We start from the raw sequence: 288,358 nt of genomic DNA, 5'->3' as shown, positions 1-288,358 counted from the left end.
CGGGTGGGGTGGGGGTTATGGCTTTGATCAGTGAATATAATGGGGCTTGGGACGTACGCCAAACGCTGGCTCCGTTATGCAGCAGATCCAGCTGTGCCACCGTCATCAGAAAAGGACATCGCTTTATGTGACGCTTCAGAGTAAGGCCGTCTCATGTCTCTTAATCAGCAGTCCTCGCTCCTCACTCCTAACTCCTGACTCCTTGCATGTTTTCCTGAGTGGGAGGGACTAAACAGTTAGGTAAGGTGGCTAGGTTAGGTGGTTAGCAGTAATTTTAAGGGACTTGGGACGTACCCCCAGAGCAGAAGCCCCTGACGTGACACAAGCCTCTGGCTTGCCGGAAGTGCCCCTGGCATGACGGAAGTGACATATTTTGCTGGATAGTATTGTCGCAGTCTTTGTTTGGAACTGAGCTCGCAGGACACAGCATCTCATTGCAGGTTTCAGGTAAGCTAACTGGAACAAATTGGCAAAAAATAGCTATGTTGTTTATTCTGTGCTTCCATAGATAATATTACACAGCTGAGTGAGGTTGATAGTGAATTTTGTGACAGGGCAATTTCTCTGAATGAAGTCGCAGATGCTATAAAGTATCTAGAAGTTAATAAGTCTCCTGGGACAGTAGGCTTTACTGCCGAGCTTTATAAACAATTCTCTGACAGCTTAGCCCCATTTCTTTTAGAAGTTAAGGAAAGCATTGATGGGGTGCACTTCCTCCTACTTTATGTCAGGGCCTAATCACCCTGATTCCCAAACTAAGAAAGGACCCTTTACTCTTAGATAATTGGCGACGAATTTCCTTATTGAACAATGATTATAAGATACTAGCACTGATTTTTGCACATAGAGTAAAACCTGTAACTGTAATTGATGAGAGCCAATCTGGATTTATTTTTTAATTGTCACATTTTAAATAACATAAGATTAATTTTAGATATAATAGATTACCCAGAATTTGTGCTGGATGACAGTTTTATTCTTTTTTTGGATTTCTATAAGGCTTTTGACTCCTTGGAACATGATTTTATTATTACTGCTTTAAATAGATTTGGCTTTGGTCAGTCCTTTTGCAATGCAGTTCATACGTTATATTCCAGTAGTAATAGTTCTATAAAACTTGCTAGTGGTACTTCCCCAAGATTTTCTTTGAAACATGGAGTGAGGCAGGGGTGCCCCCTATCAGTGTATCTATTTCTTCTTTCTGTACAACTCCTTAATTTACATATCAAACTCAGTTCATTAAAGGGTATGGTCATCGCTAACAAAGAAATATTCATAAGTCAACTAGCAGATGACACTGCTCTCTTTCTCAGGGATACTTTGCAAGTATCAGTGGCAATCAACGGTATCCAGTCCTTTTTGAAAGCCTCCGGACTTTCCCTTAATCTTAATAAATGCGAACTTTTGCCTGTTAAAGACCGTTTGGTGGCCTCAATTCATGGAATTCCTGTGAGAAACTCTGCAACATACCTTGGTATTCAAATCACTAAAAGTGGGCAATCTTGATGCTCTGTGAACTTCACTCCTATTATAGAAAAAAACAAAAAAATCCTTAATCACTGGCTGCAGAGAGACTTGTCTTTAAAGGGAAGAGTTCTGCTTTTGAAGGCAGAGGGAATCTCACGTCTAACCTATGCTGCTCAGTCTTTACATGTTGATAACACAACTTGCAAATCAATTGATAAAATGTTACACAATTTTTTATGGAAAAACAAAACCCACTACTTATGAAAATCTGTCACTTTAAGCTCCTGTGACAAAAGTGGTTTGAATTTTATTGATTTTGGTGCACTTAATAATACCTTCACATCGTGTGTTCTCAAATTTAGGCGGCCTTAATTTCTTGCTGCTCTGTAATTATAGCATTCCAAAAATACCACCGAAACTTTATCACTTCCATCAACAGGTTCTTTTAGCGTGGACATTGATTTACAAACACAATTTCTCTCCGCAGAGTTGCTTCATTTGGAACAACTGTAATATTGTTAATAAAAACAAAACACTTTTTTTTGGATAAATGGTTTAACAACGGAATTGTTTTAGTTAGTCAACTGTTCAAAAAAGATGGGTTGTTGTATAATTACTCTGAATTTCTTATGAGATATAATGTACCAATAACACCTAGAGAATTTTCAGTGGTATTTGATGCTATTCCTTCTGGTCTGTGCATGTTCTTCAGGTGCTCTGACAGCTCTCCTCCCTTATCATTCAATCCTCTTGAAGTCTTCTCTCGGTAGTGTTTGCTTTTCATCTGATAAGCTTCTGAACCCCAGAATAAGAGCCATGTTTCAGGATGGCCTAGTTTCCGTCCCACCAGCAACATTTTATTGGGTCAATTTCGTGACTGATATTGAGTGGAAAAAAGTTTGGACGTTACCACAAAGACTTTTTTTAACAAACAAAGTCAAAGAGATCTCATTTAAATTGATACACAAATTCTACCCTGCAAAACAATATTTATCAAAATTTAAGAATGATATAGATGTTAATTGTTCTTTCTGCCAAAAGCATCCTGAAACGTGCACTCACTTATTTTGGTCATGTGAATTCACTTATAAATTCTGGAGGGACTTCCACAAGTTTATTGCTGATTCTGTCTTTTCTGATTTTCACCTTTACTATAAGAATGTTATTTTTGGTTTTCATAATTTTAATCACAAAGATAGTGATGCATTCTTTTTTATAAATGTGTTTTTATTTTTTAGCAAAGTTTCACATACACAAGTGCAAATTCATCAACAGAAAGCCTGAACTCTTTTTACTTAAAAAAGAATTTGAACAATATATGAGGACAATCTCTTCATCAAAAAACACAAAGGCTTTAAAGACTATCAACATTTGCAAATCGCTAAATTTGTTTACATGAAATATGCTCTCGCACACTTAATTACTTTCTTACTTATTCTCTGTTTTTATTTTTATTTATTTATTTTTTCTTTATATTTTACATTTCCCTCTCTTGTCTTTAATGGGTTTTTTTTTCAGTCATCTGTATTTTGCTCCTGATTTTGCTCTGTATAATTGTACTTACTAAAGATTTAATAAAAAAAAAAAAAGAGTTCCTTCATTAGCGTAATGAGTGAAGGCAAAGCTCTTGTCATCGAGTGTCTTTGTCTCTGTGGGGGAGGCAGGGCTGTGGGCTACACACACACAGTGCGGTCTTCGTGAGGGGGAGACGAGGCGGAGAAAAACATAGAGTTGAGCGTAACCTGAATAACAAACCGGGGCTAGCTGTGAGGCTAGCAGAGTGTTAGCCGCAGCATGACCAGAGGGAAGCACAGTTAGCTTCCGCTAGCTTCCCAGCTAGCCCCGGCTCTCCATTTGGATCCAACCGGAGCACCGAGCCCTGGTTTGTTATTCAGGTTAAAGTGGGAAGACGCAGCGGGTTTGTCGGGCAGCTGAGTGAAGCTGAGTGAAGTGGAGCCTGTAGAGGAAACACCGGGACCTCTTTCGAGATGACCTGCGCCTCGCCTGGAAAGTAGACGAGAGCAGGTGGCCCCAGCAGGGGGGCGGTGACAAAAAGCTGCGGTGAAGTCGGACAGTTTCCTGACAGTTTCCGTTAAAGTTATAGTTGGTAATCCTGTTCAGAAACACTTCTTGTTATACTGGGTGAAATGGTCCTTCCACCCTGAGAGTAGTCAAAACATAAAGCGTTCAGAAAAATGAATGAAAAAAATCCGACCTCTGTGGCAGCTGCAGGCCTGTAAAAACTCGGACCAATCCCTGCCATTCGGTGCAAATGGAAAGAACCAATCAGATGCCTTCATGTCTCGTCCTGCCCGAGCCCCCCTCCATCCCTCCCTCTCTCCTCCCTGCATGCACTTATCACGTGTCACTGTTGCCGGAAATATTCAGCACACTCCTCAGCAGAAATATCGAGTTAGCAGGAGTTTGCTGAACAATGGCAGAGAAAATGCAGCCAAAAGTACCACTTCCAGCGTTATTTGTAACGGCTCGCCCCACTAAACAGGCTGAGAAAGGAAAGTCAGAGGCAGAAAAGGCTGTGACGAAAAAGGCTTTGGATAAAGCGAGAGGACAAACCAGACATCAACATCCGTGCAGCTTTTGAACAGTGGAGACAACTGAGGGAGCTGAAGGGCCTGAAAAGTGATGCAGAGGTTGCTGTTTTTCTGTTGGACAGGTAATTATTTGTTTGCTTCGGGGGGATTTGTTATTTTACTCGGCTCTCCTCTGCCCTGCTGACTGCAGGATGCGCGTTCAAGCTTGTGTGGGGCCGTGGCTTGGACGGAGCAGTGACGGGAGGGGGAGGAGGGGGCGGAGTTTAGAGGAGGTGCTGCTTTCAAATCTTGCTAGCTCTCCAAAATTGCCAACTATAGCTTTAATAGGCTTGTTCGGGATGAACTGCGCCTCGCCTGGAAAGTAGACGAGAACAGGCGGCCGCAGCGGGGGGGCAGTGACAAAAAGCTGCAATGAAGTCGGACAGTTTCCCGACAGTTTCCAGCAGCCTTCAGTACGTACAGGAAGTCACAGACACACTTACATCCTGTCTGGAATGATGTCAATTCATTAAAAAAGTGATCAGACCCATATGCCAGTTTGTTTTCAGTCTCCAGTTGTTTTAATTATGATAGATTAATTTATTAAAATGCCCCTCAACTACACAGGCTAAATAAACAGTGCTTGACTATAAGGTTAATATTTTCAGAAGAAAAAAAAAATAAGACAACAGCTTTCATTAAGGCTCAGTCAGATACAGTCAGAGCTTCACATCTGTACAGATGTTATTTAAAGAATCCTCACATCCCACTGACCACAAGTCTCTGTGTTGCTAAATACCTCAATAATAAAAAAAAGTCCAGTGTGCCGGGTTTGTTCTAAAACCATCTCAACAAAAAGAGAGAATACGACTAACTTAACTGCACACCTGAAAGTGAGAGACTGACAGTCTATTTTTTTGTATTTATAAGGTCTTTATTTATTTATATATTTAGATATTTTTACGTGTTATTTCAGACATGTAAATGTTCTTTTTTTGCATTCGTAAATATTCTTGTTAAATAAATGTTTATTTCTCTTTAAAAGGGTGTACTTGCATCATTATGCTTTTATTATCATTATATAAGTTTAAAAAATGGACTAAAAATAGCAAAATTACAACGATAATAAAAATGGTCTTAAAAGCACAATATTACGCAATATTATCACTTATCGCAATAATTTCTGACGCAATTAATCGCCAGCAAAATTTGTTATCGTGACAGGTGCTACAAACTTTCTGGCCTGTACTACAAAATTATCACCCTCTATAGCAAAAGTGCTATGGGCTAAAAAAGTTAACGTACAGCCCTGACATTTGATATATGGACGCATCACAGATCATGGCACTCTCTGAGATTGTGCAAACACTGTTAGAATTAGCTGCCCAGGTGGATTCTAATACACTGCCTGGCCAAAAAAAAAGTCGCCACCTGGATTTAACTAAGCAAATAGGTACGAGCCTCCTATTGGATAATTACTGCATGGGCGATTATCTTTCAGCTGGCAACAAGTTATTTAACCCCAACTGGTGCAATGAGTTGCTTCTCATTTCCTAAACAACCATGTCGAAAGACACATCCCGTGGTCGTGGAAAAGATGTTAGTCTGTTTGAGAAGGGTCAAATCATTGGCATGCATCAAGCAGAGAAAACATCTAAGGAGACTGCAGAAACTACTAAAATTGGGTTAAGAACTGTCCAACGCATTATTAAAAACTGGAAGAATAGTGGGGACCCATCGTCTTCGAGGAAGAAATGTGGCCGGAAAAAAATCCTCAATGATCGTGATCGGCGATCACTTAAACGTTTAGTGAGATCAAATCGAAGAAAAACAACAGTAGAACTCAGGGCTATGTTTAATAGTGAAAGTAAGAGCATTTCCACACGCACAATGCGAAGGGAACTCAAGGGATTGGGACTGAACAGCCGTGTAGCCTTAAGAAAACCACTAATCAGTGAGGCTAACCGGAAAAAAAGGCTTCAATTTGCTAGGGAGCATAAAGATTGGACTCTGGAGCAATGGAAGAAGGTCATGTGGTCTGATGAGTCCAGATTCACCCTGTTCCAGAGTGATGGGCGCATCAGGGTAAGAAGAGAGGCAGATGAAGTGATGCACCCATCATGCCTAGTGCCTACTGTACAACCCTGTGGGGGCAGTGTTATGATCTGGGGTTGCTGCAGTGGGTCAGGTCTAGGTTCAGCAACAGTATGTGCTCAAAGAATGAGGTCAGCTGACTACCTGAATATACTGAATGACCAGGTTATTCCATCAATGGATTTTTTCTTCCCTGATGGCATGGGCATATTCCGAGATGACAGTGCCAGGATTCATCGGGCTCAAATTGTGAAAGACTGGTTCAGGGAGCATGAGACATCATTTTCACACATGGATTGGCCACCACAGAGTCCAGACCTTAACCCCATTGAGAATCTTTGGGATGTGCTGGAGAAGGCTTTGCGCAGCGGTTAGACTCTACCATCATCAATGCAAGATCTTGGTGAAAAATTAATGCAACACTGGATGGAAATAAATCTTGTGACATTGCAGAAGCTTATCGAAACAATGCCACAGCAAATGCGTGCCGTAATCAAAGCTAAAGGCGGTCCAACGAAATATTAGAGTGTATGACCTTTTTTTTTGGTGGTGACTTTTTTTTTTGGCCAGGCAGTGTATTATATCTGAGTCTGATGCCCATGCAGGTCATAGAGAGGTGGCTGCATACTCTGCCGTCTTCAGACGGCAGAGTATGCAGACGATTCAGACGTTAATGAGGTTGCCTTAGCTAACCTCTCTTCAGTCCTGGAACGACTGGATGCTGTGGAGCCTCAAAGGGGACGAGGACGACCAGCCATCAACATCCCTTTCGAGGCCATAGAAAACTACTTATTAAATGGTTTCAAAGTGAAGGAAATAGCGGAGTTGTTCGGCGTAGGCCACCAGACCATCTGTCGGAGGATGCAAAGCAACAGATTGAGGTAACGTAACAGGCGCCTTATTACTATTATTTGTAAAGGGACCGTGTTCACTACTAAACATATTTGTTGCCATTTGATGCTTTGTGCCAGAGTTAAAGCCTGATCATTGTTGATGTGACTGCTGTAGTGTAAGGCACACCTGGATTTATCAAAGAAAAAAAACAGACCACACACACACACACACACACACACACACACACACACACACACAAGCGGCTCGCAAGCAGTCTGTCACATGCGTGCTACTAGGCAAATAAATTCATCGCACAAACTTGTTTTTTCCATCACACTGTACAGCCCTAAATGTGCACACCGCCCCCTACCGTATTAGATGGGTCGCACCATAGACATACAGTTGTGCTCATAAATTTACATACCCTGGCAGAATTTATGATTTCTTGGCCATTTGTCAGAGAATATGAATGATAACACAAAAACTTTTCTTTCACTCATGGTTAGTGGTTGGGTGAAGCCATTTATTATCAAACAACTGTGTTTACTCTTTTTAAATCATAATGACAACAGAAACTACCCAAATGAACCTGATCAAAATTTTACATACCCCAGTTCTTAATACCGTGTATTGCCCCCTTTAACATCAATGACAGCTTGAAGTCTTTTGTGGTTGTTGTGGATGAGGCTCTTTATTTTCTCAGATGGTAAAGCTGCCTATTCTTCTTGGCAAAAAGCCTCCAGTTCCTGTAAATTCTTGGGCTGTCTTGCATGAACTGCACATTTGAGATCTCCCCAGAGTGGCTCAATGATATTGAGGTCAGGAGACTGAGATGGCCACTCCAGAACCTTCACTTTGTTCTGCTGTAGCCAATGACAGGTCGACTTGGCCTTGTGTTTTTGATCGTTGTCAGGTTGGAATGTCCAAGTACGTCCCATGCGCAGCTTCTGGGCTGATGAGTTCAAATTTTCCTCCAGTATTTTCTGATAACATGCTGCATTCATCTTGCCATCAATTTTGACCAAGTTTCCTGTGCCTTTGTAGCTCACTCATTCCCAAAACAACAGCGATCCACCTCTGTGTTTCACAGTAAGAATGGTGTAACATTCATCATAGGCCTTGTTGACTCCTCTCCAAATGTAACGTTTATGGTTGTGGCCAAAAAGTTCAATTTTGGTCATCACTCCAAATGACTTTGTTCCAGAAGTTTTGAGTCTTGTCTCTGTGCTGTTTGGCGTATTGTAAGTGGGATGCTTTGTGGCATTTGCGTAGTAATGGCTTTCTTCTGGCGACTCGACCATGCAGCCCATTTTTCTTCAAGTGCCTCCTTATTGTGCATCTTGAAACAGCCATACCACTTTTTTCCAGAGAGTCCTGTATTTCAGCTGAAGTTACGTGTGGGTTTTTCTTTGCATCCCGAACAATTTTCCTGGCAGTTGTGGCTGAAATTTTTGTTGGTCTACCTGACCGTGGTTTGGTTTCAACAGAATCCCTCATTTTCCACTTCTTAATTAGAGTTTGAACACTGCTGATTGGCATTCTCAATTCCTTGGATATCTTTTGATATCCCTTTCCTGTTTTATACAGTTCAATTACCTTTTCCCGCAGATCCTTTGACAATTCTTTTGCTTTCCCCATGACTCAGAATCCAGAAACATCAGTGCAGCACTGGTTGAAAGATGCAAGGGTCTGTCAGGAACCCAGAAACTCACTGACCTTTTATACACACACCCTGATTACAAGCAAACAGATCACAGGTGAGGATCGTTACCTTTAGTAGCCATTCAAACCCGTTTGTGTCAACTTGTGTGCATGTTATCAGGCCAAAATCTCCAGGGTATGTAAACTTTTGATAAGGGTCATTTGGGTAGTTTCTGTTGTCATTATGATTTAAAAAGAGTAAACACAGTTGTTTGACAATAAATGGCTTCACCCAACCACTAACCATGAGTGAAAAAAAAGTTTTTCTCTTATCGTTCTTATTCTCTGAAAAATGGCCAAAAAAAATCACAAATTCTGCCAGGGTATGTAAACTGCACAACTGTATATACATATATATGTCTATGGGTAGCACAGTCAGTATGGAGCTGAAGAAGAGCGGCTGCTGACGTCACTCTCCTGCGCCGCTCAGACTGCCAAATCGTTTTCGAATTATGGGCACTATTTTGCGGGGCAGACCACAAAAACGAAATAGCAATGTCCTCTTTGTTTTCTTTTTGATTATGGCATAAAATGTGCAGACTTGGAGAAGAAAATGCAAATGCAAATAGGTTGATTGATTATTACAGTTTTTCTCAAATGCTAAAACACAAAAGCCAATCCTCTAAACCAAATGACCAGTTGTCTAAACACATTTACTAAATCTAGCCATCATTTGCCAATATCATAAACACATTTCACATGAAGACACAATTCACAAAACACAATCCTCCGTTCTCATAAATCTAAACACATTTTTCCTTGCTAAAACACAAGTTGCAAAAGAACTCTGCTCATATTCTCAAATGAAAGCTCATGTGATGCAAAATGCTTGCCACAGTCAGCAATATTTGAACACAATGAACACACCTGGCGTCATTCATTACACACAACGACTCAAAATTGAAGACACCTGTTGCTAATGCTGTGACCACATGTATAAAAGCAAGTTCAGAGTGCACAGTTTCCAAACAAACACAATGGATGAAGGCAGAGTCAGGGGAAGACGAATCCGAGTCAGAGGAGGGAGAGGAGCTGGCCATGAAAGAAGAGGAGCAGGCCAACGAGGAAGAGGAGTTCAAATCAGAGGAGGAAGAGGAGCAGGCCAACGAGGAAGAGGAGAAGGTCCAGGAGGGAGAGGAGAAGGTCCAGGAGGAAGAGCAAGACAACCTCGCACCATCATTACAGACGAGATGCGAGCAACAGTCATTGACCATGTCATTGTCCATGGCATGACAATGGCTGAAGCAGGACTAAGAGTCCGTCCAAACCTGAGTAGGTTCACCGTGGCCAACATTATCAGGGCATTCAGACAACACAACAGGTATTGTACTCTATTGCTTTCTTTGTCACAATACAGTTTTACAAGCCTGTGAAAGTAGTCTATTGGTTTCAAATCAGTTGTTATTGTAAAACATGTCAATTGACAACACATGTTTCTGTCTTTAGAGTTGAAAGAATGCCACATAGAGGTGGGAGGGCTGCCATATTTACAGCGGCACAAGAAACCCTCATTGTGGATATGGTTCGTGAGAACAACCTCATCAGACTCCGGGAGATCAGAGACAAAGTCATTGCCGATAATGTCAACTTTGAGAGCATTGATGATGTCAGCTTGGCCACAATAGACCGAGTTCTCCGGCGCCAAAGATGCGGATGAAACAGGTCTATAGGGTTCCTTTGAGCGCAACTCTGCGCGACACAAAGACCTACGTTACAGTATGTGCAAGTAAGTATACATCCATGTTCACAGTACAGTTAGTGGACATACTGTGTTGCTCAGTGGCCTACATTACTTCTGGACAATACTGTGCTACCTGATTGACTGTTGTTCTGAACACCTGTGCACTTTCACATTTTCACAGAGGATATTACAGTTGGGCGATGGCCAGACCTCATGAGTACCTCTTCCTGGATGAGGCTGGCTTCAACTTGCAGAAACGAAGGCAAAGAGGCCGTAACATCATTGGCCAAAGAGCCATCACTGAGGTTCCTGGCCAACGGGGGGGTAATATTACTCTTTGTGCGGCCATGGGTTCGGAGGGGCTTGTCCACCGGCATGCTGTCCTTGGGTCTTACAACACCCAACGTCTCCTCACCTTCCTAGAGGAGCTAAAAGACATCCTCCTGGACCGCCAACAACACCATCCTGGGCCCGCACATCCCATTTATGTGATCATTTGGGACAATGTCCGCTTCCACAGAACAAACCAAATCAGAGAGTGGTTCACCACCAACAGTAACCAGTTTTTAAACATCTGTCTGCCACCCTACTCCCCTTTCCTGAACCCTATAGAGGAGTTCTTCTCATCGTGGAGATGGAAGGTTTATGACAGACAACCATACACTAGAGAGAACCTCCTAAGGGCAATGGAGCTGGCCTGTGCTGACATCCCAGTGGAGGCCTTCCAAGGATGGATTCGCCATTCCAGGGGGTTTTTCCCGCGGTGCCTGGCAAGAGAAAATATAGCCTGCGATGTGGATGAAGTGATGTGGCCCGATGCAGCTCAGCGACATGATGCCGCAGTGATTGTGGTGTGAATAAAGTAAATAAAAAACTTCACACCCTGAACATATTTTCAAGAGTTGTTGTGTGCAATAGATTCTGTTTTTGCATTGAGTTGTGTTACAGTAGTGTACATGCAGTATTTTCTATAGATTTATACTCTTCATATGAAACTCACAAATCTAAATGCCTAATCCTCTACAGAGATCTAAGAAGATCCGTTACTGTAAAGTTTCTAAAAAAATATGCATTGGCAGTTATGAAACAAAGAACCTTCTCACAAATTGAGCATTGTGTTTTCAATTGTTTTGCTGTAGTGTGTAATGATGTGTATAGTGTTTACATTTTTGAAAGCTTCGAGCTGCTCTTTTGGTGTGAAAGTTTGAGTTTTGAAGTGAGAAGGTGTGGTTGTGTTTATGTAGCTTTAGAAAAGGGTGTTGTGTTTAGACATTGGGGAACATAGAGGAAACGTTTGTGAAATGTGTTTTAGCATTTGAGAAAAACTGTAATTTTATTTATGAGTCAAATAATGCAGCCACATTCTTAAAATGAAAAAGCATTTCTGCAAATGCATTTTAATTTAAATATTGGTCACGATTCGCTTCCATAGTTTTTATATTACACAAACGACACCATACAACCATTATTCACAGAAACAATACCAAGGACATGACTTTTGTGTCTCAATAGCTGTACGGCCCTGTCCAACAGCGATACAAATTTGTGTGTTTCAGCACAAAGGTCCTCTTCAGGAGCAGTGAAGTAGCCTATCTGTATAAACCTAAATTAAATGTTCTGGAAGTTGTCTCAGCTGATGAAAGTCACACTAATTCTCTTCTCAGTCCTACACAATCAACAAGCCTGGCTGTGTGCCTGACTGTGGCAGGTGGTCTGAGTGACAGTTTGCCCTCTTCATCTGTCAGGCCCTCGAGGTTGGAGCTAAAAATAGATCCCAGCTATGAGGGCCACATCCTCTGTGTCAGCAGGACAACGTCATTATGCACCTGGGAGGGAGCCAGCCCAGGCCTGCATTTCCTCTGCCAGCACAGAATGGTTTGCATTCACTAATAGGCCTAAGTGACCCATTCTGTTTTCTGTTTGTACACAGTCTGATTGTATTTTTACAGCATTTTTTTCAAACTCTTTGTTGATGGCTGAAATTTGTCAACATTTGTTGTTTTTAAAACTTAGTTAATATATTTATTTAGTTTTTTTGCACATTGCACCACCAAGTGGCATCCTTGCACCATTGTCATACTGTTACGGTGTGTTCAGGTGCTGTCAGAAATATAGAGTAGCATGACTTAAACAGACTGCAGGGAACCCCAACCCACGATTTTCTGTGATCCCCGACATTTACACAAAGAGAGGACTCTGGGGTTATTTCTTTAATGAGATTTATTGAAAATGTTCTGGTACAGGATATAAATCCTCCACACCACTCTCACCAACTACAATAAACAAACAAACAAGCTATACATCTTTTATTATTGTTTTTTTAATATTAATAAATACACTTAAATAGTCACAAATCAGCTTTAAAAATGTTACAAAATATCATTTGTTGACCAGACTTTATCCAGCATATTTTTAGTTAGCTGAAGGAGCCCACACTACATCCTCTGAAAGCTCATTCCATGCTTTTACTGCATGAATTGTGAAGACGTTTTTTCTCTTTTCAGAAAAACACCTTAGTGGAAATCATTTAAGATCGATGATTAAGATAGATGTTAATCATGTCACCTCTGTGTCTCCTGTATGCTAGAGCAGGTGATTGTAATTTTCTTAACCTCTCCTCATATGATATCTCTTTCAGACCTGGAATTAGTTTAGTAGCTCTTCTCTGAACATTCTCAAAATATTCTAGATATTGTAAGTTATAAGGGCACCGGACCAAACTTGCAAATTCAAGATGACATCTTACCAGGGATATATATTATGATAAAAATAATCTATGCATACATTTTGAAAAGTTCTTCTGATTATCATAAAGTGGCCTTTTTATTTTTTTTCTGGAATGTTGATGGAAATTAAAAGTGGAACTAAAGTGAACTGTCAATCACTTCACCTATATCCATTTCCTCTTCCACTTGCTGAACTTTGCATGACATACAGTACAGGCCAAAAGTTTGGACACACCTTCTCATTCAATGTGTTTTCTTTATTTTCATGACTATTTACATTGTAGATTCTCACTGAAGGCATCAAAACTATGAATGAACACGTGGAGTTATGTACTTAACAAAAAAAGGTGAAATAACTGAAAACATGTTTTATATTCTAGTTTCTTCAAAATAGCCACCCTTTGCTCTGATTACTGCTTTGCACACTCTTGGCATTCTCTCCATGAGCTTCAAGAGGTAGTCACCTGAAATGGTTTCCACTTCACAGGTGTGCCTTATCAGGGTTAATTAGTGGAATTTCTTGCTTTATCAATGGGGTTGGGACCATCAGTTGTGTTGTACAGAAGTCAGGTTAATACACAGCCGACAGCCCTATTGGACAACTGTTAAAATTCATATTATGGCAAGAACCAATCAGCTAACTAAAGAAAAACCAGTGGCCATCATTACTTTAAGAAATGAAGGTCAGTCAGTCCGGAAAATTGCAAAAACTTTAAATGTGTCCCCAAGTGGAGTCGCAAAAACCATCAAGCGCTACAACGAAACTGGCACACATGAGGACCGACCCAGGAAAGGAAGACCAAGAGTCACCTCTGCTTCTGAGGATAAGTTCATCCGAGTCACCAGCCTCAGAAATCGCAAGTTAACAGCAGCTCAGATCAGAGACCAGATGAATGCCACACAGAGTTCTAGCAGCAGACCCATCTCTAGAACAACTGTTAAGAGGAGACTGCGCGAATCAGGCCTTCATGGTCAAACAGCTGCTAGGAAACCACTGCTAAGGAGAGGCAACAAGCAGAAGAGATTTGTTTGGGCCAAGAAACACAAGGAATGGACATTAGACCAGTGGAAATCTGTGCTTTGGTCTGATGAGTCCAAATTTGAGATCTTTGGTTCCAACCGCCGTGTCTTTGTGAGACGCAGAAAAGGTGAACGGATGGATTCCACATGCCTGGTTCCCACTGTGAAGCATGGAGGAGGAGGTGTGATGGTGTGGGGGTGTTTTGCTGGTGACACTATTGGGGATTTATTCAAAATTGAAGGCACACTGAACCAGCATGGCTACCACAGCATCCTGTAGCGACATGCCATCCCACCCGGTTTGCGTTTAGTTGGACAATCATTTATTTTTCAACAGGACAATGACCCCAAACACACCTCCAGGCTGTGTAAGGGCTATTTGACCAAGAAGGAGAGTGATGGAGTGCTGCGGCAGATGACCTGGCCTCCACAGTCACCGGACCTGAACCCAATGGAGATGGTTTGGGGTGAGCTGGACCGCAGAGTGAAGGCAAAGGGGCCAACAAGTGCTAAACACCTCTGGGAACTCCTTCAAGACTGTTGGAAAACCATTTCAGGTGACTACCTCTTGAAGCTCATCGAGAGAATGTCAAGAGTGTGCAAAGCAGTAATCAGAGCAAAGGGTGGCTATTTTGAAGAAACTAGAATATAAAACATGTTTTCAGTTATTTCACCTTTTTTTGTTGAGTACATAACTCCACATGTGTTCATTCATAGTTTTGATGCCTTCAGTGAGAATCTACAATGTAAATAGTCATGAAAATAAAGAAAACACATTGAATGAGAAGGTGTGTCCAAACTTTTGGCCTGTACTGTACATTACTACTTTTCACTTTCTGGTGTAATATTTTTCATGTGCAATTTTATTCAATATCATGATCACTTGTCAGTATAGTGCAATATCATTCACTGAAAACCCAATTCATGTACAATACTACTTCTCATTGTATATCATATACAATATAATGTTGATACCCAGGCGCAAGCTGCATTTTTCCACCAATTTATTTCATTTTTTGTAACTTGTACTTATCATACTTCTGTTGTTACTCTACTGGGCGCTGGATTTTGCTTTTTCCTTCTTGAACACTTTATATCTTGTATATTTTGAATATTTTGACTGGCATTTTTAAAAACTGGGCCCAGTGTGTGACCCTGACCCAGGGAATGCCCTGGTTGTTCTGGTTGCTGCTGTTTTGTAAATGGTTGTTACTTCAATTTGTGTCACTGTAATTGAAGCATTCTCTGGCACAAGAATTTCCTTCAGGATAAATAAAGTTCTGTTGAATTGAACTGAACTGAAGTGAATTAGACTGCACTGAATTGAATTGAACCACCATATCCCCAAATATATAATTAACTCTATTATCATTTGATTTCCCAGTGTGACATGTTTCTTTGGGATTCAAATCCCGTAACAACCAGTCACACCAATTACTCAAGCTCAAGCTACAGCTACAGAGAACTTTGTGACAATGGGTTGTGTCGGTGTCCTTAGTAATTGCTGTGGCAAAAAATAATGACAGACCAATCAATACAGTTCAATAGTGTATTTATTATGTAGGTTATTCACTGATGTTACAATAGTTGGAACAATTGGAACAAGGTACATATTACCTGCAGGTTTGAGGAATAGAGCAATAAAGTTAGATGGCCTGGAGAGGGAAGCGAGAGAAGAGCAGAAAAGAGAAGACCTCGACAGTCTCCTCCTGTGTTTCTTATAACCCATTTCGCTCCCCTATCCCATATCTTCAGTGGGGACATTACTTATAATAAGGCAACATTCAAATCAAGCACCCAATAGACAAGCATCACATTCCACACACTACAATCTCTCTCCCTGTCTGCCAAGCCCTTAGGTAATATTAGAGCTGCCCTGAGGCAATATTAACCCAATAAAGAGTGAGTGAATGAGAATATTACAATGTTGTAGATACTAATGTGAATAGTATAATAAAAGTATAAAAGTAATATTATGTTTTATGTATGATATGTGTTATAAACCACTACATCATCCACAAAAAGATGCATCAGACTGTATCACGCCTGGTAAATCATTTATACAGGGACAAGCAAAGATCCTTATAGAACCCCAGAGGTTACCGGATTCCAGCCTGAAGTGGCAGCATTTACCACCACCTGCTGTTTTCTATTACATAAGAACTCCTGTATCCAGTCTGTAATTCTGTTGTCTGTGCAATATGAGTTTTGACAGTAGTCTTATATGTGGAACTGTATCAAAAGCTTTTTGTACAGCAACATCATTGGAGTTTAAATTTTGCAACTTAAAGCTAAACGACTATTTTATAGGCTGGCAAAAATAGTTTTTAGACTCAGTGTATTTAAATTTCAGCAGCCTACATACGCTACTGATTTTTGTTTGTTTGTTTTGTTTTGTTTATTTGGTCATATCGAGAAGACTTGGAAGATAAATCTAGATAGGGCTACTTAAAGCCTAAATCTTTGTTTTGAAAATTAAAATTTAAAGACAGTTTAATTCAACTGAACTGATTGAACTGATCTTTCGTGAAGAATAAATTTAAACTTTTGGAACATAAAAATTAAGTCAAGGACAGTTAGTGAGACTAAAATATTTTCATTGGCAGGCTATTGTATAAAAATTTTGCTTGAAACATTCTCTCTTTAAAAAATACATTAATGTGTGTGTGTGTGTGTGTGTGTGTGTGTATATATATATATATATATATATATATAAATAGCAAGGACAAAAACTTACATTCATAAGACCATAAGCATAACAGGACTTGAAGTCTATCTGGGCTTTTGCCAGTGGCGGAGCCAGAAAATTTTCTGTGGGGTGGCCAGGATGGTTATGTGATCATTTTGGGGTGGCAATGTCTCAATCGAAAATACAGGGGTATTTAGGGCACCTAAACCACACACCTCCACAATATTTGGAATGCAGGTAATGGTGGAAAAGATCAAATAATATTCAGTGTATCTAACTTTTTCTTATTCCTGCAAGTAAAGTAAAAAAGATGCTTACACTATACAAATGTAGCACAATATACAGACTAGAGGGTGACACGGGAGTGGATTTTCAGTCCTGTCCCATCCTGTCCCAATCCCATGAAAACGAAAAAAAAAAACCCTGTCCCAATCCCACAAGAATGACTGTCCCATCCCGCTCCCATGTTGTGTTTCAGTTACAGTAAAAAAAAAAAAATAAATAAATATATATATATATATATATATATATATATATATATACAGTACAGGCCAAAAGTTTGGACACACCTTTTCATTCAATGAGTTTTCTTTATTTTCATGACTATTTACATTGTAGATTCTCACTGAAGGCATCAAAACTATGAATGAACACGTGGAGTTATGTACTTAACAAAAAAAAGGTGAAATAACTGAAAACATGTTTTATATTCTAGTTTCTTCAAAATAGCCACCCTTTGCTCTGATTACTGCTTTGCACACTCTTGGCATTCTCTCCATGAGCTTCAAGAGGTAGTCACCTGAAATGGTTTCCACTTCACAGGTGTGTCTTATCAGGGTTAATTAGTGGAATTTCTTGCTTTATCAATGGGGTTGGGACCATCAGTTGTGTTGTGCAGAAGTCAGGTTAATACACAGCCGACAGCCCTATTGGACAACTGTTAAAAGTAATGTAAATAGTCATGAAAATAAAGAAAACGCATTGAATGAGAAGGTGTGTCCAAACTTTTGGCCTGTACTGTACATATATGTACAGTACAGGCCAAAAGTTTGGACACACCTTCCAAACTTTTGGCCTGTACTGTATCTATACAGACATCTATATATCTATATATATATATATATCTATATATATATATATATATATATACAGTACAGGCCAAAAGTTTGGACACACCTTCTCATTCAATGCGTTTTCTTTATTTTCATGACTATTTACATTGTAGATTCTCACTGAAGGCATCAAAACTATGAATGAACACATGTGGAGTTATGTACTTAACAAAAAAGGTGAAATAACTGAAAACATGTTTTATATTCTAGTTTCTTCAAAATAGCCACCCTTTGCTCTGATTACTGCTTTGCACACTCTTGGCATTCTCTCCATGAGCTTCAAGAGGTAGTCACCTGAAATGGTTTTCCAACAGTCTTGAAGGAGTTCCCAGAGGTGTTTAGCACTTGTTGGCCCCTTTGCCTTCACTCTGCGGTCCAGCTCACCCCAAACCATCTCCATTGGGTTCAGGTCCGGTGACTGTGGAGGCCTGCTTTGCACACTCTTGGCATTCTCTCCATGAGCTTCAAGAGGTAGTCACCTGAAATGGTTTCCACTTCACAGGTGTGCCTTATCAGGGTTAATTAGTGGAATTTCTTGCTTTATCAATGGGGTTGGGACCATCAGTTGTGTGTGCAGAAGTCAGGTTAATACACAGCCGACAGCCCTATTGGACAACTGTTAAAATTCATATTATGGCAAGAACCAATCAGCTAACTAAAGAAAAACCAGTGGCCATCATTACTTTAAGAAATGAAGGTCAGTCAGTCCGGAAAATTGCGAAAACTTTAAATGTGTCCCCAAGTGGAGTCGCAAAAACCATCAAGCGCTACAACGAAACTGGTACACATGAGGACCGACCCAGGAAAGGAAGACCAAGAGTCACCTCTGCTTCTGAGGATAAGTTCATCCGAGTCACCAGCCTCAGAAATCGCAAGTTAACAGCAGCTCAGATCAGAGACCAGATGAATGCCACACAGAGTTCTAGCAGCAGACCCATCTCTAGAACAACTGTTAAGAGGAGACTGTGCGAATCAGGCCTTCATGGTCAAATAGCTGCTAGGAAACCACTGCTAAGGAGAGGCAACAAGCAGAAGAGATTTGTTTGGGCCAAGAAACACAAGGAATGGACATTAGACCAGTGGAAATCTGTGCTTTGGTCTGATGAGTCCAAATTTGAGATCTTTGGTTCCAACCGCCGTGTCTTTGTGAGACGTTTAGAAAAGGTGAACGGATGGATTCCACATGCCTGGTTCCCACTGTGAAGCATGGAGGAGGAGGTGTGATGGTGTGGGGTGTTTTGCTGGTGACACTGTTGGGGATTTATTCAAAATTGAAGGCACACTGAACCAGCATGGCTACCACAGCATCCTGCAGCGACATGCCATCCCATCCGGTTTTCGTTTAGTTGGACGATCATTTATTTTTCAACAGGACAATGACCCCAAACACACCTCCAGGCTGTGTAAGGGCTATTTGACCAAGAAGGAGAGTGATGGAGTGCTGCGGCAGATGACCTGGCCTCCACAGTCACCGGACCTGAACCCAATGGAGATGGTTTGGGGTGAGCTGGACCGCAGAGTGAAGGCAAAGGGGCCAACAAGTGCTAAACACCTCTGGGAACTCCTTCAAGACTGTTGGAAAACCATTTCAGGTGACTACCTCTTGAAGCTCATGGAGAGAATGCCAAGAGTGTGCAAAGCAGTAATCAGAGCAAAGGGTGGCTATTTTGAAGAAACTAGAATATAAAACATGTTTTCAGTTATTTCACCTTTTTTTGTTAAGTACATAACTCCACATGTGTTCATTCATAGTTTTGATGCCTTCAGTGAGAATCTACAATGTAAATAGTCATGAAAATAAAGAAAACGCATTGAATGAGAAGGTGTGTCCAAACTTTTAGCCTGTACTGTATATATATTGCCTAATTATTTTTACATTCACTCTACCTTGAAGCTGTTCAGAATGACAAACACATTTGATTTCCTATGTGGTCAGACAACATGTCATAAGAACCAGTTCTGAGAGAGAAAAATGTAGTTAAATTATTGCAGTAGAAGCAGTGTTTGGTTCCTCTGACTGATATTATTATATATGGCATCATTAGATTATTAATACTGAAGCATCAGTGTTAGAGCAGCATGTTACTGCTGTAGCTGCTGGAGGTGGAGCTAGTTTCAACTATTTTATCAAACACTTAACTATTGCTATTATGCTAGGCCTGTCAAGATAACAAATTTTGCTGAGTGATTAATTGCATCAGAAATTATTGCGATAAGCGATAATATTACGTAATATTGTGCTTTTAAGACCATTTTTTATTATTGTTATAATTATGCTGTTTTTAGACCATTTTTTAAACTTATATAATGATAATAAAGGCATAATGATGTAATTACACCATTTTAAAGAGAAATAAACATTCATTTAACAAGAATATTTACAAAAATGTAAATATTCGAAATAACACATACAAATATTGGAATAAATAAATAAATACAAAGAAATAGACTATCAGTCTCTCGCTCTCAGGTGTGCAGTTAAGTTGGTTGTATTCGCTCTTTATGTTGAGATGGTTTTAGAACAAACCCGGCACACCGGCTCGTCCAAATTACTGGGCTCCCCTCTGTCATTTAGTTTAAATCCAAAACACTCCCACACAGGGGCCGTGGAGTTTACCCTGTCTTTCTCTTACGCTCAACTCCGCGCTCCGCCGCCTCACGAAGATCGCACTGTGTCTGTGTGTGTAGCCCATAGCCCCGCCTCCCCCACAGAGACAAAGACACTTGATGACAAGAGCTTTCCCTCCATTCATTACGCTAATGAACCAACTCACCTGGCTGCCAGATGATGTACGACAGTGAACGCTCTTGTCGTCCAGTCTCTTTGGTGGAGAGAGACGAGGAAAACAAACACGCATGAATATGGCAATTAATCCCATGTTATCCACCGTCTTTGTCCTCTCTTCTTTTTGTTGAACGGCGGTACCATCTTTGTCTGGTCGCGCTTTCACGCCAAATATCCAAAACACAGGATCTGCACGCATCTAAAGTGTCCGGTAGTGCCGTCGCAGTGCAGGAAAGGTTCCACACGCTGGGAAACGAGCGACGGCTGTGATGCGGTGGTTGGGGTCAGGCCAGGGTGGCCAATAGGGTGGCAGGATTCAGCGTGAGGTGGCCACGGCCACCTCCTGCCACCCCACACCTCCGCCATTGGCTTTTGCAGTCAAGGCACCTCATCTCTGTTACTCCCAACCTTAGGGTCTGAGGTTGCAGAATCAGTGACATCTTTTAAAACACGTATCTGTTAAAGATGCCTTTAATTATTTTAGCACACTGTTTACTTTAAATCTGTCTTGTTTTACCTTTTTTTTTAAAAAAAAAAGAAAATCATATCAGGTGTTGTAGCTATACTTTTGTATTATTTAAATGTTTGATTTTATTTGCCTCAGTTCAATTTTCAGGGCAGTTATTTGCCACCTTTGCCTGTCTTTTTCATTGGTGGTATTTATCTAAATTGTTGGGACTCATGTTTGTTTGTATTTATCAAAATTGCCTGATGTTATTTGCCTAAATCCTGCATTGTTTAAATTCGGGTTTCTTCTTGTTTAACTACGGTTAACATCCAGCTTAATGGTGCATTACCGCCACCTTCTGCTCTGGTGGCGAAACCCAAAATGAACCGGCAACAGAGGCTGCAAGCTTTAGCGGACAGATTTCAACAGCTGGTAAACCGCCAGTCCGCTAATGTTACCCGAAATGACAACGGAGACGGTCCTTCAAATTCTGGGACCACTTTGGTCGACAGGCAAGTGCAAAATTGACTTCACTAACTTAGTCGGATGAACATGGCGCCAAAAATTCTTAACTTCAGTCTCTGTAATTTACAAATAAAATTAGCCCTGTCCTCGTACTTTTGTTGGAATTAATAGCTAACCTATGTTCGAAGAATGTAAATTTATAGCCTATATAGCAAGAAGAGAATAAAAAGCAAATATGACAATGGGACGTTTTAGCTTGGGTAATCAAGGTTAGTAAGCTAACATTTTTGCTACCCTGATAAGATAGCTGCTATAACGTTATACATCTAGTGTTCTATATCTAAGGTTATGGTTAAGTGTGTTAGTGCATAGCCACTGTTGTCTTCCAACTACATAGCAACCAGAACATTCATTGAAAAGCCTCTATCAGGCACCATGTGAAAAATTGGTACCTTTGAACAGTCCTTATTTCAAATTTGAAGTAGCTAAGTAGCGAAGTACTTGCAGCAACCATCCTCAACACACCAGATCTGCTAAGTAGGTTTGCACCTACGAGGAATTTGACTTGGTTATTGGAGCTTACACAAAAGACAAAGAATAAGAATAAGTACTGCAGAAGCAATTATAAAAAAAGGATAAAATACAATAGCAAAAATACAAAATAGGAAACAATAGGAAATTGTGTGTAGTATATACAAAATGTGCAGAATAGTATTGTTTTACCAGAGAGAGCTGTACAATTGTGCAGGGTTAATGTGCAAAAATTTGCATACTTGAGTGATTTTTGTGCCTATATGTAATGCCTTTTTTCATATAGACTAAGGGTATTCAGGAGAGATCAGGAGCCCAGAAGGACAAGACCAGCCAGACAGCGGCTGACTAAGATATGGCTCGCTCTTCTCCCAAATGGGCAAGATACAGTATTCATACCAAGGCGTAAGTTGAATGATCAGGCTTAGACAGGGGAAAAGATAGCAGAGATGGGGACTCGAGTCATTGTGACTTGGACTCGACTCGACTCGACTCGCTGTTTTGATGACTTGTGACGACTTGACAAAATATAAAAGACTTGAGACTTGACTTGGACTTGGAAGTTAAAGACTCGGGACTTGACTTGACTTGAGACACGATAACTTGAATGACTTGAGTGTTGTTCACATCATGTTTTTGGTTAGAATATAAAATTAATAAATAAATTTAAAAAATAATGTTGATTACCCGGTAGGAGCGTAGGCTGAGAATGGCGTTGTCATGACTGGATCACTACCCTGTCAATCAGTCATGCCCTCTCTACGTACCTTATGTGTTTATTGGAGAAACAGGCCCTCTTATATCAGATAGGCACCAACATGTCAGCGGGGGGGTACCGAGAGTCATCTTCGGCTTTCGGAATTACCATTATTACGGCAAAAGACGAACAGCACAGTGCAAGACATGCGGCATAAACATCTCGGACAGCCAGACAACAACTTCAAACTTTGTTCGTTATTTGAAGAGCCATTCTGTCCAATAAGTGCTAGTCGGTAGTTAGCTAACGTTAGCTTGATACAATACGGGGGTGGGCGGGTGGGTCGGTTTGGTGGAAATTGTTTTTTAATTTATTTGCTAACATTAACCCCAGAAAACGTGAGCGGACATTCTGACCGGTTCATCACAAGACCGGCTGTACGTTTTATGAACGAGCAACACAGGGTTAAATGAGCTAAATGGATGATTTTGGCCGCTGCCTTGGTTAGTGTGTGTGTGTGTGTGTGTGTGTGAGTGCGTGTGTGTGTGCGCGCGCACACGTGGGGGTCGTCCCTGCAAAGTAAACATTGCAGCGATGAAGTCAATGTTTACTGACAGTTACTTATATCTTGTCTTTTCACTTTATTAAGATCAGATTCTGCAGGTAAAATTACAATAATAAGGTGACTTGACTTGGACTTGACCTATTACAGGACTTGACTTGACTTGACATAACCTGTGACTTGACTTGACTTGACTTGACTTGCCCAAGAAAAAATGACTTGGGACTTACTTGAGACTTGAAGGTTAAGACTTGAGACTTACTTGAGACTTGCACATGTGTGACTTGGTCCCGTCTCTGAAAGATAGGATTGCTTATAACTTCTGTTGACTTTCCTTCACAAAGAAGCTCAAACGAGACCAATGCAACAAAGACGAATTTAGTGAAATGGTTTTAGAATTTAGAGTAGCTTTCTTTTGTCACACTGTGAATAGTAGACTATTTCTGAGTACTATAATTTCCAAAAAATAAAGCTCTGTTGTTTTAAGTAACTCAGTCTTAGCTTTGTAAATTGTTTAAAGTATTGAAAGGGGAACCTGTAAACCATTCACAACATTTGTGGTTTCCTCTTTTCCTCAACAGCAGGATCATCAATAAAGAAAAATGTTGTGCCACTCTCCATGTCAGAGAGTGAATTTGTGGATTGCATTAAAGCAGAATTCCCTTCTCTACAAGGTGACTTCTGCCTTTGCAGAGTTGACAAAGTAGAATCCACCAACTGGAGTTCTCCTTCATCTGTCCTTCTGCTATAAAAGCATGTCCTTTGCTGAGAAGATCAGCAGTGTAGCCTACATCAGACCAAAGGTATGCTGTCAATTGACTCAACTTTCAGGGCCTCTCAAATGTCACGTAGGCTATAATATAACATTGAAAGTAAATGAAACATACAATCTGTCACATGTTCTAACATAAACTTCTAAACTGCCTTGTGCTCAATTACAATTGGAAGAGGCATATAGTGTGAGTATTCTAAGAATGTATTATTTCATCATCAATTTAACAGGAAAATGGAAAAGAAGAGGCCAGGAATATGCACGATTTGGGGGACAGAACTGGAATGGAGGAGGAGGAGGAGGAACAAAACAGGTTTGAGGAGGAGGTATGAGATGGGTCTTTGGTTGGTATCCATACTGTGTTGAATAATTAACCTTATGTAACTGCTTATTATCCAGGGTGTTTTTTCAAATCATAAAGAGCTTCCAACAGATTGACCCAGAGTAAATTAATTTTTTTTTTTTTTAAATTGACAGGCATTGGTTTTATGGCTTGTTCTGCCTGGCCAGCAAGATGGATTCTGATTAATTGTTAGGCCTTTGTGTCAGTGTATATGTTCTATTTGGAAATGTAATTTTGATCCTTCTCGTGCAAATGGCTATATTGGGGATGGATTCATGGCATAACAGTATCATTCATGTTTTTCAGTACATTATCAATACCTTCTGTGATTTCAGGACATATCTACAGAAACGCTGAATGTTGGCTTGCTGGAATGGCGTGCCCTACGCAGCCAGCAGGATGACGATTACCAACATTAACTGGTAATAGACAGAGAAAGGGTAAGAAAATGCAGACATATTCATATGGCTAGCTCACACTCAACTAAATAAATTGTTTTGCAGTTTCCTTTTAAGGTCATTTTTCTCCTGGTTTTTCTGATTGATCGATACAATAGCACTTATATAACTAAGTTTTATATTACATCAGGAGAGAAGACGAAGGCAAATCCAGGAGCGTGAGCTGAGAAGAGTCCAGGTAAGTTTGTCATCAGAATCAGAATCAGAAATACTTTATTAATCCCTGAGGGAAATTAGGATCGTTTCAGTCGTTCTCATTGAAGCATATGAAATAAGAAATATAGGTACAGAGATTAAAAATAAAGATAGGTAGAACATCAACAATAAATCACATTGTCCCATCTTTACAGTAAATATACATACAAGATGTTTAAAAACAAAAAATAAAGAGTTTATAAATGTTACAGGTAAACTATACAACGTCCTATCTATACAGTGGAATATAAATGCAAGATATAAATCTGGATATGTAGATATTTATATATGTACATTCACTTATAATGGGTATGTCGTGTGTCCCTTCTGCAGATATGATAGTGCCAGTGGTATTAACAGTATAGATAATGCAGTGTACATCATTTATGAATTATTGCACAGTTGTAATAATTATTATTGACATTATTGCACCATTATGGTGTTATGCTAACAGGGAATGAAGTAAGTCCAGTTTACAGGGCCAGTCTGTTGATTTGAGTGTATGACACTCAGAGGGAAGAGTTGTATTGAGTTGTCATGTATTGCTCTATAAAAATATAAATCCTATATTGACATTCAGCACATAAGAGACAACATTCATTTGATTATAGGTCATAAATACTAGGAGGGAAATGATCAACTCCTTACCAGAGCCTGAAAATGGGCTGTCCCTTCAATTTAAATATCCTGATGGTGGCTTAAAAAGGAGGTGCTTTCTACTTAGTCAACCTTTCCAGGTAATTTCTGAAAGCCTCCTGAGTATTATTCTCCTCTGTGTTTACAGCTATTTGTAACACATTGATCTGAATTTCACCTTGCAGGATATAGTTGCCTTTGAAGGAAGTGAAGAAATGGCCAGTGAAATATTTTCATTTCAGAAGGCTATGTATTCTGCCTCACTCCTAAGTACCCAAACAGGTTCACTAGTGGACAGTGGCATCACTGAACCATGCACTCTATACATTCTGTGGATGTCAGGAGATGCAGTGGAGGTGAGTGCCTTTGGTGTTCATCAGCACTGTTCTGTAAGGGCATCATTGCATTTACTGTATTAATATTGTGTAAATATGCTTTGCATTCTGATCCAAGAAATGCAGCCAATATGTTCCTTGAGATGCACTTTGCTGGAAATTGAACCTTGGTCTTAGGGATTTCTTAGTTCTTCTATGTTTCTCATGAAAAACAATTTGTAATTTCCCTGGCTTGTTTGGCCAATTTGACTTGACTTCTGCATACTTGCTTTGGCAACTCCTTGCTATCAATTTGGATGTAAAGTTGTATGGTGAAATAGTGATTCTACACATGCATGTTAAAATTGTCCATCAATTTATTTCAGCTCCTCCGAGAACCGTCACCTTATCGTGGTGGAGGAGTTTGAGTGCCCTAATGACCCTAGGAGCTATGCTGTTGGGGGCATTTTGCCCCTGGTAGGGTTTCCCATGGCAGATTGGTTCTAGGCGAAGGGTCAGACGAAGAACGGTTCAAAAGACCCTTCATGATGGATACGAACAAGGACATGTGTACCCGGCCCGGAGGGTTACCGGGGCCCCGCCCTGGAGCCAGGCCTGGGGTTGGGGCCCGTGGGCGAGCGCCTGGTGGTCGGGCCTTCGCCCATGGGGTCCAGCCGGGCCCAGCCCGAACCGGCTACATGGGCTCGTCCCCCTGTAGGCCCACCACCCGCAGAGGGATCCAGAAGGGTTCGGTGCAATGTGGATTGGGCAGCAGACCAAGGCGGGGGCCTTGGCGGTCCGATCCTCGGTTACAGAAGTTGGCTCTTGGGACATGGAATGTCACCTCTCTGGCGGGGAAGGAGCCGGAGCTTGTGGAAGAGGTTGAGCGCTACCGGCTAGATATAGTCGGCCTCACCTCGACACATAGTTCCGGGTCTGGAACCCTAGTCCTTGAGAGGGGTTGGACTCTCTCCTTCGCTGGAGTTGCTCCGGGTGAGAGGCGGAGGGCCGGGGTGGGCTTCCTGATAGCCCCCAGACTCTCTGCCTGTACGTTGGGGTTTACCCCGGTAGACGAAAGGGTTGCTTCCCTGCGCCTTCGGGTCGGGGAACGGGTCCTGACTGTTGTCTGTGCTTATGCACCTAACAACAGTTCAGACTACCCACCCTTTTTGGAGTCCCTGGGACGGGTGCTGGACAGTGCCCCGACCGGGGACTCCATTGTTCTGCTGGGGGACTTCAACGCTCACGTGGGCAATGACAGCGGGACCTGGAGGGGCGTGATTGGGAGGAATGGCCTGCCCGATCTGAACCCGAGTGGTATTCAGTTATTGGACTTCTGTGCGGGTCACAGTTTGGCCATAACTAACACCATGTTCAAACATAGGGATGTCCATCGGTGAACGTGGCACCAGGACAGCCTAGGTCGCAGGTCAATGATCGACTTTGTAGTCGTATCATTTGACCTGCGGCCATATGTTCTGGACACTCTTCCCCCACCATCTGATCCAACTCACCTGGTGGTGAGTTGGATCAGATGGTGGGGGAAGATGCCGCGCAGACCTGGCAGGCCCAAACGAACAGTGAGGGTCTGCTGGGAACGCCTGGCGGAAGAACCTGTCCAGATGATCTTCAACTCCCACCTCCGGGAGAGCTTCGACCACGTCCCGAGGGCAGAGGGGGACATTGAGTCCGAATGGGCCTTGTTCCACTCTGCCATTGTCGAGGCGGTGGTTGTGAGCTGTGGCCGCAAGGCCGCTGGGGCCAGTCGCGGCGGTAATCCCCGAACCCGCTGGTGGACACCAGAGGTGAGGGGAGCCGTCAGGCTGAAGAAGGAGGCCTACAGGGCATGGTTGATGGGTACCGGTGGACCAAGCGGAGCGCAGCGGCAGCAGTCATTGAGGCAAAAACTCGGCCGTGGGAGGAGTTAGGTGAGGCCATGGAGGAAGACTATCGATCGGCTCCAAAGAGGTTCTGGCAAACCGTCCGGCGCCTCAGGGGGGGAAGGCGGCAACTTGCTCACACTGTTTACAGTGGGGGCGGGGAGCTGCTGATGTCAACTGGGGACATTGTCGGGCGGTGGAAGGAATACTTTGAGGAGCTCCTCAATCCCACCAACACGTATTTCAGTGAGGAAACAGAGACGGGGGTCTCAGGGGCGGGTTGTCCAATTTCTGGGGCAGAAGTTGCTGAGGTAGTGAAACAACTCCAAGGCGGCGGAGCCCTGGGGGTGGATGAGATTCGTCCTGGATATCTCAAGGCTCTGGATGTTGTAGGGCTGTCCTGGCTGACACGCCTCTGCAACATTGCGTGGACATCAGGGGCAGTGCCTCTGGAGTGGCAGACCGGGGTGGTGGTCCCCATTTTCAAGAAAGGGGACCAGAGGGTGTGGGAGAGGGATCACACTCCTCAGCCTACCCGGTAAGGTTTACTCCAGGGTGCTGGAGAAGAGGGTCCGGTCGATAGTTGAACCTTGGATTGAGGAGGAGCAATGTGGTTTTGGTCCCGGACGCGGAACCGTGGACCAGCTCTTTACCCTTGCCAGGGTGCTGGAGGGGGCATGGGAGTTTGCCCAACCAGTCCACATGTGTTTTGTGGATTTGGAGAAGGCTTACGACCGTGTCCCCAGGGGCATCCTGTGGGGGGTGCTCCGGGAGTATGGGGTTGGTGGCCCCTTGCTAAGGGCCATCCAGTCCCTGTACCAAAGGAGCATGAGTCTGGTTCGCGTGGCTGGCAGTAAGTCGGACCTGTTCCCGGTGAGTGTTGGACTCCGCCAGGACTGCCCTTTGTCACCGGTTCTGTTCATAACTTTTATGGACAGAATTTCTAGGCGCAGCCAAGTGGTGGAGGGTGTCGGGTTCGGTGACGGGAGGATCTCGTCCCTGCTTTTTGCGGATGACGTGGTCCTCCTAGCTCCATCAAACAGTGACCTCCAGCTCTCGCTGGGGCGGTTCGCAGCCGAGTGTGAAGCGGCTGGGATGAGAATCAGCACCTCCAAGTCTGAGGCCATGGTCCTCAGCCGGAAAAGGGTGGATTGCCCACTCCAGGTCAGGGGGGAGGTCCTTCCTCAGGTGGAGGAGTTTAAGTATCTCGGGATCTTGTTCACAAGTGAGGGTAGGATGGAGTGGGAGATTGACAGGTGGATTGGGGCAGCGTCAGCAGTGATGCAGGCGCTTAACCGGTCCGTTGTGGTGAAGAGGGAGCTTAGCCAGAAAGCGAAGCTCTCGATTTACCGGTCGATCTACGTTCCAATCCTCACCTATGGTCACGAGCTCTGGGTAGTGACCAAAAGAATGAGATCGCGAGTACAAGCGGCCGAAATGAGTTGCCTCCGCAGGGTGGCTGGGCTCAGCCTTAGGGATAGGGTGAGGAGCTCAGACATCCGGGAGGGACTCGGAGTAGAGCCGCTGTTCCTCCACATCGAGAGGAGCCAGTTGAGGTGGTTCGGGCATCTGGTAAGGATGACTTCCGGACGCCTCCCTTGGGAGGTGTTTCGGGCATGTCCAACCAGGAGGAGACCTCGGGGCCGCCCCAGAACACGCTGGAGGGATTACATCACCCGGCTGGCCTGGGAACGCCTCGTGGTTCCCGCGGAAGAGCTGACGGAAGTGGCTGGGGAGAGGACTGTGTGGGCTTCTTTGCTGAGGCTGCTGCCCCCGCGACTCGGACCCGGATAAGCGGAGGACGACGAGTACGAATTTATTTCAGGATATTATGTCCAACTCCTCACTAGCACATGACCAAATGCCAGCTGCACCACCTACCAGAGTCCCCTCCTTTTCTCCGGCTCCCTCTCCAGCCATCGCAGTCTCCTCCTTTTCTCCGGCTCCCTCTCCAACACACAGTCCTTTATATATCTCTTCCAATCCATCAAGGCCAGACAGGGAGGACATTGAAGAGTAAGTACCTTCACACATTTCCTGAAGAGACCATGTCATTATTTGGGACATATGTAGTTGTATTCCATTAACAATATACAATAATACTACTATCATATGTCTCTCCATACAGACCTTTTGACATTGTTGCCACACTTCAGACTCTAAAGTCAAGGGTTAACCATCTTGCTCCCACGGCCAACCAGATAAATGTTCTTCGTAATGAAGAGTTTGATTGTGCTTTAAGAGCCTTCAGACAACCAGCTTTTGACCCAGAGTCAAGACTGGACATTGTTTTCATTGACGAGGATGGTCAGGGAGAAGGGTTTCATTGATGATGGTGGGCCTACCAGGGAGTTTTGCAGACTCAGACTCCTGATGGGCCTAACTTTTTCTCCAAAAGGCTTTTCAGCCAAGTCTGTGGTCTACCTTCTGGCCCAGCAACCATTGATGAAGTGGTAGACCATAGTCTAAAGGCTAAACTAGAGAAGTCAAGTTTAGAAAACATTACACAATTCTAACATGTTCTTACCTTTTGTTTTGGACAAATTGACAAATGAATCACTTTTGCCATTGATGTGTATTGGGCTTTCAATTTCAGATATCCACAATTGCATTTTTGGCACCAACAATTGCAGAGAGTAAGCTGTTGTAATTTATGCTGTAAGACTGTTAATGTATCACTTTATTATGTAATAGTCTTTGAGATGAAAAAGTAAGCATTTAGATTCCCCAATATGTGCTCAGTTTATCCAAATAATGCCAGTTTGAGAAGAGAGGATCTTTGTTCTGTTGCCAGTTTAACTTATTGTCAATGTCTGCATACTGTACATCTAGTGTCTTTTCAAAATAAAGTACCTCTGTGTTCAAGAAAAGTTTACACACACATTAAACACTGTATTGGGGTTATTTACACTGAGCAGAAATGATTAACTTCATATTTACTGCATTAAAACTATCGTTGGGGTTGTGGATAAATGAAATAATATATAAGTCATATAAAAATAGCCTAAATCTGAACTTAACCTTTCTTACCACAGCACCATATAGTCCACACCCAAAATCTATTTTTCATTTTTTGTTTTTATATGTCTGATGGTAAACACGCGACGTACAAACCCTCTAGTGTAATGCCATGTAATGAATGTTGACCTGGTGTTGTCATAATTTCAGATAAGCAGTGCAGAGATGCTTGATGATGCCAGACAGGCTGTTAATGAAACAGTTGAAGAGTTGTCTCTGATGGGAGCTCTACGGCATCTCCAGTCCTTGGAGCACAGGACAGAGCTGTTGGAGGCTGTGCTCCATTTTTATTGTGAGGGGCGAATACATGCAGCCCTACAACAGTAAGTTGTTTGTATTTGTATTACAAGCAGAAAAAGCTAGTTTATACCAACTGCAGCAAAACAATTTTATTTAACCTTTGGTGTTAAACTTGCACTTGTGGGACTTTAAAAAATGTGTTTCACCTACAGTTGATCTTTATACATGATTTCAATTCTTACTTCTTCCAGTTGAATTAGAATATAGAAGTACTCTATGACAATATTAAAGTAACAGTACAAGTACCATTGATTCACATTGTGTTTTTTTCTTTTATCTTTATTTGTGTCAGATTCAAAGAGGGACTTGCTACTCTTGGTGTCCTGGATCAAGTCACCTCAAACCCTCAAACTTTTGAGAAAATCTTCCTCCAGGACACAGCATCACTAAAGGCCAGTGATATTGTTGGGCTCTTCCAGCCAAGATGTAGATCCTTGCCAGCATCAAACCGGAGGCGGATGGAAGCCAGAACCATTGCCTTTTGGGAAGATTGGCTCCTGGAGGTAGAAGGTATGGGTCCCTGTGCTAATTGCTACAAAATGTCTGTATTTTCTATGAATTAGATGGGATATATCTTTTTGATTTTCTTTCATACAATCTACGACAGGCTTTGAACCACTATTTTGTCAAACCTAATGTAATGTCATTTTTTTCTATTTTTACACAGGTGGACTTGCCCTTCCATCACCCTTGAGCATGTCCTCATTTTTGCCACAGGCCTGAAGCGAATCCCAGCTATGGGTTTTGGGATCGAGCCACAGCTGGCATTTTTGCACCCAGAGGATGGACTGGTGAGGTTTCCTAAAGCAAACACTTGTTCGCTGGTGCTCCGCCTACCTGTGGGCCAGAATTACAGTGACTTTAAATATAACATGGAGCTTGGAATAGGCTCTGCTGACCAGCCTTTAGATTTCTCGAACTGTGACCTCTGACCTCAAGTATGATGCCCCCATATGTTTATATTTATATCCCACAAATTTGTTAAGTAATAAACAAAGTCTTTAAATTTCTCAAACTGATCCCACTGCTGACCCATTGTGTACTTTGACTTCTGGGCCCTGTACTACAAAGCAAGTTCAGCATACCCAGGATATCTTTTCGTTATCTGGCTTCACAAACTCTAACATTGGCCATCTTGATAATCAGTACTACGAAACTGGCTATCAACCAGCTAAGTCAACTCTGGGTTCTATCCAGCTACAAGCACGTTCATGTGAAAGAGGCAGGGTTGTTAATTACGAGTGACATCATCACAACCAAGAATGAAGTACTTCATATGATATGAGATGATACCAAAGGCTACCTGGGGAAAAAATCTGTTTTAGGGAGAGAAAAAAGTCATATTCAACAACGTGAAATGTAAATGATAGCCTGTAATCATACAACAGAAGAAGATGTAGAAACACTAGAAATAATTTACAAATAGTAAGAGTAGGCTAAAGATTAAAATACATGTAGGTATTATTATGTATGACTTAATATAGAGTATTGGATAATGAACAAGCTATTCTGAATATGTCACACATGAACTTAAACAAAATGTTTCTAATACTAACACAAAAATGACCGATGAGGTCTATCCATTGCATCTATGATCACGGGACCCAATTAACAGTGTGTGGATTATTTTTCTAATAAAAGACAATCTCTTTATTTTTATTTCCAATTATCACACAGTTGTCTCATGTTATTCTGAGCTGCAGTGATGGAATCAGAGTGTAAAACCATCCACACTGTCAGCTGTCACTGCAGGGAGAAAATAAACTGCACAATGAAAATGCAGCTAAAATCATCAGTGATAAAGAACTCACCTCTGCACACAGTGGATTGTTCTATGCTTTGCACCTTTATGTTTCTAAATGATCTCTCTAATGATCTCTGTTTGTTAGAAGCTCTGTTTTAAAACCAGAGTGGTAATAAAAAGCCTGGGACAATGATTCTACCGACCTATAAATAATAACCTATATTGACCTTTTTTTACTTGTCACTTTATTGCACACTTGGGACTTTTGTCCATGTGGGGATCCTGTTGGAAGGACGACTCTTTTTTCCAGTGATCTGATTGGTCAGTGGTCGGGGTGTTGACAGGTTGTGATCCGATCCTCTGAAGTTAACCTGCTCCGGAGCAGGTTAGCTGTCCAGCACAAGTTACCATGGTGATTTATCCCAGAAAGAAGTGAACCACAGCTGTAGTCCTGAAAACCCAGAGTTAAGCCTGAAGTTACCTTGGTTACCTTGCTAACCCCAAATCCTGCTTCGTAGTAGAGGCCTTTGACCTCAATATGGGGCCCTCATATGTTGTGATATGGCTAAAATGGAAATAAACATAGACATCAGAACCATTCAAATAAATTACATTTTACTGGAACATATTTCAATAATTCAATCACATACATATATTGTTTTGGTTTTTTTTTTTAAATGTATACACATTAACATATTTTGCCCTCTCACCCATCAACATTAACAACTAAAACTAAACTAAAAAGTAAAACTAGGTGTGAAAAAACATTTTAGTTAACTGAAATAAAAATCAAAACTAGACTTTAGGAAAAAATGAAAACTAAACTGAAACGAGGAAACAGACTCTGGAATCTAACCGAAACTAAACTGAATTGAAAACAAAAATTAAAAACTAAATAAAAATAAAAACTAATGGAAAAATACAAAACTATAATAACTCTGTGCTGTACGGTACCAAAGACAAAAAGTTGAGGACCTGTTCAAAAACATTAGCTCCCAAACTGTCTCTAGCTCCACCCAAAGGATTTATGTGTTGTCTGAGGTGTTCCAACAGTTCATCATTGGGTTGAAATTGACTGAGGGGAACCTGAACTGTTTCAAGCCAGTCAAAGGCAGCTGCTCCAGGCCCCTGGTCCTCTGCCACAGCCAACCCCTGGTACTCTGCCGCAGTCAACCCCTGGTCCTCTGCCGCCCCCTGGTCCTCTGCCGCAGCCAACCCCTGGTCCTCTGCCGCCTCCTGGTCCTCTGCCACAGCCGCCCCCTGGTCCTCTGCCACAGCTGCCCCCTGGTCCTCTGCTGCTTCCTCTGGAACTGGCAGCTCATCCACTCCAAATAGACCTTGGACACCAGTGTGATGTTGCAACTGTTGTGCCAGGCAACCTTGCACAAAAATCTGATGCGGAAACATGTGTCTAGCAGTCCTCAGCCGGTGGTGGTTCCATTGATTGATAAACAATCTGAGGTCACGGTTTATCCGGGGCAGGTAAATGAAGTGAAGAGCACAGAGTTGCATTTCATTGGTGGAGTTAAATGTCCCTTCGTTCTCCAGAAAAGTGAACAAGGAATGGAAGACGTTTGTAACGCCTCTCCAGATATCGTCCCCCACAGTCTTTCGATACATTGATTGTGAGTGCTCCTCCCTCTTAAAGCACTCCCCCGAGTTGAGCCTCGGAAAACATCCATAAAAAGACAGACAGCATTGTTTTCCCCTCCATGGTCACATCTGACTCTGGATGGGACACCATACTGGCTGATAGCTTCAACAAACAAGTCCATTACAGTGTCACTTCTGTTGTTGTTTGAGGCTTGAAGGAATACCACAAGTCAATCAATCAATCAATCAATTTTATTTATAAAGCCCAATATCACAAATCACAATTTGCCTCACAGGGCTTTACAGCATACGACATCCCTCTGTCCTTAAGACCCTCACAGCGGATAAGGAAAAACTCCCCAAAAAAAACCCTTCAACAGGGAAAAAAAAAACGGTAGAAACCTCAGGAAGAGCAACTGAGGAGGGATCCCTCTTCCAGGACGGACAGACGTGCAATAGATGTCGTACAGAACAGATCAGCATAATAAATTAACAGTAATCCATATGACACAATGAGACAGAGAGAGAGAGAGAGAGAGAGAGAGAGAGAGAGAGAGATGCAGGTAATGACAGTAGCTTACAACAACATTAATGAAAGTAATAATATTATAGTTATAGTTCTGGTTACTGCGGTACAATATGTTGAAAGTATGTATTAATACCTGGCAGTATACATGTGTGACAATAATCATATGTGTATAATAACAGAAGAAGTATGACTAATGACTAATGATGGCAGCAGCAGCAGGAGGCATCTGGCAGGACCACGGCAGCAGCACAACCACACACGTCACGCTGTCCAGGCACCGCTGCGGTATGAGTTAATCTGAGAGACAGTGGAGCACAAAGGCTCCGGAGAAGAAGCCGAGTTAGTGACATCCAGAATGGCCGGGTTAGCTAGATGCAGTAATAGGATGCGGGAGAGAGAGAGAGAGAAGGAGAGAAGGGGCCTGGTGTATTATAGAGGGGTCCTCCGGCAGACTAGGCCTAAGTCAGCCTAACTAAGGGCTGGTACAGGACAAGCCTGAGCCAGCCCTAACTATAAGCTTTATCAAAGAGGAAAGTCTTAAGTCTAGTCTTAAATGTGGAGACGGTGTCTGCCTCCAGGACCGTAACAGGAAGATGATTCCACAGGAGAGGAGCCTGATAGCTAAAGGCTCTGGCTCCTGATTTACTTTTGGAGACTTTAGGGACCATGAGTAACCCTGCGTTCTCAGAGCGCAGTGTTCTGGTGGGATAATAAGGCACTATGAGCTCTCTAAGATATGATGGAGCTTGACCATTTAGAGCTTTATAAGTTAACAGTAGGATTTTAAATTCAATTCTGGATTTTACAGGGAGCCAGTGCAGAGAAGCTAAAACAGGAGAGATATGATCGCGTTTCTTAGTTCCTGTTAGTACACGTGCTGCTGCATTCTGAATTAGCTGGAGAGTTTTTAAGGACTTACTAGAGCTACCTGATAATAGAGAGTTACAGTAATCCAGCCTTGAGGTAACAAAAGCGTGGACCAATTTTTCTGCATCTTTTCAGGTCAGGATAGGCCTAATTTTCGCAATATTACGCAGATGAAAAAATGCAGTCCGTGAGGTTTGTTTTAAATGATAATTAAAAGACAAATCTTGATCAAATATTACTCCGAGGTTTCCTACGGTAGTTTCTTACGGTAGTGATGTAGTGAAGTCAGCTGTAACCATCTATTCCTCCATGGATCACAACCCTTTTTTTAGGTGGAGGATTGTGATCCATGGAGGAATAGATGGGAGGGAGAAAAAATTAACATATTAAAGATATTAACTCAAAGGACAGTGGGGAAAAGGCTATTTGCTATAATAGCTCAACATGATCTAGTGCATTAAAAACAAACCACAAAGAAAAACATTTAAAATCAGATAGTCAGCTTTACATTGGCTACTGACACTTTTAGGGCAAATAAATAAATCAGAGTGAAACAGCTTCATTTGCAACTTACTTAATGAGCTTGTGGTTGCCATCAATATGCCACAGCGAATTTGGCCCTGCTAGGTGGTATGTTCTCCTGCGAAGCCTGTGGGACATACTCCGAAGAGCAGCGCCCTCAGGATTAGTCCTGATGACACTTTGCCGCACACGGTGTCTCTGGACTATGATGCCCTCACCCACAAGCCGTGCCCTGACAGCTTCTGGTCTTATTTCGTCATTGCCAGAGACGATCTCCCGCACGCTGATCCAGTGCCTCGTCAGTTAGGTCTGTGTAGTGGCCTCTAAATGAGAGATTGTACTGTCTAGAGAAGACAAAGTGTAAAATTAAATAAATTATATCAATTTTACTCTGAAAAACATTCTGCTCCAGTTGTAATAAATGTCAGATGAATATAAAAAGAGCAGTCGCGCACATCCAAAAAATGAAGAAGGTGCTGGACTAAAAGAATTAAACTAAATAAACAAAGAAAAGTCCACACACTTCAGCTTCCTTTTTAGGTCCATTTAGAGGTCTGAAGAAGGGCACCTGTGGCCCAAAACGTCACTCCATGATGATGGAATAAATGGACCTAAAAAGGGAGCTGAAGTGTGTGGACTTTTCTTTGTTTGTTTAATAAATGTCAGATGACAATAAAGATTGCTTTACAGCAAACAAAACATAGCTTAATCATTTCAGTTAAGATAAAGAAATAGTGCCAAGATTTGATATGTGGTATATGATGAGCATGACACTGTTTTTTCTTCTCCAAGATTTTTGATTTGAAATACAGTCCCAATTACACATTTGTATATTGTTTTCTTTATATCATTTGTACATAGGGCAATTCAGCAATGGTTTTTTAACCCTAAAATTATAAGCACTTTGTAAAGAAACCAAACAGTAGACACATACCTTAACCGTCGTTTGACTGTGCTTTTTGATACACCTAATATTTCTGCAATCTGGTTTCCAGAGAAGTTAAAGGACAGCAACATCTGCAACTGCTCGTGCGTTATTTGGAACACTGGTCTTCCAGTCTGTCCTCCCAGTCGAGGTACAGTGAAACCAGGAAGAGCTGTAATCAAAGGAGAAAAACGGGATTAAGAAAAAGGATATTTCACTGCTGTTCCACGCAATTCCACGAGCAAATTTACCAGGTTGTTGTTGTTGTTGACCACTGTTGGCTTCCTGAATTAATTCGCCGATGAGCCCAAGCATTTCATCGGGCACTTCAGGTTCCAACAGTCGCCCTCTGGCCCAACGAATGCTTGTCGCCATAGTGTCCATCCTGTTAACGGTACACAATATAAAAAGTCATCTAAGCTAGCAACTTAGGCCGGCTGTCGTTAACAAATAAGTTAAAACCAGACATTTTCGCCATTGATATTTCAATCTGTTTGACAATTACACATTATCCCGGCCAAAACCCGGCACATACCGACAAACGTAAACTCAGTCCGGTGTTAACTCTGAAAACAATAAATCTGCAACGTTACCTTTCACATCGGTAACTTAGCTAGTTCATGTTGCTAATTGATAGCCTACCTGGTAATAACGGGCTGTATGGAATCCTGTTGTTGGTCAACGGATGATAACAATCGGGTACATTCTGTAAATGTACAGCCACAATTCTGTACAAAATGTCTGGCAGCCATTGTTGCCTCTCCTCAGCCACGAGAAGGCTAAGACATGGGATCAAACATGGGGGGATTGCACATACACAGTAACATCTGGTCTGCATTTATTCACTGTCACCCTCCAGAATCGCAGCTCAAGTTACACTGCACATGCGCAGTCCCCCCATGTTTGACCGTGTTTGACCCCGTCTCAGCCTTCTCTTGATAAGCCTTGCTCAGCCATCGGAAATACAAAACATGTCATAGGTACATATCATGGTACATTGGCTAAACGTAGGCTATCCATCACAGGTGCGTATAAGAAACGTACTCACTAGCGAGAGCCCACGTGACAACAACGTAGGCATACATAAAGCCCAGCGCAATCCCTGCGTTAAAAAGGGGCGGGTATATTGACGCCAACCAATTGCAGGGAAGCTTTCATGTCCAAACGTGTTAAGACGTTTAAAATTTACGTGTTAACAGGTCATTTTCTTCCGTCTTAAGACGTACAAATTTGGCGTGTTAATGCGAACGTCACATTAGACGTTTTGGTCCTTTCTGCGTTCCATATGACCCGCTCTACTCGGCTTTGCTCTTCCTCTGATTGCCTTACCCTGAAAATATTATTCTAATACTGACCAATCTGACTCATATTCATCATCCCAACCTAAACAATCCAACCAACGAAGGCCACGGGTATAAGCCAATCAGAGGAACATTAGGACCAGAGCCATAGAATAGAACAACAGTTCGCGACAACGAAAGTCCAAAATGCTTGTGCATCACGTGACTCATGTAGACTTCGGATAGTTCCCAGAAGGTGGGCCGCTTAAAAACATAATACTGAGAGACAGAATTCCGATTTTTGGTAAGTAGCTGTCAACAACTGCATTGATTTACAAAGGCTCCACGATCCGCCATTGATGTGGAAAAAATGATCCATTGGAGTCAATGGTGATGACGCGACTCTCCATTCAAGGGTCTCTGGTTCGGACGGGTCAAGCCTTCGCTATAGAGTGCCGAAGTCACGCCCCTTCCGGTGAAGCTCATGGGACCTTAGATCGGAAAAAATATGAATGGCAGTGAATGAGGAGAGAAATATTATCTTTTGGTCCCGTTTGAGTTGTGACATGAAATCCAAATATGTCGTTAATGAATTTAAAACATAAATTTTAAGGTCAAGAAAGTCATACTTTGTGGTAAAACTGTTGAGATATAAGCTTTTGAAAAAAACGTAATTAGAAAAACTACACAGGAGGCAGTTGCGCATAGACATATATGTATGTATATGTCTATGTATATGTATATGTAGACGCCGCATCAAGTGGGTTTGCCCGCTGCTGCGATACGTCAACGTCGCCACCATATTGGATATGGCAAGGCTGCCCTGTAAACTAATACAAGTGAATGGACTTAATTTCATAAAGTGCCTTTCTACAAAGAAATTTACGTTAATGCCTCTCGTTTATTCATTCACACACGCACTAATATACTTGGGAAACAGTGAGGCACCAAAAACAATGTATTTGATCTTCTCAGATGGCTAAGATAAGAACTTTATTGATCCCACACAGGAGCAATTCACCTTACATCAGCTATTGAGAACAAGATAGTGCCGAAAAACAATGCACAGTAGCCTCTCTCCCTCAAAACTAATCAAATACAACATCAAATGACTCCATAACACATGGCTTGCGCATTCCCCACGCTATGAAATAATAATGTATAATTAAGTAACATTACGACACATGAAGCAAATACTTGGAACTACTTTCTTGAGTAAACCACTGGGCAGAGTGACACAGTGCGCAGCTGAGACAATGCGGTTGTTATTGCTTGCAGCCTTGCATTTGCGGTATCGTCAGCTGGACACACCAGAAAGTTTGAGGAAAGTTTACAACTGTTTTTGTAAATCATGTTTTACACATGTATTGTAAAAGGTTGCAGTAACAAGCTGAAGACATGGAGCAAAGTGAAGTTTCACGTAGTTCCAACCAGTAATACGGACAGGATGAAACAATAGCTATTGTGCTGGACATCGATCCCAACACGCCTGTGGAAATGGTCCGGAAAATGTTTGTGTGCTCCTGCCATTTTTTACCGGAGGACTACGCTGAAAAGATGGAGCGCAGAAGCTCAGGAATGGTTCAAACGCTTTTCTTGAAAGATACTGCCATACCATCTGTCAGCATCACAAAACATGACAGCAGACATAGTAAGTGACCGTTGTGTATTTTGCTCAGCAATCTCTCTGCTGTAATGTTTCCTCCATGTTGAGTAACATTAGCCTACAACCCAAGCATGGTAAATAAGGCTAAAATGCAAATGTTGTTGTGGTTATGTTATGGATAAGTGCTTGCCCAGAGCATATAGTGAAGTGACTGGCATTACTTCTCATTGTTGGGAATAAACAGACTGCTAGGGAACATTTTATGTTGTTGTTCCTTCAGGAGTTGTGGTGATTTATGAGTGTGGAGTTAGCATGTTCTCCCCATGTTCCGGTGATTATTTTGAGGCGTACTCTATATTTATATTGCACAAGTGGCCAGTAAGCCCCACATTTACACCACCGGCTCTGGGTCTCCCCTCAGCCCCAGGTTGCTTGGCAGCCTCAGCCTCTCTTCTTGCTCTCTCTTCTTCCAAAACCTGTAACTCTTCCTCTTTATATTCTGGCTTCTTCTCAACAAACTTGTTTTGATGACGGGAGTAACTGCTCTAAACATACGCTGTTTGAAATCACTCCGCCCAGCAAGTACTGTATGTCTGGAATGTAGTTCTGGCTTTGCATTTGGCTTCAAAACAACTCTGTCTCGTAATATTACATTATTATTTCATAGCGTGGTGAATGTGTAAACTACAAGTTGTCCACAAGAGCGTTTTGGAGTCATCTGATGGTGTATTTGATTAGTTTTGAGGGAGAGAAAGGGCTGTACCGTTCACCTCCATTTTGTGCGCTAAGCAGCGGGCAGCTCTGCTCCACCGATCTCAGAACAGCAGGCACTGTCAATTAAAGGTAATGTACCTACCCATATGACTATAGGGATTACCGCAATAGGCGAATTTGCCAAAATGTCGAACTATCCCTTTAACGGAGCCAGTGTTTAGCGTACATCCCAAGTCACATTATATTTGCTGATCAAATCCGTAATAGGTCAAGTCAAGTCCAAGTCAAGTCACCTTATTATTGTAATTTTACCTGCAAAATCTGATCTTAATAAAGTGAAAAGACAAGATATAAGTAACTGTCAGTAAACATTGACTTCATCGCTGCAATGTTTACTTTGCAGGGACGACCCCCATGCGTGTGCGCGCGCACACACACACACACACACACACACACACACACACACACACACACACACTAACCAAGGCAGCGGCCAAAATCATCCATTTAGCTCATTTAACCCTGTGTTGCTCATTCATAAAACGTACAGCCAGTCTTGTGATGAACCGGTCGGAATGTCCGCTCATGTTTTCTGGGGTTAATGTTAACAAATAAATTAAAAAACAAGTTCCACCAAACCGACCCACCCGCCCACCCCCGTATTGTATCAAGCTAACGTTAGCTAACTACCGACTAACCAGATAATATTAGATAATTGACAAGCAGGACAGAATGGCTCTTCAAATGACAAACAAAGTCTGAAGTTGTTGCCTGGCTGTCCGAGATGTTTATGCCGCATGTCTTGCACTGTGCTGTTCGTCTTTTGCCGTAATAATGGTAATTCCGAAAGCCGAAGATGATGACTCTCGGTACCCCCCCCCCACTGACATGTTGGTGCCTATCTGATATAAGAGGGCCTGTTTCTCCAATAAACACATAAGGTACGTAGAGAGGGCATGACTGATTGACAGGGTAGTGATCCAGTCATGACAACGCCATTCTCAGCCTGCGCTCCTACCGGGTAATCAACATTATTTTTTAAATTAATTTATTAATTTTATATTCTAACCGAAAACATGATGTGAATAACATTCAAGTCATTCAAGTCATCGTGTCTCAAGTCAAGTCAAGTCCCGAGTCTTTAACTTCCAAGTCCGAGTCAAGTCTCAAGTCTTTTATTTTTTGTCAAGTCACAAGTCATCAAAACAGCGACTCGAGTTGACTCAAGTCCAAGTCACAATGACTCGAGTCCCCATCTCTGATTATCATTATTATTATTATCATCATCATTATTATCACTATTATTAAATCCACTCGCCATCATTCAACAAGTCAGCTGCTGAGTGAATAAGACATATCAGACCTGTCAGTCTACCTCAATCAATCAGTTTTATTTATAAAGCCCAATATCACAAATCACAATTTGCCTCACAGGGCTTTACAGCATACGACATCCTCTGTCTTTATGACTCTCACAGCGGATAAGGAAAAACTCCCCAAGAAACCCTTTAACGGGGAAAAAAAAGAAACCTCAGGAAGAGCAACTGAGGAGAGATCCCTCTTCGAGGACGGAGAGACGTGCAATAGATGTCGTACAGAACAGATCAGCATAATAAATTAACAGTAATCCGTATGACACAATGAGACAGAGAGAGAGAGAGACAGGACAGATGGTAATGACAGTAGCTTACAACAACATTAATGAAAGTAATAATATTAATTAATATTAATATTAATATTAATAATTAATATTACCTACAGGCTATTAAACATTATTTCACTCACATGACATGCAGGACAATTAATGATGGGCAAACGTGTGTGTGTGTGTGTGTGTGTGTGTGTGTGTGTGTGTGTGTGTGGTGCAGTGTTGGGCAAGCTACTTGGAAAGTGTAGTGAGCTAAGCTACTAGTTACTCTAATATTAAATGAAGCTTCACTACATCAAAGATCAAAGCTATCACCCTCAGAAATGTATCAAGCTAAGCTACAGCAAAATGAAAGTAACTAGTGCAACTACATCCAAGCGTTTTACTAAATTGAACCAACTTTGTGCCAAGTCAGTGTTACCTTACTGATCAATAAAACTGTCAGTCAAATAGATAGGCAGGTAAAAAAGTTAAGTTCAATTGTTTATTGAACAGTGAGCTGCACTAACTCCCAACACGACTCAAACCACAACAGCAAGAATGAAGACCTGCTTCAGACAGTCACAACATGGTCAAAAATGTACATGCATGTATGTATGTGCGTGTACACTGCAAAAACTCAAAATCTTACCAAGAATATTTATTTCTAGTCAAAACAAATCTCATTACAATTGAAAATAAGACTCATTACCTAAAAAGTAACTTGTTTTTAGACAATTTTCACTTGTTTCAGGAAGATTTTCACTTGAAATAAGTAGAAAAAAAATCTGTCCATGGAGCAAGTTTTTTTTCTTATTGCAAGCAAAAAAAAAACAAAAACTTGCTCCATGGGCAGATTTTCATACGTATTTCAAGTGAAAATTTGCTTGAAACAAGTATTTTTTAAGTGTAAAGAGATTTGTTTTGACTAGAAATGAGGCTAGTAAACACATTTTAGTAAACACATTTTATAGTGAGCAGCATACACATGTCCCCTTCAAATCCCAACCATGTTTACAAAGTTTGAATGAACAAGACAGACGCAAAGGAAACGGAGGCTGCGCATTGATCCTTTTGCCTCTGTCTGCAGGAACAAATAAAAATCCCATTCATGATGGGGTCAAATGAATTATGTACATAATTAACCACAAAACAAGCAAATACTTCATCTTAATGACATATAACACTCATTATGCTTCAGCTGAATCCTCTAAGCAAATGACCATGTTGAATTGAAATTAGTTTATCACGTTAAATGTCTGAAATTGTATGAAATTGCTCCAATGCGTTAAACCAAACTTTGCGCATAATCACACTGCCTGATATGCCCTGGCAAACACAATGGGACTGCTGTACAGACTGTTGGTCTTTCTTAGCCTAACCCTGGTTATTTTCTGAAAGCACAGAGCAAAGAAATGTCTTATTTTTCTCCCCCGGTCTGCTGTCAGCAGAGAGCGGCGGCTGCAGCGGGGATTTCAGCACCACGGACGGCGTGTGTAAAAAGACTTGACAAGCGTCTTCTTTTAAATGTGTTTGCTGCTAGTGAAATTATACATAGGCCTAATAAATGAAGACAGTGACATATTTTCAATAAAAAACAATGAGTTCATTTCAAGCTTTTGTAGTACAACGAATTTCAGAATTGTGCGAGTGCGGCCAGAGAGCGGGCGGCAGTGTTTGATGCAGGAAACTCGATATGGACTTGAAAATCAATTTTGGAGTGAGGGTCGTTCGGAACGGCGGGGTTTCGGAATGGAGGGCTGTCCCCCGTCAGCTTCATGTGGAAGTGAGTCTGTGTGGTAGCGGTGACAGTTTTATTTCAGTCCATAACAGAAATCCCCGCCTTGTTTGAGCTTCAGAAATGATTTCGGAAATGTAGCTTGTGTGGATGCTACTGCGCGAGTGATCAATAAAAGACAATGGCGGAGGTGTGGGGTGGCAGGAGGTGGCCATAGCCACCTCACGCTGAATCCTGGCCACCCTATTGGCCACCCTGGCCTGACCCCAACCACCGCATCACAGCCGTCGCTCGTTTCCCAGCGTGTGGAACCTTTCCTGCACTGCGACGGCACTACCGGACACTTTAGATGCGCGCACATCCTGTGTTTTGGATATTTGGCGCGAAAGCGCGACCAGACAAAGATGGTACTGCCACAAAACAAAAAGAAGAGAGGACAAAGACGGTGGATAACATGGGATTAATTGCCATATTCATGCGTGTTTGTTTTCCTCGTCTCTCTCCACCAAAGAGACTGGACGACAAGAGCGTTCACTGTCGTACATCATCTGGCAGCCAGGTGAGTTGGTTCATTAGCGTAATGAACGGAGGGAAAGCTCTTGTCATCAAGTGTCTTTGTCTCTGTGGGGGAGGCGGGGCTATGGGCTACACACACAGACACAGTGCGATCTTCGTGAGGGGGAGACGAGGTGGCGGAGCGCGGAGTTGAGTGTAAGAGAAAGACAGGGTACTTGTTCTTAAACCAAACGCCACGGCCCCTGTGTGGGAGTGTTTTGGATTTAAACTAAATGACAGAGGGGAGCCCAGTAATTTGGACGAGCCGGTGTGCCGGGTTTGTTCTAAAACCATCTCAACATAAAGAGCGAATACAACCAACTTAACTGCACACCTGAGAGCCAGAGACTGATAGTCTATTTCTTTGTATTTATTTATTTATTCCAATATTTGTATGTGTTATTTCGAATATTTACATTTTTGTAAATATTCTTGTTAAATAAATGTTTATTTTTCTTTAAAATGGTGTAATTACATCATTATGCCTTTATTATCATTATATAAGTTTAAAAAATGGTCTAAAACAGCATAATTACAACAATAATAAAAATGGTCTTAAAAGCACAATATTATGCAATATTATCTCTTATTGCAATAATTTCTGATTCAATTAATCACCCAGCAAAATTTGTTATCTTGACAGGCCTAGCATAATAGCAATAGTTAAGTGTTTGATAAAGTAGTTGAAACTAGCTCCACCTCCAGCAGCTACAGCAGTAACATGCTGCTCTAACACTGATGCTTCAGTATTAATAATCTAATGATGCCATATATAATATTATCAGTCAGAGGAACCAAACACTGCTTCTACTGCAATACTTTAACTACATTTTTCTCTCTCAGAACTGGTTCGTATGACATGTTGTCTGACCACATAGGAAATCAAATGTGTTTGTCATTCTGAACAGCTTCAAGGTAGAGTGAATGTAAAAATAATTAGGCAATAAACATCAAAACACAACATTAGATGTCATGTTTGGGTTTATATTCAACTAAGGTATGCATTGTGTGATCCACTGTTTTCACTGTAACTGAAACACAACATGGGAGTGGGATGGGATGGGAGTCATTCTTGTGGGATTGGGACAGGACGGGATTTTTTTTTTTCCGTTTTCATGGGATTGGGACGGGATGGGATTATTTTTGTGGGAGTGGGATGGGACAGGACTGAAAATCCACTCCCGTGTCACCCTCTAGTCTGTATATTGTGCTACATTTGTATAGTGTAAGCATCTTTTTTACTTTACTTGCAGGAATAAGAAAAAAAGTTAGATACACTGAATATTATTTGATCTTTTCCACCATTACCTGCATTCCAAATATTATGGAGGTGTGTGGTTTAGGTGCCCTAAATACCCCATATTTTCGATTGAGACATTGCCACCTCAAAATAATCACATAACCATCATGGCCACCCCACAGAAAATTTTCTGGCTCCGCCACTGATAAAAGAGCTTAACTATTGAGAAGTTACTTGATTCAGAAAACAGCGACGCTACCACCAAGCTACTGAGAAATGTAGTTAAACTACAAACGTCCGCTACTGTAGTGACACTACTGCCCAGCACTGGTGTGGTGTTATATCAACACGTGTGGTTCTGGACATGAGCAGCTGCATATTTAACAGCCACACAGCACCGACAGTCCGCTGAACAACAAAACAGGTTGGGAATGAAATAAACTTAATTACAACATGACAATCTTGCACGAAATATCATTAACGTTACTCTTTGTAGTTACGTAGGCATGTGAATGACAGCGTTTCACTGCAAAGAATGCATGAAATGGGTACACTTGTATGAGGGGCCGTACAAGCCATAATTCATTCTGGCCCTCTCACACACATACATTCTCCTTACACATACATATATTTTCTCTCTCACACACATACATTCTCCTTTCAAATACATATATTTTCTCTCTCACACACATACATTCTCCTTACACATACATATAGTTTCTCTCTCGCACACATACATTCTCCTTACACATATATATATTTTCACTCTCACATATATATACACATTACTTTTCAACACATACACATAGGCTGCGTTCGGAAAGTCTTTTTTTGCTTAGGAAGGTTCCTAGCTGAGTGAAATGACCCGGAAGTAATTTAGTGGCCGCCATGATAAGAGCTGTTCGAATTCTCTAAACACTAAGGAAAGGAGGTTCAATGCTTCCTTTCAGATCTCCTTTAGCATAGGATACATCAGACCTTCCTAAGCAAAAGGAAAGGAGATAATTCTATCCCACAAGTCATTGCGGTGGCAATATTTATGCACCATTCACAAACTCAAATGATTAGGAAAGAAAAAGTTGACCGAGAAAGGAAGGAGATCACCATCTAAGTTACGGCTGTTTATGAAGCATTATACATCTCATGCCATAACTTGTTCATATATATTTTTTTCAACTTTCAACATTAGCTTATGTTAAACTTAGAACCAAAACCAGAAACCTATTTGTTTTTCGCCTTTATTGTTATATCTATATTATCTGCCCCTACTGCATCTCAAAACATTGGGATCAGCTATGCTTATGGCCTAGACAGATAGATTTAAGAGTATTATCTAGACATGCTCTATGTGTAAAGTGCCGAGATGACTTTTGTTGTGATTTGGCACTATATAAATAAAATTGAATCCAAAAAAATAGATAGATAATCGCATATAGAAAAATGTGCATATACTTGGCATATCTGGAGATTTAAATAATCAGTGAAGTTACTGCTTCCCACTTTTTATTCCCCTGTAGTGTTTCCCTGCAGAGCTACAGTGGAAGGATCATAACAAAAAATACAAAAGACTGTAACGTTAAAAGATATCTGCCTGAGGTTATTAAATACCTGCAGCGAGCACCCCACCCCGCCCCCCACCCCGCAGCAGAAACAATAAGTGCGTTTCCCCATAAAGAGAGACACTGTGTGCATTTACGCACGAGGCACAGCAGCGTCCCTTTTATTATTAATATTATTATTATTTATCTGTCTATGCAGTAGGGGCACATAATATTGATTTAACAATAAAGGCCAAACACAAGTTAATTACTGGTTGTGGTCTAATTTCTACTCCAATTGCCCATTTGAAGAAGAAAATGGAAAAAGCACGTGGATTTCCATTATTTTTTATATTCGGAAAAACAACAAAAAAACAAAATAATGCATTTAACATTTGTTTATCCTGTTATAAAACAAACGGAGGTAGCACTTTATAATACAGCCCGTGTTTTACGACGTAACTCCCCGTGTCTTACGGCGTAACTTCCCATGTCTTACGGCGTAACTCCTCTAAGACCTGCCGGGGTCTTACAGTGGAACTGCTACTGTCTTATGCTGTCACTCCCAGTGTCTTATAATGGAACTTCATGCGTCTTACCTTGCACTTACTGGGACTTCCCGGGTGACTCTCTGACATCTACCATGACATTTTGGGGGAGCCTATATGGTTTAGTTTCACTTATGACTTACAGTGTAACTCGCTATGTCTTACAGTAAAACGTCTTACAGTCCAACTCCTTTTGTCTTACCATGTAGGCCTACTTATTAAAACTTATAACTATAAAATCAGATATGATTTACAGTTTTAAAATACACGAAAATCATACTGCAATATGTAACCTGTTTAATCACACAATGACAACTTCAGAGTTATAAAATATCTTTATTCTTTACCACGCAGACACCTGGTACTTACATGCTAAGTGCCCAAGACTTCCCCTGTAAGTACCAGGGACCGGGTTGTATTGTAAAGTGCACACTGTTCACCCTTCCTTACCATGCAGGTACCTGGTACTTACACTCTAAGCACCCGAGACTTCTGCTGTACCTACCAGGGACTTTCCCTGTAATTACCAGAGACCTACACTGTACTTATCAGGGAGCGGGCTGTATTATAAATTGCACACTGTTCACCCTTCCTTACCATGCAGGTACCTGGTACTTACACTCTAAGCACCCGAGACTTCTGCTGTACCTACCAGGGACTTTCCCTGTAATTACCAGAGACCTACACTGTACTTATCAGGGAGCGGGCTGTATTATAAATTGCACACTGTTCACCCTTCCTTCACATTCCCAAGTAATTTGTAAGTAAAAACATTATTAGGTGTAATTACTGTCAAACATTACTGGGCATATGACAATTTTATTTTAACTTCAGGTTCAACATTACAAAAAAGATCAGAACAACATATATAACTACATATATATAATGAACAATGATTTCCCTTTAAAACAGATTTTCTATTTCCTTTTCTTTTTCTTTTTGTCTTTCTCGTGGTGGTGCTTCTTCTTCTTCTTCTCTTTCTTTTTCTTCTTAGCCTGGCCCTCTGTGGAAACACATGGCGATGAAGTCACAGATGGGCTTGCTGCTGTCAGTAATGAAGAAAAAAAAAAACATTTTAATACAAATCTGTAAGCCTTGTAAGTCTTTATTGTGTTACTTTGATGAATGATTGCATCACATGCAGGCAGATCATTCTGTGGGTGTAGTATTCCTTTAAAGGAGAACTCCGCCCAAAATGCATGTCAGCCTCCACTGCTTAGGGTCCCTAAAAGTAAATACTGGAAATAATCAGAGGAGAATCTGCTCAGCTATATCGCTGCGAACAACAGTTCACTGCCACTTTGCAGGGAAGCGATGGGAGCATATTTTTCTAACATGAAAAGTGCGGCCTCTACTATATTCAAAATATCACAACACATGCAGATTCTCCTCGGATTTTTTCCAGTATTTACTTTTAGGGACCCTAAGCAGTGGAGGCTGACATGCATTTTGGGCAGAGTTCTCCTTCAAGGCTTACAAGTATGTGTGCTACTCCATTGAGAATGAGTGCTGTAGTGAACTTTTAGTTTGTTCAGTCACAATTTAACAATTTTACTGGTTAAATTATAAATTCAAATTTGATAACATTGATAGGGTGGACTATGACCACCAGTCATAATCCATGTCCACCACGGTACAGTCATTTCATTTCTAGTTTGTATAGTATATGTTGCACACATACATCAGGGTTTCTGCAGGTATCAGGAAATCAAATTTAATGCTTTTTAATGCCATTTTTAATGCCACTTTAAACAAATTTAATGTTAATGTCAACGTCCAACAGCAGATACAGTCATACATATATATATATATATATATATATATATACACAGACAAAATTGTAAGCATTTGACAATGCTAATCTTGAATATTTGAGAAAATCTAAATTTACATTAACAGTCACTCTAAAGTAGGGCTGAACGATTTGGGGAAAATATCTAATTGCGATTTTTCTGACTGACATCGCAATTGTGATTGATGTGCAATTTATAAAATATACAGCTTTATTTTGGTTTGATTCTTTGGTCCCTAAATGTCTTATAAAATAGACATATGTCCTGTAATGTTTGACAGCATTTACTGTTAATAATGTTTTTACAGTGTGCACTTTACAATACAGCCCGGTCCCTGGTACTTACAGGGGAAGTCTTGGGCACTTAGCATGTAAGTACCAGGTATCTGCGTGGTAAAGAATAAAGATATTTTATAACTCTGAAGTTGTCATTGTGTGATTAAACAGGTTACATATTGCAGTATGATTTTCGTGTATTTTAAAACTGTAAATCATATCTGATTTTATAGTTATAAGTTTTAATAAGTAGGCCTACATGGTAAGACATCAGGAGTTGGACTGTAAGACGTTTTACTGTAAGACATCTTTGGTCCCTAAATGTCTTATAAAATAGACATATGTCCTGTAATGTTTGACAGCATTTACTGTGAATAATTTTTTACTTACAAATTACTTGGGAATGTGAAGATAATGGGAGAGCAGCATGTACACAGCATTCTGTTTCTGTTTATTTACCAGTATGCACTTTGCCTGGATAAGTACAGTGTAGGTCTCTGGTAATTACAGGGAAAGTCCCTGGTAGGTACAGCAGAAGTCTCGGGTGCTTAGAGTGTAAGTACTAGGTACCTGCATGGTAAGGAAGGGTGAACAGTGTGCACTTTACAATACAGCCCGGTCCATGATAAGTACAGTGTAGGTCTCTGGTAATTACAGGGAAAGTCCCTGGTAGGTACAGCAGAAGTCTCGGGTGCTTAGAGTGTAAGTACTAGGTACCTGCATGGTAAGGAAGGGTGAACAGTGTGCACTTTACAATACAGCCCGGTTCCTGATAAGTACAGTGTAGGTCTCTGGTAATTACAGGGAAAGTCCCTGGTAGGTACAGCAGAAGTCTCGGGTGCTTAGAGTGTAAGTACCAGGTACCTGCATGGTAAGGAAGGGTGAACAGTGTGCACTTTACAATACAGCCCAGTCCCTGATAAGTACAGTGTAGGTCTCTGGTAATTACAGGGAAAGTCCCTGGTAGGTACAGCAGAAGTCTCGGGTGCTTAGAGTGTAAGTACCAGGTACCTGCATGGTAAGGAAGGGTGAACAGTGTGCACTTTACAATACAGCCCGGTCCCTGCTACTTACAGTGTAAGTCTTGGGCACTTAGCATGTAAGTACCAGGTGTCTGCGTGGTAAAGAATAAAGATATTTTATAACTCTGAAGTTGTCATTGTGTGATTAAACAGGTTACATATTGCAGTATGATTTTCGTGTATTTTAAAACTGTAAATCATATCTGATTTTATAGTTATAAGTTTTAATAAGTAGGCCTACATGGTAAGACAAAAGGAGTTGGACTGTAAGACGCTTTTACTGTAAGACATAGCGAGTTACACTGTAAGTCATAAGTGAAACTAAACCATATAGGCTCCCCCAAAATGTCATGGTAGATGTCAGAGAGTCACCCGGGAAGTCCCAGTAAGTGCAAGGTAAGACGCATGAAGTTCCATTATAAGACACTGGGAGTGACAGCATAAGACAGTAGCAGTTCCACTGTAAGACCCCGGCAGGTCTACTGTAAGACAAGCGAAACTACACAACAGGTTCCTCTAAAATGCCATGTAGATGTCAGAGAGTTACCATGAAAGTCCCAATAAGTATATGGTAAGACACGGGAAGTTATGCCGTAAGACACGGGGAGTTACGCCATAAGACACGGGGAGTTACGCCGTAAGACACGGGAAGTTATGCCATAAGACACGGGGAGTTACGTCGTAAGACACGGGAAGTTACGCCGTAAGACACGGGGAGTTACGTCGTAAAACACGGGCTGTATTATAAAGTGCTACCCAAACGGACACAGCTGTGGACGGAGGGGACACGCACCGTAACATATGCTCAGTTTGCATCAGTCATTTATTCATTTGAGCCTTGTTGTATTGCCAGCCTTTAGTAATATTAATTAATTTTACTACTTGGGATTCAGATGGGTGAGTGTGAGCAAACATTCTCAATGTGACAATTTCGTTTCAGTTTGTGGCTGGTAGCCTATATTCCTTTTTTTAATTCAATTCCGACCTTAGTAATTAAACAATATCTTTCACCGTGGACAACGGTCCACGGTTATATATCCTGCTTGAAACAACACGATGAGAACGTATGCCCCATACATTCTCATCGTGTGCATTTTGTAGTCCATCTTCAGAACATTGTAGTTTCACCACAGCAGATCCACGTCAATAACATCTTTCTCAGCCAATCACAGCGCGATAAATTCTTCTTCTTCCTTTGGTTTTATGGCGCATTGCAACCATTGCTCATTAGGTGTATACCGCCACCTACTGTACCGGAGTATGTAGACGATAAATGGACTGCCTTCCGTTTCCACTATACTCTCACTCACACATGCATACATTCTTCTCTTACATACATATATTCTTTTTCAACATACATACATTTTCCTTTTACATACATATATTACTTATAGTATTAAATGTATACATGATTGCATGTGCATGAGAGCGAAGTGTATGAATGTGTGTGTTCAAATATATGAATATGAGAGAAAAATGTGTCAATGACTGTGTTTACAAGGTCTTTAGTATCCCGGTTTTGAGGCTTATCCCGGTTTTGAGCATATCTGGGATATGATGTTTACATGGAACACAGAGAAACCCGGTTATTCATATCCCTGTATACATGATAAATACCAGTAACCCGTTTTCTGATCACTGCATCCTATCTGCGCAGGCGTGTGTTACATCTTTTACGTCTTTTGTTTACAACAGATTGAGCGGGAAATTTGATATATTTATTATATTTAGAAGTAAGACAAAAATGACACCTCTGTGGCTTCTAGCGGGCTTAGCGTTAGTAAACACTCACGTTGCATTACAGCTATGGCTCATCCACTTCATCTTCAGCAATGGGAGGAGAGAGCGACAACAAATATTGAATACATCACCAACTTTGATAGATATTTGGTAGAGCTTAGATCGGGCCCAAAAAATCCAGCCCGTTATGCACGTTGTGCACGTTATGTCCGGGACCGGCCCGGCCCGTCCAATTAACTGTAATTATGGACCCGAGCCCGATTTAAACCTGACATTTTTCAATAAGTTGGCTGTTACAATTAAGAGTATTAAACCACAAGTCTTGTTATTTGAATGACAGAAACATAGGATCTTAATGAATGGCGCAACACGGAAGCATGATTATGTAATAAAACAGGTGTTTATTTTAGGATCCACGTGGTGAAGGGCTGTGAATAAATATTGTAAAAAAAAATTGGACATTTCTATGCAAATGATTCTCACTGATAAACAAGGTCTAATTCACTAACACCAGCGCTAATAGCCACACGCAGTTTGAATGAAGTAAATAACGTGTTTAAAGCTGGTGCAAACTGGGCGCTCCTCTGTGGAAGCCTCTCCCAGACTTTCCAGTGATCGTGGCAGCAGTGATCGTCTGTTAAATCAGTCTGTAAATAATATTTTGACATTATTAGGCCGGGCTCGGGCTCACGCAGAGAATCTCAAGCTCTAGTATTCGGCTGTCACTGCCACCACGCAGTACAAGGCAACAGTGGATGAAAATACGTAGCTGTGACTGGTGGGATAGGATCGTTCTCATGGAGTTTACAGATTCAGAGTAGAGAGAAAACTTCAGAATGAGTAGGGCATCCTTCAGCCGGCTGTGTGACGTAGTTGAACCATTCATGAAACCGTGATAAGGCGTATACATGCTCCAGTATCCCGGCTTCTATCGGAGTACTCCAGGTGGCAAAACCGGGTTTCTTGAAACCGGGAAAAGGGCATAACCCGGTTTCTGAATTCGGGATATGGTGTTTACATGCACAAACACAAAAACGGGATACTTAAAAAACCCAATCAAAACCGGGATACTAAAGACCTTGTAAACACAGTCAGTGTGTGTGTTCAAATATATAAATATGAGAGTGAAAATATATGTTATATGTTATATTACAGACTATAGAATAGGACTGACAACCTCATGTCAATTAATTAACACTATTTGTCGGCTTTTTATAATTATATATTTTATATTAATGATTTTTTTTTTTTGCATGCTGCAAAGTTTAAAGTGGTGATTTGCTGAATACATTCTACAATAATAAATTAGATTAACTTTTGGTCTATAATATTGTTGGCTATATTATGCATTTTAATAAAAAAAAAAAAACCAAAACTTAAGAATAAAAGAAATAAACACCGAAATAATTAGTGGAAACTTTTTTTATTGATACATACTAACACACACACACACACACACACACACACACTGAACAAGCGATTGAATGAATGAATGAATGAACATTGCAGTTCAGCCGCAGTTGAGATTACATTCATTTTTTATTATTAACAAAATGTTTTTTTATTGACCGTGTGAATGGTTTTGTTTTCAAATAAATATTTGGAAACGAAGAGGTATGCTTTGGTGTACTTTTACAGAGTTTTACAGGCGTTGTTCCCGGCTTCCCACTGTGGAGCCAAGGCTTCTGTGTGGCAAAACTGGACGTGCACCGCCACCGCACGGAGGGCAGGGGGGAGGTCATCCAATCAGAAGGATAGGATTGAATTTGAGTTTAGATAATTAATTGGTTAAAAAGGAAAACAATCAAGGCATTGAGGATGGTTGTAATCCAGATTGTCCGGCCGGCCAGCATCAGCTTTTTCATCACGTTTTTACTTCAGAATGAACACAGATTTCGTTTTAGTTTTCTTGTCAGTTCTTATTAAATTTACGTTCTCGTCACAAATTAGTCACGGAATAAATGGTCGTCAACGCAAAGTTTTCGTTTAAGTTTTAGTTGACAAAATTAACACTGTCCGTTTGTTCGTTCGTTGTTGTTTTTTTGGTTTGGTTTGTTTTTTTGGTGTTTGTGTGTGTGGGGGGGTTGATAGTGGGTTCATCGACGAATCGCATTGCTGATTTATCACATCACGTGATCTGGATATTGTAACGTGGACCCAGAATAGACTCTGCAGATATAAAGTTTGGCAAACAACAAGCCTGTCAATACAAGCAAGTGCTAGTGGAAAGTGGGTTAGCTTCCTACTAGTCATGTGACGTTTGCAAACGGGCCGAGTCTTTGAACCGGCTCTCTGAAGTGAATGATTCAGCGGCTGCCCTGTCTTTCCCTTTCCCTCACAAACTAGTCTCTCTCAACTTGTTCCAGATCAAATAATCTGAAATTAATGGATACAGAGTAAATTAAAGCAAAAAACAAAGAAATTAGGAACTGGCTTGTTCACTCTTAAGAGCCGGTTCAAAGACTCGGCTCGTTCGCGAATGTCACATCACTAAGCCGTACTCGTCTCCTTCCTGCAGCTTGGAGTGTCTGCAACCTGGCACAAAACACACAGGCTGTGTCCGAAAGGCCAAGTAGTATGGATTGTAGCAGACCAAATTAGTATGTAGTAGGCTATGTCCGAAACCGTAGTAGGGAGGAGCAGTATGCTACCACCCCTACTAAACACGTCTACATTTTAGTATGATGGCAGAGCATACTGCAGGGCTACTACTTACCCAAAATGCACCACGGGCATCTTCTTCATCTTCTTCTTCATTGTAGACGTTGCACGGCATGTTACCGCCCTCATCAGTCTAACCTAACCCTAAATGCAGCATGGTCGCTGCCTGGCAAGATTCAAAACATCATGGTGGAGCAACGGCAGCTGGCGACTGGAGCAGCGCATCAATACAGATGTAACTACACGCACACTTTGTTACATTAATGTCGCATTGTTGTGGCTGCACAGGTCTGTACGCCTCCTTCATTATGTGCAACAAGCTAAAGATTTAAGTTGCACAAATATACAATTATCAACACACACAGTTTTCATTGGTCAAAAATGTATTTCTGCTATTATGATTATGAACAAAGCGGTCCGTTTTATACCGGTATTAAGTTAGTTTGATATTGGACATTCACATTCGTTTGACATTCAAAAGACAACAACAATAATAAAATAAGTAAGGCTAATTTATAAATACTAGTACTGTTAAAACAAATGATGATTAAGTTTGGCATAATGAAAGTACATCATGGCAGAGCAGTTTTATTGGATGTCATTGTACTGTGTGAGGTGACAGGTGTTCAAGTGACTCAGCCGACACACGTGACAGAATGTGCTGGTGGAAATGCTGTATCTAGATATTGATATTCAATGAACTAATCGCTTGACTGACACATGATGTTGGCATTGTGACACTTATGAGAAGTGATGATAATGGTTGTCATCACCATAACAGGTTGGATTATTTCAAAAACAATATAAAGTTTTGAGTGTGGCATGTCATGTCATTGCTTACTGTGGCAGTGAATTAATTTTTATGTGCAAAAGCTCACAGACACCTCGCATTTTGCATGTTGAGAAGCATGAGAGAGCTTGCAGACATGTTGCTGGTGGGTAAAGTGTGGCCTGCTTCATTTTTGGGCAATTTCAATAGTCACAGGTGCGTTCAGATTTTGGTGCAGTACCTCAGCCACGCCAGCAGATGGGGTGCTTTCGTAGGCACTCCATCTGCTCTGCCAGTGGATGGAGTGTTTTCCCACCAATCTTTTAGTATGTCCGAATGGACCCAACTTGTTAAGTAGGTAGGAGTAGTATCTAGTGGTAGTACGTAGTAGTAGTATGCCAGGGAGGCCAAGCTGCAGGAAAGCGAGCGAAAGCTATGACGTCACATACGCGACCTCCTCCTGTGTACTCTTGAGTCTTTCTAATTAAAAAGCTTATATCTCAACAGTTTTACCACAAAGTATGACTTTCTTGACCTTAAAATTTATGTTTTAAATTCATTAACAACATATTTGGATTTCATGTCGCAACTCAAACGGGAACAAAAGATAATATTGCTCTCCCCATTCACTGCCATTCATATTTTTTTTTACGATCCAAGGTCCCATGAGCTCTACCGGAAGGGGCGTGACTTCGGCACTCTATCCTCGGCGAACACCATAGACATATATACATAGACACCGCATTGACTGCCTGAGTGCGTCCTCGCCGGCCGCCATCTTGGATGGGTCTCGCTTCGCCTCCACAGTGCATTCACTTTGATTGAGGAAGGAGCTGTATGCACAAGTAAAATAGAATAACTCACTGAATTTTCAACTGATCTTCACGCGGTTTGGTTTGTTACAAAAGGCACACATGTAGTTATGATACAGGATGCTTTCATACATTAAAAATGCAGGATTTCATGCTTTAATACTTTCTGCAGATAGCAACAGCATGTTATTTAGGTCACAGTACAGTTATTTTATTCACCTCAACCCCAGAGTGGGATGGATATATATACATATACGTATATATAGATATAGATATATACACACATATATATATATATACTGTATAAACACAACATACACAATACAAAACATAGTATAGCATGTTAATAAATTTATTAATATATTTTAATAAAGAAAAAGCTTGATTGTTGATTGAGTTTATTTCTCTCACACACTCTCTTTTATACCCACAGCCATCAGACTTAACAATTCTTTGTTAAATAGATGATCTTACAGACTTCTTTGAAATTTTCTTTTCGGGGATTAATAAAGTTCTTATTCTTATTACACTGACTGCTGTGATCCCTCAAAAGTAGTAAAAAATATTTTCAGTATTTACATAAACACTGAAATTAATTTTGGTATTGGTATTATAACTATGAAAATGGGACTGTGGTCAAGATAATTTGAAAAAAGATACAGAAGGATGAGCAGCAGGGGATATTTGCAGCACAGCTGGTGGAAAAGTGAATATGTGCACAGAGGTGTGCTATACATAATATGCTATACTATGTTTTGTATTATGTATATGGTGTTTATTCAGTATGTTTATACAGTATATAAATACTGTGTGTGTGTGTGTGTGTACATATATATACTATATATATATATATATATATATATATATATATACTATGTTGTGACCTAAATAACATGCTGTTGCTATCTGCAGAAAGTATTAAAGCATGAAATCCCGCATTTTTAATGTACGAAAGCATCCTGTATCATAACTACATGTGTGCCGTTTGTAACAAACCAAACCGCGTGAAAATCAGTTGAAAATTAAGTGAGTTATTCTATTTTACTTGTGCATACAGCTCCTTCCTCAGTAGAAGTGAATGCACTGTGGAGACGAAGCGAGACCCATCCAAGATGGCGGCCGGCGAGGACATCGGCTCCAATAGGCAGTGGTAGTCAATGCGGCGTCTATGTATATATGTCTATGGGCGAACACATAGACATATGGGCGAACAGTTTACGTTTACAACAAAGAGCATGGATACCAAGAGGCGAAGCTCAATAGAACGCCCCATAGCAACAGACTCGCCCATGGTTTCGTTCTACCGCCGCCATTTTGGACTGTCAGCAGACCGCAGCAGACCCGCTTGCATACAAAAACACACAGACAAACTGAAGTATATCGCTATTAATTATGCTTACAATGCTACTCACCTCGTGATAGCTTGGTCACAGCTTCTTTTTCACGTTTTTGTAAAGCAAAATATAGACTTAATGGCAGTCTACATATTACATATCTACATATTACATCCACTTATGAGAAGATTAACTTAATTACTCCTTCAAAATCACCCCGTAAGCCACTGATAGTTGTTGCAGTTAATTGCACTACACTGTTTTCTTTTACTTTTTTTCCTCCTCTCTCCTTGATATCACACATGTTGTCTGGGCGCAACAGTCCAAAATGGCGGCAGCGCTACCGCAGCGCCCCTAGTGGCGCTAGTGGCTGTTGGCAAAAATTCAACGGAGCTTCGCCTCTTGGTATCCATGTTCTTTGTTTACAAGGCTCTTTGAACTCACCATTTGTGTACGTCATCATCATGAGACAGAAACGGGTAAAAGGTATCGTGGTTGTGGTTGTATGTAATACGAAGTAGAGGTCTGTGCCAGAAGAATGATGAATGTAAACAGATTGGTCATCCTGTCTAAATCCGTTCACATCGGACAGCGCCTGCTCGCCGGTAATGTGAGGCATGCTGGGAAAGAAGACGTACGCTTTCAGCAGCGGAGGTCCATTGAAACGCACTCAAGAAACCTCGCGTATGCCAAGGAGTTGTTCCTCGGTCAGGTGAACAAGGTGAAAGTCTCTTTAACTTAGGCGTAAAGTAAGCTGGTGATGGGCGGATGAAGCTTTGACCCTGTCTTCCTATCTAACGTTAGTTGTATTGTAGACAGTTTCCCTGTCGGTATCTGTTTCCCCCTGTGTTCCATGAAGCTCACCCCAACCTTAACTAATCCCGACCATTTAACCTTATCTGTACTGTACCAAGAGGCGACCTGCTATCAAGAGAAAACTGTAGTTTACGTCAGAGGTAACGCTAGGCTACTGGGTAAATGTATGACATGAAGAATCGTCGGTTGCTGCTGCTATCATTATTATACAATTAAAGGGAGAACTCTATCCAAATTAAGGATTCCACAATGTTATTTCCATGGCCTAGGAAAGTTCAATCGATATATGTGTTCATGAGCTGCTATCTGTCAAAGCCAGACACCAGAGAAGGAAGTCTCAAACTTGTGATGTCATAGAGTATAAAGTGTGGAGCTGCTCCATATACGATGAATGGAAGACTGATTTTGTGGACCCACATAATGTCTGTTTTCTTTTTTATACCCAAATTAGCTTTATTCGATTGCAGTTTTCACAGTTGTGAAACAGAAAATGTCCCCATTACTAAAAATATTACCCAGAGTATATAATATAAGTTTAACATAATAGCTTTGAAGCAGGACCTTCAGCATATCGATCAAGAAGCTCATGAAAAATAAGCTGGGCTGAAACTAGAAAGCTGCAGCTGTTATTTCAGTGTATCAGATATATACAGTGGCATGCAAACATTTGGGCTCCTCTAGTCAAATTTTCTTGTACTGTGAATAGTCAAGTGAGTACAAGATGAACTGATCTCCAAAAGGCATGGAGTTAAAGATTAAACATTCTTTCGACATTTTGAGACAGAGTACTGTAATAAATTTTGTTTCGAACAATTTTAGAGTGAAAAAAATTTACATTTGAGCTCTTAGACAACTTGCACCAGGGTCTTAGACCTTAATTAGCATGTTAGGGCTCTGGCTTGTTCACAGTCATCATTAGGAAAGGCCAGGTGATTCAAATTTCAAAAATCTTTCAAAAATTATCTATTTTCTGACTCCCGAAACCTTGTCCCAACAATCAGCAGCCATGGGCTCCTCTGTGCCCTAAAATGTAAAATAACTGATGCAAAGGAGCATCTAAATAAGCCTGATGCTTTTTGGAAATACGTCCTGTGGACTTCTGAAGTTATGTTTGTATGTTTAGAGAAAAAAGAGCACCTGTCCAATTGTTAAACCCGCAGGTGGTTTGATCATGCTTCAGGCTTGTGTTGCAGCCAGTGGCACAGGAAACATTTCACAGGTAGAGGGAAGAATGGATTCAGTTAAATTCCAGCAAATTCTGGAAGCAAACATCACACGATCTGTAAAAAAGCTGAAGATGATGAGAGTATGACTTTTACAACAGGACAATGATCCCAAACACATCTTGAAATCCACAATAGACCACCTCAAGACGCACAAGCTGAAGGTTTTGCCATGGCCCTCACAGTCCCCCAATCTAAACATAATAAAGCTGTACTTGGTTAGCTATACACAGTAAATAAAATTTTGACCAGGGGTGCCCAAACTTTTGCAGGCAACTGTATATAATTTTCATTTGGGTAAATAAGCAAATGCAGTAAATCAAGAATTTGGAGCTGAGGGTAATTTTTGTCTGTTAAATTAAGCAAAAAAAAAATCAAGAAGCATTATTCTCTTATTTGGTATTTCCTTTTACTGATTACACTGGAATATGATGATGATGATGATGATGATGATGATGCTTTATTGTCAGATCAAGTCAGAAAATTCAATTGCCCACTGTGTGTGTGTTCATGTAGTTGTGGTATCTGAACTCAGAAGCAGAGCAGTTAAACATGAGGAGCTGCTAATATAGCATGTAAAGTAGTGTGTTTGTTTTGCAGGCAGAGGTCTTCCCGTATCCAGAAATTGGAAACGAAGAATTGGAGGAAATCAACCAGCTTGTTTCACCTGTGGAAAAATTCTTTAATGAGAAAGGTGAGAGAGGAGATCTGCTGGATGCAAGAGTTAAATAAAACTGCACATGCTTTCAGCATACAGTTGGCTGTGAATAATGATCTTGCAAGCCTCAAAGTAAGTTGATGAATTGACAGTGAATGACTGGTTATTGTGGTTTCAGTTGACTCAGCGAAGATTGACAGAGAAGCCAAAATCCCTCCAGAGACTTTGAATGGGCTGAAGGAGCTTGGGCTGTTTGGGATCATGGTTCCTGAGGAGTATGGTGAGATGATTGTGACCTGGAGCTTGTTGCAACAGCTGTTTAAACTTAGCCTACTTATAACCTAAGGCTTTTTTCACACTTCACCTGTTTGGTTCAGTTAAAACAAACTCAGGTCTGTTTGCCTAGTTAGTATGGTTCATTTGAGCTGGTGTAAAAGTCAGTCAAACCCTGGTGTGGACCAAACAACTGAACTGAGACCAGCTGACTCTGCATGATTTCAAAATTTAAACTGCTAATACATCCATCTGCTGATCATTAAAGCTGTGTGGAATTTTTAAAAGTGATCTATACAAGGCCATGCATATAACCTATTAATGCTAATTGTTTGGTAGCCACATTAACATGTATGCACATCAGTGAGGGTATTTTTCTTGATTTAAAAGCAGTTAAAACTGCTGGGCTTGTATCGGACTCCGTGTACTTTGTCAGTCCATTAGGTCCAAAGTGTGTGACAGCGATCCCACATTAATAAGCCCTGAATCATTGCTGTCTCTACCTGTTAGTCATATACATAACATGAGGTCCATTTGCAGTCTAAAGCCCTATTCAGACGGGATTATTTTAGTGTGGAGATGTGGGGTAAAGTAATTATTACCAGGGATTTTAGTCCCGTCCGAGTGCTCCGTGTCTGTAATCATTACGGATAATGTTAGTAAAATTTACCGCGACTTTTACCTTCTGTAAAACGGTCCGGAGAAAATACCTCGGGTAATATTAATCCCGTGCGAACGCAATCCTCTGTAAAAATGTACAGTACAGGCCAAAAGTTTGGACACACCTTCTCATTCAATGCGTTTTCTTTATTTTCATGACTATTTACATTGTAGATTCTCACTGAAGGCATCAAAACTATGAATGAACACATGTGGAGTTATGTACTTAACAAAAAAGGTGAAATAACTGAAAACATGTTTTATATTCTAGTTTCTTCAAAATAGCCACCCTTTGCTCTGATTACTGCTTTGCACACTCTTGGCATTCTCTCCATGAGCTTCAAGAGGTAGTCACCTGAAATGGTTTCCACTTCACAGGTGTGCCTTATCAGGGTTAATTAGTGGAATTTCTTGCTTTATCAATGGGGTTGGGACCATCAGTTGTGTTGTGCAGAAGTCAGGTTAATACACAGCCGACAGCCCTATTGGACAACTGTTAAAATTCATATTATGGCAAGAACCAATCAGCTAACTAAAGAAAAACGAGTGGCCATCATTACTTTAAGAAATGAAGGTCAGTCAGTCCGGAAAATTGCGAAAACTTTAAATGTGTCCCCAAGTGGAGTCGCAAAAACCATCAAGCGCTACAACGAAACTGGCACACATGAGGACCGACCCAGGAAAGGAAGACCAAGAGTCACCTCTGCTTCTGAGGATAAGTTCATCCGAGTCACCAGCCTCAGAAATCGCAAGTTAACAGCAGCTCAGATCAGAGACCAGATGAATGCCACACAGAGTTCTAGCAGCAGACCCATCTCTAGAACAACTGTTAAGAGGAGACTGCGCGAATCAGGCCTTCATGGTCAAATAGCTGCTAGGAAACCACTGCTAAGGAGAGGCAACAAGCAGAAGAGATTTGTTTGGGCCAAGAAACACAAGGAATGGACATTAGACCAGTGGAAATCTGTGCTTTGGTCTGATGAGTCCAAATTTGAGATCTTTGGTTCCAACTGCCGTGTCTTTGTGAGACGCAGAAAAGGTGAACGGATGGATTCCACATGCCTGGTTCCCACTGTGAAGCATGGAGGAGGAGGTGTGATGGTGTGGGGGTGTTTTGCTGGTGACACTGTTGGGGATTTATTCAAAATTGAAGGCACACTGAACCAGCATGGCTACCACAGCATCCTGCAGCGACATGCCATCCCATCCGGTTTGCTTTAGTTGGACGATCATTTATTTTTCAACAGGACAATGACCCCAAACACACCTCCAGGCTGTGTAAGGGCTATTTGACCAAGAAGGAGAGTGATGGAGTGCTGCGGCAGATGACCTGGCCTCCACAGTCACCGGACCTGAACCCAGTGGAGATGGTTTGGGGTGAGCTGGACCGCAGAGTGAAGGCAAAGGGGCCAACAAGTGCTAAACACCTCTGGGAACTCCTTCAAGACTGTTGGAAAACCATTTCAGGTGACTACCTCTTGAAGCTCATGGAGAGAATGCCAAGAGTGTGCAAAGCAGTAATCAGAGCAAAGGGTGGCTATTTTGAAGAAACTAGAATATAAAACATGTTTTCAGTTATTTCACCTTTTTTTGTTAAGTACATAACTCTACACGTGTTCATTCATAGTTTTGATGCCTTCAGTGAGAATCTACAATGTAAATAGTCATGAAAATAAAGAAAACACATTGAATGAGAAGGTGTGTCCAAACTTTTGGCCTGTACTGTAAATATTTCGTCACGTCCTGTTTACAACCTTTTTCCCGCGTTTACAACTAGTTTTCCGCGTTTTTTAGATGATGGAGGTGCTTGAAGAAGCATTCGGTGTTGTCGGCAGTTGTGATAGTGGACATTCTTCTAATGATCGCATAACCCTACGTGGGAGACCAATCAAAAAGGTCGAGAAGAAAGCACTTTTCAGAGCCACAAGACTTCTGGTTGTGTTAGGTAGGCCTAATATAAATCAATATTGCTAATTGTTGTGTACACACAATCCTGATCATGGGCAGCGGAGGAAAGTTAAATACTTTTCCAGTGAAAGATAAAACAGATGTATTTGTCTCATTTCTATGGGATTTTTTTAAACATATGATGTAAGCAGCAACTGGCCCCCAGATATTTTCACATTAGCTAGTCTTCAAAAAAATTTGGACACCTCTGCCCAAGTGGATCTTGATGATGTAGGGTGGCAAACTAAAACTGTCCAATCAATGAGTCACCTGTCAGTCTGTATAAATTTGTATTTGCTTTTCTTGGTTTGTTAGTAAAAATGTCAGTGTGAGCAGAACTCAGTACGTTAACATGCACAGTTAAATGGAGCTATTTTTCTAGCTCGACTAGGCCTTTTGAGGGACTACTGTCCTAGTATACAAGCATGGGAGGGGAATCGATTTATTGACCTAAGTATGCCCAACTCTGTTCTGACAGGTGGTGATGTGCCCCCTTTCAGCTTGTTAGTTTTTTTTTTTGTTTTTTTTTCGTCAACAATACATATATATATATATATATAATAATAATATATAATAATATATAAGATCATATGAGGGCTGAAAACAAATTGCAATGAAAAATGAGTGACATTCTACAAAAGCTGGAAATTAAATAATTTTAACATCAATTCATAGATGTTAGAATTCTTATAATAAACTAAGAATGGGCATTAGGAAAAACACAAAAACAAACCAAAAAAAAACCTCACAGACAGTTCATTTCACATAGGAGGTTTCATTAAATGCTTTTTTGTAATGTACTAAAAACCTGTTACTTTTTCTGCTGTTTGTAAGAGCAGGAGAGTTCAGCATTTAGTTTAATTCAATCAACAACAAATGGAAACAGGGTTGTGAATCTAAGAATTTGTGTTTATGAAAAAAGAATTTTCCCAATAATATAAAATCAAAGAAAGGTTCCCGCACACTGTATCGCTCTCAGTCAAACATTTATTGGCGTAACGTTTCGGTCGATGTGACCTTCATCAGACATCATGTCTGATGAAGGTCAGGTTTCTTTGATTTTGTGGACACGTTTTGGGTTACGCCCTCTTCCTACGCACCTGTGCCTTCAGGTGTGCTGAGATTTTGCGTTCACCCAATAATATAAAGAAATAAATGACATAGTTCAGTATGTTCAGTTCAGTAATTTTCACTCATATCGTTTGTGAGAGTAACCTGGCTTGGAAAATACAACCAGAGTGAAGACACAGGGGATTCGGCAAGATCGGGGCAACTGCTTCTGGTCACACTGCAAAGTATGGAGTTAAAGATCAACTTGTTTAGGAAGATTTCTGTGCTGCACCAAATGGACAGGTACAAAAAGTTGAGAATTGCGAACGATCTTACTAAGACTGAGAGAGAGAAGGAGAGAGAGTTGTATGAAGAGGCAAAAGAAAAGCAATGAAAATCATCGGGCAAATTTACCTACAAAGTCCGTCCCCCCCCCCCCCGGGCAAGGAGAGTGGTGAGAATCCCAAAGACTCCTTGACTTTCTCATAAGCCTGTCTCTGTTAAATCACAACTTGAATGTAAATCTCCACCTCTACAGAGCATTATGTATTTATATACAAATGCAGATCAACTTCACAACAAATTGCATGAATTTACTGCTTGTTTTCAGGTACTTCCACTTATCCATATTATCGGAATCACTGAGGTTAAGCCTAAGAATCATAGGCAGAAAATGAACCCGTCAGAATTTAATTTGGATGACATAGGGGGCTACAATATGTTTTCAAGGAATATAGATAACAGTATAGGTAGGGGATTAGTGCTTTATATTCATAAATCATTAGAAGTTAAAGAAATTGTAACAGAGACTGAGTTTGACGAGAATATTTTTGTGGAGATTAAGTGTAATAATCAAGTTAGTTAGAGTTTTTGATGGTAGGTCTAATTTATAGGGCTGATAGTGGTACAGACACTAACAATGATAATCTTTTGGTTCTAATGGAGGAAGTGTCAACAAGAAACTACTTAGAAAAATTAATTATGGGGGACTTTAATCTGCCGAGTATAGACTGGAATTTAACCGATGTAAAGGGGAATAATCTTGTGTCATTAGATAATAGGTTTCTGGACTGTATTCAGAATGCATTGCTGTTTCAACATGTACAAGAACCAACAAGGTGGCGAGGTGGAGACACACCGCATGTGTTGGATCGTATAGTTACAAATGAGGAAAAAATGATAGATGATGTTCAGTATTTGAGTCCTTTGGCAAAAGTGATCATTGTGTTTTATTATTTAAGGTCATCTGTTGTACAAAACCGTTGAGTAATGAATTAATAAGAAAAAATTATAATAAGGCAAATTTTGAGCAAGCATGCAGGGAATTGGAAAACTTTGACTGGAAATTACATTTAGCTAATCACAATGTTGATAAAAAATGGAGACTAATTAAGGCTAAGCTGAATGAAGTGTAGGATAAGTTTGTACCTAGTAGTAAAATCAGGCCTTATAATAAGATTAAAAAACAAAACTTTCCCCTAGACAACATTATGAAAAGGAAAATTAATGAGAAAAATATCCTTGCAAAAAAGGCAGTAAGAAGTAAAAATCCAGAGGTACAACAGGAGTATTGCAGAGTTAGAAACTTTGTGAGAATGAGAACACGAAATTTAAGAAAGAATTATGAAGAAGATTTAGCAAGGCAATCTATGCAGAGTCCAAAGGTTATCTGGAATCATATAAATAAGAGGACAAAAATTAGGACTTCAGTTGGAGATTTGTATACTGACCAGAATAACATTAAATCCCCTAAAACGGACAAAGATAATAAAAAGGCGGAAATATTGTCAGAATACTTCAGCAGTGTATTTGTGAAGGAACCTGAAGGGCAATTTCCTGAACTGCCAAGATTGGAAGTTCAGCAAATAGAGCCTTTTATAATCACTACTGAGGAAACTATACAGCTTCTACAGAATATTAACATCTACAAATCGCCAGGGCCAGATGCAATACATCCTAGGATTTTAAAGGAACTGGCTTGTAGGATTGCATGAGAAGAAGTTACCCTGTGAATGGAAAGAGGCACAAATCAGTGCAATTTTCAAAAAAGGAAATAAATCATTAGCAGGAAACTACAGGCCAGTTAGTTTGACATCCCTAGTATGTAAGACAATGGAAAAGCTAATCAGAATGTACATTGTTGATTATATGAAATCAAATAGTCTTATCAGGAATAAGCAGTATGGATTTATATCTGGAAGATCAACTACACTTCAGCTTCTCTCAGTTCTTGACAAGTGGTCTGCAGCTTTGGATAGAGGACATTCTGTTGATTGCATATATATGGACTTCCAAAAAGCTTTTGATACAGTTCCCCATAAAAGACTACTGTCAAAACGAAAATCTTATTGTATAGATGACAGAGTTACAGACTGGATACAGGGCTTTTTAAGTAATAGGAAACAACAGGTGGTGGTAAATGGTGCCACTTCTGTCTGGAAGCGGCCCGGGTTCGAATCCAGCTTGTGGCCCTTTGCTGCATGTCACCCCCCACCCCCCCACCCCCCTTTCACGCTTACCTGTACTGTCCATTAAAGACAAAAAGGCAAAATGCCCAAAAAACATCTTAAAAAAAAATGCACGGCTCTAGATGTAGATTTCACCACGTTGTTACCGACTTCTTTTTCCGTTACACATTTAATGCTGTACGACCTCCAGGTCAAAGCCCAAGGTGGAAACTGTGGAGCATGCTTAGAACGCCTCGGCCAGTGTGAGTCATATTGACTCCACACTGCTGTGGAGTATGCAGTAGGAATTCAACTCCCAATCACATTATCTGGCTGTGTTTCGTCCAACTTTGAGAAATTTGATTTAATAGGATTTCAGTCGGACTAACATGTTTACATGTATTTAAGAGTCCAGTTCTAGTCGGACTAACATGATAAATAAATTTTCACTAATGTCATATAAACATACTGATTGTAACAAAGTATCATTGTTCCCCTGGGTCTAGACTAGGGTTGCAGCGGTATACCGGTTTTATGGTATACCATAATATGGGAGTTGATAGTTATTATACCATGTACATTTGCTTATTCATGATACTGAAAAAAATGGAACTTGATGGAGAATCTCACCTGTAACATATTTTCAAAGGGGAGACTTTGTACACATACTTATGTTAAAAAAATGTTTCAAGCTTGTATTATAGTAATAAAACATTTGTATAACCAACAGTAACCCTTTTTTTCATTCCTTTAAGGGTCACTCTGACTGATAATAATAATTCTGTAATATTCTGCAGTTCAATGAAACTGCGGTATTTCCTGAGATGGTTATCATACCATGGAAATCACATATCGTTGCAACCCTAGTCTGGACTAAATGAACAGAACTACAAGTGTTAAGGCACCCTCAGTGTTTAATAAGGGAATATTGCATAGTTTAAACAATTTCAAACAAGTTGCACCACATATAAGTTCTTAAAGTAGTTCTTAAGGGCAATCCATTCAGTATCATTCAAACATTTTATTCCTGTAAACCTCATGGTTGCACAGGAGAAACAGTAAGGGAATCAATTAATTATTAAGGATTCGAATGTTGTTGGGACATTTTGGTCTAGACAAAAGTGGTGGACTGACAGACAGACAGACACTGCTATCCTCACAGCTGTTCTGTTACAAACATTACATAACACTGTATTTGCTGTTGTTGCTTCAGTAAAGAGTGTGTTAGTGAGCAAATATTGTGATTCCTGTTAATCAGTGGTGTCGCTGACGATTCCATTTCTTTTTGCCTATCTAAACACTCTAAATGAATTACCAGATGTCAGTTTGTTCTCACCCTGGGGGCTGTGTAATGTGTATTTTTAGCTTAGAGTCCTCATAGAGCGACTCTGTACTCTGTACGACTCTAATGAAGTTTTAGAAAAGTCCATGCATTTCAACTGTTGCAACATGAGCAATGCATGGATCATAAGGCAGTTTCTCTATATATCACTACAGTTTATACACAACCATGAGTTTAAAATGACACCACAGCTATTTCTCTCACAAGTTCATGCAAGTTAGAAATACAATAATAGTCTTCTTTATTTTCCGCTTATCCCAGGGGGTCTGGGATTGTCCAACACAATGTATGCACGACTGGCTGAGATCACCTCATTAGATGGCTCTATTGCCGTAACACTGGCTGCACATCAAGCCATTGGACTGAAGGTAAAAATCACACAGTGTAACAGAGTTGTAAATGAAACTTTATGTTTTGTTAGAAAAACTCCTCTCCTCACCTGGCTCATCATCTGCATATATGTTCTGTGGAGAAAATGCAGTGACAGTTTTAGTTTATGATGACATGATTGGTGTTGTAACAGTGAGGAAGGTATTTTGGCTGATTCTTTTGTGATTGGCTAACAGCTGGTTGGTGTTTTAGGGGATTCTGATAGCAGGAAATGAAGCCCAGAAGCAGAAATATCTTCCCAAACTGGCCTCAGGAGAACACATCGCAGCTTTCTGCCTCACAGAACCTGGAAGGTAATCTCACTGAAATATTATTCACATCTCATTTAGTGCAGCTGTGGCTGTGGCTTAGGAGGGAGAGCAGGTCGTCCAAACTGCTTCCAATGGCTGTGCCATCAGTGTATGAATGTGTGTGAATGGTTAACTGATGAGCAGGTGGCAACTTGTACAGAGCTTCAGCCACCAGTGTGTGTGTGTGTGTGTGTGTGTGTGTGTGTGTGTGTGTGAATGGGTGAATGTGTGAATGCAGCGCTGTAGTGTAAAAGCACTACAGAAGACTAGAAAGGTGCTAAGGTGTTAAGTGCTTTACCATTTAACAAGTCAATTTTTTTTCACAGTGAGCTACAGGTATGATAATACATTGGATTTATATAGCGCTTTTTTGGATACTCAGAGACGCTTTAGAACAACGAAACAAATTAAAAAAACAATACAGAGATGAAATAATCCTTAAGCAGGGAAACGATGCAGAGAGGAAGAAGAAGAACACTGTTTTTTTAGAGGTTTTAGGCCGTTTTGAAGAGGTGTGTTTTAAAGGATTTCTCAAAGGTGGAGAGTGAGGAGGAGTCTCTGATGTATTTAGGGAGTGAGTTCCAGAGGGTGGGAGCAACAATGGAGAAAGCCCTTTCATGGGTTAATGTGGGTCCTGGTTGGGCGAACATTCCTCAACATTCTTCATGAATTGAAGTAAATGAGGACCACGTTAAACAACAGCAATACCGTATCAAAACATCTGTTTACAAACTCTCACACAACTCATGCAGTATAATCCAAGTATCATTTATCCAGTTGTTTGTTCAGGACCTCACTAAAGTGATACAGTTTTTAACATTCCACGTACGAGCAGCAGCCTGAGCGTGCCTGGGCACGTGTGTGTGAGCTCCGCTTGAGCAGAATTCAAAAGCACATGTGTGCCCATGCACACTATTCAGCCATACCTGGGACTGTTTTTACTGGCATGTTTTAAATCCTATTTTTTTTTTTTTTAGCAAAAATGCATGTGTTTGTGAAATACTGAACATACAACTGGATAATTTAGATTTGGATTACGCTGCATGAGTTGTATGAGAGTTTTTGGTCTGTGGAGCGAAGCCACAGAAAAAAGACGTAGCGAACATACAGTGGTGGAAAAAAGTTTTCGGACACCCCATGCATTTGTGAAATATTGCATTAAGAATCACTCTTAGGTCTTCAAGTGCAATTTCTTTTAGTACAGTCACAGCCAAAATACTAAATAAATCCTAAAAAAGCCATTAAAAATTTAAAATTGATTGGTTCCATAAAAATACATAAGAAATTTTGAGTATTGGGTCATTTTGGTACCAGTGATGATGGTCGTTCTTTTTATTAAAAGACACAATTTTTGTTGCCAAGCTTCGTGTCTACATAAAGCCAGCACATTTGAAAGTTCTTCAGACACAAAAATGGCTAAAACAAGGAACCTAACGCAGGAAACACGCCTGAAGATAAAGATTCTCAGCCAGGAAGGGTACAGCTGCCGCCAGATAGCCAGGAAGTGCAGATGCAGTCCTTCAGCAGTTGGATACACTCTGCAAAAATACAGACGAACCAATAGCTTGGAAGACAAACCAAGATCTGGGCGTCCGAGGGTCTCTTCAGCAAGAAATGACCGCATCCTGATCCGCATGTGCAGGCAAAACCGCCGAATGACATCACAGGAGCTTCAGCAGCAGTGGTCAAACCAAACTGGTGTCCAGTGTTCCACCCGCACTTTACGTGGCCGACTTTTAGATCATGGCTTAAGGTCCTACAAGGCTATCAAGAAGCCCCTGATCAATGAGAGACAGAGGTTAGCCCGGCGTCGCTGGGCCCAGGCACACAAGAACTGGACAGCCAGGAATTGGAAGAAGATTTTGTGGTCAGATGAGTCCAGTTTCCAGCTTTATCTTCCTCCTACTAATGTGAGGTTACGCAGAAGGCCAGGCGAAGCATTATCTCCAGCATGTGCAATACCTACTGTCAGGCATGGTGGAGGCAGTATCATGGTTTGGGGATGCATGAGTGCTGCTGGTGTTGGTCATCTCACTGTCTGTGATGGCACATTGAACTCTACCAAGTATTGTACCATTCTCGAAACCCACATGCTCCCTTCTGCGTGTGCACTGTTCTGTCGAGGTAAAAACTGGATGTTTCAACAAGATAATGCCCCTTGCCACACATCCAAGGCCAGTAGAACTTGGCTGCAGGAGCACAGTATCCAGGTCTTAGAGTGGCCAGCTCAATCCCCGGACATGAGCCCCATTGAAAATCTGTGGTGGATTATCAAAAGGTCTGTTTCAAAGCATAAACCAAAGAATTTAGAAGAATTAAAAGCAGTAATTCAAGAAGAATGGGACAAGATTACCCCTCAACAGTGTGAAAGGCTCGTGGGGAACATGCCAGCCAGGATTAGAGCTCTACTACGTGCCAATGGCAGGACTACTAAATATTAATTTGATGATGTGATGGTTTATTTATTTTTTGTGCAGTTTTGAACACATTCTCTGTTATTTGTTGACTTTGATACCGACAATGTTGAGAACTGACATATTGAAACTGTCAAGAATTTAGTTTTGTTAGTTTTTCTTGTAAACAATAAACAAAAAAATATAATTTGTATTTGTTTGTATCTGTCTAATGCAGCCACACCTTTTGAAACACAAAAAAGATTTTTCCACAAATATTTCATGATAATATTTGAGATTGTGTAAAATTTTAAGGGTGTCCGAAAACTTTTTTCCACCACTGTATGTGCACGGGCATTTCATGAGAGAAGTTGTCAGTCTTGTCCAATGGCAGATTGGCAATAGAGACGTTCGGGACGCATCCCAATGGGTCAGTCACCAAGTGGGCCGATGGGGCTGGCCCAGTGAGACTAGTGAATGTCAAGCTAGTTGCTAGTTGCTAGATGTTAGCTGTCAGTGCTGCAATGCGCATCCCTCTCATGTTTGTTTGCTGTGAGATGTTCAGAGGGAATGTAGGTGTCAATCTTATGTTTTGATGCTTGAAGAAGGAGATAAGAGTGGCTTCTTCCAATATGAAAGAGGCTCTCATTTTTCTTGAAATCTGATTGGCTCAGCCGCAGTCATCAGTCATTACTCATGGCAGACCAGGCTAGTTTGACCGTTAGACAGAAAACATGGATAAAAATGGTAACAAAAGAAAGGGTGGCGTGGAAAAACTAGAATAAAAAACTTAAATCTTTAAAAGAAGTGGCAGCAAAGTGCTCCAAAATAACCGACCTGTCTGGCCGCGGTGTTGGTCGACGGGCTGAGGCTGGTGTGGGACTTTTTGTTGTAGTAATAAGTTGACTAAAAGTTGACTATAGGGCCTGTTGCCCAATTTATAGCTCCATAGTTCATGGCTGTGAGCCCTTAAGATATAAATTGGTCTTAAATACAAGAGCAGGGCTGGGCAGGACAGGGCAGACAATTATATTGTGCATAAAATTAGATGCATTAGGATAGAGTCATAAGTTCTTATTTTAAGTTAAATAATAAGCACATAGCCATTTGTGGCCAATTTATTATTGCATTTATTTTATAGTCTGGAATTAAACTGCTAATTTTCTTATGCAGTTGATTCTGAGGACAGTGTTTGTGTAGTGTGTACAAGCATATAGAGTATTATAGGTAGAAACCTGTGGGCTGGTGCGCCTGAATGTCCCGGGCTGAATTTGTGTCCCAGTCCGACCCTGGTCTCGTCTCTTATACAACATATGTGAACATGTAAAGATACTTTATTTGTACTTAAAGGACAACTTCGGTATTTTTCAACCTGGGCTCTATTTCCCCATGTGTATGTGTGCGTATGATTCATGGGTACCACTCGTTCTAAAATTGGTTCAGTATTGAGCTGTGAAACAAGCTAAAACGGTAATGGGGGCAAATGTGTCCCGTATAAAAGTGCTTTTTTTTCGCCACTGACCGGTTCAGATTGCCAGTGGTATCTCTGTAAATAGGATATGGTGGCGGCCCTGGGGCAGTGGTGAGTGTGAATGAGTGGAGTAAGCTGTCAGTTAGTGTTGGAGCAGAAAGGTGGAAGGTTTAGCTCGTTTCGCGGCTCAATACTGAACCAATTTTAGAACAAGTGGTACCTATGAATCATATGCACACATACACATGGGGAAATAGAGCCCAGGTTGAAAAATACCGAAGTTGTCCTTTAATTATACATTCATACTTTTGTTTTGTGCAATCTTATAATTTTGCATGTGACCACCACTAGAGTCAATCTTAAAGAAATCAGATATGAGCATTTGGAAGCTCATTTTTCCACCAAAAAAAAAAAAAACAATCGAGGAGCATAACCCCGGGACCCCCTAGCAGGTGCCGGGTCTCATATCCTTCTCACCTTTTTCACCCCTGACCCATTTTCATGCCTGATGCTTGCCTTTTTTCGGACTCTTTTTTCACTGTGGAGGCATGTGAGAGAAACATTTTCTTCAGGAATTTAACACATGGTGAGTAATTTATATACAACTGGTATACTATACAAATGTTGCAGGTAAAGTATCCTAAAACTGACCTGTGGAGTAAAAAACAGTTATGTTTCTTACCTAAGCAACTTTTAGTATTATTTTCAAAGCTTTTTCATAAATTTTCCAAGTCCACCTGAAATTAAAAGTATTTTTTTTTTTTTTTTTTTAAGATATTTTTGGGGCATTTTTTTGCCTTTAATGGACAGGACAGTTAAGTGTGAAAGGGGGAGAGAGAGAGGGGATGACATGCAGCAAAGGGCCGCAGGCTGGACTCAAACCCGGGCCACTGCGGCAAGAGCCTTGTACATGGGGCGCTGCTCTACCACTAAGCCATCGACGCCCCATTAAAAGCATTTTTATGCCTCCACGCTGGTGATAGTCATGGCCAGAGGAGTTATGTTTTTGGGGTGTCAGGCGCATCATTGTGATTGCAGTATCTCAAGAACACCTGAAGGGAATTTCTTAAAATTTGGAACAAGTGTCCACTTGGACTCAACAATGAACTAATTGGTTTTTGGTGGTCAAGGGTCAAAGGTCAAGGTCACTGTGACCTTGTCTGTCTCATTCTTGTAAATGTGATATCTCAAGAATACCTTGAGGGAAATTCTTAAAATTACTTAAAACACTTACTTGGACTCAAGGATGAACTGAACTGATGAACTTCAGGTTGAAGCACCATGTGAAGACATGTGGGAGGCTAGAGCTCTGCTAGAACTTTATTTTTAGGGTTCTAACCCCGAAGGGGTAGAACCCTTCTAAGATTGTACCGGTTTATTATTATTATTATTATTATTATTAGGGTTCTAACCCCGAAGGGGTAGAACCCTTCTAAGATTGTACCGGTTTATTATTATTATTATTATTATTATTAGGGTTCTAACCCCGAAGGAGTAGAACCCTTCTAAAATTGTACCGGTTTATTATTATTATTATTATTATTATTATTAGGGTTCTAACCCCGAAGGGGTAGAACCCTTCTAAGATTGTACCGGTTTATTATTATTATTAGGGTTCTAACCCCGAAGGGTTATTATTATTTTTTGTTGTCTGCCGCTTGAGCTCAAATTCCCGTGAGCTGGAATCAGCCAGAAACCTGAAACTTGGCCCAATGATTGGAAATGATGTGCATCAACTTTTATTAAAATATGAGCCCAGTCTGCCACATGGTGGCGCTGTAATTAAGGCTTAAAAATGACTTTTTTGGGAGGCCACGCCCCTCACACCATAAGTCTGATTGACTTGAAATTTGACACACAGGTCCAGCTCAATGTGCTCTACAAAAAAGCCTCAAGGACCATTAAGCTCCGCCTGACTAGATTTTTTGCTAATTTGCATAATTTGAAAAACAGTAAAGTGACATAAACTTTTACAATTTTGACTCCATCAACACCAAATTTGGTACATGGCTTTGGGGGATGACAAGACACATTTCTATTACAAATGAGCCAGATTGGTCAAAAAACATGGCCGCCACGGACCAATGAATGTTGGCTGTGGGCGGAGCTTAGAATTGATTGGCCATAACTCCCACACCCTTTGACCTATCATCACCAAACTTGGTGGGTAGGTCCACAATGAGACTTGGAAGCTGCCTACCAAAGCATTTTGAGCTCAGCCTATAGGGGGCGCTATAAATGCCACACATCTGTATCTCAAAGACCATTGGATGGAATTTCACCAAATTTGGTATGCATGCTCTAGGAGTGGCTATTAACTAATATCTTGAGTGCCATGTTGATAGGTGAAAGTGGGCGTGGCCTATTCGTCATTAACTGTCATAATTTGCGTTTTATTAATTTATGACCAGCTGGAAGGACCTAGGGACATGAAACGTGGTACATGGACTATAAAGGACATCCAACTACTGCTCAAAAAATTTGGTCCCAATCGGCCTTATGGGGGCGCTATAACATAGAGTGTAAAGCTTGAAAGGCTCTGTCCACCGCACCACAAGTGCTATTGACTTGAAATTTTACACACACATCCTCCTGATAGTGCTCTACAAAAAGCCTCTTGCACCATGAATGCCGCCCTTACAGAATTTTTGCTAATTTTAATAATGTTAAAAACAGTAAAATGAATAAGCTTTTGAAATATTTGTGCTATCAACACCAAACTTGGTATGAGGCATCGGGGGACCGAGACACTCATTTCTATTACAAATGAGCAAGATCGGACGAAAAACACGGCTGCCGTCAAGCAAAGTGTCCTTGGAAAGGGCGGTGCTTAGCGAATATCGGCTGTAAAATGTTAACCGTTTTTCCCATCGTCACAAAACTGGGTAAATATCATCAGAAGGGGACCAAGAACACACCCAAAAAAAGATTTTGAGATTGGCACATAGGCGGCGCCACCGCCATTCCCAGATATTCCCGTTTTTTCCCAAACCGTTTTCCCATTGAAAATGAATTACGGAATCTTCAAAAATCACAAAATTTCAAACGGTAACTACCGATTCATACTTTCAGCTCGAAATTCAGCATTTTCTGAAACTTGGTTATAATGGAAGTCAATGAGAAAATCCTTCAAACTCACTCATCTTCACCACACTTCACCAACTCATACATTCACGTAGAAACTCCATTCCAACTCTGAAATGTTGACATTGCCATCGACTTTCAGTGACTGATTCATATTTTCCATATCTCTTTTAGTTTTTCTACACCAGCTGTTTAAAAATCATGACATTTTCAGCCCTTCTCAGAATTTATAATGGGTGTGTATTGCGTGGAATGTTGAGAGTTAGAGTGGGTGATGTCATCGCTAGAGTGCACAGCACCTCTGAAATCATCAAGAAATTTTCTCTTAAACTCACTGGTGCGGCCACATCGTTCACTCTACATACACAAATTGTACACCAAATTGTAGGAAAAGCCGTTCTGGTTGCAGAGGTGCGACCGCTGAAGAAAATGGATTTAGGGTTTTGGCTGCAGGTGGTCTAAAAGGACAACAAGTCCAACCAACTGCCCTATTCACTCCCATGTTAAGTGAGAGCCCAAATTTCTGGAAGAAAGCAGACCATTCCACTTATGTCCATCATGGCTCTGGCCTCATTTTTCACACCACAGAATGAAATTTACACCTTTGTGATCCGCATCCTGTCCTCTCGCTCACGGTGTGCTTTTTGTAGCTGTAGCACTTACGGTTTTCATTAAACAGTTGGAGTTTGAGAGGAACTTTTGGCTCAGTTTCTGCCTTTTCTTGGTGTATTTAAATTTGACTGTGCCATTGCCAACTGGTGATTAGCTGTTAAGTTAAGCTGTTTTTCTATCTGTAAGTGGACATACACACAGACAGACAAACAGACTCACACATACACAAACGCGCGACAGCACGTGAACATACACACATTCAGGCATGCACACACACACAGACACACAGTGATACATTTACTGCTATGCATAATTAGCATATTGGTATGGGGATACTAGTTGGCAGCGAGCATCAGGCACACTCAAAATTTCATGTGAAATTTTCTAGTTCATTCATTCACTCATTCATTCATTCTTGAAAATGAAAATTTCATTCATGAAAATTTCAAATGCTCTGCAGAGATCAGATGAAGGCCACAGGATTTGTTTAAAGCCAATTTCCCAATTGCGTAACTTATATCATCAGGCCTTATGACCACATTATCATGAGATACATCGCCAACAGTAAAAACATCACTTTTAACGCAGTTAAAAAGTTCCATGTAATGTCTTCTCCATAATTCCATAATATGTACACTGCCACTTACCCCCTCCATACTGGAGGACAAAGGTATTTTACTATGATTCATAATCTTGACTTCATTCCAAAAATCATTAACATCATTTTGTTGCATCTTCCTAGCCAATGCATTTGCTCTCAGATGGAGTCTCTATGTGAAAGTATACCACAAATGTTATTATCAATCAATCAATCAATCAATTTTATTTATAAAGCCCAATATCACAAATCACAATTTGCCTCACAGGGCTTTACAGCATACGACATCCCTCTGTCCTTAAGACCCTCACAGCGGATAAGGAAAAACTCCCCAAAAAAACCCCTTTAACGGGGAAAAAAAACGGTAGAAACCTCAGGAAGAGCAACTGAGGAGGGATCCCTCTTCCAGGACGGACAGACGTGCAATAGATGTCGTACAGAACAGATCAGCATAATAAATTAACAGTAATCCATATGACACAGAGAGAGAGAGAGAGAGAGAGAGAGATGCAGGTAATGACAGTAGCTTACAACAACATTAATGAAAGTAATAATATTATAGTTATAGTTCTGGTTACTGTGGTACAATATGTTGAAAGTATGTATTAATACCTGGCAGTATACATGTGTGACAATAATCATATGTGTATAATAACAGAAGAAGTATGACTAATGATGGCAGCAGCAGCAGGAGGCATCTGGCGGGACCACGGCAGCAGCACAACCACACACGTCACGCTGTCCAGGCACTGCTGCGATACGAGTTAATCTGAGAGACAGTGGAGCACAAAGGCTCCGGAGAAGAAGCCGAGTTAGTGACATCCAGAATGGCCGGGTTAGCTAGATGCAGTAATAGGATACGAGAGAGAGAGAGAGAGAGAGAGAGAGAGAGAGAGAGAGAGAGCGAAGGAGAGAAGGGGCCCGGTGTATTATAGAGGGGTCCTCCGGCAGACTAGGCCTAAGTCAGCCTAACTAAGGGCTGGTACAGGACAAGCCTGAGCCAGCCCTAACTATAAGCTTTATCAAAGAGGAAAGTCTTAAGTCTAGTCTTAAATGTGGAGACGGTGTCTGCCTCCCGGACTGTAACAGGAAGATGATTCCACAGGAGAGGAGCCTGATAGCTAAAGGCTCTGGCTCCCGATCTACTTTTGGAGACTTTGGGGACCATGAGTAATCCTGCGTTCTCAGAGCGCAGTGTTCTGGTGGGATAATATGGCACTATGAGTTCTCTAAGATATGACGGAGCTTGACCATTTAGAGCTTTATAAGTTAACAGTAGGATTTTAAATTCAATTCTGGATTTTACAGGGAGCCAGTGCAGAGAAGCTAAAACAGGAGAGATATGATCGCGTTTCTTAGTTCCTGTTAGTACACGTGCTGCATTCTGAATTAGCTGGAGAGTTTTTAAGGACTTACTAGAGCTACCTGATAATAGAGAGTTACAGTAATCCAGCCTTGAGGTAACAAAAGCGTGGACCAATTTTTCTGCATCTTTTCGGGTCAGGATAGGCCTAATTTTCGCAATATTACGCAGATGAAAAAATGCAGTCTGTGAGGTTTGCTTTAAATGAGAATTAAAAGACAAATCTTGATCAAATATTACTCCGAGGTTTCTTACGGTAGTGGCAGGGGCCAGAGCAATGCCATCTAGAGAAACTATGTCATCAGATAAAGAGTCTCTGAGTTGTTTGGGGCCAAGAACAATAACTTCAGTTTTGTCTGAATTTAACATCAGGAAATTGGTGCTCATCCAAGTTTTTATGTCTTTAAGGCAATTATGGAGTTTAGTTAATTGATTGCTTTCTTCTGGCTTCATTGATAAATACAACTGAGTATCATCCGCATAACAATGGAAATTTATAGAGTGATTTCTAATGATGTTACCTAAAGGAAGCATATATAGAGTAAACAGGATTGGTCCGAGCACAGAACTCATGGAACTCCAAAACAAACTTTAGTACGTAAGGATGGTTCATTGTAACGTCAACAAATTGAAAACGATCAGATAAATAAGATTTAAACCAGCTTAGTGCTGAACCTTTTAAGCCAATTAAGTGATTCAGTCTCTGCAGTAGAATTTGATGGTCAATTGTGTCAAACGCCGCTAAGATCTAATAAAACAAGTACAGAGACGAGTCCTTTGTCTGAAGCAATCAGAAGGTCATTTGTAATTTTAACTAGAGCTGTCTCAGTGCTATGATGCACTCTAAATCCTGACTGAAATTCCTCAAATAAATTATTATCCTGGAGAAAATCACACAGCTGGTCTGCGACTACTTTCTCAAGGATCTTTGACATAAAGGGAAGATTAGATATTGGTCTATAGTTGGCTAACACCTCTGGATCCAGGGAGGGCTTTTTTAGTAGAGGTTTAATTACAGCTATCTTAAAAGACTGTGGTACATAGCCTGTTAATAAGGATATATTGATCATATCTAATATATGAGTGTTAACTAAAGGAAAGACCTCTTTAAGTAGCCTAGTTGGGATGGGGTCTAAGAGACACGTTGATGATTTGGATGAAGAAATCACTGCAGTCAATTCTTGAAGAGAAATTGGGGAGAAGCAATCTAAATATATATTAGATTTTACAGCTGTGTTTGAGGTTAGATAGGTACTATCTGAGGGCAGGAGGTCATGAATTTTGCCTCTAATAGTTAGAATTTTGTCATTAAAAAAAGCTCATAAAATCATTACTGCTAAGGGTTAAGGGAATACAAGGCTCAATAGAGCTTTGACTCTCAGTCAGCCTGGCTACAGTGCTGAAAAGGAACCTGGGGTTGTTCTTATTGTCTTCTATTAGAGCTGAGTAATAGTTTGCTCTGGCATTGCGGAGGCCCCTCTTATAAGTTTTGAGACTGTCTGTCCAGATTAAACGAGATTCTTCCAGTTTGGTTAATCGCCAATTCCTTTCAAATTTTCGCGATATATAACTTACGGGTTTGACAGTTATACCAAGGAGCGAACTTTCTTTGCTTTTTTAACTTCTTTTTAAGAGGAGCTACAGAGTCAAGCGTTGTTCGTAGCGAGCCTACGGTGCTATCAACAAAATGATCAATTCGGGAGAGGTTAAAGTCGGCACGGGAAACCTCTGTTACTGAAGGTATTGGTATTGAATTTAACGACGGAGTAATCATTTCCTTAAATTTTGTGAAAGCACTATCTGATAAACATCTAGTATAGTAACTGTTGCTGAGTGGCATGTAATCGAGTAAAAAGAAATCAAAAGTAATCAGATAATGATCCGATAGCGAGGGATTCTGTGGAAAGACTTTTAGGTTATTAATTTCAATTCCATATGTCAGAACTAGATCGAGGGTATGGTTAAAACAATGAGTAGGTTCATGTACACCCTGACTGAAGCCAATGGAGTCTAATAATGAGATAAACGCGGTAGCCAGGGAGTCATTATCAACGTCGACATGAATGTTAAAATCGCCTGCAATAATAACTTTATCTGATTTAAGAACTAAACTGGATAAAAACTCTGAGAATTCAGATACAAATTCAGAATACGGGCCAGGAGCACGGTACACTATAACAAATAAAAGTGGCTGCGAGGTTTTCCAGGTCGGATGTAAAAGACTAAGAACGAGGCTTTCAAATGAATTATAATCTAGTTTAGGTTTAGGGCTGATTAACAGGCTAGAGTTAAAAATGGCTGCACCTCCTCCTCGGCCGCTGCCTCGAGGAATGTGGGTATTATTATGACTGGGAGGAGTGGACTCATTTAGACTAACGTATTCATCTTGACACAGCCAGGTTTCAGTGAGACTGAGTAAATCAATATGATTATCTGATATTAATTCGCTTACTAACACTGCTTTAGACGATAGAGACCTGATATTTAACAGTCCGCATTTAATTCTCCTGTTTTCTCTTTCTGTCACAGAAGAGGTTTTAATTTTTATGAGGTTGTTATGCACAACTCCTCTTTGTTTAATTTTAGATTTAGATAATTTAGGCGGTTGGGGGACAGACACCGTTTGTATAAAACTATTAAAACTATGGCTGGGTAACTGAACTAGAAGCTCAGAGAGGCGTTTAGGACTGCATCTCCGAGTCCTGGTCTCAACTCTGGGTTGTCAGGGATTTAAATTACTAATAAAGTTTGCCAGGTTCCTAGATATGAGAGCAGCTCCATCCAAAGTGGGATGAATGCCGTCTCTCCTAATAAGACCAGGTTTTCCCCAGAAAGTTTGCCAATTATTAACAAAACCCACATCGTTTGCTGGACACCACCTGGACAGCCAGCGGTTAAATGATGACATGCGGCTAAACATGTCATCACTGGTCAGATTTGGGAGGGGTCCAGAGACAACTACGGAGTCCGACCTCGATTTTGCGTCTTCACACACGGAGGCAATCTTAATTTTAGTGACCTCCGATTGGCGTAACCTGGTGTCAGTGCCGACGACGTGAATAACAATCTTACTGAATCTACGTTTAGCTTTAGCCAGCAGCTTTAAATTTGATTTGATTAGCATGTAGGCGAGCTGAAAACCCGATTTCAAGAAATGTGTGACTTGGAAAGAGTATGTATTGCTTGGAGCTTTCAGGGACAGAGTGGGGAACGTCTTGCACTACGGCAGATGAGGGTCACGGTGGGTGGTGAGGGTCACGGTGGCTGGTTTGGGGCGAAACAGGTTAGAACCCGCAAATTGCCGCTCGCGGCTATATTTAGGGTTCTAACCCCGAAGGGGTAGAACCCTTCTAAGATTGTACCGGTTTATTATTATTATTATTATTATTATTATTATTTTTTGTTGTCTGCCGCTTGAGCTCAAATTCCTGTGAGCTGGAATGAGCCAGAAACCTGAAACTTGGCCCAATGATTGGAAATGATGTGCATCAACTTTTATTAAAATATGAGCCCAGTCAGCCACATGGTGGCGCTGTAATTAAGGCTTAAAAATGACTTTTTTGGGAGGCCACGCCCCTCACACCATAAGTCCGAATGACTTGAAACTTGACACACAGGTCCAGCTCAATGTACTCTACAAAAAAGCCTCAAGGACCATTAAGCTCCGCCTGACTAGATTTTTTGCTAATTTGCATAATTTGAAAAACAGTAACATGACATAAACTTTTACAATTTTAACTCCATCACTACCAAACTTGGTACACGGCTTTGGGGGATGACACGACACATTTCTATTATAAATGAACCAGATTGGTCAAAAAACATGGCCGCCACGGACCAATGAATCTTTGCTGAGGGCGGAGCTTAGAATTGATTGGCCATAACTCCCACACCCTTTGACCTATCATCACCAAACTTGGTGGGTAGGTCCACAATGAGACTTGGAAGCTGCCTACCAAAGCATTTTGAGCTCAGCCCACAGGGGGCGCTATAAATGCCACACATCTGTATCTCAAAGACCATTGGATGGAATTTCACCAAATTTGGTATGCATGCTCTAGGGGTGGCTATTAACTAATATCTTGAGTGCCATGTTGATAGGTGAAAGTGGGCGTGGCCTATTCGTCATTAACCGTCATAATTTGCGTTTTATTAATTTATGACCAGCTGGAAGGACCTAGGGACATGAAACGTGGTACATGGACAATAAATGACATCCAAATACTGCTCAAAAAATTTGGTCCCAATCGGCCTTATGGGGGCGCTATAACATAGAGTGTAAAGCTTGAAAGGCTCTGCCCGCCACACCACATGTGCTATTGACTTGAAATTTTACACACATCCTTCTGATAGTCCTCTACAAAAAGCCTCTTGCACCATGAATGCCCTTACAGATTTTTGCTAATTTGCATAATTTGAAAAACAGTAAAATGACATAAACTTTTACAATTTTGACTCCATCAACACCAAAGTTGGTACACGGCTTTGGGGGATGACAAGACACATTTCTATTACAAATGAGCCAGATTGGTCAAAAAACATGGCCGCCACAGACCAATGAATCTTCGCTGTGGGCGGAGCTTAGAATTGATTGGCCATAACTTCCACACCCTTTGACCTATCATCACCAAACTTGGTGGGTAGGTCCACAATGAGACTTGGAAGCTGCCTACCAAAGCATCTTGAGCTCAGCCTATAGGGGGCGCTATAAATGCCACACATCTGTATCTCAAAGACCATTGGATGGAATTTCACCAAATTTGGTATGCATGCTCTAGGGGTGGCTATTAACTAATATCTTGAGTGCCATGTTGATAGGTGAAAGTGGGCGTGGCCTATTCGTCATTAACCGTCATAATTTGCGTTTTATTAATTTATGACAAGCTGGAAGGACCTAGGGACATGAAACGTGGTACATGGACTATAAAGGACATCCAAATACTGCTCAAAAAATTTGGTCCCAATCGGCTATATGGGGGCGCTATAACATAGAGTGTAAAGCTTGAAAGGCTCTGCCCGCCGCACCACAAGTGCTATTGACTTGAAATTTTACACACACATCCTCCTGATAGTCCTCTACAAAAAAGCCTCTTGCACCATGAATGCCGCCCTTACAGAATTTTTGCTAATTTTAATAATGTTAAAAACAGTAAAATGAATAAGCTTTTGAAATATTTGTGCTATCAACACCAAACTTGGTATGAGGCATCGGGGGACCGAGACACTCATTTCTATTACAAATGAGCCAGATTGGTGAAAAAACATGGCCGCCACGGACCAATAAATCTTGGCTGTGGGCGAAGCTTAGAATTGATTGGCCATAACTCCCACACCCTTTGACCTATCATCACCAAACTTGGTGGGTGGGTCCACAATGAAACTTTGAAGCTGCCTACCAAAGCATTTTGAGCTCAGCCTATAGGGGGCACTATAAATGCCACACATCTGTATCTCAAAGACCATTGGATGGAATTTCACCAAATTTGGTATGCATGCTCTAGGAGTGGCTATTAACTAATATCTTGAGTGCCATGTTGCTAGATGAAAGTGGGCGTGGCCTATTCGTCATTAACCGTCATAATTTGCGTTTTATTAATTTATGACCAGCTGGAAGGACCTAGGGACATGAAACGTGGTACATGGACAATAAATGCCATCCAACTACTGCTCAAAAAATTTGGTCCCAATCGGCCTCATGGGGGCGCTATAATTATCTCCAGATTTCTCCCAAAATGATCATGATCATGGAACTGTGATTGCTAAAACATTAAAATACCTATTGAAACTTTGAAATACGCATCAACAGGTAAAATTTCAATTTATGTTTTGATGTTCAAATGGAGTCTCTATGTGAAAGTATACCACAAATGTTATTAGCATGTAGGTTAGCTGAAAACCCGATTTCAAGAAATGTGTGACTTGGAAAGAGTATGTATTGCTTGGAGCTTTCAGGGACAGAGTGGGGAACGTCTTGCACAATGGCAGATGAGGGTCACGGTGGGTGGTGAGGGTCATGGTGGCTGGTTTGGGGCGGAACAGGTTAGAACCCGCAGATTGCCGCTCGCGGCTATATTTATTATTATTATTATTATTATTAGGGTTCTAACCCCGAAGGGGTAGAACCCTTCTAAGATTGTACCGGTTCATTATTATTATTATTATTATTATTATTATTTATTTATTTATTTATTTTTTTTGTTGTCTGCCGCTTGAGCTCAAATTCCCGTGAGCTGGAATCAGCCAGAAACCTGAAACTTGGCCCAATGATTGGAAATGATGTGCATCAACTTTTATTAAAATATGAGCCCAGTTGGCCACATGGTGGCGCTGTAATTAAGGCTTAAAAATGACTTTTTTGGGAGGCCACGCCTCACACCATAAGTCTGATTGACTTGAAATTTGACACACAGGTCCAGCTCAATGTGCTCTACAAAAAAGCCTCAAGGACCATTAAGCTCCGCCTGACTAGATTTTTTGCTAATTTGCATAATTTGAAAAACAGTAAAGTGACATAAACTTTTACAATTTTTACTCCATCAACACCAAATTTGGTACACGGCTTTGGAGGATGACAAGACACATTTCTATTACAAATAAGCCAGATTGGTCAAAAAACATGGCCGCCACGGACCAATGAATGTTGGCTGTGGGCGGAGCTTAGAATTGATTGGCCATAACTCCCACACCCTTTGACCTATCATCACCAAACTTGGTGGGTGGGTCCCCAATGAGACTTAGAAGCTGCCTACCGAAGCATTTTGAGCTCAGCCTATAGGGGGCGCTATAAATGCCACACATCTGTATCTCAAAGACCATTGGATGGAATTTCACCAAATTTGGTATGCATGCTCTAGGAGTGGTTATTAACTAATATCTTGAGTGCCATGTTGATAGGTGAAAGTGGGCGTGGCCTATTCGTCATTAACCGTCATAATTTGCGTTTTATTAATTTATGACAAGCTGGAAGGACCTAGGGACATGAAACGTGGTACATGGACAATAAATGACATCCAAATACTGCTCAAAAAATTTGGTCCCAATCGGCCTTATGGGGGCGCTATAATTATCTCCAGATTTCTCCCAAAATGATCATGATCATGGAACTGTGATTGCTTAAACATTAAAATACGTATTGAAACTTTGAAATACGCATCAACAGGTAAAATTTCAATTTATGTTTTGATGTTCAAATGGAGTCTCTATGTGAAAGTGTACCACAAATGTTATTAGCATGTAGGCGAGCTGAAAACCCGATTTCAAGAAATGTGTGACTTGGAAAGAGTATGTATTGCTTGGAGCTTTCAGGGACGGAGTGGGGAACGTCTTGCACTACGGCAGATGAGGGTCACGGTGGGTGGTGAGGGTCACGGTGGCTGGTTTGGGGCGGAACAGGTTAGAACCCGCAGATTGCCGCTCGCGGCTATATTTTGTAATTGTAACCGCTCTTCAGTCACTTATTCACATTTCCCATTTGAGTAAGACTATCTGAAATAATTTTAGGAATGAGACTGCAGCACAGTAATCCTAACATGCCCAATACACGGAAAAAACACAGGACTCTATCATGGCAGCCACCAAAAACGAGCTAGCAGAGAGCAGCGAAGGGGCAATTCTCTGCGAGATGAGAAGGTTGAAAACAGTTACTTCTGAAAATTGATGAGAAAGCCAGAAAACGAGGAGAACAGCTCAGGAATTTAAAAACGCAATGGAACAAGTAGGCTGCAGGGTTGCTGCTTTGGAGGCTCATGTGGCCTCCTTCCACTACCACCCTGCAGCAAGAGGTAACCCTGCTAAAATGGGCCATTGCTAATTTGGAAGAGAAGAACGAGGATTTGGAAGTGAGGTTGTGACGTTGTAACCTGCAAATACTTGATGTAAAGGAGAGATGGGAAGAAGGAAAAAATAACAGAGTATATGGTGCTGCTACTGAAAGTGTCGCTGGGACTGAAGAAAACACCTGTGCCAGACCAGGCGCACTGCCGCCAGCCAGCCAGAGCATTTGTAGTGAAATGCCATTACATCCAAGAATGAGAGCTACTGATGAAAAAGGCAATACAGAAGAAAGACATTGTTTCCCCTCATGGAGACATGATCCGCATCCAACCGGACTTCACCCAGAGGGTCGCTCAGCAGCGGGCTGCGTTTAACGAGGTACGAGAGATGCTGAGGCGCTGGGACGGGATATGATACGGCTTGTTCTGTCCGGCAGAGTTGAGATGGAGTGAGATGGACTTTCAAGCACCCTAAACAAGCCAAGACATTTGTGGAGGAGAACTGGATGCCACGGGCATAATAAAAATATGAGTCTTGAGCTGATTATGACCTAGTTTTTGGGATGCTGAAGACAGTCACTCATACAGAAGAAGGCAGACAATATGTACATTATAACAGACTTTAAATACTTTAATTGTTGGCAGTGACAATACAGGACAAACAGAAAACAGGTGTGAACAACAAACAACAACAGATTTTGTGTGTGTGTGTGTGTGTGTGTGTGTGTGTGTGTGTGTGTGTGTGTGATTTGAGAGTAAGAAAGACAGTAATATATAATATAATAGTATTAATAGTAATAAATATTATAATCGTCAGACATGGAGATGGAGATGAGTATACAGAAGGAAAAAATAAATACATAAAGAAAATAACATAAATAAGTAAGTAACAACAACAACAATAATAATAATAATAATAATAATAATAATAATAATAATATGGAGGGTGGAGGAGAAGGGAGGGGGAGGGGGGGTCTTTATGAGATGTTTAATGTGAAGCCTCATGTCCCTACCCACCCACACATGACCAGCCTGCGGCCCCCAACACCCCCGGAACCCCCCCCCAACCCCCGTGTGCCCCGGACTGTATGCGGCACAACACCTTACCCTATGTCTAGATGTATATGTAGTCTTTATCATTATTTCATTTTTTATTTATTTATCCATTTTATTTATTTATCTATTTTATTTATTTATTTGTTTATTAATATATATATTTTTTTATTTTATTTTATTTTATTTTTATTTTTTTTTATTTTAATGAGATAGTCTTTTAAGAGGTATGTGGTGCATTAAAACCGAGGAGATGGGTTGTTATGAACTGGCATTGTGTCCCCTTTCCTCTACCTAAACTAGTGTGTTGTGCATTAAAAAAGGTGATGTGCCACCTGAAAACAGTCCAGGGCGGGGGATTTGGGGTGGGGTGGGGTGGGGTGGGGGTGGAGGGGACCACCGGCCGTGGCCCAACAAGCGTGACCCAGCAGGGACCAGAGTGGTAATTAGTAAGTATAAATATATATATATATATATAAGTATAGTAAGTAAGTATATAAGTATATAAATATTAATAAATGTTAATCATGTTAATCATAATAGTTATAGTAATAACGATGGTTGTATCAATTACCCCCCCCCCCCCCCCAAATAAATAAATAAATAAATAGATAAAGAAACAAACAAATATATAAATAGTGATCACAATGAATGGGAGTAAAGGTTACAGAGGCTGTAGTAATTGATGTAATAATAGCTTGTTGTAGGTGATGACTGTAAGAAAGTGATGAATGGTTGCCAGATAGTGTCATGACTATTGTCGGAGGAGTTTGTATTTTCTAAGGAGATATATTCTATAATAACAATTTGTAAATATGTGTCCAGTGGTTATTGGTCAGGCAGAAGAAGAGAGATAAAAATAAATAAATATATGAATCGGTAGTAATTACTAAGGATGGGAATGAAGGTGTCAGAGATCTGGGGCGGATGATGTGACTGGTTTGTGGCAGGTTAGTGGCAGGTTATGATTGTAAAAAAGTGATGAATGATAGCCAGGTAGGGTTATGATTATTGTCAGAGGAGTTTGTACTTTCTAAAGAGATGTAGTCTGTGAGCAGGTTTTTCCAGTGTATGATGTGTATGGAGTTCCGAGACTTCCAGTTCATGAGGATAGTTTTCCTGGCGACAGTTAGCGCCACTAGAAGTAAACGGGTGTGTGTGTTGTCAAGTTTTAATGTGGATACGTCTCCTAATAAACAGAGAGAAGGGGAAAGTGGGATGTGGCAGCCCATGATCTGGGATGAAGTTTCTGTGATGTTTCTCCAGAAGTGGTGAACAGGTGTGCAGTGCCAGATTGCATGAATGTAGGTATCAGTGCAGTTTAGTGAGCAGTGTGAACAGTTTCCAGAAGATGAGAAGCCCATTTTTTGCATTTTGTGTCCAGTCAAATGAGTTCTATGGAGGATTTTGTATTGTATGAGTTGTAAATTGGCATTTCTTGTCATAAAGAAAATGTTCTGGCAGATTTGGGGCCAGAAGTCGGCATCAGGAGCAATGGAAAGATCAGTTTTCTGAAGGTATGGAGGGTGATGTATCGGCCTGTGATAATAATTTGTATATTTTAGATAAAAGTTTTTTTGAAGAAGAGATGTTAATGAATGTAGAGGCTGAGGGGGGGAGGTCTAAGTTTATATTCTTGTTTTTCATTGTTGATTGGATGGATGATGAAACCTGTAGATATTGTAGAAATTGATGGCTCCTGATGCCGAACTTCTGGACCAGGAGGGGAAATGGAACCAGGATGTTATTGTTGAAGATATGTTTGAGGTGGGTAATCCCTTTGTCTACCCAAGTGCTGAAATATAGTGATTGTTTATTGCTGATGAAGTCCGGGTTATGCCAGATCGGGGTGAAAAGTGAAGGTGCCAGAGTGGAGTTAGTAATGTTGTAAAATTTCCACCAGGCTGTCAGAGCTGATGATATTGTGGGGTTTTGGAAACGGGTGTTTTTTGATAGTTTGACTGAGGAATGGTAAATCTGAAATATGGATGTCTTTGCTAACTGTTTGTTCTATGTCTAACCAAGTGCTATCTGACTGAGTGGGGTGGGTCCATTTGTAGATGTATTGAAGTTGATTTGCTAGTGAATAATAATGAAAATTTGGAGCATTGAGTCCGTCTAATCTTTTTTGATTTTTGAAGAGTGGCCAGTTTGATTCGTGGGGATTTATTTTTCCAGTAAAATTTATTGATGGATGAATCGAGCGAATGAAACCAGGTGAGAGGTGGATGAGTAGGGATCATTGAGAGGAGATAATTTAAGTTTGGGAGGATTGTCATTTTAACTGTTGCTATTCTGCCTAGAATGGATAATGGGAGGTTCATCCATCGTTGGAGGTCATCTTGAATTGTTTTTTGTAGTGGAGTGAAATTCAAGTTGGTCAACTCTGACAGCCTGGGGGAAATGTGGATGCCTAAATAAGTGATGTAACTTGTGGAGAAGGGGATGGGTGTTGTAAGGGCTGCCACATCTGGACTGTTGGTGCTTAATGGGAGTATGGAGGATTTGTTCCAGTTTATTGAGTAGTCAGAGAGAAGAGAGAATGATTTGATGACCCTGATTACTTCTTGTAGTGATGTTTGTGGATTCTCAATAAAAAGTAATATATCATCTGCATAGAGGCTGATTTTATGGTGCATGTTGGGGGTTGGATTCCTGTGATGAGTGGGTTCTGACGAATGGCTGCTGCTAGGGGTTCAATGAAAATGGTGAACAGAGAGGGAGAGAGTGGGCAACCTTGCCTGGTCCCCTGTGAAGAGTGAAGCTTTGTGAAGTTTGCCCGTTAGTAATAACTGTGGCTGTAGGTGAGGTGTAAAGTATTCTAATCCAGTTAATAAATGATTCCCCAAAGCCAAAACTGTGGAGGGTGGATGAGGAATGACCAATTAACTTTGTCAAAGGCTTTTTCTGCATCTAAGGTGGCTATGATTGAATTATGGTTATGTGTGGCTGAGTAGTGCATTATATTGAATAGTCTGCGTGTGTTATTGGCTGAGTTTCTTCCTTTGATAAATCCTGTTTGGTCCGGGTGAATAATGAATGGAATTATTTTTTCTAATCCGTGGGAGAGTGCTTTGGTGATAATTTTTATGTCGACGTTGAGAAGTGAAATGGGACGGTAACTTGAAGGCAGGGTGGGGTCTTTGTTTGGTTTGAGAAGGAGTGAGATGGATGCTGTATTCATGTTGGATGGAAGTCTGGAGTTTTGTTGTATTTCAGTTAACATTCTATGGAAAAGTGGAGCTAAGATGGACCAGAAGTGTTTGTAGAACTCAGCAGGGAAGCCATCAGGACCGGGTGCTTTATTGTTAGGCATTCTATTGAGGGCAGATTGGATTTCTTCTGTTGATAGGGGTGTGTCTAATGTGTTTTTGTTCAGGGAGAGTTGGGGTAAATTGAGGCTGGTGAGAAATGGTCTGATGTCTTCTTCCTTAGGGTTATTATCTGAGGAGTACAAGTTGGCATAAAATTCTCTGAATATTTGATTTATTTCATCGGGTGAGTTTGTTGACTTCCCTGCTGAGTTCATGATGGTGGAAATTGTGGATTTTTCCTTATTTCTTTTGATTTGGTTAGATATTTACGGATTTGTTATTGTGGTGGAAGTTTTCCTGTCGGAGTCTGCTGATCATGAAGTTAGATTTTTTATTCAGGATTTCATTTATTTCTAGTTTATATTGTCTTAATTTCTTCTTGTTTTCTTCTGTTGGGTTGGTTGCATTGATGGATTCTAGCTGTTTGATTTTTTCTTGTAGTTCAGATTCTTGTTTGTTTTCTTTCTTTTTCTTATAGGCTGAATATGAAATGATAATTCCTCTGATGACGGCTTTACCTGTTTCCCATAGAAGTGTGGGGGATGGCTTTGGAGAATCATTTATTTCCAGGAAGGATGCCCACTCTCTTTTGATGAGGTCGTTAAATTCAGAATCTTTCAGGAGGGATGTGTTAAAGCGCCATCTGGTGACTGGTTTGTGTGGTCTCGGTGGGTTCCATTTGAATGATACTGGGGCATGGTCACTGATGATGATGGGGTGGATTTGATGATCAGAGATATTTGGAATGATTGAATTGCTGGTCAGGAAGAAATCGATGTGTGAATATGAATGATGAACTGATGAAAAAAAAGAGAATTCTCTTACAGTTGGGTGTTGTAGGCGCCAACTATCACCAAGACCAAAATCACTCATGAACTGGATTATTGTTTGTGTGGATTGCCAGGTGCGTGTATTGCTAGATGTGTTTGATCTGTCTATTGATGGGTTTATTACTGTATTAAAGTCGCCGCCAATTATTATTGGGGAGTCAGAGAAGTTGGATATGGATGAAAAGAAGTTATGAAAGAAAGGTGGGTCATCAGTGTTAGGGCCATAGAGATTACCAATTGTCAGTGGGCTATTGTTGATTGATATGTTAATGATGATAAAACATCCCTCTGGATCTGTGATGGTGGAGTTATGGATAAATGATATTGATTTACTGATTAAAATACAAACTCCTCTTTGTTTTTTATTGAAATGTGATGAAAATGAGTGAGTAAACTGAGATGAATGTAATTTGATGTTGTCTGATTCTGAGAGATGTGTTTCCTGTAGTAAACAAATATCTGCATGGAGTGAGGTGAGATGATTAAATACTTTACTTTTCTTAGCCTGAGTATCAATGCCACGGATATTCCAAGAAACAAATTTTATTGCTGACATGTTGGATGATTGTGATCAAAAGGAGAGGGATTCATTATGCTGAGTGAGTGAGTGAGTGAGTGAGTGAGTGTGTGTGTGTGTGTGTGTGTGTGTGTGTGTGTGTGTGTGTGTGTGTGAGTATGTATGGGTCAGTGAGGGAGTGACTTGCAGGGCTAGACATGTGATTACAAAACAAAAAGGGACATATACAGGTTTACACACAAAAAAAACAGGAAACAGAACACAAACACTTAACAATAAACAACATAGAGAGCGCTGCGTATCAGGGCACATACGGAGCGAGACGTTGGTGCGTAGATGTTTATGATTGTCCTTATGAATTATTGTAGATAACGGCGGGAAGGGGACGGGGGTCTGTGTAGCGGAGGGAGAGAGTGAGAGTGCATGTGTAAAAGAGAGGAAAAAGGAGAGAGTTTGTTTATATGAGAGGGGGGGCTAATATAACCAGGTGGTGATGTCCTTGCTGCCGTATAACTGTCCGTTTATGTAAAGTTTATCCACTGAGATGACTGCTTTCTTTCCTTCTGAGATCATCTGTTTGCGGATGGGGAAGAGTTTTGTCCATGATTTCTTTCGGGTATTGATCGTTTAGTCCATAGTCCGTTCCTTTAAGCTGTTTTCCTTGATGTTTGACCAGTTCTTTCTGTTTAAAGTGTTCGAATTTGGCGACAATCGGGCGGGGTCTGTTGTTGGTGGTGTTTTTCTGTCCTAAACGGTGAACGCGGTGAAATGTGATGCTGTTAACTGTGTCTGTGGGGAGTTTGAGCTGGAGTTTCATGAAGTCCTTTACTGATTTCTCTGGGTCGTCTGTGATGTGTTCAGGGATGCTGGAAAAAAACAAGTTGTCTCTCATACTGCGTGCTTGAAGATCCAGAATTGTTTCCTTCATTGTTTTATTTTCGGCAGTGATGGTGGTGAGCTGGGTTGTAACAGAGGTGAGCTGGTCGGTGATGGTGTTGACGGTTTTATGGAGGGTTTTGTTTTCTTTGGTGAGTTTTTCGATCTGTTCGTGGGTGTACTCTAAGCTTTGGCGGAGTGACTGGAATTCTTTGTGAAGGATTTCGATGAGTGCGATTCTGGTGTCGAGTCCGGAGAGTTTTTGGTTTATGGAGAGTAAAATGTCGCTTACCTCCGAATGATGAAGTGGGTTCGGGATGAGGATGGAGATGTGTTTGTGCTGGGTAGAGAACCGGACCGGGGTCTTTTGAAGGCTGGAGAGAAGCTGGATTTTCCGGGGGTGCTTTACCTTTATAAGATAAAGATACTGGGCACATTGGCTTTCAGATTCTTATTACAATTATTGTATTTACTGTCTTTTCTTTCTTTTTTCCCCCTCTCCATTTGAATTTCAAATTTGAAAGGGACCCCAATTTTTTGTAAACTGACCATAGTATTTCGATCATGATGGAGGTCAATGGGGACACAAATACGTAAGATTAAAATTTTTCACATAAGGAGTTGCGGTTACAGTTTGACATATTATACTTGTTACATGTTCTGGTTGAGACTCTGGCCTGTTAGGTGAGTTATTCTGCAAGCCATGAGGGAGACTACAACTGGAGGCACTAGCAGCCCCTATAGATTAGAGACTGGCCTCACTGTTTTGTGTGAATATATGTTGTGCATAATTTGTTTTGTGGGGTTTTGTTTTTTTTGCCTTTTATTTTTTTAATTTTGTTTTGTTTTTTATTTTTTTGCCAGACACTCACTTGGAACCGCCCCCACACCCCCACTCGGGGAACCAATGATATGTTTAGAGAGAGGGAACAATGAATGCCAGGTAACAGGGATACTGTGATGATGAGTTGGAACTGTCGGGGTCTGAATCACCCAGTTAAACAAAATATTTTCTCATATCAGCAAATTAAAGGGAGACATACTTTTTTTCCAGGAGACTCATTTGGTTCCCAAGGATCATAACAGAGTTAAAAGAAGTGGTTTTTCAAAAAATCTCACTCCACATTCACTGTCAAGAGCAGAGGTACAGCCATTCTTATACATAGGGATGTCTTGTTTGATGTAGTTCAAGTAACAGCAGACAAAGATGGTCGGTTTGTAATGATCCAAGGAAAATTATTTAATTCTCCAGTAGTATTGGTGAACCTGTATGCCCCTAATTGGGATAATGTGGAATTTTTCAGAAATCTTTTTACTCAATTTCCAGACCTACACAGCCAGCAATTTATCATAGGAGGAGATTTTAATTCTGTATTACATCCAAACTTAGACCAGTCAAAACCCACACCTGGAGCATTAAATAAATCTTCTCATTATGTGAGGGACTTCTTCCAGACTTATGGAATAATTGATGCTTGGAGATATAAATACCCTAAATCTAGACAATACTCATTTTTTTTCACCAGAGCATCAGTCATATTCTAGAATTGATTTTCTTTTTATGGATGAAAGAATGTTACCCCTGTTAAAGGAGCTATATGTAAGAAATCTAAAGCAAATAGTCGTAAAATCATCCTAATATGTCATAGAGACTAAGGAATAATGTTCATATAACATACTGATATCACGGACAACAATAGTACAGCCAGAATATTCGCATTTAAAAAACATTTTTACAGTCTGCAAATCATGTTTATGTTTGAATTTGTGTTTTGGCCTAGCATTAGCAGCCGGCTCCTCCTCAGCTGTATCCCAACAGCAGTGTTAGCAGCAGAGAAGCCAGACTTGCTTGAACGGTCGGCTGGAAAACCGAAGATCAAGGACGCGGCGACGTGGGCCTGCTACGGCAGCCGCCCGTGGGCAAACAAATCAGTCTCCAGTGTGCCACTGTCCGGCAACCTCGAATCTGTACGGGCGGGGGGGCAGACACGACTCGCGGCAGTATTTTGAATTTGAGTGCAGTAACCGTTTTGGCCACATTCTTATATACAGCGCCTTTAAAGTTGTGAATATACGGGCATAATAATTTCAGATCACAGCCCAGTTTGCATGAAGCTTTGCTTTCCAAATAACAGAAATACCAAATCTATGTGGAGACTTAATCCAAGACAACTAACAAACAAGACGTTTGTGGCTTTTGTGTCCTCTCAAATAGACTTCTTTCTACAGACAAACCGGACACCAGATGTGACTTTGCAGACACTCTGGGAGGCAATGAAGGCTTTTCTATGGGGCCAGATAATCTCCTACAATGCTAATAGAAATAACATCAACTGACCTCTACAGGAAACGTGTAGCTCTGCCTTTGTAAACAGAATTTGACACTTTAAGTACAGAATCAGAGGAGGAATGTTTTTTGAAATCAAGGCAGAGAGAATATGAATATGGTGAGAGAGCGAATAAATTACTCTGCCATCAACTGAGACAATCTGTCAAAGCTGCATAGGTGAGGTACAAACAACTCAAGGTGATCAATTAGATATTAATAATGAATTTAAGAAATTCTGTGAAGAGCTCTACACATTGGAGTCCAAAGAAAATATTGAAATAAATAATTTCCTTGACAAATTTGAATTTCCAGTCATCTGTGAACAAGAAACAGAAAATCTTGATCAACGTATACCATCAAAAGAAATTGAATCGCAATCACACAAATGAGAAGTGGCAAGGTACCTGGGCCAAATGGGTTCCCCATTGAATTTTATAAATTTTTTTACATTAGTTAGCCCCCATCCTAAGTGAAGGGTTAACAGAAACATTTAAAAAGAAATTACTACCTCCTAGCATGACAGAAGCTATAATTTCGGTAAGTTTGCTTTCTAGTGATTACAAAATTCTAACTAAGATTCTTGCGGTCAGACTTGACAAGGTGATGAACTCCATAATACACCCTGAATGATCAGGATTCATTTCAGGGCGACAACTTTCCGGTAATTTACGCAAATTATTTAACATTCTCTATACGTCTGGTGACTCCTTGTCTCCAGAGGTGATTATTTCTCTTGATGCCCACAAAGCGTTTGATCGAATAGAGTATAATTATCTGTTCACAGCTTTAACTAAATTTGACTTTGGCCCGGCATTTTGCTTTTGGATTGAAATCCTCTATCCCGCTCCAAGGGTCTGTATTAGAGCAAATAAAATTGTCTCTAATTATTTCGCCCTCTAGCGAGGGACCTGACAGGGGTGCCCCCTGTCCCTGCTCCTTTTTGATATAGCTATTGCTCTGCTACTGGCGATAGCATGAGGAATGACGCAGAGTTGAAGGGGGTCAGTAGGGGGACCAGACCCACAAATTATCCTTGTATGCTAATGTACGCTGATTTTGTTTCTTTCTCAAGCTGACATTTCAATCCCTAGAGCCCTAGACATGATTACTAATTTTGGCAAAATTTCAGGCTACAAAATCAACCTGTCCTAGAGCATCGTATTCCCAGTTAATGCTCAGGCACACTCCATGAACTTTGACAAATTCCTATTTAAACTAGCTCATGATACCTTTACCTACCCGGGGATCTCAGTAACACGCAAATTTAAAGATTTATTTAAATACAATCTGAAATCAGCACTATAGAGTGCCAAACCTATTTTCATCACAAAGTCTTTTTTTGGACTAATGTATTTCATCTTTTATCTGGAACAAATCCATCCCAAGGATTAGGAAATTATACCCAGAGCAAAAGAAGGCAGATGGGGGCTTGGCATTGCAAAACTTTTTTATATTATTATTGGGCCTCCAATATCCACAAGATGGTTTATTGGGTATCACATTTTTACCACAGTAATGGACCAGTGTGGCCTGAGATGGAACAGGCATCGTGTAGTCCAGTATCTTTAACATCTATACTCACCTCATCTATGCACCACTACCTCTCAGCAAGAAAATCCTGACAAATCCTATTGTGATTAACACATTGAAAATATGGTCTCAGTTTAGATCTCACTTTAAGTACACACAGGCACTCTCTCTAATGCCTGTTACAGGTAACGCCCTGTTCCCACCATCTCCCCTAGACTTGGTCTTCAAACTGTGGTTTAAAGGAGCTATATGTAAGAAATCTAAAGCAAATAGTCGTAAAATCATCCTGTTCATATAACATACTGATCTCATGGACAACAATAGTACAATATTGTAGAATATTCGCATTTAAAAAACATTTTTATAGTCCGCAAATAATGTTTATGTTTTGAATTTGTGTTTTGGCCTGTTGCGCCACCCACCGCCGTCTACCAGTCATGCAGTCAGTAGAGTCTCAGCATCAGTTACAGTTACAACTAAGCTACAGCAGCACGGCAGCAGCGTTAGCAGTGTCCAGGTACATAGCATTAGCAGCCGCCTCCTCCTCCACTGTATCCTGGCAGCAGCGTTAACAGTGTTCCAGTACATAGCATTAGCAGTTGGCTCCTCCTCAGCTGTATCCCAGCAGCAGCGTTAGCAGCAGAGAAGCCGGACTTCCTCGAACGGTTGGCTGGAAAACCGAAGATCAAGGATGCGGCGACATGGCCCTGCCACGGCAGCCGCCCATGGGCAGACAAATCAGTCTCCAGCGTGCTGCTATCCAGCAACCTTGAATCTGTAGGGGAGGGGGGACGGACATGACTCGCGGCAGTATTTTGAATTTGAGTGCAGTAACTGTTTTGGCCACATTCTTACATACAGCGCCTTTAAGAAGGGCTTTAGGTGTCTAAGTGATCTCTTTCAAAACAATAATTTTATCCCTTTTGAAAAAAATGACAACAATATGACATTCCGGGGCGTCGGTGGCTTAGTGGTAGAGCAGGCACCCCATGTACAAGGCTGTTGCAGCAGCGGCCCAGGTTCAACTCCAGCCTGTGGCCCTTTGCTGCATGTCACTCTCACTCTCTCTCCCTCTTTCATGCTTGTCTGTCCTATCAAATAAAGGGTAAAAATGCCCCAAAAAAATTATCTTTAAAAAAAAAAACAAAAAAAAAAAACACAATATGACATTCCACATTCCCATTTCTATAAATATCTTAAGGTATGTAATTTTGTCAAAAAGCTGTTCGTGTTTCCCATCTCTACCAATCCAGGGCCAGATAGATGATTTTCTAGGTTGGGACCCTTTCACAAGGAGGCATGATATCCAAACTATACAATTCAGTTCAAGAAATGGTCACCCCTCCTTTGACTCATCTTAAGGAGCAGTGGGCTCGAGACTTTGGGACTGAAATCTCTGATGAAACATGGTAGTCGGCAGCTTCAAAAATTTATTCTACATCCATACTTAGACATGGTTTATTAGAGAATAAATACAATTATCATAAACTATACAGAGTCTACTGTATATCAACATTGGAATGTTTTAATTATTGAAGTAGCGTGTTTAGCAACACAGACTTGTGGTCAGTGGCATGTGAGGATTCTATAAATAACATCTGTACAGATGTGAAGCCTTGATTATATCTCCCTGATCTTAATGAAAGCTGCTGTTTTGTATTTTTTTCCTCTGAAAATATACCTTATAGTCAGACACTATTCATTTAGCCTGTGTAGTTGAGAGGACAGGTCTGCTCTGCAGCAGCAAACTGATATGATGCTGATTTACATGAAAATTCATGTCAAATAGAGTTTGAACCATGAACATAAATTGCACATCGCCTGTAAAGCATTTTAATTAATCAATCTATCATAATTAAAAGAATTGGAGACTGAGAACAAGGTTATATTTAAGTTTGACAATATTTTAATAAATCAACATCATATCAGATCGGATGTAAATGTTTCTGTGACTTCCTGTATGGACTGAAGGCTGTTGGAAACTGTCGGGAAACTATCCGACTCGACTCCACAGCAGCTTTTGGTCACCGCCTCCTGCTGTAGCCGCCTGATCTTGTCTACTTTCCAGGCAAGGTGCAGTTCATCTCAAATGAGGCTAATACCTCATGCCTACCTGCGCGTAGGCATACAATCATGAGGTGGTAATTTTAGTTTTTCTTATTCTATTTCCACACAGCCAATCAAATGTTGCATAAAGCATTAACCTGAGTGTTGTATCATAGACAGAACATACGGTCACAGAGCCAGACAGCAGCTATACAACACAAAAGCCACAGACATTAACATTAGCTTCCCTGCTAGTCTCCTTCTTATCTGACTTCCAAACATGAACACATGTTGTCCTGCACCTCAGCTTGTTGAATGAGCCACCAAACAAATGTTTACTGGGTTTAGGTACACCACAGTTTGCAGGGTAGATAAGTAATTATCTGCTCAGCTGCAGCACATTAAACATAAACATACATAAACATTAAGCATGTAAACATACCTGTTAATGTCACTGCTGTGTGATTAGATGCTCCTGTGGTCTTTACCCTGTCTGCCCCTGCCATGTAGCTACAGCACAGGTTGATCTTCTTTGTGTCTCATTCTGTACGGTGTGACACTCTGGCAGCCTGCCAGCTGCTGTCAGTCACAGCTCATGCTCGTGTACCCAGTTTGACAATGATCAAGATTTCGAAAACAAGACAGTTGTACCTGCAGCTTTATAAATCTAAACAAAAGAATGCGTATGCATGTTTTTGTCTTTGTGCGCACACACAGTTTTAGTTGTTAATCTACACACTGTTTTATGCATCTGGTCCCAGATTGGTTCCAAAGGGGCACATAAGAGTAACTGAAGACAATTTGTGACATTCAGCAATTCTTTTTGGGTTCTCCAATACCATTGCTGACAGGACTTTAAGCACTGCTGTGTAAAATTGTTCTTTTTACACTTTGGTAACATTTTTATGAATGAAAATGAAACCTTTCCACAAATTGAGCAGAGCTATAGACTATATAATAAAGAAGGGTGATGATGAAAAACAGCAGTGCGCACAACTCCAAAAAATCTTAGATAATATGAAAAAGGTGCACAGTACTGGCGAAAATCAAAAAACAGTTAGAACACTGGCACTCATAGTAGAATTCACTTATTAAATAGGGGCAAAAACATATAGACATGGACACATTTCAGCTAAAGAGCCATTATCAGTGTGACAAGACAATAGTGGCAAATGATACACATACAGATTCAAACCACAGTCATGATAGAGAATACATAATGAAGTGATAAGATCAATGTGTATTTGAATGACCTGTGAAATATTAGCCTCTTACAAATAATGTCCATAACAAACAAATTAAAATAAATTTCTCCCAAAGATGGTCTCTGTCATTTAATGTAATTCTTAACACACGGCTGTATGTTCAGGTGTTCATTTTTATGATAAGTTTGGTTTTAGTTCATTATTTGGTACCATTAAAAGGGGGACTTGACATCATGATTGACAGCTGTGTGTGTCAATTGGTGTGTTTGTGATTAATGGGGCAGGTAAATGGTATATGGACTGCACTTGTATTGTGCTTTCTGGTCTTCTGACCACTCATGGAGCCACCCGCTACTCAGTAACCATTTACGCAGACTCTCACACCGATGGAACAGCCACCGGGAGCAACTTGGGGTTCAGTATTTTGCCCAAGGATGCTTGGACATGCTGACTGGAGGAGCCAGGGACTGAACCACTGATCTTCTGATTAGTGGACAACCTGCTCTACCTCTGAGCCACAGCCGACTGGTTTGCGATCAAACAGGTGTATGGGTGGGAAGTGTATACCATGGAGATCAGTACAGCACAGACTCTGGCTCCAAATAAAGTCACCAGCGCAAGATTGCAGCAGCTGTATCCGGGATATTTTGGTGTCACTTGTTTTACAGCGGGAGGAAGTGGAGACACATCAGTCATATTTACATATGAGCTGAACAGGAACCTTTAAATTGCAATTTAGGATTGAAGCATTCTCGGAACCCATCAGCTGTATTCGGCGTCTGACTTCCGGCAGACGGCAATACAGCTTCTGGGGGCAGACCCCCAATTTTTTGGCATTCTGGTTTGATTTGGGCAGAGAAGGTGAATTTCCGTTTCCGACTTCCGTGAGTAAATATGCTGAACCATTGCGATGGATTCAGAGTTTGCAGTGACACCAATTATGTTCCACCTCGGTAGTTCACCGCACGGACCGTTTAACCTGGCAACAACTGCAGCCGGCTCAAACGTGATTGGTCAATATCACACAGACTACAAACAGCCTACAACCGGAAACCAGGGCTCTTCCGCTCTTCTTCTGGAGGCAAGATCTCCGGGGTTGGCTTACAGACTCTATATTCAGTGAATGTAGAGTCAGTAAGCAAGTCTGTATATAGAGACTAGGATTGAAGAAATGCAAATGGATAAATCTCCACAACACACCTTTTCTTAAACAGTGGGTGTTGATTTTGCTATAAGGAACAAACCCAACAAACTCACACCGACACCGAAAAGCTCAATTCTGTCATTAAAACTGTTAACCAGGAGGTAATGTTAGCTGTGTGATGCTAACAGTAATGTAACTGTCGCTGTGTATGTGTGTGCAGGCAGACTCTCACCAACTGTTCCCCAGTGTGGAGCTCACACTCCCACAGTAGTAGTCTGATGATAAACAGGAATAGAGAGGGGGACAGTGGGACAAGGACGTGCTGAGCGGAGCAATCCACTGCACACAGCTCTACAGTAAAATACAATTTTACACATTTTAAGTAGTAAAAAAAAAAAGTCATCTTCACATGTGGGAGGGGCAGCGGTGAGTATTTTACACACTGAGCAAATATTGACATCTGAACAAGTATTCATGCACATCCCAAATATCGCTGTCCAATTATTTTTGCCAATGTGGGGGTAATATAGTTATTTTTATGTTTTTCATGTGAAAGGAGGTTATTATAAAGGTTGTCTCATAAATGTGTATAATTGAATTTGTGCTCATTCAAAGTTAGAGTAAAGATGAACTGAATGACTTTAAAACAGTTGAGGTATGATTTCTTTGTTTTCCTGGAACCCTGGAACCCTGGAAGGGTAATAAGTAACAACAAAAAAAAAAACAACAAGAAAAAAAAATACATCTGTATCAGCTGCCGACCAAAATATTATTTTAAACATCCTAGACTTTCACAATCAGTGCATCCCTAGCGGGAGCAGCTGTGGCCATCTGACTTAAGGCTGGAACTGTTGACAAAAGGTGCATCTACTAAATACTGACCTGAAGGGGGTTATGCAAACATATATTTTGTATTATATGTTTTATTTTGTGTCATTTTGAAGAGCTCTGTTTCCACTTTGACAAAAGAGGGTCTGTTTCTGTTGATAAGTGTACAAAAAGCCACACTGAATGTGACAACCATGAGAACTTTTTAAAATTTGATTTTTTACATGGTGCAGTCATTTAGAGCAGTGGTTAAATTTCAACCAGTGTGTGTTTGATAAGATTCCCACCAATCAGAAATGAGAAAATCGTGCTACTTTGTTTGAATTAGCGTGATTTACTCTCGGTTTTATCTTTTCAGTGGAAGTGATGCAGCCTCCATTCAGACCCGCGCAACCCTGTCAGAAGACGGGAAACATTACCTGATCAACGGCTCGAAGGTGAGAGCAATTGAACTATCTAATGTTTGATCAGGGCTTAAAAGTTTGAATAGTAAAATCCTCTTGCATGATTTGTTTTGCCTCAAACTCTGAAGATCCCTGTCAATCAATTTGTGTCATCAGATTTGGATTTCAAATGGAGGCATGGCAGATATTATGACAGTGTTTGCCAGGACGGAGGTGCTTGTGGATGGTGTGAAGAAAGATAAAATTTCAGCATTCATTGTAGAGAGGGCTTTCGGGGGCATCACCAGTGGCAAGCCTGAGGACAAACTGGGCATCCGAGGTTCCAACAGTAAGCCCCTCATGATTTGGACAGGAGGATGGACATGTGGGTGTGGTCTCAGTAAAGTTTCATGTCCTTTGTGATTACCCTTTTTGACTTTTTCAGCTTGTGAAGTGTCCTTTGACAATGTCCCAGTGCCACTGGAGAATGTCATAGGAGAAGTAGGAGGTGGATTCAAGGTAAGTTTGTCTTGTCCTCAACACAAACTATTGTGCATGACTATATCTGTAAGGGTGTGTTGATATAGAAATCTTTTGCTTTGTGTTGGACAGATTGCCATGAACATCCTGAACTCAGGAAGGTTCAGTATGGGCAGTTCTTCAGCTGGAATGATTAAAAAGCTGATCGGTAAAAGCCTGTACACAGCTGAAATAACTGATTTAGAACTTCCATGTGTGGGTTTTGTATAATGTCTCTAGTTTGACATCATCTCTGTCCGTCTTTCTATAGAAATGACCTCTGAGTATGCTGCGACCAGAAAGCAGTTCAACAAGAGCTTGGGCGAATTTGGTATGATTCAGGTACAGTCCACTGTTTCCTCATCGAAGGTTTGTGAATAATCAGCAGGAGTCAGTGTGGTCAGAGAGGAATAATGTTTGTTTTGCTTCTGTTACTGTAGGAGAAATTTGCATTGATGGCTCTTAATGCCTTCGTGATGGAGAGCATGGCGTACCTGACAGCAGGGATGATGGACAGACCGGGGCTTCCAGACTGTTCTCTAGAGGCTGCTATGGTCAAGGTTTGATAACTTTGTCATTCAGCATTGTTCATATAAAACCAGCATGAAACCCAGTGTCTACTGATGTTTACTCTCTGTCCTCTGTTCAGGTGTTCAGCTCAGAGGGAGGCTGGATTTGTGTCAGTGAAGCTCTTCAGATCCTTGGAGGTCTGGGTTATACAAAGAACTACGCCTATGAGCGCTACGTCAGGGACTGTCGCATCCTGCCTATCTTTGAGGTACTCTTATATTCAGTCAGTAAAATCAGAGCCCTAGTTTCCACTGAGGACACCAAAGGTCGCATTCTCTGTCATTATCCTGGGAGTTTTTAGACACAAAGAAGACTCTACATCCTTGGATTACACTCATTTTACATTTTCCTACATGATTTTGTTGGTTTGCAAGATTCTGATGTTTCTTAGATTTCAAATTAGGCAAATAAATAAATTGCTCTGAAACAATATATAGACCATCATTTCACAGATACAATTGTAGACATTTTTGGAAGAGTTAAATAAAATGTGAAATGACTTAAAAACAAAAAAAAAGAATCCTATGTTTAAAGGTCCAGTGTGTAAGATTTGGGGTGATAAATTGGCACCAATGGAATCTAAGATAATAAGTATGTTTTCTTTGAGTATAATCACCTGAAAATAAGAATTGTTGTGTTTTCCTTGTGAATTTCCCTGGTGTGGGATTAGTAAAGTTCTATCTTTTCTTTACCTTAGAATGAGTCATTTACATCTACACAGGGAGCAGGTGGTGGTCCACAGAAATCACCATGTTACACAGGTCCCAATTCGATTCGATTGGGCATATTTCAGTCACAATAACAATGTTTGGTAGAATGTGAAAGAGATTCTCAGAGAACTAATACTGTAAATTTTACAAGGAATTATTTTTAAAAAGAATACATTGGAACAGGATTAAAACTAAATATTTTATGACTAAATATTGTTCCTAGAGCAGCAACAGTAATGTTATTTTTACAGTCTGTAGCCCTGTCGCACAGACAGCAGGAGGAGAGGCTGCAGCACCATGATAATAAATGACACCCCAACGTAAAAACAGTTAAGCTTAAAGTTACAGATAAAAGAACTGGCATCATCAGAGCTTCTCAGGGTTAGGTCGTTAATAATTTACAGCTGGGGTCCGTTTTACTACCTGTGAGATTACCTCTGTGGGGAAAAGGATATACTGAACGATCGATCTCGGATTTTATGGATAGATATTGGGTCATTCAAATGAATATTGATTTGAATCTGATGAATGGGTTATTTTAACCCAGCCATAATGTTACATCACCATGTTTCTACAATAGCCCAGAATAGACAAACCAAACAGTGGTTCTAGATAGGGACGTTGGCATTAGAAGCCCCTTTGCAACAAGTGGCCTCGGATATACACCAGTTTCTGTAACAGGAAACTGCTAACTCTGTTTTTACCAGTTTAAAACACCTGGGGTCCGTTTCACAAAGCAGGTTTAGTGAAAACTCAGAGTCTGTTAACCCTGAAATGAGGGAAACTCTGAGTTTTCCGTTTCAAAAAGGGAGGTAGCTCAAACCAGAGAAAGAGGGGTAACTCTAGCCTGTTTCAGAGAGACGGGTAACTTAAGCTCTCGGTCAGTTACCGTAGTAACAGACTCTATGAACCTAACCTGGTCGGGACCAGGTTTTTCTCAATGAACCTCGAGTTTCTCTCTGTCTCCGCCCTCTTTCAGAGCCACACACTCCATCTGATTTCCTCATTCATTCAGTCAGCAGGTGAGTTTTGGCGTAGCCGTTCTGCTTTCTGTCATTTAAAAAAAAATCAGAGTCAGTATATTAGAAGTCCATTAGGCACAGTAGGTGGCGACTTTTTTCACTACTACATGGCATGTCCTTTTGATAACGATCCCGTGGATGAAGGTGCAGAATTACTGCGCAGAGAATTAAATATTCGTCGGGAGATGGTTATCAGACCGCGCATAGATGTTTTAGCATTTCCACACAATTATCTTTTTGAGCTGTAGCCTACCGTTTCACGTCACACTCCATCATCTACATACACAACCTAATCCGTCCTTATATTTGCAACATTACCAATCATAGTCATGCTCTCACATCCCAGGAGATATTGTGTGTTGCGCTGCGTTTCTTTGCAAATGGAAGTTTTTTGTACAATGTCGGAGATGCTGAGCACTTGAGTAAGGCAACTGTATGCAGGGCGGTCAGAAAAGTGTGCTCGTTTTACGGGCATCTGCCTTCTTTCTGTTGGCTCAGTAGAAGACTGTGTTAGTTTAAATAGGCTTAATTATTTATCAGAACATGATATAGATGAGAAGACATTTATGTGTGTGAAAACAGCATTATGTTGGGGATAAAACAACTGCACAGTCAAACAGCCACTTAATATTTACTTTACAATGTAAAACATGATCAAAATGAAGTAGCCCCATGAGATTATGCTGAGGTCTTACCTGTTTGAACAATGTTTTTATATTTCATCCTAAACTGCTGCCAAGTGTGTTTCTCCCCCGCGGGATTGCACCTAAATGAAATAAATTAATAGGCTACCATTCAAGCACTTTTCCCCTGTAATATTATTGTGATTGCAAAGGACTACATTTAAACTTACGCATTGACCCGAGCAGCAATGTTCTCCCACGCCGTCTCCCTCTCTTTTGCAGCTGCAGCGGTGTTGCACTTCTTTTTGAAAACGTGTGCAAACTCGCTGTATGAGCGCATTAAGATTTCTAATTCTAGTGGGGTGAAAAACGCAGCCCTCCTCCTCCCCGTTGCCATGGTGACTCGTCGAATCGGGGCTCCATTGATGCTGGCTTTTTATAGTCGTGGTGCAGGCGCTTAACTCCAGGTGAAACTACTCTGAGTTGATTAAACTGATTCAAATCAGCTGTTCTGGAACTGGAAACTCAGAGTTTCCTATCTCAGAGTAGATCAACTCAGAGTTCAGGATTAGACTCAGAGTTTGTTGAACCTGCTTTGTGAAACGGACCCCTGGTCAGTTTGTTATGGAGGGGAAGAGACCTCTGCAGATAATTCAACTCCCAATAAAAACTCTCTGAACATCTGGATCCCAAATTATCAGAGAAAAAAGGTGAACACACATTAGCATGTGATGGACTATTGCCCTTCTGTGACATGCCAAACAGCATCAGAGAAACACTGATTTCTGCAACATGAAACTGCTTTACTTAGTGTTATTACCAGTTTAAATCACCTGGTCCATTTGTTTTGGAGAGGAAGAGATGTCTGTGGATAACTGCTCTTGGTAAAAACCTCCTAGATAATGAACGCTTAATGAATTCTAACCAGGAGAAGTTTCAGCTGGTTGCAATCTGCAGTCCTCACCACTCAGTGCAGCTCCTTTAGACCATGTACTGGAGTTGGTTTGTTGAGACGATCCATTCTGTAAGTGGCCACCAGGTGGTGCATTTCACTTTGAAATGAAATGTCTTGGTCTGGGGCGTTTTTGCAGTTGAGGGTTAAAGATTCTTCCTGTGGTTGCATAAATAGACCGAGCACCAGTTCATCAGCTATTTAAACACTTAAATGTCATAAAGTGTGAGTCGGTTAAAGTTAGTTGTGATTGGTTGATGTGATTTTCTATGTTTTAAGACCTTATGCTTACATTCATATTTGTGGTGCCCTATTAAGCCACAGTACACCCCCACCCACACACACCATCTTTTTATAGTGTTCTTTGTGGATGCATTGCTGCTTCCATACAGTATGATGGATATGAAATTGGTAGTGTGTCATTTTTCCATGCTGTTGCTGTTTTCAGGGTACCAATGAAATCCTGAGGATGTACATTGCTCTCACTGGAATGCAGTATGCTGGCAAAATCCTCACAGGGAAAATAAAGTAAGAATATAAAGACTGGATAAAATGGGAAAATATATTCATACAACATTGATATTGTGACAAGATTAGACATAGATTGTGATTTTGGTTAGCGTGATACCTTTGTTAAAAAGTACTTTTACTTTAAACATTTTTTTTGTTTTGTTTTGGCCACTTCCCTCCACAACAGCATGAAAATCAGCGACGTTTGACATATAAAGTTGTCGCTAACATGTTGGCAAAGAGTTATGTATCCAACAGATATGTCGCAACATTAGCATTTAATTTGACTTGTGTTTCTGTCCACCTGATGAGTGTAAGTCCTTTATTTTTTCTCCTTTTAATTCAGTTTGGTCTCTACCAACTCCTGAGGGAAATATCTGTCCCTTTAGCTGCTAAATGCTCCACATTGTTCACCAGCTATTCTCTAACTGTCTGCTGTGTGGTGCTGAGCAGGTAGTGGACAGTTGGTTCATCAGAGGGCTGCAGCTGGACATGATGTTGATGAGAGCATTGAGAGTCTAAGAGTACATCTGTAGGCTAGAAAATAAAAACAAGCTGAAAGATCTAAAACTGTAGAGCCAAGGTAGACTGCAGAGTTGGGTAATAATTTGCTGTGGGTTTATCACTACAAGTGACTCCTTTCACTTATAATTAAATATTGACTGGTGCTGTTTCCTAAAGGCTTCACCAGAGGTAAAATATGTCATTTTCAGGGATAATTAGATGACTTTTAGCTGGATAAAATTACCTGTAAATCTGGTCATGTATGATTTTCTTTGTTTAAATTGTCTAAAATACCATTACAAGTCTTTTCTCTGCTGTGCCTGCAGGGAGATGAAGAAAGGAAACATAGGTCTGGCCTTGGGCATGGTAGGCAAGAAACTCAAGAGCTCATTGGGAAGTACAGTGGACCTTGGCCTGACAGGAAAAGACGGAGTGGTGCATCCCAGCTTGGCAGTAAGATCTTTATTTGAATGTTGAGAGGATACATTTTCTGCTAAGTCATAAGTTATTAGTTGAGGCTGAGGGTTTTCTGTTTACAGGAAAGTGCAAAGAAGTTGGAACAGAATGTCAGCCTTTTTGGATCTACTGTGGAGAGCCTGCTGTACAGATATGGAAAGGTAACGTTTGATTGATTTTACATTCTGGAAAAACAGAGATCGGGTTTTCCTTCTTAAATATTTCCAGTTCCTTTGAACAAAATTCCCATTTGTCTAAAATGGCCAAATGTATAAAGCATTTCTTGGTGACCGACAGTAGATATCTGTTCAGATCTTCCCATCAGTGTTTGTGAGGCTTTGTTCAGACAGCTGCTCCGAAGTGTTCTCCTTTTCTTCCTTTACTATGCTTTTATAACCACAGCTTCCTCACAGCAGTTATAAACTCCTTGGAAACAGCTCAGCTTTCCAATTCCCTACTTCCTGTATAATTCGCCTCCATTTTGATCCAATAGTTAAGAAGTCTCCTCAGAGGGCATTCATCACACTGCAGTCTTCATATGGCAAGACATTTTAACATGAAATCGCTGCACTGGATATAATCTCTATAAACAGATATCTGTATATGTTTGCAGAATTTGTAGGCATTGGGACAGATTTTGGTATTAAAGGCATCGCTGTTTCTGTTTGTAATCCAAGAAATATTGACCAATCATGTTTGAGCATCAGGTAACAGCAGGACAGTCCAAGTAGAGAGCCAAAAATGCGAAACCAAGCAGCAACCTCTGAGGCTGATAGATGAAACTATCACCAAAGTTCCCAAAACTGCAGTGTGTGTGTGTGTGTGTGTGTGTGTGTGTGTGTATTTGTGTGATGAAAACGTTTCACCCAACCACACTACAACGCGTCACTTGCGTCTACCTAGGACACATCAGATCTAATCAAACCGCATGAGCGCACGCCAACATTTTAGATTTAGATTTAGATTTTATTCCTGTTTGCTGTAAAAAGCCTATATGCCTGAGGGACATTCAGTTTTGGGATGACGTAAAGTAGGCTAGAGATATTCCGGATATCCACGGATTTGGGTCATTCAGTTTTAATTATTATGCTAATTAATAGCGTAATAGGGTACGGGCGGATTAAAACCAGCAGACTTCTGTGTTATACTTTCCCAAACTATAGGCTTTATTGTGTGTAGAACCACTTTCTACCGGTGGCGGCTGGCTTAACTTGTCAATAATGCGCTGCGAAAAATGATTGAAGTCCACAAAAAGTAATTTATTACAAAAAAGGGCAACAAAACAGGTTTCAAAATTCAAATTATATTTTGTTCAAACGAAATCTTCAATATGACACCTTATCTTTGGTTACTTTTCTTTCAAACTTTTTTTTGCAATAAAGGTGGCTTCGTCTGGCACTTTACAGAAGCTCCCCTTCCCAGAGCCAAACTGTCACTCGCTCGGATCTCCTTTCTCAGTTCGTGCCCTGCAATCAAGTCCAGCTGTGTATGATCAGTCCAGAGTCTCTGTCAGATCCACAGGTGAACGCATTGTCTTTGATTACTTGTCGCCATGGCAACCGGTCCGCTCAACCCCAGTTCATTAGCCTGCAATATGAATAAATATTGGACGGTATTGGACACTGTTAATTTATTATGCTGATCTGTTCTGTACGACATCTATTGCACGTCTGTCCGTCCTAGAAGAGGGATCCCTCCTCAGTTGCTCTTCCTGAGGTTCCTACCGTTTTTTTTCCCCGTTAAAGGGTTTTTTTTGGGGGAGTTTTTCCTTATCCGCTGTGAGGGTCTTAAGGACAGAGGGATGGCGTATGCTGTAAAGCCCTGTGAGGAAAATTGTGATTTGTGATATTGGGCTCTATAAATAAAATTGATTGATTGATTGATTGATTAGAAATTCCTCCAACATGGTGCAGGGAAACTATTTTTCGGGTTGACCCAGGAGACAGAGACTAGGATTTTTTTCCCCTTGATATAAAGCTGCGAGAATCCTATTATTATAACAAATGATCTGATGTAGAAGTGTTAAAAATAGTGCCTGAACAAGGAAAGAAAATAAAAAGATAGATAGATAGATAGATACTGTGTAAAAATATATATACACTACTACCTAGTTCACGTACACGGTGAATGCACGCGCAGTGCACGCGAAGCAAGTACACGGTGATGTTTGCACACGCAATGTACACGTATCAAGTACGCAGTGAATGCACTGTGTGTGTGTGTGTGTGTGTGTGTGTGTGTGTGTGTGTGTGTGTGTGTGTGTGTGTTCGCTGATGTTTCACCCCTCGTGTGTGTGTGTGTGTGTGTGTGTGTGTGTGTGTATGCGCGCACACATTTCCTGTCCTCTGTGTGAGTTATGGAATTCAGGCCAATGCCAAGAGAAGAGCATCCCATACCCACTAACCTAGACACCATAGGTATCACACATTAGCCTACAGTAGATGTCATCCCCATGTCTGTGCAGACTCTGTCAAACATCTACCAACACAGGAAGTATTTCATTACAACTTAAGAGCAAAATTCAAACATGTCACTTAGTAGCAGGGAGTCTTTAATCCATGCCATCTCGATTAAGGTTTGCAAGAATATGAGGTCGTCACATGATGGATTACAGTCATTTCTGATGATGGAAATGATCGATGATTGAAGTGTCCTTCTTTTTTTGTTTGTTTGTTTTTGTTTTGCATTGATGTTGTCAGACTATAGTGGACGAACAGCTCATCCTGAAAAGGGTAGCAGATGTGCTCATCAACCTCTACGCTATGACAGCTGTCCTGTCCAGAACCAGCCGCTCCATCAGCATCGGCCTGAGGAGTCATGACCATGAGGTGGTTACACTATAAACAGTATACCCACACTCACACACACACGCACACACACACATAAGCTTGAATTAATACTTACTCATGTGGGCCCAGCAGAATTGAGAAGTAAGCACAATCTGCCTGGAATGTTCTATGAACCCCAGCTACAAAACAACATGTATGGATTAGTCCAAAGCATTAGAGTCAAAGAGTAGAGCAAGTGTGTCCATGGGCATAACTCTAAAGGCTTTAAGCCTCCTGTACACCTTGAATTATTGTTCATCACAGTGAAAGCAGTTTTTACTTGACCTCATCAGATTGGTAGACATAGCAGTTTAGATCAGTTTTCTCTGACAGAGATGAAAGTTTAGTTCTAATCACCAACTCTAAAAGGGGACACAAGTTTAAACCTCCAGACTATCAGGTTGCAGATAAAGAAAGAATTCAGAATTTAATTAAGAATTTAATTATTTTTCTGATTCTTAACAGTAAAATGGATAAGTCAGAATTTACAATGAACCTGGGTACAAATCCTAGTTGTCTCAGATTAGTTATTTGTGGTGTCAAAGTTTCAGAGCAAAAATAGAGACATGCCAAGCTTTTTAATTGATGATCAGTAAGTGTGTGCTCATAAATCACCCCCTAAACCTGTCAAAAACTGCTGGAGAAATGACAGTTTGTAAGTGTGTAGAGATTATTTGTAGACTAAAACTATGAAGAATAAAAATAACTAAAATGTGATTGAATTAATAAGCATTTTCATCTCAAGACTAAAGTACTATTCGGATGGGATTAGTTTTACATGGGCACGTGGGGTAATGTCACTTTACCACAGGACATCGGTAATATTAATGGCCAATTCACACGGGATAAGAAATATCAGTAAAACTACCACAAGTGGGAGGGGTAAATCCATTCATGCACCGCCGTCCCTTCCTGTCGTCATGTGCGTATGACGCTGCTTCCTGTGCATACCACATTCGAACACACTTCAAGTCGTGTTCGTCGTAGGCCCACAGTACCTGAGGTTTCACATGGACTTGTCCGACTGAAGTGCAAAACTGAGTGCTTCTTCAAGAGCCTCCATGCTTGAAAATCTGCGAAAAACCACTTGGTAAACAGGATATGACGAAATATCTATACACATATTTACTGCTGCTCTATTTGCACGGGATTAGTATTACCTGAGGTAATTGTCCAGGACCCTTTTACAGAAGGTAAAAGTCGCCGTAATCTTTACTGACATCGTGCGGTAATGATTACTGACATGGCACATTCGGACAGGACTTAAATCAGGACTTAAATTATTACTTTACCCCATGTACCTATGTAAAACTAATCCCGTCCGAATAGGGCTTAAGACTCAATCTAAAATAGCTGTCAGAATCAACACAGGTTCAGGTTGGGTGAAACATGAGCTGTATAGACAGACTGATGATTAAAATGGAAGCATTTCTGTTCCGTGCTGAAAATGGTTGATTCCTACACAGCAAATACAGAAGTTTGGTAGATGGCCATATTTCCCAAGCTCTGCCACAAGTGAAAATCTCTGTGAACCCCCTTCCACCTGATTGATTTGTTACCTGGTTGGATCTTTGACATTTCTTTAAAAGAAGCACTTCCTCTTCTTGTGCTTCAAACATTCATTGCAGTGACACTCTGCCATTAAGGTGGTGTTGCATTTGATTGCAATGTCACTATCTAGAAAGCAGGTTTGCATCCTAATTAAGATGAGTAAAGTTATCATGGGTAATAAAGCACACATTATGTAATTAGATTAGACTGTTTTCACTTACTGCAGCAAAGTATCGACTGAAAACATTTAGATGGGCAGCAGCAGCAGCCTGTCACAACATGATGTCACCTCTAATTTTCTTTTCTTCTGTATTTTGTTGCAAACATGTTTCATTAGGCCTGCTATATGCAAGTACTTTAACTTGTTGTTAAAGGTCCAGTGTAGGCTCTGGGGTATCACAGTACTACAGTATACCAGTGTATTTACAGTGTTGGGCTCTCAACTATAAAAATGTAATATATTACTCATTACTCACTACTCTTTACAAAAGTTATAATATTTCTTTACTTTTTAGTCCCTGCCAGCAGTAATTCGTTGCACTACTCGTTATATTACTTTTCCGTTACATCCCATAAAACTGGCAAATGTGTATCTCTCCAAACTTCAGATGTGTGCCTCTGTGTGAATGTCGGGGTAATCTCCGGTAAGTGCAGCTAAGGCTAAATAGCGTGTGAATGTTTTTTGGTTTGTTTTTTCACTTGGGGATCTTCTGTTGCCTGTGACAGGTATTAACCAAAGGCTCTGCCTGAAAGACAGAAAGTCACTTGTGGAGCAACATTTCATCCACAACATATCCAACCACAAGCATCATTACTTCCCAGTAGCCTGCAGCTGCCCACAAGTAAAAATCCAGTTGGGGTTTTTTAGCCAGTGTAGGGCTACAGCCAACGTACGCTGCCAAGGAGGGCTCACCTTTGATGGGGTGTATTTCCTGGAACTTAACATTGTTTTGCTGTCTGTCGTAGTAGGTGTTTCAGACCAGAAGTTTGACAATGTGTTTTTCACAATGGAAAGAGATTTAGTTCTAGTACCTGCAGCAACAGTATTCTTGTCATCTTTCCACCCAACAGAATCAAAGTAATTAGAATATTTCCAGCCGGTAAAGTAAGTGTTTCCATCTTTCAAATTAGCTTGCCGCTTTGTGGCGTGCCTGCTCATTGCAATGATTACAAAAATGAGTCCAATGATGTGATGTTGCATTTCGGGTCAGTAGTGATGCGATAACAAAAGTAACGTAACAGGTTGTTTGGTTTTGGGGTAACTGTAATGTTGTTGCTGAAATTATATTAGTAATGAGTTACACTACTCGTTTCTGGAAAAAGTAATATTATTACTAAGAATGGGAATCACCAGGTGACCACGATACAATATTATCACGATACTTAAGTCACAACACTATATTTGCAATATGCAGAGTATTGTGATATATTGTGATTTATTATTATTGTCCCCAACTGCAGATTATTTCACCAAGAGAAAACTTTGTCAACATCAGTTTTACCTCATAATAGAAAGTTTTCATTCAATTTATCTGACTTGAATCATTTTTATGTCAGCAAAATGTGATGCAAAGCAGACAGACTGACCAACACCGTCATAAAACCTGTCAGAAATGCTACATAGATCTGACAAACTGAACTGTTGACAGATTTAACACCCTCTATGAGGCCAGATTATGTGCCTGAGCGAAACACTTCACATACAGGTACATACAGGTTCGTGTACTGCTCAAGTTTGGAAAAAATGGGACAGCAGTCACCAGTCCTCTGTGAGATAATGTGCCATTATAGTCACATATGAATCTACTTACCTTGAAGTCCAGGCGTCACAAGTTAATACCACCCTTCCTGCTGTACTTAAAGATTCCTCAAATTTATGCTTCATTTCTCTGTAGAGCTAGGGTCAGGTACGACTGTGTCGGTGAAAAAATGTTGGGATGGAGTCACATACCTGGGTTCCAATGTTTTTAGCATTTAACAAAAGCCTTTCATTTTCAGCAATGTTGTTTGGATATAGATCGTTGCACATGTAGAAGGTGATGGACTGTGTTATCTTAGTTTTCTCACAGTTGGATGGTAGTTTTGTCAAGCCAAGTGTGTCCAGTGATTTTCTTTTTTGGTAGAGTGGGTTTAGCGTTAGCTTAGCCGTCAGCCTAGGTGCATTTCTGATTTCTTTCTGCGGTGACTCCATCTTTGTTTTGATTGACTTCCTGCCAAATGCCATTAACTGAGACCTCTGCTGACCTCACCAGGAAATAAAACTCAGCCCCATCTATTGGACCGAAAAAGCAACTGATTTTATTATTCTAGTACAAAAAGTTGGATTAATGTGTATTTGCAAAAATGTATAATGTATATAATAAAAGATTGATACTTGGCGTGTGTATCGACACAATATTGCCATGCAAAATATCACAATCAATTCAATCAATCAATTTTATTTATAAAGCCCAATATCACAAATCACAATTTGCCTCACAGGGCTTTACAGCATACGACATCCCTCTGTCCTTAAGACCCTCACAGCGGATAAGGAAAAACTCCCTAAAAAAAAACCCTTTAACGGGGGAAAAAAAACGGTAGAAACCTCAGGAAGAGCAACTGAGGAGGGATCCCTCTTCCAGGACGGACAGACGTGCAATAGATGTCGTACAGAACAGATCAACATGATAAATTAACAGTAATCCATATGACACAGGGAGAGAGAGAGAGAGAGAGAGAGAGAGAGAGAGAGAGAGAGAGATATGCAGGTAATGACAGTATCTTACAACAACATTAATGGAAGTAATAATATTATAGTTATAGTTCTGGTTACTGCGGTACAATATGTTGAAAGTATGTATTAATACCTGGCAGTATACATGTGTGACAATAATCATATGTGTATAATAACAGAAGAAGTATGACTAATGACTAATGATGGCAGCAGCAGCAGGAGGCATCTGGCGGGACCACGGCAGCAGCACAACCACACACGTCACGCTGTCCAGGCACCGCTGTGATATGAGTTAATCTGAGAGACAGTGGAGCACAAAGGCTCCGGAGAAGAAGCCGAGTTAGTGACATCCAGAATGGCCGGGTTAGCTAGATGCAGAAATAGGACACGAGAGAGAGACAGAGAGAGAGAGAGAAGGAGAGAAGGGGCCCGGTGTATTATAGAGGGGTCCTCCGGCAGACTAGGCCTAAGTCAGCCTAACTAAGGGCTGGTACAGGACAAGCCTGAGCCAGCCCTAACTATAAGCTTTATCAAAGAGGAAAGTCTTAAGTCTAGTCTTAAATGTGGAGACGGTGTCTGCCTCCCGGACCGTAACAGGAAGATGATTCCACAGGAGAGGAGCCTGATAGCTAAAGGCTCTGGCTCCTGATCTACTTTTGGAGACTTCAGGGACCACGAGTAACCCTGCGTTCTCAGAGCGCAGTGTTCTGGTGGAATAATATGGCACTATGAGCTCTCTAAGATATGATGGAGCTTGACCATTTAGAGCTTTATAAGTTAACAGTAGGATTTTAAATTCAGTTCTGGATTTTACAGGGAGCCAGTGCAGAGAAGCTAAAACAGGAGAGATATGATCGCGTTTCTTAGTTCCTGTTAGTACACGTGCTGCTGCATTCTGAATTAGCTGGAGAGTTTTTAAGGACTTACTAGAGCTACCTGATAATAGAGAGTTACAATAATCCAGCCTTGAGGTAACAAAAGCATGGACCAATTTTTCTGCATCTTTTCGGGTCAGGATAGGCCTAATTTTCGCAATATTACGCAGATGAAAAAATGCAGTCCGTGAGGTTTGCTTTAAATGAGAATTAAAAGACAAATCTTGATCAAATGTTACTCCGAGGTTTCTTACGGTAGTGGCAGGGGCCAGAGCAATGCCATCTAGAGAAACTATGTCATCAGATAAAGAGTCTCTGAGTTGTTTGGGGCCAAGAACAATAACTTCAGTTTTGTCTGAATTTAACATCAGGAAATTGGTGCTCATCCAAGTTTTTATGTCTTTAAGGCAATTATGGAGTTTAGTTAATTGATTACTTTCTTCTGGCTTCATTGATAAATACAACTGAGTATCATCCGCATAACAATGGAAATTTATAGAGTGATTTCTAATGATGTTACCTAACGGAAGCATATATAGAGTAAACAGGATTGGTCCGAGCACAGAACCTTGCGGAACTCCAAAACAAACTTTAGTACGTAAGGATGGTTCATTGCGAACGTCAACAAATTGAAAACGATCAGATAAATAAGATTTAAACCAGCTTAGTGCTGAACCTTTTAAGCCAATTAAGTGATCGTCAATACTATGCTGTATCGATTTTTTTCCCCCCACCCCGACCAGTGACGTGTACCAGTGCCCAACAGTGAGTATTTAGAAATCTAGACTAATTTTCAATACACTCAAAATTAAAGCCACTCCTCTTCATATTAAACTCATACTGTAATACTGTAATACTGTAATACATACTGTATTGAGGTGATGTAGTGTTCAGCACATGCCACCAGAGGTCAGTCTCTACTCGTGGAGCAGGCAGCTGAGCTCAGAAACATGGTGATTGTAAGTGGTAGGGATAGCGTTACAGGACTGTAAATGGCTGCAAGGGGAGACTGCAGGAAAAACAGCATATTTCACATCTAATACTGTGAATTAAGGAATTACTTCGATCTTGTTATTGTTGGAACAGTGGAGAGACTAACAGACTGTTTTGATGAGTTTTTTTTTTGTCACGTGCGTGAAATTTAAAGTTGAGTTAACAGGGCAGTTAGGCTAGTCTTAATTTGGTGAAACAGTTAAACTAAATGCCACTAAATCCTACACGAGAGACTTATTTGACCTAGTGTTGCTATTATTTCAACTCCACTATTTTGTAGAGGTGTAGTCTGTGCTGCTCCACCTTCATGAGAAAAAGCATTTTATCAGAGCAGATTTAGGTGGAAAAGGACACGGGTTGGTAGTGTCAACACTCACAGTCGACAAGTGTGTGCCATGTATAACCACAAACAGCAATGTAGAGCAAAGCTGAGCACACAAACATTCAGCAAAGAGACATTAAAGAAGGCAGTGAATAATTTATAGTATCCTCTTTAGCAGCAATCTCCTGTGTTTCAGATGGGCAGCCCAGTGTCCCTCTCCTCTGTAGCTACAGGAAGAAATGTCTGCAAACATGCAGCAGCCCACCATTGTATTTTACTGTATGTAAAACTCACACACAGACTGTAGAGATCCTGTCTAACTGAATTCCATTCCAAAGATTCATGTCTTTTTTTTTTAAACTGAAATGTTTTGCCTGAGGATCACAAAATAATTCAAACCAAGTTCTGAATTATTTAAAAGCAAATCTGGCTTCAATCATTAAGCTTTTATCCAGTGTTGTTCCACTGTGATTATAAAAGCTTGGAGGTTCATGTTTGGTTTTGTATCTGTCAACTTTTTTCCATCAGGTGTGCTAATCTGACATCTTTTAGTTAAGTAGGACCTGTGGGTTACTGATGAAATTTGTACTTTTTTCCTCCTGCACTGTGTTTGCAAATGAAAACTGAAGCTACAGATGTTTGCAATGGCATTTCCCATTTGATTACTTTCTTTTACATTTGCTGTTTTTAACGGCCCCCTGCATCATTTAGTTTTGAATTGTCCTTCAACTAAATTCATGTCTGCAGGTTTTGACAAACAAGTGTTCATTTTTCTAGGTGCTGCTCGCTAACACATTCTGTAGTGAAGCTTTCTTCAAGAACAATTACTTGATGACTCAGTTGCAAAAACGTAAGTACAACACAAAACTGTAATTGACAACAGCCTCTTGCCTTTTTTTTTCTGCATCTCAGTTTAAAATACTTGCATGTGTTGCAGAATCTCCAAGTCAAAGCCCACATACCAACACTCAAACCCCTTGCTGCTTCTCATTTTCGCACTGCATGTTTTTTAATGACCTATATGTAATCCAGAGTTATCCAGTGACATGATCCAGACACATGAGAATGTTGATGTGCTTTGTATTCAACAAATGAAAGTTGTTTTAATTCCCATGTCTATTTGTTCCAGACTCTCCTGAGAATATTGATGCCAACATCAAGAAGATTGCCAGGGAGGTGTTGGAGAACAGAGCTTATGTCTGCTCTCACCCTTTAGAAAGAACATACTGATATTCCCCATGTCATCATAATACTGTCTCCTCTGTTCAGATTGGACTGTATGGACCGGTCCATTTCACACTTCCAATAATCTCTCTTTACTCTTCTATTACTACTCACTTTGGTTGACATTATTTGTGCTGCTGATAAATAAATGAAGCGATTTTTGTAAGTAGTTGCTGTACTTTACTAAACTTGTCTTCAAAGATAACACCTTTAGCAATCTTTGGAAAATGGGCGCTCCCTTGTGATGACATTATATGGGTTTTATTTGAAGTGCTCTTCAATTTTATGTTATTAATTATTGCACAAGATATTAGTTTTAATGCCTATTGGACTTCTGGTCTACAGGGGACAGTTTTTGTGGCTTCTTCAGTATTCCTGAAAGGCGGGCCAGCTGATGTCTGTGTCTTAATTTGGGGATATTCTTTTAAAAAGTGGAGACACTCTGCTCCGCCTCTGTCAGAGGCAGGGCAGGATGCTTATACAGGAATGAATGCTGCTTATTGAATTCCCTGTAAGAAGCAACAGAATACACCAAATTAAGACAAACCCTATTATGATTTTCTCCAATATCTGTTGAGTTTCTTTGGTTTCTGAATAAAAAGTGAACCTAACTTAAACTGTCATGTAGTGGTACTTATTATATAGAGAGGTGTGTCTGGCAACGGCATTGTTTTGCTGCTGAGGCTGCAGTCCATACAGGGGCCTGGAGCCAGAGCCATAGTCTTGTTTTTCTCATCTTTGTTGTCACCCAGGTTCATCACACACAGTTGAGGCAAAGGCTGCAACACATAAAACAGACAAACAAAAAAAGATCATGTTAACAAACACTGAACTGAGGTGGACACTGTGTACAACAGTCATTAAAGCAGTGGGAATTGATGGACCCCATTTAAACAATCTACAGCACATGGTCTAAGTGCATAGCACAAGTACATTTAGGGCATGTCCAGCTCCTCTAAGCCAGTGAAAACAGCTCATAATCTGGTCGCAAAGTGAGGCATGAGGAGCAAAGGGGTTGTATTAAGTCCCTTAATTAATTATAGGTGAGAGTGAAGCAGTAAGAGAAGTGATGTCACTGCAGCAAATACTGTGGGACATTTAAGCAGTACCATGCAGTTCCTTAGTTAGTCTTTACCATAACATTACATTCTTTGCTCTGTCTGTCTGTCTGTGCGCTTTTTTTTGTTTGTTTGTTTGTTTTTGTGTGAAGCACTTTGTGTTGCACTGTTTGTATGAAAAGTGCTGGTTGATTGATGCAAAAGTTTGGGCACCCCTGGTCAGAATGTCTTTTACTGTGAATAGTGATCTCCAAAAGACATTAAGTGAAAGGTGAAATGTTTTACAACATTTAAGCAAGATCAGTATAGTATTCATAGTATAGTAGTATTAGTATTTTTGTTTTGTACAATTTTAGAGTGAAAAAAGGGAAGGAGCACCATGCAAAAGTTTAGGCACCCCAAGACATTTGTGCTCTAATATAACAACTTTTACCAGGGTGTCAGACCTTTATTAGCTTGTTAAGAATATGACTTGTTCACAATCATTGTTAGGAAAGGTCAGGTGGTGCATTTCAAAGCTTTATTAATATTCTGACTCCAGAAACTTTGTCCCAACAATCAGCAGCCATGGACTCCTCTACACAGCTGCCTAGCACTCTGAAAACTAAAATAACTGATGCCCACAAAGCAGGAGAGGGCTATAGTAAGCAAACATCACACCATCTGTAAAGAAGCTGAAGATGACGAGGGAATGGATTCTACAAAAGGACAATGATACTAAACACACCTCAAAACTCACAATGGACTACCTCAAGAGGAGCAAGCTGAAGGTTTTGCCATGGCCCTCACAGTCCCCTGACCTAAACATCATTAAAAATCTGTGGATAGAACTTAAAAGAGCAGTGCATGCAAGACGGCCCAAGAATCTCACAGAACCAGAAGACTTGCAGGAAGAATGGTTGAAAATCCTCCAAATAAGAATCGAAAGACTCTTAACTGGTAACAAAAAGTGTTAAGAAGCTCTAATACCTCAAGGAGGGTGCTACAAAGTACCGACCAACTTTTGCTGCAGGCCCTTTTCCTTTTTTGTGATTTTGAAACTGGAAAAAACTGAATTAAAAAAGTAATCTTGCTCAAAATATTAAAGAAATGTTTCATCTTTAACATTTTGCCTTTTAGAAATGAGGTAATCTTTTTCTTGCTTAGCCATTCACAGTAAATGAAATCATGACCAAGAGTGCCCAAACTTCTGCATACAACTGTAAACTTAGGCCACTCCTCATGCGTAAATGCACACAGCATCTCTCTTAATGTGGAGTGACTGCAGCTCTGCTGTGCTCTCTGCTATGTTAACATTTTCCAGAATATCATTCTGATTTCCTCATTAATGATGTGTTATTTCACCCACCCACAATGCATCCACACACCTCTGTGTTCCAAGCAGAGTGTGTGCATGCTGTGAACCCACTTGTGTAGGTGCATCTCACTATCTGAATATTGCGCCCTTTAAAGAGCAAGAAAATACTGCACCAACAGTACTGACTTAAGACTTTAGACTGGCTGTCACAACCATCACACCTGACATTGCCTCCCTGGTCGAAGGTATGCAAGCCCAAGGTGGCCATTAGTTTATGAATGAATAAACTGGCACAGATTAAAAAACATAAGGAATAACTTATTGTTATTGATGTTTACTCTTATTGATGTTTGTTGTTATTGTAATTATTACACATAAATGTGTATAGCTGTGTGTGAAGCTGTGTTGACATGATGTGCATGTGAATATCAACTTCCCCTGTTTAAGTTAATTGTTTGAAGGAGATCTGTATAGGATAGAGCTGTATAGGCCTAGGTGCTGATACATCTCTGAAAGTCTCTCCTTTATTCCTTATTTTTGCAAATAAACGTTTGTTATTAATCACTTTATTCTTTTAGTGCATGTATGCAGGTAGGTGTTGGGGTTGGGGGGCCTGGAATGAAATTGTTTTTGAAGCGGGTTGTTTTGGAGGCAATTGTCCTGTAGCACATCCCAAAGGGGAGTAGCTGGAAGGCATAGTGTGCAGGGTGAGTGGGATCAGAGATTATTTTGCGGGCTCTGCGCATTGTCCGTTTACGGTGAAGTGATTCGAGGGATGGTAGGGGTGAGCCAATAATTTTGGATACTCTGTTAATGACGCGGTGTAATTTCTTCCGGGAGAGTGTGTCGAGACTAATGAACCAGACTGTAATGGGTGAGGTGAGAATGCTTTCGACGATGGCTGTGTAGAAGCAGAACAGGAGATGAAACCTTACTCTGAACTTCCTGAGCTGTCGGAGATGGAAAAGTCTTTGCTGGGCTTTTTTATAGATGTGATCTGTGTTTATTTTCCATTTGAGGTTGTTGCTGATGTGGGTTCCGAGGAGTTTGAATGTGTCAGTGATGGAGATGGATTCACCTTTAATGAAGACAGGAGTTTTGGGGGATGGCTGGCGTCTTAGGTCGACGATGAGTTCTTTTGTTTTTGATGTGTTGAGTAGGAGATCATTGTCTGTGCACCAGGTCACTACTTGGTTGATCTGTGCACAAAGCCCTGGGGTGCGCCTGTACTGAGGAACAGAGGGGAGGATGTGTTATTGCTAATCTTCACCTTCTGTTGCCTGTTCCAGAGAAAGCTGTGAATCCAGCGACAGATGCATGGGTCAATGTTCACGTCCAGTAATTTATTTACAGTTTTTCTCAAATGCTAAAACACAAAAGCCAATCCTCTAAACCAAATGACCAGTTGTCTAAACACATTTACTAAATCTAGCCATCATTTGCCAATATCATAAACACATTTCACATGAAGACGCAATTCACAAAACACAATCCTCCGTTCTCATAAATCTAAACACATTTTTCCTTGCTAAAACACAAGTTGCAAAAGAACTCTGCTCATATTCTCAAATGAAAGCTCATGTGATGCAAAATGCTTGCCACAGTCAGCAATATTTGAACACAATGAACACACCTGGCGTCATTCATTACACACAACGACTCAAAATTGAAGACACCTGTTGCTAATGCTGTGACCACATGTATAAAAGCAAGTTCAGAGTGCACAGTTTCCAAACAAACACAATGGATGAAGGCAGAGTCAGGGGAAGACGAATCCGAGTCAGAGGAGGGAGAGGGGCTGGCCATGAAAGAAGAGGAGCAGGCCAATGAGGAAGAGGAGTTCAAATCAGAGGAGGAAGAGGAGCAGGCCAACGAGGAAGAGGAGAAGGTCCAGGAGGGAGAGGAGAAGGTCCAGGAGGAAGAGCAAGACAACCTCGCACCATCATTACAGACGAGATGAGCAACAGTCATTGACCATGTCATTGTCCATGGCATGACAATGGCTGAAGCAGGACTAAGAGTCCGTCCAAACCTGAGTAGGTTCACCGTGGCCAACATTATCAGGGCATTCAGACAACACAACAGGTATTGTACTCTATTGCTTTCTTTGTCACAATACAGTTTTACAAGCCTGTGAAAGTAGTCTTTTGGTTTCAAATCAGTTGTTATTGTAAAACATGTCAATTGACAACACATGTTTCTGTCTTTAGAGTTGAAAGAATGCCACATAGAGGTGGGAGGGCTGCCATATTTACAGCGGCACAAGAAACCCTCATTGTGGATATGGTTCGTGAGAACAACCTCATCAGACTCCGGAGATCAGAGACAAAGTCATTGCCGATAATGTCAACTTTGAGAGCATTGATGATGTCAGCTTGGCCACAATAGACCGAGTTCTCCGGCGCCAAAAGATGCGGATGAAACAGGTCTATAGGGTTCCCTTTGAGCGCAACTCTGCGCGACACAAAGACCTACGTTACGAGTATGTGCAAATAAGTATACATCCATGTTCACAGTACAGTTAGTGGACATACTGTGTTGCTCAGTGGCCTACATTACTTCTGGACAATACTGTGCTACCTGATTGACTGTTGTTCTGAACACCTGTGCACTTTCACATTTTCACAGAGGATATTACAGTTGGACGCGATGGCCAGACCTCATGAGTACCTCTTCCTGGATGAGGCTGGCTTCAACTTGCAGAAACGAAGGCAAAGAGGCCGTAACATCATTGGCCAAAGAGCCATCACTGAGGTTCCTGGCCAACGGGGGGGTAATATTACTCTTTGTGCGGCCATGGGTTCGGAGGGGCTTGTCCACCGGCATGCTGTCCTTGGGTCTTACAACACCCAACGTCTCCTCACCTTCCTAGAGGAGCTAAAAGACATCCTCCTGGACCGCCAACAACACCATCCTGGGCCCGCACATCCCATTTATGTGATCATTTGGGACAATGTCCGCTTCCACAGAACAAACCAAATCAGAGAGTGGTTCACCACCAACAGTAACCAGTTTTTAAACGTCTGTCTGCCACCCTACTCCCCTTTCCTGAACCCTATAGAGGAGTTCTTCTCATCGTGGAGATGGAAGGTTTATGACAGACAACCATACACTAGAGAGAACTTCCTAAGGGCAATGGAGCTGGCCTGTGCTGACATCCCAGTGGAGGCTTTCCAAGGATGGATTCGCCATTCCAGGGGGTTTTTCCCGCGGTGCCTGGCAAGAGAAAATATAGCCTGCGATGTGGATGAAGTGATGTGGCCCGATGCAGCTCAGCGACATGATGCCGCACAGTGATTGTGGTGTGAATAAAGTAAATACGTAAAAAAAACTTCACACCCTGAACATGTTTTCAAGAGTTGTTGTGTGCAATAGATTCTGTTTTTGCATTGAGTTGTGTTACAGTAGTGTACATGCAGTATTTTCTATAGATTTATACTCTTCATATGAAACTCACAAATCTAAATGCCTAATCCTCTACAGAGATCTAAGAAGATCCGTTACTGTAAAGTTTCTAAAAAAATATGCATTGGCAGTTATGAAACAAAGAACCTTCTCACAAATTGAGCATTGTGTTTTCAATTGTTTTGCTGTAGTGTGTAATGATGTGTATAGTGTTTACATTTTTGAAAGCTTCGAGCTGCTCTTTTGGTGTGAAAGTTTGAGTTTTGAAGTGAGAAGGTGTGGTTGTGTTTATGTAGCTTTAGAAAAGGGTGTTGTGTTTAGACATTGGGGAACATAGAGGAAACGTTTGTGAAATGTGTTTTAGCATTTGAGAAAAACTGTAACAGTTTGACCAGGTTTATTGTGCTGAATGCAGAACTGATATCCATGAACAGGATGCGGGCACATGTGTTTGCAGACTCCAGGTGGTTCAGTATGTGATGAATTGCTAAGTTGACGGTGTCCTCAACTGACCTGTTGGCTCTGTATGCAAGTTGATATGGGTCCAACCGGGATATATGAAAGGTTTCTTCCCCTTTTCCAAATGGCCCATCATCTGTGAATAGGGGCACTCCATAATTTCCCTTAAAATTGCAGAACATATCATTCACCATGATGTTAAATAGCACTGGACTAAGTACACTTCCCTGGGGAGTACCACTTTCTACTCTATACACATCTGACATAACTGTGCCTACTCTTACTTGGATTGTTCTATCACATAAAAAGTTTTTAATCCAGTTAAACATTATTCCTTTTATTCCTGCTTTATAAAGCTTTATCATAAGTCCTTCTTTCCATAATGTGTCATACGCTCTTTCTATATCTAAGAAAACACTTACTACAGATTATTTATTGGCTAGAGCCTTCTTTACATCTAGGTCTAATTTTAACATAGAGTCCATTGTCGATCTCCCCAACCTAAACCCACTTTGATGCAACTCGAAGTACCCTTTCTTTTCTAAGGTGTGCATCAGCCAATCTTTTACCATACGCTCCATTACTTTACAAACTACAGAGGTGAGGGCTATTGGCCTGTATGACCCTGGGTCATTAGAGTTCTTACCAGGTTTTAGTATTGGGACTATTACTGAATTTTTCCATTCCTTGGGAAGGTTTCCTTCTTCCCATACTGTGTTGATTAGTGCTAATATTTCTTCTAAAAACATGTCACCGGGGTGCGGCAGCATCTTACATGTCAAGCCATCCTTCCCTGGGCTTGAATCTGATCCATCTTTGATTGCTCTTTTCAACTCTTGCAGTGAGAAAAATAAATTTATGATTTCTGAATTATCGTTACTATACTGTAATTTTGCCTGCTCCCTGTTGATTATTTCAGCCCTTCTGATTTTGTTGTCTGCACTAAGACTTTCAGAGCTATGAACTTTTTGGAATTTTTTTCCTAGCATATTTGCCTTGTCTTTGTTATTTACTGCAACTTCACTGCTGTCGTGTAGAACTGGTACATTTGTCTGCTTAAATGCTCCTGTCATTTTATGAATGAGCCCCCAAACCTGAGTCACACTTGTCTGAGGCCCTATTGTACTACAAAATTCTTGCCAGCTTTTATTTTTTGTTTCTTGAACTGCTCTTCTAGCCATTGCTTCTTGTATTGAATCGTATATTGTTGTTGGATGTTTCCTGAGTTGTCTGTGTGCCTTGTTACGCGCTTGAATTGCTAGGTTACATTCTTCATTCCACCAGGGAACTATTGTTTTTTTCCTTTTAGTGTTCTTCATTGGTACTGTCTCTAAAGCTACTGTGTTTATCACCTCACATATTGATTTAAACCACTCATCTACCCCTTTCTCGCTAATTACATTACCCACTTTTCCTTGTAGCTTTTCTTCAAACTCATCCCATTTTTCCCTTTTAAAATTAAATGAACTACGCTTTTCTCGTGGCTCCCTCACCAACATCCTACAAATTCTGCTCAAAATTAGTGTATGATCATTCCCCAGTGTGTACCCATCCATTATATTCCTTTCCCCCACTTGTGCTAACTGAATTGAAGCCAGTGTGATATCAATGCAAGATTGAGATTTTTTGTTAGTTCTAAACTAGGTTGGCCTGCCGTCATTCATCACTACTAGGTTATGCTTATGTACAAATTCCTCCATTATCTGCCCATTAACATTATTAACCCTACTTCCCCACAATGTACTGTGCACATTATAGTCCCCTACCCAGATTACCTGTTCAGTTAGTTGAACATTTATTTCTTCCAGTGCATTCATTTCGAGCTTATTATCTGGGGGATTATACATGTTCACTATGCTGACTTTCCCTGCACCAGTCCAAATCTCAATAACCACGTATTCTGATTTTGTATTATTTTTTTTCCTTTGATATTGTATTCCTAGCTTCACATATTCCTTACTGAATACATCATGTATCCTAGTGACACCCTGTTAGGCAGTTCTTCCTCTTTAAACTCCACAAGTACTCTAGTACTACTTCTCCCATTCTGAGATCCTCCCAATCTTGTCACACTAATGATATTTCCCCCTTTTAAGTTGTTTAACAACTCTTGCACTGAGATCTCCACTGACACATTGTAAATTACTCCCTTACATCCAGTCCTGCTTTTTGGGGCATACCCTTCAACCACTTTTCCCATTAAGTTCTTTATTTTTAAAGCTTTTGCTTGCTGCTCTGATGATTTGCAAACTATCATTAGTGCTCCATTATTCAATGTGCTGGCGTGAAGAACATCCCCTATCTCTTTTTTAAGTACTTTAGATAACTTTAAAGGGCTAACTCCTCCAAAGGTACACCCCCCCCCCCCCTTTCAGTTTGAAAAACACCTTGTATGTTCTATCATTCCTCCCCTCCACTTTTCTTGCCTTCACCTGTTGGTTATCCATGTCACTGTCCTGCAAATTATATCCTCTCACCTTCTCCCTCGCCTTCCTTTTCCTTGAGTTACTTAGGGTCTCCCACTCTTCCTCCTTCCCAGCCTCCATTACCCTGCCACGTATTCCCCACCTGCAGTCTCGAGCCAACCTTGATGTTTCTCCTCCTGGGACTCTCGTCTATCGTTTCCGAGTGTACAGTTATCAAAGAAGTCAGCAGTCAGCAAGAAATGGTTCGAGGATATCGTTTTACCGGACCTATACAGGCCGTCGGCCGATATTTTCTACTAATTTCTCCCACTCAAACAAACAATTTGAACGCACCGCCGACGACCTCCTCTTCTTACTCTATTCTTCTTCTTCTTCTTCTTTTTCTTCTTATTCTTTTTGAGTTTTAATGGCGGTTGACAAGCCAGCTTTAAGGTGCATTCCCCTTTTTCTTGTCTCTGGACAGGTACTGAAACTCCCCCCAATCACGAGGCTACCCAGCCTCCTTCTGGGTCAAGCCAAACCCTGTGAAAGCTCAAGAAAATTGCAACATCAAACAGCGCCCTAACAGTAGTTGATTTGGATTTGGATTAGATTTAACATCAAGATAGCGTCACGGAAGGCTGCCTCGGTGTTTTGGTGCGCATTGTTTTGCCTTGTTTGTAAACCCTGTTTTTTTGCGTCAGTTCCCTAATCTCTTTCACCAGAGAAGAGCTTATGAAGATCAGGGGAACAACTCCAGCAGATTTTTTTTCTCCACTTTTCTCAAGCCTTCGGTGGATTTATTGGGCTTTGTGGCCAAAGGTGCCAACACCGCACACTGCTGCCAGGTATATTTCTCTCCAGCGTGTGTTCGCTGGCCAACAAACTGAATGAACTTCAGCTACTGATTGTGAAAACGGAGACTTTACTACATCTGCAGTTTTGTGCTTCACGGAAACGTGGCTGTGTGGATCGGGACTCTGCGCTGCAGCTGGCAGGCTTCCAACTCTTCAGAGTGGATCGTGACACGGAACATTCCAGCAAAACTAAAGGTGGAGGTATCTGTTTCTACACTAAGAGTGGCTGTGTAATGATGTGACAGTGATCCAGCAGCACTGCTCTCCTGATCTGAAATCTTTCTTCATCAACTGCAAACCTTTTTACTCCCCCCGTGAGTTTGCTTCTTTCATTCTGGTCGGTGTTTACATCCCACCGCAGGCCAACGTACAGGAGGCACAGCGCACGCTCGCAGACGAAATACTGGGTGTGGAGCGGACTTACCCAGACTCCTTAGTTATTGTCCTTGGCGACTTTAACAAAGGTAACCTCACCCATGAACTCCCCAAATACAAACAGTTTATAAAATGTCCGACCAGAGAGAAGAATATTCTGGATCACTGTTACACAACTGTCAACAATGCCTATCACGCCGTCCCCCGTGCTGCACCGGGCCACTCTGACCACGCCACCATTCACCTGATTCCCTCATACAGGCAGAAGTTAAACAGGCAACAGATAGCATCTTTTCCTAAATATATCATTATGAAAATAATGTGGGTTGCACAAGGTAGTGGCCACAGTAAAATCAGACTATCAGTGTTTACATAGGTTACTTAGTGGCTTTGCAATCTTTGCAATAAGCTTCTGCCACCAGGACGAAATTTCGTGGAAAAAAATCTGCTTTACGGCAGGAAACGCGTCTTGTATTGCAAAACTGGTCGGTCAGCCAATCAGGGACTGGAGCGGGTCCTTATGAGGAGCTGGGCATGAGATAGTTGAGTCACGAGCACAATGGCAGACAGACAAAGTTTGGAGACAAGTGAAAAACGGCCTAGCAAAAGAAAACCAGCTCCTCTGTCTGAGAAGGCAAAGAAGAGCAAAAAGGAGTGTGACAAAAGAAGAGGAAAAACAAGAATAAACATCAGTCAGGCGTTCAAGAGATGGAGGGAGCTCCGTGACCAAAGAGGCTTCAAGTTAATTCCTAGATAGCTAACATCACAAATTGCCGCAACCAGGGACCAGGTAGCGAGTGTTGGTCGGCTGACATCTTCATTGCCATTTTATGGCAGCCCTCGGACAGTGATACCCAGGCCCTGAGTGGCTAATCGGGAGGACCGGGACAAATCCCAGTGGGCCGGTCTGACGTTTGGGCCGCGAGGGCCAGTGTTTAGTTTTTTTTTTTTTTTTGGGGCCAGTGTTCAGTCATGGCACTGGGTATCACGTATACTGCTACCGCTGGCCCTGGGCCGCCTCCACTGGCAGCTCTTTTGTCTGCATGGGGGGCGTTCAGATGTAGCGTCTTTTGCGCACACAAACCCATTACTTTCAGTGTAGACGCGCGTCATGTACGCTCACAAACCATTGCGACACGCTTGCTCTTTTATCTGGAGCGCAGCTCCACGGACCTGCTTCTCCCTCCGGTGTTGTGTCAGATCCCGGTCCCCCCTCGGGCTGTGTCTCTCCTACTGTTTCCCACGGAGTTCGGCCCTGTTTGAAAGGTGAAGGAAGGCCCTATGTGGAAAGATGGCGCCTCCGAGATGTAGAATGTTTATTATAGAAGAGAAACACACATTTCAGGACCGCTGACTTGTATCATCAGAACAGACATGTCCTGTGATTTTCATCCTCCTTTCATATTTGATAGAGGCAGGACAATACCTGACAGTAATCCTCAGCTGTCAGGATGTGCCTGCTGTAAAGGGTAAATATAATCACAGAAGGCTGAAAATCACAAGACATGTCTGTTCTGATTATACAAGTCAGCAGTGTAAAGCTCAAGCATGTGGGGGCCTCCTTTCATATTTAATAGTGGGGGGGGACCATATATAAAAGCTGTCAGGATGCCCCCCGCCACAGGCCTTTGTCACCTTGGTCTCGAAAAACCCAGGGAAAACCCTGAGAGATAGTGTTATTAGAGAGTGCAACACTTTTTTAATATATATAATATTTAATATTTTAGAAAACTACACTGAATTACAAGGCTTTAGAGAACAGTGCACTATTGTAGACTTAACATGTAAGGTTATAATAGGTTGTGATCTAAAGTGAGCCAGTCTGAGGCATGAAACTCCAGGGCTGAAAATGAGTCCCACTCCGGCCCTGGTGATACCCCCCTCCCTTCCTTCTGTTCTCTTCTCACGGAGGCAGCTATTGACGGACATCGCCCAGCTAAGTTACGCCCAGCTAAGTGAACACTGAACTTTGTTTCCCATTCAATTTTAGCTCCAACCAGCCACATCGTTTCCATATGGTACCGTTTATTCTAGAATCGGGACCGTTTACATATGCATTTTGGTATAATTCCACTGTGTGTACTGTTGTTTGTGCTGATACTGTACATATTGGTATAATTTAGTGTAAGTTGTTTGTACTGGTACTGTGCATTCTGGTATAATTATTTGCATTACTATTTGTTTTTTCTCCTTGTTGCTCGGTCTCTTTACTCATTTATTTAGTAGAGTGTCCAAACACCTTCTCATTCTACACAGAGGTATACCGGTGGCTTTACAGCCTACATTTTATTTAATTTAGAGAGTCTAATAGAGTGATATTATTGATTATCTCTGATCCCAACAGTCAATTTGGTCATTGCAACAGTGCGACGCAACACCACTGACACTAGGTGGCGCCAAGCTAAAAAAAAAAAAGAATCCTATCTGTTGCCTCTTTAAAGCTCTGTAAACCTGTTGTGAGGTCATCTAAGAAGTGGAGCAGTGATGCTGTGGAGGATCTTCAGGGGTGTTTGGACACTACTGACTGGGATGTTTTCAGGACTGCCACCGATAGTCTGGATGAGTACACAGCGGTTGAAGGAAGAGGCGTTCAGGAGTGGGGACAAGGAGAGTGGCCCCCTCCTCCCCCACCACTACCTCACTATCCAGGAGAGGGATGTCAATAGGCTCTTTAAAGGTATGGACACACCAAACCGACATCAAAGACCTAGCGGCGAAAGCCAACTGTTGCGTCATCTACGTCGCCTCACGTCGCCTCACGTTGCCCTGTGTCAGTTACATTTGAACACACTACACGGACTACATCCGACGGCCAAGTGGCACGTGCGTTCTGTGCCTGCGTGAGAGAGAGCGGAGTGAGAGAGTGGTACATCCTGTCAGCCGAGGGGTTTCCTATCTGTGTAGCCGACCACTGCAGCACCTCCATGGACTATTACATCCAGACGGTCCCGGTGTTTCCTCCGCAGGCTCCACTTCACTCAGCTGCCTGATAAACCTGCCGCTTCTTCCCACTTTAACCTGAATAACAAACCAGGGCTCGGTGCTCCGGTTGGATCCAAACGGAGTGCCGGGGTTAGCTAGGAGGCGAGCGGAGGCTAACTGGCTGTGCTTCCCTCCGGTCATGCTGCGGCTCACGCTCCGCTAGCCTCACAACTAGCTCCAGTTTGTTATTCAGGTTAAAGTGGGAAGAAGCAGCGGATCTGTCGGGCAGCTGAGTGAAGTGGAGCCTGAGGAGGAAGCACCGGTTAGCCCCGGTTTCACTACAGGCAGATTCACTCGCTACAGGGGCAAGGAAATAAAACCTGAACAGCCAGTCAGAGTGATCTCTCTCACCGACAAGCTCAATTGGCTGAAAAGCCTGACCAGACTCTGTCTTTCTGTCCACCTTGAAGCACTGCGCACATCTTGAACACCTCACTGGAGACCTGCCATGTGCCAGCCTGCTTCAAGACCTCCACCAACATACCCGTCCCCAAAAAGCCAAGGACCACAGGACTTAGGCCCTGTTTAGACGACGACGGTTTCTCTAAAAACGGAAGTCTGTCTTTTGCGTTTTAAAAAACTTCCGCGTTTATATGACGATGTTATTGAAACGATCCCTGTTCACACATAGCCACAAAATCTACTGGAAACGCTGTAGTATGCACGCCAGGCCAGTGGATGGCAGTGTAAATTTGCAAAGCAACACCACAGCATGACGCCACGCGCCTGCACTGAAGTGCCTTCCTCTACAACGCAGTGATTACAAACCAAAACTAGAGCACTTGGAGAGCGCAGACCTCTGCTAAGCAGCTCAGATTTCCCACCATTTTATTATTTTATCCACTTCACTTCAACCGATCACCACCAAAATTTTATCATCTGTTCCTCATTATCAACCTTTCCTGAAAATGTCATCAAAATCCCTTAAAAACTTTTCGAGTTATTTTGCAGACAGACAAACGCCGGCGAAAACATAACCTCCTTGGCGGAGGTAACATAGAAGACACAATGGCGAAAGCACGCACAGATAACTTTGTCTGGACGGACGATGAGGTGGAGTTGCTACAGTAGATCTACACTTTGCTGGAGAAGCATTGATAAATTCAATAGGGTGAGCAGCACAAACAGAGCTCAGCATTGTTGTTGTGATGGTCAACTTTCTCGCACATGCCTAGTGACTGGAACCGTAATGCGCATGTGCATAAAGTCTCCATCTTCAAAGGAACTGCATATTGCAAGTTTACATGACATCGGAGATGGTGCCGTTTCCAACAAATTGCACTCTGGAACCCGTTTTCAAAACGTTTTCAGGCACCCAAAACACTGCTGTTGTGTAAACAATCAGCCAAAACGCAACTAAAGTTTACCATTTTCAGTTGAAATTGTTGTTGTATAAACGGGACCTTAATGACTTAATTGCCCTGACCTCTGTGGTAATGAAGTCCTTTGAGCGTCTTGTGCTGTCACACCTCAAGGCCATCACCGGCCCTCTCCAGGACCCCCTGCAGTTCGCCTACAGAGCCAACAGGTCTGTAGACGACGCTGTAAACATGGCCCTCCACTTCACCCTCCAGCATCTGGATTCCCCAGGAATCTACGCCAGGATCCTGTTTGTGGACTTCAGCTCTGCCTTCAATACAATCATCCTGGCTCTGCTACAGGACAAGCTCTCCAAGCTGAGTGTGCCTGACTCCACCTGCAGGCGGATCACTGACTGTCTGACAGGAGGCAGCACGTGAAGCTGGGGAGACATGTTTCTGACACCCGGACTATGAACACTGGATCCCCCCAAGGCTGTGTTCTTTCTCCTCTGCTCTTCTCCCTGTACACCAACAGCTGCACCTCCAGTCATCAGTCCGTCAAGCTCCTGAAGTTTGCGGACGACACCACCCTCATTGGACTCATCTCTGACAGGGATGAGTCCGCCTACAGGTAGGAGATTGACCAGCTGGTGACCTGATGCAGGCTGAACAACCTGGAGCTCAACACTCTTAAGACAGTGGAGATTGTTGCAGACTCCAGGAGGAACCCAGCCCCGCCCACCCCCATCACCCTGTATGACTCCCCACTTGACACTGTGGAGTCATTCCGCTTTCTGGGGACCACCATCACCCAGGACCTCAAGTGGGAGCTGAACGTCAGCTCCCTTATAAAGAAATCACTTCAGAGGATGTACTTCCTGCTGCAGCTGAAGAAGTTCAACCTGCCAAAGACAATGATGGTGGACTTCTACTCTGCCATCATTGAGTCCATCCTCACCTCCTCCATCACCATCTGGTACGCTGCTGCCACTGCCAAGGACAAAAGCAGACTGCAGCGTATCATTCGCTCCGCGGAGAAGTTGATTGGCTGCAATCTGTCCTCTCTCCAGGACCTGTACGCCTCCAGGACTCTGAGGCGTGCAGGAAAGATTGTGGCTGATCCCTCCCACCCTGGACACAAATTCTTTGAGACTTTTCCCCTCTGGCAGGAGGCTGCGGTCCACAAATAGTTTCTTTCCATCTGCAGCTGTCCTCACCAGAGACCCTCACCAGAGACCTGTCACCAGAGACCTGTCATATATTCTCTTGTTCTTCTCTGCTGCTTTACTTAGATGAGCTGTTACCTTATTGTAAGCATACCTTAGCTGTCTATGGTGTTGGCCAACCCACTCAGTTGTGGTAGCAGTGGCCTCTGAGCCTACTGCTCCAGTTAACATGTCTATAGAGGTCCTAAGGTGGCGGCCAAACATCAGGAAGGCAGAGGCATTATTGTTGGAGCTGTGGATGGTATTACTGTAGGACTGAAGTAGCCCCAGCAAATACCCCATCCAGTTACTATGCTGCTCTACCTCTAATGTCCCTAGTAGGTTCAAGAGTGTCTGACTGAATCTTTCACAAGCTCCATTGCCCTGTGGGTGATAAGGGGTGGTGCGAGTTTTGCGACAATCATACACTTGGCACAGTTATTAGCCCTTTTTCTTGTCTCTGGTCAGGTGCTGAAACTCCCCCCAATCACAAGGCTGCCCAGCCCGTGTCCTTCCGGGTCAAGCCAAACCCCACGAAAGCTCAAGGAAATTGCAACATTGAACAGCGCCCCCACATACAAGGCTCAGACACACACAGACACGCATAGACACACAGTCACCCTATGACAGTTGTAAATAGTACCACTGCATTCCTCATTAGGTTGGGCTCTAAAATAGATACATACACATTAACATATGTGGTCTGCATACAACTGATTCTGTAATTCAGGAAAATATGTGTGACTCCGCTAATATTTGGTTTTACTATTATTTCGTTCCCTGAATGCCAGATGCATGTAGTTAGGTAGTTTTCTAGCTGCTGTAAATAGTACCACTGCATTCGTCATCCTTGAAAATGTGGGATTAGCCACCAGAATCAAGATCCTAGGTGGTCTAGAACGTAAGCTACCGGTAAAATAACAACTGGTGAAGGCCATTTGTGCCATAGGACAAATAAGCCATGGCCCTGTGGCCAAAAATCTTCCTTAGGCCATGCTCAGGGTTCCAAAGCTCATGTTTTTATCAACAAAAGCACAATTCCGTCAAATATCCAGATTTTATTCACATACAGTATATGCTGGACTATTTCACCAAAACAGTAGATTAATCTTTCTTTGATTTCTCAGCCTTTTCAAGAGCCTCAGGGACATCAACCTCTCCCCCTAAAAAGGAACACTTTTATGACGGAGATCAAATAATGTAATCTGTTTCTCACATTATAGTAGTGATTTCGGCACACCACTCCCCACAATCATCTCATCCTTCTGACTTTCAGTTTGACTATTTTTCAAAATCCCAGTGGTGCTATATCTACAAACTTACTTCTCGGGACAGCAAAGGCAATGTAAACTGTCCATGTGATGTAATAGGAGCTGTCATCTGTTGTGATATCCAGAGTTGAACCTAACGTTTTTTCCAAACAATGCTCCAGGGACAACAAATCTGTTTCAAGGACAAGGACATCTTCCTGTCCTTCATCAGTACCTTCTTCATCATCACAGTCTGTCTGTGAATTACAAAGACTTGTCTCTGACATGTTGGCCACTGAGTCTGATTCCACTGTAACATTTTCCATGAAAAACATAGTGAATGAAAAAGGACACAGCAGAGGGATTTTTATGATAATGTTTCTTAAAGGTATAACAAGTATTCATCAGGAGACACTTAATCACAATTCTCACCTTCCAAAAAATATAATACAGTTCATGTGTCCTATGTCCGACTATGACACAACAATCTTTTAATTAATCCTTAGTTTATTCCTGAAAACACATGAAAGCCTGAGGTACATTACATTCTTACTTAATTTGAACAAGTAAATATTAAATAGGCTATCTTAGAAAAACCATAATTCTGTAAACCATTGGGCTAAATTAACAAATTAAATATATATATATTTTTTAATTTTTAAAAAAAAAAGATATATTTTTGGGCATTTTGCCTTTAATGGACAGGACAGGTAAGTGTGAAAGGGGGGGACATCCAGCAAAGGGCCACAGGATGGATTTGAACCTGGGCCGCTGTGGCAACAGCCTTGTACATGGGGCGCCTGCTTTACCCACTAAGCCACCGACGCCCCAAATTAAATATATTTTAACAAGTTTTCCCCAGCCCTTTAAGTTACTAATATTGGGTTTTATGGGCTTAGTTTGTCAATCAATCAATCAGTCAGTCAATTTTATTTATAAAGCCCAATATCACAAGTCACAATTTGCCTCAGAGGGCTTTACAGCATACGACATCCCTCTGTCCTTTGGACCCTCACAGTGGATAAGGAAAAACTCCCCCCCAAAAAAAACCTTTAACGGGGGGCGGACGGTTGAAACCTCAGGAAGAGCAACTGAGGAGGGATCCCTCTTCCAGGATGGATAGACGTGCAATAGATGTCGTACAGAACAGATCGACATGATAAATGAACAGTAGCCATATTTCCATCAGCCTGTTTAGATGTGCATCTAGGAGTATCGCATCACATCGCATCGCATCTTCATTTATTTATTTATTTATCTATTATTATTATTATTTTAATCTTTAAATCTTTAATTCTTTCTAAATCCTTACATTTTTATGCATTTTATCATTATTTCATCTCATACTCGTTTTATCTTATCATATTGCCTTTTAGTCTTTTAGTTTTTAGCTCCAGTGTTTCCTCATGGGGGGCTTCCACACTGAGAGGCGTGTCCGGTCTGCCCGCGGGGACATCGTCCTGGAGATCCCTCAGGCCCAGAGGACTGGGAGGCTCTGCACCATGTGTGGAGTCTACCCTGGTCTGTCTGGGTCAGGGTGGTCTCTGTGGCGGCGTTCCCTGTGGCCGTAGGCTGTGATGCCTCTCAGTGTGGATGGCTTCCCATAGGTTGTTCTATCCTCACTTGGTTCTCCAGTGCCCAGCCATGTTATTGACTGTGTGTGTGCGTGTGTGTGTGTATGTGTGTTTGTGTTTATATGTGGGATTGGGAGGGTTGGGTTTTCAATATGTATGTATTATTTGTTTGTTTTGATTCTGTGAAGCACTTTGTGCTGCATTTTTAATGTATGAAAAGTGCTATAGAAATAAAGTTTGATTTGATTTGATTTGATAAGAAAATTATGATGGAAATGCCAAAATTCGAATTAAAATCCAGATTCGCGCAAACTAAAATACGCTCACTTTAGCCGGGTTTTGGTTGATTTGAAAAAATCTTGATTCGCAAAACGGGGGATGGAAACAGTTATGTTCGAATTAAGTCTGACGTAGCGCACCTCTCTCCACGGTGATATCCACACTCCGGGTTGGGAAGGTGGTAATGCATTTACAAGCTGGTTGCCAACCGCCAGAAAACGTAGAAGAAGAAGAATGTGAGACTTGCTTTGTTTCCGGTTCTGCAGAAAACTTGTACGAGTTCATAGTTTTCACCAAAGTCTGTACATTTAATGGAAACACACAGGATTCGTATTTCTTTTAATGTGCATTTCCCAATGATTCGAATCACTTTTGGATGGAAACATAGCTAGTAATCTGTATGACAAATTGATACATAAGAGAGACAGAGAGAGAGAGATGCAGGACAGACAGTAATGATAATTGACCTATGGCTAAGCCACGCCCCCCTCCACTCACTCGGACAAACTATCAACATTAAGTGACCGACGCTATGGGTGGTGTCACAGTATACAGCATTTCGCAGGAGGCAATTGATGATTTTTGGGGACATAACGATCAGATGTCATTGAGAAGTAACCAAAAGGGCCTAAACTACGTATTGGAGGGATATATTCATCATTTTATTGTTGAGAAGGTCGATGAAAAGCTTAAATTACAAGCCAAAATTTACAGGTCACAGTGTACGCTTGTGAACCGTATCTCGTTGCCGTCGCCTTCAAGGACAACAAGTTAAAGTGCCACTGAAGTTAAGGTTTTTGGCTCAGAATACGAGAAAAGGATAACGACCTTTTTACCATCTTACCGTCTTTCCGTTAGTTTGGTGCTACAATATTTACACTAAATCATTCAGCATAACGTTTGCCTACCTTTGTTATCTTTGCGATTACAGATAAATTAATGAAGCTAAGCTCCAGGCAGGGCGGCACGGTGGTGTGGCCCTCACAGCAAGAGGGTTGCCGGTTCGATCCCGGGCGTGGGAGCCCTTCTGTGCGGAGTTTGCATGTTCTCCCCATGTCAGCGTGGGTTCTCTCCTCCCACAGTCCAAAGACATGCAGATTGGGGACTAGGTTAATTGATAACTCTAAATTGTCCGTAGGTGTGAATGTGAGCGTGAATGGTTGTTTGTCTCTATGTGTCAGCCCTGCGATAGTCTGGCGACCTGTCCAGGGTGTACCCTGCCTCTCGCCTGATGTCAGCTGGGATAGGCTCCAGCCCCCCCGCGACCCTCAAGAGAATGAAGCGGTTAGAAGATGAATGAATGAAGCTCCAGACATTAACGTTAGCTTAACTAGAGCCCTTTGGACAACAGCTAACAATGATGTACGATCACCAAAGTACAAAACTAGAACAAAATAAGCTAATGAACTCCCAGCAAAAAGGTGACATGATGGACAACAGGCTAACCTTAGCTAACGTTAGCTAGAGATGTTAAGGATAACTTTATATTTCTTTCCAGCAAAGTGACAACATGTTGCCTCAAACACAATGTTGACTTACCTTAAAACAGATGCAGACATCATCTTATTCACGTTGAGTTGATGTTGTGGTCTAACGTTACCACACAACTTTATCTAAAGGAGACACTTTTCTCATTTGAGATGTGGTTTAAACTGTAAAAAATACACCGCATCGCCCAGCCTCTCAGGATACCTTGTGTCGGAGTTGCATGCACTCCATGCACACCAATTGACCATTTTTAAACTTCAATTCTCCAAAAAAGCTCATAAAACCGAACAAAACGGACTTTCTGTAATGCATTTCAATGAATGTCCAGGCAGAGAATGTCCGAGTGTATGAGAATGGCTATACGCACTGTGATTGGCTCATCGTGTTTGAGGGCGGGACTTAGCCATAGGTCAATACCTTACAATAACAATAATTTAAGTAATAATATTATAATTATAACTCTGGCTATTGTGGTACAATATGTTGTAGGTATATATTGATATATCCATATGTATGTGACAATAATCATATGTGTATAATGACAGTAGAATTATGACTAATGATAACAGCAGTAGGAGGCATCTGGCAGGACCACGGCAGCAGCACAACCTCATGCGCACACCATCCAGGCACCACTGTGGTATGAACCTGCAAGACAGTGGAGCACAAAGGCTCTGGAGAAGAAGCTGAGTTAGTGACATGCAGTAGAGCCGAGTTAGTGACATGCAGTAGAGCCGAGTTAGTGACATGCAGTAACAGGACATGAGTGTCAGCAAAGGAGAGAGAGAGAGAAGGAGAGAAGGTGCTCGGTGTATTACAGGAGGTTCCCTGACAGACTAGGCCTATGTTAGCCTAACTAGTGAGAGGTGTCTGGAATATTTTCTGATGGAAATTAAGTTTTTTGTTTTGTTTTATTTTGTTTTGCTTTGTTTTTTAATGAGATTTTTCTTCAGTCACAGGAAGAATTGGGTTTACCCAAAAAGGGACTGTTTGGTTTTTATGAGAGGGGAGGGGGTGGTGAAAAATGGGGGAGACATGTAAAATAATTTTTTAAGCACTAGAGAGGGATTAATGGTGGGTTTTTTTTTTGGCTTAGGGGAGGGGCATACAACTCTAAATGGGTGTATTTTGCATTTAATTTACCACCGATTTCAAAAGAAAATGCAGGTTTGGAAGGTAAGTTGTTTTTTGCTTTTTTTAATTGACAAAATTGCACTTTTTATCAAGGCCAGAAACTGTAAAAATAGAAATTATCATTTATTTTTCAAATTTCCAATGGTCCTTGGACACATGATGGGACAAACACTTGAGAACTTCAGAAAAAAAAACTCATAACCAACTCTGAGTTTTAAATAGTGATATTTAGTCAAACTCTATGGAAGACGAGAACGGCCATGTTTTTTTTTTTGTGCACTGTTATCTTGTGATAACGACTTATTATTTCGTTATGTCGACATAACAAAGATTGTTTTCTCGTGATAACGAATTAATTATCTCGTTATCTCAAGATAAGATTGTTTTCCTGTGATAATTGTCAATTCTGATGATTACGCACTGGTTAATGTGATCGTCTTGATTTCAGCCTACAAGAGCTGCTGCTAGATGCCTGCTAGATGCCTCCTGCTGCTGCTGTTATCATTAGTCACACGTCTACTGTTATTATACACATATGATTATTGTCACATACCCTATATTTCCAAATAGTTGTCCTGTGGCAAATAGCCGGGGGTTTGACCCCATTTTGCGTATTAAACGCCGGTCCGACTAAACACTGGGGCGATTATTTCCTCATTCAGTGCCTCAAGGAGAGACAGCCCTGCAGGCAGGGAGAGAGCAGCTCCTGAGGGCTGTTCTCTCCCTGCCTGCAGGGCTGTCCCTACTTGAGGGACTGTTTGCGCTTTTACGCACGGGTCGGTGGTGAAGTGGCGCACATGACTCATGCTACGGACTGACTGACGGACGGACAGACGGACAACCACGTATCTAAAACAGGCAATAGCTACATCTGGCTACATCTTTCCCACATCAAATATCTGTGATCACCTACACCCATGTGCGTAAAAGCGCACACAATTCCATGTCCTCTCACCGCGGATGCTGTGATTTGATGGCCTGGTACTCATTGTAGCCCACTCTTATAAGACCCAGTAATAATAATAACAATAATAATGATAATAATAATAATAATAATAATAATAATAATAATGATAAGCTACTGTGGACCTATATGCCATACCTTTTAATAAAATTACCAGAGGTGTTCGCTGAAAAGCAGGTAAAAAGTCAGCCTGAATTCCAAATACTAGCCAGGGCGTTTATTTCACAAAATTGATTTTGACCCCAGGCATTTAAAAGAACCACGCGGCTATTTGCTCAAGGCACGAGTCATGTGCGCCACTTCACCACCGACCCGTGTGTAAAAGTGTAAACAGTCCCTCAAGGAGGGACAGCCCTGCAGGCAGGGAGAGAGCAGCTCTGTTCTCTCCCTGCCTGCAGGGCTGCCCGGCCGACGCTGGGCTAACCTCTGTCTCTCATTGATCAGGGGCTTCTTGATAGCCTTGTAGGACCTTAAGCTATGATCTAAAAGTCAGCCACGTACAGTGCGGGTGGAACACTGGACACCAGTTTGGTTTGACCACTGCTGCTGAAGCTCCTGTGATGTCATTCGGCGGTTTTGCCTGCACATGTGGATCAGGGTGCGGTCATTTCTTGCTGAAGAAACCCTTGGACGCCCAGATCTTGGTTTGTTTTCCAAGCTGTTGGTTTGTCTGTATTTCTGCAGCCGGATGACACCCAGCTCCATATTTCCACCAAACCCGACTCCACTCTCCCACCTTCCTCCCTCACTGACTGCCTCCTTGAAATAAAATCCTGGTTTTCATCCAACTTCCTCAAATTAAACAGCGACAAAGCAGAAATTCTACTCATTAGCACTAAAACCACTCTATCCAAATCCCCCAGTTTCACATTATCTATTGACAACTTTTCCATTTCTCCTTCCCCACAGGTCAAGAGTCTGGGTGTTATCCTCGACAGTACACTTTCTTACACTTCTCATATCAACCACATAGCCTGGTCAGCTTACTTCCATCTCCGCAACATCAACCGCCTCCACCCCTCTCTCACACCTCACACAGCTGCCATTCTGGTCAACAGTCTCGTCACCTCCCGGCTTGACTACTGCAACTCCCTCCTGTTCGGTCTTCCACAGAAAACTCTCTATAAACTACAACTGGTACAGAATTCAGCAGCTCGTATCATCACAAGGACCCCATACGCTCACCACATCACACCTGTCCTGCAGCAGCTCCACTGGCTCCCCATCATACACTCCAATACAAGATTTTACTGCTCACCTTCAAGGCCATTCACAACCTTGTCCCTCCATACCTGTCTGACCTCCTCCACATTGCCACACCCGCACACACACTCAGATCCTCTTCCTCCATCCATCTCTCCGTTCCCCCCGCCCGCCTGGCTACCATGGGGAGCAGAGCATTCAGCCGCTCTGCAACGCCACATCTGTCAATCTGTTCAAATCCAAACTCAAAACACATCTGTTCAGACTTGCCCATTCCATCTGATCAAATGCACTATGTTCTTACACTGTCTTACTGTCTTCCCCTCTATTTTAATGTATTTGTATGATGTTTTGTATGCTGTGTTTCTTGTTTGATTTATGCTTTTTTATCTTTGCTGTAAGACGACCTTGAGTGGCTTGAGAGGCGCCCTAACAAATCAAATGCATTATTATTATTATTATTATTATTACAGCTGCAAACTCATTTAACCTCATAAAGCTAATGTTTTATTGTGGTTAAGTCCTGAACTGTCACACACAATGGCGGAGGTGTGGGGTGGCAGGAGGTGGCCGTGGCCACCTCACGCTGAATCCTGGCCACCCTATTGGCCACCCTGGCCTGACCCCAACCACCGCATCACAGCCGTCACTCGTTTCCCAGCGTGTGGAACCCTTCCTGCACTGCGACGGCACTATCGGACACTTTAGATGCGCGCACATCCTGTGTTTTGGATATTTAGCGCGAAAGTGCGACCAGACAAAGATGGTACCGCCGTTAAACAAAAAGAAGAGAGGACAAAGACGGTGGATAACATGGGATTAATTGCCATATTCATGCATGTTTGTTTTCCTCATCTCTCTCCACCAAAGAGACTGGACGACAAGAGCGTTCACTGCCGTGCATCGTCTGGCAGCCAGGTGAGTTGGTTCATTAGCGTAATGAACGGAGGGAAAGCTCTTGTCATCAAGTGTCTTTGTCTCTGTGGGGGAGGCGGGGCTATGGGCTACACACACAGGCACAGTGCGATCTTCGTGAGGGGGAGACGAGGTGGCGGAGCGCGGAGTTGAGTGTAAGAGAAAGACAGGGTACTTGTTCTTAAATCAAACGCCACGGCCCCTGTGTGGGAGTGTTTTGGATTTAAACTAAATGACAGAGGGGAGCCCAGTAATTTGGACGAGCCGGTGTGCCGGGTTTGTTCTAAAACCATCTCAACATAAAGAGTGAATACGACCAACTTAACTGCACACCTGAGAGCCAGAGACTGACAGTCTGTTTCTTTGTATTTATTTATTTATTCCAATATTTGTACGTGTTATTTCGAATATTTACATTTTTGTAAATATTCTTGTTAAATAAATGTTTATTTCTCTTTAAAATGGTGTAATTACATCATTATGCCTTTATTATCATTATATAAGTTTAAAAAATGGTCTAAAACAACATAATTACAACAATAATAAAAATGGTCTTAAAAGCACAATATTACGCAATATTATCGCTTATCGCAATAATTTCTGATTCAATTAATCACCCAGCAAAATTTGTTATCTTGACAGGCCTAGCATAATAACAATAGTTAAGTGTTTGATAAAGTAGTTGAAACTAGCTCCACCTCCAGCAGCTACAGCAGTAACATGCTGCTCTAACACTGATGCTTCAGTATTAATAATCTAATGATGCCATATATAATAATATCAGTCAGAGGAACCAAACACTGCTTCTACTGCAATACTTTAACTACATTTTTCTCTCTCAGAACTGGTTCTTATGACATGTTGTCTGACCACATAGGAAATGTAAAAATAATTAGGCAATAAACATGAAAGCACAACATTAGATGTCATATTTGGGTTTAAAGGTAGGCATTAGATGTGATATATATATATATATATAAATATATAACTATATATATATACACAGATATATAAATATATATCTATATATATATATATATATATATATATACATATATATATATATATATATATATATACATATATATATATATATATACATATATATATATACATATATATATATATATATATATATATATATATATATATATATACATATATATATATAAAAACGCGGGATGGGACAGGATTTTTTTTTTTTTTCATTTTCATGAGATTGGGACAGGATAGGATTATTTTTGTGGGAGTGGGATGGGACAGGACTGAAAATCCACTCCTGTGTCACCCTCTGTATATTGTGCTACATTTGTGTAGTGTAAGCATCTTTTTTACTTTACTTGCAGGAATAAGAAAAAAAGTTAGATACACTGAATATTATTTGATCTTTTCCACCATTACCTGCATTCCAAATATTGTGGAGGTTTGTGGTTTAGGTGCCCTAAAATACCCATATATTTTCGATTGAGACATTGCCACCCCAAAATGATCACATAAGCATCCTGGCCACCCCACAGAAAATTTTCTGGCTCCGTCACTGGTCACACAAACTTCAATCTGTGATCTCTATGGGCAACGCATTGCTATGACAACCACTGTATTGAAAGAAGTTAAGGGTGGAGCCTGTGGATGTCCTCACGTGCTGGTTGGACTGCCAGAATTGCATAGAGTGAAAAAGAACGACTCACAGCCTACGTTCCTGTATGGTTCTATTCAAGACAAAACAAACAAACAAAAACAATTAAAGCAGTAACATCTGATCAATACAGGGAAAATGCAATTTGAACTTTGACAAGAAAATATAGCCTATATTTAAGCAATTTACAGTTAAGGTCATGTAAAATAATATTGAGGGTTACGGTTTATGTATTTTGTTGGCTATATAATCTTCCCATGAAGGTATATGCATTTATTTATTTATTTTAACCTTTATTTAACCAGAAAAACCTCGAGATTGAAAATCTCTTTTTCAAGAGTGTCCTGGCCAAGACAGGCAGCAAAATACGTTTAAGACAGACAACATGGAACAAAAATACAAAATAAATATACAGCTCTAAAACAAGCACTACAAAGAAAGACTAGTACAAAGAAAAGCCATCTCATCTGCAATGACAAGCTTACACACAAGTTAAGATGGATTTATGGAGTGCCAACTCTTTAAACAAGATCAAAACTCACAGGAAAAAAAATGAACTAGCACAATGTGAGCTAGCCTGGTTTTGCACAAAGATCCCAAACAGGATCGATTTACATGGTATTATACAGCAGGGTAGGATCTTTGTACAATAAACGTGGAGAGTAACTTCGACAATGGGCCATGTGTATCTACAGATCAATAGGTGTGTAGCACTAAATTCTGGGCCGTCTCTGTGAGACCCCTACCCTTCCTCTGTCTCTCTCACACACCTTTAATTTCTTTTTTCACAATCTCAGTTTATTCTCTTATCCTTTTCTTTCTTTATTTCTTTCTTTTTCTTTTTGGAATTTCCCCTTTTTGAGGAAAGATATGACAGCTGGTGCTACAGCAGCCAAGAAGTCATTCACTTGGTTTAAGCTGCCTTTAAGGCTCTTGACACACCAAGGCAACAGTCAGCCGTCGGTTAATGTTGGGCCGCCAGTGATCATCTGTTGCCCCAGTTGCAGCGTTGCATGGTCCCACAGGGTTGCCCCTCCTCGGCCCCCGTCAGCTTTTTCAGGCCGATTCAGCATGTTGACTCGGAGACAACGGAGCCCGTCAGTAACTGAAATCACTCTGATGGCAGTTCAGCTCAGTGCATGATAAGAGAAACAGAAGTGAGGAAAGTAAACAAAAAGCTCAAGTCCAGAGTGAATTAGGCCAAAACAAACTTGTTAAATAAAGACAGATTATTTTTCTTTATCCATTGAGCTCTTTAGCAGAAACATTTCCTGGTGGTTTGTGTTATTGTACACTAGGGATGTAACGATATGGAAAATTTGATATCTCGATTATAGTGACCAAATTATCACGGTAAACGATAATACGATAATGTCCAAAAAATAGATACATTGAAATAACTTCACTAAATCTTGTAACTTCCTTATCATACCAAAGTGTTAACAGCCAAAATCTTATATTAAAATGAAACTTTCACATTAAAGGGGCGAGGGATTGGCACAGCAACAGAAAAATTTATTTTAAATTAACAAAATATGTAAACACATTACTGGAACAAAGCTTATTTGTCTGGTGCATTTTAACAGTCAGCAAAATATATAAACAATTTATATATTAATTATTTATTTATTAGCATGAGAGGAAAAATATATATAAAACAAAACAATGCAAGAGTAGAACAAAAGACATACAATATATAGAATAGATATCACAAATGTGCAGGAGAAACCAAAAAAAACCCTGAGGGCAATGGTCATCATTACACAGAATAATTAACACATTAGAAGTGTGCATGTGAGTCAGAGGATTACATGTATGACAAAAGGAGTGCATGCTCTCGGTCAAAGGTTAACACGGCAGCGTTTTATGTTGTTTCCTTGAGCTTATGTCGAGAAAGCATAACTGGCCGTCTATATCGATTCTAGCTTGCCATACAATAACCATAATCACAGTGATTCAATCATAGTTGATCTCAATTAGCGTTACGTTACGTCGGTTTATATTCTGTCGGCTCCGCTCAGTGTTTACAGCTCTGTTTCGTTTTGAAACACTTAGCAACATAGCTGGTAATATGGCTATTAGCTACTCAGCTAGTATTAATGAAAACGGAAAACCTAGTCGCCGTTTAGGAGGACAGATACGACTCAAATGTCCTGTATACCGTATACATCCAGAGTTACACATTATGACAATGTCAGTAAAACCGAAGTCCCTCACACAATAACTGATGTTTGCATAGCATAACTTGCATTGGCTGTAAAGCTGTGGATGATGGTCACGGAGATGAGCCAGCAGATTTATAGTGTTGCTACCCTTCGCAGCAACTTTCTTTCTGCATGTTCTGCACACAGGATAGTTGTCCTCCACCAGCTGTCCCTCGGCAATCTTCAGAAACCCAAAGTATGCCCAGACCTCAGACTTTGTGCGTTTAGTTGGGGGGAAAATGTCCTGAGTGCCGCTATCACCACCTTCCGCCATGTTTTCATTCTTTGTGTTTACACATGCTACGCATTCACGCAGTGCCTGCATCGCGAGACTTGAATGAGGCTGTTATTACATATCCTGATAATCCACCGCGATAATGCAATTAATTTAAACATAAACGGTAATTCTTACCGTGTAAAAATTAACCGAGATTTACCGTAATATCGGTAATCGTTACATCCCTATTGTAAACTGGCACGCAGTAAATATACTCTGTTCTTTCGACATTGGCGTGTGGTGCTAATGCGTTAACTGGCTTACTAGCATCAAGACAGTTTTCCAGTTTCCCTTTTTGAATGAAGACTACTAACTACTGCTGTCTGCTGGTATGGAGAGTTATTTCCTCTTACCAGTGGCGTAAGGTAGTTGCTGAAGGCCCCGTTGCCTACTATTATGATGGGCCCTAGTGCAGTGCAACTGTGCACATACTGTCTCGTCACATGATCAGAGACTTGACATTGAATAACATCAACATACCCAACAATCATCATTGCATAAATGGATATGACAAAAAAGACTGAAGAAAATACTAAATTATTAATTTACCAAGTTTACAACTTTATTATAGTTTATTTGGAATAAACATATACTTTTATAACAGATGCTATTGACTATTTTACAAAAAAAACCATGACAAAGATGGGTTTGCCTTTTTTAAGGGCATATATATATTAGGATGACCATATTTTGATTTCCAAAAAAGAGGACACTCGCTCCGGGCGTGAGATAGCCTACTTAAATGATACTCGCAGCCTTATAATTTTAATATATTTAAAGTTTATATGTATGGATAGAAAATTCTATGGGGTGCCATTTATAAAGTGGCTCACGCTGAAAATAACATCAACATTTTGCCACATTTAGCTTCAAACAATGTTTAAAAAAGTGTTGTGAATTTTTTAACGTCACCTTTTACCACATTTACAGCAATATTTGTTAACTTAAAAATATATTAAATAATTAAATCTAAATATTAAATGTGGCACCTAAATGTTAAATGTTAAATCTAAATATTAAATCTAAATGCTAAATCTAAATATTAAATCTAAATCTAAATGTTGGGTGAAACTAAATATTTAGCTAATATGCAAATTCACACTGCTGGTCATCAGAAATACCAAAATAACAGCTTGAGATGGTCAGACTGTGTTTATATAATCAAATAACGAATTAAAACCAACTTATTGGGGGAAATGAACACTTGAACATAGCCTATATTAGCGTGATAATAACTACCTAAAATAACAAGAAACATGTTTGGAGAAATTTTATTTGAGTTGTTAGTGTCCCTTCGGAGGGAATCACCTTGTTGTTTACAAATACTTCCGGGTAGGAAACCAGCAGAGTTTAGCTAGGCCTACATATATATGTGAATATCTCACATTTTCACGTCACTATATCACCGTTTAGAGTTAAAGCAAGCACCGTATCAGAGTTAAAGCAAGGTTTGTTTGTTTTTTTACACCTGCGTGCAGTGAAGTCTTCAGTTGAAAATAGCCTCGCGTCACCAGGCTCTTCACGTAAAGCTGAAAAGGACAGAAGGCCTTAGAAGTTTCTCAGCATATTAGTCTCTTGGGTATTTTACGTCTGAACAAGGTCCAAGTGATTGACAAAAGTTTACACACCTGGCGGCAATTACAGTCAGGCAAACGGCTGTACGAGACCGTTACAGCATGTGTGTGAGTGCTGGTTGGGACCCCTGGTTGTGGATTTTGGGGGCAGTGCTAAATTCAAACGTGCTCTGTTTTAACACACGCCTCATTTCAACTCCACTATTCCGCTCAGAGCTTCTGCTGGGAGGATGAACACGAACACACAGAGGACAATGCGACAGAGAAACAAAGTAAGTCTGAGGAAATATGTTGTTTCTCAGTAGAAATTATGGATGCAATAGACTCAACTGATCCATACAGCCGACCAGCGCGCAGGACACAATGGATAGTCAGCACTCTGGCTTACCATTACGGACTGGACAGAGGAGTGGAGAACGAAATCATAGTTTTGGCAACGGGATTGGATCAGTACCTACAGGAGATCTTTCATCATATGGACTATCAAGGTGGAGGCAAAATCCCCGCCGAGGATTTTAACATTTTGTGTGACGTTTTGGGACTGAACAAAGAGTCGGAGGATACAGAGTGTACTGGGGTTTTAGACAATTTACCCAGGGAGCTCACCTTCAGACACTTCCACGCTAAACTGTGCGGATACTTCAGCACCAAGGCGGGCTGTCAGTATGAAAACGGCCGGCTGCTGGTCGGGAAGGACAGCGAGCATATAGAGACTCAAATCCGCCTGAGAAGCCCTATGAGGCGGCGAGATAAACTGCTGTCTGTGGGTGTAGGCGGCCCCTCCTCGGAGGGACGACACGCCTCCGCTTGTAGGCTCGGATCCTGCTCCAGAGAGTGCTATGAGGAGATAGTGGCGCTGGAGGAAGCAGAGGACCGAATAGCCAAACTGGAAGATGAAAGTGCAAGTTTAAGGGAGCTGATTGAGGACTTGCGAGCCGCACTTCAGAGCAGTGATGCCCGCTGTTTGGCTCTTCAGGTGAGAGTGCTGATGATACAGAAGAGTTTGTTCTGCCAAGTAGAGGAAGACAATACCCAGAAAACCCTGCTTTAACTTTTGAATATGATGCCACCATGGGCGTAGATTTTTTTCTTTTGGGTGGGTGGGGGTTTCACGTCACCTTAGCATTTAGAAAACACTTTCATTTTGACAAAAGTTGCTACATCTCTCTCCTCAAAGCCAGGCTCCACTGACAAAAACAGTAATTTAACATTGCCAAACACAGGACCTGCTGGTCTACTGTTTCCTTGATCAGTTAGTTACTTTGTGTAATTGTGTGACTTTGGCATTTAAAAGTGGTTGTTTGGATTCACCAATCACACAGTAACACAAATGAAATAACTGATCGAAATGGAGGTAGACTAGCAGCTCCCATGTTCAGTTAGCTAAAATTACTGTTATTATCAATCAAGTCTAGTCGCTTTGACGAGAGCATAGATGGGGAGCTGAAGCTGTTATTGGCTTCCCTGTCAGAATGGGCTGTCTGATGGAAAGATAAAGCGTGATAGATGTTTTAAAAAGTTCAAAAATTCCAAACTTAGCACTGACAATGACTCATGTATTTTAGGAATCAGGCTAGCTATATGGTACAGAAAGCAAAGTCAGAATTTTATACTGATTCTATCGCGGCTAACTCACATAATCCTAAAAAACTATGGAAAGTACTTAGTGACATGGGCTCCACTGCAAAATCAAAGTCAACTTCTGGTAATACTGGACTAGTCATTAAGGATGAGTTCTGTTTTAACAAGCAGCAGGTTGCCTGTCATTTTAATAATTTTCTTTACAACGGTTGCTACCAGTCTGGTTAATAAGTTGCCTTTTGCTTCAGGTATATGGCAAAACTTTTGTTAACTCTGTTTATAAAGGCAAAATGTACTTTCTAACACTTTTGAAATAAGCCCTGTCACAGAAGACAAGGTAAGAACATGCCTATCCACCCTGTCAGTGAATAAGGCCACTGGACTGGATCTTATTCCCTCCAGGTTTTTGAGAGAGAGTGCTGGTGTAACAGCTAGTATTCTGACGCATGTCATAACTCTATCTGTAAGGCAGGGTGTGTTTCCAAATGAAATGAAGAGTGCAAGGGTGGTGCCCTTTTTTAAGAAAATAGCAGATTCAGAGGTTGGAAATTATAGGCCAGTTTCAATTCTGACTACTATATCAAAGGTATTCAAGTGTATTGTGTATGAGCAGGTGGAGGAGTATCTTGTCAAGCAAAAGTTGCTGTATGAATTTCAGTCTGGCTTTAGAGCAGCATACTCTACTGACACCTGTCTCATTCATTTCTTTGATTATATTCGTCTGAACTTTGATAAAGGAAACTATGTTGGTATGATTCTTCTTCATTTGCAAAAAGCGTTCGATACCGTCAATAAATGGTTCTCTTCTTACCTCACAGAAAGAACTCAAGTCTGTGACGTTGAAGGTACCATTTCTGATTCCCAGGATATAACTTCTGGGGTGCCCCAAGGTTCTTTCCTGGGACCCCTATTATTTTTAACATATATATTTACGATATGTCAGCTGCTAAAACATGCAAACTTCTTTTATATGGTGATGACGCTACCTTACTTATTCCAGGGAATGATGTGAAGGAAATAGAGCATATTCTTAGCAAAGAGCTTGAGGTAGTTAACCAGTGGCTTATAGACAACAAGCTTTCTATACATCTGGGTAAAACCGAGTCCATCCTTTCTGGAACAAAAAGGAAATCAACAAATTCAAATACTCTAAGGGTCAAGTGTAACAGGACTGAAATAGTGTTTCAATCAAAGGTAGCATACTTAGGATTAACATTAGACCAATCATTGATGTATGAAACTATTGCAGCCAAAGTATTAGCCAAGTGTGCCAGTAAATTAAAATTCCTATATCGTGGGACAAGGCTTTTGATTTTCCCACTAAGAAATTGTTTTATCGCTGATCGAGTGCCACTTTGATTATGCCTGTTCTGCTTGGTTCTGTGGATTATCTGCTAAACTTAAAAACAAATTACAAGTGATGCAAAATAATGTGATCCGGTATTTGCTGAATGCTCCCCCCAGAACCCATATTGGTAGGGAAGAATTTAAAAGGGTTGGCCTGCTGCCAATAAGTCTTAGAGTGGAACAGCTTAAATTAAATCATATGTTTAATGTTGTAAATGGATATGCCCCCATTTATTTATGCATTAATGTAACTGTGGTCCACACACAGCACAACCATAGCACTAGGGCCAGCGTTCGATCAATCAACCATACATCATTGAAGCAGGAATTACTACAACATTTTCACCGTAAATTGATACAGAAAAGACACATATTTGCATAAAATTCATCAGAATGCATAAAATGAAGTATTTGATGCTCAGTATTTCTTGGGGAAGGACCTCCAGACCCCTCGCTTAATATGTGTTACCCAAATTGTTGAAAAATGGTAGCCCTTGCCATTTCTCTTCTTAGAATGTAGGCTAATGGGTTCATTCAGTTGGATCATACAAGCCCCTAATGCAATTAGCAGTGTTAGTAGTAAGTTACTCTCATAATGTAATATATTACATTTTACTAGTTACCTTCATTTGAAAGTAATGTTACTTTACAATATTACTCTGTGTAGAGTAATAAGTCACTTATTACACAACTTTTGAGTTACTTTGACCAAAATGAGCTCAGAAGAACTAATGTTCATTTTAAATGGATGAGGGTCATGTTGTAGCAGCTCATTAAAGCACAGAAGCTCCAGTTTATCACAGTTCATTTCAAATCCAGTACTGTGCAGGTCTGACACATTCATGCATTCACATACAGTGGTTACCACTTTGTATTAAAATCCTCTGCTATTAATAATAGGGTGATGATACTAAAGGTGCAGTAGGTAGAAAGCCTGAGAACGGTTGATTTTTGTGTCTCATCTGAGGTAGGTTTAGTTCGTCTCCGCCCTGAGCCCCTCCTACCAGACGAGCACGCGAGTATTTTATCCTACTTGGTTCTATTTCTCCCTCTCTGGGAGCCTCAGCTCTCCCTCACCGCGCAGCAGCCCTCCCCATCTCTCCCTCGCGGCCCCGCACATACTCCCGAGCCTCGGCTCTCCCTCACCGCGCAGCAGCCTGCCCCGCACATACCCCCGAGGCTCAGCTCTCCCTCTCCGCGGATAGCCCTGGGCTCCGCTCTCACGGCCGACCCTCGCGCCCAGACCACTTGATTTACATTATGCTTAGAGGATATTATAAAATTTTTACTCAATTATACCAAAACAGTGTTGCCTACTGGAGCTTTAAATAGCCTAGCCCCTTTAAAATAATTGATAATCTGATAATTATGAGATATGGATAAATATTTGTGGGCCTATGACATGAAACACAAACAAATGTTGAGGTTAGCACAACAAACATAATGGCATGTGAGTCAGTCACTATGATGGGCACAAATTAATACACCAGAGCTGGAAGACCCACCTGCTGGTTTCCGGTGTGCCGGTCAGCTACAACAGCAACAGAGAGAGAGTTACACATAAGAACAGGACTGTGTGCCGGCGTTGCTCTGCAGTTGTAGGGGATGTGAATGGAAATGCATCCAATTTATACCAACATCACCCAGATGTGCCAATCACCAGGACATGTTCAAAACAAACCAGAGGCCTGCAGCTCCTTACCCCTGCTGCTTTCAGGCAGCCTAAGGACGCAAAAGCAGAACTGGATACGTTGTAGATGTTGCATGTGTATTAATGGACACACACTGTACATGATAAAACACAGTACATCATGACCCACACGTGCCAATCACCAGCACCCTTCTATAATGTAGTCTGTAATGACATGACAAGACACAATAACCTTCGGGGGATAGTTCTAGTGGTACACAGACAGAAGTGGAGCGGTGTGGATTAGCATGGATGGAAATTAAAATAATTAACAGTTTATTTCAGGTTGTAACGCGTTATGTGATATTGTAAATGTAATAATATTACCCAAAATTCTGTTGGTAATGGGTTGTTTCAATTCAATTCGAATCAGTTTTATTTATACAGCCCAATATCACAAGTCACACTTTGCCTCACAGGGCTTTACAGCATACGACATCCCACTGTCCTTTGGACCCTCACAGCGGATAAGGAAAAACTCCCCCAAAAAAACCCTTTAACGGGGGAAAAAATGGTAGGAACCTCAGGAAGAGCAACTGAGGAGGGACGTGCAATAGATGTCATACAGAACAGATCAACATAATAAATTTGCAGTAATCAATATGACAAAATGATACATTAACAGAAGCTATACTTTGTTACTGCTAATACGTAATATATTACTGTAATGCTTTACTGTTATAATGTGTTACCCCCAACACTGGCCATAAGGCACAATAGGAATCCTTGTATCAGAGAACAGGGGGGCTTTTAGGGCTCCCCTTCTCAACAATCTTGTCTGAAGGGTATATTCAAGGTATATTGCAAGGCAACCACCGCCATCAACACCCAACCGTTTTTATTAACAGCTTATAACTGATCAATAAGGCATTAATGATTGATTTATAACCACTGAGAAAGCCATTAGTTAGAAGTTATAAACCCTTTGTAAATGATGCCAATGTGATTATAAATGCCCGCAAGTCATTTATAATAGGTTCTAAGTAATCTATAAATAAAGCCATTAGTTAAATGAATGTGAAAAGCAGGTGCAATATTGTATTTAGGGAAAATGTTAATCTGGTCCCCTATAAACCTTTTCCACGGCAGACATTTTGACTGGTCATAGTAGGAAAAGCACAGGTGAAACTGATAACAGTAACAATGTCTTAGTTCCATTAAGTGCCCCAGTCAGCTATTAGCCACCATGCACAATACCAGGACCTCTCCTAAGTAATTCATAATTGTTATTAAACATACCTGTGCCGTTCCTACAATGTCAAGTTGGGCGGCAGTGGCTTGGGAGTTAGAGTAGGTCGTCCACTAATTGGAAGGTGGTGGTTCGATCCCCGTCTCCTCCAGTCCGCATGTCAAAGTATCCTTTGGCAGGATAGTGAAACCCAAATTGCTCCCAATGGGTGTGAGTGTGTTTAGGCTGAGTATCAGGTGGCAACTTGTGTGGTAGCTACTAGTGTGTGAATGTGTGTGTGAATGGGTGAATGTGACATGTAGTGTTAAAGCATTTTGAGTGGTCAGAAGTCCAGGTCCATTTATCATCTATTTAAAAATCAAAATGTCTGCTGTGAAATATGTATATTGCACTTCTGTCCAGGTAGGACTGTGGAAAAGCCACTCCAAACATAAACCAGAGGGAGGCTGTTTTGCTGCTCATCAGAAACCAGAGGCCCAGAAAAGTATGAGCAACAGCAACCTGAAGAGCCACATCTACAGCGACCTGAAAAACCTGCAGAAAATCATCCATGAGGTCGAGCTGCTGCAGAGCTCCAGAGACCAACAGGTAGAGGAGACCCTGCTGTGTAATGAGAACCTGGAGCAGGAGCTGTGGCGCTCTAAAGAGACTGTGGCTGCTCTAGAGGACTGCAACCGAGCCCTGAAGAGGGAGCAGGTGGGGATGAGGAGGAAGGTGGAGGAGGCCAGGCAGGCACTGCTCAGTGGCCTGGGGAAGGTGAAGGAACTGGAAGCCAAGGCCAGTCATGTGCCAGTGCTACAGAGACACATCCTCCAGCTGGAATCAGAACTCCTCTATTACAGGTAAGAAGGAGTATTTTTTCACATTTCACACAATATCCATCAGCTTTTAGTGTGTACAAGTTCAACTAAGTGCAACACCATGAATTTCAATGAGGAGAGATTAGGCAAAAGTCTGCTCTGCTATGTGCATTTTAACAATCACTGAAGTCAGGACAAAGAGAGATAGAGGAGTTGGGTTGACAGTAGGTGCAGCAGATATAAAAGGTTTTGCCTTTAAATGTGGTTTAGGACTATGGTCAAAAGACAGAGGGACGTTGTATGCTGCAAAGCCCTTAGAGGCAATTTGTGATTTGTGGTATTGGGCTTTATAGATAAAATTGATACTGAGTTGGAATTTTTATTTGTACAGCCCTTTGAGGCATGCTTTGTGATTGTGCTACAGTGAAGTCTGGCTGAATTCAGATGTCCGGACTTCACTGCACTTGCGGTGTCATGGACTTTGCGGAAGTCTGGGAGTGTCCAAATCTATCTCATCCAGTCCACAAGGGGCCCTAAAGTGGACTTTTTGCAGACTTCCAAAAAGTTCACTTGGGGTGCAGACTTCAGCAGACTTCACTGATTCAATTGCCAACAATTCATTTCAATACAGATGTGACGTTGTACGTTTTTTTTTTTTTTAAATACCTTTAAAAAAAAAAAAAAAAAAAGGCGAAAATGTAGTTTCTTCCAACACTATAATTAGGATAAAAATATTCACAAATGAAAAAACACTAATGGTCGGTGATAAGTAGTGTTTTACTTTTGATTGAACACTAAATTAAAACCCTCGGCGCATACTGCAGCACAATCAAACAGATGCGCAACTCAGAGCATCAGAAGTGTCTCTGACACCAGACTCAGAGCAGACCGGTGGAACTGGAAAATGCATATTTTACATCAATAAAATCTATTTTATCATTATTTTGAGTCACATTGTTGAAAGAATTTAGTTGTCTGTGTTCAAGCAGGATAATAGCAGGTCTCCATTGTGCATCTGGCTTTCTATTTCCTTGTCAGAGTATTGGACTGGTGGGGGTTAGTGTTGCGTTTAAGGCCTCCCCCCAAAAAACGAGAAAAAAAAGCGCTGAAGCTTTGAATTTTTTTTTTTTTTTCACAATCGAATCCCGTGACATCGAGCGAAGCTTCAAAGCTTCGAATTTTTTGGGTCAGCCCTAATCACAAACATGTCTGTATTTGAATGTCTTCAGTCTGTATGTTATACAGACATGTATTTTGTTCACTCACAAAACAACCTTATACATGAGATTTCTGTGTTATCTGCAGGGACAGATGAGTGGACAGAATATGACAGCAGTAACAATGATTGTAATCGTCCTACAAACATTTCCATGCCAACAGTCTCGAGGGCTGTCTATTAGCGGCTTGCTGTCTCTGCCCTTGTAGACCTTTATGTGTTGAAGGGGAACTTAGGTCATCGTACGTATAACTGAAGTCCATGAAGGCTCAGTCCACAAATCCAGAGAGTGGACATTTGGATGCAGCCTCTGACTTAACTTGAGTCATCTGTAAAACACTTTTGGTTACCCATAGATATGAAATCTGCGATATGAATAAATTTGCCTTGCCTTGCCTATGGAACACCAAATTGTTCAATATAAAATAAATCGGAAAGATACAGTGAACTTCTCAAATTGGTGAATTATTTGTGAAATTATGAAAGAGGTGACTAAAAGTCATTATTATGAAATGTTATTTCATCATTCATTTCCATAATAACTGAATTTTATTGGATTAAAAAGTGACATAAAATATAATATGGATATGTTGTTATACGTATTTAAGTGATATGTATGTATTATTTAGGTATTTAACTGTATATTGAGTTTTTTTTGTATGGCTGATATTATTTTGAGTCTGATGTAGAGGATTTATATCCTGTATCAGATGTATTTTCATTAAATTTCATTAAATAATGGTTACTCGAAAAAATGCCTTCTTCAAATAAAAGCATACTCTTGAAAAAGGGCATAGAGTGCCCCAGTAATGAGTACTTAAACCAAGAAATTAGTTGGCATTATAGCTCTCCAGGTTCCCTTCTGCTGCTGGAAAGTGAGATTGCTGCAGCAGTGATTGCAACTGACATTTTGACATTTATTCTTTTTACATGTATTTCCATTGATATGAAGATGATGTCACAGAAAGAGGGTAGAGACTAGACAAAGAGCTTTTTTTTTTTTACCTCTTCATTGAATTCAATCAGCTGTCAAAGCCTGAGCAAAACAAGTGTCTGGCTGAACATCATGTCACAAATAAGGGATTGTTTTGGCAGGTTATAGCCTTAGGAAGGCCTTTGTGGCCAGAATGAACTATAATGAATTATGATCCCTCCTAGAGTAAAATTAATCTGTTTACTTCTGGCTTCATGCCTGGGAAACTCTGCCATGCTCCTTATGAAGGCATGATTTGGTTTACTTTTCCAATTTTCAGTCTTGTTGTGTGTTGGTTTATTTAACAGGCATTGTGTGTGGCAGGCTAGTCCTGTCTGAGCTCCGCTACTGTTGGGAAGCAGGCTATTCATTTTGCTGGAAGTAAGGGTGTAATTGGACTTAGCACAAAGCCATTGGTTTAATGGTTATCTGTGTCTGCTGTCTCTGCTCCAACCATAAAATCAGTGTCTGCAGGTCTGGCTTTCTTAGATGTCTGTAAATAGTTTAAGTTAGCATCCACTTAATGCTGTTATTAGGGACTGTAAGACACAGTCACAAACAACCAGACCCATATGATTTAAAGTTCTCACCACTACCTACCTTTAGGTTATTTTAAGAAACAAATTTCATAGCCACAACCTCCTGCTTATAACCCTAAACCCCAGTAATCTATGCAGACTGCATTCCGAGGTCTTTTGACTGCCCTCCCATTGATACACTAATGGCAAATAATTCAACACCACAAAGGCTCTGTCAAGAGAGATACATTGAGTGAGGATCTCAACAGATTGATTGTTCTCATCAATCTCAGCTCGTTTCTTTCACTCTGCTCCAGAAAGAACAATACCACACAGGCACCCCCATCCTATGGATCTTAGCAACCGAGCTCCATGAATATTCCCTCTGAAAGCCTAAATGCTTGCTCAGTCTCATCTCATCCAAGGACATGGTTAGATAGAGAGGTGCCAGTTGAGGTGTTGTGACTTAACATTTGTGCAAGATGCAATGCTTTTTTTTGTCCTCTTTTACGCATCGTTTAAAAACCGTGTGACTTAGGCTACCTTAAAATTAAGTCATTACTCTTTCAAGACGCTGTCTCAGATCATATGTGATGGGTATAGAGATGTTGAAATGATCGACCGTAACTTTATCCTTGTGGATTATTTTGAAACTGCTGTGACAAGGAATGAGATTAACTGAGAATCTGCTGGATCTCAGAGATACAGAGTTACAGGGCTAGGGGGTGGTTAAGAGCTTCCACTGCTTCTGTCTTGGGGATTCTACTGCACTGTGATAATAAAGATGAAGACAGATGGTGGTTATGGATCCTTATGATATTAAAGCACCTAGTATGAGACCTTACCCAGCAGGATTGCCACCTTATTTTTGCATTTGTAACATTTGAAGTTCAACATTTTGGGAAGTACAGTTGCATGCAAACGTTTGTCACCCTTGGTCCAAATTCTGTTTACTGTGGATAGCTAAGCAAGTAAAAGATGTTCTTATTTCCAAAAGTCAAAAAGTTAATTGATGACACATTTCTTTAATATTTTAAGGAAGACTCTGTGAGCTCTGTGAAATTCTTGGGCTGTCTTGCATGCACTGCTCTTCTGAGGCGTCTCCACAGATTTTTAATTATGTTTGGGTCGGGGGACTGTCAGGGCCATGGCAAAACCTTTAGCTTGGACCTCTTGAGGTAGTCCATTGTAAATTTCGAGATGTGATCCTTGTCCTGTTATAAAAGCCATCCTCTCTTCGTCAGCATTTTTACAGATGGTGTGGTGTTTGCTGTTGTGATGTTTATGTGATCAAATTGTGCACCCTTTTTTCTAACATACCTTTGATCATTCTGTCGAAAAAGTTCTATTTTAACTTCATCAGTCCACAAACATGTTTCCAAAAAGCATCAGGCTTGTTTAGATGTTCCTTTGCAAACTTCTGTTGCTGAATTTTGTGATGAGGACACACGAATGACTCTTCCATGAAGGTCATATTTGTACAGGTGTCGCTGCACAGTAGAACAGTGCACCATAGGGGTATGCCTTATCATCTCGTTCACGATAATAACGGTATAATTTTTAGTCTCATATGAAAAATTCATATTGTGATACTCTTGATATTCAATTCAATTCAGTTCAATGCCATTATTGTCATTGCACAGTAGTACAACAAAATTTGTGATTCTGGGCTATTACACATAAAAACAGCAAAAAATGATAAACAATAACAATAACCAGCAACAGTGAGACACATAGAATAGACTATGGGTAAAAATATGAGAATATAAAATGCAGTAATAAATAAATAGATAATATGAATCAGTGCAGTGTAAAAAGAGCAGCAGAAATATAGACTGAATTGCACATCTAGCCCAGCCAAGGAGCATACACAGTATGCACTATTGTATATTTAATTAATATGAATTTATTATCTTAATAGCACTTATGGCATAAAAAGTGTAAGGAGTCTGGAAGTGCGAGATCTCATAGACCTGTATCGCCTTCCAGAAGGTAACAGTGTGAAATGTTGGTGACCTGGGTGGGAAGAGTCCTTAATTATGTTTGTGGCCCTACGGAGACAGCGGCTTTTGTACAAGTCCTCAAGTGCTGGTAACTGTGTACCAATGATGTTCTGGGCTAACTTGACGACCTTCTGGAGAGCCTTCCTTTCAGCAGCCATGCAGCTGGAAAACCACACTAGTGAGAGTCCATGTGAGGTCCTGGGAGATGTGTGTACCCAAGAATTTAAAGAAAGGCACTCTCTCCACAATTTCTCCTTTGATGTGTAATGGAGCAGGAAACTTATTCTCTTTCCTGAAACACACTATCATCTCCTTTGTTTTGGAGGTGTTTAGTGTCAGATTGTTTGTGGAGCACCATTCAGTCAGTCTACAGACTTCATCCCTCTAGGCAGATTCATCTCCGTTCTGTATCAGTCCGACCACAGTGGTGTCGTCTGCAAACTTAATGATGTTGTTTGTGCTGTGTGTTGGTGTACAGTCATGTTTGTAGAGGGCAAACAGAAGAGGACTCAGTACACAACCTTGCTGGGCCCCAGTGTTGAGTCTCAGGGAGCAAGAGTGATAGGTACCCAGCCTGACCAACTGTGACCGGTTGGTTAAAAAGTCTGTAGTCCACCTGCATGTGTGCTGGTTCACACCCAGGTCCAGCAGCTTGGTCTCCATTCTTCTGGGGTTGATTGTATTAAATGCGGAGATGAAGTCCAAGAACAGTAGCCTCACTGATGTTCCAGGGTGTTTCAGATGAGAGAGTGCAGTATGCAGAGCTGTGTTTATGGCATCCTCTTGACCTATTTGCCCTGAACTGGTTCTGGTCCAGGGTGGTTGGCAGTGCAGCCTTGAGATGCCTCACAATCAGCCTCTTGAAGCATTTCATCACAGTGGGGGTGAGAGCTACTGGTCTGAAGTCACTGAGGCTGTTGATGCATCATTTCTTGGGGACAGGAACTACAGTGGCAGATTTTAAACATTTGGGGACAGTGCATGTAGACAGAGAGAGGTTAAAGATTTTGCTGAATACCTCTGCCAGCTGGTTGGCGTAGTCTCTCAGTGCCCTCCCTGGGATGCCATCAGGACCAGCAGCTTTCTTAGGGTCAACACCTCGGAGTACCCTCCTGACGTCCTCTGTGCTCACAGTAAGCGGCAGGCTTTCTCAGGCTGGAGGCAGCAGGTTCCCAGTGGCTGTATCAGTCACCTCGAAGTGGGCAAAGAAGTGATTCAATTCATCTGCTAGAGAGTCACTAGTGGTGGTGTAGGTGTCTTTGCCGTATTTGTGTTTAGTCAGGTGCTGAATACCTTACCATGCCTTCCGTGGGTCTCCCTAGCTGAAATGCCCTTTTATTCTCTGCCTGTAGTCCTTCTTGGCTGCCTTGATGCCTTTCTTCAGGTTGGACCTGGCAGCACTGTATAGATCCCTTTTGCCAGACCTGAAGGCTGTATTTCTTTCCAGCAGCAGATGTTTGACATCCCTAGTCATCCACGGTGTGCTGTTAGGGAAGCACCTGATGCGCTTGTCCACAGTGACGCAGTCAGTACAGTTTTGGATGTAAAATACGACAGTGGATGTAAAGTAGTTTATGTCCTGATGAGCAAATAAATCCCGGTGTGTGCTCAAAACAGTCTTGGAGTTGGCTGAGAGCTCCCTCAGGCAACGTCTTAATCAGTCTCACACAGGGCTTAGTTTTGTGAATGAGAGGTTTGTATGCCGGGGTGAGAGAAAGGTAAAGCTGATCAGACATGCCTAAGTGGGGTAGTGTGGAGACTTTGTATCCTTCCTTAATGTTGCTGTAGACATGATCCAGTGTGTTTAGACCTCTTGTGGGACATGTCACATGCTGATGGAATTTAGGGAGGACAGATTTCAAGTTGGCTTGATTAAAGTCTCCAGTTATGATGAAAGTCCCATCTGAGTATGCAGTCTGTGATTTGCTAATGATAGCAGAGTGTCCAGGGCTAGCTTGGTGTTTGCACTAGGTGGGTCATATACAGCCATAACAATAACAACTGTAACGCCGGATTTCCACTGGATGCGTGTCCGTTGCGGAACGGCAGTGCTGGTTATCCGCTGCGTGCTCCACCGTTCGTCAGTACCCACCGGCTGCGTTTGCTGTGCGGAGCGGTGCAGCTCCGCCGGAAGACATCTCGGTGCACCGCCATGATAATATCTCCTCGTCCATGGTGTCAGCAGGGTGAAATGATGTCTGAAAACCTCTGACCTGTTGACTTCAGGCCTGCCTCTGCCCATTATGTAATTTTCAAGGTGTAGTGCAGGGAAATATGATCCGCTGTGAACACTGTATTTTATTTTGAAAATTAACCAGATGTTTTATTTTGTTTTTGTGCACGACTTCCTGCCCCGCACAATCTGCTCTGTGCTAAATTGCTGCGTTGTGCTCCGGCGTCCGGCAAAAATAGAAGTCCTGTGTATCTGTTCCGGAGGGCTCTGGGGTGCCGGAGCTGAGACGGAGCTGGAACGCAGCACAGCCGCAGCCGGTGGAAACACACACATTGACTAGAATTGAATCCTTTCGGCTCTGCTGCCGTGCCAGAGCGGAGATGCAACCAACACACATCTGGTGGAAATAGGCCGTAACTTTCTGGGGCAGGTAGAAGGGTTGGCATGGTAATATACTCCTGGTGAGCAGTGTGTGTCCATGGTGGTTGTATTCGTGCACCACTGGTTATTGAGTATATACACAGCCCCCTCCTCTGCTCTTACCGTAGTCTCTGTTCTGCCCGGTGAGCTGTGCAGCCTGCTAGCATGATAGCCTTTTCAGGGATCCCACTGTGTAGCCAGGTCTCAGTTATCACCATTAAGGAGCAGTCCAGAACCGACTTTTTTGCCGCTATGATTATCTCCAGCTCATCCACCTTGTTGCCGAGCGATCTGGCATTAGTGAGATAGATACTGGGCTTTGACAGCCGCGCTTCTGCCTCCATTCTCTCCAGTGCCTCTTGCGTCTCTCGTACAGTATAGTAATCCACCCAGAACCCGCTGTGCGTGCGATCTCCCACAGGATATGATCGTATCTATACTCCAGACTACATCCATACTGCCACATGCTACTACGATCTACTAAGAGCATCCCTGCTGTATGTAATGTTGCTGTTCGACAACCGTACAAACGTAATAAACAACAGAAAAACAACAATGCACAGAGTTAGCCACTGTATCTGAACATGCCACCGTCTTGCCATAACTTTGATTTTTCAACTTGACATATTGACGTCATACTGTTACCCACGGCAACAATATACATAGCTGAAAGCGAAATTATAACTAACTCTGTGGTGGTTCCAAAAAGAGGAGCAGCTTCAGTAGTGTGGAATTAACTGTGGCATCATTAGGCCTGGGCGTCCTTAATATTTTATAAACAGCCCTAGACTTCTCAGACTCTTTTAGGGAGTAACCCCTCAGAGGGAACTAATTCAGCAGTCCTTCCGGCAACGGCACAGCATCTCTCCCTCTCCTCTCTCTCTGTGCGCATATGGGAGTCGGTGTCATCAAGTGATTTTGTCATAAACCTGTAGTTATGTAAACCTATGTGACGCTCACAGCTTGACAAAAACAAAACAAAACATGTGAATATGCAATATTTATGGTAGCATAACAGCCTGTCACAGGTTACAGCGGGATGATTAGAGGAGAAAACCAACTCAGTCATTTAGGATTTGGCTAAAAGAGGAGGAAATCACCTGTTGAGATATATATGTATATATATATATATATATATATATATATATATATAGATCCCAGGGTACATTTTTTGTATTTGTGAACTGTTTAAATGTGTAATTTGTGTTAGATTTTATTTTGTTGAGCCACTGATATTGTATACAGAATCTGAATCTTACTCTGAGCTACTGTTGTTGTTTACAAACTAAATAGATGAGACATAATTTTTGTGTAGTATTTACTGAATATTTGTGGGCACGCTGTTAGGTTGACATGTAAAACTATATCACTTAATTTGCTGCAATTCTGTTTTCTTAAATTAATAGTAACTAGTCCATACTCATTGGTAGCTTTGTCACCTTCTACCTATGCCAATCCTCAGTGCCTATGTGCAGTTTCACATAGATTGACCACGTCAGTGAGTTGAAAAATGTGGGACAGACAGAATGACTGACTGACAGAATGACACACTGACAGTTTCCGTGATTATGTACAGCATACCATACCATGACTTGGTTATACCAAAAATTAAAAAAAACCCAAACATTTGGCCACAGGGGGAGCCACAGCGATCGGTCGCATTTTAGCCATTTTTAAGCATTTTTCTGTTGTTATAGCGCCACCCAGTTGCCAATTAGAGTTAAATTTCTCCAGTCAACTTGAGGTGTCCTGTTCTACATATCTACCAAGTTTAGTAAAAATCAATATGGTGGTTAGGCCTAGATAAGAAATTAGCTCTCTAGTGCCCCCATTTTGTTTGATCGGGTCAATAATGGAGGGGTCCCCTCAGGTTATGTGTGGTCATATGCCTACAAAGTTGCGTGGTGATCGGTGAAACCCTTGAGATGTTTTACACATTTATGTGATGAGCCACGCCCTCCGTAATATTTATTGCCTTATAAAAGCTCAGTTTTAGTAAGTTTTCCAACTTTTGCCAACAGGAAACTTTAGATATTGGTCCCTAGATTATGTTCACCCAGTTTCATGCAGATCGGACAGAGTTCCTAGGAAGAGATCGATTTTAAGTGTTTTTCAAGACATTCAAAATGGCAGAAAATCTATATAACCGGAAGTTACGGGTTCTTGAGGCAAATTTGTTCCTCACGAGGAGAGGCATCTGCATGTGCAAAGTTTCATGTCTGTATGGCATACGGGGCATGAGATATGCCCATTCAAAGTTAGCAATTTCAGTCGGTTGCTGTAGCGCCACCCACAGACAGACAGAGTTTTCGTCATTATATAGTAAGATAGATATATATATATATATATATCGCCCACCCCCGGTGCACCACCCCTCCAGAGTCTGATAAATCTTCCTGCAGGTCTTTTGCAGTCAAATGGGGGGTTTGATTTGCCTTTCTAACAATCCTGCAAGCAGCTCTCCCAGAATGTTTCTTGGTCTTCCACACTTTGCTACCTTCTTAAAGACTTCTCCTGCTTTGTGGGCATCAATTATTTTAGTTTTTAGAGTGTTAGGCAACTGTTTAGAGGAGCCCATGGCTGCTGATTTTTGAGACAAGGTTTCAGAAGTCAGAGTATTTATGAAGCTTTGAAATTTGCATCACCTGGCCTTTTCTTCATTAGTCATACTTCTACTGATACACATATGATTATTGTCACACATGTATACTATCAGATATTAATATATTGTTATTAGGGGGCCAAGTCTGAGGGGCCGAGGGAACGCGTATGCAAGCAGACGCGTTTCCTAGGACCAGCAGTGCTAGGAACCCTATTGTTTTTGTAAAGATTTTTATTTTTATTCTTCCGTAGGTAAAAGTGGCGCTGCAGGCTAAACCGGCAAGGGAGGGCGGTGCAATTTGGAGGGGTGGTCCAGACCCCTGCACATACCTCAGACGCAAAAAACCATGTACATCTGCTTGCAGGGGGCGCTATAACCTAGGCCAATGCGTTTTTGCCTATAGCTCCCACACCGTATGTCGCACATTCAAAAATCTTGTATCCCCAGCTTCCCTGAATAGAGCTGAATCACTTAGCCATAGGCCACGCCCACTTGCGCCTAGGAAGTTTTTTCGCAAAATTGTGAAAACTGGAAAACCTACTTTTTCGAACTTCTCCTTGGGATTTTGTCCAATCTGCGTGAAACTTGACATATACACTCTTCTACTGGACCTGATCTAAAGTTGTCAAAAGAATTTTATTCGGTCAAAAAATGTGCAAATTATTAACAAACAAACTTCTATAGCTAGCTATAAAAATGCAAACTGCTGGATATCTCGGTCAAACTAAATGCTGTTAACACCAAATTTGAGATCATTGGTTGGCATAAGACTGTGAGGGTATGAGCCGAATTTGGCGAATTTTGGCAACTAGGGGGCGCTACAAATATGGTAAGTTTATATCTCTTGAACGGCTGCACCGATTTCTACGAAATTCGGTTGGTATGATGTAGGGCCAATTCTGAGGTCATATCTTGAAGGTGGTCATGACTGGTCAATGTGGGCGTGGCTTATTACAAGATAAACAACAAACATTAATTTCAGCCAAACTATTATGCTGAGGGCTTTGAAATTTTAAGGGTACATATAAAATAGGACACAGATCTTCCATACCAAAAATTGCACATGTACTCCACTAGGTGGAGCTATAACGGATGCAAACGCGTTTTTGCCTGCAACTTACACATTTTAAATGACACTTTCACAAACATTTTATCCATGTGTTCCCTGGATAGAGCTGGGTTTTCTGACACAGCCCCGCCCACTACTGCTGCACATGCCACATGTCCAAAACCTACTTTTTCGAACTCCTCCTACATTTTAAGTGCCACCTGCCTGAAACTTTGCACATAGAATCTCCAGATGTGTCTGATGAAAAGTTATCAAAAGAATTTTGGCACTCCTAAAAATGCGCTTGTGACAACCAAACAATCTTTTTTGCTAGCTAAAAAACACACACTGTTTCATATTTCGCTCAAAGTAGATGCTTTCAACATCAAACTTAAGTCACTCGTTCCCGAGGTCATCCAGAGGCTTTGTGCCAAATTCGTCGCAAATCGGTCTATAGGTGGTGCTATAACGGATGCAAAGGCAGTTTTGCCTGTAACTTCCACATTTTAAATGACACATTCATAAACATGCGCTCGCCCAGAGCCCGTCGTCCTTCGGGGACAACTTCCATGGGCTCCGCGGGACGCGGGGACCGAGTCGCACGAGGGGGCTTGGCCCCCTTTCATAACTGCTTGCAGTTCTAGTTAATTATAATATTATTACTTTTATTAATATTGTTGTAAGCTACTGTCATTACGGTCTGTCCTGCATCTCTCTCTGTCTCTGTCTCTGTCTCTCTCTCTTTCTGTCTCATTGTGTCATACGGATTACTGTTAATTTGTTATGTTGATCTGTTCTGTACGACATCTATTGCATGTCTGTCCGTCCTGGAAGAGGGATCCCTCCTCAGTTGCTCTTCCTGAGGTTTGTACCCTTTTTTTTCCCCGTTAAAGGGTTTTTCTTGGGGAGTTTTTCCTTATCCACTGTGAGGGTCCAAAGGACAGAGGGATTTTGTATGCTGTAAAGCCCTGTGAGGCAAATTGTGATTTGTGATATTGGGCTTTATAAATAAAATTGATTGATTGATTCTAGCGATGACTGTGAACAAGCCATAGTACTAACAAGCTGATTTGAATGGTGCTTCTTTCCTTTTTCTCACTCTAAAATTGTACAAAACAAAATGTATTATAGTAATCTCGCTTGAAATGTTGAAAAGCATCTTTTGTCTTTAACTTCATAGCTTTTGGAGATCAGTTCATCTTCTACCTACTTGAATATAATAGAAAATGTGGTCATTGGTATGAAACGTAAGTAGGTGCTGTTGCATAACATCTGTGATTTCTTTGGACAGTACACAACAGATCAGAGGCTGAGACTCTGATGGGAGTCACTCCTCTAGTCTTTCTATAATGGGATAGTCTAAAAGTGTCACTTTTAGATGTGGTTTTTTTTTTACTCCAGGGAGTAAAGGGAGTCTAAATCAGTCACTCTGGCCTATAGAGGTCTGGGGGCCAGAGGGACTGGACAATAGGAAGCCCAGTAAGAGGAACAAAAAGAAATGAGGGGGAGGAAAGCCTACCATCTGGAAGAAGAAGCAAACACTCAGTTGTTTGTTCATGAAATGACAGACATGTTTTGCAAGGCCAAGACAGGAATGGCTTCATTCAGCATTCCATCTTTTTTTTGTACTCCAAAGAAAAGATGTAGAGTGCACATAAATTAACTTTCGTCATCTGTCACCCCAGAACTTATTCAGTTTTATTCTCCTCTTGATTCCAGGTGTCACTATTTTTAGTCCAGGAAGCATGCAAACACGTGTCTCTAAGTGAGCAAGTTTAAAACACACTTTCCATTTTATCGACACGCCTGCAGACTTTTTCTCTGTATGCATCTAACCCCTGGCCCTCTAAAGGCAGGCCTCGGGGGAGGAATAATCTCCAAACCTTTTCATGCTCTCTGCATGGTGCCTGAGAGCAGAGGGGAGAGGAGAGTCTAGCAGACCATTTATCTGTCTCCGCACAAGAGCTGCAACATTGTGTGGAGCAGGTGTTGCCACGGCATTTCTAATGTGGATAGGACACACTCAAAGATGTCTGGGACCCGTGGCATTCTGCCTTACTGTTTTTCTTGGACAGCTTATAAAAAAAACCACACTGTCAAGTGGGCTCATTTTCACACTGAATCGTTGCCCTGCTTTCCTTCTCTCTGGTTTAGAGGTATGCTGCAATGTACATCTGCAATGTGATAAACACAGATAGGACTCTGGGTGTCCTGGCTCTAACAACAAACATCTGGACTACCCAAAGGCCCAAAGAACGCTTTAGACTTTTGCTAATGGAGCAGAATACAGGATCCTATGAATTAGAAATGCCCTGACATAGCACAATAGAGCTCTTCATGTATAACCTTACTCCTGTGTGAGCGCCTTGAGGGATGTAGTAATAATTAGGCTGACAAAGGCTACCAAAAGCCTCCACATATACTTAATTATACACTGGTGCATTACTCTGCTAAGAGCTTAAATGTCAGACCAATGCCATAATAATATAAGAATGATAAGATGACTTTTTTCTTAATGGTAAAGAATAATCTCACAGTCACGTGCAATACAGAGAAAGCAGCATGTGTATTATTCTGAAGTCTTAAATTATTCCAAGTCTTAATTTAATTTTGGCTACAAATAAACCAAGGGATGCTTTTGACACAGTAACCTGATCAAAGAGAGGGAAAAGCCATATAGACGTTTCAGAAAGAGTAAATTTGTTTATCTCTGTGCTCCACTTCTATAGTACTGAATCAAAGATGAGATGAGGTATGTATACTGCTAAATTCATCCAGAAACAATGTATTGTTAAGACAATAGACCCTTTTACTGTTAGTAAACAGTGTGATGTTTTTTGGTGGGCAGGGCTTAGCTGGAGGCAAAATAATTCTCCACAGATATTAGCTAGCACCAGCTAGCCATTTCTGTTAGCTTGTTTTAGACAATTGAGGAAGATAATGCAAGTGGTGCATTCAGAAATAGCACACAAACTGGACCGTTCATAAATTCACAGCGCTGTTGGAATTGCACGTCTGTCCGTCCTGGAAGAGGGATCCCTCCTCAGTTGCTCTTCCTGAGGTTTCTACCGTTTTTTTTCCCCATTAAAGGGTTTTTTTGGGGAGTTTTTCCTTATCTGCTGCGAGGGTCATAAGGACAGAGGGATGTCGTATGCTGTAAAGCCCTGTGAGGCAAATTGTGATTTGTGATATTGGGCTTTATAAATAAAATTGAATTGAATTGAATTGGAATGTACCATTCAGTTATCTTGAGCATTGCACTCTTGTAGTGGCAGAGCACACTCTGGGCACTCTGTCTGGGGAGACGGAGCAGCAGAGTGCTGAGTGGAATGAATGTGTGATTAACATAACTGTTTGTTATTTATATAGACATATAATGCTCTATTTCTTTTAAGGATGCACCGAATATTCGGTAACTGAATATATTCGGCCGAATATTGCAAAAAAACACACATTCGGTATTCGGTGGAATAAATTAAAAGCAAGGCCGAATAATAGCAGCGTGTTTTGATAACGCAATCAAACAGTGTGCTGTGATGCGCGGAGTAAAATGTCGGCAGTGTGGCAATCCGTCCCTCACTGCACTCGCATTTACGACTAAAAATAGTTTTGAGCGAGCAAAATAGGCTTAAATCATTCAGCACGCTGTGCGAGCAGCCTACAGATTTCAACCACCAGCAGAAACGTAAGGTGAATCCCACCGATTGTGGGTTGAACGGGGGTCACAGACATGGACAGTAATGTATTCCTGTCAATACCATTACCATACCATTGCCATCGGCTTACCGGCGACGGATAAGTCGGCTTCAGTAATATCCTCTTCTTGGCGTGTGGACTGCCCAGAAGTACCTGAACAGCCGAGCCAGCCGAACACAGTTATGTGATGTGTCAGAGGAGAAATGAGCCGTTTATGGCCCACAAACCTCACTGCACTTTAGGGACTGTTCTTTACTTATGAAGGGGAGGAGGGTGGCTGGTTGATTCTTATTTTATTTACTTATTTTATTTTGATCCCCCCTATGTTCATCACTCATTGATGCTGTTTTTGAAGTATGAATAAGTCAATAAGTAATTTATTCCATTGAAATATCACTGATGTAGCCTATAATTGAAAAGTGATTTATTTTTTCATAAATGACAAAAGGCACATCTGCCTCATTTTCACTGTGGTATCGTGATACTACTCAGAACCATGATATTTTCATTGGTATCGTACAGTGGGATCCAGTTTTGGTACCGTGACAACACTAATCTGGAGGGGGTTCATCTGCAAAAACTAATGAAAAACTAAACAACGATATTCGGTACTCGGTATTCAGCCAAGCGTTTAATATTATTCAGCTTCGGCTTCGGCCACAAATTTTCATTTCGGTTCATCCCTAGTTTCTTTGACCAACAGGGCTTTCATTTTAGTGTCAGACTGAATTCATGAACGCACCATGTCAGGTCATTCACTCTGCGGAACCACAAGTGTTACCTGAATAAGTAAACACTGACCAACAGGACCAGATTGGCTGACCCATTCCATAGGCTTGCGCTTATAATGTTAGCATGTTGTACTTTTTTGGAAAACGTGTTTAGTGTAAGACAGTTGTTTGTCAGTGAGCCTTGCAAGTTGTAATGGATCCTAATTTTGTAATGTTACCTTTGTTAAATGTTGCTGTTGTCCCTGGCTTCATATGTGAAATCTGAGCTAGCCACTAGGCGAATTTATATAATGTAGAAAGTTATAGGCTTGTGCTCATAACATAAGCATGCTGTATTTGTGAGGAAAATGTGTCCGGCAAAAGACGAATGTCTGACTCCTGCGAGTCACGATGAAGCCGATGTGTATACTTGTGTTTGAGATTGTCACTATTAAGCCATATTTAATGTGTGCTTTAGGTGTGTTTTGAAGTAACTAAGCTTTACAGCACTTCACAGAAGCCCCACTGCCAACTAGTGTTTTAGAAGTGTAACTGCAGAGTGACACAGAAACACCACCACACAAGTACAAATTCTCACAACGGTGTAGGCCATGTGTGTAGGCTACAGCATAGGCTCTGTATAGAGCTGACACACAACACAAGTATAAATACACTTACTTTTAGAGCAAGTGACAGAGACACAGGCCTCAAAGTGACCTTATACAGTGTTTATGGCCCATACCTGTTAGTAAACAATTGACTATTTGCTATACCAGCGGACATGGCTCAACATTAGCATTCATTTGAAGTTGTGTATCTTTCCACCTGCTGCATATGTAAGTGCAGTATTCTCTCTCCTTTTGGCTTTGTTTTGACCTTCACCAAAGGCTGAGATAAACTTTAGCAGCTAGACATTTCACTTTCCTCATATGTTTGTCATTAACTTTTGTGTGGTGCTGAGCAGTTAGCATAAATTTGGTTTATCAGGGTTTTTTAAAAAAAAAACTACTGCTGGAAATTGGATTCAGTAGAGTATTGTGACTGATTCATGCTGTAAAATAAAACAAACTATGAGCATTTAAAGTTAGGGATGCACAATATTGGATTTTTTGTCAATATCCAATATGCAGCTATGTTACAACTCATTCGACCGATAACCAATACCAATATCGATAAATCCCCTGATTTTGGTGATCATCAAGTCTCTTCTGTAGTGGAATATTATGCATGCATGCTCTTATCATGATGGCCTACCAGCAGAGGGAGACATGAAATTCAGTACTTTTCAGTGTATGTAATATTTATTCATTGTGGTGCAAACTAAGAAAAAGCATGTTGGCAAAGGGGAAACTTCCAGGGCTGAAAAATGAAGCCAATGTGGAAGTGCCAAATACTGCAGTTCCTATAATGGCCACTTGAGGCTGGCTTCAGGAGCAAGTCAATCCCCTTAGACACTCATGTTAAAATGCCCAACTTTACAGCAGAAATAAACATCATTACAGCATGCATGGTACAATCCTGGTTTATTAGGGCTTAAAGTAACACATTTTTAAGAGCGGGGCCACTTAAGTGACAGGCTGTCTGCCTACAGTCTATGATTCAGATCCACCCCTCGCTTCTCCACAGCTCCACCCTCTCATCCAAATATGGTCACTTCTGACTCCAAAAAGTCAAGATGGTGACAGCTGAAATGCTGAACTGGAGGCTTCAAAATAAGAGTCCACAAACCAATGGATGCCATCATGGTGGCCACATCTCTTGGTTTACAAAGTTTATGGTGGAAACAAGTTAGCTAATGTGAACACCTGTTCAATATAAAAGTTACAGCATTTCACTGAGTTGCTAAGGTGAAAAAACTTTTGGTTTGATAATAAAAACTTAAGAAATTAATGAGATATGGGTCTATGTATAGGTTGCAGGTAACAGGAGGTGTCTGACTTCTTTTGGCTGTAGTCATAGCACAGGATTTATGTTGTCACTCTGGTGAGATTAGGGATTAGATTAGTGGGTGCTACAGAGCCGTCAGACAGCAGTCCCCCATGGTAATGCTAGAGTAAGAGTTTTTAAACAGCACGGTGGGAAATAAGAGCAATGTCCTCTCACAAAACCAGTGCGGGTCGGCAGTACTTTCATCTAGAAAATGAAAACAATGTAGGCTGTGTCAGAAAATAAACTTGCATATAATCACTCGACAAGAGAGCAAGGTCAGCTTCAGCTCCAGGGCCTAACGGAATCCCCTACAAGCTCTACAAGAACTGCCCCCAAGTGCTGAAATGCCTTTGGAAACTCATGAGTGCAGCATGGAAGAACCAACTCATACCATCAGAGTGGCAAAGAGCTGTAGTGGTGTTCATTCCGAAAGAGCAGGAGTCCCACAACATCAGCCAGTTCAGGAGCATTGCACTACTGAACATCGAGGGGAAAGTTCTTTGCAGTCATGGCCAAGAGATTGACATCTTATCTCACAGGAAATGGCTACATTGACACCAGCTGCCAGAAAGCAGGAGTGCCAGGCTTTCCAGGATGCATGGAGCCTTCATCAGTGATTTGGGGGCAGATCCAGAGAGCCAAGCAGGAGAAAAGCGACCTTCAATTTTCAATTCAATTTTATTTATAAAGCCCAATATCACAAATCACAATTTGCCTCACAGGGCTTTACAGCATATGACATCCCTCTGTCCTTATGACCCTCACAGCGGATAAGGAAAAACTCCCCCAAAAAAACCCTTTTAATGGGGAAAAAAACGGTAGAAACCTCAGGAAGAGCAACTGAGGAGGGATCCCTCTTCCAGGACGGACAGACGTGCAATAGATGTCGTACAGAACAGATCAGCATAACAAATTAACAGTAATCCACATGACACAATGAGACAGAGAAAGACAGAGAGAGAGAGAGAGATGCAGGTAATGACAGTAGCTTACAACAACATTATTGAAAGTAATAATATTATAGTTATAGTTCTGGCTACTGCGGTACAATATGTTGAAAGTATGTATTAATATCTGGCAGTATACAAGTGTGACAATAGTCATATGTGTATAATAACAGTAGAAGTATGACTAATGACTAACGATGGCAGCAGCAGCAGGAGGCATCTGGCAGGACCACGACAGCAGCACAGCCACACACGTCACGCTGTCCAGGCACCGCTGCGATATGAGTTAATCTGAGAGACAGTGGAGCACAAAGGCTCCGGAGAAGAAGCCGAGTTAGTGACATCCAGAATGGCCGAGTTAGCAAGATGCAGTAATAGAATACGAGAGAGAGAGAGAGAGAGAAGGAGAGAAGGTGCCCGGTGTATTATAGGGGGGTCCTCCGGCAGACTAGGCCTAAGTCAGCCTAACTAGGGGCTGGTACAGGGCAAGCCTGAGCCAGCCCTAACTATAAGTTTTATCAAAGAGGAAAGTCTTAAGTCTAGTCTTTAATGTGAAGACGGCGCTGCCTCCCGGACCGTAACAGGAAGATGATTCCACAGGAGAGGAGCCTGATAGCTGAAGGCTCTGGCTCCTGATCTACTTTTGGAGACTTTAGGGACCACGAGTAACCCTGCATTCTCAGAGCGCAGAGTTCTGGTGGGATAATAAGGCACTATGAGCTCTCTAAGATATGATGGAGCTTGACCATTTAGAGCTTTATAAGTTAACAGTAGGATTTTAAATTCAATTCTGGATTTTACAGGGAGCCAGTGCAGAGAAGCTAAAACAGGAGAAATATGATCTCGTTCCTTAGTTCCTGTTAGTACACATGCTGCTGCATTCTGAATTAGCTGGAGATTTTTTAAGGACTTACTAGAGCTACCTGATAATAGAGAGTTACAGTAATCCAGCCTTGAGGTAACAAAAGCGTGGACCAATTTTTCTGCATCTTTTCAGGTCAGGATAGGCCTAATTTTCGCAATATTACGCAGATGAAAAAATGCAGTCCGTGAGGTTTGTTTTAAATGAGAATTAAAAGACAAATCTTGATCAAATGTTACTCCGAGGTTTCTTACGGTAGTGCTAGAGGCCAGAGCAATGCCATCTAGAGAAACTATGTCATCAGATAAAGAGTCTCTGAGTTGTTTGGGGCCAAGAACAATAACTTCAGTTTTGTCTGAATTTAACATCAGGAAATTGGTGCTCATCCAGGTTTTTATGTCTTTAAGGCAGTTATGGAGTTTAGTTAATTGATTACTTTCTTCTGGCTTCATTGATAAATACAACTGTGTATCATCCGCATAACAATGGAAATTTATAGAGTGATTTCTAATGATGTTACCTAAAGGAAGCATATATAGAGTAAACAGGATTGGTCCGAGCACAGAACCTCGCGGAACTCCAAAACAAACTTTGGTACGTAAGGACGATTCATTATGAACGTCAACAAATTGAAAACGATCAGATAAATAAGATTTAAACCAGCTCAGTGCAGAACCTTTTAGGCCAATTAAGTGATCCAGTCTCTGCAGTAGAATTTGATGGTCAATTGTGTCAAACACCGCACTAAGATCTAATAAAACAAGTACAGAGACAAGTCCTTTGTCCGAAGCAATCAGAAGGTCATTTGTAATTTTAACTAGTGCTGTCTCAGTGCTATGATGCACTCTAAATCCTGACTGAAATTCCTCAAATAGATTATTATCATGGAGAAGATCACACAGCTGGTCTGCGACTACTTTCTCAAGGATCTTTGACATAAAGGGAAGATTAGATATTGGTCTATAGTTGGCTAACACCTCTGGATCCAGGGTGGGCTTTTTTAGTAGAGGTTTAATTACAGCTACCTTAAAAGACTGTGGTACATAGCCTGTTAATAAGGATATATTGATCATATCTAATATATGAGTGTTAACTAAAGAAAAGACCTCCTTAAGTAGCCTAGTTGGGATGGGGTCTAAGAGACACGTGGTGTGGCTTGACCTCACGAATGCTTATGGGTCCGTCCCTCACAAACTCATCCATTTTGCTTTGGAGTTCTTCCACGTCCCTGAGTCCATCAACAACCTAGTAAGCAGCTACTTCAGGGACTTCCAGATGTGCTTCAGCCTCCAGGATTTTACAACAGGATGGCAGCAACTGGAAGTAGGCATCGTCATGGGGTGTTCCATCTTTCCAGTCCTCTTTGTCGCAGCCTTTGAGATCATCCTCTGCGGAGCCCAACAGACCATGGGAGGAATGAAGCTGCAGACAGGGGAAATGCTTCCACCACTCCGAAGCTACATGGACGATGTCACCGTAGTTCTGCAGACAGCTCCATGCACAAGAAGGTGCTTGAAAAGGTTGGATGAACTAGTGACATGGGCACGGATGAAAATAAAACCCTCCAAGTCACGAAGCCTCTCCCTACAAAAAGGCTCCAGGAATGACAACACCATTTTTGTCGCAGAAGGTGTGCAAATCCCCCTACTGGCCAGCCAGCCCATACAGAGCCCAGGGCGGTATTACAGCGCAGATCTGTCAGACAAGCAAGCGGGTAAGGCAGCACAGGAACAACTCTCAGAAGGCCTCGCAAGTATCAACAAGAGCCAGCTCCCTGGAAAGTACAAAGTGTGGTGCTACAACTTCACACTGTACAAAAGGGTCATGTGGCCACTGAAGATGTGCGACATTCCATCATCAACAGCCAACGGCATGGACCGGCTAGCCAACGCATACATCCGGAAATGGCTGGGCCTACCGCGATGATTCTCTGACACAAGCTTACTCGGGACAAACTCGCTGCAACTGAAGACAATGAATATAAAGGGAAACTTTGCTGATACTGAACCAGCTGTGTGGCATCACAGTGTGTGCAGATGAACAGTGTTTAGCTTCACCCCCGTGCTGCTCCCAGCACCCAGACTGGCAGCTGGACTGTCGGGGGGCTGCGGAAGAAGTCAAACAACGTTCATCTGTGCACAATGCGTTGACACACAGCTGGTTCAATATCAGCAAAGTTTCCCTGCTTCCCTTCAAAATGACTCTAATATGTGCCGTCTGATTTCTGTCTCGTCTTCTGCAGTGTCATTGAATGAGCTCTGGCATTAGCCACTCAGTATGTTAACATGAAGTTAGAGAAAATTGATTTATTGTGTGAAAAGTCGGACTAACACCCACAGATAATATGATTGGTAGTTGAATTATTCCTGCATGCATACAGTCAATCGGACCCAAACTGGCCTAGGCGCTCTGCACATACACCACAGTTTTTGCCCCTTTATGCCCAGCATAGCTGATCGATACAGGGGTTCTGTGCTTTGAGCAGCTGAGCAGAATTATGGCTTAGAAGAAATAGAAAAACAAAATTACTGTGAGGTAACGTCAAAGTATTTCAATTTTTTATTTTTGTATCTTTTTTTTTTTTTCAATTTTATTGATAAAGCCCAATATCACAAATCACAATTTGTCTCAGAGGGCTTTACAGCATATGACACCCCACACAGCAAGTACTGTAAGACAGCGCAATTTTTTTTGCGAAAGAATGCAAAGGTATAGTGAGAGAATGGAAAAGTTATTGCAAGAGAACAGAAAACATGAGGGATTGCAAAATATTGCACTTTAAAGCAAAATATATTGTGAGGGAATGAACAAAAACTATGACCCTCAGGGGGCTCAGCAGTTTTCATCCTCCTTAGGGGAAATAACTTGCAACTAAACACTATACTAAGTGGCTTGCTTTTTCTATCTGTGATTTGGTGCTGGGCAGGTATTGTGCAGTGTATATCAAAGCTCTTTGACTTAAAACAGCTGCCTGTTGTTGCTGGAAATATGGTTATTGAGAGCACTGAGACTGAACCAAACAATACAGTTGGATACCAGAACAATTAGCTGAAAGAGGCTTAAACACTCCATAGAGCTGAGGCAAACTGTAAATCAGTTGATCATTCTCTGCTGGTTTATCACTATGAGCAACTCATTTCACACTGTATTGTGAATATATATGTGTGGATTAGTGCAGCTTCAAGTTATTTTTGTGCACAAAATGCAAGGATTTTCTCTCTACTTGTAGAAAATTTTCACATAAAGACTTGTCTTTGAAATCTGCAGTGTATTATACTCTCTCTCTGTCTCTCTCTCTTTCTCAGCAAAATTAGTGAATGAATAGATATTTTCATTTTGGCAGGTCAAACCCACCCACGATGCTGTTGCATTTGGTACATTGGTGAGAGCTGCAATGCCTGTCTAATGAAACACTGATTACATTTTTTTCTGTTTCTGCCTACATCCCACAGTCTGACTACTGTCCAGGATGTCTGTCTGGACTACTTTCAGGTGTCTGTGTTCATCCAGTTGGAATTCTCATGCTCAGCATAATCAGCAAATACCTCAGCACTGTCAAACCATCAGATGGGAAACAGTCTAGCACAAGTCAAAAACAAGTTACAGCTAGCTTTCATGTGACAATTAGGAGGTCATTGTTTCACTAGCTTCAAAACTGATGGTGTTTGTTGCCTTTTTTGTCTTTTTGGACACAAAGCCATTTCAAACCTCCATGCATGTCAAAGGCCTGAGCCAGAAGCTGTGGCCTTGCTACAGTATTCACTGGACACAGGCTGCAGCCTCCCTCCAGCCACTGTCAATGAATGTGCAATTAGTCACACCAAAGCCTGCATTTGAAAAAGCCCTCCACCATTTCATTCCACAGTCTGAGTGTCTCCACAGCATGTGTCCATGTGCAGGCACCAGTTCCATGTTGGTGCAACGCCAGCTGCTGGCCCTCATGAACTAACTCTCTTTCCTCCACCGTGGCCCCCACTAACTTAAACATGACTCTCTGATTGATTGCCTGAAATCATGCTGCAATAATTGACCTTCAGTGAAGTCAGTCGTTTCTCTCTGCTTTTGCACAAAGGACCTTAAAGTAGTACACAGATGCAGAGTATAATGTTGTCTTACGGCATAGTCTGCCTTGTGCCAACAGGATATAAGCATGAGTGCTCCATGACTTTTTTTTTCAGTGAGGCAGGCTGTTGAAAACCTTTTTGAGACTTTCTCTTTTTTTAGCAAGACATCATCATCTGGAAACACTTATACTGTGATTTACGAAGGCCCCCTATTGGATTTCCCCAAACACGAAAGAGCAGACAGCAGGAGAAACCTAGCAAATTCAAACCATTACAGAGAGATTGATCCACACAAACTGCACTCCCACCCGTTTTTTCATTGACAAATGTTTAAATATGTCTTTGACACAAGGGAGAATATGATATATAGAATTAAAGTGTTACATGTCTTTCCATCTGCAGATGAAAAGATGTGTAACAGAGCCAATAAAACTGTTAATGTGCTTTAAAGAAGGTCTGTGCTCTGACTTTGTCTCATCCAGTGTCAGTCAGAGTGTTTTTACCTCACAAGCCAACTCCTGTACAGTAACAGGGCCATTCTACCACTGACCCACTTTACTGTAAAAATGCCTTAAAGATATGTCTGGCTTCAATTACCCCACCCAGATTTGGCATACAACATCACAGGCAGCTATAAAATTATCATGGTGGTTATAGATGTGGCTTAACACACACACTACCTTCTGTTACATGATATGTTCTCTTTGATGTTGGCAATTGGTTTGGACTCAACTTTTCTCATCTGTGCAAATTTGAAGAATAGTTTTAGCCCCTCGGTTAGTGCCAGTTTATGTGCAGAGACATAAGCTACACTGCAGTAGCAAATACAGGGTCACATAGAGAACATGCAGTCTGCAGACAGCTATACTAAACTTACAGTGCTCTTTTTCAGATCGGAGGTGTCAAAACTACAACTCCCAAGTAGCACCAGGGCAGAGCAGCAGCTGAGTGTTGGCAACAGGCGGGGCCAGAGGTGTTGCTCGGACTCCCAACATGACCGATGTTCTCCGACAGGGCGTGCTCTGATGACCCCAGGTGAGAGTAAGACGTGTTTCTCATGAAAAGACAGAGTCCTAACGTCTCTCTGCTAAGCAGTCGACAGTTTGTAATGACAAAGAAAGTAGCTAATTTACCCTTTCATAATTTAAGAACTAGTTTCATAATTCTTTTTTTTTTTTTTTTTTTTTTTTTTGGTTAAGATTTTTTTGGGGCAGTTTTGCCTTTAATTGATAGGAAAGTCAAGTGTGAAAGGGGGAGAAGGAGAGGGAATGACATGCAGCAAAGGGCCACAGGCTGGAGTCGAACCCGGGCCACTGCGGCAACAGCCTTGTACATGGGGTGCCTGCTCTATCCACTAAGCCACTGGCACCCCCAAATAGTTGATTAATTATGCCTCCGTGTGAAGGTGATAGCTGTGGCTGGAAGCATTATGTTTTCGGGGTGGCTGTCTGTCCATCTGTCCCATTCTCTTGAATGCGATATCTCAAAGCCTTGAGGGAAGTTTGTCACAAACATCCTTTTGGACTCCACAATAAATTGATTAGATTTGGTGGTCAAAGATCACAATGACCTTGTCTGTCTCACTCTTGTAAACACGATATCTCAAGAACACGTCAAAGTAATTTCTTTAAATTTGACACAAATGTCCACTTGGACTGAAGAATAAACAGAAGAATTTTGGGGTTGAAGGTAAAAAGTCATGGTCAGTGTGACCTCACAAAATATGTTTTTGGCTATAACTCAACAATTGTTATGCTAACTATGAGTAAAACTTTACACAAATGTCTAATAGGACATACTTATGAAGTGATGACATTTTACATTCAAAAGGTCAAAGGTGAACTTCATTGTGACATTATGTTAATTAATAATGTTCTGCATAAACACTTTTCTGTCCAACTCAACATCATATCTCAGGAACCGAAGGGGAGATATTCGGTCAGATACTGAATCAGTGACACTAATCTTGGGTGCCCACCTTGAAACTGTGCTGATTGTATAGATCTTCTGTGCTTTCGAGGGGAAGATGTGCGTGAAGCATCCATGTTTTCACAGACATGTATGTAAGCTAGAAGAGAAGCTTGACTGGTGCAGTGAAGCATACAACTGCAGGGTGGTAATTGTAGTTTTTCCATAAAATGTGAGAAAGTAGTGAAAAATGCATGTAACAAGTGGCATCTTATTGCTTGTTGCATGCGACCAATAGTCCAAACCCCATAGATAACAGAACATCCTCACACTGGAGAAACTGGAGCCAGAGAATGGATGGTGTTTTTGCCTGAAATTTTGCCTGAACAATTAATTAATCATCAAAAAAGTTGCAGACTCATTTTCTTTTAACTGACTGATTAATTGACTATTTTTTTTTCAGCTCTAGTCTCAAGTCTTTTATTCTCTACACTTCTGGCTGCTGTCCTCTATGACAGTGATAGTAATGATTGCATTAATGATGACAGTGTGTCGTGACTTGTAGTGGAGGAGCAGCTGTTCCGTTCGGTGGAGGGCCAAGCAGCATCTGATGAGGAAGAGGATAAGTGGACTGAAGATCAGCAGAGGCAGGTGGATGAGGTGAAGAGGATCTTGACTAGGCTGTCCTGCTGTGGGGAAAGGTACCACACATCCACATCATCACTCTAGCTTACAGCAAGCTAGAGGTGTACTACTTAATGGTACACCTCAGTTTGCTGTCTATGATAGGATAGCTAGCATAATAGGGCCCAGCATAATTTTTAGATTAGGGATACATTTCTACAAATGTTATTGAGCATTTATTGAAGCAACATGAAGCCTTTAACAAGTATCTATGACAGATATTTTTTAACGAATGTAATGTTTAAAGCTGCGTTAATATTTTTTGCCCCTTGGTTAGCAGAACAACTCCAGAACAAACTGACAGACAGACACAGTCCAGTCCTGATGTGTTTGCCTTTCCAAGTCGTAGTGGCTCATAAGCGAACAATGGCCTACACACATCCATGCATGGAGTAACATAAGCATTTATTTGGGTCAAGTTTCTGTTCATCTAATGAATGTAAATACAATCTTCACTCTACTTTTAGCTGATCTTCACCAGTTCCCGAAAAAAATCTTTATATAATATGTGTCTTAAAGTTATAGTTGGTAATCCTGTTCAGAAACACTTCTTGTTATATTGGGTGAAATGGTCCTTCCATCCTGAGATTAGTCAATACATAATGTGCTCAGAAAAATGAATGAAAAAAATCCGAGACAACTGAGGGAGCTGAAGGGCCTGAAAAGTGATGCAGAGGTTGCTGTCTTTCTGTTGGACAGGTAATTATTTGTTTTGCTTCGGGGGGATTTGTTACTTTACTTGGCTCTCCTCTGCCCTGCTGACTGCAGGATGTGTGTTCAAGCTTGTGTGGGGCCCTGGCTTTGGACGGAGCACTGACGGGAGGGGGAGGAGGGGGCGGAGCTTAGAGGAGGTGCCGCTTTCAAATCTTGCTAGCTCTCCAACATTACCAACTATAGCTTTAAGCTGCAAGATGTTTGACTGTCTGCAATAGGTATCATAGGCCCCAATCACGCAAAAAGTATTTTAGCAGCTGGATGCTGCTGTTTGAGCTAGAGCAAGTACCCTCTGCCTGTCCATTTTAGTATCTAGCTACTAATTACTGAGAAATAAATAAAAATGAAATTAAATAAATAAACGGTAGATTGATTACACGAGATGGTTAGGGTAAAGGGGTGATGGGGTGGTTCCCTGGCAACAAAAAATATGAACAGCAATTGTTTTTTTTTTTTACTGGTGGCACTCAATTTGAAAAAAAGAGCAGTGCAGTGCACCTTGTGTTTTGGAACCTACAAAATGCTTTCTGTTTGATTGGGGCCTTCGTTGCTAGCTTTGTCTGTCTGCTGTGAAGTGCTGTGCAGGTAGTGTTCAGTGGGTTTATCAGAGCTTTTGTAAAAGAAACTAGCTGCCTGCTAAGACTGGAAATAAGATGAGAACTGCTGTTGAAAACAAGATTGATGAAAGCGATGACAGTGACCTGAGAAAGATGTTCCCCAGCTCTGTATTGGCTTGATATGTCATCATGATTCTGAGAGTAATGAAACTGCACTGCCACAGATCACTGTTGCTCTTTTTGTTAGAACAGTTCCAAAATTGATGGCAGCACAAGAAATTAAAAACTTTTATAAAAATGAATAATTGAAAAAAAATAATTAATCAATTAAGGAATGAGAAAAGGGCAAACAAAGGGTTAGAAAACAGGCCTAGGATCAGGTTTAATTCCCATTTTTAAACATATCCATAACAACTGACTATTCCCATCTCCAAACAGGTTCAGATTAGGAAAAAAAAAACTGGTAAGGGGTCTGAACCCTTCACTCATACCCGTCAATTTTAATCCTACATTTCATCTTGTTATGGCTCTTAGTCTTAGTCTATGTCTTATGTATTGATATGCAAAAACCAAAACTATTTTAGAGACTGAGAGTTCCAGAAAATGGCATGAACACATCAGAAGGGTTGATGTGTGTTCAGAGAATATTGAACTGGGGAACTGAGGACCTTGGGAACATATGCTCCCCAGTGAACCACCCTGGAAATGTGCTTAAAACCAAAGCAATATGCTAAAAGAACCTAAAACACTACAAAAGTACCGATGACACAGATAAGTTAGATGTGGGTCATTCCACGAAATCAGTGCTTTTTTAACTTTGAAAACTTAAAATTTAAATTTAATTTGATTGCTATTTTTTTTAAGTAGCCTGGAATTAAAGACAGTTTAAAGAAATTTTATTGTGCAATCTCAGATTGTGGAATTTCATATTTTATTACTGTTTTTCTCCTTAATGTTTTGATAGTTTTAGCAACCCTGATGAAAGTATTACTACATCTAATATTCTTAATTTGACATATGTAATAAATGGCACATATATGAGCAGTACTTAAGTCCCTGTTTTCATTGAGATTATTTTCAGATGTGGATTTTCTTTTCCATTTTGATATGTTTCATTCAGATTATCAAGCGTACCCTAATTGTGCATGGCAATCAGATGTCTATTAAGAAAAAAGAGGTTTTTTTAGATGAGAAATACTGGAAGAATGGCCTAGTCCAAAATATATTATAGTTTAAATTACAATGGTAAGAGTCCATTTTGGTTTTTTTGGGTTTTTTTTTTTTTTTTTTTTTTTTTTACATTTTCATGAAATTAATGACAATAACAGGATTGATTGTCAGCCCTGTTGCAGTAACAGGGCTGACAAGACTAATGGATGACATACATTCTACTACCTATGCTCCACATCTTTGTCCACACACTACTATGAAGTCTTACTTCCCAAGGTACAGAGTATTGATTTGCACTTGATTGGCATTGTTGTATTAATGGTAAATGGACCTGCATTTTGTATAGCACCTTTCTAGTCATCTGACCACTCAAAGCACTTTTTACACTACGAGTCACATGCACCCATTCACACACACATTCATACATTGGTGACCAAGGCTACCATAAGGTGCCACCTGCTTTTTAACACACACACACACACACACACACACACCGATGGAAGCATCACCAAGAGCAATATGGGGTTCAGTATCTTGCTCAAGGATACATCAATATACAGACTGGAGCAGGGATGGAACCGCTGATCTTCCAATTGGTGGATATTATTGAAGCACATTACATTTCTAAGAGGTCTAATGTTTTTTCTGTCATTGCAGTTTTGTGCATGCATTATTGACAAGCATTTTGGAATGATTTTTGTTATTAAAACATATTATTTTTATATTGGTAATTAACATATTATAACACACTGAGTCATATTTTAAGTGTTATTAATTTAGGAGGATTTAACAGCATTTCATTAATTTAAACATAGTAGCCAATGTCAAAAATGTTTTTGTAGCATTTAAACGTGACTTAAAACAGCCAGATCATACAAACGAAGGCCTCATTTTCACAGTAGAAGTAACCAGTGTCATCATAATATGGATATTAGCTGAATAATACTCACATGATGACCTTTAAAATGTTTTAACTTTAAAAGGCTAACCTTTTAAGACAGTAAACTAGTGTAAACAGAGTTGGTGATTACTTTCATCTGTGTCAGAGAAAACTGATCTGAGTTCAGACTTTTTACGTTCAGCATAGCTACACTCACAGATAACTGAGCCTCCTATCTGCCTGTCAAATAGCATCAACCCATAAACCTTCTCTAGTCTGGACTGAGTGGCATCCTGCGGAGATCAGCTGTGAGGTCCAGCAGCCGGTGGCTGCTCACTCTGCTGCTGTTCAGCGGCTAACAAGCAGAGCTAACTGTTAACAGCCACGGCTGCAACTAACAAACTCCACAAATCCATTCAGTAGCTCCACCATCCAGATTCAGACACAAATGGCGGATTATTTACTCCTGGATTACAGCTCACAACTCACACCAACAGCTGACTCTGCTCCGCTGTAAGTGTTTTTGCCTGCTAGTGAAACATCCTGGCACGACTATTTACTGGAGTTTACCAACATGTTGCTCATGTGGCATTTGAAGATAATTGCAGGCACGGCCATTCTCGGCTTTCAATGTCCGATTGTCCACTGCTAACATTTTTGTCACGTCACATCTTGTCAGCGAAAATGAAACATAGATTTGTCTTCGTTTTTTTTTTTTGTTTTTTTTTTTTAATGATGTTTTTATTGAAGGATAATTACAAACATACAAAGTCACAATTGAAACAATATTTTTCCTTCCATTTTTTTTCTTTTCTGAACAAACAAACAAACATGATTATATATTTGTGAAGTAATACCCTTTTGGTTGGACAAAATCTCCAAGGTAACTTAGGAGGCGCATGTGGAACAGATGGAAACTGGGCTTGAACAAAGTGTCTGTTGTTGGAAATACTGAAAAAGGTCGTGTCCAGTTAAAGCATGTTTGTTTTTCAGGTTCTGAAAGCTAGAGAAGACGCCAGATTTGTAGAGGTCTCCAACAGACCTGAGTCCCTTTAGTTCCCATGTGAGGAAAGCACAGTCTATTACAGAGGGGGGAAACAAATTATTGTTTGATAGTGGAGCTAGTGTAGAGGAGGATTTGAATTTAAAGTGCTACCGAAACTGAAACCAACTTTTAAGGTTGGAGACTACTATTGGGTTAGATGTGTACCGAGACAAGAGTGGAGGTGAAGATGAACATATTAAAGCTGGGAGTGATGTCGATTGACAGGACTTTGCCTCCAGTAAACACCAGTTAGTCAGTGGCATTTGCTTCCAAAATGCCAGCTTCTGTATGTTAGCTGCCCAGTAGTAATACAAAAAATTAGGTAGGGCCAGCCCACCTTGAGACCGATTGTGCTGGAGCACTGCTCTGCTAATCCTTGGACCTTAGTGCCCCATATAAAAGCTGTAACGGATAGATTTAAGGAAAGGTGTTGTGCCATTCATCCACGACCATCACCTCATGTTGCAGCATGATAATGCACAGCCCCATGTTGCAAGGATCTGTACACAATTCCTGGAAGCTGAAAACATCCCTGTTCTTGCATGGCCAGCATACTCACCGGACATGTCACCCATTGAGCATGTTTGGGATGCTCTGGATCGGCGTATACGGCAGCGTGTTCCAGTTCCTGCCAATATCCAGCAACTTCGCACAGCCATTGAAGAGGAGTGGACCAACATTCCACAGGCCACAATCAACAACCTGATCAACTCTATGCGAAGGAGATGTGTTGCACTGCATGAGGCAAATGGTGGTCACACCAGATACTGACTGGTTTTCTGACCCCCCCCAGACCCCCTCCAATAAAGCAAAACTGCACATTTCAGAGTGGCCTTTTATTGTGGCCAGCCTAAGGCACACCTGTGCAATATTCATGCTGTCTAATCAGCATCTTGACATGCCACACCTGTGAGGTGGGATGGATTATCTCGGCAAAGGAGAAGTGCTCACTAACACAGATTTAGACAGATTTGTGAACAATATTTGTGAGAAATGGTCTTTTGTGTGTACAGAAAATGTTTTAGATCTTTGAGTTGAGCTCATGGAAAATGGGAGCAAAAACAAAAGTGTTGCATTTATATTTTTGTTCAGTGTGTATATATATATATATATATATATATATATATATATATATATATATATGTATAAATAAAATACATATATAAAATACGTGTAAATATATATATATATATATATATATATATATACACACACAGTACAGGCCAAAAGTTTGGACACACCTTCTCATTCAATGCGTTTTCTTTATTTTCATGACTATCTACATTGTAGATTCTCACTGAAGGCATCAAAACTATGAATGAACACATGTGGAGTTATGTACTTAACAAAAAAAGGTGAAATAACTGAAAACATGTTTTATATTCTAGTTTCTTCAAAATAGCCACCCTTTGCTCTGATTACTGCTTTGCACACTCTTGGCATTCTCTCCATGAGCTTCAAGAGGTAGTCACCTGAAAGGTGCCCTCCTGGGAGCCAAAACGTGTGCTGAAGTGCCCTCTTTGGAGCCAAAGCATGTCCTAAAGTGCCCTCCTGGTTGGCAAAACATACTAAACTGCCTTCTTGGGTAGAAAAAACACACTAAACTGCCCTCTTGGCTGGTTAAAACATAATAAACTGCCCTCTTGGGTGGTAAAAACGTGTGCTTAAGTGCCCTCCTGGTGGCCAAAACACAACTGCTCTGTTGGGTAGAAAAACACATTAAACTCCAGAAGACTATTAGGACCAAGAAATACTATGAAACATTACTGCTGCAATGACTTTTATGTTGGGCCCTTTTTTGATCTATATTGAGCCAGAATTATATCTCACAGAACCAGTTTGGATTATCTGCTGCTAATATGGTGTTAAAATGCACTAGAAAACAGGAAATGGCATCTACTAAATTGAAAATGTTCTGGGGGAGGACCCCCAGATCCCCCAGGGATTTATTTCCTTCATACATCCAAGTCTCAATCAATCAATCAATCAATCAATCAATCAATCAATTTTATTTATAAAGCCCAATATCACAGATCACAGGGCTTTACAGCATACGACATCCCTCTGTCCTTAGGACCCTCACAGCGGATTAAGGAAAAACTCCCCCCAAAAAAACCCTTTAACGGGGGAAAAAAACAGTAGAAACCTCAAGACGAGCAACTGAGGAGGGATCCCTCTTCGAGGACGGACAGATGTGCAATAGATGTCGTACAGAACACTTCAGCATAATAAATTAACAGTAATCCGTGTGACACAATGAGACAGAAAGAGAGAGAGAGACAGAGACAGGTGCAGGACAGACGGTAATGACAGTAGCTTACAACAACATTAATGAAAGTAATAATATTGTAATTATAGTTCTGGCTACTGTGATACAATATGTTGAAAGTATATATTAATATCTGGTAGTATACATATGTGACAATAATCGAGAGAGAGAGAGAGAGAGAGAGAGAGAGAGAGAGAGAGAGAGAGAAGGTGCCCGGTGTATTATAGGGGGTCCTCCGGCAGACTAGGCCTAAGTCAGCCTAACTAGGGGCTGGTACAAGGCAGGCTTGAGCCAGCCCTAACTATAAGCTTTATCAAAGAGGAAAGTCTTAAGTCTAGTCTTAAATGTGGAGACGGTGTCTGCCTCCCGGACCGTAACAGGAAGATGATTCCACAGGAGAGGAGCCTGATAGCTGAAGGCTCTGGCTCCTGATCTACTTTTGGAGACTTTAGGGACCACGAGTAACCCTGCGTTCTCAGAGCACAGAGTTCTGGTGGGATAATAAGGCACTATGAGCTCTCTAAGATAAGACGGAGCTTGACCATTTAGAGCTTTATAAGTTAACAGTAGGATTTTAAATTCAATTCTGGATTTTACAGGGAGCCAGTGCAGAGAAGCTAAAACAGGAGAGATATGATTGCGTTTATTAGTTCCTGTTAGTACACGTGCTGCTGCATTCTGAATTAGCTGGAGAGTTTTTAAGGACTTACTAGAGCTACCTGATAATAGAGAGTTAAGTAATCCAGCCTTGAGGTAACAAAATTGTGGACCAATTTTTCTGCATCTTTTCAGGTCAGGATAGGCCTATGTTTCGCAATATTACGCAGATGAAAAAATGCAGTTTGTTTTAAATGAGAATTAAAAGACAAATCTTGATCAAATGTTACTCCGAGGTTTCTTACAGTAGTGCTAGAGGCCAGAGCAATGCCATCTAGAGAAACTATGTCATCAGATAAAGAGTCTCTGAGTTGTTTGGGGCCAAGAACAATAACTTCAGTTTTGTCTGAATTTAACATCAGGAAACTGGTGCTCATCCAGGTTTTTATGTCTTTAAGGCAATTATGAAGTTTAGTTAATTGATTACTTTCTTCTGGCTTCATTGATAAATACAACTGTGTATCATCCGCATAACAATGGACATTTACAGAGTGATTTCTAATGATGTTACCTGAAGGAAGCATATATAGAGTAAATAGGATTGGTCCGAGCACAGAACCTTGTGGAACTCCAAAACAAACTTTAGTGCGTAAGGATGATTCATTATGAACGTCAACAAACTGAAAACGATCAGATAAATAAGATTTAAACTAGCTTAGCGCAGAACCTTTTAGGCCAATTAAGTGTTCCAGTCTCTGTAGCAGAATTTGATGGTCAATTGTGTCAAACGCCGCACTAAGATCTAATAAAACAAGTACAGAGACAAGTCCTTTGTCTGAAGCAATCAGAAGGTCATTTGTAATTTTAACTAGTGCTGTCTCAGTGCTATGATGCACTCTAAATCCTGACTGAAATTCCTCAAATAGATTATTATCATGGAGAAGATCACACAGCTGGTCTGCGACTACTTTCTCAAGGATCTTTGACATAAAGGGAACCTCACGGACTGCATTTTTTCATCTGCGTAATATTGCAGATGAAACTCTCTGTTATCAGGTAGCTCTAGTAAGTCCTTAAAAACTCTCCAGCTAATTCAGAATGCAGCAGCACGTGTACTAACAGGAACTAAGAAACGAGATCATATTTCTCCTGTTTTAGCTTCTCTGCACTGGCTCCCTGTAAAATCCAGAATTGAATTTAAAATCCTACTGTTAACTTATAAAGCTCTAAATGGTCAAGCTCCGTCATATCTTAGAGAGCTCATAGTGCCTTATTATCCCACCAGAACACTGCGCTCTGAGAACGCAGGGCTACTCGTGGTCCCTAAAGTCTCCAAAAGTAGATCAGGAGCCAGAGCCTTTAGCTATCAGGCTCCTCTCCTGTGGAATCATCTTCCTGTTACGGTCCGGGAGGCAGACACCGTCTTCACATTTAAGACTAGACTTAAGACTTTCCTCTTTGATAAAGCTTAGAGTTAGGGCTGGCTCAGGCTTGCCCTGTACCAGCCCCTAGTTAGGCTGACTTAGGCCTAGCCTGCCGGAGGACCCCCCTATAATACACCGGGCACCTTCTCTTCTTCTCTCTCTCTCTCTCTCTCTCTCTCTCGTATTCTATTACTGCATCTTGCTAACTCGGCCATTCTGGATGTCACTAACTCGGCTTCTTCTCCGGAGCCTTTGTGCTCCACTGTCTCTCAGATTAACTCATATCGCAGCGGTGCCTGGACAGCGTGACGTGTGTGGTTGTGCTGCTGCTGTGGTCCTGCCAGATGCCTCCTGCTGCTGCTGCTGCCATCATTAGTCATTAGTCATACTTCTACTGTTATTATACACATATGACTATTGTCACACATGTATACTGCCAGATATTAATACACACTTTCAACATATTGTACCACAGTAGCCAGAACTATAACTATAATATTATTACTTTCAATAATGTTGTTGTAAGCTACTGTCATTACCTGCATCTCTCTCTCTCTCTCTCTCTCTCTGTCTCATTGTGTCATGTGGATTACTGTTAATTTGTTATGCTGATCTGTTCTGTACGACATCTATTGCACGTCTGTCCGTCCTGGAAGAGGGATCCCTCCTCAGTTGCTCTTCCTGAGGTTTCTACCGTTTTTTTTTCCCCGTTAAAGGGTTTTTTTGGGGGAGTTTTTCCTTATCCGCTGCGAGGGTCATAAGGACAGAGGGATGTCATATGCTGTAAAGCCCTGTGGGCAAATTGTGATTTGTGATATTGGGCTGTATAAATAAAATTGAAATTGAAATTGAAATTGAAATTAGATATTGGTCTATAGTTAACACCTCTGGATCCAGGGTGGGCTTTTTTAGGACAGGTTTAATTACAGCTACCTTAAAAGACTGTGGTACATAGCCTGTTAATAAGGATATGTTGATCAGATCTAATATATGAGTGTTAACTAAAGGAAAGACCTCCTTAAGTAGCCTAGTTGGGATGGGGTCTAAGAGACACGTTGATGATTTAGATGAAGAAATCACTGCGGTCAATTCTTGAAGAGAAATTGGGGAGAAGCAATCTAAATATATATTAGGTCTTACAGCTGTGTTTGAGGTTAGATAGGTACTATCTGAGGGCAGGAGGTCATGAATTTTGCCACTAATAGTTAGAATTTTGTCATTAAAAAAGCTCATAAAATCATTACTGCTAAGGGCTAAAGGAATACAAGGCTCAATAGAGCTTTGACTCTCAGTCAGCCTGGCTACAGTGCTGAAAAGAAACCTGGGGTTATTCTTGTTTTCTCCTATTAATGCTGAGTAATAGTTTGCTCGTGTCTCTGTGTGTTCTTCACAGTCCAACGTTGAATCTGCACAGTTCTCGTGGATGCTGATCCTAACTACAAACTAACTTGAGTAGTCTGTCTACTAAGTCAGTTTTAAGGCTATATAATGTGCCATTTGTATAACATATAAACATGTCTAAAGTGCCCTCGAAAACACGCGGAACTTAGTGCCCTCTTCAGTGGCGAGAACGCGCTGTATGTGCCCTTTTTTTTCTTTTCGCCCCTGCCCTTCAAAAAGTCTGTGCATGCCACTGTCTGTGAGTTAATGGCATGTTTGGGATTGAATGAGTATAGGTAGGGGGACGGGGTGCGAGTGTGACAGGCATGAGGGCTGTGTGAGTGCGCGTGCTGGTGTGTGTAGGAGGGAGCTGGAGGAGAGAGCAGGAGTGCACAGTTGGAGTTACAGCTAAGTTCTTGTTTGTTGGTTGTTTTGGTGTGGTTACGGCCAACAGTAACCTGTACTGTTCAGTAATAAACAGTGGTTTGCCGAATAACTGCGTCATCCTTTCCACACGTCCTGGCGGACGCTACAGTATGTCTATATATATCTGTCTATATCTGTCTATATATATATATATATATATATATATATATCTATATCTATATAGATATATATATATATAGAGATATATATATATCTATATATATATATATATATATATATATATATATATATGTATATATATATATATCTATATATATATATAGATATATATATATCTATATATATATATATGTGTGTGTGTATATGTGTGTATATATATAATATATACATATGTCATGAACGTGGCTCGGAAAGGACACAAAGGCTCGATTCTTTTCCGGTTAGACAAGAACGAGGTTTATTCAAAAAGACAGGCAGGGTTCGGTACACAGAATATCAATCAGGACTGGCAAAGGTATCCAAATCGTGAGGCAAAGACTAGATCAAAAGACAAAACTGTTATTACCGGCAAGACGAGACAAGATAGAGTGCTGTAACAAGGACTGTGAAGTACGACGAACTGGCAACAAGACAGGGGAAAACATGAGGGTTAAATACATGAGGTAATAGGGGTTGATGAGACACAGCTGGGGAGGAACAATCAGGGAGCAGGTGTGGCAGCGCCAGACAGGAAGTAAAACGTACGGAGACAAGGAGAGGCAGGTGAACACTTCAAAATAAAACAGGAAGTACAAGACAAGACACAAAACATGAACATGAAATGGGTAACTAAACTTAACAGAAAAACAGGATCATGACAATATATGTATATATGTGTACATATATATGTATATGTAGCCTATATATACTGTGTATTGTTTTTCGGCACTACCTTGTTCTCTGTAGCTGATGTAACGTGAATTACTCCTGTGTGGGATCAATAAAGTTCTTATCTTAGCCATCTGAGAAGATCAAATACATTGTTTTTGGTGCCTGTTTCCCAAGTATATTAGTGCGTGTGTGAATGAATAAATGAGAGGCATTAATGTAAATTTCTTTGTAGAAAGGCACTTTGTGAAAGTAAGTCCATTTACTTGTATTAGTTTACAGCGCAGCCTTGCCACATCCAATATGACGGCGACATTGACGTATCGCAGCAGCAGGCAAACCCACTCGATGCGGGGTCTACGTATGTCACTGTGTGAAGAACACACAGAGACATGGATGTATGAAGGAAATAAATCCCTGGGGGGTCTGGGGGTCCTCAGAACATTTTCAATTAAGTAGATGCCATTTCCTGTGTTCTAGTGCATTTTAACACCATATTAGCACCAGATAATCCAAGCTGGTTCTGTGAGATATAGTTCTGGCTCAATATAGATCAAAAAAGGGTCCAACATAAAAGTCATTGCAACAGTAATGTTTCATAGTATTTCTTGGTCCTAATAGTCTTCTGGAGTTTAGTGTGTTTTTCCACCCAACAGAGCAGTTGTGTTTTAGCAACCAGGAGGGCACTTAAGCACGCGTTTTTACCACCCAAGAGGGCGGTGTATCATGTTTTAACCAGCCAAGAGGGCAGTTTAGTATGTTTTGCCAACCAGGAGGGCACTTTAGCACATGCTTTGGCTCCCAAGAGGGCACTTTAGCATGCATTTTGGCTCCAAAGAGGGCACTTTAGCACGCGTTTTGGCTCCCAGGAGGGCACTTTAGCGCACGTTTTGGCTCCCAAGAGGGCACTTTAATGAGCGTTTTTCAACAATTGGGCCACAAGGTCGCTCCCCCCTGTGCACACCACTGTCTCCTTCCTCAAACAAAGAAGACAGCAGGTTATTTCTTTTGCTTAACTTCCAGTGCATCTGAACTAAACTTAACTAATTTATCTCTCTCTCTCTCTAGGATAGCTCCCCAGCAACCAGTACAGTGTATTGTTTAAATCTATTCAATTCAGTGAAGAAACTTGACTGGAGGAAGACAAACACAGCTAAAGCGGTCACTGGCCATAATTCAGCAACCAAACATATTAGCTAAACACGGCACCATTGCCACTGCACCAGTCAGGACAAACAAAAAGAAATGTAAATAAGGTTGAGTGACTGGGCATGAGGAAAGAACTCTGCAATATAGCAATGGTAAAAACATATGTAGCAGCAGGCTGTAGACCCAATTTAAAAAGGAAACAAAACAAAGCAAAAAACTGCAAAAAACTTCAGACGGTGTGTGAAACAACTTTGGTTGTTTTCAGATAGTTGTTTCACACACCGTCTGAAAACGGTGTGTTCAGACCATTTAAACCATCTGAACACAGTGACAACAGCAACTTATTTCGGAGTCCAGGCGCAACAAATTAGGCTGACTATAATAGTACAGAGACTTATTCAATATTAATTGGTCCAATTCAGTGGGCTCGGTCAAGGACGGGTGATGTAGGAAAGAAGTTGTTGCCCAGGACCTCAGCAAAAAAAGTAGACATTAATGCAACAGGGTAGTTAGCCTACCTTTTTCTCAGGTATTCCGATGACCCTCAAATTAGATAGTCAAGAGCGAGACCTCTAATTTTGCAAGGAGGCAAGTGTTGTCTGCCGTTAGGCTTTTGGTGCACTCTTCCAATTCTAACATTCTTGTCCTATTACTGCATATCGCTAACTCAGCTTTACCGCATGTCACTAACTCAGCTTCTTCTCTGGAGCCTTTGTGCTCCACTGTCTGGCAGGTTAACTTGTATCGCAGGTGTGCCTGGATCGTGGTTGTGCTGCTGCCGTGGTCCTGCGTGATGCCTCCTACTACTGCTGTTATTATTAGTCACACCTCTACTGTTATTATACACATATGATTATTGTCACATACAGTACAGGCCAAAAGTTTGGACACACCTTCTCCTTCAATGCGTTTTCTTTATTTTCATGACTATTTACATTGTAGATTCTCACTGAAGGCATCAAAACTATGAATGAACACATGTGGAGTTATGTACTTAACAAAAAAAGGTGAAATAACTGAAAACATGTTTTATATTCTAGTTTCTTCAAAATAGCCACCCTTTGCTCTGATTACTGCTTTGCACACTCTTGGCATTCTCTCCATGAGCTTCAAGAGGTAGTCACCTGAAATGGTTTTCCAACAGTCTTGAAGGAGTTCCCAGAGGTGTTTAGCACTTGTTGGCCCCTTTGCCTTCACTCTGCGGTCCAGCTCACCCCAAACCATCTCCACTGGGTTCAGGTCCGGTGACTGTGGAGGCCAGGTCATCTGCCGCAGCACTCCATCACTCTCCTTCTTGGTCAAATAGCCCTTACACAGCCTGGAGGTGTGTTTGGGGTCATTGTCCTGTTGAAAAATAAATGATTGTCCAACTAAACGCAAACCGGATGGGATGGCATGTCGCTGCAGGATGCTGTGGTAGCCATGCTGGTTCAGTGTGCCTTCAATTTTGAAATAATCCCCAACAGTGTCACCAGCAAAACACCCCCACACCATCACACCACCTCCTCCATGCTTCACAGTGGGAACCAGGCATGTGGAATCCATCCGTTCACCTTTTCTGCGTCTCACAAAGACACGGCGGTTGGAACCAAAGATCTCAAATTTGGACTCATCAGACCAAAGCACAGATTTCCACTGGTCTAATGTCCATTCCTTGTGTTTCTTGGCCCAAACAAATCTCTTCTGCTTGTTGCCGCTCCTTAGCAGTGGTTTCCTAGCAGCTATTTGACCATGAAGGCCTGATTTGCGCAGTCTCCTCTTAACAGTTGTTCTAGAGATGGGTCTGCTGCTAGAACTCTGTGTGGCATTCATCTGGTCTCTGATCTGAGCTGCTGTTAACTTGCGATTTCTGAGGCTGGTGACTTGGATGAACTTATCCTCAGAAGCAGAGGTGACTCTTGGTCTTCCTTTCCTGGTCGGTCCTCATGTGTGCCAGTTTAGTTGTAGCGCTTGATGGTTTTTGCGACTCCACTTGGGGACACATTTAAAGTTTTTGCAATTTTCCGGACTGACTGACCTTCATTTCTTAAAGTAATGATGGCCACTCGTTTTTCTTTAGTTAGCTGATTGGTTCTTGCCATAATATGAATTTTAACAGTTGTCCAATAGGGCTGTCGGCTGTGTATTAACCTGACTTCTGCACAACACAACTGATGGTCCCAACCCCATTGATAAAGCAAGAAATTCCACTAATTAACCCTGATAAGGCACACCTGTGAAGTGGAAACCATTTCAGGTGACTACCTCTTGAAGCTCATGGAGAGAATGCCAAGAGTGTGCAAAGCAGTAATCAGAGCAAAGGGTGGCTATTTTGAAGAAACTAGAATATAAAACATGTTTTCAGTTATTTCACCTTTTTTTGTTAAGTACATAACTCCACATGTGTTCATTCATAGTTTTGATGCCTTCAGTGAGAATCTACAATGTAAATAGTCATGAAAATAAAGAAAACGCATTGAATGAGAAGGTGTGTCCAAACTTTTGGCCTGTACTGTACATATACTATCATATATTAATATATACTTACAACATATTGTACCACAATAGCTGTAATTATTATTATATTATTACTTAAATTAATGTTGCTGTAAGCTATTATCATTACTGTCTGTCCTGCATCTCTCTCTCTCTCTCTCTCTCTCTCTCTACCTCTGTCTCTCTTTATGTATCATTTTGTCATATGGATTATTGTATTGTATTCTACCATTTTTTCCCCTGTTAAAGGGGTTCTTTGGGGAGTTTTTTCTTATCGGCTGTGAGGGTCCAAAGGACAGAGGGATGTTGTACGCTGTAAGGCCCTCTGAGGCAAATTGTGATTTGTGATATTGGGCTTTATAAATAAAATTGTTGACTGATTGATTCCAGTTCTACGATTCTGTCACTGTAGCCAGAGAGCTCATGTTCCATGTCCTGAATGCGCTGCCCGTGAGAATCAGTTGTTTTCCTGATGATGTTTTCCAGAGAGAACAAGATTGAACTGAATGCTGTGCTTTGAGCTTCGTTTATCAATGTGGAAAGTGTCGCGCTTGTGGAAAGTGCCCTTATCTCCGTGATAAGGGCAGAGCAGAGTCTCTCCAGATCTGCGGGCAGTTTAGAGCTGGGGTCAGTGCTTTCCTCCGACATGCGGCGTGGTCGGCAGTAGCAGTTGTTGGTTTCTTCCGTAGTTCGTAAGCCATTTGTTTCAAAAAGTTAAAGTTCAACAGTCTTTGGATGTTAAACAACACCAGGTATTAAGTAAAACATGGCTCTTGTGCAAATAACTGATGATAAGTACTGAGAAAGCATGGGAGCCACCTGTTGAGCTTGTGTTCCCTCACATGCTAAACTGGAATTCCCTTGTCTTAGTTTTTATTATCAAGATCTGTTTTCAGCTCGTCATCGTCTCATTTTTGTCATGGAAATAAGGTCATTGACAATAATATTTTCCTCATACTTTTCGTCAAATAAAAAACACTACAATATATTTTTTTAATGTGAGAGTCTGAAAGATTAACAACCAAAACCAGGAATTGGTGTTGATGCCTGCCTCAAAGCATTCTTGGAAAATATTTGAAACATCTAAGAGTGATAACCTTCAAACAAAGCAACAAATTACTAACCATGCTAGTTTGTATTAGTGTGCTAAAATACTGCCATGTGTTAGAGAATTTGAATAAAGATTAAAATGCTGTGTTGTTCAGACATGGTTTGTCCTGAGACAGAGTAGTGAGACACATCATTCCCCCAACATTTGTCAAACTCTGATCCTATTTGACAGCTACTGTAGCTCTGAGCCTGATAGACTTTCTTTCTTCTGGTACATGTTGTTGATCAGGTGCGATGACAAGGCATTCAAGAAGCTGATGTCTACGTATGGGAACTGGAGGAGTGAGGAGAGCTGCAGCGCTGTGGTGGAGCTCCTGGAGAGGGTGACCAAGTTGCATAAGCAGCTGGAGCTGAAGGAGAGCCAAGTGGAGATAGACATGGACCAGGTACAAACCACTACAACTACAGTATCCTCTGCCCTGGTCTGCTAGATCCATTTATATCCAACTGCTCTCTCTAAACAATGGTCTGCCTTGCTCAGTCATTTTGTGGCTGCGTATATGGTGTTAAACTCAATAAGAGAGGACTGGTGAAGGTTGTTATGAAAGAAGAGCACTTCAAAGGAAAACCACAGTTAGTGGCCTGATCCTGCAGCTTCCACTTAACCAAACCACTAGCAGCGGCACCACAGCTTCCCTGCGAGTGTGGGTTTGGGGGGGGCAGCTGCAGCTGTTTCTCACTGGAGTTGGCCACAGAAGCACTCCCCTTGTCCCGCATGACAAGAATACCGTCAAGTAGTATTCTTGTCATGCGGGACAAGGGGAGTGTTTCTGCATGACAAGAATACCGTCGAGTAGTATTCTCACAGCACAGGAAGACAGGCAGGAGGGGAACAGTGACTTAATGTGTTCTCAGAACGTCTCAGCACTCAAAAGTTCAAACTAAACAAAGTCATGACTGTGAGGCTCTGTATATGTGCAGGATGTGGAGGGTCAGACCTTTGTCCTGCAATACGCCATGACGTAAAGGCGCACTACAGGGATTTCCAACTTTTTGGCAGACAAACCTGCAGTACATTATAGGCTGAAAACTCACTCCAACCCTCAATATTTGACAAACATTGACACTGGGCATATTTATATTGTATTGGGATTTAAGCAGACCTACAGGGCAATTATGTTACATTTTCTAGACTGGCATATCCAGCAGCTCTTGTAGGATTCAATCAATCAATCAATTTTATTTATAAAGCCCAATATCACAAATCACAATTTGCCTCACAGGGCTTTACAGCATACGACATCCCTCTGTCCTTAAGACCCTCACAGCGGATAAGGAAAAACTCCCCCAAAAAAACCCTTTAACGGGGGAAAAAAACGGTAGAAACCTCAGGAAGAGCAACTGAGGAGGGATCCCTCTTCCAGGATGGACAGACGTGCAATAGATGTCGTACAGAACAGATCAACATGATAAATTAACAGTAATCCATATGACACAGGGAGAGAGAGAGAGAGAGAGAGAGAGGGAGAGGGAGAGAGAGAGCGAGAGAGAGAGATGCAGGTAATGACAGTATCTTACAACAACATTAATGGAAGTAATAATATTATAGTTATAGTTCTGGTTACTGCGGTACAATATGTTGAAAGTATGTATTAATACCTGGCAGTATACATGTGTGACAATAATCATATGTGTATAATAACAGAAGAAGTATGACTAATGACTAATGATGGCAGCAGCAGCAGGAGGCATCTGGCGGGACCACGGCAGCAGCACAACCACACACGTCACGCTGTCCAGGCACCGCTGTGATATGAGTTAATCTGAGAGACAGTGGAGCACAAAGGCTCCGGAGAAGAAGCCGAGTTAGTGACATCCAGAATGGCCGGGTTAGCTAGATGCAGTAATAGGATACGAGAGAGAGAGAGAGAGAGAGAAGGAGAGAAGGGGCCCGGTGTATTATAGAGGGGTCCTCTGGCAGACTAGGCCTAAGTCAGCCTAACTAAGGGCTGGTACAGGGCAAGCCTGAGCCAGCCCTAACTATAAGCTTTATCAAAGAGGAAAGTCTTAAGTCTAGTCTTTAATGTGGAGACGGTGTCTGCCTCCCGGACCGTAACAGGAAGATGATTCCACAGGAGAGGAGCCTGATAGCTGAAGGCTCTGGCTCCTGATCTACTTTTGGAGACTTTAGGGACCACGAGTAACCCTGCGTTCTCAGAGCGCAGTGTTCTGGTGGGATAATATGGCACTATGAGCTCTCTAAGATATGATGGAGCTTGACCATTTAGAGCTTTATAAGTTAACAGTAGGATTTTAAATTCAATTCTGGATTTTACATGGAGCCAGTGCAGAGAAGCTAAAACAGGAGAGATATGATCGCGTTTCTTAGTTCCTGTTAGTACACGTGCTGCATTCTGAATTAGCTGGAGAGTTTTTAAGGACTTACTAGAGCTACCTGATAATAGAGAGTTACAATAATCCAGCCTTGAGGTAACAAAAGCGTGGACCAATTTTTCTGCATCTTTTCGGGTCAGGATAGGCCTAATTTTCGCAATATTACGCAGATGAAAAAATGCAGTCCGTGAGGTTTGCTTTAAATGAGAATTAAAAGACAAATCTTGATCAAATGTTACTCCGAGGTTTCTTACGGTAGTGGCAGGGGCCAGAGCAATGCCATCTAGAGAAACTATGTCATCAGATAAAGAGTCTCTGAGTTGTTTGGGGCCAAGAACAATAACTTCAGTTTTGTCTGAATTTAACATCAGGAAATTGGTGCTCATCCAAGTTTTTATGTCTTTAAGGCAATTATGGAGTTTAGTTAATTGATCGCTTTCTTCTGGCTTCATTGATAAATACAACTGAGTATCATCCGCATAACAATGGAAATTTATAGAGTGATTTCTAATGATGTTACCTAAAGGAAGCATATATAGAGTAAACAGGATTGGTCCGAGCACAGAACTCATGGAACTCCAAAACAAACTTTAGTACGTAAGGATGGTTCATTGCGAACGTCAACAAATTGAAAACGATCAGATAAATAAGATTTAAACCAGCTTAGTGCTGAACCTTTTAAGCCAATTAAGTGATCCAGTCTCTGCAGCAGAATTTGATGGTCAATTGTGTCAAACGCCGCACTAAGATCTAATAAAACAAGTACAGAGACGAGTCCTTTGTCTGAAGCAATCAGAAGGTCATTTGTAATTTTAACTAGAGCTGTCTCAGTGCTATGATGCACTCTAAATCCTGACTGAAATTCCTCAAATAAATTATTATCCTGGAGAAAATCACACAGCTGGTCTGCGACTACTTTCTCAAGGATTTTTGACATAAAGGGAAGATTAGATATTGGTCTATAGTTGGCTAACACCTCTGGATCCAGGGAGGGCTTTTTTAGTAGAGGTTTAATTACAGCTATCTTAAAAGACTGTGGTACATAGCCTGTTAATAAGGATATATTAATCATATCTAATATATGAGTGTTAACTAAAGGAAAGACCTCCTTAAGTAGCCTAGTTGGGATGGGGTCTAAGAGACACGTTGATGATTTAGATGAAGAAATCACTGCAGTCAATTCTTGAAGAGAAATTGGGGAGAAGCAATCTAAATATATATTAGATTTTACAGCTGTGTTTGAGGTTAGATAGGTACTATCTGAGGGCAGGAGGTCATGAATTTTGCCTCTAATAGTTAGAATTTTGTCATTAAAAAAGCTCATAAAATCATTACTGCTAAGGGCTAAAGGAATACAAGGCTCAATAGAGCTTTGACTCTCAGTCAGCCTGGCTACAGTGCTGAAAAGGAACCTGGGGTTGTTCTTATTTTCTTCTATTAGAGCTGAGTAATAGTTTGCTCTGGCATTGCGGAGGCCCCTCATATAAGTTTTGAGACTGTCTGTCCAGATTAAACGAGATTCTTCCAGTTTGGTTAATCGCCAATTCCTTTCAAATTTTCGCGATATTTGTTTTAACTTACGGGTTTGACAGTTATACCAAGGAGCGAACTTTCTTTGCTTTTTTAACTTCTTTTTAAGAGGAGCTACAGAGTCGAGCGTTGTTCATAGCGAGCCTCACGGTGCTATCAACAAAATGATCAATTCGGGAGAGGTTAAAGTCGGCACGGAAACCTCTGTTACTGAAGGTATTGGTATTGAATTTAACGACAAAGTAATCTTTTCCTTAAGTTTTATGACAGCACTATCTGATAAACATCTAGTATAGTAACTGTTGCTGAGTGTAATCGAGTAAAAAGAAATCAAAAGTAATCAGATAATGATCCGATAGTGAGGGATTCTGTGGAAAGACTTTTAGGTTATTAATTTCAATTCCATACGTCAGAACTAGATCAAGGGTATGGTTAAAACAATGAGTAGGTTCATGTACACCCTGACTGAAGCCAATGGAGTCTAATAATGAGATAAACGCGGTAGCCAGGGAGTCATTATCAACGTCGACATGAATGTTAAAATCGCCTACAATAATAATTTTATCTGATTTAAGAACTAAACTGGATAAAAACTCTGAGAATTCAGATAAAAATTCAGAATACGGGCCAGGAGCACGGTACACTATAACAAATAAAAGTGGCTGCGAGGTTTTCCAGGTCGGATGTAAAAGACTAAGAACGAGGCTTTCAAATGAATTATAATCTAGTTTAGGTTTAGGGCTGATTAACAGACTAGAGTTAAAAATGGCTGCAACTCCCCCTCCTCGGCCGCTGCCTCGAGGAATGTGGGTATTATTATGACTGGGAGGAGTGGACTCATTTATACTGACATATTCATCTTGACACAGCCAGGTTTCAGTGAGACTGAGTAAATCAATATGATTATCTGATATTAATTTGTTTACTAACACTGCTTTAGACGATAGAGACCTGATATTTAACAGTCCGCATTTAATTCTCCTGTTTTGTCTTTCTGTCACAGAAGAGGTTTTAATTTTTATGAGGTTGTTATGCACAACTCCTCTTTGTTTAATTTTAGATTTAGATAATTTAGGCGGTCGGGGGACAGACACCGTTTGTATAAAACTATTAAAACTATGGCTGGGTAACTGAACTAGAAGCTCAGAGAGCGTTTATGACTGCGACTCTGTGTCCTGGTCTCAACTCTGGGTTGTGAGTGATTTAAATTACTTATATTGTTTGGGATGTTCCTAGAAATGAGAGCTTCTCCATCCAAAGTGGTATGAATGCCGTCTCTCCTAATAAGACCAGGTTTTCCCAGAAAGTTTGCCAATTATTAACAAAACCCACATCATTTGCTGGACACCACCTGGACAGCCAGCGGTTAAATGATGACATGCGGCTAAACATGTCATCACTGGTCAGATTTGGGAGGGGTCCAGAGAAAACTACGGAGTCCGACATCGTTTTTGCGTATTCACACCGAAGCAATATTAATTTTAGTGACCTCCGATTGGCGTAACCGGGTGTCATTGACGCCGACGTGAATAACAATCTTACTGAATCTACGTTTAGCTTTAGCCAGCAGCTTTAAATTTGATTCAATGTCGCCCGCTCTGGCCCCAGGGATACATTTGACTATGGCCGCTGGTGTTGCTAACTTCACGTTCCTCAGAATAGAGCTGCCAATAACCAGAGTTTTATCCTCAGCAGGTGTGTCGCTGAGTGGGGAAAAGCGGTTGGAAACGTGAACAGGCTGGTGGTGAGCCGTGGGCTTCGGCTTGGAGCTGTGCTTCTGGCGAACCGTAACCCAACCTCCCGGCTGAACGGGAGTTACCGGAGGACAGTTAGCAGAGGCTAAGGCTAGGCTATGTGGCTCCGCACCGGCTACAGGGGACTGGCTAACAGAGAGCAGGAGAAGGAGAAGTCATGGCTAAGCTAATGTAGCTAACAAGGCTAAGAGCGTGCAAACAACAGCTAAGAGATTAGCGAGAAAGTCGTAGAAAGGAGGAGAGCTATAGGTGCTTAAATAGAACCAGTGTGGGTTATGACTTGAAGTAGACGTTAAAGCAACTGAGGTGAGAAAGCAGGCAAGTGGAATTCACCAGAGCAGTACAGAGACGCTGTCACAGAAACACCGGAAATGACACAACTTGCTTACCGCAATACGTCAGCACGTAGTCACTGAAACTTGTCAAATTATGTACAGCCTAAGGAGATATCTTGTGTTTCTGCATAAAACTGACAATATTCAATATATTTTGGCAACAAATACCATGAAAACACAAATAGATGATGAAGTTACATAGTGTTGGTCTTTTCATGGGATTTGGTGACAATAAGGAAAAGGCTGAATAATTCAGGCTTATCCGTTAGAATGTATTTTTCTGTTTAGGAATGTATGTCAAATATTTTATATGGATAAATAGGATACAACATAGCAGTGATTCAACTTGTAGCTTGGCCATGAAGTAATTGCATAAACTGTTCAAATTGGAGTTGAAACAGTGAGTAAAATAATCCATCAGCATAAATCTGATCTGCAACAACTCTGATAATTAATTGCTGTAGTCATTTTCTTAAGCAAAATGCCAATAACTGACAGGTATCAGCTTAGAAATGTTAATATTTGATGGTTTATTTCTATAATTGACATGACTATTTAGAGGTTTTAGACCATTGGTCAGAAAAAAACAATTGGAGGCGTCCACTTTGATTTTGTGAAATTGTGATGGGCATTTTTGTTCTGTTTCTGCAATTTTAGGGAGCAAATGAATAAAGGAACACTTCATCCACAAATGACACATGCATGTTCACTAAAAACCTTAGTATTCAAACTTTGAAAAGAAGATAGATTTCACTTCAGTTCAGTTTTAAATAGTAAGGTTTAAGCTAAAGTCTTGTTTCCACCAAACACTTTAGGTGAGGTACCTTTGGAACCAAAAGTAACCCTTCAGACATGGAACATAGGCCCTTGGTCTATTTAGCATTTTCCCAACAACAAGTACTCTTAAATGTGAGTGGGGTTGTTGTCCTTCACTGCTCTGTCCAGCACTCATCATCGGTGACACAGAGGAAGGCCTACACCTCCTTTATCATCCACAGAATGGGGCTGCACGCTAACATTTTTAGAACAAAATAGAACAGGCTGCAGTGAGAGTCTCTCTCGATGGGATATTTAAAAATAGCAGGTTTGTGCATTTAGGCCTTCTCAGGCAAGCCCAGGGGTTTAGTTTTATAGGAGTGCACAGGAATGGCACTCTTTTCAGAGTCAGTCAGAGTCAGAAAACTTTATTTATCCCACAGTGGGGCAATTCTGTTTACAGTTCACAACAACATGTATCACAACAAACACACATAATACATTCCCAACAACAAGATTACAATAAAAGAAAATTACATTCAGATTACATTCAGGCTGTCGGTGACATTGGCTCTACATTCATAGTTGTTTGCTGTTCAGCAATGCAATAGCTAGGGATGGGTACCGATACCCAGTACCATGACGGCACCGGTGCCGACGTAAACGGTAGTAACCAGACCGGAAAGCAACGCAGATTTCGGTGCTTCATTTCGGTGCCACTGAATTTTTCATTACCGCCCCCTTACCTCTATTGCCGTGCCGGTGTTATGCAGAGTTTTGGATCCCTGCCGAGAAGTGCATCCAGCTCATTGGGCAGCCGTGGATGTGCACTACACGTGATGTCACGTCAGTATATTTCACCTGCACCTATGGCAAGCCGTTTTAACATTTAATCATTAAGTCCGACTATCCGGAATTACCATTATAGATATCTATAACGTCATTTTGACTAGTAGTAATGTCATTGTGACTAGTATGAATTTTAATTTAAGATATCTGTAACGTCATTCTGACTAGTCAAAACTGAATGACAGATATCTATAACGTCATTCTGACTAGTCAAAACTGAATTACAGATATCTGTAACGTCATTTTGACTAGTCAAAACTGAATTACAGATATCTATAATGTCATTCTGACTAGTCAAAACTACAGTTACAGATATCTGTAATTCAGGTTTGACTAGTAAGATTCAAACTATTTTTGCCATTCATGTGTATGGGGTTTGTCATTATAGATATCTACAATTACATTATGACTATCTATAATTCCAGTTTGAGATATCTACAACGTCATTTTGACTAGTCATAATTCAGTTGTAGATATCTACAACGTCATTTTGACTCGTCATAATTCAGTTGTGGATATCTACAACATCATTTTGACTAGTCATAATTCAGTTGCGGATATCTATAACGTCATTTTGACTAGTCATAATTCAGATGCAGATAGCTACAACGTCATTTTGACTCGTCATAATTCAGTTGCGGATATCTACAATGTCATTTTGACTAGTCATAATTCAGTTACGGATATCTACAACGTCATTTTGACTAGTCATAATTCAGTTGCGGATATCTATAACGTCATTTTGACTAGTCATAATTCAGTTACGGATATCTACAACGTCATTTTGACTAGTCATAATTCAGTTGCGGATATCTATAACGTCATTTTGACTAGTCATAATTCAGATGCAGATATCTACAACGTCATTTTGACTAGTCATAATTTGAATTCAAGATATCTACAACGTCATTCTGACTATCTGAAACTCAATTCAAGATATCTAGAAAGGACCATGTAGATATCTTCAATTGATGATAATTAAAGATATCTTGAACTTGAATTATGACTAGTCAAAATTAAATTGTAGATATCTCAAACTGGAATTACAGATATCCACAATTCACTTGCAGATATCCGCAATAACAATTGCAGATATCCGCAACTACATTGGAGATATCTATATTGACAAACCCCATACACATGAATGGCAAAAATAGTTTGAATCTTACTTGTCAAAACTGAATTACAGATATCTGTAACTGTAGTTTTGACTAGGCAAAATCTAATTACAGATATCTTAAATAAGAGTTTTGACTAGGCAAAATTATGTTGCAGATATCAGCAATGAATATCCAGTCTAGCGATTAAATGTTAAAATGGCTTGCCATACACGCCAAGCACATCTTCTGCCGCTGTTGGAGTTAGCAGCAACCCCGGAGAAGAGAGTCCCACTCCCAGCCCTGCCAGTGTCATTGACGCTACAGATGATGACAGCAGCCGTTCTTCTTCGGGTGAGTAACTTAATGTTGTTAATGTGTAATTTACGTCGAGTAAGTAACTTAACCCTGTGCCCCGAACGACGCATAGTGCCTCCAAATTCACATCCGTTCTTCTCTGTGGATTTTCTCCGCGACCTTGCGTCATAGCGAGAAGCCACGCATATCACGTGAAGCAGCAGAACTGTAGCTTTCCGAGAAGGCTAAGCACTTGTCGGTAGTCCAATATTTTCACAGCGAAAAAAAAAAAAGATAAAGTTACACTAAAATGATGTATAACAGAGCTTTCATACAGCTCTGCACACACATTACTCTTGGATGGATAACTCGCGAACGCAGGCTCGCACAGACATGCCACACATATCACATGAAAGCGCAGGAGCAGAGCTTTCCAGGGATACCACACACACATCATTGTGCTGTCATCCCATCACGCTATAAATACAGATTGATTGTCTACAAAATAAAAACCTGACGAATTTCTTTACAACCCATTATACAGATCTTGTTATCAGTCACTTCATATAGTGAGGAATATTGTATCTTACCACATCTTAGGCTTGCGTGTGTTTCTCCCTGTCTATCCACATTTGTAGTCCGGCTTTCAAGATGCAAATATCTCCATATTGTCCAGTTGACACTCCATCAAACTTTGTATGACAAGACCAGCCACTTCACCTTTGCGCACCCAGACAACTGCAGCCTAATTATGCATGCTGACAGGGCCGTAGTCACCATATACATTGAGGGGGACACGTGCCCCTCCACCAATGCCCAAAATGTTCCCCCAATATATAACAGAAACTGAAAAACAACAGCAAACCTTGTTTACTGCAAACAAAGTGGCAAATATTATCTTAGAGGCCATCATTGCACTTGGTTGACTATTTTTCTATGATCTTAGATGTAAATATTGCATGTTTCTTTCAGATAAAACACATTTTTGACTTGTGAATGAGTCAATGGAATTTCTTGCAATAATGAAAAAATACTGGCAATCATGTCCGCCTGGTACAAACCACATGTTTTGGACAACTGTGAAGTGACAGAATGTCCCACCATCATGGTTCTTATATTGCCAGATTCCAGAGAGTCTCCCCTCTTCATATATGGCAGAATATGTCTTCTTCCAACTTGCTATGATGAGATACATGTAAAAATGTAAGAATTTAGTCACACGGATTTGTTTTTTTCATTGATATAAAAATTAATATAAAATACAGGCACATAGAAGGACATGAAATGATGGCAAATCTGGTTAGCCCAGATTGTCCTGAAAAAAAAAAAAACCAAGATATAGCATGTGTATGTAGCCTTTATAATGACTGTGTTATGAGCTTAGGAGTAAAGGCAGTAAAAATACCCCAAAAACGCCTAGGGCCCAAAGGGTTAATGTTGTTAAATTAATGGGCTAAATTTATGCATGTAGGGTGAACTAGCAAACACAAAATGCCTTAATAAAAAGGCACTGTTTTTGGACGAAGTTTGTATGTTTTCAATTCTTTAAGCACCGGTTCGGGCACCGTTTAAGCACCGGCACCGTTTCAAAAGTACCGGTTTGGCACCGGTATCGGATAAAACCTAAATGATACCCAACCCTAGTAATAGCTTAAGGAAAACAGGAGTTTGAGTATTGAGTTTGTTTTCCTCAGAGGGGCATAATAGCACCACTCTGAGGGCATTAACACAAAATTCTGAGAAAGGATGTGGTCAGGATGCTTTTTGCTTTCCTGACCACCTGCTTCTTCCACAACGAGGCAGCAGATCTTGGAGCAGATCTTTTATCTCTCAGAGGCAACCCATTAAACCAACATATAAAAGAGAACGTTAAAAGACTTTAAATAAAAGAATGATAAAAGACACACAAAATATTCCTAGAAACAAGTTCAACCTCCACAACAAGTGAATCCTTTGCTGCCCCCTCTTGACAAGAGACTCAGTGTTACAGGAGAAATTGAGTTGGGAGTCAAAGACTGTACTTAAATACTTGTATGACTCCACTATCTGGACTTCCTGGCCCTGTATAGTGCTTCCCCTTGGTTCTGGCCTGTTCCTCCTGAAGTCAACGATCATTTCTTTAGTCTTTGAGGCATTCAGGTCGAGATAGTTCTCCTCACACCACTGTATAAAGGTAGGTAAGGCACAGCCATGATCTGACTGTGAACCATGCAAAAGTGTGAATAGTAGGGATGTAACGATATGGAAAATTTGATATCTCGATTATAGTGACAAAATTATCACGGTAAGCGATAATATTGCAATATTTTTTAAGCGCTGTAAAATGCCCAAAAAATAGATACATTGAAATAACTTCACTAAATCTTGTAACTTCCTTATCATACTAAAATGTTAACAGCCAAAATCTTATATTAAAATGAAACTTTCACATTAAAGGGACAAGGGATTGGCACAGCAACAGAAAATTTTATTTTAAATTAACAAAATATGTAAACACATTACAGGAACAAAGCTTATTTGTCTGGTGCATTTTAACAGTCAGCAAAATATGTAAACAATTTATATATTAATTATTTATTTATTAGCACGAGAGAAAAAATATATATAAAACAAAACAATGCAAGAGTAGAACAAAAGACATACAATATATAGAATAGATATCACAAATGTGCAGGAGAAACCAAAAAAACCCTAAGGGCAATGGTCATCATTACACAGAATAATTAACTGGCTGTCTATATCGATTCTAGCTCGCCATACAATAACCATAATCACAGTGATTCAATCATAGTTGATCTCAATTAGCATTACGTTACGTCAGTTTATATTCTGTCGGCTCCGCTCAGTGTTTTCAGCTCCGTTTTGTTTTGAAACACTTAGCAACATAGCTGCTAATACGGCTATTAGCTACTCAGCTAGTATTAGCTCCTAAGTGTCTTAAATGAAAACGGAAAACCTAGGAGGACAGATATGGCTCAGATGTCCCATATACGTCCAGAGTTATACATTATGACAGTCTTAGTAAAACCAAAGTCCCTCACACAGTAACTGACGTTTGCATAGCATAACTTGCATTGGCTGTAAAGCTGTGGATGATGGTCATGGAGATGAGCCAGCAGATTTGTAGTGTTGCTACACTTTGCAGCAACTTTCTTTCTGCATGTTCTGCACACAGGATAGTTGTCCTCCACCAGCTGTCCCTTGGCATTCTTCAGAAACCCAAAGTACGCCCAGACCTCAGATTTTGTGCGTTTAGTTGGGGGGAAAATGTCCTGAGTGCCGCTATCACCACCTTCCACCATGTTTTCATTCTTTGTGTTTACACATGCTACGCATTCACGCAGCGCCTGCATCGTGAGACTTGAATGAGGCTGTTATTATATATCCTGATAATCCACCGCGATAATGCAATTAATTTAAACATAAACGGTAATTCTTACCGTGTAAAAATTAACCGAGGTTTACCATAATATCGGTAATCGTTACATCCCTACACTGCAGACAAACCCAGAGGCATCCACTGGACATCAGATGACTCGCTGCAGCGGTCACAGGTTTGACTCCGGCTTGCCAGTCCTTCCAGAAAAATGCGGAGTTTTTTTGTGATTGTTGCGGCCAAAAATCCTTGATTATGTGGCACGTTTTCTTAAAAAATGCGATGGAATATGCAGGATATTTAGGCAATTTCATGCGATGAAATTGCGGGAACTTGCAAAAATTGCGGGAACTTGCAAAAAATGCGGTTTGATGAAAAAGAGATAAAAAGTGATTCCCCCAACACCCTGTTCTCACTAGGCTACTACCTTAATGTAGTCATCTCTAATTACTTCCTATGATAAGCAAGCATACTACATCACAGAAAGTGCAGGGAATATTAAAGTTCTCATCTTGTTTTATTTCAGACCTTAATAAACACATAGCTCAAACTTACAAAACATCGCTGAGTCAAACAAGTTCTGTAGCTAGAATATGCTACAATTCATGTAAAAATAAATAAATAAATAAAATATATATTATGTCATGAAGGCTATGGAGAGAGATCCGTTTTTGCGCACCCACTGGTTAAGCGCTTTTTGAAAGGAGTCAGGTGACAGAGACCTGTCACACGCTCTTTGGCACCGCAGTGGGATTTACCTCTGGTGTTACGCGCTCTGGGAGAACCTCCCTTCGAGCCTCTGTCACAAATCTCTCTAAACTACTGTTATTAAAGACAGCACTTAGCCCTGACTTCGTAAGAGAGTGAGTGATTTATGTGCGCTTTCAGTCTCCCCGTTTTGTCTCGTTATCAGAGATGACGGGAGCACAGCTACTCTGAGGCCAAATCCCACATTCATGCCTAAAATCATAACCAGCTCTTTTAGATCGAGAGTTATTTCACTGGAAGGTTTCTTCCCTCCTCCCCACAGGAGGAGAAGAAACATCACACCGACTCTGCCCAGTGCGTGCTCTGTCTCATTACGTGACGCGCACAGCAAGCCTCAGAGAGACACAACAGTTGTTTGTACACTACAGAGAGCGTTCACAAGGAAAACCCCTCTTGCAACGAAAATGCGAGGATTATGAAATCATGCAAGCCCCGCATATTTTGCGCATTTTACGCGGAAATCGGCGATTTATGCGGCGAAAGTGCGGCGTCTTTGAAAAAATGCGGCCCCCGCATTTATGCGGACTTGGGCTGATTATGCGTTGAATTATGCGATCGCATAATCGCGTTTTTCTGGAGGGACTGGCTTGCAACCATTTCTCTATGTCACCCCCCTGCTCTCTCTCTCTCTCATCCCGTTTCACTATACATTAAAGGCAAAAAATATCTTTTAAAAAAAAAAAAAAAAAAAAAAGTCTGGAAGATTTCACCTACCTGGGCAGTCCCATCGGTAGACAGTGGGACCCAAAAAGACATCAAAACAAGGCTTAGAAAGGCTCAGGATGCCCTCTCTAAACTCTGTTCCACTTGGAGATCAAAGCAATACGGCCTTCAAACCAAGCTGCTCTTGTATAACAGCGAAATAATGTCTGTTCTGCTGTACAGTTTAAAGAGTTGGCAAATGGTCAAAACAGTCATGAGGGGAGCAGAAGCCTTTCACAATGCATACCTCAGACGAATAGGAAAAATTGTCCGGCTAAAAAAATCTCCAACCTTCAGCTTTACAAGAAAACAGGTAGCCAGAGCATCACAAAGGAAATTACACATAGGCATTTGAGATGGCTAGGTTATGTGCTGAGAATGGAACAGGGCGAGATCACGAGAGTCACCTTAAGGTGGACACCACCAGGAAAAAGAAAACCTAGAAGGCCCAAACAGCTAGAGCAAAACTGTGACACTGGAGCTGGAGAAGATCAGCTTGTCATGGGGAGAGGTGCAACATGCTGTCAAGGATCGAATGCAATAGAAAGACCTCACTGAAGCCTTATGTCCTATTGGGAATGAGGAGGTATAAAGTAAGGAATGAGCTAAGAAAGGCTAAACGACATTTAAGGCTCTCTGGGTTGTTCAAACCATGATGTCATATAAATCATTCAAAGCTATTAGGGTCACATGACACTACCAAGCACTGTATCAAAAATGACTTTGCTTGCAGGCCCATTGCGTGTCAATGTATTGAATTGAAAACTGGTATCAGGTGTTTGAGACAGGTTAGTCTCACTTTAAAGAGGCAACAGATAGGATTTGTTTTTTTGTTTTTTTTTACTATACTAAATAAATGAGTAAAGAGACCGAGCAAAAATTATCAGATTGATCTGAAGAAAAAACAAATAGTAATGCAAATAATTATACCAGAATGCACAGTACCAGTACAAACAACTCGCAGTAAATTATACCAATATGTACAGTATCAGTACAAACAACAGTAGACACGTAAGGGATAATGTATAGTGAGCCGGTGACAGTTGAAAAATAACTCCCGACAGGAGAATGGAACCCCGACGCACAGCGCTTAGAACATGGCTTACTACTAAAACATTAAAATGTTACAACAGGCATCAATATTATTAAATTGCTGGCAGAGTGTATTGACAGTGGAGAGGCGTTCACCTGACAAACGGGAGCGGAGGAGAGGATTTTACTCCACTTTTCCCGGTCGGAGATGCTGGGTGCCCAGCTGCGAAGGCTGCTTTCACGTTTATGGCCAGTGACCGACATGATCTCCCTGCTCTCCAGGCCAGCTTGGGAGAGCTGTGTGGACTAACGTTAACTGATTTTGATATGGCGTCCATTGCAACGTTAGTCCACACAACAGTGCAGCAGAGCAGCGGTGATACCTCAAGAAATAAACACAGCAGAATTTTGTTGATTGACCAATCAGAATCAAGTATTTAAGAGTGCCATGTTCCAAGTCGGGGTTCCATTCCCCTGTCGGGAGTTAATTTCAACAGTCACCAGCTCACTATACATTATCCTGCTTAGAACATGGCTTACTACTAAAACATTCAGTGCTGTGACACAAAATAATGATTAAAGCACGTTTTATTGATTCAAAATTCGTAAAAAGAAATGTGTCTGTGCTCTGTATCCATGGCAACGGCAGCCTAATGATAATTAATATTGAATTCACCCTTCGCTAAGGCCCGCCCCCCTTAGTTACTGTTGCTAAGTCCGACAAACTTTCGGTTTCGGAACTAGACTGGCATGGCGCATCCACTGTCGCTAACTGCACTCCCAGGAGAAATACTCTCAAATTTCTACAATCTGCATTTGAAGGATATATTCAGGATATCAGACTGACACAGCAATGAAATCAAGGTAACACAGTGTGTGCAGATGAACAGTGTTTAGCTTCACCCCTCTGCCGCTCCCAGCACCCAGACTGGCAGCTGTCAGGGGGCTGCGGAAGAAGTCAAACAACATTCATCTGTGCACAATGCGTTGACACACAGCTGGTTGAATATCAGCAATGTTTCCCTGCTTCCCTTCACTTGTTCCTGTACAGCAGGGTTGGCCTTTTTTTCACTGTTATAATCATTAAAAAGCAAAAGCAGCATGTGTATACATTCAGTAGGCAGCCTACGTTTCCGTTTCCACTCCGATCCTATTTGGCCTGTGTGGACTAACGTTAACTGATTTTGATGCTCCTCAGTCTAAGGCCGTTGCTATGGCGTCCCTAGCAACAGAGCAGCAGGGCAGCGGTGATACCTCAAGAAATAAGTATCGCAGAATTTTGTTGATTGACCAATCAGAATCAAGTATTTAAGAGTGCCATGTTCTAAAGTGGAATTATACCAATATGCTCATGTAAACAGTCCCAATTCTAGAGTAAACAGTACCATATGGAAACGATGCGGTGCCGGTTGGAGCTCAAATTGAATGGGAAACAAAGTCCAGTGTTCACTTAGCTGGGCGTAACTTAGCTGGGCGATGTCCGTCAACAGCTGCCTCAGTGAGAAGAGAACAGAAGGAAGAGAGGGGGGTATCACTGTCCGAGGGCTGCCATAGAATGGCAACGAGGATGTCAGCCGACTAACACTCGCTACCCGGTCCCTGTTTGCAGCGATTTGCAATGCTGGCCAGCTAGGAATGAATTAGCAGCCAGTACAGTACAGTCCTCTCTCATCTAGCTAACATTTAGCCGTGTTACTTGCTGATCCATTAGAAAGAAAGCTAGCTGGACATCGGTTTTGAAGCCTCTTTGGTCACGGAGCTCCCTCCATCTCTTGAACGCCTGACTGAGGTTTACTCTTGTTTTTCCTCTTCTTTTATCACTCTCCTTTTTGCTCTTCTTTGTCTCCTCAGACAGAGGAGCTCGTTTTCTTTTGCTAGGCTGCTTTTCACTTGTTTCCAAACTTTGTCAGTCTGCCATTGTGCTCGTGACTCAACTATCTCATGCCCAACTCCTCGTAAGGACCAGATCCAGTCCCTGATTGGCTGACTGACCAGTTTCGCAATACATGACGCGTTTCCTGCCGTAAAGCAGATTTTTTCCACGAAATTTCGGCACCAGTGGCAGAAGCTTATTACAAAGATTGCAAGATTGTGAAGATTTACAAAGTAACCTATTTAAACACTGGTAGTCTGATTTTACTGTGACCACTACCCTGTGCAACCCACATTATTTTCTTTCTTTCTTCTTCTTTTGGCATTTTTTGCCTTTAATGGACAGGACAGTTAAAGAGTAAACCCTAAAACCATTTTTTTCAGCTGATAATCATTGTTTCTGGTTGTAGTGTCACTGACTGATCCTGCTCAAAATCTTGACAGTTTAGTGCAAACTGTTGAAAATCTACATTTTATTTTAAAAATGTGCTATGGAGTGCCCTCTACAGCTTGAAACCTGGTTACTACATTTGAATTTACATTACATTACATTGGAGGTGAATGATTCTTTTTCGGGGCAAATGATGTCACTAACCATCCACGCTAAAGCCTGCCCTCCTCCCTTTACTCCTCCTCCCCTTACTATAAAACCATTCTGTCCGCAATTATCAAACTGATAGCGAGTAGGTTGGATCAGAGCAGAGAGAGTAGTAGAGCAGAGAGAATAGCTAGTAATTTGTCAAATTGTATTGTTAGCATAGTGTATTTTAGTGTAGGTTTACAGTTAGTAGTGTGTTTATAGTATTTAGGTTAGTTGGTCAAGGAAAGGCGCCGAGGCTCGGGAGTATATGTGCAGGGCGGCGAGGGAGGGATGTGGAGGGCCGCTGCGCGGTGAGAGAGAGCTGAGCCTCGGGGGTATATGTGTGGTCCGCGAGGGAAGGAGGGGTGGATGGATGGATGCGGTGGGCTGCTGCGCGGTGAGCCCAGGCTCCCAGAGAGGGAGAAATAGAACCAAGTAGGATAAAATAAGTCAAAGTGTGAAGAAGGGGACCGGCTGAGCTTCTGCCCGTGTGACACAGTTAGGGGGGGTTTTCCAAGCCACCATCGGCACAATGAAAATAAGTCTAAGTGTGGAGGAGAGGGACCAGGTAAAGAGGCCGACCTCCGGGGAAGCCCTCTGTCCTCTCCCCTGCAGGACAGTCTTCACTCTGCCCCCTTCCTCAGCCGCTCGCCTTTTATTTGCGACAGTTTAATTTGCACTACTGTATTTTATTTGCACTATTTATACTACAGGTTTTTTATTGCACTTTTTATGATTACCTCCTGGGCTAGTGCAACCTTAACGAGCTTTTATTCTTTTAGCCTTACCTGTTATGATAAAGTTGATGTATTTATTTCATCCAGTAGTCCTAATTGCACTATTATGCTATTCAAATCTGCGCCGTGCATACCACATGGTTGTCTACTGTATGTCTTTTTAGTATATGTTGGTTGTAACTGCTGTGCAGCTATGTCGCACTATGTACCCAAAGCAAATTTCCTGCTTGAGAGAGTAACATTTATCTTATCTTATCATTCTCATGAACGTGATACCTCAAAAATAGCTTGAGGGAATTTCCTTAAACGTAGCACAAACTTTCACTTGGACTCAGTGATGAACTGATTAGATTTTGGTGGTCATATGTCAAAGGTCAAGTCTATGTAACCTCATCTATCTCATTCTTGTTAACATGAAATTTCAAGAATACCTTGATGGAAGTCTTTCAGATTTGGCACAGATGTCCACTTGGACTCAGCAATGAACTGATTGGATTTCAGTAGTCAAAGGTCAAAGTCATTGGGACCTTGCATGTGTCTCATTCTCGTCAACACGATATCTCAAGAACAGCTTGAGGGAATTTCTTTAAATATAGCACAAATAGTCACTTGGACTCAATGATGAACTGATTAGATTTTGGTGGTCATATGTCAAAGGTCAAGTCTACAATTTCAATTTTATTTATAAAGCCCAATATCACAAATCACAATTTGCCTCACAGGGCTTTACAGCATACGACATCCCTCTGTTCTTATGACCCTCGCAGCGGATAAGGAAAAACTCCCCCAAAAAAACACTTTAACGGGGAAAAAAAACGGTAGAAACCTCAGGAAGAGCAACTGAGGAGGGATCCCTCTTCCAGGATGGACAGACGTGCAATAGATGTCGTACAGATCAGCATAATAAATTAACAGTAATCCACATGACACAATGAGACAGAGAAAGAGAGAGAGAGAGAGAGAGAGATGCAGGTAACGACAGTAGCTTACAACAACATTATTGAAAGTAATAATATTATAGTTATAGTTCTGGCTACTGCGGTACAATATGTTGAAAGTATGTATTAATATCTGGCAGTATACAAGTGTGACAATAGTCATATGTGTATAATAACAGTAGAAGTATGACTAATGACTAATGATGGCAGCAGCAGCAGGAGGCATCTGGCAGGACCACGGCAGTAGCACAACCACACACGTCACGCTGTCCAGGCACCGCTGCGATATGAGTTAATCTGAGAGACAGTGGAGCACAAAGGCTCCGGAGAAGAAGCCGAGTTAGTGACATCCAGAATGGCCGAGTTAGCAAGATGCAGTAATAGAATACGAGAGAGAGAGAGAGAAGGAGAGAAGGTGCCCGGTGTATTATAGGGGGGTCCTCCGGCAGACTAGGCCTAAGTCAGCCTAACTAGGGGCTGGTACAGGGCAAGCCTGAGCCAGCCCTAACTATAAGCTTTATCAAAGAGGAAAGTCTTAAGTCTAGTCTTAAATGTGAAGACGGTGTCTGCCTCCCGGACCGTAACAGGAAGATGATTCCACAGGAGAGGAGCCTGATAGCTAAAGGCTCTGGCTCCTGATCTACTTTTGGAGACTTTAGGGACCACGAGTAACCCTGCGTTCTCAGAGCGCACGGGAATCTGGCCCCGACGAGCAGAGCCTGCTGAATCACCTATCGGACTAATCAGATCAGTCTATCTGACAGAGGCGGGCTCTGGGCAGGCGTAACATGATGAGGACAACGCTGCGCCGTAGGAGTCGCAAAGTAAACAGCCAAGATGGCAGCTGCCGAAGGACTGCGTCCATTCAATTTAGCTTTGGAAGAAACGCTAAGCCAACTACACTTATCTTTTTCCTTGAGAGAGGAACAGAAGACTGCCCTAGAAGCCTTCGTTTCCAGGAAGGACGTTTTTGCTGAAAGGATTCAGCAAAAGCATAATATATCAGTTAGCCCCAGTGTTCGGCAAACAAATGGGGCAAAGAATACGTCACCTTGTTTTTTGCTCTGATTGGCCATCGTGCTATCCAACTGCGTGCCTCAGTTAGTGCCGCCCCTTGGGTAGGAAGGGTGTATCGGTGAGGGCCAGACTCAAAATCTTTCTAGATTTGAATCTGGATTTCCAGGCTAGCATAATATGAAAACAATGTGAGACCTGACTCTAAGCCAAACAGAAGGTTTCTGTCCTGTAGTGTGACTGGTGTGTGTTGTGTCTTCCAGATGAAGGACTCTTTGGTGCAGGAGCTGCAGCAGAAGGCAGTGGAGACTGAGCTGCTTCAGATGGAGCTGCAGATGCTGGAGACAGAAAGGGTTCGCCTGTCGCTGGTGGAGGAGAAACTTGTGGACATCCTGCAGCTCCTCCAGCAGCTCAGAGACTTGGTTAGTCACAGTTTTAGTGGGGGTACCCACACTATTGAGTCTGAAGAGATCAACAGCAATATTTTGTGGTCAAAGCTGCTTATAAACAAGGCTTTGTGATAATTTTCAATATGTTTTTTACCTTTTTAAGACCCAAGCATATTGTTTTGATTTCTAGCTCAGTGGAAAAATCCTGTAAACAGCAGCAGGACCATCATGTGGACTAAAACTATTCACTGAAAGTCAAAGTGATGAAATTGATTTTGTGTGGCTGGAAGTTGAGAGGAATCCATCCATGCTGTACTGGAATGATTATTCTGATCAGACATCAGAGAGAAGAGTAAATTGAAAGTATTCACAAGTAATTTTCAAGGACAATCCTCCATGTAGACATTAACGTACTTAGAATTAAAAGTCTGCTTTGACCTGTCAGTCAGCCAACAGAAGCCCTACCAGTCCTAAGAACTACATGTTTTTTTGGTTTATTCTTTTGTGATCTAACCCTAACACTGGGACTGATTATAGATCTGTAGAGCATTTCAGTTGTTGAACATGTGTGAGAACCTCAGTGGTTACAAGCCTCAGACTGCCTGTTAAAGTGTCTGTTAACCACCTGATAGTCATCTGAGAACAGCCCTCTCCTGTTTCAGAATGTCTCTCGGAGGTCCCTTGGGAAAATCCTGCTCAGCACTTTGGGGTCTTGCAGCGACCCACAACATGGTTAGTAGAGCTCACATGTTCAATAAAATCAATACAAGTCCTGTGAAATGTAATGATGAAAATTTACATTTACTCAGGTCAGGGAATTAAATCAAATTCTCGCCAGGTAATTCCCTCAGGTGGTCACATCTGTTCTGTTTTCACACAGGGAAAGCACACATTCTGGAGGTGCTCAACGCTCTCTATCATGAACTGGCTGCCTATGAGATTCTGTCTGGCAGTGGACCTTTGGAGCAAACACAGAGTCAACAGTCTCTGAATGCCCTCATCATCTCCTGCTAGTCAAGATTGCCTCCTGCTGGGCCAGTCATGTGCCAACAGACTTTCTAGAGAACACTGAAAGCTTGACGATGCTCACGAACCAAGCCAATTGATGTGTATAGTGTATTATAATGTAGCTTATATACTCCTCACATCCTATTATCTGTAAGAGATACTAGCTGTTCGTTCGTATAGCTAAGGGCTTTCTTATATTTAAAGGAAATTCATGCAAATACATATGTTTCAAGATATTTTATTGCACATACTCTTTCATCGTCCAATATGGATTTTGTTTTTCAACAACAGAGCTCTGAATGTGAAAATGTTGTAATAAGCTAAACTTTAAAGTATATTTCTCAGTCTGAATTGTATGGACCTCCACTGGTCAACAAAATCCCTGATAGAATTTAAAGGAAACTTAATTTATCTAAGTCTGCATATCAAGATAAATGTATCGTAATAACTTGACAAGCCTGTGTGATTACAAAGTGTACAGAGAAATGAAGCCTACATTGAACCCACATAACCACATATATATGGCTGTGTACTTTGGGACCCTCAAGATGCCTGATTGATGTGTAGGCCCCAATCACACAGAAAGCGTTTTAGCAGGTGGAGGTGGCTTTTTGTAATTGTTCTTAATGAGAATGAAGTTTTTTACTCACTGTTTATGCACTGCTGCATGCCTTGCTTTTCTGCACTCTGGGCACCTGGTGTTTTTGTCAGAGCACTCTGAACTCCTTGAGTTGAAAAACTGAGCCAAAAAGCACCCCACATCATCTCCACTTTTTTCCCATTGTCCAATCAGATGATTTTAGGGGCTGGCCTTCTGTGATGGTCACAACAAAAAGTTTTCAGGATGTCAGACTGCCCCTGATTCATCCTAAAATATGCCTGGAAACAGCCATCGTGGAGGCGAAGCTCCTGGACAAACTGGTGGTACTCCCTGTGATCCACCCTCTTTTTTAGGGTCTCATGTACACACACAGATCTCAGTTTCCCTGTGCCCAACAAACTATTAGCTGACAGCCTCTCACCTTCAACCAGAGCTACAGCAAGTACCCTCTGCCTGTCTATTTTATTAACTAGAAACAAACTACTGTGAAATAAATAAAATAAAATGGTAGATTGATTACACGGAAAGGTTAGAGTAAAGAGGTGATGAGGTGGTTGCCTAGCAACAGTAAAAAGGCACAGCAAGCTTCTTTTTTTGCCAGTGGCATTCAGTTTAAAAACAAAAGGCAGTGCAGTGCCTTTTCTGTGTGATCAGGGCCTAATGATGCATTCATGTGGTTCGGTCATTAATGTCAGTAATGTTGGAATAGATCAGCCATCTACCAGGTGTTTGTATTCTGGTACTCATCTATGAGCGATATCATGACATGAATTAGACCAATGAAAAAGCTGTAAACTTTAAAGCTGAAAAAAACATACTGACAGTCTGGCTTCAACTTATTTCCCACTTGCTTGTTCCAAAGTTTGTGACCATATCACACGTTCTTCATCAGCAAGCAGATATAGTTTTTTATAGACGTTATGGATACAGTATCCTGGCCATTAACCTGCTACACTCGTTGCTCATGATGTGTTATGGTTGAATGTTTACCTTGTACTATAAATCTTGATATCATGGGACTTGTCCAAGGTCCCACTGGTATTTACTAGTTTGTCTCCCTTTTAAAGGCAACTTCCAAATGCATCATTAGTTTTGGTCTTTGTAAGCCTTAAACACGCAGGCATCACTAGTATTTAGAAACTCTAAATAGGCTGCATTAATGTGCTAATATTTGTCAAATAATTACAATGTCATTTTTTATTTTTTATTTGAGAGGCCGCTGTGTGTGTGTCTGACTCAAGAAGGTGGCACACAATGACCATATAACCATATCACTTAATTGTCTCCAAGGGGGAAATTTGTTACCTCACCACAAGCATTATCCATGCCTCCAGAACACTCTGCAGATGCATTTGCACCACAAAGACACTCATGTACAACAAGTTCTATTCATACAAACAACACAAAAAAAAAAATATGGCCCACTCTAGTGCAACTATTCTATTGAATTATTAAAAGCAGTGTCTGACACCTGTCTCTTTGTGTGATGCAGCATTACTCATTCAAACACTTTAAATGTTTTCACATTAGATGGATCGGTTGTAATTGTTGTCTTGAAATGAGAGCCTCAGATGCAAAACCAATCACTGTTGTTATTGAATCGTACCATTAAAGCCTTTGCTATACACACTTGGGATAGCTGTGATTTTTTTTATTTATGCCTGTGAAAAAGAAATGTCTAACTTCTACTGCTGCTAACTCAAAACACCTGATCCACATCGAGGCATAAGGAAACAACTCATCATGGAAAACAAGATGACATTTAAATGTTAGATCAATCTCCAACAAGTCATTTGTTTAAAATATTATTATTTTAACCCAACTTTAATTTCTTATTGCAAATATCTGAACTTTCTTTAGTCCACTGTGCAGGCTGGAGGGTAAGCTGTAGTTTTAGTGATCATTTCAGTCATTAAATTCACTGATGAATAAATGATGAATTCAAGCTTTGAATTGCTAGATTGTCAACTCCAGTGGACTGCACTCATTTACAGACCTCCTAAATTTAAGTTATATCAGTGAATTTTCAGATGTACTGTATGTTTTAGTACCAAAATATGATTGTCTTTTATTCCTTGGTCTTTGGCATTTGCTGGTAATACCTTGATCTAAATACCAAAACAGCCAGCTGCATTTACTTCTAGCCTACCTGCACAAACCTATTGGACTCTGAGTCCCTGTTCAAAATGAGGACTTCCTGTTAGGCAGTCACTTATTTTCTATGTAAAATAAAAATTCTGACTCTCAAATAAATGTAGGGAAGTAAAAAGTAGGACACAATAATATCCTCTGAAATGCAATGTAGAGGTATAAAACAGCAGCAGGCTATAATATCTTTTAGATATAAGTATCAAAAACCACACTGAGGTCTGAATTCTATTAAATTTGTTTAGACCTCAGCACGGCTTTTGATACTGTTGATCATTATTTTTTATTCAGTCATCTTAAAGAACTGGTTGGCATCCAGGGCTCTGCCCTCAAGTGGTTTGCCTCCTATTTATCTGACAGGTCTTTCTCTGATTGGCAGCCTCTTCTACTGTCCGTCACTTGCAGTGTACCTCAACGTTCTATCTTGGGGCCCATTTTATTTGCTCCGTACATGCTCCCTCTGGGCTGCGTCTTCCACAAGCACAATGTCTCCTTTAACGACACACAATTATACCTTTAAATAAATCCTAAATCCATCAAGAGACAAGACTTCTCACTGGTACCAAAGAGACAGCATTACATCGTTAGCATCCACTTGCAGATGAGCCCAGCTTGAGATTTTTCACCCTTTGCACACTAGCTACTATAAATCATAGGCCTATCGTCTAGTTTCATGATGAAACAGAAACCTGATACTGGACAACATCAACTTACATATTACCCAGCAGGTGAGCAGACTATTGCAGGGCTGAGACATAGAGACAGACAACCATTTGCACTCACATTCACACCTATGGGCAATTTAGAGTCACCAGTTAACCTAACCTAACCTGCACGTCTTTGGATTGTGGGAGGAAGCCGGAGTAAAAACCTATGCTGACACGGGGAGAGAAGGGCTCCCCCACCCTGGGTTTGAACCATGGAACCCTCTTGCAATGCTAACCACTGCACCAGAGGACAATGCTAACCACTGCATCACTGTGCCAGAGAGACTGATTTTTAAGTACTTTTGTTTTTAGAGCCATAGCCTACATGGGCTTACACCCCTGTGCATTGCTGAACTTCTCTGCCTCTACTGAAGCTCTAGGCCTCTTGATCAAGTTGATATTCGGCATAAAATTGATTCGATTTGATCGATTTGATGTGATCATGCCCAAGTAAAGTCGGCTAAGTAGGCTACATCAAAACTGTAATTATGAGTAGCTCTATAGTGCTTGATTAGTCCACTTTACATTCCACCACTAGACAAAGCTTAGCCCTTCATTAATATTATCACTCATGCTATTAGTTGCGTCGCCTGGCAACCCCGGGAATCTCGCAAGACGACGCGTCATTAAAAAAAGAAGCGAATTCATAAAGCAGATAAAGTAAACAAAAGTTTGTCAGGTACTTATGGTAGCATGTCCGAAAAAAAATATAAAGAAACAGAGGGAAAAATACAAAGCTTGTATTACTACGGTGGATACAGAGACGAAGAGTGGAAAGAGAACTTTAAACGAGTTCTCAGGTTCTCGCGGGATATCCTGGGTTGCCTAGCGACGGAACTCATATCACACAGAGGCTCTGATCACACTAGCATAGATGTCACAGTGGTGATCGTCAGTCGCGTGAGCTCCTTTCTGGCTTTCAAAATTAAATGATTGTGTGTTAGTGGAAGTAGCCGTTATGTGTGGAGAGTCCATGTAGATTTTTATAATGTCAGACTCTGTTTGCTGCTTAATTTTTTTTTAAGTCTGCTGAAAATAATGGCCACTGTTGTAGCTCAGCCACATTTCATCTTCGGTCTACGGACAGGTGTGAGTAACAATTTGTGTTTCTTCGACGAGCAAACTGTCGTTTTCCCCAGCGGAAACAGTTGTGTGTGCTACAACACCGTCCAAAGATGTCAGAGGTTCATTCCAGGTAAGCTGAAGGGTTGTTAGTGTCGGATATCTTTTGAAACTTTCACAGCCATTTCTTAGGCTATGATCAATGTTGTTCCCGTTAGTGAGTTTATTTCACGCGGTATTAGGGACTGTTCTTTACTTATCAGAGGAGGGGGATGGCTTAAGTGTGACTTCGTTTGATTTTGTTTGTGTTTGTGTTTGTGTGTGTGTGTGTGTGTGTGTGTGTGTGTGTGTGTTTTATTTGACCCTCCCGGATGCTACAAATGCATGACCCTCCCTCCACCATAAATTAGTTTTTAGATTTTACAAACTTACCTTTTGATATTTGAAAGTTAAAAGTTGAAACGGAAATCCTATGAGCTGAAAAAAGCCTCGGTTTTTCACTAGTTTGCAAATGGTTTATTTTTGGCCAAATTTTAAATGACATGCAGTATAAAGTAATTTTGATGAAATATCACAATTTTAATCTCAGATTTGGTCATGTTTTTTTTCTGACAGAAGCATTGGTGGCACGTGTCCAAGAACCGTTGGAAATGTGAAAATTCAACTATAATTTCTGTTTTTACAGTTCCTGGTTTTGATAAATGGTGTAATTCGGGGCATTATTAAAGAAAACATGTCTACTGAACATATTTCCTTTAAAAATCTACAAAAATCGAAAATAAATACAAAAATACAGCGATTTAAATTTGTATGCCCCTCCCCTAAGCCTAGTCCTCTCCAGTGCTTAAAAATAATTTATGGAAATAACGATCAGTCCCATAGTCCTTAGTAGTTGTTTGTCATGTCATTTCTGTTGTCTCTACAGGCTCAGAAAAAAGCCAGGGCATGCGTGCTCTGGCCATCAGTGCCAACCTGCGTTATCTGGCAGTGTCAGAGTGTGGTGACAAGGCCACCATCACAGTGTTCGACCTGCAACATGAGCAGGGCAGAAAGAGAAAAGTTCTGACTGCAGGAGACATATTTGTTCAAGAGTTTGTCTGCATGGCTTTCTCCCCTGATTCCAAGTACATGATAGGCCAGACGGGTGGCCCAGAGTGGATGCTGATCTTGTGGCTTTGGGAAAAACAGAAAGTCCTGGCAACAGTGAACACCAGTAACTCAAACAATTCTGTTACCCAGGTGAGTCATCCATTATTTAATTTAATTTATTCAATTTAATTTAATTTTAATTTAATTTAATTTTATTTTATTTTATATACTTTATTAATCCCCCTGAGGGGAAATTCAGTTTTTTCACTCTTTTTGTCATTAACACACAGGTCTGTTTCAGTGCAACAGATTTTGTATGTGCAGGCATGCATGGTCTGAGGATGTTCTGTTATTTTATTGATGTCCCATCAGGTCAGCTTCAACCCTTACAACAACATGCAGCTCTGTGTGAGTGGAACAGGTGTGTTCAAGCTGTTCTGCTACTCAGAGGGAGCCCTGAAACAGAGCAGCTGTCCAAAGGTGGAGTCCATCAACTTCCTGTGCCATACCTGGATGACGGAGGAGCGGGTGATCACTGGAACAGACACAGGCAGACTGCTAGTGTTTGAATCTGGAGATCTGAGAAGAGAGATTAATACTGCTTCTAAACAGTCTGACAGGTCGGAAGATGACCCCCATTAAAACTGTGCACAGGGAAACCTGCTGTTAATAGTTTTATTGCTAGTGAGATTAACAAAACAAATATGTTTCATTTTGACAAAAAAGCTTTTCCAAGAGCTTTCAAATACATCTCACCATCTTCGTCAGTGGATGAAGTTTGCTCAGTTATCTTCACTCACTACATATACATGCCGTTAGAAAAAATGTGTTATTGTATTACTCCAACCAAAACTGGACTTTTAAAATACATGTAAACATGTTAGTCCAACCGAAATCATACTAAATCATCTTTCTCAAGTTGGACTAACACACCCAGGTATTGCAATTGGGAGTCAAATTACTCCTGACCCAAAAGCTGAAAAGCAATAAATGCGTAACAGAAGAAGAAGCCAGTTACAACATGGCAAAATCTACATCCAGAGCTGTGCATTTTTTGATGGATGAGGAGACACAGTTCATGCTGTGTCAGCTGAAAGAGTTAAATATTTTAAAATACATGGATGGAAGGTAAACATGGAATGGCGACCTGATCAAAAGAGTGACGGAACAGCTGGACGACATTTGATTGTCTGGTCTGTGATGTAATAGGTCAACCGAAAAAAAGGCCCAATAGTAACAAGCTGTAAGGGGGCATATTGCCACCTATCATAGTGGAGTCGAACGTACTTTGGTCAATTAATGGGTTCCTCTCCCGTGCTTGTATACTGCGACAAGGACAGTAGTCTGATTAAATGGCCTATTTAAGCTTTCACTGTAGCTCCACTGTGCATGTAAATGTACTGGGTACTTAACTCGGTATTACATTTTTGCAAACTATTGTTTTTACTGGTTTTGGGCAACAGTGGAACAAAGTCCACTGTAAAGTAATCAGATCCATGAAATTATGTCCGACTTTAGTCAGGGTCATGATCTGAATCACCACCCTCGCTTGTTAGTTAGACTATCAGTGGTAGCTGTGGCTCAGGAGGTAGAGCAGGTTGTCCACTAATTGAAAGATCGGCAATTCCATCCCCAGCTTCTCCAGTCGGCATGTCAAAATATTCATGGGCAAGTAACTGAACGCCAAGTTGCTCACAGTGGCTGTTCCATCAGTGTGTGAGTGGCAGTATGGCATTGTGTATGGTGGCCTCAGCCACCAGTGTGTGAGAATGGGTGAATGTGACTTGTAGTTTAAAAAGTGCTTTGAGTGGTCAATAGACTAGAAGAGCACTATACAAGTGCAGTCCGTGTTGTTGATGTTTAGGTAGAATCTGCTGTAGGGCCAGGCCATATATTGCCCCACCCTAATTTGTTGAGAGTAAACACAGCTTAATCTATCAATTTCTATAAAACAAAGTTGGACTTAACTCTCATTTGGCCTGTCTTGCACATTTACTGCATGTGGCCAATGAGTTTGTAAAACAGTCTGGGCATTAACAGTGGGTGCAATGATGATGCAGTATACTCCACGTTCCATCAGTGCCTTTTTTCAATCAAACGTATAGGTGTGGTTTTGAAGCATCCTTTACTGATCAGTCTGTTTTTTTCTGTATCTTCATGTTGTAAATTTCAGTAATTCACTGCACAGGCAAATGGAGATGAAGAACATCAAAGACACTGATGTGGCTGAAGGTCCCAATGTGCTTCGCATCACAGCCATTCTGTCCTACTCCAAGGGCTTTGCGTGCTCTTTGGGGTCCAGCACCATCTGTCTTTTTGAAAAGTACGGGGAGGACAGTTATAGAAAAAGCAGGGAAATTCGGGTAAATGTTCCTGCAGATAACAGTACCACTGCAGACTCTGTGTGTGTTTCAGAGTGTGACACTTGTTATTTTCTGTCAGATTCCATCACACCCATACAGCAATGAGCTGACCCCAGTGGAATGCCAAGAGATTGACACCATATGCATCAGTCCAGCAGAGGAGACTCTGGCCATCAGCACAGACAGAGGACAGCTGTACAGCTGCAGCCTGTCCTCTGTGGAGATCAACAAGGTACAGTCACCTCTACCAGCACCACCACTGACACCATGGCCAACAGTCACACTGCAGCCTCCTCATTCATTTCAATGAGACCACAATGCAGAGGGCTCCAGCAAAACACACGTGGTTGTACAGCAAAAAAATGTTTTAACCATGCAGTCTGATGTCATCTGACAGGGCACTGTATTGGCCAAAGAAATTTGTACAAACCCACATTCCTGGTAGATTACACTTTCATGTATAAATAAAATTGATTGATTGATTGATTGATGTGAACATTCAGCCTGGGCTCACTACCAGGTCATCAAATACAGACGCTTTGTCACCTGTCTCTATGAGACGCACCAGGCTTTCACCTTGCTCCAATGTAAACTCTGTCTTTATTAGAAGCTCAAAGCAACTCAGATAGTATAAAGAGTGAGAAAGTCCATTTAGGGAGGAGGTCGGGGTAATGAATGCCCACACCCATTAATAGAAGTCCTGTGAACCAACCCGCACCAGTGATTAAACATACACAGCCTACAGTTACTCACTTTAAGCTGGGTTCTCTGTCACTGGCTGCGCTCAATGGCAGGATGGCAAAATCATTCAATCACTGCCAGGTTAGGAAAAATTTTTAGCATACTCCTTCCACCACGAGTGTGACGACGTGATCAAGTTTCACTTGTGTCACTGACTTTCAAAATAAAAGGCTTTATAATCATGAACATCTTATGTATAATCACACACACAAATATATACACACACACACACATATAGGTCAGGTACCCATCGGATACCCCACCCAGCGCAGGGCTTTGCTTTTGGGTATGCTTAATTGGATGGTGGCCAGTAGGGGTGTGCCATATCATCTCATTTACGATAATACCAGTATATATTTTAATATCATATCAAAAATTCATATCGTGATTCTGACTCTATAGTGTTTCCAAAAAGAGGAGAAGCGCCACTAGTCAATCAATCAATTTTCAATTTTATTTATAAAGCCCAATATCACAAATCACAATTTGCCTCACAGGGCTTTACAGCATACGACATCCCTCTGTCCTTTGGACCCTCGCAGCGGATAAGGAAAAACTCCCCCCAAAAAACCCTTTAACGGGGAAAAAAATGGTAGAAACCTCAGGAAGAGCAACTGAGGAGGGATCCCTCTTCCAGGACGGACAGACGTGCAATAGATGTCGTACAGAACAGATCAACATAATGAATTAACAGTAATCCGTATGACACAGAAAGAGAGAGAGACAGAGACAGAGAGAGATGCAGGACAGACGGTAATGATAATAGCTTACAACAACATTAATGAAAGTAATAATATTATAATTATAATTCCGGCTATTGTGGTACAATATGTTGAAAGTATATATTAATATCTTATAGTATATATATGTGACAATAATCATATGTGTATAATAACAGTAGAAGTATGACTAATGATAACAGCAGCAGCAGGAGGCATCAGGCTGGACCACGGCAGCAGCACAACCACACACATCATACTATCCAGGCACTGCTGCGATATAAGTTAAACTGCGAGACAGTGGAGCACAAAGGCTCCATAGAAGAAGCCGAGTTAGTGACATGCAGTACGGCTGAGTTAGCAAGATGCAGTAACAGGACATGAGAGAGAGAGAGAGACAGAAAGAGAGAGACAGAGAGAGAAGGAGAGAAGGTGCCTGGTGTATTATAGGAGGTTCCCCAGCAGGCTAGGCCTAAGTCAGCCTAACTAGGGGCTGGTACAGGGCAAGCCTGAGCCAGCCCTAACTCTAAGCTTTATCAAAGAGGAAAGCCTTAAGTCAAGTCTTAAATGTGGAGACGGTGTCTGCCTCCCGGACCGTAACAGGAAGATGATTCCACAGGAGAGGAGCCTGATAGCTGAAGGCTCTGGCTCCTGATCTACTTTTGGAGACTTTAGGGACCACGAGTAACCCTGCGTTCTCAGAGTGCAGTGTTCTGGTGGGATAATATGGCACTATGAGCTCTCTAAGATATGATGGAGCCTGACCATTTAGAGCTTTATAAGTTAACAGTAGGATTTTAAATTCAATTCTGGATTTTACAGGGAGCCAGTGCAGAGAAGCTAAAACAGGAGAAATATGATCACGTTTCTTAGTTCCTGTTAGTACACGTGCTGCTGCATTCTGAATTAGCTGGAGAGTTTTTAAGGACTTACTAGAGCTACCTGATAATAAAGAGTTACAGTAATCCAGCCTTGAGGTAACAAAAGCGTGGACCAATTTTTGTGCATCTTTTCGGGTCAGGATAGGCCTATGTTTCGCAATATTACGCAGATGTAAAAATGTAGTCCATGAGGTTTGTTTTAATGAGAATTAAAAGACAAATCTTGATCAAATGTTACTCTGAGGTTTCTTATATTAGTGCTAGAGGCCAGAGCAATGCCATCTAGAGAAACTATGTCATCAGATAAAGAGTCTCTGAGTTGTTTGGGGCCAAGAACAATAACTTCAGTTTTGTCTGAATTTAACATCAGGAAATTGGTGCTCATCCAGGTTTTTATGTCTTTAAGGCAGTTATGGAGTTTAGTTAATTGATTACTTTCTTCTGGCTTCATCGATAAATACAACTGTGTATCATCCGCATAACAATGGAAATTTATAGAGTGATTTCTAATGATGTTACCTAAAGGAAGCATAATAGAGTAAATAGGATTGGTCCGAGCACAGAACCTTGCGGAACTCCAAAACAAACTTTAGTATGTAAGGATGATTCATTATGAACGTCAACAAACTGAAAACGATCAGATAAATAAGATTTAAATTAGCTTAGTGCAGAACCTTTTAGGCCAATTAAGTGATCCAGTCTCTGCAGTAGAGTTTGATGGTCAGTAGTGTCAAACGCTGACTAAGATCTAATAAAACAAGTACAGAGACGAGTCCTTTGTCTGAAGCAATCAGAAGGTCATTTGTAATTTTAACTAGTGCTGTCTCAGTGCTATGATGCACTCTAAATCCTGACTGAAATTCCTCAAATAGATTATTATCATGGAGAAAATCACACAGCTGGTCTGCGACTACTTTCTCAAGGATCTTTGACATAAAGGGAAGATTAGATATTGGTCTATAGTTGGCTAACACCTCTGGATCCAGGGTGGGCTTTTTTAGTAGAGGTTTAATTACAGCTACCTTAAAAGACTGTGGTACATAGCCTGTTAATAAGGATATATTGATCATATCTAATATATGAGTGTTAACTAAAGGTAAGACCTCCTTAAGTAGCCTAGTTGGGATGGAGTCTAAGAGACATGTTGATGATTTAGATGAAGAAATCACTGCGGTCAATTCTTGAAGAGAAATTGGGGAGAAGCAATCTAAATATATATTAAGTCTTACAGCTGTGTTTGAGGTTAGATAGGTACTATCTGAGGACAGGAGGTCATGAATTTTGCCACTAATAGTTAGAATTTTGTCATTAAAAAAGCTCATAAAATCATTACTGCTAAGGGCTAAAGGAATACAAGGCTCAATAGAGCTTTGACTCTCAGTCAGCCTGGCTACAGTGCTGAAAAGAAACCTGGGGTTCTTATTTTCTTCTATTAATGCTGAGTAATAGTTTGCTCTGGCATTGCAGAGGCCCCTCTTATAAGTTCTGAGACTGTCTGCCCAGATTAAACGAGATTCTTCCAGTTTGGTTCATCGCCAATTCCTTTCAAATTTTCGTGATATTTGTTTTAACTTACGGGTTTGAGAGTTATACCAAGGAGCGGACTTTCTTTGCTTTGTTAACTTCTTTTTAAGAGGAGCTACAGAGTCGAGTGTTGTTCGCAGCGAGCCTACGGTGCTATCGACAAAATGATCAATTCGGGAGAGGTTAAAGTCGGTACGGGAAAGGACTTGGTATTGAATTTAACGACAGAGTAATCATTTCCTTAAATTTTGCGACAGCACTATCTGATAAACATCTAGTATAGTAGTAGTTGCTGAGTGGTGTGAAATCGAGTACAAAGAAATCAAAAGTAATCAGATAATGATCTGACAGCGAGGGATTCTGTGGAAGGACTGTTAGGTTATCAATTTCAATTCCATACGTCAGAATTAGATCGAGGGTATGGTTAAAACAATGAGTGGGTTCATGTACACCCTGACTGAAGCCAGTGGAGTCTAATAATGAGATAAACGCGGTAGCCAGGCAATCATTATCAATGTCAACATGAATGTTAAAATCGCCTACAATATTAGCTTTATCTGATTTAAGAACTAAACTCGATAAAAACTCAGAGAATTCAGAGTCAGGGGCCGCACGGTGGTGTGGTGGTTAGCACTCTCGCCTCACAGCAAGAGGGTTGCTGGTTCGATCCCGGGCATGGGAGCCCTTCTGTGGGGAGTTTGCATGTTCTCCCCGTGTCAGCGTGGGTTCTCTCCGGGCACTCCGGCTTCCTCCCACAGTCCAAAGACATGCAGACTGGGGACTAGGTTAATTGATAACTCTAAATTGTCCGTAGGTGTGGTCAATGTGAATGTGAGTGTGAATGGTTGTTTGTCTCTATGTGTCAGCCCTGTGATAGTCTGGCGACCTGTCCAGGGTGTACCCTGCCTCTCGCCCAATGTCAGCTGGGATAGGCTCCAGCCCCCCCGCGACCCTCAGAGGATGAAGCGGTTAGAAGATGAATGAATGAATGAATGAATGAATGAATGAATTCAGAAACAAATTCAGAATACAGGCCAGGAGCACGGTACACTATAACAAATAAAAGTGGCTGCGAGGTTTTCCTAATCTAGTATCAGAGGAAGGCAAAGTGCGGCAGGAACTCCCAGGCGCAAGCTTGCACTGCAGCAGCGGGTCAGACAAGGAGGAACTGTAGCCTGGTTGAGCACCACAGTGCTACAGAGCCCACCATTGCACCTGGGAGAATGACGCTAGACCAGCCCCTGCAAGAGGATATGTTTCAACCGCCACAAATCCTGCAGCCCGGACACCGAGAAACAACAAGCAAGGAACCCACAAGAGCTCCAGCCATGAAACCTTGCTGGAAAGCCAAGGTAAAATGGCCAAAACTTGTGAAAAGGACAAATGGAGAGGCTTCGACCAGAGCTTGCACACAATCCTCCAGAGCGCCTTGAAAGGCAACACAATCACCAAACTGAACATCTTGGGTGACATCATCTATGAGGAGGGCAGAGAAAGATTTGGAGAGCTGCGGCAGAGGAAGAGCCTTCCCAAGAAGAAAGGGAGACAGGAGAGGGAAATTCACCAGCTAGTAAGAGCGCCGCCTCCTAAGGAAATCATGGAAAAGAGCCAAGGACCACAAAAAGGAGGACCTGAAAAACCTGTGGGACCAGATCCGAGCCAAACTACTGAGGAGAGCCGAGAGGATCAGGAGACGCAGAAGCCACAAGGAGAAAGCACGATCAAGTTTCTTCTGTGAACCGTTCAGGTATGCGGCTTGCTCAAGGAAAAGAAAAACGGGACGCTGCACATCACCGAGCAGGAGCTAGAGGACCATATAAAAACCCAGACGAGTGACAACCTCCGGGAAAGTCCCCTCGGTCCACCAGGCTACATCCCTGTACCACCTGAGCCAGTTCTCAGTTCGATACCACCCCCCCCGAAATGGTCCAAAATCAACCAAGTTGTTTCACGAGCAAGAGCGGCCTCTGCAGCCGGACCAAACGGAGTACCTTACAAGGTCTGTAAGAGCTCCCCCATGACCCTAAGGCTCTTGTGGAAGATGATGAGTGTCGTATGGAAAACCAAATCCATTCCACCAGCATGGTGCAAGGCAGTCACCACCTTCATACCGAAAGAGAAAGACTCCCTTAACATCAACCAATTCAGAGACATTGCACTTCTGAATGTGGAAGGGAAAATCTTTTTCTCGGTGATGGCAAGGCGCATATCCAACTACCTTCTAGCCAATAAGTACATAGATACCAGCTGTCAGAAGGCAGGTGTGCCAGCTCGTCTGGTATGCCCTCAGCTTCTTCAACATCCCACCATGCATCCAGGACCTCATAACCAACTACTTCACCAACCTCCAAGTCTGCTACTCTACATCAACAGCAACAACTGGGTGGTATCAACTGCAGAAGGGAATAGCAATGGGTTGTTCTATCTCCCCAATTCTCTTTACAGCAGCCTTTGAGGTCATCCTAGTCGGAGGAAGACATATGGTGAGAGGAGTCAGAGCCCCATCAGGTCAGCGACTTCCAGCCATCTGAAGCTACATGGATGATGTCACCACGCTCCTCCAGACTGCAGCATGCACGAATAGGCTTCTGAAGAGGTTTGAGGAACTGTTGACACGGGCCAGGATGAAGATCAAGCCATCAAAGTCTTGCAGTGTCTCAATCCGCAAAGGAGCCAGGAGAGATGACATCTCCTTCTCAGTGGACAGCGAGGAGATTCCACGTTTAGCAGAACAGCCGGTGAAAAGCCTGGGAAGGCTATACACAGCTGACCTGTCGGACAAAAACATGGCTGTCTCCATGACTTCACAGCTCACTGCTGGTCTAAAGAAGATTGACCAGAACCTATGACCTGGCAAGCTCAAGGTCTGGTGCTACCAGTTCACCCTATTTCATCGCCTCATGTGGCCCCTAAAGCTTTGTGCCATCCCCTCTTTAGCAGTCCTGAAGATGGATGCTAAGGCAAATAACTACATCTTTTAGTGGCTAGGCCTTCCCTGATGCCTGTCAAACTCCGCTCTATTCTGGAAAAACACCCTGAGGCTTCTGTTGAAAACCATCAGCCTGGGCTACAAACTGGAGAAGGTGAGACTGCTGTTTGAATTAAAGGATTCACCTGACCCAGTGGTGCGGAATGCCAAGGCCCAGGTCCATACCGGAAGAAGATGGGACACGTCACAAGCAGTAGAGCAGGCCATAACACAGCTGAAACACCAGGAGGTTGTGGGGTTGGTGCAGCATGGCACAGCAGGGTTTGGGTGGCGAACACCACCCAAGCCATGGTCCAAAGCCTCAAGGGAGGAGAGGAAGCAGCTTGTGATTTTGGAAGTCAAGAGGGATGAAGAGGAGGGCTACAAGTCCCAACAAGGGAGATGGACAACTCGGGAGGCTGTCACCGACAGGTCTATCACGTGGTCTGATTTGTGGAAGTTGCCCCAAGCAAGGCTAAGTTTCCTGATTAGAGCCACATATGACACCCTCCCAAGCCCCCAAAACCTGCACCGCTGGTATGGCAAAGCCCCAGCCTACAGCACATCCTCTCTGGCTGCAAGACTGCACTGACCCAAGGGCACTACGGGTGGCACCACGACTGAGTCCTGCAGAAGCTAGCAGAAGCCATCGAGGCATGCAGGCTCGAAGTAAACAGGGCCAGCCCATCAACATCACACCTGCCCATCCAGTTCGTCAGACAAGGAGGAGAGGCGCTCAGCAGCACAGTGAGAGAGAGGTCCTTGCTGACACCTGGAGGGGAGTGGGCCCTTAGAGCTGACCTGGGTCGCCAGTTGAAGTTTCCTCAGGAGATCACCACATCCTCCCTTCGGCCAGACATTGTGATATGGTCCACCATCACAAAGACGGTTGTTATGGCCGACCTGACCATCCCATGGGAGGATGGGCTGGAGGCTGCCTTCGAACGGAAGAAGGAGAAGTATGCAGAACTTGCAGCTGAATGCACACAAGCTGGGTGGGGAGCACACACCTTCCGAGTAGAAGTTGGCTGTAGAGGCTTCACTGGAACCTCCACCCAGCGGTTCCTTAAAACCCTTGGCATCAGAGGCGCCAAACTGGAGAGGCTTCTGAAAGACCTGGCAGAGGAAGCAGAGCAAGGGAGCTTCTGGCTCTGGCTCCGCAGAAAAGATAAGGCTTGGGGGAGAGACGGATCCTAGGGCTGGCTGCAGGGGGTGGCAGGGAGACGTCCCTGCCGCTGCTCCACCACCTGGAGATGTTCCGGGATTAAAGGAACGAAACATCAACGAAAGGTGGCTCCCAGCTGACGACCCTGCAGCCGGACCAAAGGTACTGGCGGAAGTGTGACAGGCAGAAATGCCTTGCAGGTGGTCTCACCTGTGCTTACACCTAGTTTAGGTTTAGGGCTGATTAACAGACTAGAGTTAAAAATGGCTGCAACTCCCCCTCCTCAGCCACTGCCACGAGGAATGTGGGTATTATTATGACTGGGAGGAGTGGATTCATTTAGACTGACATATTCATCTTGACACAGCCAGGTTTCAATGAGGCTGAGTAAATCAATATGATTATCTGATATTAATTTGTTTACTAACACTGCTTTAGATGTTAGAGACCTGATATTTAACAGTCTGCAATTAATTCTCCTGTTTTGTGTTTCTGTTACAGGAGAGGTTTTTATTTTTATTAGGTTGTTATGCACAACTCCTCTATGTTTAATTTTAGATTTAGATAATTTAGGTGGTCGGGGGACAGACACCGTTTGTATATAACTATGGGTGGGTAACTGCACTAGAAGCTCAGAGAAGCGTACGACTTCGACTCTTGAGTCCTGGTCTCAACTCTGGGTTGTCAGGGTTTTGAATTACTAATAAACTTGGCCAGGTTCCTAGATATGAGAGCAGCTCCATCCAAAGTGGGATGAATGCTGTCTCTCCTAATCAGACCAGGTTTTCCCCAGAAAGTTTGCCAATGATTAACGAAACCCACATTGTTTGCTGGACACCACCTAGACAGCCAGTAATTAAATGATGACATGCACTAAACATATCATCAGTGGTCAGATTTAGGAGGGGTCCAGAGAAAACTACGGAGTCTGACATAGTTTTAGCATATTCACACAGTGAGGCAACATTAATTTTAGTGACCTCCGATTGGTGTAACCGGGTGTCATGGCTGCCGACGTGAATAATGATCTTATTAAATCTACATTTAGCCTTAGCCAGCAGTTTTAAATTTGACTCAATGTCGCCCGCTCTGGCCCCAGGGATACATTTGACTATGGCCCCTGGTGTTGCTAACTTAACGTTTCTCAAACTAGAGCTGCCAATAACGAGAGTTCTCTCCTCAGTGGGTGTGTAGCTGAGTGGGGAAAAACGGTTAGAAAGATGAACAGGCTGGTGGTGAACCGTGGGCTTCGGCTTGGAACTACGCTTCTCACGGACAGTTACCCAGCCTCCCGGCTGCACGGGGGTTACTGGGGGACCGCTAGCAGAGGCTATGCTGTGTGGCTCCACACCGGCTACAGGGGGCTGGCTACGTAGCGCAGCTACTGAATGATTTTCCATGGTGCGGAGCCACGCTTCCAATTCACTGAGCCAATTACCACTGTTGCTAAAGGAGGCAGAGGCATAGCTAAACATCTGGCACACCAAGCAAGAAAGAGCAGAAGGAGAAGCCATCGCTAACTGTTAAGCTAATGTAGCTATCAAAGCTAATAACATGCAAACAACAGCTAAGATTAGCAAGAAAGTCGTAAAAAAAAAAAGAGGAGAGCTATAAGTGCTTAAACAGAACTAGTGTGGGTAAAGACTTGAAGTAGATGTTAAGCAACTGAAGTGAGGAAAAAACAGAAAGCAAGCTGGTAGAGTTCGCTAGAGCAGCACAGAGACGCTATCACAGAAACACCGGAAATGACACAACACGCTTAACGCCGTACGTCAGCACATCAAGCCACTAGTGTGGAATGAACTGACTTCATCAGGCCTGTGAGTCCTGAATGTTTTATGAACAGCCCCAGGATGTCTCAGACTCTTTTAGCGAGTTACCACGAGTTACCCTCCCTGCAGAGGGGAACTCATTCAGCAACTCCACCATCAGCAGCACAGCTTCTATCCCTCTCCTCTCTCGCCATGCACACACAGGAGTCAGTGTTGTCAAGTGGTAAAACCTTTGGTAATGTAAACCTATGTGACATTCACAGCTCAACAAAAATATATATGTAAATGTGCAGTAGTTATGGTAGCACAACAGCCTGTCACAGGTTACAGCGTGATGGTTAGAGGAGAAGTGGCAGGTGGAAAAAAGACAACTCAGTCATATAGGATTTTGATTTATATATTTAGATCCCAGGGTACATTTTTTTTGTATTTGGGAGCTGTTTAAATGTGTAATTTGGGGTTGATTTTTTGTACTAATAATATTGTATTCAGGATCTGAATCTCACTCTGAGTTACTGTTGTGAAATAACATATATATATATCACTTATTTTGTTGCAATTCTGTTTTCTTAAATCTCTAAGACTCCGCGGAGGTCCGCACGGACTAAAAGTGGACGTCCCCAAGCCCTGTGCACACAAAGCTCAGATTTTACAACCGTGTGGACTCCGCTCCGCGCACCAGTGTCACTCAAAAGACTGCTCAGCATGTATTTTTCACATGCCATGACAGAAACATGCAAGAATTGGGGGTAATGTAGTGTTTCATGGACATTTTTACAGGAAAAATAGCTCAACTATGGAAGTCCGAATGACTGCGGACATTCCTCGCGGAGTCCGTTCCGCTTATAGTGCACCTGAGTCTGTGAGCACCTTAAATTAAAACCCTCGGCGCACACTGCAGCACAATCAAACAGATGTGTAACTCAGAGCATTAGAAGTGTCTCTGACACCAGACTCAGAGCGGCTCTGAGTGCTCTGAGTGCGCTCGTGGCTCGTTGACGGGGTTAGTGTTGCGTTTAAGGCCTCCCCCCAAAAAAATGAAAAAAAAAGTGCTGAAGCTTCAAATTTTTTTTCACAATCGAATCCCGTGCCGTCGAACGAAGCTTCGAATTTTTTGGGTCAGCCCTAATACATACATATATATTTATATTGTATTTTCAGACTGTTTTGGAATGTTTTTCCTCTCCCAAAATTTGTCCCTACCAAAACATATAGTATTATATTATACAAAAAAATATATATCAACCTGTTATGCTTGTTCCTTCCCTTGTTTAAGATTTAAATTTTTACAATTTTTTACTCAAAGTTTTCACAATGAATCTAAAAACAATTAATATTTTAACAAATTTTGAAGTTCAAATTATAGAATTCTTCAAAATCTAAATGCAGTCTTTCTTTGTAAAATGCATAATGCTGATCAGATTGATTTCAGAGTTAATAATTGATGAAACAGAACATATGTAACCGATTAGCATCATAATACTTTAGTTGATAACTCAATGTACTTTATTTTTTACAAAACACCCAGTGTTTCGGTAGTGACTGCACTGTTTCAGTAGTGACTGTCCTGTTTCGGTAGTGACGGTAATTCTGTTTTTAAGGTTGCATCATATTCCCTCAAATGTATGCCTTATGGTGGGAATATTACAAAGACAAATGTTTTTTGGTAAAATAAACAAATAAACAATTTAATTTTTGAGAGAGTAGAGTAGAGCAGAGTATAGTAGAGTAGAGCAGTATATAGTAGAGTAGAGCAGAGCAAAATAGAGTAGAGCAGAGTAGAGCAGATTATAGAGTAGAGCAGATCATAGTAGAGGAGAGCAAAGTATAGTAGAGTAGAGCAGAGCAGAATAGAGTAGAGCAGAGCAGAGCAGGGTGGAGCAGAGTAGACCAGATTATAGAGTAGAGCAGAGCATAGTAGAGTAGAGCAGAGTAGAATAGAGTAGAGCAGAATAGACCAGATTATAGAGTAAAGCAGAGCATAGTAGAGTAGAGCAGAGCAGAGCAGAGCAGAATAGAGTAGAGCACAGTAGAGTAGAGTAGAGTAGAGCAGATTATAGAGTAGAGCAGATCATAGTAGAGGAGAGCAAAGTATAGTAGAGCAGAGCATAGTAGAGTAGAGCAGAGTAGAGTATAGTAGAGCAGAGTATAGTAGAGTAGAGCAGAGTAGAGCAAAGCAGAGCAGAGTAGAGCAAAATAGAGCAGAGCAGAATAGAGAAGAGCATAGCAGAGCAGAATAGTGTAGAGCAGAGTAGAGCAGATTATAGAGTAGAGCAGAGCAGAGTAGAATAGAGCAGAGTAGAGTAGATCAGAGTAAAGTAGATTATAGTAGAGTAGAGCAAAGTAGAGTAGCGCAGAGTAGAGCAAAGTAGAGTATAGTAGAGCAGAGTATAGTATAGTAGAGCAGAACAGAGCAGAGTAGAGCAGAATAGAGTAGAGTAGAACAAAGTAGAGTATAGTAGAGCAGAGTGTAGTAGAGTATAGCAGAAAAGAGCAGAGTAGAGCAGAATAGAATAAAGCAAATTAGAGTAGAGAAGAGTAGAGTATAGAGTAAAGCAGAGTAGAGTAGACCAGGGTAGAGTAGAGCAGAGCAGAGAAGAGGAGAATAGAGTAAAGCAGAGCAGAACAGAGCAGACCAGAGACTTTCAGAGCAAGACTTTGGACTACAAAATTATGGGGTTTAACTACTGACCATTCCATTTTGTCACTACCAAAATGATCATGTCACTACCGAAACTTTACCATAGGTTTCGGTAGTGACTGTTTCGGTAGTGACATTCCTAACTATTTTTCAGGATAACTAAAGAATGCTAGCAGTCACATGGCTAACAAGCACATGTTTGAAGAGTTGTTCACACAGAAAAACATAATATTTTGCATAAATCCCCCAAATTTTTACATAATTGAAGAGAACATGTGTTTGGCAGTGACAGTTTTAAAAGTTACACACTGATTTTCAGACTTTGGAAGACATTTATTTAAAAAATGATGGGAGTCAGCAACTTACCATGCAGCCATCTGGGACGGGGGTGCAGTACTACCCCCCTTCTCAGAAATTCAGGGGTGTGGCTAAAATCCAGACTCAACCAGTGCATTAAAACTCTTTCGGTGTTTCGGTAGTGACATGAAAACAAGGAACACTATTTTTTCAGCATAGTTTCTTTATTTAAAAATTAATCCCACAATACATCTAAATCTTTCAACTTCTGTTTAAACCTAATCACAAATATGTTTTAAATTACACTTTTGAAAAAAATATGAAAAATGTTTTAAGTGTTATTTACATGAATTGAATTTTAGAGGTCAGGGTTTGGGACAGCTACTTCCCAATAGAAAGTACCCTGTAAATGGTGATTTTGTATATATTTAGCTCATCACTTTTTCATTTAATGTCCTGGGTTTAAATAGGTCATAACATAATCTTTGTAAATATCTATGTCTGAATTCATTCATTCATTCATCTTCTAACCGCTTCATCCTCTTGAGGGTTGCGGGGGGGCTGGAGCCTATCCCAGCTGACATCGGGCGAGAGGCAGGGTACACCCTGGACAGGTCGCCAGACTATCGCAGGGCTGACACATAGAGACAGACAACCATTCACACCTACGGACAATTTAGAGTGATCAATTAACCTAGTCCCCAATCTGCATGTCTTTGGACTGTGGGAGGAAGCCGGAGTGCCCGGAGAGAACCCACGCTGACACGGGGAGAACATGCAAATTCCACACAATCGGTAGAATGCCCCATATATAGTATATATATTTTTAAATAATTTGTCATATCGTTGAGAATATCATTATCCCAAAAATACCCTGAAATATTGTGATATTATTATGGGGCTATATCTCCCACCTCTAGCAGCCGATATACACTAAGCTTTGGCATATAGAAAGCATTTGTTTATGGTCTTTAATAACAGACCTCCTCAGTTATTACAGAATTGTAATTCTCACCCATATCTTTATTTTTCATTTGGGGTCAAAGGTTTGGCTTGTGTCATTGGCTTTCATCTACCAACTGCAGACACCTGACAAAACATCAGTATTTAATGACCAGGGAATGAGAATGGGTTGGAACATTGTATTTCTACTGTTCACTTGGCTGTTGTCAATAAAATAAAAGTTTTTGAAAGTCAGCTAGTACTTTATGCTGCTGTTCTGTAGTTTGGTGGCTGATAAACCATCAAACTAATGGATCTGTTACTAAAACCAACGTTCCTGGGTCGCATTTCATTTTCTTTTAGCTGCAGCAACTTGAAGCAAATGTTAATTTTTTTTTCATAATTTAGATTCTTTCTAATTTTTTCATTTTCTCTAATGTTTTCTTTTAGTAACTTCTTTCTTATTTTTTTCTTTCTTTAAGTCTTCGTAGCCATGTTTACAGCTTGGCTCTGTGGATGAAAAAGTGGTTAACATTACACCTGCTTAACATCAGCATGTTAGCATTGTCAATACAAGCCTGCTGTGCCTAAGTACAGCCTCACATAATGGCTAGGATAGCTTGAAGTCTTCTTTCATGCCAGTTTGTCTCTCCATCTTCCTTCACGCCAGTTTGTCTCTCTGTCTTCCATTGCTTCCTTGGCACATTCTCCCTCTCGTCTTCCTCCACTGTCTTTCCCTCCTTTATGTTTTACACATCAAAGCAACTTGCCTTGACTTAGATCCTTATTTTGTTTCTAACTCTTTCCATCAGGAGGAACAAAAACATTTTGAATTCCTATTGCAGTCCTTCCACTCTAAGTCCATCACTGGTTTGTCCATCTGTATTCGAAAGCCCCTGGTAGCCACCAGCTCTCTGGATCACTCTGTCCGCATCTGGAACTACGAAACAAAGTAAGAGACTAAATCACACCCAGACCCTTTGCTATTTTATGTTGAGTGATGTATTTACATTATTTCTCCACACATCTTAGGCATTGTTTTGAGTCATACACATATAAATAAGGAGGGTTACTTTGTATTATACTGAAAAGTAACCCACTTTTACTGAGGAGGGAAAAGTGGGAGTAGTATTAAAGTCCTGGCCTGGAGAAGGGCCTCTGCTTGTAGAGGTCCAGCAATTAAGCTTTGCTGGTATTAAAACATGATTTAGAAAAGTGACTTATCAAGGCCTGTGTTCAGCATTAAGTATGTACACAAGGGGGGGCGCTATGGAGCCATGGACCAAGATGGCGGCTTAGCATGTAAGCTCTGACAACGAACAACGAAGAAGAAGCTACAGCTACTAGCAGCATGGCAGACCTAATGGTGGTATTAGGCGAATTAAAGTCACTCAGCTTGGAGTTCGGAGGATTTGGATCCAAGCTGGACAGTATAGTTGATCGCCTGGGTAAGATGGCCAGCTCTTTCGCTGCTTTGGAAAATAATATGTCAGAGGTGAAGCGTAATGTAGCTGCAAATAGCACACGGATGGAAGTTATTTTTATTTATTTATTTATTTATTTTATCATTATTATTATTATTATTATTGTTTCTTAATATTATTAGTATTAATATATTATTATTATTTCTCCTTATGGTTAGTTTGGTTTCTTTTGAAACCTTAATTCTATTGAAATGAGAACAGATCTAAACGTACATTTATATTTGGCAGTAACAGTACAGACTTTAGTGTTTTGTTCTTTTTTTCTTATTCTATTTTGGGTTGAGCATATAATTTTTTAAGTTGGAACACTTTGTAGGGTTGATGGACATCACTGGTTGCTTGTTGAGCTAGGTATAGTGCATAGTGTAGCTGCTCCTCCTTAGAGTGGATCAACAAAAGCCTTCCAGTTCTTTCTTGTGGTGAGTAGGGGAGGGGGAATTCGAGTGTTTAAATGTCTATGTGTATAAATGTAAATGGGTTTTATTTTTTCTTTATGTACCTCTTACACTGAACACATCAGTATATCTTACCCCTTGCTCTTGTTTTTTTCTTTGACCAATTTTTTATTTTATTTTATTTTGAGGTGGCTTGGCGATAACAGAATGTTGTACAGCATAGTTGCAGTATACACATACAATATATCCATTAAATCCATTAGTAAATCAATAAATCCATCTTTCATAAAGTTTACATAAAGTTTGAACATCCGTTGCCTTTATCTGTTGTTATCCACCTGAGCTTAAACCCACTGATCCAAAGCTGCTTACCCCTTCCTCTTGTTTAACTAATATATATGTCAATAGGTGTGGAACAAAATAACACTCAGAATATCTCCAATATAAAAGCCACTAGTTGGAATGTCAGGGGACTAAGGAAGTTGACCACATTAAAACAGGTTATCAACAGGATTAAACAGCTTAAATCTAAAATAATTTTTCTTCGATCCACAACGTTGACATCAGCAAACCGCTCATCCACACAATGCCACACACGCTGTCTGCCATCTGCCCTGAACAGTGAAAACCGGGATTCATCCGTGAAGAGAACACCTCTTCAACGTGTCAGACGCCATCGAATGTGAGCATTTGCCCACTCAAGTCGGTTACGATGACGAATTGTAGTCAGGTCGAGACCCCGATGAGGACGATGAACATGCAGATGAGCTTCCCTGAGACGGTTTCTGACAGTTTCTGCAGAAATACTTTGGTTATGCAAACCGATTGTTGCAGCGGCTGTCCGGGTGGCTGGTCTCAGATGATCTTGGAGGTGAACATGCTGGATGTGGAGGTCCTGGGCTGGTGTGGTTACACGTGGTCTGCGGTTGTGAGGCTGGTTGGATGTACTGCCAAATTGTATGAAACGCCTTTGGAGACAGCTTATGATAGAGAAATGAACATTCAATTCACGGGCAACAGCTCTGGGTGACATTCCTGCAGTCAGCATGCCAATTGCACGCTCCCTCAAAACTTGTGACATCTGTGGCATTGTGCTGTGTGATAAAAATATATATGCCACACCTGTGAGGTGGGATGGATTATCTTGGCAAAGGAGAGTACTCACTAACACAGATTTAGACAGATTTGTGAACAATATTTGTGGGAAATGGTCTTTTGTGCGTATTTAAAATGTTTTAGAGCTTTGAGTTCAGCTCATGAAAAATGGGAGCAAAAACAAAAGTGTTGCGTTTATATTTTTGTTAAGTGTACATTAAACTTAGTCAGTGTATATGGCCCAAATGAGGATAATCCTAAATTTTTTGAAAATGCCTTCCTCACTGTGTCCACCTTATATATAATTGTTGGAGACTTTAATTGCACTTTAAATCCAGCACTGAATCGTTCTACAAGCTGTGAAAGCTAGAAAGTTATTAAAACAGTTCATGGTTGTCACAGTCCCTGTCTCTCATTCCCCTCCTGTCACTCTGCTGCAGTGATTTTCCACTCTCCCTCCCTCTGCTCCACTCTACCTGCCAGCCACGCCCACCTCATCAGCCCAACTCTGCTCACCTGCCTACACAGCTGCAGCTCATCATAATCAGCCCTGCATATAAGCCTCTCCAGCACTCTCACTCGTTGCCAGATTGTTCTCGATGCTTGCACCAGACTTTCCAGCGTTTCTCTGCCTGATCTCCCGGTGCCGACTCTGCCTGTTCCTGACCTGCTCTCCTCGTCTGCCTCCCGGTAAACCCACCTGCCTTCTGTCCCTGACCTCGTGCTCTGCCTCAGCGTTTCTGGTATCTGACTGCTCGGCTGAAGTAAGCTACTTCTCTTCCTCTCGTCTGACCCCCAGAGACTGTGTGAGGGCTTTCAGCCCGAAGAACGAACGTTATTCTGTGTTTATTCTATCTGCTCCGTATTTTGTTTGCTGTGGTGAAGATAAAGGTCATTACCAACTGTTCCTGAGCGCCTGTGTACTGCATTTGGGTCCTTACCACACCTGTTTCAATGGTGGATATAAACTTGGCTGAAGTATGGAGAGAACAGAACCCTGACAAAGTATAATACTCTTGTCATTCAAGTATATGTAGATCTCGTTCTCGCATTGATTATTTTCTTGTTTCAAGGGAGCTCTTATCAAAGATTAAAAATTGCTGGCATGACTGCATAGTAACCTAATAAGCGACCATGCTGCTATCTCATTAAATATTCATATAGAGAAATTTACTCACAATATCCCTAACTGGCAGTTTCAAGTGTGGTGGTTACAGAACCCAGATTTTGTTGAGTTTGTGGGAGCTAAAATAGATAATTATTTTGAGTTAAATACAGATCAAACTAGCACCAGCATGAGGTGGGAGGCATTGAAAGCACACATTAGAGGAGAAATCATCAGTTATACAAGCACCAAAACCAAGCAACAAAGAACAGAGATGGAAAACTTGGAAAAACAAATTAAATCTTTAAAGATAGATCTTAATGAAAGGGATGACACAACAAAACTAAAAGATCTGTTACTTCTGAGAGCCAAATATAATAAATTATCCGCTGATAAAGCTGCAAGAAGCTTAATGTGGTTGAAACAATCATATTATGATCAAGGGGAGAAAGCAGGGAAGCTTTTGGCATGGCAAATTAAAAAAATACAATCTGACAGAGCACTTATCAGTATAATAACCTCTTCGGGGAACCTAACAGTAGACCCATTGGAAATCAATAGTTTTAGAGAATTTTATGAACGTTTATATAGAACTGAATGCCACCAAGTGTCTGAAGAACGAGACACATTTCTTGATCAGTTTCAATTCCCAACGCTGACAGAAGATACAAAAATTAAATTAGATAGTTGAACAATTGAAAAGATTTCACAGGCTATCCAGAACATTAATAGTGGAAAAGTACCAGGGCCTGATGGTCTGCCAATAGAATTTTACAAAACATTTAAAGAAAAACTACTTGTCCCGCTCCTAAAAATGTACGATGAATCCTATCAAAATGGAATTCTCCCACCTTCTTTAAGGTTGACCATGGTAACACTGATCCTGAAACTAGCTAAACCTCCCACAGAGTGTTTGTCATTTAGACCAAAAAGTCTACGTAGATCTGATATAAAAATACTCTGTAAAGTCCTAGCAAAGAGATTAGGCCCTTATATCCCACATTTAGTTCAAAATGATCAGAACGGTTTTGTGCAAAAACGGCAAGGGTTTCATAATATAAGAAGAGTCCTTAACATAATTCATGAGAAATTTGATGCTAAAGATACAGCAATATTGTCACTGGATGCTCGGCAGGCCTTCGATAAAATTGAATAGCCGTACTTATTTAATGTCCTGCCTAGATTTGGATTTGGAAATAACCTTCTGAAATGGATTAAGATTTTATATACAAACCCGATAGCCACTGTCCTAACAAATAGTATCTTTTCTAAAGCAATAATCTTAGAACAATCTGCTCGCCAGGGATGCCCTTTGTCACCAATGTTATTCTTATTAGCTATAGAGCCCCTGGCTATGGTAGTAACAACGCAGATGGGACTGTCGAGCATCCAGATAGGACAACAGGAACATTTTTTTTTTTTTTTTTTTTACAAAACTGTCTGTCAGAATCCCAAACTTAATACAACAGGTTGAATTGTTTGGTCAGTTTTCAGGTTATAACATCAATAACTCAAAATCATCAATATTATTTTTGAACAAAGAAGAAAGACTGCAGCCAGTCATAAAAACTCCATTCATTAATGCAAAGGAAGGATTCACCGTCCTTGGTGTCAAAATTACCCCTAAAATTGAAACAACTGTCACAACAAACTATGATCCACTTGTGGGTGAAGTGGAGGATACATGGGATCGATGTACCATATCTATATTGGCCGTATGAATGTGATCAAAATGAGCATATTACCAAAATTTCTATATCTCTTTCAATCACTGTCTTCCACTACCAAAATCATTATTTGATAGACTTAGTATTTTTAGTAAATTCATCTGGAACAAAAAATCCACACTGAGACTTAGGTTGCTTCATCTGCCTTATGAAAGAGGAGGGCTACAACGTCCATACTTTTTTTTTTTTTTTCTATTTTTTTTAATAAAGAATAGAGGATTTTTATATGAATGGTAGTCTTCTTACTTTTGATCCGCTGTGTCAGAAATACCATATCCTGAAAATACACATATCGCAGCGGTGCCTGGACAGCGTGACGTGTGTGTGGTTGTGCTGCTGTCGTGGTCCTGCCAGATGCCTCCTGCTGCTGCTGCCGTCATTAGTCATACTTCTACTGTTATTATACACATATGACTATTGTCACACTTGTATACTGCCAGATATTAATACATACTTTCAACATATTGTACCGCAGTAGCCAGAACTATAATATTATTACTTTCAATAATGTTGTTGTAAGCTACTGTCATTACCTGCATCTCTCTCTCTCTCTTTCTCTTTCTCTTTCTCTATCTCATTGTGTCATGTGGATTACTGTTAATTTGTTATGCTGATCTGTTCTGTATGACATCTATTGCACATCTGTCCGTCCTGGAAGAGGGATCCCTCCTCAGTTGCTCTTCCTGAGGTTTCTACCATTTTTTTTTTTCCCCGTTAAAGGGGTTTTTTTGGGGAGTTTTTCCTTATCCACTGTGAGGGTCATAAGGACAGAGGGATGTCGTATGCTGTAAAGCCCTGTGAGGCATATTGTGATTTGTGATATTGGGCTTTATAAATAAAATTGAATTGAAAAAAACACTTTTTTAAATATTTACAATTGAAGTATTTCATACTATCTGAAAATAAGATTTTAACATCTGAACCACCTTTATCACGTCTTGAAAATCTCATGATTCTAAACCTGAAAGGGCGAAGTCAAGTTTCTTTATTTTATAAAGCTTTGATAACATATGAAACAGAGTCTACTATAGATAGGCTCAAGGCATGGAGACTAGATCTTCAAGAGGACGTAGAAGAGACTGATGCCTTAAAGCTCAAAAACAATCATTCGATACGAGAATGAAATTACTGCAGTACAAATAGTTAATGAGAACTTACATTACCCCAGTCAAGCTGAACCGTTGGTCCCCTGACATCCCAGACACTTGTATTAAAAGTTTAGAGGGAAAGGGGACTCTGTTCCATTGTGTATGGGAATGTCCAAAATTGCAAAAATACTGGAAAACAGTAGTTGGGACTATATCTGAGATTGTTGGAATGAAGGTACCTCACCAGGCAAAATTGTGTGTACTCGGCATATATCCAACGAACGTTGCTACCGGTTCACAACAGACAACTCTAACTGACTTTGGATTCCTGCAGGCCAGGAGAATAATAGCTCTATCTTGGAGAAAAATGGATATACCTTCGAGAGGCATGTGGGTGAGGGAGATGGTATTTTGTGTTGTATTTGAAAGACTGACTTATATAACTAGAGGAAGGGCAGGAAAATTTGAAAAAATATGGAAACCTTTTATTGGAATTTCTTGGGCATCAGGGAACACAATCACTATAAAGTAGCTGTGTGTAGAGTGTATTTATTTCCATCTTTCTTTTTGTCTTTTTTTAATCTGATGTTTTGTTTCATTTTGTTTGTTACTCTTATTTTTTTCTTTCTTTAAATATGTGAGTTATTGTGAATGTTTGTGTTGTCTGTATGTGTGAAATTTGTGGAAAAAAAACTATAAAAATATTGTTTTAAAACAAAAGTATGTACACAAGGCCCTAAAATTCCATTTGTGGCACTGCCTAGGGTGGCAGCCTGTTAGAGTTGTTCTTCGTTGTCTTGTTTTAGTAACTCTTGCACTTATCTTCCTTCTATTCTTACTGTATTAGGCACTGGTTTTTGCTTTTTGCTCTTCAAACACTTTATATCTTGTATATTTTGAATATTTTGATGGCCCTGACCCAGGGAACCCACTGGTTGTTCTGGTTGTGGCTGGTCTGTGAATGTTAATTTGTGTTACTTTAATTTGTGTCACTGTAATCGAAGCATTCTCTGGCATAAGATTTTCCTACGGGATAAATAAAGTTCTATTGAAATGAACTGAATTAAGCACAGAGCCGAAGTATGCCATGCTAAGGACATGTTCTGTGTCTACCTATTATGAATTGTCACTAGAATGTTGGAGCTGTACAAGGAGTTCCAGGAGGAAGCGTACAGTGTGGCTCTGCACCCCACCGGCCTCTTCATCCTGGTGGGCTTTTCAGACAAACTCAGGCTAATGACCCTACTCATCAATGACATCCGCACCTTCAAGGAGTTCACTGTGCGCAACTGCAGAGAGGTGGGTTATACACGCATGTGTGGGGATTGTGTGTTCATGCAGAACATGGTAATGACTGATATCACAGCCACATGATGCTCTCTTGAGCTCTTTCCTTATTTTTTCACTTTCTCGCTTCACATCTTAGTGTGCTTTTAGCCACGGGGGCCACATGTTTGCAGCTGTCAATGGAAATGTCATTCACATCTACTCTGTCACCTCTTTTGAGAACATCCTCAATCTGAAGGGCCACAATGGAAAGGTGAGTCGGGCAGGAGGGTGGATCATACAGCATGTGGAGTCAGGGCAGTGCCAGAGAGAGTGGTCATATTTGTGAAACAGTTAGGGGCCTTAACTATGCCTCCCCGAAAGGCTGTAGTACAGTACAATTTGTCTCTGCAGGTGAGAGGCATTAAATGGAGTCTGGACGACAGTCACCTGGTGTCATGTGGGATGGATGGTGCAGTGTATGAGTGGAACACTCAGACTGGTAAGCGTGAGTCTGAGAGTGTCCTCAAGTCTTGTGGCTACACAGATGTTGCCTTCTCTTCAGACTGCAAGACCATCCTGACTGTAGGAACAGACCTCACACTGAAAGAGATTCAGGATTGTCAGGTCAGTCACAGCAACAGAATTCTGGATTTAGAGTTTCCATAAATTATAATGAGTGGAAGTGTGATGTCAATCAATCAATTTTATTTATAAAGCCCAATATCACAAATCACAATTTGCCTCACAGGGCTTTACAGTATATGACATCCCTCTGTCCTTTGGACCCTCGCAGTGGATAAGGAAAAACTCCCCCAAAAAAACCTTTAACAGGGGAAAAAAATGGTAGAAACCTCAGGAAGAGCAACTGAGGAGGGATCCCTCTTCCAGGACGGACAGACGTGCAATAGATGTCGTACAGAACAGATCAACATAATAAATTAACAGTAATCCGCATGACACAATGAGACAGAAAGAGAGACAGAGAGAGATGCAGGACAGACGGTAATGACAGTAGCTTAAAACAACATTAATGAAAGTAATTATATAATAATATAATTATAATTCTGGTTATTGATGTTCACGTAGGAAGGAAGTTATAGGAATGATAGGAGACTTTTTGCGAAAGCAGTTGCCACTACAATTACAAGAGATTTTACTAGATGTATGCTCTCAAGCAGGAAATACTGACAAAGCCCGTTAGCATATGAACAGAGATTAGGCCCCTGTTCCTTTCAGAACATAGTTTACTTTCAGGTAGTAATGTGGGTTGTGGACCCTAAAGGGTGGAAAAATAGATTTGAGGGGTTTCAAAATGATTAAACCTGCATTTACTGTTTTTCGAGGCCACTTGGGGGCAGCACGACAAGCAGTAAACACAACACTGACATACATATTATCCCTGTAAGGTTGGCACGATATCAGATTTTCACAAAATTATTATCGTGGCCAAAAGAGTTCATGACAACGTTATAATCACGATATCTAAAGAAAAAAAATGCTATCAATCAAATTCATCTTTAACTTTGTTAATTATGTGTTTTGTCTCTTTTGGCAAATAAGTTAGACTTAAAATATGAGTGCAGGCAGGAGAAAAGAAAGTCTGTAACATTTCAGTTAACAGTGCTAAATTACTAGATATTTAAAAGGCAACCAGATGGTGCTGAAGGAGGGAGACAGGGCGAGAAGGGAAATTAAGTGAAATATTTATATTTTATATATTGGATTATTCACGCCATACTATCATATGTATTATTAACATGATATTAATTCATTAGGGTTGTCATCCCAGTTGAATATTTTATTGGTTCCACAGGTGCTGAGGGAGGTTCCTGCTGATGAGGTAGCTCACACCGCTGTGGCAGTGTCTCACTCTGGCAGGGTTATCTTCACTGGGACCTTCAGTGGAGCCATCAGAGCCATTAAATACCCGTTACCTATTCAGAAGGAATGGATCATATACCAGGCTCACAGTGGCCCCATCACTAAGGTTGGGCTTAATGTTGATGCACACTGAACTGACAGAGAGACAGAAATCCATCACCTCTAAATGGAATTTGAATATTAGAATATTTTTAAAGTGAGAAATGATCTCTCATGCCAGTCATTATGTAACTAGGACAAAGTCTGACCAACTGACTTGTGTGTCCTCAGATGATGATCACCTTTGACGATCAGTTCCTGCTGACAGTGTCCGAGGATGGCTGTCTGTTGATTTGGAAGGTCATTGATAAGGAGGGCCGAGGACTGAAGAGCAACAGGCAGATTATCCATGCTGAAGAGATCCTGGTCACCAAGTCAGACCTGGAGGAGAAGGTTTGTATGTGTACCTGTGTGTGTGTGTGTGATTGCATCAGGCCATTTTACCTACATGTGTTTCCGTTATTGATAGTAGAATGAAGCATCCCAGAGGAAAATTTTGCTTCTCACAACAGTCTCAGTTCAATTCAGTTCAATTCAATTCAAATAGCTTTATTGAACCAACATTTCATATGTGTTGCCAAAGCACAATTACAGTTTAAGACAGTGAATTAAATTAACTGCAATGGAATATAATAGGTAAATAAATAATTAAAGAAACAATTAACAACAGCATATTAATACAACATCATAGACATAAATTTGAAAGAAAAAAACTCATCAAGTGAAGGAGTAAATAAAAAGGCAGAGTGTGATCTGTGATGAGATGATATGTTGATATCATATGATATCATATGTTGTTTCATTGGTTGTCTCTGAGGCTGTTGCATGCACTGACATATTTTGCTGCATGTGTGGTGCTAACATTGTTTTCTTCAATTAGATGTTGCATTTTGGTCTGGTCAGGGAGTGTGTCAAAATCTTGAAGTTTACATTGAATTTTTGTACAGAACTTTGTTCTGATGTCTACATATGTGCTGCATTGTAACAAGAAATGTTGCTCTGTCTCTACCTGCCTCTGTGGACAGAGCTGACACAGCCAGGTCTCAATAGTTGATGTAGTTTTCTATAATTTGGTTGGGCTGGATTGTGTGAGGGTTGTCCTAAGGCCTTGTGCTGTTAGAGGAGGTGAACCTCAGGACCAGCTGGCTGAGAGGACTCCTCTCTGTGTTCTCCTCTTGGCAATGGAGAGCTTTGTAATGGTACAGTAGGAGTTGGGGTCACTTATTGTTAGGTGTTTGTAGAATTTGATTGCTCTTTGTTGTATCCTAATTAAAAGGGGGTATTGGCCAAATTTAGCTTGGCATCCAATGTTTGGGGTGTTCCTGTGGACTCTGAGTGTACTCAGAATCACTGAGTATTCTTCTCACTGAGTATACTTCAATTGGATGTTTGTCCCATTTTTCAAAGTCTTGATTTACAGAAGGACCCCACACTTCACTACCATACAGTAATGTCGATTTGATTGCAGATTGGACTTTTATATAGCACAGAAAGCTCTCCTTCCCATGTCTCTGAGATCATTAATAGCCAGATTGAAATCCCCTGCTGAGGTTATTTTTAGTCCCAATTATGTGTAGCAGTGTGTGTGTTGTATTATAGTGGAGCACAGTAGGAACCTGACTGTTTTTTCCCTGACACCTGGGTCGTTTCTTGAAGACCATAATTCTAGTCTTTTCCAGATTAACCGTTAGGGCCCAGGTCTGACTGAAGTTTTGCAGACGATCCAGTTTTGTGTATGCATGTGTATGTGTGAGTATGTACAGTACAGGCCAAAAGTTTGGACACACCTTCTCATTCAATGCGTTTTCTTTATTTTCATGACTATTTACATTGTAGATTCTCACTGAAGGCATCAAAACTATGAATGAACACATGTGGAGTTATGTACTTAACAAAAAAAAGGTGAAATAACTGAAAACATGTTTTATATTCTAGTTTCTTCAAAATAGCCACCCTTTGCTCTGATTACTGCTTTGCACACTCTTGGCATTCTCTCCATGAGCTTCAAGAGGTAGTCACCTGAAATGGTTTTCCAACAGTCTTGAAGGAGTTCCCAGAGGTGTTTAGCACTTGTTGGCCCCTTTGCCTTCACTCTGCGGTCCAGCTCACCCCAAACCATCTCGATTGGGTTCAGGTCCAGTGACTGTGGAGGCCAGGTCATCTGCCGCAGCCCTCCATCACTCTCCTTCTTGGTCAAATAGCCCTTACACAGCCTGGAGGTGTGTTTGGGGTCATTGTCCTGTTGAAAAATAAATGATCCTCCAACTAAACGCAAACCGGATGGGATGGCATGTCGCTGCAGGATGCTGTGGTAGCCATGCTGGTTCAGTGTGCCTTCAATTTTGAATAAATCCCCAACAGTGTCACCAGCAAAACACCCCCACACCATCACACCTCCTCCTCCATGCTTCACAGTGGAAACCAGCCATGTGGAATCCATCCGTTCACCTTTTCTGCGTCTCACAAAGACACGGCGGTTGGAACCAGAGATCTCAAATTTGGACTCATCAGACCAAAGCACAGATTTCCACTGGTCTAATGTCCATTCCTTGTGTTTCTTGGCCCAAACAAATCTCTTCTGCTTGTTGCCTCTCCTTAGCAGTGGTTTCCTAGCAGCTATTTGACCATGAAGGCCTGATTCGCGCAGTCTCCTCTTAACAGTTGTTCAAGAGATGGGTCTGCTGCTAGAACTCTGTGTGGCATTCATCTGGTCTCTGATCTAAGCTGCTGTTAACTTGCGATTTCTGAGGCTGGTGACTCGGATGAACTTATCCTCAGAAGCAGAGGTGACTCTTGGTCTTCCTTTCCTGGGTCGGTCCTCATGTGTGCCAGTTTCGTTGTAGCGCTTGATGGTTTTTGCGACTCCACTTGGGGACATATTTAAAGTTTTTGCAATTTTCCAGACTGACTGACCTTCATTTCTTAAAGTAATGATGGCCACTCGTTTTTCTTTAGTTAGCTGATTGGTTCTTGCCATAATATGAATTTTAACAGTTGTCCAATAGGGGGGCTGTTGGCTGTGTATTAACCTGTCTTCTGCACAACACAACTGATGGTCCCAACCCCATTGATAAAGCAAGAAATTCCACTAATTAACCCTGATAAGGCACACCTGTGAAGTGGAAACCATTTCAGGTGACTACCTCTTGAAGCTCATGGAGAGAATGCCAAGAGTGTGCAAAGCAGTAATCAGAGCAAAGGGTGGCTATTTTGAAGAAACTAGAATATAAAACATGTTTTCAGTTATTTCACCTTTTTTTGTTAAGTACATAACTCCACATGTGTTCATTCATAGTTTTGATGCCTTCAGTGAGAATCTACAATGTAAATAGTCATGGAAATAAAGAAAACGCATTGAATGAGAAGGTGTGTCCAAACTTTTGGCCTGTACTGTATATATACTGTGTGTGTGTGTGTGTGTGTGTGTGTATGTGCATAGCTTGTGTATATATGCATATTTTGGATGTATGTACATAGTACAAACTATCTGTCATGACTGGATAAGGATACAAAGATGAGATTATTTTTTTAACAAGGTATAGATATATGAATTTCTATTTTCTAAGTATTTTTATAATTAATTTTATTGTGCTGTAATACAAATATTATTGGTAATTAATTTAATATCTTAGAATAGGTCAAGGAGAATTAATTATTGTACAGCTTTATAGTGATGGGGAGCTACATAATTGACTATTATTAATATATGAAGAAGGGGTGGGAATAAGTAAGTTTGTACTTACTACCTTCCACTCCTTTTTGGAAATGTAAATCAAATCATTATATGTTGTTTTCAGTTTTCATGCTTCCTTTAGTAACCTGTTTTTTTCTTCATGTTTTTCTGCCACTGTATGACTATTTTGTTTTTTTACTATATAAATGTTTGAAATAAACTGCTACCAACTAACTAACCAAGTAACTAGGAGACAAGGCTAAACAAAGAAGAGATCTTATTCTGAATTTTCCTCTCCTCTGGGATGGTGAAATGAAGAGCGGACAGGACAGTATATTGCGTATACATAAGTGTCAAACACATCCATCCATCCATCCATCCATCCATCCATCCCTCATCCATTTTCATCTGCAGGCCAGGTCATGAGGGCAGCTGGCAGAGCAAAGACATCCAGACATCTCTCTCCCCAGCAACCCTTTCCAGCTCCTCCTGGGAGATCCTGAGGCATTCCCAGGCCAGATGAAATATATAATCCCTCCCACGTGTTCTAGGTCTGTCCTGGGGCCTTCTCCCAGTTGGATGGGCCCAGAATACCTCTAACGGGAGGCGCCCAGGAGGATCCTGATCAGTTGCCTAAACCACCTCAACTGGCCCCTTTTGACATGAAGGAGCAGCAGCTCTATTCTGAGTTTCCTTCAGATGTCTGAGCTCCTCACCCTATCTCTAAGGATGAGCCCAGCCCCCCTATGGAGAAAACTCATTTACACTCATTCTTTTGGTCAGTACCCAAAGGTCCTGACCATAGGTGAGGGTTGGGACATAGATGGACCAGTAAATCAAAAGCTTTGCCTTCTGGCTTAGTTGTCTCTTCACCAGCACTGCACCACCATCATTGCAGATGCCGTGGCAAACAGCCAATCCATCTCATGCTCCATTCTACCCTCAGTCATGAACAAGACCCCAAGATACTTAAACTCCGTCACTTGTGGCAGTAACTCTCTCCCAACCCAGAGGGGGCAATCTACCATTTTCCAGCAGAGAACCAAGGCCTCAGACTTGGAGGAGCTGACTCTGATCCTGACCGCTTCACACTCAGCTGCAAACTACCCCAGTTCATGCTGGAGGTCACAGTGTGATGAAGCCAACAGAATCACATCATCTGCAAAGAGCTAAGATGCAGATGTAAAAACATTTTGGTAGTTCTGCATCTAATGTTTGACTGCTATGTTGTGCCACCAGTGTTAAATGTTATGATTTAGTATGGGTTGTACAGTATAGAAATGTTGATTTACAGTTTTTTCCTTTAATTGGCCTCAGTTGATCGTATTTTTATTGATAATTGACAAAGACAATATTTGTATAGCAGTCAATTAGTAACATAAAGTCACATTCAACAGAAGTATCCAGTCCTGTATTCCTGTCTGTATGTGTGTCCTGCAGACCCAGAACATGCTGGAGCTAAAGATGCGTCTGGAGGAGCTGCAGATGGAAAACGAGTACCAACTCCGGCTGAGGGACATGAACTACAGTGAGAAGATGAAGGAAGTCTCTGACAAGTTTACCCAGCAAATAGAATCTCTGAAAACAATGCAACAGGTGTGCAACAACTGTACTTCAAATAGACTCAGTAGTACTGTTGTTTACCTCTCAGTTTCAGGTCAAAATGTCTACTAAAAACAAACAATAACTGTATTTATAGGAAGGGTCCATCTGCAATCCTTTCTGTGCTTTTCAAATGGAAACTCCCACTCAGCTGTTAGCAAAGAGCAATGTAGTATTATTTTAAGCGTACACTACATTTAGAATATTTTCACTGCTTTATTTTGCTGTCAGACAGCTACTTTCCCACAGGGAACTGAAGCTGTTGTACTGCCGTCTTCAAGGCCACCAGACTCCTTTGACAGAAACAATAATTTTACCTCACAGCACACAGGAATTGCGGGAGTCGGAGTAATACCTTTAGAAAATGTTTGCACTCGTCATAATTTTAGGGGCACCACCCTCCGATGGAGGGAAGTGACTAATCAAATTAATAACTCTAGAAACCAATTATTAATTTGTCAGTACACATATCAATCATGAATCAATCTCAATACCTGGGTTATGAATTCTCTATACAGTGATCTTAGCTCCTGCTCAAAAGAAATATCCACAGACAACAACTTGGCGACAAATGAAGATTTATTTAGGGCTAAATGTTTAACAACTGAGTAAATGAATAGTAAATGAGGATGATATGAAATCAACAGTATGTATAAATGGATTAGGCAAAAGATAACACTTTTGGCAGTTATTCAGTTTGGCAATAGTGGGAGAGTATGTGACTATAGATATATTGGGGACGCAGGGATGCGCAAAACCATTTACCTAACAAAACCTAAATTAAGATCAAAATGAGTAAGTCTCCTATTCGACATCAACTCTTATCACAACACAGCAGCTGCATCAGGTGAGGAAAGTTTTGCCTACTCTTAGCAGCGTTGACTCAGGCTGACGTTTCTCAGAGGACCCCGGGCTGTCACTTTGTAGCTCCCGGGCTTCCCAGCAGAACGAAGCCGGCTGTAACACAATGGTGGCAGGGCAGTTGAGGCTGACTGCGATGTCCTTCAGGCGGTCCTCAAACGTCGGTTATCTTAGGCTGCAGAAAGTCTCTTGATTTGGCAAAGGAACCACTGCTTTGCGGACACTTTGATAAGTGGCTGGCAGCCGCTGGATCTGATGAATCTTTGATGGAGTTGCAGGTCGAATAGTAGCTCATCTATTTAGCTGTAGCTGCTTGCTTATAATAAGGTTGAAAACAATCTTGTCGGCCGTTAGACATTATTATTAAAATTACTATTAATGCGTATAAAAAATGTTGCGATCGGCTGGCATTGTTGCTTCAGGTATAATGTTACTGAAAGCACAGACAAAAAGAAAGAAAACTCAGGGCAGACAAGACAATCCTGGACATGTCGAGCAAAACTTAAAAGTTTAAAATAATTTCGATCGTAAGAGAAGAAAGGGTTACGCAGGAAGCGAGTATAAGAGCGTAATGGATTAAAGCATAAAGAGTATAAGTAGAAGGACGGACGGCAAAAGAAAGAAGAGGAAAAGTACAGTAAAAGTAAAAGGAAAAACAAAGTAAAGAGAAAGTGCCGAGATGCATCGAGCTCACTAGTTTTATCCGACCAGGTTGAGTGGGCGTGTTTGAGGCAAGGCGGGTCTCTTGGTTTAGACATTACTTTATTTCAGAGGAAACTTAATTAACTTTATTTTGCGAGATTATAAATATACTTTAACATGTTATGCGCGATAGACACATACTCTTCCCATTATGATCTGAATCGGCTCTTAACATCAAATTAGATTTAATACGATTATTATAGCGCATATATCAGCGGAACACAAGTATAAAATGTTTCGTGCACACACACACTACAAACTAGGCTGCAGTTGCATCACATACAAAATGAGACAGCACATATTAATAAAGACAAGTTGATTAATCAATCCAACTATATCTTAACTTGAAATATAATATTCGGATTCCGACAGGAACCCTTCTTAACTATCTTCACAAGGTGGCAGTATGACTCCATGTTAAATGAGGGATTAAACACATGAAATTATAACTCACTCATACTATGACCTACAAGAGTGAAAAAAAAATCATTCAACTAACAAGGATTATGCACACTTACAATGTTAGAACATGGATAAAATGTATAGTTTACTTTCAAGAGACATTTCAAGTGGGTTAACAAGAGAAACTTAATCTCTACTCAGGAATTCATCCTGAATTTAAGAATTACTCATCTGTTTTCTTATTTCATCTTCACCAGGGTGAAAGTAAGATAGAGCTGGGGTGACTCCCATGGATGTGTTGTATAACAGATAGAGGGACAGAAGAAAGAGAGGATGTGGTGAACTTAAAAGCATAGTTAATGACCCCGGGTCTGGCAGTTAAACTGGCTGAGTTGTCAAAACGCTGGATTTTCCCAGGATGGTAATCAGCAAACTGAGATCTGGAGGGTTTCCAATTGACACCGTTACCACCCTCAGCGTCAGGATGACGGTGAAAGTGTTCCTCAAATTTGAGGTGAGAACGGGGGCAAAGCCATAAACATTTGCCCCTCAGAGTGGCCCATCTCATTCTGTCCATTTACTTACAATCTAGGTTTTGGGAGAGTTCAAAAGACTGTTCCTCCTACACTGGTCTACACGCTGCCTCGATTGGGTAGTTTGTTTGTGTTATTTTCTGACTTTCACAACCAAACTAATGTGACGTATACATCAGTGGGTGGGTTTACATGTAGTAATGACATTGTCCAGAAACCTACATCAGGTCACACTGGAAAATGTTTGTGGGAGGACTGGGGGGAGAATAGAAATTTGACACTAAAACATATGTAGTTTGACCAAAATTTTATTTTTTTGGATTTGAATATATACAAGAAATACTACAGGAAAGCTGCAGAATGATATAAAACTCTCAAAAATAAATAAATAAATTATAACAAAATAATGTAGCCGGTCTTTTTCTATGAGCGTTAACATTACTTCATGACTTTTAAATTGTATGTTTCTAAAGAATTAAGAAAAAACATTGACAACATGTCTGCAGGATTTGCATGCCTCTGCTGAGTCAACACATAGGTTTATTTTCTATTTATCACATGTGCTATACCTGTAGGCCATGAAGACAGATATGGTGAAGCTGGAATGTGAGCACCAGGAGAGTTCTGCAGAGGTCACTGTGAAACACTCCAAAGAACTGAAGGACTTGGGTAAGAGGAGGACAGTATCAGTGTTGGTGTAACCTTGTTTCTACCAAGGATTAATCAATCTTTTTCTCTGTCTGTCACTCTCTCTCACACACACACACACACACACACACACACACACACACACACACACACACACACACACACAGAGTTATCCTACAGCCAGAAGCTGATTGTTGAGCATGAGCGATACCAGGATCTTCAGCATAAATTTCAGAGAATGCAGGAAGACTATGAGAAGCAGCTGAAGACTGCAGAGGAGAAAAAAATCCAGTCACTGGAGGAGCTGATGCAGCTCTACGAGACCAAGCTGCAGGAGAAGACTCAGCTCCTGGTTCAGGTCAGTCAGGAGTAGCAGCAGAGCTTTGGTGACCACATAATGTTGTATGAAGTAGAAAAGACACCAAATGAAACCCCTAACGTTCTTATCTGCTTTGATTTTGTCCTGCTGTTATTTTGTGCAGTGTCAGGAGGACGCCCAGCTGCAGATTTGTGAGTTTAAAGAGATCATAAGACAAGTAGAGGAGGATGAGAAGAGGATGATCCATGATATCCGAATCAAGTATGAGAGGAAATTGCATTCTGAGAAAGAGACCAACGCAAATCTGAAAGGAGAAACTGGTGTCATGATGCAAAAGGTGACCACAGCTCCCTCTTATAGCATCTACAGTAAACTCCTTGTTTCTATTTCTGCCTGTCTGTGATCTCCTCCTCTTTGTGTTTTGATTGTGTAATCACAGTTCTACAGTCTGCAGAGACAGGTTGATGACAGGTGCACAGATATAAACAAGCTGAAGCAGGAGAGACAGAGGCTGCTGGGGTTGATCCGCTCCCTGGAGAGCGACATCGAGGACCTGAGGCGCCAGATCTCTGGACACGAAAAGACTAACCAGGACAAGGTGGCTTCAACATTTTACCTTCATATAATTCAAGTCCTAGCCTTTTTTACATTCATCCAAAAAGTTTTTGTAAGGTCGTGATTTATCTTAAAACTGGTACGTTTGGTTCAATACTTAAACATTTTATATTAGGATGTTCTGAAATATTACCGAGAATACATAGTCTCTGTGGTAACTTTTAATTTAAACTAGAACATGTTCAACAGAATTACATGAATGGACCATTGAGAATTATAAACAGATAGATATATGCATTACACTTAAATAATAGTAAGATCCTATGATCCTCAAAGAAGTATGTGATTTAGACCAGGAATCTGTGGTTGATGAAACATGGAAGGTTTATGTTCTAGAGATTCTCTTTGCATATGATATATGATTTAATTCAGACTTACATGACTTTCATTGGTTAGTGGGGAGAAAAACAGTAAAACCTTTATGTTAAGTATTGTGAGAAAGTTCTTCAACATGCATAAAACATAAGCTCCTCCTTAACCTTGTAGGAAAATGACTAGATCTCAGTCTGGAGGTTATGTCCTGCTGCAGAGTCATGACAGTTTAGATATGTTCATCATAAAAAGTAAGTCGGCAAAGAAAAAAACTGCTTTGGTCCACTCTATTCCCTTCACACCTTCAGGACAGGACCATCTCCAGCCTGAAGAAGAAGAACCAGGAACTGGAGAAGTTGAGGTTTGTTCTTGATTACCAGTTAAAGGAGTTGAAGAAACAGACAGAGCCTCAACAGGATGATATCAATGAGAAGAAGGCGCAGCTCCATCAGGTAGGTGTGTGTGTGTGTGTGTGTGTGTGTGTGTGTGTTCACGTTCACAATGAACATTTCAGCATCTTCAATTAGAGTTATGTGTCCATTTCAAGGGTCTTTGTTATCTTAATCAAATCAAATATACCAATGGAAACAAAAATGGCTGATGAAACACATTGCAATAAAGTGGACCTAATGTGAAATTAACATGTAAAACCAGTTAGACACAACTGATATCCCTGCATTAGCAGATATTTGAGTTCATCAAATGGCCACTTGAGCTCTAAAACAGAGTCAATCCCCATAGACCCCGATGTTAAAATGGCCAAATTTAAAGCAGAAATAAATATGTTTACAGCCTGGTACAAAAAACAGTTTTGGTCTCTAGCTAATTTCCCTCTTCATGACAATTGTTCAGGGGGTGAATTATTATATAACTCACTCGTTAACATTTTATTAAGGCCCAAAGTTACACATATTTAAGGATGGAGCTGCTTGATTGCCAGGCTGTGTGCGAGGTGTTGTTACCAGTCAGTGCAGTCTGTGAGTCAGATCCACCCCTTGCTTCTCCACAGCTCCACCCTCTCATCCAAATATGGATATGGATATATAATGAAAACAGCATGGTTGCTACAAATAAGATGTGTTGTATTTTATTGCCCATAGTGTTTATAAAACACATTGTTAACAGTTTAAAGTTTTATATGACAAAGTATTTTTCCCAGGCTTGTTGCTGCACCAGTACATCCCCTAAAACTACTATACTGCTTTACCTGATTAATGCTAATAAGTCACTCTTACATAGAGAACAGCTAATGGTTACAACCTAATACCATATTACGTATTACAAGTACATGTGAACAAAAAATTGACGTGCAACATGTGAGTTAATAAAACGTCTGTTACCATCAACCGAACATGTACTTTTGTCCACCATGTTTTGGTATGTATGACGTCAACTTGGCAACTTGAATTTTCCCAGTCTCTACACTAAACTCCCTCAGGTTACATTTTGTCTGAGTTGTCAAGATAAACTGTCTCTGCAGTGTTCACAGTGATGTGCTGTTTTGCCTTTTTGACAGCTGGAGGAGGAGCTGGTGCAAATGGACAAGAGCAACACTCAGCTTAAGCTCACTGTCTCTGAGCTTAGGCTCAGGCTGAGGACCACAGACAAGGAGATGCATCAGGAGATGCAGAAAGTAAGCACATACCTATGCTGCCCCAAACTGTGATGATACACATGCTGCATATGCTACATTCAGGCTTTATACAATTTGATTAGCTAGAAACAGATATTTGATGTGATATTGTCACATGTTGACTGGAGTGTTGTTTTTCTTTTTCCTCTCAGAGCTGAGAGGCAGATGTGTGGCATGCATATTAAACTAAACTCTCATATTATTTAAGTTAGAATTTTTACACTCTCAATCAAAATAAAAGGGTTGTCTAGCTTAAGGATGGGACTAGAGCCTTTTCACAGTAGACATCTGCACATGTCAAACCAGGAAAAGCACAAAATAATTAATAACAGTGAAGCCGCATGTGCCATTTATCAGGGTCCAAGCAGGTTGCAGGCATTTTAATGCTTGTTTCTTTTTTAACTGACACGTGATTTGGATTTTATGTTTCTGACAGAGACGTGGATTCAAGCCGGTAAGTCTATTCAGTTCTCCGAGCTGCTCCCCCCTGATGAGTTTTTGACATTTTTAATAGTATCTGTACGGACATATTAGAGTTGGTGCCTCCTTTTAGGTGTAAACGCTTCAAGCCAGTAACAGAGCCATGGCTTAATGACACCACTCGCACTTTAAGACGTGTATGTAGACGTGCTGAAAGAAAGTGGAAGAAAGATCATCTCCAAGTTTCTTTAGACATTTTAAAACAGTGTCTATTGGAGTATCAGAAAGCTGTTAAAGCTGCTAAAAGTCAGTTTCTCTCCAATCTTATGTCAGTTAATAGCCATAAACTTCAGTTTCTTTTTAATACATTGAATACTCTTTTAAACCCCTGGTGTTATTCCTTCACTTACACTGTGTGAACATTTTTTAAAGTTTTTTATTGACAAGATCTTTGATATCAGGTCTTCTCTTTTGCCGTCTGTATCAGATCCTGCTGTCTCTCCTGTCCTGCTGTTTTTGAGAGTTTTGAGCAAGTGTCTCTCTCAGTCTTAACTGATATTGTTCAGCACCTCAGACCTTCCTACTGTCCTCTTGACAACATCCCACCTCGTCTTTTTAAGGATGTTTTCCATACCATTGGACCCTGTGTTATGGATCTGATAAATTCATCTTTGTTGACTGGCTGTGTTCAAACTGCATTTAAACATGCTGTGGTCCAGCCCCTCATCAAAAAACACAATCTTGACCCCACAGTCTTATCCAACTTTAGGCCCATCTCCAAGCTTCCTTTTCTTTCTAAGGTATTGGAGAAGGTGGTATATGAACAGCTGCAGTCTTTTATTGATCTAAATGGCATTTCTGAGAAGTTCCAGTTTGGTTTTAAGGTACGCCATAGCACAGAAACGGCACTTTTAAGAATTTTAAATGACCTTCTTTTAACAGTTGACTCTGGTGACTCTGCTGTCCTGGTCCTTCTGGATCTGACAGCTGCTTTTGATACAGTCGATCACAATATTCTCCTGTCACGCTTAAATACTTGTGTGGGCATTAGGGGTACTGTTCTGAAGTGGTTTCAATCCTACCACTCAGACAGAAGCTTGTCTGTCCAGCTGGGCCAGTAATCTTCGGCCACTTCCACCCTGAGCTGTGGGGTGCCTCAGGGTTCTATTTTGGGCCCTCTCTTTTTTTTTAAATATACATCCTACCTTTGGGATCTATTTTTAGAAAGCACAATAGCTACAGTTACATGATAGCTTCTCATTCAGAATGAAATAAATCTGAATGAAATCATTCGGAATTAAAGTCTTTCCAGGTAGTTTACATGGGAAATATTCATTCCAAATGAGAGTTTACATGGAAGATCAGTTCAGTCGCCTTTGTTCAGGTCTGCGCAAGGTTTGGGGCAGGGAAGGTTTCTGATTGGATAGGGGGCAGGGCGGATGTTACATATTTACGTTTACCGGAAGAAAACACTGTAGTCCTCGCTCTGGATAACAAGATGCTTGACGACACCGTTCTTAGTGCCTTTTTCGGGCATGTTTTGCTTATATTCTTGAAGCAACAGTACAACAACAACCTTGTTCTGCTAATGCTTCATCTGTTGAGGAGGAGAAGGGAGGTAGAAGACCGTGCTGTGGCGAATGGAAACTGGTTAGTGCAACGAGTCCGACTGCTCTATCTAAGCCCGTTGCTATGCAGCCCGTTGCTATGCGTGCTATATACGTCATCGCACCAGAAGGGCAAGGAAACGAGCATGCGCAGAAAGACCGGAATGAACTTAAAGAGGAATGAGTGTGAATGAGAGTCTCTCTCTCTCTCTCTCTCTCTCTCTCTCTCTCCCCCCCCCCCCCCTCCAATTCAATAAGCTTTATTGGCATGACTGTAGATTAACAATATTGCCAAAGACATTAAAATTTACAAATAAAGTACAATAATAAAAGTAAGTCAGAAAACTATAAAAAAAAGATTAAATATATGATATATAATACAAAATACACCAATCTACAATACAATACACCAATATATAATATAGAAAAAAAAATTAATAAAGAAAAATGTAGATTGTGAGTTACAAGGACTGTAAATATAGACAGGTGTGTCAGGTGTTGTGATGGTTGTCCCTCAGGCTTTGGCATAACCTGACATATGTTGCTGCTGCTAAGCTGCTGACTCTGTTCTCTCCAAGGATGTGTTGCATTTTAGTTTGATCAGGCAGAGAATCAAAGTCAGTGACTTTATGTTTTATTTTTGAGAGGAAGTCGGCTCTGATGTGTTCATACTTGCTGCAGTGCAACAGGAAGTGTGTCTCTGTCTCCACTTGTCTGTGTGGACAGAGCTCACACAACCTGTCCTCTCTGGGCAGCCAGGTCTGCCTGTGTCTGCCCGTCTCTATGGCCAAGCTGTGGTCACTGAGTCTGTACATGGTCAAAGTCTTCCTCAGTTTCTCATCAGTCACGGTGCTCAGATATTCTGCCACCGTGTACTGTCTATTTAGAGCCAAATAACACTGAAGTTTGCTTTGCGTTTTTGTGGTCGATGTCCAATAGTTAATGTAATGTTCTTTTTGTTTCTCTATAATTTGGTGGGTCCAGATTGTGTGAGGGCTGTGCTGAGGTCTTGTGTTGTTAGAGGAGCTGAGCCTCAGGACTAGCTGGCTGAGGGGGCTCTTCTCCATGTTCTCCTCTTGGCATTGCAGAGCTTTGTAGTGGTAGGAGTTGGGGTCACTTGTTTTAAGGTGTTTATAAAATTTGATGGCTCTTTTTTGAATTCTAATTAAAAGGGGGAATTGGCCTAGCTCAGCTCGGCACCCGTTGTTGGGGGTGTTCCTGTGCACTCTGAGGATGCTCTTGCAAATCTCTGTATGCAGGATTTCGATGGGGTGTTTGTCCCATTTTTCAAAATCTTGATTTGCAAGAGGACCCCACACCTCACTACCATACAGAATAATTGGTTCAATTATAGATTTGAATATTTTGAGCCAGATTCTAATGGGCATATTAATGTTTGAAGATTTCTTTATAGCATAGAAAGCCCTTCTTCCCTTCTCTCTGAGATCATCAACAGCCAGGTTAAAGTTTCCCGTGGACGTGATGTGTAGTCCTAAGTATGTATAGTCGTGTGTGTGCTCCACCTCATGAGAGCCCAGGAAAAACCTGGTTTGGTTTCCCTGACCCCTGGGTCGTTTCTGGAATATCATAATTTTGGTTTTGTCCAGATTAACTGTCAGGGCCCAGGTCTGACAGAAGGTTTGCAGATGATCCAGTTGCTGTTGTAGTGCTTCATGTGATGGAGCCAGCAATATGAGATCATCTGCAAACAGTAGGCATTTAACCTGTGTGTCAGACAGAGTGAGACCAGGGATGTCAGATAGTTCTAGTGATTTGGCCAATTCATCGATATAGATGTTGAAGAGGGTGGGACTGAGACTGCAGCCCTGTTTTACTCCTCTACTCTGGGGGAAGAAATCTGTTTCCATGTTGTTAATTTTAACAGCACATTTCATATGACTGTACATGGTTTTGATGATGTCATAGACCTTCCCCCCTACACCCTTCTCAATTAATTTTAAGAACAGTCCATCATGCCAAATTGAGTCGAATGCTTTTTTGAAGTCTACAAAACAAGAGAAGATTTTCCTCTTGTTTTGCTGGACGTCTTTATTAATGAGGGTGTAAAGGGTGTAGATATGGTCTGTTCTATGTTTGGGTGTGAATCCTATCTGGCTCTTGCTCAGGACATCATGTTCTCTGAGGAAGTCTTGCAGTCGGCTGTTTAGGATGCTGCAGAACAACTTCCCCAGGTTGCTGCTGACACAGATGCCTCGGTAATTGTTTGGGTCGAATTTGTTTCCACTTTTAAAGATTGGTGTGATGATTCCTTCACTCCAGAGGTCAGGGAAATGTCCGACACCCAGAATAAGGTTAAATAATTTTAATATGGCAATGTTAAATTTACGGTCATCAAATTTTAGCATTTCATTTAAAATGCCATCAGGACCGCTGGCTTTCTTTGGCTGCAGTGCCTGGATTTTAGCCAGCAGCTCTGCTTCAGTAATTTGGTAGTCTAGGGGGTTCTGGTTGTCTTTAATGACTGATTCTAAAATTTGTAATTTGTTGAGGAGATTGTTTTGGGCCGAATTCAGGGGAACAGCAGTATACAGACTTTCAAAGTGATTTTTCCAGATGTCACCATTTTGAATAGCCAATTCTTCTTTTTGTGGTTTGCTGAAAGAGTGCCATTTCTTCCAGAAGTCATTGGAGTCAATGGACTCTTCAATTATTTGTAACTGATGCCTCACATGCTGTTCTTTTTTAGTTCTGAGTGTTTTTCTGTATACTCTCAGTGTTTCCCAGTACTGGAGGCGGAGCTCAGGGTTGTCAGGTTGTCTGTGTTTTTGATTTGACACATTTCTGAGAGTTTTTCTCAGTTGTCTGCATTCTGTGTCAAACCACTCGTCATTGGTCGGGTCTTTTGGTCTGTGGTGCTGGCGCTTTTTCAGACTGGATAAGTCTGCCACATGGTCAAATATGTTGTAGATGTCCTGTACAGCCTGTCTGAGGCCGTCCTGATTGAGGGGATACGAGGTGGAAAGAAAACAGTCTAAATGGGATTGAAAGACTGGATTTTTGATTGCTGTCTGGTATTTCGTCTTTGCTTTTGTTTGTCCATTTATAAGGTTGGTTTCTGTAGGTCAGATTGCAGGGTTCTACTGTGTGAGGGTCGTTTGCTGTCGTTTTAATGTAGAGTGTGATTTTACTATGGTCTGATAAGGGGGTTAAGGGGCTGACTGTAAATGCTCTCAGGTAGAAGGGGTCTAGGTCGGTGATGCCATAGTCTACTGTGCTGTTGCCAAGAGGAGAGCTATGAGTGTAAAGACCGAATGAGTCCCCTCGGCCGACCTGCTAACCATGTACAGACCCAATGTTCGGCAGAGTTGTAACAGTTGCTGCCCACTTTTATTGACAGTTTTGTCAAAGTTGTTTCTGCGGGGTTGTGAAGGGAGGGGGATGCTGACTTGACCAGGTATATGTTTGTCTCCCTGTGTGCTGATAAAGTCTGGTTCTGTACCAGTCCTGGCATTCAGGTCTCCACAGATCAGTACACTTCCCTGGGCCTGGAAGTAACTAATCTCATCTTCGAGAATGGAGAAACTGTCTTCATTAAAATAAGGGGATTGTGATGGGGGGATATATGCTGCACACAGGAATACATCTTTATCTGTGGTGATAAGGTCTTTTTTGATTTTGAGCCAAATTGAAAATTCTCCTTTTGATTAATTCAATGTATTGTACAAGGTTTGCCTTATACCAGATCAGCATTCCCCTGAATCCCTTCCTTGTGTTACTCCCTTTAGTTTGGTGGACGGGGACATTATCTCTATGTAGCCTGAGGGACAACCAGTGGAGACATCTCTCTACACCAAGTCTCTTGCAATATAAACACATCTGCATTTTCTAACTCTCTAATAAAGTCTGAGGTCCTGCTCTTAAGGCCAAGAGCAGAAGATCTCAGACCCTGAACATTCAAACAAGAGATGACAAAAGATTTAGATTTCATTTAAAACTCAAAAGGCTGCATTTGGTGATCAAAATGAGATAAACTACTAAGTCAAAGAAAATAATTTAAGAGTATCTACATGACATATTATAAAAGGTAACAAATCAATAACTGGTATATTAAATAATCAATACTTATGTACAGTGTAAATGTCCTTTTTTTTTTTTTTTAAACTGTATGAGCACAAGAAATACTCTAATAATAATTCATACAGTGTCTATTGTGGTACCTGTCCAATCAGATGAGAGCAAAGCAGGCTGAGCATCTGCTGAATGTCCCTCAGTTCATTGTGTGGGGGGGTGGTTAAGGTTGGTTCTGCTGCTCTCCGGACCACCTGGGCATAACTCAGTGGGCCAGGGTGTGGCTCTTGTCGCTGTGGTTGGGGTGGGGCCCCTAGGGACAGGAGTGACTGTGGTCTGGCTTGAGGGGGATCATGGTTGCCTTTGTGGGGTCTGATTTGGACATGATGTGGGTGGGGCTGAGGGTGGTCTTGTCTCCATTGTGTTGGTCTGGATGTTGGTTGAGGATGTCTTGGTGTTCTGTGGGGGTTGTGGGCTGATGCGCTCCTTCTGCGGGCCGTGGATTGGTCTCTGTTGAGAGCGACGCTTTTCAGTGTTTGGGCGAAGATGGGGACTGTGCTTTTAAACAGATGGACGTGGTCGTAGAGACAGCTGATGTCCAGGGTGGGGTGGTGGGCTAGGTGGACATTGGGTCTCTGTGCACAGTCTCTGGACAGGCTGCTGTTGATCCTGTGGATGGTGTCAGGGTGGAAGTCTTTCCTTGGGAGCAGAGTGGATATGACCACTCTGCTGTTGGGGAAGGTGGTGGAGGCTTTCTCTGTCACTCTCTTGAGTGACTCTGACACCCTCTCCTGCTGGCTCCGCAGATCATTGGTGCCAGTGTGGATGATGATGTGACTCGGAGATCCAAGCCGCTCCTCTGACAGCAGGTCTATGGCTTGGTGGGTGTTTGGACACCAGATTTTAGCCACTTTGTGGGTGGGGAAAAGTTTCTTTTCATTAAGGAATTTTCCATTGGAGTCGATGAGGAGGACAATGTCTGTCTTCTCTCTCTGTTGTGCTGGTCTGGTGGAATGAGGGGAGGTGCTGGTCTGTGGGCTGGATGTGGAGCTGGGGGTGGAGGTAAGTTCTTGGATTGGTGGGTCCTGGCTGCTCACAGGGTCCTGGTTGTGGTCTAGTTTTTCATCCAGGTCCTGTGTAGCTCCACCTCTCTCCTGAGGCTGTTCTGACAGAGTGGTGAGTGCTCTGCTGTGCTCCTCTCTCTCTCCTCTGAGCTCCTCCACCTCCTTTGACAGAGAGGTAAGTTCTCTCCTGTGCTCCTCTCTCTCTCCTCTGAGCTCCTCCACCTCCTTTGAGAGAGAGGTAAGTTCTTTCCTGTGCTCCTCTCTCTCCTCTGAGCTCCTTCACCTCATCTGTCAGAGCTGTCAGTGCTGCTGACGCTGCTCTCTGTCCTGATGCAGCTCTCTGATCTCAGTCCTGAGCAGGCTCAGCTCTCTCCTGCAGCTGTCCCTGTCCTGCCTCAGCATGCCCAGCTCTGTGCTGATGGTACAGGGATCAGGCTGAGCTGTGGTGGGCTGGCATGGCTGTTGGCTGATCAGCTCTCTCAGTTGTACAAGTTCTCTCTCCAGCTCTGTGAATTTCACCTTCAGTTCGGTGATGGTGCGGTTCAGCTGGGGTCCTGGACCTGCTCTGGGCTGGTGGGCTCCTTCTCTTCAGGGGGCTGCTCAGTAGTTAGGCAGCTGGGAGCTGGGACCTGGGAACTGTGAGTGGAGCTAGATCTCTCCTGCTGGGCTCTTTCCTTTATAAGGAGGAAGTCCATCTCAAACAGTTTGAGGTTCCCCTGCACTATGATAGTCCCATTCTTGTATAAGTTTACTGTCATCATGAAAGTATCTGAATCCTCTGCTTCTTTTATTTTTATTTTCCAGCCGTTACAGATCCCCTCTTTTTTGACAGAGGGGTAGTGGGCACTGATGGCAGAGTGCCATGCTAGCGGCTGGTCTGTGAAGAGGATCAGGTTGCTGACCTCCCCGGTCTTGTAAAGATCAGAAAACAGGGTTTCTGGTCTTTCTTTTAGCAGTTTTTGTTTAAATGCCTTCCTGGCAGTCTCATTGGTTACATCAGGAGGATAGAGGAGAGGAACAGCCTCTGTACAGCCTTTGGTGGACTCCATCAGGCTCTGCTGCTGTTGAACTGCTGCTATTTAAATTCCTTGGCAACAGTTGCTAAGGGTCTTGTTTACAGCTAGCTGTGTTATGCTAGCTTAAGTTTATTTAGTGTTCAGCAATTTTTTGTTTCCTCTTTTTAAATGTTATATTTTCTTTCTGATGGTTTCACTCACTTGCGTCTTCAGCTGTTTTCCTCCTCTTTGCTTGACCTTTTTTTTGTTGCTGGTTGGACAGTTAGGCTAACTGTCAGTTTGGCAGTTGGTTCCGTTGTTTTCCAGTCTATCACTGTTTTCTGAGGTTTTTGCTGTTTTTTTTTTTCCCTCTTGGTAGATTTTTTTTTTAAAAACAACGGGTTTCTCTTCTGTTTTCTTCCGGCTCTTAGAAGAATAGTAGTTTATCTCACTTTAAAACATCCAAAAAAGCAAAAATATTCAGGAGCTCATGTTCATGCTCATCTTCATGGACTCTCTCTCTCTCTGTCTCTGTCTCTGTCTCTGTGTCTCTGTCTCTCTGTCTCTCTGTCTCTCTGTCTCTGTCTCTGTCTCTGTCTCTGTCTCTGTCTCTCTGTCTCTGTCTCTGTCTCTCTGTCTCTGTCTCTGTCTCTGTCTCTGTCTCTCTCTCTGTCTCTGTCTCTGTCTCTCTCTCTCTGTCTCTCTGTCTGTCTGTCTGTCTGTCTGTCATATGGATTACTGTTAATTTGTTATGCTGATCTGTTCTGTACGACATCTATTGCACGTCTGTCCGTCCTGGAAGAGGGATCCCTCCTCAGTTGCTCTTCCTGAGGTTTCTATAGTTTTTTTTTCCCCGTTAAAGGGGGTTTTTTTTGGAGGAGTTTTTCCTTATCCGCTGTGAGGGTCTTAAGGACAGAGGGATGTCGTATGCTGTAAAGCCCTGTGAGGCAAATTGTGATTTGTGATATTGGGCTTTATAAATAAAATTGATTGATTGAATAAACCACCCCCTTTAATCGGATATAATTTTCAATCGGAATGACCGTTTACATGACCAATTTTAATCGGAATGGCCTTTCATTCTGATTAAAAGTGGAATTCCATGTAAACGTACTGAGTGTCTCGTTTCATTGCTTTGCAGATGATGTACAAATCTATCTGCCATTAAAAACAAATGATCGAGCCTCTGTCCAGGTTTTATTAGACTGCATCAATGACATCCTGTCCTGGATAGAAGTGAACTTTCTCTCCTTGAACAAAAATAAAACTGAGAATTTTATTTTGCCAACAAAACCTCTTGGATGGCTATGACAGTGCCATTGGGACCCTTACGTCTCACTGTCATCCTTTTGCAAGGGACAGTGTAGACAGTGATTTTAGATTTGACAAATAAATAAGCTCTATAGTCAAAATGAACTTTTTTCAGTTGAGACTATTAGCAAAAGTAAAGGCATATCTTCCCAGAAATGATTTTGAGAGAGTTATACATACCTTTGTTACATCACGCTTAGACTATTGTAATTCTTTGTTTGTTGGTCTCGACCAGTCAGCACTGTGCCGTTTACAGGTAGTCCAAAATGCAGCCGCCCGCCTGCTGACTGGAAAGAAAAAGCGGGATCCCATTAGTTCTGTCCTTGCGTCTTTGCACTGGCTGCCCGTTAATTTTAGGATCCAGTTCAAAGTTTTATTAATTGTTTTTAAATGTTTAAATGGTTTGGTACCATCTTATTTATCAGAGCTTGTTCAGCCTCACACCACTACCAGGGCACTTAGGTCGTCAAACCAGTTGCTCTTGGAAGTACCTCGGTCCAGGCTCTCTACCTGTGGGGACCAAGCCTTCTCAGTGGCGGCCCCAAAGCTGTGGAACAGCCTACCTTTCCAGGTTAGAGCTGCACAATCTTTTGAGCACTTTGAAACTCTGCTGAAAACCCATCTTTTCTCCTTGGCGTTCAATTCATGCTAGGCGAGTATTCTTGGCTCTTTCTTTCTTACTTTCTCTTTTATTATAACTTTGTTCTAAATTGATTTCTTTTTGCTGTTTTATTTATTACTATATTTGTTCTTGATTATTTATATTGTATCTTAGCAACTGTACAGCACTTTGGTCAACTGAGATTCTTTTTTATATGTGCTTTATAAATAAACTTTGACTTGACTTGACTTGACTTAACATGAAGCAATACAAAAATAGCGGTACTAAGTGAAAAGTGTCTAAAGTTATCCTGGAAAATGCAAAGATTCAAACCACCTGCAGGATGGCAAGAGCAGATTTGTACTCTTAACATTTAGCATTACAGGTCAACCACCTAACCACTCAGCTACTGAGGAAACAGCAGATTGTTGTGGGTCATAGTGGGTTTGACAAGATGAAATATGAATTGAATCAAATTCTTTTTACTTGCATTGAATATATTGGATATTTGTCAAAGGAGACTTGGAATTTTGGTTTGGAAAATAATACAATAGCAGCGGTAACTTTTAAACAACAAGATTTCACAGCAGCTGGGCGGAAACAGGGGATCTACCCAGGTGCAGGTAATTTCTTGACAAAAGACCCAATGCCTGATCTCGCATCCATGTTTCCCTCACTTGTCTCTCTTCCTCGCGTCTTAGTCCCGCCCCCATAAGACACGGGGGAGAGATGCAAGGACGAGATAAGAGGAGAGAAGAAAGAAGGAAATATGCCTTTAGAGAAATGAGACGTCTTTTCCTCTGAAACATTACATGAAGTGATGTCTGTTTGTGACGATGGCAGCAGCTGATTACAGCTGATTTCAGTTGGCTTTACAGGCTTTATTTACAGCTATAGAAACGTTTAGTAAAGTTTGTTTCTGCTCTGCACACAGAATATATATATATATATATATATATATATATATATATATATATATATATATATATATATATATATATATATATATATAAAAAATATGGTAAAGATACAGTTATCAGTAGCAGAGCAGCAGTGTTTTCTCTCTGTTAACAAACACCACCACAACCTGCGTTATGGTGTATTTTGAACACTGTCAATGATTTATTAGGCCAAATGTTTTAGGGAAAATTGAAATTCTGTAACTCATCAACCTTGCTCAGGAATGATCAGCCTCACGTGTAACTTAATGGAAATGACGATCACTGATGTGAAAGTGTTTCTTACTGACAGAGAGACTCTCACTGCATTTAATTGTATCAGTAATAAAATCTGATGAGGGATTAACAGATAACAGATTGAAGAGACAAAACTTTCTAACAAATGAAACTTGTTTTCTTGTTCGGATTTTTAAAGAGATGGTGAATCAGAAAACAAATGAATCATTAAACTTGGGAGTTATACATTTTAAGTTTTATCTTGTATCTCTCTTCCCTCTGGTATTAAACTTCAGTGATGTGGTGTTGTATCAGATCAGTTTGATCAGCTGCTGTGCTGCACTGTCCAATTAATAACTGATATCCAATTAGTGGGGGTGTGTCGGTCGGTAAAATACTTCCACAATACAGTACTCATGTATCCTCGCTTACCTGTCCTCTGAAAGCCTCCTCTTTCCTCGAGTTCTCCAAACACAAATTCTTTGCATTTGTGGCACCCTCTAGTGGCAGAATCGGACTCGGACAAAGCAGCCGCACATGTGCACCAAGTTTGGTTACAATTGCTAAAGCCATTTTTGATTTATGAGCATTTATGTAAAATTGAACTTAAAGATAAATGTTTGAAAATGTATTACTTCAAAATGGATTGATGTGTTGAAATTTATTTGATAGCTTTAGATCAGCAATGTCTGCAGATGATTCTACCAAAGTTCTGGGATGATTTGACCAATGGACTGGGATGAGTATGCAAAAGTATGATTTAGAGAAAATTGAGAACATTTGCAAAATATGACATTTTTATAGTAGAACAAAGATGCAGATTAATTTATAGATTAATACAGTGAAAGAATTTTGACCCTAAGCCAAGCCACTCTCGAGATAATGGCAAAAATGTAAACTTGATTGTTACAATGCCACCTTGAGTTCAGTGAATGCCATTTCTGTGTGCCTGAGTAATGGGTGGAATTTACAACCCACCTGCCAATTTTGGTGAGTATTTGTCCTACAGTTTTTGCTTCATAAACACTTTCAGTAGAGAAAAAGAAGAAGAATCAGAGCAAAAAAAAACAAACAACGGGGCTCCAGTAGCAGTCACTGTTTGGACCCCATTTGTTTTCTTGCTGAGGTGTGGCAAAAGGACAGTAACACAAAGTGCTGCTGCCTCATATTAGCTTCAGCTGTACTTTACTAATTATTTTTTCACAAACCTGAAATTGCTTTAAGAAGTGATCTCTGTATTTCCAGTATGGAGAGCAGGTACAGTAAAAGCAACCAATAATCCTTTTCCTGTACAGTTGGGCATAATATGACATGTTTTTTGTGTCCAGGTGAAAGATCTGGAGACACATCTTCAGCGGCTCAAGTCAGATCTCCATAACAGTGTTAGCTTCATCCAGGAGCCGAAGAAACTGAAGGAAAGTGTGCAGACCATCTATGCCATCTATGTGCAGCAGACTGATAGGGTGGGTGGTCCATATAGTGTAGTAGATCCCTTAGAGCTCACTGGATACTGAGAATTCATCACACAAACAATCTAACACTGTAACAGCGCAGGGTTAATTCCAGCCTTATTAAGACTCGTAATTTACACAGCGTAAGAAATGTGGAGAAGTTACAAACCGTGTGTGTGCCTTTTCCAAGGTGGAGAAAAGCAGTGTAAACGAACACACTGAGAGGGCTTTCTCTCGCCAGCCTGATGACCTGCAGAGGACTGTTAATACTCTAAGGACAAGGTTGGCTAGATCTGCTGAGGAACATGACAAAGCCTATGTCAAGATCATGAAGGTAAATTCTACAACAGACAACACTGCATGGACATTTCCTCTGACTAGTCATCAGGAATCCAGGTCTTATTTTTCTTATTAGAATTTTTGGAACAATCATTCAGTGTTTCTTCTTCCTGTGATGTAATCCTGAATCCTGAGCACAGTTTTACTGAAGACATGATATTCTAAAAGCCCTGACACACCAAACCAACGGTCAGCCATCAGTCAAAGTTAGGCTGTTGGTGAGCATCTGCTGCCTCAGTGTCCAGCACCACTGGCCCTTATCGGGGCTAGTTGGCCTTTTTTCTGCCGATTCAGCATTTCTTCTTCTTCTTCTTCTTCTTCTTCTTCTTCTTCTTCTTCTTCTTCTTCTTCTTCGTCTTCTTCTTCTTCTTCTTCTTCTTCTTCTTCTTCTTCTTCTTCTTCTTCTCCTTCTCCTTCTTCTCCTTCTTCTTCTTCTTCTTCTTCTCCTTCTTCTTCTTCTTCTTCTTCTCCTTCTTCTTCTTCTTCTTCTCCTTCTTCTTCTCCTTCTTCTTCTTCTTCTTCTTCTTCTTCTTCTTCTTCTTCTTCTTCTCCTTCTTCTTCTTCTTCTTCTTCTTCTTCTTCTTCTTCTTCTTCTTCTTCTTCTTCTTCTCCTTCTTCTCCTTCTTCTTCTTCTTCTTCTCCTTCTTCTTCTTCTTCTTCTTCTTCTTCTCCTTCTTCTTCTTCTTCTCCTTCTTCTCCTTCTTCTTCTTCTCCTCCTTCTCCTTCTTCTTCTCCTCCTTCTTCTTCTTCGTCTTCTTCGTCTTCTTCGTCTTCTTCGTCTTCTTCGTCTTCTTCGTCTTCTTCTTCTTCTTCTTCTTCTAACTTCCGCTGTGACTTCCGGTAGGGACTTTCCCTGGTACCTAGTAGGGGAGTAGGACTTTGAGATTACCCAGACTTCTTGAGGGGCAGGACTGTTTGCTGAAGAATGCTGATTGGTGGAACACACACACAGCATTCCGCACTTCTGTGTCAGTGTGTCTGTGGCTGCAAACTTTATTTCATTTCTACAAGCTCCACTTCGTTTGTGTTTTGATGAAGGATGGGTACCGAAACCCAGTACTAAATTACATTGTCAAAGACCGTAGTAATGATAAGCGCTAACGGTATGGGTTCTCCTCTGTGCTCTGTGCGCCGAACTCCTCCACACGCACACACACACACACACACACATCCACTGACGCGACATGGTAACCGGTGAACAGCCGAGCAGCCGTGGTGGAAACAAAGTGAAGATAACTCAAAAATGACTCCAGTTGAAAGGAGCTACATTCGTTACTGTAAGTGACATTAAACCTTAGCGAGTAAGAGGCCAGCACTTTATCAATACATGTGTTCAGCAAGCATGAAGATGTAAACATGTAGACAGTGATATTCAATATGCTCTGTCCGCAGTCTCTCATTCACTGACACTAGTGTCATGTCTTACACAAGGACAACACACTAGTTCTGCTGATAGCGGATTGTTACTCATAAGCTCAAATGACAGCTGTCTGTATGTAGACTAACTTAGTTTGACACTTATCTTAAAATACTTTTAAACTTAGCTACTAGCTGAGACAAACAGCCCCTTCTCTCTACACCAGCATTTTATTGATGATGTTTTGGGGCCTCTGTGACTTTATCTGTTTTCTGTGCTGTTGTGTGTTTTCTGTGTTGTCTCTGTCTGTATTTTATTGCTTTTTATTCTTGCTGTAAAGCACTTTGTGATTTTATCTGTGAAAAGTGCACACGCCGAATCATCTACGTCATCACGCTAATTTGAATACATTTTCCGGAACCTTGAGGTGCGGTGGAAACGCAAACCACACAGATTACCAGGTAAACAAATTCCTGGTAATAAAAGTTCCTGGAAATGTTGGTGGAAAAGGGGCTAATGTAAATAAAGAGATAAAGTCAAGAGGCAGTGAGACCAAAACAAACTTTAGATTCAGATTATTTTTCTTTAGCCATTGGGCTCTTAATCAGAAACGTTTCCAGATGGTTTGTGTTATTGTCCACTGGTGCACAGTAAATATACTCTGTTCTTACAACATTGGATTGTGTTGTTAATATGCTTACTGGCTAACTAGCATCATGACAGTCTTCCACTTTCCCTTTTTGAATGACCATTACAGAGGGCTGACTGCTGGTGTGGGGAGTTATTTTCTCTCACGCAGGTGCAGAGCATACACTCCTGTTGGCTGTCGGTTCAGTGTGTTCATGTGCAACTTTTTGGCTGAAACATGGTGACAAGAGGAGATGCAGCAAGGCGCTCTCATTGCCGCTAGTTTTCTGACAACAGTTTGGTGTGCCTGGGCTTTAACAGTGATTGTTGTCCACTCTGCAGGAGAACGTGACTCTGATTACGGAAATCAATGAACTGCGGAAGGAGCTGCATTTGGTGAAGACTCAGGTCAAAGATTATAAAACTCAGCTGGCCGCATTCAAGAAGTCCAACAAGTCACATCCTATCACAGAGAAACAGGAGCCCAAACATGAAGACGTCAACTGAGAAACTAAAAAACAGAAATCTCTGAGAGTAACCCACCTCCTCCACCAGGAGCCATGGTAGCCCTGCAGCGAGAAACTTAATCACAAATTCACCATTAAGGCATTATTAAATATATTTCTATTAAAACCATTGTTCCTGTTTATTCACCATGAATACCTGACATGGCCTCCAGCAGCAGTTTTGTGTGTTCAGTTTAGTTTTCTAGAGTCCAGTCATTGGACTCCTTCAGACCTAAAACAGTTGTGCATTTTAACTTTTTCTTTATTATAGTTGATATAAACCCATCTAACAAAGACTGATCCAGTTTGAATGGCCAAAGTCGACATGAACATGTCAAAGTAATACAGTATTTATGAATATACATCAAACACATGAGTGTAACCATCATTTAGGGATTAACCCTTAAGCAAGCAAGCTACAGTTGGTAACTTTTTAAAATAACTTTGTCATATTGCTGAAATTGTCACTAAATAGTACATGAAACGTAATCTGTGGAAAAAAAATGAACCTGGTTCCTCCTCACACCCCCAGTGCTTCTAATGGCATTTGCTAGAATCTGTCACAGCTCACAGAAAAATCTAAGGAGCTGAGGAGTCTCTATCACAGCCGTCGATCATGTTAATCACTGCTCCTGAGCTGCGGTCAAACTGTCAAACTAGGCAGAGCTGACAAGTATGAATCAAGGTTCTGTTACTGCATTGCCTATTTCCCACCTCAGATCTTTTCAGAAACATATTTTAGCGTACTGTTTAGCTGCAAATTGAGAAAGTTTATGGCCCCACTGCCATGTTGAAAACAGACAAGCCAAGTGTCCTGAAGCCCTGACATAAAAAGTTGTTTGGAAAAACGTCATTTGAACTGTTTTTAGCCACATTGTAGCCTGTAGCTCTAACTGCTTCTGTGTACACTGCGCTGACGTGTGCGCTTGCGCGCGGGACCAGCGAAAGCACGTGAACACACATGAAGGCGGTGCCGATGTCTCACAGTCTCACGCAAGCGCACACACGTCAGCGCAGTGTACACAGAGGCAGTTAGAGCTACAGGCTACAATGAGGCTAAAAACAGTTCAAATGACGTTTTTCCAAACAACTTTCTATGTCAGGGCTTCAGGACACTTGGATCACTACGGACAAGCAGTATGGAGATATTTTATGGTTTCAATTCTGTGTTCTTGGATGTTCTAATCTGGGTCGCTGAAGTGCAGGTAGAGGGATGTTGGATGTCCTACTCTCCGGGTCATCTCGCAGTGAGCTTTCAACAAACAATAAGCCATCTGAAATCTGCCCGTTGCAACCAACATCTACAGCTATGGAAAATGTATGCTTATGATTGCAGAATGTTGATCCAGTTAAATGTGAGGAGCTAATATTGACGTGCTTCTCATCCAGAAATCTAGGCAGTTTGGGAACTCTACTGAGCCTGGAATCTATCGGCGACTTGCTGCCACTCTTCCACTGTGTCTGCACACTGAAAAACAAAAAACGGGGTACAGATGACCCCGGCCCAAGGGCAAGTGGAAGCCCATGAAAAGGTCTATGGTTGACCTTTTAAATTGGATCAAATACAAAAGTGTACTTACTGACTTATAACTAACAATACCAGTTATATGTATTTACATGATGAATTAATGTATTTTTATAATGAAAACACATTTCAATGTGCCAGTTGATACTCCCACCCCTGCAGGTATTATGAAATGGTTCAGTCCATCTCACAGGGGGTCCGATGCACACTGTGCAAAGTGCTGCTAATGTAAGAGAGGCTGATTTCAGCCTGACCAGCTAAGTCAGAATGCCTCACCAAAAATCAGGTGCTCTTAAAAGAAAAGCCAGGGTACAAAGAGAACAAGAAAATGAGCAAATATCTGGTAAAAACAAAAAAAATTAGATGCGAAGAAGCAGCAGCGCCGAGATGGTGAGTAGTAAGGCAGACTAATTTCTAGCAAATAAAACCTGCTGTATTGGGCTCAGGTTTAAAGCTACAGCGAATACACTGGTATCATATTAAACTAGTAGACATAAGGCATCCATTGGTACCAACCATGTTAAGCTGTCTTGTCAGAAAGGGGGCCAAGTAACACTCCAATTTTACACCACATTTTGGTGAGGGGAAAAAGGAACATTGCTGTTATTGGGTTTTTGTTCACAATTATTTCTGCATACTGGGATTCCTAAACCTGGAAAACTGAGAGTTGATAGCCATATACTCTACACTATTTCAGTTCTGCACAGAATTTGACCAATATATGATTAAAGTAGTACAAGATTTGTTTACTCCCGATTTGATCTTAAGATTTAATATCACACAGTAATGTCTTCAGTCAATGTTTGTGTAAAGACTGACATACGCAGGGACTCAAAAGCAGACTCGTGCACAGTGGAAAACACAGACTTGTCCTTTAATCTTGCCAAAGTCGGTACACAGGAGGTCAAACAGCGGAGGCAAAGGTACAGAGACGGCAGGCAAAAGCAGGGTCAAAAAAGGGTAGCTATTGGTCAAAAAACACTGAAGACTCACAAGGAAAAAAACGCTGGAATGCTGTCACAAAGAAACAAGACGAACTGGCACAGAGGGGAGAAAACAAGCAGGCTAAATACTCTACAGGGAGGGGAGACAATGAGACACAGGTGCAACACATTAGGGGCGGGGCAGGTAATCACACAGGTGGGAAAACACGAGGGCAGGAAGTGAAGGACCTGAAATGAGACAACAGGTGAGTTTCAAAATAAAACAACAAAGATAAACGTGAGAACAAAAAGTAACTAACTAACAAGACGAGGTGTGACAGTTTGACTTTACTTTTCTCATAGAGGGCATTTTCTTCAGCCAAAAAATACAAAATACATGTGGAAATATAATATAATTAAATGGATTATAATTGCAGGAAGTATAAACTTTTGCATAGTTATACTTAAGTGACACCCCCCCCCCACACACACACACACACACACTTACATTAATGCAGTGTTTCACTTCCTAACAAAAACATCTGTAAAAGTTTTAAAAATAAAAGCACAATAAATGTGTTTATATGTCCATAAACTCACACAACCTGCAAACTTTTCTTCAAAATAATCTAATTTATTGGACTGGATTTTTACCTTTAGAGTGAACACACACTTATTAGACATGATCAATATGTCTTCATTAACAGGCTATGTACCACAGTCCTTTAAGGTAGCTGTAATTAAACCTCTTGTAGAAAGCCCTCCCTTGATCCAGAGGTGTTAGCCAACTATAGACCAATATCTAAACTTCCCTTTCTTTCAAAGATCCTTAAGAAAGTAGTCGCAGACCAGCTGTGTGATTTTCTCCATGATAATAATTTATTTGAGGAATTTCAGTCAGGATTCAGAGTGCATCATAGCACTGAGACAGCACTAGTTAAAATTACAAATGATCTTTTGATTGCTTCAGACTAAGGACTTGTCTCTCTACTTGTTTTATTAGATCTTAGTGCAGCGTTTGACACAACTGACAATCAAACTCTGCTACAGAGACTGGAACATTTAATTGGCCTAAAAGGTTCTGCACTAAGCTGGTTTAAATCTTATTTATCTGATCGTTTTCAGTTTGTTCATGTTAATGATGAATCATCTCTATGTACTAAAGTTTGTTTTGAAGTTCCACAAGGTTCTGTGCTTGGACTAATCCTATTTACTCTATATATGCTTCCTTTAGGTAACATCATTAGAAATCACTCTATAAATTTCCATTGTTATGCGGATGATACACAATTGTATTTACTGATAAAGCCAGAAGAAACTGATGAATTTACTAAACTTCAAAAATGCCTTAAAGACATAAAAACCTGGATGAGCACCAATTTCGATATAGTTTCTCTAGATGGCATTACTCTGGCCTCCAGCACTACTGTAAGAAACCTCTGAGTAATATTTGACCAAGATTTGTCTTTTAATTCCCATTTAAAACAAACCTCATGGACTGCGTTTTTTCATCTGTGTATTATTACTAAAATTAGGCCTATCCTGACCCAAAAAGATGCAGAAAAATTGGTCCACGCTTTTGTTACCTCAAGGCTGGATTACTGTAACTCCCTATTATCAGGTAGCTCTGATAAGTCTTTAAAAACTCTCCAGCTAATTCAGAATGCAGCAGCACGTGTACTAACAGGAACTAAGAAACGAGATCATATTTCTCCTGTTTTGGCTTCTCTGCACTGGCTCCCTGTAAAATCCAGAATTGAATTTAAAATTCTTCTCCTAACATACAAAGCTTTAAATGGTCAGGCTCCGTCATATCTTAGAGAGCTCATGGTGCCATATTATCACACCAGAACACTGCGCTCTGAGAATGCAGGGTTACTCGTGGTCCCTAAAGTCTCCAAAAGTATATAACAGTTGATCACAATTTGGACATACTACGGTTCCCAACATAGACTCCATGTCAATCAATCAATCAATCAATCAATTTTATTTATAAAGCCCAATATCACAAATCACAATTTGCCTCACAGGGCGTTACAGCATACAACATCCCTCTGTCCTTTGGACCCTCACAGCGGATAAGGAAAAACCCAAAAAAACCCTTTAACGGGGGAAAAAAACGGTAGAAACCTCAGGAAGAGCAACTGAGGAGGGATCCCTCTTCCAGGATGGACAGACGTGCAATAGATGTCGTACAGAACAGATCAGCATAATAAATTAACAGTAATCCGTATGACACAATGAGAGAGAGAGAGAGAGAGAGAGAGAGAGAGAGAGAGAGAGAGAGAGAGAGAGAGAGAGAGAGAGAGAGAGAGAGAGAGAGATATATGCAGGTAATGACAGTAGCTTACAACAACATTAATGAAAGTAATAATATTATAGTTATAATTCTGGCTACTGTGGTACAATATGTTGAAAGTATATATTAATATCTGGCAGTATACATGTGTGACAATAGTCATATGTGTATAATAACAGTAGAAGTATGACTGACTAATGATGGCAGCAGCAGGAGGCATCTGGCAGGACCACGGCAGCAGCACAACCACACACGTCACGCTGTCCAGGCACCGCTGTGATATGAGTTAATCTGAGAGACAGTGGAGCACAAAGGCTCCGGAGAAGAAGCCGAGTTAGTGACATCCAGAATGGCCGAGTTAGCAAGATGCAGTAATAGGATACAAGAGAGAGAGAGAGAGAGAGAGAAGGAGAGAAGGTGCCCAGTGTATTATAGGGGGTCCTCCGGCTGCCTAGGCCTAAGTCAGCCTAACTAGGGGCTGGTACAAGGCAGGCCTGAGCCAGCCCTAACTATAAGCTTTATCAAAGAGGAAAGTCTGAAGTCTAGTTTTAAATGTGAAGACGGTGTCTGCCTCCCGGACCGTAACAGGAAGATGATTCCACAGGAGAGGAGCCTGATAGCTGAAGGCTCTGGCTCCTGATCTACTTTTGGAAACTTTAGGGACCACGAGTAAAGGCCAATTTCCACCAGATGTGTGTTGGTTGCGTCTGCGCTCTGGCACAGCAGCGGAGCCGATAGGATTCCATTCTAGTCAATGTGTGTGTTTCCACCAGCTGCGGCTTTGCTGCGTTCCAGCTCCGTCTCAGCTCCGGCACTACGGAGCCCTCCGCAACAGATACGCAGGACTTCTATTTTTGCCGGACGCCGGAGCACAACGCAGCAATTCAGCACAGAGGAGATCGTGCAGGGCAAGAAGTTGTGCACAGAAACACAATAAAACATCCGGTTAATTTTCAAAATAAAGTACATTGTGTTCACGGCGGATCATATTTCCCTGCACTACACCTTAAAAACTACATAATGGGCAGAGGCAGGCCTGAAGTCAACAAGTCAGAGGTTTTCAGACGTCATTTCACCCCGTGAACACCATGGACGAGGAGATATTAATCATGGCAGTGCACCGAGATGTCTTCCGGTGGAGCTGCACCGCACCACACAGCAAACGCAGCCGATGGGTACTGATGGACGGCGGAGCACGCAGCGGATAACCAGCGCTGCCATTCCGCAATGGACACGCATCCAGTGGAAATCCGGCGTAACCCTGCATTCTCAGAGCGCAGAGATCTGGTGGGATAATAAGGCACTGTGAGCTCTCTAAGATATGACAGAGCTTGACCATTTAGAGCTTTATAAGTTAACAGTAGGATTTTAAATTCAATTCTGGATTTTACAGGGAGCCAGTGCAGAGAAGCTAAAACAGGAGAAATATGATCTTGTTTCTTAGTTCCTGTTAGTACACGTGCTGCTGCATTCTGAATTAGCTGGAGAGTTTTTAAGGACTTACTAGAGCTACCTGATAATAGAGAGTTACAGTAATCCAGCCTTGAGGTAACAAAAGCATGGACCAATTTTTCTGCATCTTTTCGGGTCAGGATAGGCCTAATTTTCGCAATATTATGCAGATGAAAAAATGCAGTCTGTGAGGTTTGTTTTAAATGAGAATTAAAAGACAAATCTTGATCAAATATTACTCCGAGGTTTCTTACAGTAGTGCTAGAGGCCAGAGCAATGCCATCTAGAGAAACTATGTCATCAGATAAAGAGTCTCTGAGTTGTTTGGGGCCAAGAACAATAACTTCAGTTCTGTCTGAATTTAACATCAGGAAATTGGTGCTCATCCAGGTTTTTATGTCTTTAAGGCAGTTATGGAGTTTAGTTAATTGATTACTTTCTTCTGGCTTCATCAATAAATACAACTGTGTAACCCGTCTGGGAAACGCTACATGTCAGATGTACTTTGTATTCAGAAAAACCAATCTTCGAAAAATCTATCAGAATTTCCTAAACAAGATTTCATTTTTAATTTTTTCAATTTCTTTTAATGACATGGATGGAGAGAAACATGGAGGCAAGTTTGTGTCAACTGTTACAAAAAAGGGCACATATTGAAATCCTTGTTCATGCTGGATGGAAACAGAGTTTTTAGTTTGTGGATCCAGGCACATTCTCATTGTAACAGTCTTTTTTCCTGGTCGCCACCTCTGCAGTTCAACGCCGCCTTCTCAATGCCGATACATTTGAGATCTTTAACCCTGTGTCCATGTTCACAGAAGTGGTGTGCTACAGGGGATGTCATGTCGGCCCGTTTAATGCTGCTTCTATGTTCATTCAGCCTGATTTTTAATTTGCGGGCTGTCTGACCAATATAGTACATGGGCAAAACAGTAAGTAAATGACATAAGATGTGTTACAGGTAATCAGAGATCTAATGTTATATTCCTTTCCAGTATGCGGATCGTGGAATTTGTCAGTTTTTACCATATTGTCGCACAAAGTGCAAGATCTATAAGGAAAACTACCACAAATACACTGGAGCTAAAAACTAAAAGACTAAAAGGCAATAGGATAAGATAAAACAAGTATGAGATGGATTGAGAAGGATTTAGAAAAAATTAAAGATTTAAAGATTAAAATAATATTAATAATAAATAAATAAATGAAGATTTAGAAATTTAATAATAATAAAATACATAAAGATTTAAAAATAAATCATTTAAAAGCATTAGAAATTAAAATAACATATAATAGAAGAATTAAAATTGTAAAAGAAATCAGTTAAAAGCCAAACTAAAAAGGTGAGTCTTGAGTCTCCTTTTAAAAACATCAACAGTCTCTGCAGTCCTGATGTTCTCCGGCAGGCTATTCCACAAGTGAGGGCCATAATGGCTGAATGCAGCCTCCCCGTGGGTTTTTGTTCTGACTTTTGGAACAATTAAAAGGCCAGTGCCGGAGGACCTCAGGATCCGCGAGGGTTGATATGATAAAAGCAGGTCAGATAAATAAGATGGCCCAAGACCGTTAAGACATTTAAAAACTAATAAAAGAACCTTAAAATCGATCCTGAAACACACAGGGAGCCAATGCAGTGATCTTAAAACTGGTGTTTTAAGGCTCCTCTCCTGTGGAATCATCTTCCTGTTGTGGTCCGGGAGGCAGACACCGTCTCCACATTTAAAGTTATAGTTGGTAATCCTGTTCAGAAACACTTCTTGTTATATTGGGTGAAATGGTCCTTCCATCCTGAGAGTAGTCAATACATAATGTGTTCAGAAAAAGGAATGAAAAAATCCGACCTAATATAGTTAGGGCTGGCTCAGGCTTGCCTTGTACCAGTCCCTAGTTAGGCTGACTCAGGCCTAGTCTGCTGGGGGACCTCCTATAATACACCGAGCACCTTCTCTCTCCTTTGCTAACACTCATGTCCTGTTACTGCATGTCAGTAACAGGACATGACTCGCATTAAACGGTCCGTGAAAAAAAAAATCTTTTCCAGCAGATATTTTAGTTACAACATGATTGAGCTAGCAAAGCAGTTTTGTGTTGCTATGTGTGGTATTTATTCAGTTTTAGGAAATCACGATGTCTAGAAAGCATCAGTGGCTGCAGCTGACAGGGTCAGCTAACAGCAGCAGCAAAGCTAACATGAGGACGTCATCTGTTAAAAGCCTCCCGTTGTCAGATACGACATGAAACCACTCCAGTTAGCTCAATAATGTTGTAACTAAGACATCCGCTGGAAAAAATATTTTCTTCACGGATGAGCACACATTTGATAAAACGGAGTTAAATCTCTCGGCATCCATTTTCAAGCTCTCTGTGTGTTTGTTTCCTTGCGGACGAGAAAAGGGGAGCGCACATTTCCGAGAAGGCGTGTCCTTTTCAAAAATGCAAGAGCCGTTGCTTTGTTGCCGGCCATTTTCGCCGGTGTGTTAAACACACTTTACAAAGGAGTGTCCCCAGACTATCAGAAGGCAGAGATCTCTGATTGTCTGGTGGCGAGACTACAGAAAACATACCACCCCTTTTACCTGATTGACAAGTGGTATGTCCAGTCTGCTGCCCCATGACCCTCCTCCAGTCCCCAGGTATCAAGTTTCACTCCAACACTGCACCTTCGACAAGAAGACGAGTTTCACATGGTTCACAATGGGTAGATGCAAGTTTTTGGATAGATGGCTTGACAATACCGTATATAAATACTGGTTCGCCAAGGATTCCCAATTCACACACAGAGCTAGATGCAAGCTTTGTGTGAAATCGTTTGACATCACCAACATGGGGGAGAAGGCGATTCTGAGCCGCATGAAAGACAAAAACGCAGACATCTCGTTACTGCATCGCCTGCACCCAGAGTCCCAACCTTTTTGCCTCAGCCCAGACATTGAACTTACCTGAGTTTTTATTTGCATGCCATTATGGTACTTGGTTACAATCGCCTATTAAGAATAATTAAATATGATGTGAAATATGATACACTGATAGATTTACTCAGATGTCCCATATTCTCTAAAAAAAAAAAAAACAACAACACTGAGAAGTCTGGAAATTAGGGTATGGAAAAGTATGGAATTTTGAAATTCCAAATGTGTAGGGACCCTGGTATGCTGTAAAGCCTTCTGAGGCAAATTGTGATTTGTGATACTGGGCTTTACAAATAAATTGATTGATTGATTGATTGATTGATTGATTGATTGATCCACAGCAATCTCCTGGTTCTTCCGGTTTCTGTTTTTGTAAGACAAATAGAGGGACTCCTGCCGCCTGCTAGTATAGAGAGTTATTCCCTCTCACGTAGACGCAGAATGTGCATGTTGGTTGGTATGGGTGGTTGATACCACAAAATTTGGTTTTGGTCAGATACCAAGTAATACAGGGCCAGAATCAGTGATATTAATACAGTTACGAGATTTTTTTTTTTTGGTAGGGGAAAGCAGTACACCATTATTTCAGTAACATAAACCAATGCTCAAGATCTGATTTATGCTGAAGATCTAATTTCACTAAATTAGTAATTTCACTAGCCTAATACACCCGGGCCCGTATTCACAAAGAATCCTAAGACTAATAGTAGCTGTTAGTGACATCATTCTAAGAAAAAGAAAGAAAGAAAGATTTTTCTTAGAATTTTCCCTTGGTAAGATAAAAGTTATTCACAAAGCATCTTAGGCCTTAAGAGAGCTCCTAAGGTGAAAAACTGTTAAGAGGAGGGAGGAGGACTTTTGAGAGGGAACGACACATTGATTTGTCGGGTAATGCACTCCCAAGTCTACCTCTTCCCTTGTGCCGTGATCCCGGGACTGAATTTCCCTCTTAAAACTCCTTTGTTCTCCTCCACAAGCTGTGCCAACAGCAGGCACTGCTCTTCTGTCCAGTTCGGCTTTCTCGTTCTTTTTTTCCTCCATTTCATTCGTTGTTTTGGTCATTCTGCCAAATCAAACCGCTTTTTACAAGGAGGCCAGCAATCACAGTAACTGCTGACAGCTGAGTCTGCGTCCACCATTAATATCAAACAGATTAAGTAGTAAAATTACCAGCATGGCGAGTAAACATAACAATAAGCAAATCAATATAATAATTGGCATGTGAATGAGGTACATTCAAACATTTTGAAGCTGTGTAACAATTAATTTAATTTTGCTGAGTTTCATCATCATGACATAAAATTATTTTCACGATTACACATTTCTAAATACAGTCTAAGTTCTATGATCGGTTGATTTCACTGTCCATTCATTACTAGGAGCGCATTTGTTTTTCTTTTTTTTTCTCCCTTTTTGTAACAACCAATCACAGCTTTTAGAAGACTGTGTCATACCTAGCAATGGGGTCAACCACACCTCCTCACTAAGATAAAAGTTTCTGTCCCCTCCTTGCTCAGAGTTGCTCTCAGAAACTTCCTGAATCACTCTTAAGCTAAGATTCATTGCTAGGAATTTTTAGGCTGAGAATCTTTGTGAATACGGGCCCTGGATATTACTTGTCTGAGCCTCGCTGAACAGGGATCAAGTGACATAAAAGGGAT

General features: G+C 41.2%; 4 protein-coding genes and 1 long non-coding RNA gene across 7 annotated transcripts; 4 read left to right on the top strand and 1 right to left on the bottom strand.

The window, feature by feature from the left end:
- Positions 1–29,730: 29,730 nt before the first annotated feature.
- Positions 29,731–32,203, top strand: LOC125886039 (G2/M phase-specific E3 ubiquitin-protein ligase-like). The gene is made up of 4 exons (XM_049571952.1): positions 29,731–29,957; positions 31,110–31,282; positions 31,552–31,769; positions 31,927–32,203. The coding sequence occupies exons 2-4, from the start codon at positions 31,125–31,127 to the stop codon at positions 31,980–31,982; spliced, it is 432 nt and encodes a 143-aa protein (XP_049427909.1). The 5' UTR covers positions 29,731–29,957; positions 31,110–31,124; the 3' UTR covers positions 31,983–32,203.
- A 2,672-nt stretch (positions 32,204–34,875) lies between these two features.
- On the bottom strand, positions 34,876–59,075 carry LOC125886133 (uncharacterized). Its single transcript, XR_007448987.1, has 4 exons — positions 58,770–59,075; positions 37,691–37,824; positions 37,449–37,611; positions 34,876–36,858 (listed from the first exon to the last, which is right to left on the bottom strand). It is a non-coding gene; the product is annotated as an uncharacterized LOC125886133 (long non-coding RNA).
- A 60-nt stretch (positions 59,076–59,135) lies between these two features.
- Positions 59,136–120,121, top strand: acad9 (acyl-CoA dehydrogenase family, member 9). The gene is made up of 18 exons (XM_049571125.1): positions 59,136–59,412; positions 61,331–61,424; positions 61,567–61,668; positions 69,369–69,475; positions 69,690–69,790; positions 103,111–103,189; positions 103,313–103,484; positions 103,581–103,654; positions 103,748–103,823; positions 103,926–103,996; positions 104,095–104,214; positions 104,304–104,432; positions 107,980–108,059; positions 108,872–108,998; positions 109,085–109,162; positions 111,701–111,829; positions 119,064–119,136; positions 119,416–120,121. Exons 1-18 carry the CDS (start codon positions 59,230–59,232, stop codon positions 119,514–119,516), a joined length of 1,896 nt encoding a protein of 631 aa, XP_049427082.1. The 5' UTR covers positions 59,136–59,229; the 3' UTR covers positions 119,517–120,121.
- Positions 120,122–148,850: 28,729 nt separating this feature from the next.
- Positions 148,851–221,321, top strand: efcc1 (EF-hand and coiled-coil domain containing 1). The gene is made up of 8 exons (XM_049571109.1): positions 148,851–150,328; positions 155,562–156,001; positions 180,013–180,155; positions 181,594–181,729; positions 197,966–198,122; positions 217,971–218,129; positions 218,759–218,828; positions 218,977–221,321. Exons 1-8 carry the CDS (start codon positions 149,663–149,665, stop codon positions 219,108–219,110), a joined length of 1,905 nt encoding a protein of 634 aa, XP_049427066.1. The 5' UTR covers positions 148,851–149,662; the 3' UTR covers positions 219,111–221,321.
- A 2,061-nt stretch (positions 221,322–223,382) lies between these two features.
- On the top strand, positions 223,383–277,942 carry cfap57 (cilia and flagella associated protein 57). Of its 3 annotated transcripts, none has more exons than XM_049570094.1 (21): positions 223,386–223,755; positions 224,548–224,861; positions 225,084–225,331; positions 226,900–227,074; positions 227,154–227,306; positions 241,537–241,676; positions 248,752–248,917; positions 249,045–249,158; positions 249,299–249,511; positions 250,701–250,874; positions 251,039–251,200; positions 255,921–256,076; positions 259,156–259,249; positions 259,396–259,586; positions 259,711–259,884; positions 259,987–260,145; positions 260,783–260,926; positions 261,991–262,107; positions 274,638–274,772; positions 274,951–275,094; positions 277,426–277,942. In XM_049570094.1, the coding sequence occupies exons 1-21, from the start codon at positions 223,599–223,601 to the stop codon at positions 277,588–277,590; spliced, it is 3,495 nt and encodes a 1,164-aa protein (XP_049426051.1). In that variant the 5' UTR covers positions 223,386–223,598; the 3' UTR covers positions 277,591–277,942. The 3 variants fall into 3 exon arrangements, with proteins under 3 accessions (XP_049426094.1, XP_049426051.1, XP_049425969.1); XM_049570012.1 differs by having other exon boundaries at positions 226,885–227,074; positions 277,426–277,941; XM_049570137.1 differs by lacking the exons at positions 259,156–259,249; positions 259,396–259,586; positions 259,711–259,884; ... (4 more) ...; positions 274,951–275,094; positions 277,426–277,942 and adding an exon at positions 258,305–258,431 and having other exon boundaries at positions 223,383–223,755; positions 226,885–227,074.
- Positions 277,943–288,358: the final 10,416 nt, after the last annotated feature.

The sequence above is a fragment of the Epinephelus fuscoguttatus genome, linkage group LG1 (assembly GCF_011397635.1).
Source record: "Epinephelus fuscoguttatus linkage group LG1, E.fuscoguttatus.final_Chr_v1".
Taxonomy (NCBI): domain Eukaryota; kingdom Metazoa; phylum Chordata; class Actinopteri; order Perciformes; family Serranidae; genus Epinephelus; species Epinephelus fuscoguttatus.
This window is presented reverse-complemented; position numbering and strand designations above follow the sequence as displayed.

Excerpts from the sequence above, each read along its gene's own strand:
- cfap57 (XM_049570012.1), top strand. The coding sequence starts at position 223,599 with ATGGCCACTGTTGTAGCTCAGCCACATTTCATCTTCGGTCTACGGACA. Across the intron at positions 249,159-249,298 it reads TGAAGGGCCACAATGGAAAG|GTGAGAGGCATTAAATGGAG; the intron begins GTGAGTCGGGCA and ends TTGTCTCTGCAG. Across the intron at positions 249,512-250,700 it reads AAGAGATTCAGGATTGTCAG|GTGCTGAGGGAGGTTCCTGC; the intron begins GTCAGTCACAGC and ends TTGGTTCCACAG.
- LOC125886039 (XM_049571952.1), top strand. The coding sequence starts at position 31,125 with ATGCTTGATGATGCCAGACAGGCTGTTAATGAAACAGTTGAAGAGTTG. Across the intron at positions 31,283-31,551 it reads ATACATGCAGCCCTACAACA|ATTCAAAGAGGGACTTGCTA; the intron begins GTAAGTTGTTTG and ends TATTTGTGTCAG. Across the intron at positions 31,770-31,926 it reads TTGGCTCCTGGAGGTAGAAG|GTGGACTTGCCCTTCCATCA; the intron begins GTATGGGTCCCT and ends ATTTTTACACAG.
- acad9 (XM_049571125.1), top strand. The coding sequence starts at position 59,230 with ATGATGAATGTAAACAGATTGGTCATCCTGTCTAAATCCGTTCACATC. Across the intron at positions 103,655-103,747 it reads AAGTAGGAGGTGGATTCAAG|ATTGCCATGAACATCCTGAA; the intron begins GTAAGTTTGTCT and ends TGTGTTGGACAG. Across the intron at positions 108,060-108,871 it reads ATCCTCACAGGGAAAATAAA|GGAGATGAAGAAAGGAAACA; the intron begins GTAAGAATATAA and ends CTGTGCCTGCAG.
- efcc1 (XM_049571109.1), top strand. The coding sequence starts at position 149,663 with ATGGATGCAATAGACTCAACTGATCCATACAGCCGACCAGCGCGCAGG. Across the intron at positions 150,329-155,561 it reads CCCGCTGTTTGGCTCTTCAG|GTAGGACTGTGGAAAAGCCA; the intron begins GTGAGAGTGCTG and ends ACTTCTGTCCAG. Across the intron at positions 218,829-218,976 it reads TTGCAGCGACCCACAACATG|GGAAAGCACACATTCTGGAG; the intron begins GTTAGTAGAGCT and ends GTTTTCACACAG.